The 230,179-nt window shown below is 44.0% G+C and overlaps 6 protein-coding genes and 3 pseudogenes across 19 annotated transcripts; 4 read left to right on the forward strand and 5 right to left on the reverse strand.

Moving 5' to 3' along the window:
• Positions 1–12,374: 12,374 nt before the first annotated feature.
• ZNF20 (zinc finger protein 20) lies at positions 12,375–20,988 on the reverse strand. Of its 2 annotated transcripts, none has more exons than XM_054464066.2 (4): positions 20,763–20,988; positions 16,015–16,150; positions 15,746–15,806; positions 12,375–14,247 (listed from the first exon to the last, which is right to left on the reverse strand). In XM_054464066.2, exons 1-4 carry the CDS (start codon positions 20,763–20,765, stop codon positions 12,849–12,851), a joined length of 1,599 nt encoding a protein of 532 aa, XP_054320041.1. In that variant the 5' UTR covers positions 20,766–20,988; the 3' UTR covers positions 12,375–12,848. The 2 variants fall into 2 exon arrangements, with proteins under 2 accessions (XP_054320041.1, XP_054320043.1); XM_054464068.2 differs by having other exon boundaries at positions 16,015–16,141; positions 20,763–20,984.
• Positions 20,989–25,758: 4,770 nt separating this feature from the next.
• ZNF625 (zinc finger protein 625) lies at positions 25,759–40,369 on the reverse strand. Of its 2 annotated transcripts, XM_063657891.1 has the most exons (5): positions 40,178–40,369; positions 39,246–39,410; positions 28,543–28,669; positions 28,262–28,322; positions 25,780–27,092 (listed from the first exon to the last, which is right to left on the reverse strand). In XM_063657891.1, exons 3-5 carry the CDS (start codon positions 28,574–28,576, stop codon positions 26,165–26,167), a joined length of 1,023 nt encoding a protein of 340 aa, XP_063513961.1. In that variant the 5' UTR covers positions 28,577–28,669; positions 39,246–39,410; positions 40,178–40,369; the 3' UTR covers positions 25,780–26,164. The 2 variants fall into 2 exon arrangements, with proteins under 2 accessions (XP_054320045.1, XP_063513961.1); XM_054464070.2 differs by lacking the exon at positions 39,246–39,410 and having other exon boundaries at positions 25,759–27,092.
• Positions 40,370–44,197: 3,828 nt separating this feature from the next.
• On the forward strand, positions 44,198–72,809 carry ZNF136 (zinc finger protein 136). Its single transcript, XM_054464074.2, has 4 exons — positions 44,198–44,741; positions 69,353–69,479; positions 69,682–69,742; positions 70,136–72,809. Exons 1-4 carry the CDS (start codon positions 44,739–44,741, stop codon positions 71,565–71,567), a joined length of 1,623 nt encoding a protein of 540 aa, XP_054320049.2. The 5' UTR covers positions 44,198–44,738; the 3' UTR covers positions 71,568–72,809.
• Positions 72,810–77,976: 5,167 nt separating this feature from the next.
• LOC134738826 (zinc finger protein 709-like) lies at positions 77,977–121,130 on the forward strand. 5 transcript variants are annotated; one of them, XM_063657901.1, is made up of 4 exons: positions 77,977–78,687; positions 90,693–90,819; positions 90,993–91,053; positions 91,614–93,756. In XM_063657901.1, exon 4 carries the CDS (start codon positions 91,972–91,974, stop codon positions 92,599–92,601), a length of 630 nt encoding a protein of 209 aa, XP_063513971.1. In that variant the 5' UTR covers positions 77,977–78,687; positions 90,693–90,819; positions 90,993–91,053; positions 91,614–91,971; the 3' UTR covers positions 92,602–93,756. The 5 variants fall into 4 exon arrangements, 3 of the variants coding, with proteins under 3 accessions (XP_063513971.1, XP_063513973.1, XP_063513972.1); XR_010124942.1 differs by lacking the exon at positions 91,614–93,756 and adding an exon at positions 119,411–119,798; XM_063657902.1 differs by lacking the exon at positions 90,693–90,819.
• Positions 121,131–125,483: 4,353 nt separating this feature from the next.
• On the reverse strand, positions 125,484–177,616 carry LOC129020149 (zinc finger protein 44). 6 transcript variants are annotated; one of them, XM_063657892.1, is made up of 5 exons: positions 177,363–177,575; positions 158,188–158,314; positions 157,201–157,261; positions 154,712–156,288; positions 132,597–132,724 (listed from the first exon to the last, which is right to left on the reverse strand). In XM_063657892.1, coding segments are annotated over exons 1-5 (1,770 nt in total). In that variant the 5' UTR covers positions 177,366–177,575; the 3' UTR covers positions 132,597–132,722. The 6 variants fall into 6 exon arrangements, with proteins under 6 accessions (XP_063513963.1, XP_054320061.1, XP_063513962.1 ...); XM_063657894.1 differs by lacking the exon at positions 132,597–132,724 and adding an exon at positions 175,908–176,051 and having other exon boundaries at positions 154,036–156,288; positions 177,363–177,561; XM_054464085.2 differs by lacking the exon at positions 132,597–132,724 and adding an exon at positions 154,036–154,206 and having other exon boundaries at positions 177,363–177,550.
• Positions 142,291–145,281, forward strand: LOC129020159 (large ribosomal subunit protein eL28-like; annotated as a pseudogene).
• LOC129020158 (small ribosomal subunit protein uS5-like) lies at positions 166,961–167,808 on the forward strand (annotated as a pseudogene).
• A 14,579-nt stretch (positions 177,617–192,195) lies between the features above and the next one.
• On the reverse strand, positions 192,196–196,578 carry LOC129020157 (small ribosomal subunit protein uS5-like; annotated as a pseudogene).
• A 4,707-nt stretch (positions 196,579–201,285) lies between these two features.
• Positions 201,286–217,570, reverse strand: ZNF563 (zinc finger protein 563). 3 transcript variants are annotated; one of them, XM_054464110.2, is made up of 5 exons: positions 217,336–217,540; positions 206,375–206,501; positions 205,060–205,120; positions 203,217–203,620; positions 201,286–203,098 (listed from the first exon to the last, which is right to left on the reverse strand). In XM_054464110.2, the coding sequence occupies exons 1-5, from the start codon at positions 217,336–217,338 to the stop codon at positions 203,004–203,006; spliced, it is 690 nt and encodes a 229-aa protein (XP_054320085.2). In that variant the 5' UTR covers positions 217,339–217,540; the 3' UTR covers positions 201,286–203,003. The 3 variants fall into 3 exon arrangements, with proteins under 3 accessions (XP_054320085.2, XP_054320083.2, XP_054320084.2); XM_054464108.2 differs by having other exon boundaries at positions 201,286–203,620; positions 217,336–217,570; XM_054464109.2 differs by lacking the exon at positions 205,060–205,120 and having other exon boundaries at positions 201,877–203,620; positions 217,336–217,352.
• Between the last annotated feature and the right edge of the window lie 12,609 nt (positions 217,571–230,179).

Genomic DNA, 230,179 nt, shown 5'->3' on the forward strand with positions numbered 1-230,179 from the left:
TAACTGTACTCCCAGTTACTCAGGAAGCTGAGGTGGGAGGATCACCTGAGCCTGGGAAGTCCAGGCTGCAGAGAGTGGACTGTACTCCACAGGAGAGATCATGCCACTGTACTCCAGCTTGTACAACAGACTGAGACCCTGTTCCCCTACAAAAAACTAAAATATTTCTACCAAGAAGCTTCAAGGAGAATCTCAAATGATTCCTATAAGATGGTCACAATGAAAAAACTCACATAAGATGCCTTACTGCAAGGGCCCAACGCTGAAGCCACTAAATCTAATTACAGAGAATTAACTCTGAGGCTTCTTCAGTCACTGTCACCTGACAGCATTCAGAAATAAATACAAGAGCAGAAAGCTTTGGATTCAGCTTAGCAGAGTCCTCACTCAGAGACCTAGGACATAGAGTTGGAAATACCCTGGTTAGAGACAACACCTCCACTAAGAGGTTATGACAGTTTTGTCTTCATAAATATATAGGTTAGCCGGGCAAGGTGGCAGGTATGTATATATGTTTATAAAGTTCAGAACAAGCTGTTCCCTCCTGTCAAAAGCCCAATACCTAATTAGGAGGCCGTCGTTTGATGAAACTTGCTGAAAGGAAGAAACAACAGAGGTGTCATAGTCAGACTCACTGCCTCAGAAGGACCTTTTTCAAAACCAAAAGCTAAAGTTCCTATTCAGCAGTACCCTATGGGGAATTGTTGGCTGTGGTATACACTATGTGTGGTATTCAACTTCCTCTCAGAGTTTGTTTCTAATCTTTTTTTAAAGTAATTTTTTCAGGCCGGGCACAGTGGCTCACGCCTGTAATCCCAGCACTTTGGGAGGCCGAGGCGGGTGGATCACGAGGTCAGGAGCTCGAGACCATCCTGACAAACACAGTGAAACCCTGTCTCTACTAAAAATACAAAAAAATTAGCCGGGCGTGGTGGCGGGCACCTACAGTCCCAGCTACTAGGGATGCTGAGGCAGGAGAATGGCATGAACCTGGGAGGAGGAGCTTGCAGTGGGTGGAGATCTTGCCACTGCACTCCAGTCTGGGTGACAGAGCCAGATTCCATCTCAAAAAAATAAAACAAAGTAACTTTTTCATTAACTAATGTCATAAAAACATTCTAACCACAAATACATTTTGTTGTTATTGTTTTAAGAGAATGGGTTTTGCGGGCCAGGTGCAGTGGCTCACGCCTGTAATCCCAGCACTTTGGGAGGCCGAGGCAGGTGGATCACCTGAGGTCGGGAGTTTGAGACCAGGCTGACCAACATGGTGAAACCCCGTCTCTATTAAAAATACAAAATTAGACCAGGCACGGTGGCTCACGCCTGTAATCCCAGCACTTTGGGAGGCCGAGATGGGCGGATCATGAGGTCAGGAGATTGAGACCATCCTGGCTAACACGGTGAAACCCCGTCTCTACTAAAAAATACAAAAACAGCCAGGCGTGGTGGCGGGTGCCTGTAGTCCCAGCTACTCGGGAGGCTGAGGCAGGAGAATGACGTGAACCAGGGAGGCGGAGCATGCAGTGAGCCGAGATCGCGCCACTGCACTCCGGTCTGGGCGACAGAGCGAGACTCCGTCTCATAAATAAATAAATAAATACATACATACATACATACATACATACATACAAAATTAGCTGGTGTGGTGACGTATGCCTTAATCCCAGCTACTCAGGAGGCTGAGGCAGGAGAAATTTGAACCCGGGAGGCGGAGGTTGCAGTGAGCCAAGATCGCGCCATTGCACTCCAGCCTGGGCAACAAGAGCGAAACTCCATCTGAAAAAAAAAAAAAAAAAAAAAAAAAGGGCTTTGTCCTGGCCCAGGCTGGAGTGCAGTGGTATTCATGGGTGTCATCATGGTATGGTGCACTAAGCCTCAAACTCCTGGGCTCAAGCCATCCTTCCAACTCGTCCTTCCAAGTAGCTCACACTACAGCTACCAGCTACGTGCCTGGCTTGGAATTAAAGGAACTGTTAATAATTGTAAAATTAGGGCTGGGCACAGTGGCTCATGCCTGTAATCCCAGCACTTTGGGAGGCCAAGGTGGGTGGATCGTTTGAGGTCAGGAGTTGGAGACCAGCCTGGCCAACATGGTGAAACCCCATCTCTACTAAAAATACAAAAATTAGCCGGGCTTGGTGGCGCGCACCTGTAATCCTAGATACTTGGGAGGCTGAGGCAGGAGAATGGCGTGAACCTGGGAGGCGGAGCTTGCAGTGAGCCAAGATCGCACCACTGCACTCCAGCCTGGGTGACAGAGCAAGACTCCGTCTCAAAAAAAAAGAAAAAGTGGAGTTGGTAGGTGTACCCAGGCCAAACATTGGGGCTGGACTCAGAGTCAGTGGCCCAAAAAGAGTACTAAAATTTGCATTAAAAGGCAGGGTCTGGCTGGGCGCAGTGGCTCACGCCTATAATCCCAGTACTTTGGGAGGCCGAGGAGGGCAGATCACAAAGTCAGGCATTCGAGACCAGTCTGGCCAACATAGTGAAAGAAACCCTGTCTCTACTAAAAATACACAAAAAATTAGCCGGGTGTGGTGGTGTGCGTTTGTAGTCCCAGCTACTCAGGAGGCTGAGGCAGGAGAATTGCGTGAACCCAGGAGACAGAGGTTGCAGTGAGCCAAGATCGTGCCACTGCACTCAAGCCTGGGCGACAGAATGAGAGTCTGTCTCAAAAAAAAAAAAAAGAAATGCAGGGTCATGCTGAACTTAAAGGGTGTGGATGTAGATTTTCTGATCATTGAGCACATCTCAGGGAACAAAGCTCCCATCATGTGCCACCTGACTTAACAGAGCCCATGGACAAAGGAACCCATACATGAACTTCCTCTGCCACATCCAGATGATCCTTAATGAAAAGAAAGACATTGTACCTAAACTAAAAGAGGAGGCTGCACAGAAAAAAAAAAAATATATATATATATTTTATATATATATAATATATATATATTATATATATATTTTATATATATATATAATATATATATATTATATATATATATGTCCCGGAAGAAACCTTCCGGGCCCAGAAGGCCCAGAAATAAATTCAGCCAAAAGGAAATGCAAACACAAGTTAAAAAACCAACCCCAAGCCAGGCACGGTGGCTCAGGCCTGTAATCCCAGCATTATGGCAGGCAGAGACTGGTGGATCACAAAGTCAGGAGCTCGAGACTAGCCTGGCCAACATAGTGAAATTCCTTCTCTACTAAAAATACAAAAAATTAGCCAGACGTGGCAGCGCGCACCTATAATTCCAGCTACTTGGGAGGCTGAGGCAGGAGAATCGCTTGAACCCAGGAGGCAGAGCTTGCATGAGCCAAGATCGCGCTACTACACTCCAGCCTAGGCGACAGTGTGAGACTCTGACTCAAAAAAAAAAAGAAAGAAAAAAACAACCCCAAACCTTACAAAAATCAAAATCAAATACTGTATAAAATCTCTCTATGGGCTGGGTGTGGTGGCTGATTACATGCCTGTAATCCTAGCACCTTGGGAGGCCGAGGCAGGTAGAACACTTGAGGTCAGGAGTTCAAGGCCAGCCTGGCCAACATGGTGAAACCCCATCCCGTCTCTACTAAAAATACGAAAATTAGCCAGGCGTAGTGGCAGGAACATGTAATCCCAGCTACTCAGCAGGCTGAGGCATGAGAATTGCTTGAACCTGGGAGGCAGAGGATGCAGTGAGCCAAGATTGCGCCACTGCACTCCAGCTAGGGCAATACAGCGAGACTCTGTAAAAAAAAAAAAAAAAAATCTCTCTATGATACCTCTTTGATAAAGTTGGCTGTGACAGACAAAATGCAGTTAGATATTGCTGACTGGCAGGTTCTGGGTCGATGTGTTACATGACACTTTTCACTTTGTTTTACATTTCTTATCGCCTGGTGTTGACTTGGTAGTGAGATAGTAATAAAGAGATTCCGTTGGCCGGGCTCAGTGGGTCACACCTGTAATCCCAGCACTTTGGGAGGCCAAGGCAGGTGGATCACCTGAGGTCAGGAGTTTGAGACCAGCCTGGCCAACATGGTGAAACCCCGTCTCTACTAAAAATACAAAAAATTAGGTGGGCGTGGTGGCAGGTGCCTGTAATCCCAGCTACTTGGGAGGCTGAGGCAGGAGAATCACTTGAACTCGGGAGGCAGAGGTTGTGGTGAGCCAAGATCGCACCATTGCACTCCAGCCTAAGCCACAAGAGCGAGACTCCTTCTCAAAAAAAAAAAAAGATTCCAATTGTTTCTTTTACATTACTGATTTGAATTAATGAAAAAAAAAGTTTAAAGTTTGTTAAACAATAACAGTGAGTTTGATTTAGAATTCTGACTGAGGACTATAGACCAATATCCATAACCTGGGAGCAGTTCCATCTCACTGCTCCTATGCAGTATTTTGGCTCAGCTCATATACAGATGGTGAGGATTCATTATGTGAAAAATCACATCTAAGTTTGGGTGCAAGAGCACATCTGGCCATAGTTCTGAGAGGCATAATCACTAACCCCGTCAGATATTATCTTATATGTTACAAAATTAGCTAATTTCTCAGACCAAACCCCACTTTGAATGATTGCCCTCATTACTCATTTGGGTCCTGGAGGTCCACATTCTTTTTTTTTTTTTTTTTTTTTGAGACGGAGTCTCGCTCTGTCGCCCAGGCTGGAGTGCAGTGGCACGATCTCGGCTCACTGCAAGCTCTGCCTCCAAGGTTCACGCCATTCTCCTGCCTCAGCCTCCCGAGTAGCTGGGACTACAGGCGACCGCCACCACACCCGGCTAATTTTTTGTATTTTTAGTAGAGACAAGGTTTCACTGTGTTAGCCAGGAGGGTCTCGATCTCCTGACCTCATGATCCGCCCACCTTGGCCTCCCAAAGTGCTGGGGTTACAGGCGTGGGCCACCGCGCCTGGTGGAGGTCCACATTCTTTACCTACCCTGCCGTGTGGCCCTGGAAGCTGACTTCCAAGTACCACGGCAGTCAGGTTTCCATAGCCTCTGGCTTTCGGTTGGCCCAGCTCATGGGAGGTGCTGCCAGGAAAGCAGGTAATAGGAGAGAAAATCATGACCTCTAGTCCATTGGCTGCCACCCTGCTGTCCTGAGGTTGGCAGTCATCCTTTCCTCTGCTCCTGCTGAATCGCCCTCTCCTAAAGCTCAGGGTATTACTGGGGTCTGATAACAGCTCTATCTTGTCTCTGCCTCAGGCCTAGTGATGTGCTTTGCTCCCTGCTGTTGGTGGACTGCCCCTCTTGTGGGTATATTACAGGCTCCTTGTAATGCTATTTGTTCTCTATTTTAAATAATAATTTCTCTCACTTAACTACACTTTTGAGTGTTATACTCTTCCTTCCTGATCTATGTCCAAAACAAAAGTCTCAATAACATGTAAAGATGTAGTGTGTTAAGCAAAAGTGGAAGATACGAGGCCATTTCAGGTAGATTCATATGCTGCAGTCCTACAATGGTGTATGGTTAACATAGGAAAATGAGGCCATTGGGTGACTTAGCTCAGGTTGTGCTAATGAAATGCCATGGGCTGAGTTTCTCAAACAGCGACATTATTTTTTATTTTTTTAAACATTTCTCCAGCATGAGATATCTAAAATCTAGCTGCCAGTCAGTATGATTCCTGGTAAAGACCAAGTTCCTGGCTGGGATATAGACACCTTCTTGCTATACCCTCATACAGAAGAAAGAGTGTTTTCTTCCTCTCTCTTCCCGCCCGCCTTGGCTTTCCAAAGTGTTGGGATTACAGGTGTGAGCCACTGTGCCCAGCCTTCACTGGCAGTCGCTAATGCCACCATGAGAGTCCAACCTTGTGACCTTATGTAACCCGAATTTTTTCCTGAAGTGCTCATCTTCAAATGACATCATGTTGGGGTATGGAGATTCAAAGTATGAATTTGGTGGGTGACTAAATTCAATACACAGCAAGGGCTAGAAGAAAGAAGTTCATAAAACGGGCGCTGGGCCCATGCATACAGATCTGACTGTACAGATTGCCAGATGGTGAGCATGTTCAATGGAGAGACGTCACAGATAGCTATATATTAGCATGTAGGGGCCAGGGGCAGTGGCTTATGCCTGTAATCCTAGCACTTTGGGAGGCCAAGGTGGGCAGATCACTTAAGGTCAGGAGTTTGATACCAGCCTGGCCAATATGGTGAAACCCCATCTCTCCTAAAAATACCAAAAATTAGCCAGGCATTGTGGCACATGCCTGTAGTCCCAGCAACTCGGGAGGTTGAGACATGAGAATCGCTTGAACCCGGGGGCAGAGATTGCAGTAAGCTGAGATTGTACTACTGCACTCCAGCCTAGGTGACAGAGTGACACTCTGTCTCAAAAAAAAAAAAAAAAAAAAAAAAAAAAACATACACACACACACAAAAAAAACCAGACTGGGCATGGTGGCTAACACCAGAAATCCCAGCATTTTGGGAGGCGCAGTCAAGCAGATCACCTGAGGTCAGGAGTTGGAGACCAGCCTGGCTAACGTGGTGAATGAAACCCCGTCTCTACTAAAAATACAAAACAATTAGTCAGGCGTGGTGGCATGCACCTGTAATCCCAGCTACTTGGGAAGCTGAGACAGGAGAATCAATTGAACCTGGGAGGTGGAGGTTGCAGTGAGCGGAGATCATGCCATTGCACTCCAGCCTGGGCAACAAGAGCGAAACCCCCTCTAAAAAACCCACAAAAACAAAAACTTATGCTGGGACAAAAGTCACGATCAAGGACTGTTCTTGGGAAACCAGAATATATGGTTAGATAATTTTTTTCTTTTTCTTTTTCTTTTTTTTTTTTTTTTTTTTTTTGAGACAGAGTCTTGTTCCGTCACCCAGGCTGGACTGCAGTGGTGCAATCCTGGCTCACTGCTTACCTCCGCCTCCCAGGTTCAAGCGATTCTCCTGCCTCAGCTTCCTCAGTAGCTGAGACTATGGGTGTGTGCCTGGCTAATTTTTGTATTTTTAGTAGAGACAGTGTTTTGCCATGTTGGCCAGGCTGCTCTAACTCCTGACCTCTGGTGATCACCTACCTCGGCCTCCCAAAGTGCTGGGATTACAGGTGTGAGCCGCTGCACCCAGCCTGGTCAGATAACTCCTGAGACAGTTTTGTACTTTTTATGAGGGTAGGTAGTGTGGGAAATGCATTAGAGCAGCAGTCCCCAACCTTTTTGGCACCAGGGACCAGTTTTGTGGAAGAGAAGTTTTTCACAGAGGAGGGTGGGGAGATGGTTTTGGGATGAAACTGTTTCACCTCAGATCATCAGGGATTAGATTCTCATAAGGAGCACGCAACCTAAATCTCTCACATGTGCAGTTCACAACAGGGTTATCGCCCCAAGAAAATCTAATACCACTGCTGCTCTGACAGGAGGCAGAGCTTAGGCAGTAATGTTCACTCACTTCTGCTTACCTCCTGCTGTGTGGCCTAGCTCCTAAAAGGCCATGGACAGGTGCCCGTCTGTAGCCCAAGAGTTGGGGACACGTGAATTAGAGGACACTCAGGTGGTGTTCAGTGGAGAATGGATGGCTTGTTTGCTGTGTGAGAAAATCCTCCATATATTTGGTCACCGGGATATTGCATCGTGTGAATGCACAGGAAAAACATTTTGAGTTTTTCCACTCTTAGATCCCTGTGCAATTTAGAGAAATCCAGTCACGACAGTGTGTGGATGTTAATGCCACCCTCACCACAAGAGAGAGCATCACTGACGTTGCCTTTCCAGAAAATGGCTCAAAGGACTCTCCTCTCTCCTCTCCTCCTCTCTCCTCTCCTCCTCTCCTGCTCTCTCCTCTATTCTATTCAAGGTCTTGCTCTGTTGCCCAGGCTGGAGTGCACTGTCGCAGTCTCAGCTCACTGCAACCTCTGCCTCCCAGGTTCAAGCGATTCTCCTGCCTCAGTCTCCCAAGTAGCTGGGATTACAGGCGGCCACCATCCCAGCCAGCTAATTTTTGTACTTTTAGTAGAGACAGGGTTTCACCATGTTGGTCAGGCTGGTCTAGAACTCCTGACCTCAAGTGATCCGCCCGCCTTGGCCTCCCAAAGTGCTGTGATTACAGGCATGAGCCGCCGTGCCTGGCCCCTGAAATACATTTTAATATAGGATGTAGGCCGGGCGCAGTGGCTCACACCTGTAATCCCAGCACTTTGGGAGGCCGAGACGGGCAGATCACGAGGTCAGGAGATCGAGACCATCCTGGCTAACATGGTGAAACCCCGTCTCTGCTAAAAATACAAAAAATTAGCCGGGCGTGGTGGCAGGTGCCTGTAGTCCCAGCTCCTCGGGAGGCTGAGGCAGGAGAATGGCGTGAACCCGGGAGGCGGAACTTGCAATGAGCCGAGATCATGCCACTGCACTCCAGCCTGGGCGACAGAGCGAGACTCCATCTCAAAAAAAAAAAAAAAAAAATATATATATATATATATATATAGGATGTAGGCCGGGCACGGTGGTTTACATCTGTAATACAAATACAAATACAAAAATTAACCAGGCTTAGTGGTGCATGCCTGTAATCCCAGCTACTTGGGAGGTTGAGGCAGGAGAATCGCTTGAACCCGGCAGGTGAAGGTTGCAGTGAGCCGAGATCGCACCACTGCACTCCAGCCTGGCCACAGAGTGAGACTCTGTCTCAAAAAAAAAAAAAAAAAAAAAAAAAAAAAGTGTGTAACAATTGGTGAAAAGAAAGTTTCAAGAAAAAAAGAAAAGAAAGGTGACAATTAAATTTGGATTCATTTACGTGACTTTTTTTTTTTTTGAGCCGGCGTCTTGCTCTGTCACCCAGGCCAGAGTGCAGTGGCGCAATCTGGGCTCAATGCAAGCTCCACCTCCCAGCTTCATGCCATTCTCCTGCCTCAGCCTCCCGAGTAGCTGGGACTACAGATGCCCGGCCACCATGGCCGGCTAATTTTTTTTTTGTATTTTTAGTAGAGACGGGGTTTCACCGTGTTAGCCAGGATGGTCTCGATCTCCTGACCTCGTGATCTGTCCACCTTGGCCTCCCAAAGTGCTGGGATAACAGGTGTGAGCCACCGCGCCCAGCCTACATGACTTAACATTTTTACCTTGTTAAACAGAGAGCAATCAACCCTGTGAACCTTATGTTCCAGATTCTGACAAGTGTGTTGAAAAAATTCTACACACTAAATTAAATAGGAGTAATGGGTGAGAGAATGTGACCTTGAGTTTCAAGTTGGGGTGACAGTGTCTTGAGGTGGTGACATTTGTAATGAGATCTGAAACGACGTATTAGTATATGAAGTCGGGGGAGAGGAATCTGGGAAGATGGCAGAATAGGAAGTATCAAGCAGAAACTATAGGAAGCCATTTTTGTGAACCGAGTTCCTCTGCTGGGCCCTCAGAAACCAGACCTACCCCAATGATTAGGAAATTACACCTAGGCAATCGTCATCGCCCCATACATTACAAAGAATGTTCAGTAAACAATGGCTTGAGAAATGCGCACAGTCCAATCTTTGGTAAGACAGGTGCAGAGATGTAAAAAAAAAGACTGTCCTTGGCAAAGTTCTATGGTCACATGATGTTTGAGGCAGTTCTGCATACCATATGAGGGCCTTATTGGAGTTCTTGTTTATCTCTGCCAAGAGAGTACTGCACAGCAGACGTCATTATTGCAACTTCTGTGCCATTTATTTATTTTAAGACAGTCTTGCTCTTTCACCAGGGTGGAGTGCAGTGGCACGATCTCAGCTCACTGCAATCTCTGCCTCCTGGGTTCAAGGGATTCCTCTGACTCAGCCTCCTGAGTAGCTGGGACTACAGGCGTGTGCCACCACGCCCGGCTAATTTTTTTGTATTTTAGTAGAGACGGGGTTTCACCATGTTGGCCAGGATGGTCTCAATCTCCTGACTTCATGATCCGCCCACCTCAGCCTCCCAAAGTGCCAGGATTACAGGCATGAGCCACTGTACCCAGCCACTTCTGTGCCATTTAATTGTTCACCAGTTGCCACAGGTCTATCTGTGCACACCTGAGTTGCTTGAGTGGTTCTCAACAAATGAATTTAACTTTCATTGTGGTGTTGAATTTTTGTATATACCTTTTATGAATTATTTTGACCGTCGGCTGACCAATATCATGAGTAAAAAATTTAAAAGGCCTAGAGGAGGCAGGCATGTTGGCTCATGCCTGTAATCCCAGCACTTTGGGAGGCCGAGGCAGACGGACCACTTGAGGCCGGGAGTTTGAGACTAGTCTGGCCAACATGGTGAAACCCCAATTCTACAAAAAACACAAAAATTAACTGGGCATGGTGGTGCTCGCCTGTAGTGCCAGCTACTTGGGAGGTTGTGACGAGACTTGCTTGAACCTGGGAAGCAGAGGTTGCAGTGAGCCGAGATCGTGCCACTGCAGTTCAGCCTAGGCAACAAAGCGATACTCTGTCTCAAGAAAAAAAGGCCTATAGGTAGGAAGCAAAATGTAATAATGAGTAAAACATATATCTTAAGTTCACATTTGAAATATGTAATTTTAAGAAAATTTGGTGATGCTGCAAATAAACTGAGGATTGTAATTATATAAATTACAAGTTTTTCCTGAGAAAAAACACATTTTCAACCTAAGTACATTGATCTTAAAGGATTTTTCCTTTGCTTTTTGACCTTGGTTTGTGAAAAAGTGCAAAAATAAGACATGAATAGTCAAAATAAGAATTTTTGGCCAGGCATCGTGGCTCACGCCTGTAATCCCGGCACTTTGGGAGGCCGAGGCAGGTGGGTCACATGAGGTCAGGAGTTTGAGACCAGCCTGGCCAACATGGTGAAACCCTGTCTCTACTAAAAATACAAAAACATAGCCAGGCATGGTGGCAGGTGCCTGTAATTCCAGCTACTTGGGAGGCTGAGGCAGGAGAATTACTTGACCCCAGGAGGCAGAGGTTGTGGTAAGCCAAGATTGCGCCACTGTCCTCCAGACTCTGTCTCCAAAAAAAAAAAAAAAAAAATTCATGTCTCACAAATCAAGTATATACCTTGATAAGAAGTGAATTTATGGATTTTAACTGAGGTATGTTATGGTTAACAATGTCCATAAATTGTAGGGAATATATCAGGGTTTAGAGAATAGTATGGTAAAAACCGGTCCAGAAGTCTGATGGCTGGCCTCCCCTTACCAGAAGGCCGAGTCTTTTGCCCCTGAACAAGCACATGTCATACACCTGCAACGTGAGATGATGCTCTTCAGTGACCATGATGGATCAATACAAAAATAACTCATTCTTGGCAGGGCGCGGTGGCTCACGCCTGTAATCCCAGCTCTTTGGGAGGCCGAGGCAGGTGGATCATGAGGTCAGGAGATCGAGACCACGGTGAAACCCCATCTCTACTAACAATACAAAAAATTAGCCAGGTGCGGTGGCGGGCACCTGTAGTCCCAGTTACTCGGGAGGTTGAGGCAGGAGAATGGCGTGAACCGGGAGGTGGAGCTTGCAATGAGCTGAGACCAAGTCACTGCACTCCAGCCTGGGCGACAGAGCGAGACTCCGTCTCAAAAAAAATAAAAATTAAAATTAAAAAAAACCTCATTCTTTAACCATGTCTTGAAATGTGACAGAAGAAAACACTTTAAATTGCAAACATACCCCAAATTTTTCTCTTCTCACGAATGTGACTACCTTTTAATATCTCACACATCTCACAGTCATCTATGGCTTTTGGTCATATTCATTACTAATTACTAGAGTATATTACACCCTCTTTAACGACACTTATGCCACTGGTGGTCTTTGGTCAGAAGTCACTCATAAGAACATGAGATCACCTTTGGTATTTAGAATAGATGAAAATTCATGATCCAGATAAAAACTAAGAATATAAGCATGAAAAGTAAAATCTACATGAGGAAAAATATGCCTGACATCCACATGGCAACACTGACTCACAGTGTCCATGGGATAACATGGTAACATTATCAACTTTATCTAATACATGATGCTAATGGGATGTTGTAATGTAGCTTCTTAATTAAAAAATAATAATTGTTAGTATGCAGTTGTTATAAACAGTTAATAAGCTTATTTCTAAAATACATGAACAAAAGTATTTGTTGCCAAGAAACCACATTAGTGTTTTTAGTCAGGTATACTCATACAAAGTTAAAAACGAAGTGAGACATTACATTCAGTTGTGAATAACAGCAAACGCTTGAAATTTCCTGATAAGAGCAAGGTGGCTCTTCTCACATAAAGGCCCTTGGTAAGACCAATCACTGCACAGTGCAGCAGAGGAACAAGCTCCCTTCTAGTTGGTTTAATCAAGAACAGGGTCACTATCCGTAGAAACAACAGTGCTTGCAATACAAAGTAGACCTCTTAAACCAACTCAATCTATAGAAGAGTTGGGCATCAGAGAGTGTTTCCAGCCATAACAACATTTATTAGTTCTCTGGTAAACATTTTAACATTTCTGAAGAAATAGCAAAGTGGGCATGTATCTTTAATGTGGAGCACCTGGGGACATCTCTGAAGACCTACAACTCTGAGGAACAGAGACAAGTGATTTGGGGGATATTATCAATTAACAAGCCAAAGAATCAGGAAAATGGGCTGGAAGTGGGTAGCCACACACCTCTCTCCCTGTGTGGTGCCTCTAATATGTGACTGATGCCTTCCTTTTCTGTGCCTTTGAAATCTCATGCAAGATTGGCTATAGGTGAATTGTATTACGGAACCATCCAAGTCCTTCTAGATTTTATTGTCCTATCGCAGGTCTCTCTTCTCAATTCAAAAAGCAGTTATCCAGAGGTTCTTTCACCACTCTCTTTTCTCGTGTTTCAAAGGAAGTGGGACAACAGAAAGCTTCTCCCGTTTCGTCCACTAATAGGATTTCTCATATATTAATGGTATGAGTTCTTTCATGTTCTCGACATGAACTGGCACGAATAAAGGCTTTGCCACATTGCTTGCATTGATAGGGTTTCTCTCCAGTGTGAGTCCTTTCATGATATCGAATGTAATTGGAAATAAAGGCCTTACCACAGTGCTTACATTCATAGGGTTTCTCTCCAGTGTGAGTCCTTTCATGATATCGAATGGAACTGGAACAAGTGAAGGCTTTGCCACATACCTTACACTCATATGGCTTATCTCCAGTGTGTGTCCTTTCATGTATATGCAAGGAAGAGAAATACCTGAATGCTTTTCCGCATTGCTTACATTCATGGGGCTTCTCTCCAGTGTGCGTCCTTTCATGTATACGCAAGGAAGAAAAATACTTGAATACTTTTCCACATTCCTTACATTCATGGGGTTTCTCTCCACTGTGCGTCCTTTCATGAATTTGAAGTTGTGAAGCACATCTAAAGCCTTTACCACACTGCTTACATCCATAGGGTTTATCCTCAGTGTGTGTCTTTTCATGCCTTTGAAGGTCCGAAGTACATCTGAAGGCTTTACCACATTGCCTACATTCATAGGGTTTCTCTCCAGTGTGAGTCCTTCCATGCTTTTGAAGGTGTGAGCCACATCTAAAGGCTTTCCCACACTGCTTACATTCATAGGGTTTCTCTCCAGTGTGAGTCATCTTATGATACTGAATGGAACTGAAAGAAATGAAGACTTTCCCACATTGCTTACACTCATAGGGTTTTTCTCCAGTGTGAGACCTTTTATGTCTATGAATTTCACTAGGAAAACTGAATGCATTCCCACATTCTTTACATTCATCAGCTTTCACTCCTGTGTGAGTTCTTTCATGTACTGGAAGGGTAGTGGAACGAGTAAAGGCCTTACCACATTGTTTACACTCATATGGTTTCACACCACTGTGAATTCGTTCATGGATAAGACATAAATTGAGAAAATAGAAGGCTTTCCCACAAAACTTACATTTATAAGGTCCATCTCCACTGTGCATTACCCTGTGTCTTTGAATGCATGAATGGGAAATGAAGGTTTCTGCACATTCTTTACCATCATAGGGTTTCTCTTTAGTGCAAGTTTTATCATGTGATTGAAAGGAGTCAAGATAACTGAAGGCTTTCTTACATTCCTTATTTTTATATGGATTCTCTCCATATTCCTGATACTCAGATGACTTGTGTCCAGTGTCAGCTCTGATATGCCTATTAAGAGATGAATGACCCATGCCAACTTCTCCACACACACTGCTTTCACATGGTGTTATTCCAGGAAGAGTCTTCTTGTTCAGCATGTCATCTGCAATCTGGTTGAAGCTTTCTCCACAGTGATGACTTTCTTTACTTTCACAGAGTTTCTCTCTCATAAGACTTCAGTGAAAAATGAGAAGCACATTATTAATGGTTTGATTAAAAGTGACTTATAGGGCCAGGCACAGTGGCTCATGCCTGTAATCCCAGCACTTTGGGAGGCTGAGGCGGGCGGATCACCTGAGGTCAGGAGTTCGAGACCATCCTGGCCAACATGGTGAAACCCCGTCTCTACTAAAAATGCAAAAATTAGCTGGGCGGGGTGGCGGGTGCCTGTAATCCCAGCTACTCGGGAGCCTGAGGTGGGAGAATCACTTGAACCCCAGAGGCAGAGGTTGCAGTGAGCTGAGATCACGCCATTGCGCTCTAGCCTTGGTGACAAGGGCGAAACTGTGTCTCACAAAAAAAAAAGTGATCTATATTGGCTGGGTGTGGTGGGTCACGCCTGTAATCCCGGCACTATGGGGGGCTGAGGTGGGCAGATGGCTTGAGGCCAGGAGTTTGAGATCAGCCTGGCCAACATGGCGAAACCCTGTCTCTACTAAAAATACAAAAATTGGCTGGGCGTGACAGCGTGCGCTTATAATCCCAACTACTTGGAATACTAAGGCACAAGAATACCTCGAACCCAAGCAGTGGCAGTTGCAGTGAGCTAAAACCATACCACTCCACTCCAGCCTGGGTGACAGAGCGAGACTCTTGTCTCAAAAAAGAAGAAAAAAACACAATTTATATCATTAACAACTATTGCAATTGCATTTTTAACACTGCCCAGCAAAGTGTCAGCTTTCTGCTCTGTCTGAATTGTTTTAATATTAATGGACTATATGCTCTACAAGATGGTCTGGGTATATATATTTTTTAAAAATTAGTATTTCTATGGGGCTTCGTAATCCTATTTTCAAGTAAACTATTTTATAAATACTAAACATGTGCGTCTTTTTTTTTGAGTTGGGGTCTCAACTCACCCTGTTGTCCAAATTGGAGTGTAGTGGTACCATCATGGCTCACTGCAGCCTCAAACTCCTGGCCTCCAGCAATCCTTTGGTCTAAAAGCCCCAAAGGACTGGGATTTGGGGTATGAGCAACAGTGCCCAGCCCAGCCTATGTTACATTTAAACATATGTTTTTAGGAAAACTTTCCATGAATACATAAATTTGATACTGGGCTTATTTCTTTTGCTTCTTTTTAATATTTTCTCACTTTTTTCTTTCTGAGATGGGGTCTCGCTCTGTCACCCAAGCTGGAGTGCAGTGGCACGATCTCGGCTCACTGCAACCTCTGCCTCCCGGATTCAAGCAATTCTCCTGCCTCAGCCTCCCGAGTAGCTGGGATTACAGGCATGTGCCACCACACCCAGGTAATTTTTTTGTATTTTTAGTAGAGACAGGGTTTCACCATATTGGCCAGGCTGGTCTCGAACTCCTGACCTTGTGATCCACCCACCTCGACCTCCCAAAGTGCTAGGATTACAGGCGTGAGCCACCGCACCCGGCCTATTTTCTCACATTTTAAGATTTTCTAGAGGCATTGCCTTGTCTTGCAAGAGAAAATTACCTTAGATTTCTCCTGGGATTTTTGAACTCATCTTCAATGTTCTGAACTTTCCATGTTTTTCCTAAAACACAGACCCAGAGAAAACATAGATCCAGAATTAGTATGAATTTATTTAAAAATCATTAGATTCTGTATTCATGGTACATGGTAGCCTTGCCTGATTTATTCATCAAAGTATTTTCTGTCCATGTTCCAAATCAATGAACAGCATTGATGAGCTAGAAACATTTGTTCTCTAATTCACTGGGAAGTAATATTGTCATTCTTACCTACAGAGGTCAGGTTCTTGAAGGTTTCCTGCATCACATCCCTGTAGAGACTCTTCTGGGAAGGATCCAGCAAAGCCCACTCCTCCTGAGTGAAGCTCACAGCCACATCCTCAAAGGCCACTGAATTCTGAAACATCTCACATATGTAAAGGAGGACAGGTAAGACTAACAGCCCTGGAGGCCTATACTTTATTCCTAAGAAGTTCCCATGATACTGTGGGATCCAAACATGTATCCCATGACTTGGTCATCACACCTCTTACTTTCTGTCTATACTCACGTCCTGCCACAAACCAAGCCTTTTTTTGTTAAGAGAGAGGGTCTTTGGCCAGGCGCGGTGGCTCACGCCTATAATCCCAGCACTTTGGGAGGCTGAGGCAGACAGATCATTTGAGGTCAGGAATTTGAGACCAGCCTGGCCAACATGGAGAAATCCCTCCCTACTAAAAATATAAAAATCAGCCAGGCGTGGTGGTGGGTGCCTGTAGTCCCAGCTACTCGGGAGGCTGAGGTAGGAGAAGGGCTTGAACCCAGTAGGTAGAGGTTACAGTGGGCCGAGATCGAGTCACTGCACTCTGGCCTGGGCGACAAAACAATACTCCATCTCAAAAAAAAATAATAAAATAAATAGGCCAGGCGCAGTGGCTCACGCCTGTAATCCCAGCACTTTGGGAGGCCAAGGCGGGCGGATCACCTGAGGTCGGGAGTTCAAAACCAGCCTGACCAACATGGAGAAACCCTGTCTCTATTAAAAAAAAAAATACACAATTAGCTGGGCATGTTGGCGCATGCCTGTAATCCCAGCTACTTGGGAGGCTGAGGCAGGAGAATCACTTGAACCCGGGAGGCAGAGATTGCGGTGAGCTGAGATTGCACCATTGCACTCCAGCCTGGGCAACAAGAGCAAAACTCCTTCTCGAAAAAAAAAATAATAAAATAAAATAAATAAAATCTATACTAATCAAGAGAAAATGGTATTAACAGATGGAAAGATAGACTAATGGAAAACAGCAGATTCTGAAAATAGTGAAACCACGACAAAGCAGATATCACCAGCCAATTATGCAAGTGGTCCTCACTTACCAGAAGGAACAGGGACAGATGGTTACCTACAGGAGGACAAACAATCTTTGAAGCCCATCATCTCCATATGAATTAATTCTAGAGTTGCCTGTTATTGTGACTTCTTATGTTACCTTACCATGCATTTTCATTATGGGTTTCACTTTCTTATAACAGAAGAAACCCGCACTCAAGCCGTGTGTAGTGGCTCATGCCTATAATCCCAGCACTTTGGGAGGCCAAGGCAGGCCAATCACTTCAGGTAAGGAGTTCAAGACCAGTCTGGCCAACATGGTGAAACTCCCTCTCTACTAAAAAACACAAAAATTAGCCGGGTGTATGCGTGCCTGTAATCCCAGCTACTCGGGAGGCTGAGGCAGGAGAATCGCTTGAACTTGGGAAGCGGCGGTTGCAGTGAGCTGAGAGAGCGCCACTTTACTCCAGCCTGGGAGACAGAAAGAGACTCTGTCTCAGAAAAAAAAAAAAGAAGAAGAAAGCTGCACTTGATCTCAACAGTTCCCAGTTATCCACCTCCTCCCAGTTCCTGCATGTGCTCAACCCACATATGTGACTTACACGGCTGCCTCCTGGTGACCACCTCACTGTGGAAAAGCTAGACAGACCAACTGGACTTGCCCCACTGACCCTTATACCCACATGGACGGCACAGACCACCTCTTAATCACAGCCTGACTTCACAGAACTAGCAACTGCTTGCTCTAAATCTACCAGAAACAACTCCCTAAGAGAAACCTCCTTGGGCATTGCCCTGGACCCCAAGAAAAACTCTGGCCCAAAGGTCCCTGTCTGTCTTTCTCCCCACCTGCTGGTTGAATGTGCATCCTGGATGTTCCCCCCACTCTGTGTTGCCCTGCAAGGCGTGCTGCCCTCATCTCTCTGGGATTGTGAGTAATGCACTGTTATGTTATGGCTTTATGGCTTTGTTGAGATGACTCCGCTGTGGCTCAATAAACCTACACCTTTCCCTTAATAGCAACATCCAACTGGCTGACCAGCTATGTGTCTCCAAATAATGGAAGCTAGGACTGGGGGAGAAAAACTGAGCATCCCAAGGGGTTGGCTATCTAGATGAAGAGTGTACCAGGAGTCTCCTCCCATTTCAGAAATTCAGTTGCTCCTTTGGGAGGCCCCACACCCTGCCTCAGGCTATCCTCTGAGAGGACTGACCCAGGGGCTGATATTCAGTAGGCCAGGAGAGATGGGAGCTGTGGGCATTTTGGCTCAGCCCCAGGCGGTTCTGAAACCCAGGACCAGGAAAAGATAGATTGGGACTCCTGAAGACACATCACCCTGTAAAGTTTTCAAAAAGGAAACAGGCCAGGCACGGTGGCTCACACCTGTAATTCCAGCACTTTGGGAGGCTGAGGCAGGCAGATCATTTGAGCTCAGGAGTTTGAGACCAGCCTGACCAACATGGTGAAACCTCATCTCTACTAAAAATACACTGGCTGTGGTGGCGCATACCTGTAAACCCAGCTACTCAGGAGGCTGAGGGCAGGAGAATCACCTGAACCTGGGAAGCGGAGGTTGCAGTGAGCCAAGACCACGCCACTTCAATTCAGTCTGGGTGACAGAGCGAGACTCTCTCTCGGAAAAAAAAAAAAAAAAAAAAGGAAACAACCCAAAGACATTCTGAGATGGTGTTTGTGCCTTACGAAGGTAAGAGGAGAGGAACAGAGGTTTTTCACTGGAGTATCAAGTGGTTATTCTCTATTCTATGTGAAATGTTCAGAAACAGAACACAAATATTTTAAAAAGAGTCATCCATGACCATGTGAAAAGATGATAAACCACTAAAATACTGCATCTATGTGAAAGAAAGGATGAAGAAATATACCCTACAATAAAGAAAGTTGATACAGGAGGCTGAGGCAGGAGAATCGCTTGAACCCGGGAGGCGGAGGTTGCAATGAGCCAAGATCATGCCATTGCATTCCAGCCTGGGCAACAAGAGCAAAACTCCATCTCAAAAAAAAAAGAAAGTTGATAATACTGTGAGTTGGAGAAGGGGAGTTAATGTTTGGAGATGCGGAAAAGTAATTGAAAATTTAAGATGAGCCAGGCGCGGTGGTGGCTCACACCTGTAATCCCAGCACTTTGGGAGGCTGAGGCAGGTGGATCACGAGGTTAGGAGATTGAGACCACCCTGGCTAACACGGTGAAACCCCGTCTCTACTAAAAATACAAAAAATTAGCCGGGCATCCTGGCGGGCGCCTGCAGTCCCAGCTACTCGGGAGGCTGAGGCAGGAGAATGGTGTGAACCCGGGAGGCAGAGCTTGCAGCGAGCCGAGATCGCGCCACTGCACTCCAGCCTGGGCAACAGAGCGAGACTCTGTCTCAAAAAAATAAAATAAAATAGAAAATTTAAGAAGTTACTGCAAACCGCTGAAGAGTTAGGGTAGGGTAGCAGGGTGGAGGATTTGAGACCCTGCATCCCATAGATTAGGAAAACGCAGGAGGAAGCCAGTCCCTATAGACAGTGTGAAAAAATTTAAAGCAGCAGCAATTAGACTGAAGTGTGTTTAGTGCTATAAGGAACTACCTAAGGACACCAAAATCAAACTCAAATTGAGGCAGGAAAATAGGGTCTGGACACAGGGAACATAAGGCCTATTCAAACTTCAGCTATGAAAGGAAATACCTACTCCATAGGGCGTAAGTCAAGTAAATGATTTTATAACTTTACTTCATCCTCTCCTTTTACATAGGGTATACCCCAAGTAACCAATGGAATCCTCCAGAGCGTATTTAAACTCCCAAAAATTCTGTAACGGGGCCTTTGAGCCCCTATGCTCATCCCCGCTCGCACACTGTGGAGTGTTAAATCCCTTCATTCCTTCCTTGCTCTGTGCGTTTTGTCCAATTCTTTGTTCAAGACGCCAAGAACCTGGACCCCCCCCAACGTTAACAAAATGGAATTCTTCTTAAAACTTTCTGGTAACAAACCATAACTCATGACTGGATGTTTCTCACTCATGAATCGCTGTTTGCTCAAACTCTTTAATTTTTTTTTTTTTTTTTTTTTTTGAGATGGAATCTCGCTCTGTCCCCTAAGTTGGAGTGCAGTGGCGTGATCTCGGCTCACTGCAACCTTCGTCTCCTGGGTTCATGCGATTCTCCTGCTTCAGCCTCCTGAGTAGCTAGGACTACAGGCGCGTGCCACCACGCCCGGCTAATTATTTGTATTTTTAGTAGGGACGGGGTTTCACCGTGTTAGCCTGGATGGTCTCGATCTCCTGACCTCGTGATCCGCCAGCCTCGGCCCCCCAAAGTGCTGGGATTACAAGCGTGGGCCACCGCGCCCGGCCCAAACTCTTTAATCTTTAACAGAAAAAAAAAACCCCGCGGGATTCCCCCATGATCCTCCTGTGGTCCCCGCAAAATCTGAAGAGACGCGGGGCTGCGGGCGCGGAGCTGCCCAGAGAGGGCTCCGGGGCCGGGGCCCACAGTCGCCCGCGCAGGAACAGGACAGGACGCCCAGGGTCCCGGCTGCCGGCCCAGCCGCACCCTGCGGCCAAGGGGACGGAGGGACGAGCTGAGACAGAGGGATTCGGGTCCCAGATCCAGGAGGCGCCGCGCGGAGGCCCAGATCCCGCCACAGCCGCTTCCGGCCGGTTCCACCCAGCCCCTCCCCCGTCTGGGGACTCCGGCCCCATACACTCACCATTTCCCGGCTTCCGGGTGTCCCGGTGTCCTCTCTAGGGCTCCCGTGAATAGTGCGGGTCACGGTGCAGGCGGCAGAGCGACAGAAGTTGTGGCAGAGGGACCCGGGGCCTCTCGGAGTAGGAAATCTGGCATCCCGACAACAACCTGCATAGCAACAAAAGTAGAAGCTGGAATGGGCCTCCTCCTTCCGGATGGACAGTTGGCCGGGCCCCGCCCCGGCGCTTCTGATTGGACAAGGTACAAGGCCCCGCCCCCTCAGAACTGAGTGACGGCAGAAACCCTGGGTAACGGGCCCTGCAAAGCCGGACTGATCGGTTCTAGCCACAGCTTCTCTCCAAGGGACAACTCTTTCCCTGAGCCCTGGTCATTGGATATTTTCTTTTCAGCCAAATTTGCTCCTGATTTTTAGACAGGGCACTATCTTCTTCCTCAATGGGCTGTCAGTGCTTCTTCGTCCTGCACAGGGTTCTAAGTGTGTGCAGGGAATTCCAGACTCAGTGTCCAATGGAGCGATCTGCTGACCTCAGAGCAGGAAGGGGAGCCCAGACCAGGCCAGGCACGACTGCACCAAGAAGGAGAGGCAGTTGTCCTTCAGGGGCCCGGAATTAGGGATGAGACATGGCCAAGGCTTTCACACATCTCACCCCACCTCACAGTGTGGAAACGCTCCCTCCTTCCAGACCTTCATCTTCATCGGCAGAAAACTCTCACTTGGTGACTTTAAGCTTCTGACCTAAATAAACTGTCAACTTCATAAGCCCCTTCTCCAGGAGAGGTCCCAAACAGTTATTTCCCTGAACTTGATCTTTACAGATTTTCTTCAGATATGCAAATTAGTCTGACCCCAGGGACTCTATGCATGTCAAACCCCAAACACTGCTCCTGAAAACGGCCCCAGATTCCAGATGTACAGCCGCAGAAAGGACAGAACTCCTGAAGTGCACCTGCATGTGGGTCTCCCGCTTTCCAGGGCGCTGCAGCATGTCAGAACCCACACTCTGGATCTGCTCTGAGCAGCTGCAAGCCACCTGCAGGGGAGGGCGGCTGCCCAGGAAGGACCCAGGAGAGCTCCACTTCCCTCCTTGGCGGGATCCAAACTAGCCTCAGCGTCCAGTCCCTGGCGTCGGTCTCTGCTGCCCCCTGCAGGTTATTCACCTGCTTCTCACATCATTCATCAGTTTCCATGAGACAAACATCCTCAATCCCACTGCGAGAAAAAGACACGAGCAAAGCTCTCCTCCGGTGTGTATATATAAAGTCGAGAAGGAAACGTCTAAGATTATTTAACTGCACGAAAGTGAGGCAGTAGTGGCTGGGCGCTGTGGCTCAAGCCTGTAATCCCAGCACTTTGGGAGGCCGAGGTGGGTGGATCACCTGAGATCAGGAGTTGGAGACCAGCGTAGCCAACGGGGTGAAATCCCGTGTCTACTAAAAATACAAAAATTAGCCGGGTGTGGTAGTGCACACCTGTAATCCCAGCTATTCGGGAGGCTGAGGCAGAAGAATCGTTTGTATCAAAGAGGCTGAGGTTCCAGTGAGCCGAGATTGCACCACTGCACTCCAGCCTGGGCAACAGAGCGAGACTCCGTCTCAAAACAAAACAAAAAAACACACAAATGTTTAGTCATGTTACTTATTTCTGGTTTCCAGCCTGACTTTATAACATTCCTGACTCTGGGACTCTCCAGCCCCCCAGAAATATGCTTTGAAGAAAAAACAAGATAGAGCACAGGGCCCACATGTCTCTTATAAACTGTGAACCAAAATACTGCATAGCAGCCATCTGTCAGAACTGCTTCCAGGCTATCGTCCTCAGTCACAATCCTAAATCAAACTCACTTTCTTTAACAAATTTAATTTTTTTTCTTCAGTCCACATGAGTAATCTAAAAGAAACACATAGACAGAAGAATCTCTTTATTATCATCTTTCTACCAAGTCAACATCAGGCATTAAAAAAATGTAAAACAAAGTGAAAACCATCCTTCTCTGATTCATCATAGACCCAGAATCTGCCAGTCACCAACACCTATCTTCATTTTCTCTATTACGGCCAACTTTTATCTAAGAGATATCATAGAGGCATATTTAATAGAGTATGTCATTTTGTGTTTTATGAATTTTAGAGGTTTGTTTTGTTTTGAACTTTTATTTGCATTTTCTTTTGGCTGAGTTTATTTGTCTCTTAAGTGTATGTTTCTTCTGGGGTATCTTTTTCTTCCATGCAGCCTCCTTTTCTGCTTTTGGAACAATGTGTTTCTTTTCACTAAGCATCATCTGGATGTGGCAGGGGAGTTTGTGGGTGGGTTCATCTGCCCATGAGTTCTGTAAGTCAGGTGGTACATTATGGGTGCCTTGTTCCCTGGATGTGCTCAATAACCAGGGAATCTACATCTATACCCTTAAGTTCAGCATAACTCTGCACTTGTAAGCAAATTTCAGTACCTTTTCTGGGCCACTGATGGTGAGTCCAGCCTGTGTTTGTCTTGGGTACAGCTACCAACTCCACTTTCTAAGACTGAAATGGTACACATAATTTATGTAAAAGAAAATATTTCAGATACTTGGTGGCTTTTCATATAGGCATACCTGTGATGGCCTGAGCACCTTCACAGTTTACAGTGAGCATGAGGGTTTCATCCTTCTAACATGCACAACTTCGTGGGATTTTCTGGGTCATAGTGAATAATGTTCATAAATCAACTCAGGCCACACAAGAGGACAGGTTTTCTTTGGTCATTAAAAGGAACTGATTAAAGAAAAAAAAAAAAAGTGGAAGCCAGGCACAGCAGCTGGCACCTGTAGTGACAGCTACTTGGCAGGCTGAGGTAGAAGGATTGTGAGCCCAGGAATATGAAGCTCTCGTGCACTAAGATCACACTTGTGAATATCACTGCACTCCAGCCAGGTCCACACAGCAAGACCAAATCTCTTAAAAAAAACCAAATAATAAAAGAAAAAAGAAAAAATGTTTGTGGTTAGAAAAAAGTTTTGATTTAAGACTTTCATTAAAGAAAAAAGTACTTTGAAAAGAGATTAGGGCCAGGCGTGGTGGCTCATGCCTGTAATCCCAGCACTTTGGGAGCCCGAGGTGGCAGATCATGAGGTCAAGAGATAGAGACCATCCTGGCCAACATGGTAAAACCCCATCTCTACTAAAAATACAAAAATTAGCTGGGCGTGGTGGCGCATGCCTGTAGTCCCAGCTACTCAGGAGGCTGAGGCAGGAGAATCTCTTGAACCTGGGAGGCGGAGGTTGCAGTGAGCTGAGATTGCGCCACTGCACTCCAGCCTGGCCACAGAACAAGACTCCGTCTCAAAAAAAAAAAAAAAAAAAAAAAAAAAAAAAAAGATATTAGGCCTGGCACAGTAGCTCACACCTGTAATCCCAGCATTTTGGGAGGCCGAGGCAGGTGGATCACTTGAGGTCAGGAGTTCAAGACCAGCTTGGCCAACATGGAGAAACCCGTCTCTACTAAAAATACAAAAATGGCCGGGCGCAGTGGCTAACGCCTGTAATCCCAGCACTTTGGGAGGCCAAGGCAGGTGGATCACTTGAGGTCAGAAGTTCGAGACCATCCTGGTCAACATGGTGAAACCCTGTCTCTACTAAAAATACAAAAATTAGCTGGGTGTGGGGGCACACGCCTATAGTCCCAGCTACTCAGGAGGCTGAGAAAGGAGAATCGCTTGAACCTGGGAGTTGGAGGCTACAGTGAGCCAACAGCACACCACTGCACTCCAACCTGGAGCAAGACTCTGTATCAAAAAAAAAAAAAAAAAAAAAAAAATTAGAAGGCTGGAAAAAGATTAGAAAGCTGGGTGCAGTGGCTCACACCTGTAATCCCAGCACTTTGGGAGACACTGGTGTGGATCACTTGAGGTCAGGAGTTTAAGACCAGTCTGACCAACATGGTGAAATCCTGTCTCTACTAAAAATATAAAAAATTAGCCTGGCGTGGTGGTGGGTGCCCGTAATCCCAACTACCCGGGAAGCCAGGAGGTGGAAGTTGCACTGAGCCAAGCTCACACCAACACACTCCAGCCTGGGCAACAGAGTGAGACTCTGTCTCAAAAAAAAAAAAAAAAAAGAGAGATTAGAGGCATGGTGGCTCATGCCTTAAAGCCAGTTACTTGGGAGACTGAGCCAGAAGAATCGCTTGAACCCAGGAGGCAGAGGTTACAGTGGGCTGAGAATGTGCCACTGCACTCCAGCCTGGGAGACAGAGCCAGACTCTGTCTCCAAAAAAAAAAAAAACTCGTGAGAAGGAATGGCATAAAATACGTAGTGTATCCGATAGCCAGCCATTTATTATAGGATATTTTTGAATAGGAACTTTAGCCTTTTGTTTTGATAAAGGTCTTTCTGAGGCAGTGAGTCTGATAATGGCACTTCTGTTATCCCTTCAGTGAGTTTCTTAAAATGAGGGCTTGCCACTTAGGTATTGGGCTTTCAATAGGAGGGAGCAGATTTTTCTGACCTTTCTGTATATATACACCTGCCACTTTGCTGGGCTGACATTATTATTATTATTATTGAGACGGAGTCTCACGCTATCACCCAGGCTGGAGTGCAGTGGCACAATCTTAGCTCACTGCAACCTCCACCTCCTGTATTCAAGCGATTCTCCTGCCTCAGCCTCCTGAGTAGCTGGGACTACAGGTGCCACCACATCTGGCTAATTTTTTGTTTTTTTTTTTTTGAGACGGAGTCTTGCTCTGTCACCCAGGCTGGAGTGCAGTGGTGCAATCTTGGCTCACTGCAAGCTCCACCTCCCAGGTTCACGCCATTCTCCTGCCTCAGCCCCCCAAGTAGCTGGGACTACAGGCACCCACCACCATGCCCGGCTAATTTTTTGTATTTTTAGTAGAGACAGGGTTTCACCATGTCAGCCAGGATGGTCTCAATCTCCTGACCTCGTGATCCACCTGCCTCGGCCTCCCAAAGTGCTGGGATTACAGGCGTGAGCCACTGCGCCCGGCCTAATTTTTGTATTTTTTAGTAGAGATGGGGTTTCACCATATTGGCCAGGCTGGTCTCGAACTACTGACCTCGTGGTCCGCCTGCCTCGGCCTCCCAAAGTGCTGGGATTATAGGCATGGGCCACTGCGCCCGGCCAAACCTTGTATTTTTTTATGACAGAACTGTCTTAAGGTCTTACTGGAGGCGTGTCTCTCTTAAGAGTTATTTCCAACTCTGTGTCCTAGGTCTCTGAGTGAGGCCTCAGCTAAACTACCCCAAAAAATTTTTGCTCTTGGGCTACTGGCATTTATTTCTGAATGCTATCAGATGACAGTGACTGCAGAAGCTTCAAAATAATTTTGTGATGGTTCCCATGATTTGAGGGAAACACATTTTTACCATGATTGGAATCAGTGGCTTCTAGGAATCTTGTGTGAATTAAGCGACCTTCTCGCCTTGGCCTTTCAAAGTGTTGGAACTACAGGGTTTTTCTCCAGTGTGAGTCCTTTCATGGATTTTAAGGCTCGAGGCACATCCAAAGGCTTTCCCACATTGTTTACATTCATAGGGTTTCTCTCCAGTGTGAGTCCTTCCATGTGTTCGAAGGTGTGAGGCAGATCTGAAGGCTTTCCCACATTGCTTACATTCATAGGGCTTCTCTCCAGTGTGAGTCCTTTCATGATATCGAACGGAATTGAAAGAAACAAAGGCTTTCCCACACTGTTTACATTCATATGGCTTCTCCCCAGTGTGAGTTATTTTATGTGCATGGAGGCATGTGGAACTATGGAATGCTTTCCCACATTCACTGCATTCATAAGGCTTCTCTCCAGTGTGAGTTCTTTCATGTATTCGAAGGCTACCAGAATGACTAAAGGCTTTACCACACTGTTTACATTCATATGGTTTCTCTCCAGTGTGAGTTCGTTTGTGGATAAGATACAAACTGAGACACATCAAGGCTTTCCCACAAAAGTTACATTTATAGGGTCCATCTCCACTGTGCATTATCCTGTGTCTTCGAATGCTTGAACGGGAAATAAAGCTTTTTCCACATTCCTCACAATCATAAGGTTTCCCTCCAGTGTGAGCCCATTCATGTGTTCGAAAGTAGGGGAGATCACTGAAGGCTTTCTTACAGTATGTACATTTATATGGCTTCTGTCCATATTCCTGATACTCATATGGCTTGTGTCCAGTGTCAGCTCTGTGGTGCCTATTAAGGGATGCATGACCCACGCTGACTTCTCCACATGATTTTACTCGAGGAGTTTTCTTCTTCAGTATGTCTTCTGGAACCTGGGTCAAAATTTCTCCATGCTGATGATCTTTTTTACTTTCTAAGAGTCTCTCTCCCATAAGACCTCTGTGAACAATGAGAAGTATATCATAATGGGTTCCTTTATCACTGATTTGATATTCATTAATAAGTCATTGCACTTGCATTTCTAACACTGTACAGCAATGTGTAGGCTTTCTGCCCTGTCTGAACATGAACAGACCACATGCTCTACAAGATGGCCCAGCTATACCTGTCATCGAGAAAGATAATATTGATATAGGGCTTCTTAGTACTTTTTAAAAATTTTTTGAGATAGGGTCCCACTCTGTCATCCAGGCTGGAGTGCGGTGGTGAGATCTCAGCTCACTGCAACCTCCATCTCCTGATCTGAAGCCATCCTGCCACTTCAGCCTCCTGATTACCTGAGGCTACAAGCATACAGCATCATGCCCGGCTAATTTTTGTATATTTGCTAGAGATGGGGTTTTGTTGCATTTCCCTGGCTGGTCTCAAACTCCTAGACTCAAGCAATCTGCCCACCTCAGCCTCTTAAAGTGTTAGGATTACAGGCATGCACCTGGGCGCCCGGCCAACACTATTTTCAGGTAAACTATTTTACAAGTACTAACCGTCTTTGTCAATTTTATTGCTTCTGAGTCAGGGTCTTGCCCTTTAACCGAGGCTTGAGTGTAATGGTGCTATCATGGCCGAATGTAGCCTCAAACTCTTCAGCTCAAGCAATCTCTGACCTGAACCTCCAAAAGGGCTGGATTATAGGCTTGAGCCATGATGTTCAGCCTATGTCACACTTAATATATGTTTTTAGAGAATTTTTTTTTTTTTTTGAGATGGAGTCTTGCTCAGTCACCCAGGATGGAGTACAGTGGCATGATCTCGGCTCACTGCAAGCTCTGCCTCCTGGGTTCACGCCATTCTCCTGCCTCAGCTTCCCAAGTAGCTGGGACTACAGGCGCCCGCCATCACGCCCGGCTAATTTTTTTGGATTTTAGTAGAGACAGGGTTTCACCATGTTAGCCAGGATGGTTTTGATCTCCTGACCTCATGATCCGCCCGCCTCAGCCTCCCAAAGTGCTGGGATTACAGGTATGAGCCACCACACCCAGCCCTAGAGAAAATTTTATAAGAATAATATAGTGGAACTTGGCTTATTTCTTGTTTGCTTCTTTTTAACATTTTCTTCCATTCTATGATTGTCTAGAGAGACACTGCTTTCTCTTGTGAATGCGAATTACCTTAGGTTTCTCCTGGGATTTTTGTACTCATCTTCAATTTTCTGATCTTTCCATTTTTTTCCTAAAATACAGAACCAGAAAAATAGTCCTGAATTAGCAAAATTATGAAAAAAGTACTAGATTCTAAGTTCACGGTACACTGCAGCCTTGCAGCATTTATTCATATTCCTATTCCCTGTCCTCACTATTCCCTGTCCACACTCCAAATCTCTCAACACTACTGACAAGCTGGAAACACTTGTTCTCTAATTCACTGAGGAAAGTAATATTGTTACCCTTACCTACAGAAGCCAGGTTCCTGAAGGTTTCCTGCATCACATCTCTGTAGAGATTTTTCTGGGAAGGATCCAGCAAAGCCCACTCATCCTGGGTGAAGTTCACATCTACATCCTCAAAGGCCACTGAATCCTGAAACATTCCACATGTGTAAAGAAACATGGGTGAGACTGACAGCACTGGGTTCCTATACTCTATTCCTACAAAGTTTCCATGGTGCTATGGACTCCAAACATTTATTCCATGATCTGGTCATCAGACTTTTTACTCTGTCAACACTCACTCTTCCATAAAGAAATTCTTTTTTTTAATTATTATTATTTTTTGAGACAGAATCTCATTCTGTCACCCAGGCTGGAAGGCAGTGGCATGATCTTGGCTCACTGCAACCTCCGCCTCCCAGGTTCAAATGATTCTCATCCTTCAGCCTCCCAAGTAGCCGGGATTATAGGCGCCTGCCACCATGAACAGCTAATTTTTGTATTTTTAGTAGAGACGGGGTTTCACCATGTTGGCCAGACTGGTCTCAAACTCCTGACCACAAGTGATCCGCCAGCCTTGGCCTCCCAAAGTGCTGGGATTACAGGCATGAGCCACCACACCTGGCTGAGGCCCTACCAATCTGACTGATAAGAGTCATAACTAACTAAAACAAAAAATCAAGAGCAGAAACCTTTCTTGGAAACTGTGCTTGGGTAGAAAAGCCTGAATTATAATTGATGAATTGCTGAAGGTTGAATGGCAACAAGATTGGAGAGGCAAAAACTCCAGGGTGTCCAGTCTCAACAAAAAGGCAAATATTTATCAAATGTAAAAACTTTTGTGTGAAATGGTGTGAGAGAACACCATCAAGAAAGAAAATGAACCCCCATGTGCTCTATCCAAAGGATGGTAAATGGATCCACCCCTATGCAATAGTATGATGGTGCCTGAAAAAAATAATATAACTACCATTTTTTTTTTTTTTTTTTGAGATGGAGTCTCACTCTGTCACCCAGGCTGGAGTGCAGTGGCAAGATCTTGGCTCACTGCAACCTCAGCCTCCCAGGTGCAAGCAATTTTCTGCCTCGGCCTCCCAAGTAGCTGGGATTACAGGCGCCCGCCACCACATCTGGTTAATTTTTGTATTTTTTTAGTAGAGACGGGGTTTCACCATCTTGGCCAGGCTAGTTTTGAACTCCTGACCTCGTGATCCACCTGTCTCAGCCTCCCAAAGTGTTGGGATTACAGGCGTGAGCCACTGCGCCTGGCCAAAATTAACATATCTTTCAGCAATCTACTTTTGTGTCTACTTATTTTCAATTAAAAAAAAAAATTGAAATCTAGATCTTGAAGACACATTTGAAAACCACTGTTAACAATAGACAACTTTAGGAGGCCAAGGCGGGTGGATCACAAGGTCAGGAGATCAAGACCATCCTGGCCAACATAGTGAAACCCCGTCTCTTCTAAAAATACAAAAATTAGCTGGTGTGGTGGCGGTGGCGTATGCCTGTAATCCCAGCTACTGGGGAGGCTGAGGCAGGAGAATCGCTTGAACAGGGGAGTCAGAGGTTGCAGTGAGCTGAGATCGCGCCACTGCACTCCAGCCTAGCGACAGAGCAAGACTCCGTCTCAAAAAAAAAAAAAAAAAAAAAAAAAAAATGGCCAAGAGCTGCATCAATCCACCTGTCCATTGATTGATTGCTGAATGCATAACAAAAATGTGATATATATATATACACACCTATATATATATACCTATATATATATATATGTGCAATGGAATATTTTTTAATCTTTTAAAATAAAAACCTGTCCCTTGTTACAAGCATGAAAATTTAGGATACTATGCTAACAGCCAAGGTAGTCACAAAAAGAAAAATACAGTATGATTCACTTAGATAAGTCATGTAGAGTTGTCTAACTAAATCAACTGTACAGTTAAAATTACATAAGCTGGTAAAATTTAAGTTTTTTACTTTACAGTTATTAAAATTAATAAAATTCTGTACCAAGTAAAAACCTAATTGATTAAAAGGTGGGCAAAGTATTTCAATGACATTTCTCAAAGATACATACAAGTGACAAATAAGCACATGAAAAAGGGTTCAACATCAGGAATCATTTGGCAGAAGTTTTTTTTTTTTTCAGACAGAGTTTTGCTCTTGTTGCCCAGGCTGGAGTGCAATGGCATGCTCTCAGCTCACTGCAACCTCTGCCTCCCAGCTTCAAGCAATTCTCCTGCCTCAGCCTCCCGAGTAGCTGGGATTACAGGCATGCACCAACACTCCCAGCTAATTTTGTATTTTTAGTAGAGACAGGGTTTCTCCATGTTGGTCAGGCTAGTCTTGAACTGCTGATGTCAGGTGATTTGCTCGCTGTGACCTCCCAAAGTGCTGGGATTACAGGTGTGAGCCACCGCGCCCGGCCCGGCTTAAGTATTTTACACAACAAAGTTTCGAGTGGTTATTGAGTGCTTTCCTCTCATGAAAAGTATTCATAAACAAAATAGAAAAGTTTCCAATGCAGTCATTTATGGCTCTGTGGAAAAATGAAAAACAAAATACTACAGCTGTTTCAAATATATCACAGTGGACACACTGATGAAGATGTCAATTAGAGAGGGGAAATGGGTGCTTTGGAATGTGGGAAGGGAATCAGAAATTTAAGAATTTGTTGTCGTCCCCATGAAAAGGTAGCTGGGGGGGTCTCAAGGACTCCCTCTTTGACAAGGCTTTGACCTTGTCCTACAAAACCCAGTTACAGCAAAGATCCTTCTAAGGGAGTTCAGAGAATCCCCACCCTGACCCCTCCAAACTTGATACCCAATGAAGTTCTGTTACCCCTATTCATAACTCATCAGCTTTTTCTTCTGTAACCCTTGATACCTCACCAAGTTCCATCCTCTCCCTCATTTTACCCTTGAGCTACAGGTTCAATACTGTTGTTGCTGCATGCAAGGTTGAGGTCAATCTCTCTCCCATATTACAGTTCTCATGACCCACATCACAACTGCACAACTGTCCTGAATAAAGCCTTCTTTGACATTTTTAACATGATTTCAGTACAATCTTTTTTTACAATGGACAGGGACTTAGACTTGAAACCCTGCTTCACAAGTCTGGAATGCATAGGGGATAATATGCTCTCTCCCTGTGGGAAGGAAGGAGGGTGTCCTGAGAGTATCTCTCACTCACATATCCAAAACTCTGGGTCAGACTTCTCCTCATGTCACTCCATACACTGGGTGAGATGGGGGATTGTGGATACACCATTACCCAGACAGTGTTCCATGGTGGAGCTCGCCTCCTGCAGTGATGGGACACGATGCCTGGGAGTCCTGTCTGCCAATTCAGCCCTTACCTTGTGTCATAAAGGAGACTGAGGTTCCAACTGATATGGATATATGTGAGGACCAGGTGTAGAATTTTCAAGTTTTTCTTTCATTTGGTGAATACTCTTTGCAATTTATTTCTTCTTCTTCTTCTTTTTTTTTTTTTTAAAGCCTATAGCAAGCAGCAATCTCATGCATTCTGTAAACCATGCAGTAACCAGGCTTGAATCTGCTCAGCTGCTAAGATCAACTGCCTTCTCAGTGGCAAGACCCTATACTCTTGTATTTCTTTTTTCTTTTTTTTTTTTTTTCCTCTGAGACAGAGTTTCACTCTGTCATCCAGGCTGGAGTGCAGTAGTGCAATCACAGCTCATTGCAGACTTAACCTCTGGGGTCGAGCACTCCTCCCACCACAGCCTTCTGAGTACCTGGGCTCACTGGAGCATTCCACCACACCTGGGTAATTTTTTTTTTTTTTTGAGACGGAGTCTCGCTCTGTCGCCCAGGCTGGAGTGCAGTGGCGCGATCTCGGCTCACTGCAAGCTCTGCCTCCTGGGTTCACGCCATTCTCCTGCCTCAGCCTCCCAAGCAGCTGGGACTACAGGCACCCACCACTACGCCCGGCTAATTTTTTGTATTTTTAGTAGAGACGGGGTTTCACCGTGTTAGCCTGGATCTCCTGACCTTGTGATCCTCCCGCCTCGGCCTCCCAAAGTGCTGGGATTACAAACGTGAGCCATCGTGCCTGGCCATTTTTTTTATTTTTTGTAGAGACACGGTCTCACTATGCTTCCCAGGTTGGTCTTAAACTCCTAGCCTCAAGAGATCCCCTTACCTCAGCCTTCCAAGTTCTGGGATTCCAGATGTGAACCACTAACCTTGACCATACTCCTGTATTTCTTCATTGTGTCTTTCAAAACAGAAAAGCTTAAATTTTAATGTAGCCAAAATTACATACTTTTTCTCTGTTCCTAGTGTTTCTCTTGTCATATTATAGAATCTTCTTCCTAAACCTAAGATCATGAATATTTTTGGGTGGCACATTCTGTAGCAACAAGAGGGTGAGGTTCTCCTTTGTTCCAGAGGAGGATGAGACTGGTGTTTTCTGCAGGCTAATAAGGAAATGAAACTCACCATACTATGGAGGATAAAAGTATATAAATTTACACTATAACAGTATAATGCCACATAGGCTAATACCGTTTATATGTGGCACTTATATATCATATACACGTTACATGTAATATTTACCAATTACCTACCATAACTAAACCATATACTATATATAAATGCAACATATGTACATGTATATGTGTATATATATACACACACACTATATCCTGTACTAGAAAATGCTAGATTCTATTAAAATACTGTACATGAATATCTCCTTTAAATTTCAAAAGAAAACACCTCACCAATATATTGGAAAAGAGAATCCTATAACAATATCATACCCTGTGACAAAGTGGCATTCAATTCAGGAAAGCAATGCTGCTCTCACCTCTGAAAATCCATTCATGCAATACACCATAATAGTATAGGATCAACAGCAAACAACACAAGAACATCGTAACAGATGCAGAAAAAGCATATGACAAACCTCAACATCTCTTCATGATAAAAACACTCAGCCGGGTGCAGTGGCTCACACCTGTAATCCCACCACTTTGGGACGCCAAGGCGGGAGGATCACAAGGTCAAGAGCTCGAGACAAGCCTGGCCAGCATGGTAAAACCTCGTCTCTACTAAAAAATACAAAAAATTAGCTGGGCATGGTGGCATGTGCCTGTAATCCCAGCTACCTGGGAGGCTGAGGTAGGAGAATGGCTTGAACCCAGGAGGCGGAGGTTGCAGTGGGCCGAGATCGCGCCATTGCACATCCCAGCCTGGATGACAGAGTGAGACTCCACCTTAAAAAAAAAAAAAAAAACCTCAATAAACTAATAATACAAAGTAACTTCCTTAACCTACTATAAGGTATACATAAAAAAATACTAAACTACCCTCATTCATGATGGTGAAAGACTAACTGCTTTCTCCAAAGATGAGACACAGACAAGGATGTCTGCTCTCATGCCTTCTACTCAGCTTGGGAAAGGAGATGCTACTAGGCCAACTAGGTCAGAAAACAAAAGCCTAGGCGGGACGCGGTGGCTCACGCCTGTAATCCTAGCACTTTGGGAGGCCGAGGTGGGTGGATCACGAGGTCAGGAGTTCAAGACCAGCCTGGCCAAGATGATGAAACCCATCTCTACTAAAAATACAAAAATTAGCTGGGTGCAGTGGCAGGAGCCTGTAATCCCAGCTACTCGGAAGGCTGAGGCAGGAAAATCGCTTGAACTTGTGGGGAGAAGTTGCAGTGAGCCTAGAATGCGCCACTGCACTCCAGCCTGGGCGACAGAGTGAGACTCCATCTCAAAAAAAAAAAGAAAAGAAAAGAAAAGAAAAGCCTTCCAGATTTATAGTAAATACACATGCACGGCTGGGCGCGGTAGTTCATGCCTGTAATCCGGCACTTTGGGAAGCCAAGGCGGGTGGATTACCTGAGGTCAGGAGTTCAAGACCAGCCTGGCCAACATGACAAAACCCTGTCTCTACTAAAAATACAAAAATTAGCCGGGCATGGTGGCGCAGGTCTGTAATTCCAGCTACTTGGGAGGCTGAGGCAGGAGAATCGCTTGAACCTGGGAGGCGGAGGTTGCAGTGAGCTGAGATTGTGCCAGTGCACTCCAGCCTAGGTGACAGAGGGAGTCTCTGTGTCAAAAAAAAAAAAAAAAAATACATGCAGTGATTCTGGCAGGCATATAGACTTTGTCACTGCCCATACTGGTGTACAAACTGAGGCAGAAATACAAAAAGGCAAAAGATTTATGTTAGTTTTATATTTCTTTTTTTTGACAGAGTCTCGCTCTGTCTCCCAGGTTGGAGTGCAGTGGGGCAATCTCGGCTCACTGCAAGCTCTTCCTCCTGGGTTCACGCCATTCTCCTGCCTCAGCCTCCCAAGTAGCTGGGACTACAGGCGCCCGCCGCCACGCCCGGCTAATTTTTTGTATTTGTAGTAGAGACCATGTGAGCCAGGATGGTCTCGATCTCCTGACCTTGTGATCCACCAGCCTCAGCCTCCCAAAGTGCTGGGATTACAGGTGTGAGCCACCGCGCCCGGCCTTAGTTTTATATTTCTATAAAGAAATACGTGTGGCTGGATAATACATAAAGAAAAATTTACTTGGCTCATGGTTCTACAGGCTGTCCAAGAAGCATGGCACTAGTGTTTGCCTGCCTTTAGGTGAGGGCCTCAGGAAGCTTTTACTCATGGAAGGCAAAAGGAGTTAGGGTATCACATGTAAAAGAGGAAACAAGGGGTGGAGGAGATGCCATGGTATATTTTTTTTTTTTTGAGATGGAGTCTCGCTCTGTCGCCCAGGCTGGAGTGCAGTGGCACGATCTCAGCTCACTGCAACCTCCGCCTCCCAGGTTCAAGTGATTCTCCTGCCTCAGCCTCCCGAGTAGCTGGGATTACAGGTGCCCGCCACTGTGCCCAGCTAATTTTTGTATTTTTAGAAGAGACAGAGTTTTGCCATGTTGGCCAGGGTGGTCTCAAACTGCTTACCTCAGGTGATCAGCCCGTCTTGGCCTCCCAGAGTGCTGGGATTACAGGCGTGAGCCACCGCACCCAGTCACCATTTTTTAAACAGTCAGCTCTCCTGTAAACTAACAGAGCAAGAACTCCCTCATTATTGTGGGATGGGCGCCAAGCCATTCATGAGGGTTCCACCTTCATGGCCCAAATACCTCCCACTAGGCCTCACCTCCAGCACTGGGATCAGATTTCAACATGAGGTTTGGAGGGGTCAAATATCCAAAACATATCAAGACTCAAAATGGTCAACACAATACTTATAAACAACGCCTGACAAAAAGACTTCATATAAACCCACAGTCATCGGGACAGTGTGGTATTTCGAAAGACTGCATAAATACATCACAGAACACAATGGAGAACTTATAAATAAATAAATGGCAATAAATAAATACAAAAATTAGCCGGGTGCAGTGGCAGGCACCCGTAATTCCAGCTACTTGGGAGGCTGATGCAGGAGAATTGCTTGAACCCAGGTAGCAGAGGCTACAGTGAGCCGAGATCATGCCACTGTACTCCAGCCTGGGCAACAGAGTGAGACTCTGGCTCAAAAACAAAACAAAACAAAATAAACAAATCTTTCATAAACGAGCCAAGGCAACTCAATAGATATACTACAGTCTTTTCAACAAATGGTACTGAAACACCTGGACTACTATATGCAATGAAATGAATGAGATACAGAATGTACGACTATCATAAAACTGACCCAAAATGCATCATTTACTCAAATGGAAAATGCAAAATCCGCAACTTCTAGACATAATACATGTGAAAATCAAAACAGCCTTGGATTAGGCCGGGCGCAGTGGCTCACGCCTAAAATCCCAGCACTTTGGGAGGCCAAGGCAGGTGGATCACAATGTCAGGAGTTCAAGACCAGTCTGGCCAAGATAGTGAAACCCCGTCTCCACTAAAACTACAAAAATTAGCCGGGCGCGGTGGCAGGTGCCCATAATCCCAGCTACTTGGGAGGCTGAGGCAGGAGAATCGCTTGAACCCAGGGGGCAGAGGCTGCAGTGAGCCGAGATCACGCCACTGTACTCCAGCCTGGGCAACAGAGTGAGACTCTGTCTCAAAAAAAAAAAAAAACAAAACTTGGATTTAGCAATAAGTTTTCACATACCACACAGAAGCATGATCTGTGAATGAGAAAATTAATACATTGGGCTTCATTCAAATTAAAACTTTCTGTTCTGGGTCGCATGCAGTGGCTCACACCTGTAATCCACCACTTTGGGAGGCTGAGGCAGGCAGATCACTAGAGCTCAGGAGTTGGACACCAGCCTGGGCAACATGGCAAAATACCGTCTCGACGAAAAAAAAGAAATTACCCGTGCACGATGGTGCACCCCTGTAGTCCCAGCTACTTGTGGGGCTGAGGCAGGAGGATCGCTGGAGCCTGGGAGGTTGAGGCTGCAATGAGCCAAGATTGTACCACTGCACTCCAGCCTGGGTGACAAAGTGAGATCCTGTCTCAAAAAATAGCAATAATAAATAAAAATAACAATAAAAAAGCTTTCTGTTTGGAAAACACACTTACCATAATGAAAATACAGGCTGCAGACTGGAGCAAAATATTTGCAAGATACCTATCTGATGAAGGACTGGTACCCAAAAGATAGAACTCCCAAAACTCAGTAAGAAAACAACCAACCAGTCAAAAAATAGCATGCCATTAGAGAAGAGCAAATGAAAACAATCAGGCACCACTGAATTGTTGTTGGGTGCAGTGGCTACAATCCAAACACTGACATCACCAAATGCTGGTGAAAATGTAAAACCTATTTTGAGGTTTAAAGCAATGTGATTCTGGGGTTGAATCATCTGACTGGCAGTAGTAGCATAGCCAGCTGGAACCTTCCTGTCCCTGAGTATAGACTGTCCTTTCTTACCTATATATATATGTATATATATATATATATATTTTTTTTTTTTTTTTTTTTTTTTGAGACGGAGTCTTGCTCTTTTGCCCAGGCTGGAGTGCAGTGGTGCGATCTCGGCTCACTGCAAGCTCCGCCTCCCGGGTTCACGCCATTCTCCTGCCTCAGCCTCCTGAGTAGCTGGGACTACAGGCGCCCGCCACCGCACCCAGCTAATTTTTTGCATTTTTAGTAGAGACGGGGTTTCACTGTGTTAGCCAGGATAAGTCTCGATCTCCTGACCTTGTGATCCACCCACCTCAGCCTTCCAAAGTGCTGGGATTACAGGCGTGAGCCACCACGGCTGGCCCTTACCTATATTCTTTTGTAAAATATTGAAAATGCCTGAACAGAGCCAGGAAGGGCCTCTTTTCTCTTGATCTTCATTATAGATTAACTTTCCTCTTACCTTTCTCACACAAAGACTTCACGGCCATCACAATGTCTTAAGCTGGAATGTCAAATTCGATAATGGCTCACTGCAGCATCAAACTCCTGGGGTCCAGTGATCCTCCTGCCTCAGCCTCCCTTGTAGTGGGAACTACAGGTGGGTGCAACCACACCTGTCTAATTTTTCTATTTTTCTTTTCTAGAGATGGGTCTTGTTGTATTACCAAGGCTGGTCTCCAACTCCTGGTCTCAAGCAATCATCCTGCCTCAGCCTCACAAAGCTGGGATTACAGGTGTGGGACACCGCACTAGGTCAAGAGTTTAACTTTTAGCTCCGGAGTTCTAAGCCCATTTCCCTAGAGTCTGTATTTTCTTGAATGGCAATTCTCAGATTTTCACTTGAATAATCTCCTTATAATAGGAATCTGATCATTTCAATCATTTAAGGTAGAAAAATCCAAACAAGGTGACTACATCATTGTAACCAATAAAGTATTTTTTGATTTTTATTCTAATGCACCATATAGAAGCCTATCCTTCGACCTGTAAACTAAAAACAAAAACCTAAGCTCCCCATCCCACCCCAATCAAGTCAACTGAGTGGCTCTTTACCAAGGGGAGGCCCCCTAAAAAACTGAAAGTTCCCAGTTATGTCAGTAAGGGAGATCAGACACTCCACACTCCCTTCTGGAGTTTAGACGCAGCAACTGACCCACATTCATGTTAAAATAGACATAAGACCTGCAAAGAGGCCGGGCACAGTGGCTCAGTCCTGTAATCCTAGCACTTTGGGAGGCAGAGGCAGGCAGATTATTTGAGGTCAGGAGTTCAAGACCAGCTTGGCCAACATGGTGAAACCCCGTCTCTACTAAAAATACAGAAATTAGCCGGGTATGGTGGCGTGCACCTGTAATCCCAGCTACTTGGGAAGCTGAGGCAGAATTGCTTGAACCTAGGAGGCGGAGGTTGCCGTGAGCCCAGATTGCGCCACTGCACTCCAGCCTGGGCGAGAGTGAGGCTCCATCTCAAAAAAAAAAAAAAAAAAAACAACCTGCAAAGAGACACCTTGTGCCTATAAATACTAAATTGCAAACAAGACCTAAGGCCATGCAAGGCAAGGGTTAAGTCACGCCTTAGAATTCATAAAATCTAGTGAAACATATCTGTTTTTTGGTGGGGATGGAATCACATGGCAGGTAACGGACTCCCTTCACTTAAACATTCCTTCCTACCCCTTTCAAATTTTAGACACAACTTCACACTCTCAACCAACTGCCAACTACAGAATCCCTCAACCACCTGTGCCTTCTAAGCCCCGCTTCTACGTGTCCTGCCCTTTCAGCCTTCCATGCCTTGATTCATGTTTTTCCCTGCAATTCCTGTCTCGCTGAAATGAATAAAACCAAACTGCCATCGAACCTCCTGGGGACCACTTACTCGAGGCTACATGCGGTTGTTTCCCTTGGTCACGTTCTCTCATATTCGGCGTAGAACATAGTTCAAGTTATTTTGCAGAGTTTTGCTCTTTCCGTTATCAAACCGCAAGCCATGACTGGGTGTTTCTCATTCAGGAAACATTTCTCATTCATTTTTTTCAAACTCCTATTCTGAGAAGCAAAACTCTTTAATTTTTAAGAGGACTCAGTTTAGTTTGTTGCTGTTGTTGTTGTTGTTGTTTTGTTTGAGACAGGGTCTTGCTCAGTCGCCCAGACTGGAGTGCAGTGGCGCGATCTCGGCTCACTGCAGTCCCAATCTCCTCCCTCAAGCGATCCTCCCACCTCAGCCCCCCAGTAGCTGGGACTACAGGTGGGCGGCACCACGCCCGGATCATTTTTTAAAAATTTATTTTTAATAGAAACGAGGGTCTCGGTATGTTGCCCAGGCAGGTCTCGAATTTCTGGGCTGAAGCAGTCCCCCCGCCTCAACCTCCCAGGCGTGACCCACTGCGCCTGGCCTTCAATTTAGCTTTTCAGGATAAAAGGCGGGACTGGGGACCCCGCAGCCCACCGCTCCTCCCACACGAATCCCACACCCGAGGCAGGATTGCCTCCATGACCCTCCCGTGGTCTCCGCACAATCTGGGGAGACACGGGGCTACGGACGCGGAGCTCCCCAGAGAGGGCTCCGGGGCCGGGGCCGGGGCCGGGGTCGCAGTAGCAGCTCAGGGACGGGACAGGATGCCTGGGGTCCCGGCTGCCGGCCCAACCCCACCCTGCGGCCGAAGGGACCGAGGGCCGAGCTACGCCAGGGGGACTCCGCTCTGCAGACCCGAAATCGCTGCAGGGAGGCCCGGGTCCTGCTAGAGCCGGTTCGGGCTGGTTCCTCCCAGCCCCTCCCCCGTCTGGGGACCCCCGGCCCCGCACACTCACCATTTCCCTGTTTCCAGGTGTCCTGGCCTCCTCTCCACGGATCCCTTTAACAGTCCAGTCACAGTGCGGGCGATGGAGCGACAGAAGCTATGGCGGAGGCACCCGGTCCCTCTCGGGGCCGGAAAACCCAGATCCCGACCTCCCGTTGGTGCAAGACCCCTGGGAGTCAGGAGGGCGGGAATGCGGCCTCCCCTTCCCCGGATGGACAGTTGGCAGGACCCCGCCCCAGCGCCCCTGATTGGATGAGGCTCCAGTCCCCGTCCCGTCGGTCCTGAGTGACAGCGGAAGCCCTGGGTAACAAGGCCTGGCAGAACTGAAATGACCTGTTCCAACCACAGATTATCTAAGCGAGCTCCCTCCCTGCGTCTTGCTCTTTGGGTATTTGCATTTCAGCCAAATTTGCTCCAAATTGCTAGAGGGGGCACCGTTGTCTTCCTCACTCAGTGGGCTGTCCCTGCTCCCTTGTCCTGCACAGGAAATTCCAGACTCAGAGTCCAGTGGAGGTGAAGGAAATTAAAATATTTTACACCAAAATATATTTATTTGACGGATTTTGAAATGGCTGTGGCTCGGCCGCAAAAAAAAGTGGCCTGGCAAAGCTGTCTTTGGAGGGGGGAAATTTGCATCTGCAGAGAATCTCCATTGGTGAAACCATGCCCTCTCCCCCTTTATTTATTTCCCTTTATCCAATCTAGAAGAGATTGTGACCCGAACACAGGCAGGGTGCGGAGTTTCACGCCTGTAATCCTAGCACTTTGGGAGGCCAAGACTGGAGGATCGCTTAAAGCAAAGAGTTAAAGACCAACCTGGTCAACACGAGAAGACCCCTGTTTGTTTTTTATTTTGTTTGTTTTTTTAATTTTTATTTATTATACTTTAAGTTCTAGGGTACATGCGCACAACGTGCAGGTTTGTTACATATGTATACATGCGCCATGTTGGTGTGCTGTACCCATTAACTCGTCATTTACATTAGGTGTATCTCCTAATGCTATCCCTCCCCCATCCCCCCACCCCAGACCCCTGGTTTTAATATTTAAAAATCTTTACGGCCGGGCGCGGTGGCTCACGCCTATAATCCCAGCACTTTGGGAGACCGAGGCAGGCGGATCACGAGGTCAGGAAATCAAGACCATCCTGGCTAACACGGAGAAACCCCGTCTCTACTAAAAATACAAAAAATTAGCCAGGCGTGGTGGCGGGCGCATATAGTCCCAGCTACTGGGGAGGCTGAGGCAGGAGAATGGCGTGAACCCGGGAGGCGGAGCTTGCAGTGAGCCGAGATCGCGCCACTGCACTCTAGCCTGGGTGACAGAGCAAGACTCCGTCTCAAAAAAAAAGAAAAAAAAAAGATCTTTACTTCAATTGTATTTCCCTATATAAAAGTCTTCCAAGGGGAGCCAGGTGCCGTGGCTCATGCCTGTAATCCCAGCGCTTTGAGCCAGCAAGATGGGAGGCTCACTTAAGACCAGGAGTTCCAGACCAGCCCAGGCAATATAGGGACAACCATAAACACCTCAGAAGTCAGGAAATGGTGAGTGCTGGGGGGATGTCCCGAGACTGGGGAGCAAGGTGCTGGACAGGAATCTGCTGTGACGGGACCCGGGCCGGTCCCTGGCGACTTCGGGACAGGTGGACTGGAGTCTCCCTGGCGCAGCCACCGCGCCCGATTTAAGAGAGAATTTAAAAGAGAATTTTCAATGGCTAAATTGCACATGTACATCTCCTGACACAGAGCACCTGGTGACAACCATCAACTGTGAAGGTCAGGGAGCTGCTGAAGCAGAAGAGAGTTCATATTTCATTAGTTTTTTTTTTTTTTTTTTTCTTTTTGGAGACGGAGTCTCGCTCTGTCGCCCAGGCTGGAGTGCAGTGGCACGATCTCGGCTCACTGCAACCTCCGCCTCCCGTGTTCAAGCAATTCTCCTGCCTCAGCCTCCCAAGTAGCTGGGACTACAGGCTCACACTGCCACGCCCAGCTAATTTTTTGTATTTTAATAGAGACAGAGTTTCACTGTGTTGCTCTTATTGACCAGGCTGGAGAGCAATGGCACGATCTCGGCTCACGGCAACTTCCGCCTCCTGGGTTCAAGCGATTCTCCTGCCTCAGCCTCCCGAGTAGCTGGGATTACAGGCTTGTGCCACCACGCCTGGCTAATTTTGTACTTTTAGTAGAGACGAGGTTTCTCCATGTTGGTCAGGCTGGTCTCGAACTCCTAACCTTAGGTGATCCGCCCGCCTCGCCCTCCCAAAGTGCTGAGATTACAGGCGTGAGCCACCGCGCCCGAGCTTCATTAGTGGTTTTACATAACAGTTTGTTAATGTCGAAATAATAGTTTGCTGGCTTCTTCATTTTCTCAAAGGAATAATTATCTGCCAGTTTTAAAATCCACTTAAACTGTCTTGAAATTTTTCTCTTCTACTTTATGGTAAACACAGGAGGAAAGCAGGGACTCTGCTGGATTCTCATTCGAGCACTGGGATTGAGGGTGTTTGCCTCATGGAACTGAACAATGTGGGTGAAAAGCAGGTGGAAAACTTGCAGGGGCAGCATAGCCTGAGGCCGGTGATCCACGCTAAGACCAATCTGGAGCCTGCAAAGGGAGGGAAAGGGAGCTCCCCTGATTGCTTCCTGGGCAGCCTGCCTTCCCCTGTAGGTAGCCTCCAGCTGCTCAGAACAGCTCCAGGAGTGTGGATTCTGAGAAGCTGCAGAGCCCTGGAAAGCAGGAACTTCACAGGCAAATGCACATGCGGGTTTCTCTCCTTTCTGAGGTTGTACCTTTAGTTTCCCAAGGTAGTTTTCTGGAAAACATTTTTTTTTTTTTTGAGACGGAGTCTTGCTCTGTCACCCAGGCTGGAGTGCAGTGGCGCGATCTCGGCTCACTGCAACCTCTGCCTCCCGGGTTCAAACGATTCTTGTGCCTCAGCCTCCCCAGAAGCTGGGATTATAGGCGCCTGGCTAATTTTTGTAATTTTAGTAGAGACGGGGTTTCGCTATCTTGGCCAGGCTGGTTTTGAACTCCTGACCTCAAGTGTTGGGGATTACAGGCATGAGCCACTGTGTCCGGCCTTGATTTTTCTATGTATAGAGTTGCTGCAGTCAGGCTGTCATTTGTATATATGAAGAAAATATGTAAAGGTCATATTTAGAGACTCATTTAGGTAGCGTTCCAGAGAAATGGTTTATGAGCTGGAGAGGTCGGAACTTCAAGGGGCTTAAATTGACCACAGGTGAGAGTTTTCTGCTGGTGTAAATTATTAAGGTATTGAAGAAGGGAGCGTTCCCACATTGTGATGCTGTGACAGGAGGGCATGTTGAGCTCCCAGAGTTAAATCCTTAGGTTTCCTGCCTCATCACCAGGGTCTAATGTACTCTGTGGCTCCACTTCAGCAGTCACTGACTCTTAAGCTTGGGAATATGTTTTACCTTCTGAATTCGTCTTTTCCTTTTTAAATGTTCTGAAGTGCCCTGCTTATCTGAGCTAGTTCACATTTTCGCTTTACTTCCCTTTTGATTTCTTTACAGAATATTACGGAAATAGAACTTGTTTTTCCATGCATTTAATAATTTTATTCACTTGTTGGCAGTTTTTTATTTTCTTGGGTGAAAATGAGTAGATTGATTTGGGAGGCCAAAGTGGGAGGTTCACTTGAGGCTAGGAGTTCAAGACCAGCCTGGACAACAAACAAAATCCTGTCTCTACAAAAAATTAAAGAATTTGCCGGGCTTGGTGGCATGTACCTGTAGTCGCTACTACTCAGGGGACCGAAGCGGAAAGTTCGCTTGAACCCAGGAGATGGAGGCTGCAGTGAGCTATGATCATGCCATTGCCCTCTAACCTGGGTGGCAGAGCTAGACCCTGTCTCAAATAAATAAATAAAGTAATAAATAAGTAAATAAAGTAAAAAATAAGAGAGAGAGAAAGAGGTATGGTATGAGAAAGCCTTGGGCACGCTTCCCATATCCTCAACCCAAATTTCCGATCCCTGGGAATATCACGCCCTTTCTTCTGTTCCAGTCCTGCCTGGAACTCCCTGCGCACACCTGTGACTCCTCATGCAAGAGGTAGATGAAGAAACGACCCACTGAGTACAAGAAGTATCTCCTTTGGTAAACCTGGATTAAGTTCTGCTAAAATGCAAGTATCTCCCAACTCCCCATCCCCCGCAGACCAAGTACAGTGAAGGGGACGAGGGGAAGAAGTCCATCCTGCGTTTGAGGGCTGGGGCCAAGAACCCTCATTCCCGCTTCACTCATCTGTGCTTCACATCTCCTGTCATTCACATCTGTCAAGATGTAGGGGGCAGAGCCCGAAGCTGTACCCAATCAGGGGCGCCGGGGCGGAGCTCTGCGATCGGCCCAATCAGGCGCGCCGTCGGGGACGCAGCTGCAGACGTTCAACCTTCTCGCGGGATTTTCATTTCTCGCGTCTGCCGTACTTGGTTTCGCTTCGCTGTTCCCAGAGGCCCAGAGTGGCTCGCCTGGAGACTCTGTGGCGCCGTTCCCTGTACCTGCCTTGGGATCCGGAGGGAGGAAGCCGGGACACCCGGGAGTTAGGAAATGGTGAGTGTGTCGGGCCCTGAGTCCCGAGACAGGGAGGAGGGGCTGGTTGGACGACCGGAACTGGCTGTGGCGGGGCCCGGGCCTTCCCGTGGGCGACTCTGGGTCTGCGTACCGAGTCCCTCTGGCGCAGCTGAGCCCTTGGTACCCTCGGCCGCAGGGTGGGGCTGGGCCGGTAGCCGGGACCCCGGGCGTCCTTGTCCCGCCCTGTGCCGCGATTGCGGCCCCGGCCTGGGAGCCCCAAGTCTCTCCAGATTGTGCGGGGGCCACGCGAGGGTCATGGTGTGGGGGAAATCCTGACTTGTGCTTGGAAGGAGCTGTGGTCTATGAGGTTCCCAGTTCCTTTTCTCTCCACAGAGGACACCCGTTTTTCCCTGAGTTTTCTAAGTGTATGGGATGCAGGGTCCCAAATCCTCACTCCGTCCCCCAGCCTGCTGTTTCCAGGGCTTGCAGTAAATCCCCAAATTTCCGGTTCTCTTTTCGCTTTTCCAAACGCCTCCCTCTCCCCTTCCATTCACGACAACATTAGCAACCGTTTCTCCTATATTCTACATTTCAAACATTGTGCTTTCGTTGTTTATTTTTCAACAAAGCAATGGATTACTCTTTCATCAAGATTTGTTTTCTGTTCATAGCCTTGACAGTCCGCTGTAAAAAACCTTTGTGCTTGTCTTTTTATCTTCTCTATGCACGGATACCTCATCAGAATGTCTTTGAGTTGAGGTTCCTCTTCGGAATCTTTACAGGGTGATATGCCTTCAGCGCCCCCTCCTATTTATTTTTTCCTGGTTCTGGGTTTCAAAACTGTCTGGGGCTGACTCAGGCTGCCCACAGCTGCCAAGTCTCTTGGAGGGTCTAGTGAATATTGGGTCTTGGGTGACTCTTCCCAGAGAACAGTTGAAATAGAAGGCTGGGAGAATGCCCTGGGACTAGGATAAATCTAGCATACCCTGCTTCTAAATAGCCAACCCCTGGGGGCACTCAGCTTTTCCTCCCCCAACCCCAGTTTCCATCCTTTGGAGACACATTGGTGGTCAGCCAATCAGATGCTGGTATTGAGGATTGAGAAAAGAAAATTTTTTGTGTGTTTTGAAAGAGTCTCGCTTTGTCGCCTAGGCTGGAGTGCAGTGACGTGATCTCGGCTCACTGCAACCTCCAACTCCTGGGTTCAAGCGATTCTCCTGCTTCAGCCTACCCTGTAGCTGGGACCACAGTTGTGCGCCACCACTCCCAGATGATTTTTTTTTTTTTTTTTTTTTTTGAGACGGACTCTCTCTGTCGCCCAGGCTGGAGTGCAGTGGCGTGATGTCGGCTCACTGCAACCTCTGCCTCCCGGATTCAAGCGATTCTCCTGCCTCAGCCTCCCCAGCACCTGGGACTACAGGCGCATGCCACCACGCTCGGCTAATTTTTTGTATTTTTAGTAGAGACGGAGTTTCACCGTGTTAGCCAGGATGGTCTTGATCTCCTGACCTCGTGATCCGCCTGCCTTGGCCTCCCAAAGTGCTGGGATTATAGGTGTAACTGCAGCCGGCCTCAAAAAAATAATTTTCGTCTGATAAATGTGGGTCCTTTTAAATGAACGGGCACATAGAGACATTCAAATGATACAGCAATCACCTTCTAACTCCCTGAAGCTATGAATTCATCTTTTGAAACTGCTATTGCCACAAATAGGTATAATTAACTTACTAATGCAGCACGGGACACTGGAACCCACACCCTATAGCTTAACAGTGCATAGCCACGTGCTTATCAGTGTTACTTCTGTAAATCAGTGAGAATTCCTGACAAACAACTTTGTATCAGCCCACATCCTGTCCCCCTTTTTCAGGCACTTTGGGTCATATTTTGTGCTTCAGCCTCTACTTTTTAGGGAAAAGATGGAAATTAGTCCTGTCCTTTGAATTCTCTCAGCCTTGTGAAGGGAGAAAAACTATCTCAGCAAGGTAGTGGAAGAACCTGAAAAACAAAATGCACTTCGGGTACACAGTGGGGCATAATGCAATGTCTCTTGGGCGGGTGGTCACTGAGCATTTCAGTGAGTACGATGGGGGTAGAGAGATGTCCCAGCTGATAGACAGGATGACCTCCGCTGACACTGGAGTCAGATGAATGCCTGTATTCCAGGTCGGCACTGCTTCTCCCTGGGATTGTTGCCTTAACAAGTTCAGCTTGAGTATTTCATTTAGTTGAAAGTGCATTTTATCAGTAGAGCTTCATAGAGAAGATAATGTATTTCCCAAGAGGTAGATTTCAGGGGGAAAGAAATTAGTCTTATATTCCACATTTTAAAAATTCTTATTTTCAAGGGCTTGTATCTGTATTTCTCCATATTTTGGAGTAATTATCTACATGATATGTGTATGTGCTGTGGCTTTTCACCTAAGAAGCAGAATCTCATTCCAGTACATTTGAGAGTCATGAAGCCAAATCTTTGATGGTCTGTGTCAGAGACACAAAATCTACAATGTGTGTGTTCACGGTGGTGTGGATTTTATGCCTCAAGTCACTTAGAAAAGTGTCTTAGAAAACCTGGACAATGCCCTTGTGTCTTCACAATAATTCTTTGTGTATTTATGGAGATGATTCTGTAATCTTTTGGGACATGGACCAATGTGTATCTCTTCATACTCATATTCTGCACCATCTGTATGTAGCACATCAGACTTAGCGGTGTGACCTTAAACTTTTTTAAAGAAACTGGAAGGTCAATAAAATTTAAACTGCTGGCTGGGTGCGGTGGCTCACGCCTGTAATCCCAGCACTTTGGGTGGCCGAGGCAGGTGGATCACCTGAGGTCAGGAGTTTGAGACCAGCCTGGCCAACCTGGTGAAACCTCGTCTCTACTAAAAATACAAAAATTAGCCAGGTGTGGTGGTGGGCGCCTATAATCCCAGGTACTCAGGAGGCTGAGGCAGGAGAATCACTTGAATCCAGGAGGTGGAAGTTGCAGTGAGTTGAGATCGTGCCATTGCGCTCCAGCCTGGGTGACAGAGCAAGACTCCGTCTCAAAAAAAAAAGAAAAAAAATTTAAACTGCTTAACAACAATAACAACAAATTCCTATTTTCTTTTATTCTTTTCCAGATCATGTGTAGTATATGTGTAGTATGTTTGTCAGATATGTGTTCTGTTGGGTGACCTGAAGTGGAATTCCATTTCATGACTTAACCTTGAGAATATTATCAGGGAAAAGAAATGGGGGTGGGGAGAACCAACTCTCCTATTATGGCTTCAGAAAAATGAATATGGTTTCCCAAGAAAGTTAGTAGATAAATTGGGGAATTACAAACATTCACCAAAACATCAATTTCTCTTGCAAGGTGGAGAATTTGTGACAGTGAATAACTGTTCTGTTTCCTGTTATTGGAACTTGGCAGATTAATTTTAAATCTTAGGGAACAAGACCTGGCAACAACTAGGAATCCTCTAATAGGATTTTTGTTTAGTAAATGATTTGTTATCATGGAAATGGTAAAGTGACATCTTTGTCTGAAAAGAGTAGATTCTTGTGCTTTTTCTGTTCAGCTATGATGTAAATGTGCCTTAATTTTCTTCCCTCCCATAAACATTAAGATTGATTTTGCTGGATTCATCAAACATGAGTCATCAAACATGGGTGTTTTCTTTAAATATCCACATGAGGTATGTAAAGGGAAGTGGGTAGCCTTGACTGGGGTGCGGAGGCCTGAGGCCAGTGACTCCAAACTGAGGCCAATCCAAAGGAGTACTGCATAAAGGAAGGCACCAACCGAATACAAGATCTGCAAAGATCTGAAAGTTTAGGCAGAAAAGTGTTTTCTTTCATAGGAAGGGGCAAACAAGATTAGAAAGAAGATGAGGAGGAAGAAGGCAGGATGGAGGGTGCAAAATCAGACCTAGATCAGAGCATGTTTTATTCTGAGGTTATTCTGTTCTTAGGAAGTGTTGCCTATTTGTTCAGGCTGAGAGTGGGTCAAAGTTAACGGCCTGGAGGAAATTTACAAGTCAAGGTCTTACATCTGTAATTCTCTACATTTTGGAGTAATTATCTACATGATATGTGTAGGTTCTGTGGCTTTTCACCTAAGAAGCAGAATCTCATTCTAGTACATTGAAGAGTCATGAAGCCAAATCTTTGATGGTCTGTGTCAGAGACACAAATTTAAGGAATGTTTGGTTAACAAATGTTTTGTTCCCACTGATCAGTGAAGACAAAACTGTTCAGCTAATGTTTTATGAAGCAAAGAATGGGCATTCGTAAGCCTGATGCCATGGCTCACACTTGTAATCCCATCACTTTGGGAGGCTGAGGCCAGAGGATAGCTTGAGCTCAGCAGTTTGAGACCAGCCTAGGCAACATTGCCAGACTTTGTCTCAAAAAAAAAGAAAAGATAAGACCAGTTGCGGTGGCTCACACCTGTAATCCCAGCACTTTGGGAGGCCAAGACACGCGGATCACCTGAGGTCAGGAGTTCGAGACCAGCCTGACCAACATGGAGAAACCCCGTCTCTACTAAAAAAAATACAGGTGCCTGCCACCACACCCCGTCTCTACCTAAAACCTTTCTACAAAAGGCAAAAGCATCTAAGTCTGCCCCTCAGAGACTTTCCCAATTTGTACAATTTATTCTACAATTAAACTAATTCTGTGAAAGCAAAGCCAAACTGCCAATAATGTTGAGTTTTACTCAAGCCCTATAATCCAGTTAAATAGATAAGGTCATAGAAATCACTGCCCTGTTAACCACTCAGTTCTTTCTGTTTTGCAGAAGCAGACTCATGCAGAGATACCTTTTCCATTACTTCATGGCCTTTTTTTTTTTTAAATAACAAAGCCAGATACTGACTACAAATGCCCTTTTTTTTTTCTTTTCTTTTCCTTTTTTTTTTTTTTTTTTTGTGAGACGGAGTTTTGCTCTCATTGCCCAAGCTGGAGTGCAATGGTGCGATCTCGGCTCACTCTCATCTCCGCCTCCTGGGTTCAAGCGATTCTCCCACCTCAGCCTCCCAAGTAGCTGGGATTATAGGTGCAAACCACCATGCCCGGCTAATTTTTTATATTTTTAATACAAACGGGGTTTCACCATATTAGCCAGGCTGGTCTCCAATTCCTGACCTCAGGTGATCTGCCTACCTCGGTCTCCCAAAGTGCTGGGATTACAGGCATGAGCCACCACGCCCCCGACAAGCCCCATTTTTGACCATAGTAAAGGGAGAGAGGCTGGATATTGAGTTCTGTTAATGTAAAAATTCTGGAATAAAGACATTGGGAGAGCTTCGTGGTTGGTGAACACAGTGATGTGCTAGGAGGGTGGTACTCAAGTCCTGTAGGGAAGGGGGTCCTATACTCCCTTGCCTGGAAGGTCTAGTGAATATTGGCCCTTGTGTGACTCCTCCCAGAGGACAGTTGAAGTAGAGGGCTGGGGCCTTCCAGGGGACCCCCACTTTCCTGGTCCTATATATCTTTTCCATTTGGCTGTTCTTGGGTCATACTTTTTTTTTTTTTTTTTTTTTTTTGAGGTGGAGTTTCACTCTTGTTGCCCAGTCTGGAATGCAATGGCAGGATCTCGGCTTGCTGCAACCTCCACCTCCCGGGTTCAAGCAGTTCTCCTGCCTCAGCCGCCCAAGTAGCTGGAATTACAAGTGCCTGCCACCAGGCCCGGCTGATTTTTTTTGTATTTATAGTAGAGATGGGGTTTTACCATGTTGGGTCTCGAACTCCTGACCTCAGGTGATCCACCCGCCTTGGCCTCCCAAAGTGCTGGGATTATAAGGGTCATCCTTTATAACAAACTGGCAAACTTGTGTTTTTCTGAGTTCTGTTAGTAGTACTAGCAAATTATTGAAAGTGAGGAACGTTTGTTGGATTTATATGCAGTTGGTTAGAATTAAGGGTGCCTCCACTCCCCCGTGCTGTACCACCCTCCCAGCACATCAGGGCTGGGATTGGCATCTGCAGTGGGGGCTGTGTCCTGGGGTGGGCCCTGGACTTGTGGGGTCTGGGCTAATGCCAGGTGATGTCAGAATTGAATTACTGGATCCCCAGCTGGTGTTGGAAAGTTAGTTGATACTGAGCAGTCTCCACATATTTGTTGTCAGAAAAAATGACATCACAGGTCAGAACCTTACATCGACTCGGTGAGTGGTTGCTGGTGAGAATTAAGACCCTGGAGGAGGGAGCATTTCCACACTGAGGAGGGGACAGTAGGGTGAGTAGTGCTCTGAGGATTATATTTTCTAATTACTCAAATATTCCTCACTCATTGCCTAGGAGGAGCCACTCTGAGCCATATCTCCACAGTGAGAGTGTAGTAAACTTTTGAATGTGGGTAAAGGTAAACAAATAAGCCTTGGGCATTTCTGGCGTGTCTCCCTAATTTCACCTTCCTTCTCTGTACCCAGAGGTGACCACAGTACTGATTCTGAATTTTTTTTTTTTTTTTTGAGACGAAGTCTCCCTCTGTTGCCCAGACTAGAGTGCAATGGAGCGATCTTGGCTCACTGCAAGCCCAGCCTCCTGGGTTCATGCGATTCTCCTGCCTCAGCCTACCGAGTAGCTGGGAATTACAGGCGCCCGCCACCACGCCCGGCTAATTTTTTTGTATTTTAATTTTAATTTTTTTTTTTTTTTTTTGAGACAGTCTCTCTCTCTGTCCCCCAGGCTGGAGTGCAGTGGTGTAATCTCGGCTCACTGCAAGCTCTGCCTCCCGGGCTCATGCCATTCTCCTGCCTCAGCCTCCCAAGTAGCTGGGACTACAGGCACCTGCCACCATGCCCGACTAATTTTTTGTATTTTTAGTAGAGACGGGGTTTCACACTGTGTTAGCCAGGATGGTCTCGATCTCCTGACCTCATGATCTGCCCACCTCGGCCTCCCAAAGTGCTGGGATTACAGGCGTGAGCCACCATGCCTGGCCATTTTTTTTGTATTTTTAGTAGAGACGGGGTTTCGCTGTGTTGGCCAGGATGGTCTCGATCTCCTGACCTTGTGATCCACCTGCCTTGGCCTCCCAAAGTGCTGGGATTACAGGCATGAGCCACCACGTCTGGCCTTTTTCTTTTTTCTTTTTTTTTTTTTCGAGTTAGAGTTTTACTCTGTCACTGAGGCTAGAGTGCAGTGGTATGATCTTAGCTCACTGCAACCTCTTCCTCCTGGGTACAAGCAATTCTCCTGTCTCAGCCTTCCAAATATCTGGGACTACAGGTGCACGCTGGCACACCCAGCTAATTTTTGTATTTTTAGTAAAGACAGGGTTTCACCATATTGGTCAGGCTGGTCTCGAACTCCTGACTTCACATGATTCACCTGCCTCGGCCTCCGAAAGTGCTAGGATTACATGGGTGAGCCACCGTGCCGGGCCCTGATTCTGATTTTTTTGTTATTTATTTATTTATGAATGAATGAATGAATGAGACAAGGTCTGGCTCTACTGCCCAGGCTGGAGTGCAGTGGCACAATCTTGGCTCACTGCAACCTCTACCTTTCTGGCTCAAGCCATCCTCCCACCTCAGCCTCCTGAGTAGCTGGGACTATAGACGTGCACCACCACGCCTGGCTTATTTTTGTACTTTTTGTACGGATAGGGTTTTGCCATGTTGCCCAGGCTGGTCTCTGAGTCCTGAACCCAAGCAATCTGCCCTCCTCGGCCTCCCAAAGTGCTGGGATTACAGGTGTGAGCCACGGTGCACTGCATCTTTTATTTTTTATAGCTTTATTGTTGCTTTGTCACAGAGTTTTGCCACTTGTAAGTTTTCAGTAAGTTGATATTAATATGCTGAAAAGGTATTTTTGTGGTTTTTTTTTTTTTGAGACAGTCTCACTCTGTCGCCCAGGCTGGAGTGCAGTGGCGAGATCTCGGCTCACTGCAAGCTCCTCCTCCTGAGTTCACGCCATTCTCCTGCCTCAGCCTCCTGAGTAGCTGGGACTACAGGAGACCGCCACCATGCCCGGCTAATTTTTTTGTGTTTTTAGTAGAGTCGGGGTTTCACTGTGTTAGCCAGGATGGTCTCGATCTCCTGACCTTGTGATCCGCCCGTCTCGGCCTCCCAAAGTGCTGGAATTACGGGTGTGAGCCACCGCGCCCGGCCTTTTGTGGTTTCTTTGCCTCAGTCCGTTGCACACATGCTGCTGTCTGAAGCTGTGGGTCACTCAGGTTACTAACCATTGCACTGCTTGATTTGAGTTGTTAGTATTTTATCTGTTGCCAACGTAATTGTTGTTTTTGTCTCCAAGTGCTAATGCTTCATAAACTTCTTTTTTTTTTTTTTTTTGAGGCAGGTCGTCTTCTGTCACCCAGACTGAAGTGCAGTGGCGCGATCACAGCTCACTGCAACCTTGGCCTCCCAGGCTCAAGCAATCCTTCCATCTCACCCTCCCAAGTAGCTGGGACTACAGGCGTGTGCCGCACGCCTGCCTAATGTTTGTATTTTTTAATAGAGATGGGGTCTTGCCATGTTGCCCAGGCTACTCTCGAACCCTTGGGCTCAGTACTGGGATTATAGGCATGAGCCACTGTGCTCAGCCATGCTTCATAAATTTTTTTTTTTTTTGAGACAGAGTCTCGCTCTGTCGCCAGGCCAGGCTGGAGTGCAGTGGCGCGATCTCAGCTCACTGCAACCTCTGCCTTCTGGATTCAAGTGATTTTCTTGCCTCAGCCTCCCAAGTAGCTGGGATTACAGTCGCATGCCACCACACCCAGCTAATTTTTTTTTTTTTTTTTTTTTTTGAGATGGAGTTTCACTCTTGTTGCCCAGTCTAGAGTGCAATGGTAAAATCTCAGCTCACTGCAACCTCCACTTCCCAGGTTCAAGCGATTCTCCTGCCTCAGCCTCCAGAGTAGCTGGGATTATAGGCATGCACCACCACGCCCGGCTAATTTTGTTTTTTTAATAGAGACAAGGTTTCTCCATGTTGGTCAGACTGGTCTCAAACTCCTGACCTCAGGTGATCTGCTCACCTCGGCCTCCCAAAGTGCTGGGATTACAGGCATGAGCCACTGCGCCAGGCCCCACCCAGCTAATTTTTTTTATTTTTAGTAGAGATGGGGTTTCACCATGTTGGCCAGGATGGTCTTGATCTCTTGACCTCATGATCTGCCTGCCTTGGCCTCCCAAAGTGCTGGGATTACAGGTGTGTGCCACCGCACCCGGCCGCTCTGTAAGTTTTTTATACATTGGAAAAAAAATCCCTGGGATGTAGATTATAGATAAATTCAAATTGACTTGGGAATGCCAATGGAATATATGGATTAACCATCTGACCATGTATGCATGTGTATTTAGTCCTTATAAGTAGTTCTCTTTATTTTTCTCTGTGTGATTACATGTTGCTTTTTACACTAGGATTGAGCATTTTTTCTGTGTGGCCTTTCGTCTTCTGTAAAATAGTTTTCCGTCATCTTGTCACGTTAAAGTCATTTGTATATTTATTGCTTCATTTCTTCCCTTTTTTCTTTTTTTAACGTACTCTGTAGACTAATTCTTTTTCATTTGTAGGGATTGCTAATATTTTGTTCCAGGGAGTGATTTATCTTTTCACTCCATTCTACATTTTGATGGACTCTTTTAAATTTTTTTGTTTGTTTGCTTTTTTGGCCGCCTTCTGCATGCACCATCATCAGGGGTGGGGAAGGGTACTCTTCTTGATTTTAATTGAGTTGACTTTGGCTCTTCCTTTCAGGCCTACTTACTTTTCTTGTAAGAGAACACTCTAGGGAGTGTATATTTAGGGCAACTTGAATCTATGCTCCCAGGTTAAAGAACACTCTCCCTACTATGAAGTTGGAAAAAAAAATTGTAACTTATGAAAGTTTGCTACTTTTTAAAATTTTAAAATTTTTTATTTTCTCTCACTCTCTTTTTTTTTGGAGACAGAGTCTCGTTCTGTCACCCAGGCTGGAGTGCAGTGACATGATGTTGGCTCGTTGCACCCTTTGCCTCCTGGCGTCAAGCGTTTCCAGTGCTTCAGCCTTCTGAGTAGCTGGGATTGCAGGTGTAAACCACCATGCCCGGCTAATTTTTGTATTTTTAGTAGAGACAGGGTTCCTGACCTCAAGTGATCTACTTGCCTTGGCCTCCCAACATGCTGGGATTACAGACGTGAGCCACTGTGCCTGGCCTGCTTTTGTTTTTAAGAGGTTTGTGTTTTTCTAATTTGATCTTGTTTATAGCTGGAGACTGGCTAAAACTTTATCCCTGTCCTGGCGAGGCTCTGGGGGATTTCTTGGAGGATATTTACAATGTGCCTTTCAAGGGATATTTCTTCATTCTGTTGGAGGGACTTTTGCCTAGATGTTATACCCATGACCAGGTGTCCCTCTCACAGCACACTTGTTTGTACTTGCTCTGTACAAGCAGGCACCTTGTAGATCTTGTCTGACCATTGTCAGTTTAATTCTAGACTAGAGTAGCCACTAATCCGGTATCTATTAGTGGCTAATAAACACTACCACTCTGTTCCTACCAAGCGAGCCCCGATTATGATAGTAGTTAGGTTCAAATAGTAGTCAGGTGTGTCAGTTAGGCAATTAGGTGAGACTCAGAGGAGACAATTCAACAAACACAGGAAATAACAGGAGTTTATAACTTATAAATCCCAGAGGCCAGGTGTGGTGGCTCACGCCTGTAATCCCAGTACTTTGGGAGGCTGAGGCAGGTGGATCACAAGGTCAGGAGATCGAGACCATCCTGGCCAACATGGTGAAACCCCGTCTCTACTAAAAATACAAAAATTAGCTGGGTGTGATGGTGCGTGCCTGTAATCCCAGCTACTCGGGAGGCTGAGGCCGGAGAATCACTTTAACCAGGGAGTCGGAGGTTGCAGCGAGCCGAGATTGTGCCACTGCACTCCAGCCTGGCGACAGAGCGAGACTCCATCTCAAAAAAAAAAAAAAAAAAAAAATCCCGAAGAGAGGAGAGTAGCACGCCTTGTAGGCTAGCAGGTAGGTGGAACTATTTGTGACACATACCCTCAGCCTGTCAGTGGGGAGCAAGGGAAAGAGAGGGAATTGCGGGCCAAATCCTTTATTGGGGTCCAAAGTGTTACCTAACCCAATTTCTCTTTGGGAGGTTTTAGTTGGTGTGTTTAGAAGAAGGAAGCACGAGTTACATGGAGTCACGCTGTGACTGCCAGGTGGTCACTGCAGCGTGTCTGTTCAGTCCATAGGAGTGTGGGTGTCAGTAGAAGAGTCAAGTAAATTGTATCTAGGTGTTCCTTAGGGAGGTGATCTGTAAGGCAGATGAGTGGATCAACCACATGGAGGAACTGGGAGGAAGCAGAGAACTGCAAATGGTGCCAAGGGTGATTGAGCCCTGCTTCTGGTATGAGAAAGTTAAGCCTATATTAAAAGGAATGACAAATGCCTGGGCGCAGTGGCTCACACCTGTAATCCCAGCACTTTGGGAGGCTGAGGCAGGTGGATCATTTGGGGTCAGGAACTGGAGACCATCCTGGCCAACATGGCGAAACCCCATCTCTACTAAAAAATACAAAAATTAGCTGAGTGTGGTGGCGCATGCCTGTAATCCCAGCTATTCAGGAGGCTAAGGCAGGAGAATCGCTTGAACGCAGGAGGTGGAGGTTGCAGTGAGCCAAGATGGCACCACTGTACTCCAGCCTGGGCAACAGAGTGAGACTCTATCTCAAAAAAAAAGAAAAAAAAAAAAGAACAAAAGTAATGACAAAAACCCCAGTTACTTTTGCACCAACCTAATAAATTGGATACTGAAGTAACATAAAATTATATGAATTCAGGATAACAGGCAGGTCTACAATTAACTGATTATTTTATAGAGAGATTGTGATTTTTATATATAATGGTGTATATATATATATTTTTTCATCCACAGTCCTTTCATAGCCTTTATTTCTCCCCAAGACAGGCCAAAATATACTCTGATCTTCCCCTGCCTTTCTGTCTTGGAGCTGGCCGTAAAGAAATTTTCTAACATATCTTGTCTCTTTGCAGGTCTTAAGACCCCCATTTCAGAAAGAATCCTACCCTCTACCCAGGAGGAAAGAATGTACACAGAGGCTAAGAAGAGTCAGCAGACAGGCCTTACTGGTTTTCCCACTCAATCTATTAGTATTAGTCCATACTCTTTTTGTCCAATTGCAGTTCTACGGGGTGTTCCATACTTTTATCATTCCTATTGAATGACGTCCGTATAAAACACCATGCTTTTATCATTCCTACTGAATGATGTCTGTATAAAAGGCCCAAGAGGATGGGGTATGGGGAGCTTCTGGACAGCTGAACTCAGGGAGGCTTTATTATAGGAAGGTGATCAAGAACTCATCCTCATGCCAGGAGCGAGTCATACCCTAACTCTACCGGAATGGAAGCTCCTGTGCTTGGGACCCTTGTAGACCTTCCCCTATACATCTCCACCTGGCTGTTTATTTGTAGCCTTTAAAATAGCCTTTATAATCTTGTAAACGTGTTTTCCCGAATTTTGTGAGCTGTGTTGGCAAGTTAATTGAGCCAAAAAAGGGTGTTATGGGAACCTCAATTTGAAGCCTATTGGTCAGAAGTTCCAGAGGCCTGGTCTTGCCACTGCTGTCGGATGCGTGGGGTCAGTTTTGTAGGACTGAGCCCTCAATTTGTGGCATCTGCTGCTGTCCCCAGGTAGATAGCTTCATAATCGAATTGGTTTGGCAGGCACCCAGCGGCTATATGCTGCACAATTGATTACTTGCCTTTTTTTTTTCTTTTTGAGACAGAGTTTCACTGTTGTTGCCCAGGCTGGAGTGCTATGGCATGACCTCAGCTCACTGCAACCTCTGCCTCTCAGATTCAAGTGATTCTCCTTCCTCAGCCTCCCCAGTAGCTGGGATTACAGGCATGCACTACCACACCTGGCTACTTTTTTATTTTTAGTAGAGACGGGGTTTCTCCATGTTGGTCAGGCTGGTCTCGATCTCCTGGCCTCAGGTGATCTGCCCGCCTCAGCCTCCCAGAGTGCTGAGATTACAGGCGTGAGCCACCACGTTTGGCCAATCACTTGCTTTTTGATGTGGAGAAATCCCCACACAGTTGGTCACAGAAGCCTTTTGTTTTGATTGTTGTGTTGTGAGGGGAATAGCAAGGTGTGTTTTTTTCACTTAGATGGTATGCAGAGAGTTGAATATTCTCTTGTAGATAACCATTTGTCCCTGCCCCTGTGTTGAAGTATCTGTCATCTCTATCCCTGCCTGACAATGCCTGCTCTGTCACAGGTTCTTGGGCCTTAAATAGATGCCCTTGTTTCAGATTTTGCTATTTTTCATTGGTCTGTCTGTCTGTCTCTCTGGTAATACCATACTCTCCTGATTACTATAGATTTCCAATCCTGATGTATGTTAGAGAAAGAACCTCCCTATCTTAGTCATTTTTGCCTGCTGTAATAAATAACCACAGACTGGATGCCTGAAACCACAAGTATTAATTTCTTTCTTTTTTTTTTTTTTTTTTTTTTGAGACGGAGTCTCGCTCTGTTGCCCAGGCTGGAGTTCAGTGGCGCGATCTCGGCTCACTGCAGCTCCGCCTCCCGGGTTCACGCCATTCTCCTGCCTCAGCCTCCCGAGTAGCTGGGACTACAGGCACCCACCAACACGCCCAGCTAATTTTTTGTATTTTTAGTAGAGACAGGGTTTCACCGTGTTAGTCAGGATGGCTTTCTTTTTTTTTTTTTGAGACGGAATCTTGCTCTGTTGCCCAGGCTGGAGTACAATGGTGTGATCTCAGCTCACTGCACCCTCTGCCTCCCGGTTCAAGCTGTTCTCCTGCCTCAGCCTCCCGAGTAGCTGGGACTACAGGCGTGTGCCACCACGCCTAGCTAATTTTTTGTATTTTTAATAGAGACAGTGTTTCGCCATGTTGACTAGCTCCAAGACAGAAAGGCAGGGTAGATTAGAGTGTATTTTTGGTTTCTATGGTCTGCCTTGCAGAGAAAAAAGAGCAAGTGGAAGGAGGTCAGCCGAAGGGCAGAGAGAGAGATTCTGTTTTCTTTCGGTTTTTTTTTTTGGGGGGGGAGGGACAGAGTCTTGCTTTGTTGCCCAGGCTGGAGTGCAGTGATGCTATATTGGCTCACTGCAACCTCCACCTCCTGGGCTGAAGCGATTCTCTTGACTCAGCTTCCTGAGTAGCTGGGATTACAGGCCTGCATCACCATGCCTGGCTAGTTTTTGTATTTTTAGTAGAGACAGGGTTTCACCATGTTGGCCAGGCTGGTATCAAACTCGTGACCTCAGATGATCTGCCTGCCTCAGCCTTCTAAAGTTCTGGGATTACAGGTGTGAGCCACCGCGCCCGGCCTTGTTCTTTACTTTTTTAGAGTAGTTTTAGGTTCACAGCAAAATTGAGCACATAATACAGAGTTCCCTTATGCCCCCTATTCCCACTCAGTTACAACCCCTCCAGCTATCAACATTCTGCACCAAAGTTGTACATTTGTTACAATTGAACCTATTTTGAGACATCATTGTCATCCAAAGTCTAGCCTACATTAGAATTTATTCTTGCAGTTGTACATTCTATGAATTTTGACAACTATACAGTGACATTTCTATTATGGTGTAATACAGAGTAGTTTCATTGTCGTAAAAACCCTCTCATCCACCTATTTATCCCTCTCTCTCCCTGACTTCTGGCAGCCACTGATGTTTTGTACTGTTTTATGATTCTGTCTTTTCTGCAATGTTATATAGTTTGAATCATACAGTATGTAGTCTTTTCAAAGTTGTTTCTTCCACTTAGTAATAAGCATTTGCGGGCATGTGATCATGAAATTTTTTTTAAAAAGTAATACGCATTTAAGGTTCTTCCATTACCTTTTAGCTCATTTATTTTTAGTACCTCCATTGTTTGGAGGTAGGTGTTATGTATCCATTTGTCTACTGTAAGGCATCTTAGTTGCTTCCAAATTTTGAAAATTATGAATAATGCTGCTGTAAACATCTGTGTACAATTGTTTGCCTGGGCCTAAATTTTCAGCTCGTTTGGATAAACCTACCTTTGGTCTGGAGGTTAAGAGACACCCCTCTGCCACATGGGATGGGTTTTAAAGAATTCACTCTGAAAATCAAGTGAATGTGGGCCTATGATGAGGTTTGTGTAAAACCCCTGTGTGTGTATGATCTCCTGATTCAGTGAGTACTTTTTTTTTTTGAGATGGAGTTTCGCTCTTGTTGCCCAGATGGGACTGCAGTGGCGGGATCTCGGCTCACTGCAACCTCTGCCTGATTCAAGCAATTCTCCTGCTTCAGCCTCCCAAATAGCTGGGATTACAGGCGCTTGCCACCACGCCCAGCTAATTTTTGTATTTTTAGTAGAGATGGGGTTTCACCATGTTGGCCAGGCTGGTCTCAAACTCCTGACCTCAGGTGATCCACCTGTTTCAGCCTCCCAAAGTGCTGGGATTACAGACATGAGCCACTGCGCCCAGCCTTTCCATGAGTATTAATCTCCTTTTTTGTAACAGATCTCCTAGTGGGTGCTGCATTAAACAGAGCTGAACAAATAACCCTATCTGCCTGAAGCAGAGTGGGAGACAAGAAACAAGATATAAGTAGAATATGCAGTGTGTCAGATGGTGCTTAGTCCTAAGGAGAGAGAGAGAAAGCTGGAGAGGAGTGGAGAGGCCTGGGCTGTGTTTGTCTCTGCAAGCACCTGTTTATGCCTCTGAGGTGTTATCTCTGAGGGTTTGTGTGTCTGCCTGGGTGTGTCCACCTATATGTGCAGTGACAAAATGTGAGTGATTTTGTATGTCTGATGGGGAGACAGAGGCTGTGTTTGTATGCCCTTTAAAATCTGGAATGCTTTTATTTCATTTTCTTGCCTGATTACCCTGGTAGCATCTTTTAGCGTGTTAAATAGCTGTGTCGAAAACAGACATCCTTGTCTTGTATTTGGTCTTAGGGGGAAACATTCAGTGTCACCATCAGTATGATGTTATAGTGGGGTTTTCATGAATACCTTATTTCAGGTTAAGGAAGTTCCCTTCCATTTCCAGTTTACTGAATGTTTTCATGGTGGAAGAGGTATTGAAAGGATATTGACCTTTGTCAAATGTTTTTGATACTGATTCTATTAATATTTTGATTTTCAAATGTGAAAACAGTGTTGCTTTTCTGGGTTATGTCCCACTTGAGTATGGAAGTTTTTTTTGTTGTTGTTTTTTTGAGGCAGAGTCTCGCTCTGTAGCCCAGGCTGAAGTGCAGTGGCGCGATCTCGGCTCACTACAACCTCTACCTCCCAGGTCCCAGTTCAAGCAATTCTCCTGCCTCAGCCTCCTGAGTAGCTGAGATTACAGGCACATGCCACCATGCCCAGCTAATTTTTGTGTTTTTAGTGGAGATGGGGTTTCACCATGTTGGCTAGGCTGGTCTTGAACTCCTGACCTTGTGATCCACCTGTCTTGGCCTCCCAAAATGCTGGGATTACAGGCATGAACCACCGCACCCAGCCTTTTGAAAAATCTTTTTGGTAACAGTCATTCTAGTAGGTGTGATGTCTCATTGAGGTTTTAGTTTGCATTTCCCTAATGATTCGGGATGTTAAACATTTTTTCATGAATGTCTTTGTCATTTATATGTGTTCTTTTCAGAAATGTCTGTTTAGATCCTTTGCCCATTTGAAAAATTGGAGGCCAGGCCCAGTGGCTCATGCCTATAATCTCAGCACTTTGGGAGTCTGAGGCAGGTGGATTGCCTGATCTTGGGAGTTTGAGGCCAGCCTAGGCAACATGGCAAAACCTCATCTCTGCCAAATATACAAAAAATTAGCTGAGCATGGTGGCATGTACCTGTGGTCCCAGCTACTCCCAGCTGAGGTGGGAGGATGGCTTGAGTCTGGGAGGCAGAGGTTGCAGTGAGCCAAGATTGCGCCACTGCATTCCAACGTGGGTGTCAGAGTGAGACTCAGTCTCAAAAATAAATAAATAAATAATAAAAGTTTAAAATTGGGTTGTTTTCTTGCTATTGAGGTGTTTGAATTCTTTATATATTTTGGATTTTAACACCTTATCAGATATATGGTTTGCAAGTATTTTCTCCCACTCCGTGTGTTGCCTGCCTTTCTACTCCATTAATTGTTTCCTTTGCTGTGCTAAAAAGCTTTTTAGTTTGACGTCCACATCCACAATGGTGCTGTCAAAAACAGCTACATGGGAACTTGTTTATGTATTCTTTCTGCAGTGTCTGGTTTCACCCAGAACTCTTTTGTGAGATTAAGCACCTTCCTCATATCAGGAAATTGTGGGTCTTTCCTATTATTCACAGCCGAATCCCTGAGTTAGATTTGATTGTATGTGATCAAACATAGTATGTATTATTTCCTCAAGCAACGTTTTTGGACATGTTTCTTAGAAATAGTTTACTAACTGGTTTCAAACAGCATTGTATACTAACAAATGTTAATGTCTTTTTCATTTGCTGCTAAGTTATATAAAAATATTCTATTGCAATCATAGATCAGATCAACTTTATAATAAACTTTATAATTTTGTGGCGTTATTTGTTAAATATTGTGAATCGGGCCAGGAGCGGTGGCTCACGCCTGTAATCCCAGCACTTTGGAAGGCCAAGGCGGGTGGATCATGAGGTCAGGAGATCAAGACCATCCTGGCTAACATGGTGAAACCCTGTCTCTACTAAAAATACAAAAATTAGCCGGACGTGGTGGCGGGCACCTGTAGTCCCTGCTCCTCGGGAGGCTGAGGCAGGAGAATGGCGTGAACCCGGGAGGCAGAGCTTGCAGTGAGCCGAGATCACGCCACTGCACTCCAGCCTGGGCGACAGAAGGAGACTCCGTCTCACCAAAAAAAAAAGAAAAAAAAAAAAAGGAAAAATTGTGAATCAATATTCTGTGCATACAATTTTAGGTGTGTTTTTTTCACATAAATTTTCATTTTCATGCTCATGTAGTCACAGTTTTTATCACAAGAATTATTTCTCATTCACTTATGATACCAAAAGTTAAATCAAGCTTTTAACCTTTTTCCAAAGATCATCAGGACCATAGCTCTTGTCAAAGAAGGTATTAAAAAAAAGTCATCATAAATATGATAGTAAACCATATGTGACTGTGTGGTGTATCAATAGGAGAGCACTCAAAAGAATTTCTTTTTTTTTTTCTTTTTTTTTTTTTTTGAGACGGAGTCTCACTCTGTCGCCCAGGCTGGAGTGCAAGTGGCACAGTCTGGGCTCACTGCAACCTCTGCCTTCCAGGTTCAAGCAATTCTCCTGCCTCAGCCTCCTGAGTAGCTGGGATTACAGGCACAGATCACCATGCCTGGGTAATTTTTGTATTTTTTATAGAGACGGAGTTCCTCCATGTTGGGCAGGGTGGTCTTGATCTCCTGACCTCAGGTGATCTGCCAGCCTCGGCCTCCCAAAGAGCTGGGATTACAGGCATGAGCCACCACACCCGGCCCAAAAGAATTTGTTATAGGACGTGTGCTTGCTTTAGGTGTATTGATTGCTATTCAAAGCAAGAAGCTTCTCTGGATTGTATACTATGAAGAAGCAAGGTTATTTCTGGCCTTGGTTATTGTGATAGTTCTTATCCAGAAGTAAAAAAGATGGAGTGGTGCTAAATTTATTACCTAAACACTGAAGTATTTCTTATGATGAATTAGACATCGTTTCCCATAAGATACCTCAGTTGAAATATATAAATTCTAACTATTGATATATATATTTTTTTTTTTTTTTGAGACAGAGTCTGGCTCTGTTGCCCAGGCTGGAGTGCAGTGGCGCGATCTTGGCTCACTGCAAGCTCCACCTCCCGGGTTCACACCATTCTCCTGCCTTAGCCTCCCGAGTAGCTGGGACTACAGGTGCCTGCCACCACGCCTGGCTAATTTTTTTGTAATTTTAGTAGAGACGGGGTTTCACCATGTTAGCCAGGATGTTCTTGATCTCCTGACCTCGTGATCTGCCTGCCTCAGCCTCCCAAAGTGCTGGGATTACAGGCGTGAGCCACTGCGCCCGGCCAACTACTGATAATTTTTAAAAGTCTCCCTTATTAGTCAAATTAGGCTAATGACTCTAGGAAAGTTGTCAGAATATAAACCTAGCAAGGGACAGAGACATGATCACTATTCTAATCAAGCTTGTCTTGCTCAGATAATGTGCTCTTGATGCTAATTTTTCAATATGCCTCATATGCCAGAACTGTAGACTCAGAACATCCAGAATTAAGCACAGATGATGCAGGCACTCAAGGCTCTGATATGGGAACACAAAGTGAATAAATTCTTGAAATCCTGGTGCTTATATTTTTGTGAGAAAGGAGAGGGGTTGAAAAAATAGTAAGACTGGTTTATAAGAAGGAAATAAGCACTTTGAAGGAAAGTAAATGATGGTGTGAGATAATACGGAAGCTGAGGGTGTGTGTATATGTTCTCTGTGGAGGGTGGCAACATCAGTGAGTGAAGAAATGTCACCATCGGTCATTTATATTTCCACCTCTAATACATCTTCAGCACCATTTCAGGAACTGCTTAAGTGTGGATGTAGATAGTGCATAGCAATGTAGACAGTCCTGCCTTTTTGAGGTTAACAATAATGATTCCCCGTAAAGATACAGGTATGGCTTATTGTCATTTTTGCATTGGTTAAAAGTTTTAATGCGTGTAATATGTGATCCTGACTTTGGACATGGGTATCTGGAACCTGGAGGAAGGCACACCACTGCATACAGTGTGTGCTAGAACCATGTTGGATCCCTGTTGAAACATCTTACTGTTCTGCCCCTTAAGCCACAGGGGGCGGAGCCTGAAGTTATATCCAGTTAGGGGTGCCAGGATGGCATCCTACTTATTGTCCAATCAGGCACACCTCAGAGCCCTGTCTGCCCCCAACCTCACCCCACCCTGTATGATCTTGTGGTGAATTTTCTTTTCTTGAGCTGGCTGCATTACCTTTCTTCTGGCTCCTGGCTCCACTGCCCTGGCTCTGCTCTGTGCTGGCCGTGGCAGCCGGAGGGAGGACCCAGGAGACCCTGAAGATGGGAAATGGCGAGTGTGGGAAATGGCAAGTGTGCAGGGGCCCGGGGTCCAACATGGCTGGAGGGGCCCAGGCCTCCTCGCCATCAGCATCCGATTCTGTTTCATCTGAGTTGCTCAAATGTGTGGGAAGCAGAGTATCAAATCCACCCCCAGCCTAACTCTCCTTGATCTGGCAGCAAACTGCTGAATTGTAGGTATAATTTCTGCAGTCCCCAACACCAACTTCTGTTCTCAAAGGCACAGTGTTATCAACTATTTGTTTTTTGTTTTGTTTTGTTTTTGTTTTTGATGAAGTCTCACTCTGTCGCCGAGGCTGGAATACAGTGGCACAATGTCCGCTCACTGCAAAGTCCGCCTCCTGGGTTCAAGCGATTTTCCTGCCTCAGCGTCCTGAGTAGCTGGGATTACAGGTGCCTTCCACCAGGCCCAGCTAATTTTTTTTTTTTTTTTTTTTTGGAGATGGAACCTCACTGAGTCGCCCAGGCTGGAGGGCAGTGGTGCGATCTTGGCTCACTGCAAGCTCCGCCTCCCGGGTTCATGCCATTCTCCGGCTTCAGCTTCCCGAGTAGCTGGGACTACAGGCACCCGCCACTATGCCCGGCTAATTTTTTTGTATTTTTAGTAGAGACAGGGTTTCACTGTGTTAGCCAGGATGGTTTCGATCTCCTGACCTCGCGATCCACCTGTCTCTGCCTTCCAAAGTACTGGGATTACAGGCATGATCCACTGCGTCCGGCCATTTTTTTGTATTTTTTAGTAGAGATGGGGTCTCACCGTGTTGGCCAGGCTGGTCTCGAACTCCTGACCTCAAGTGATCTACCCACCTCGGCCTCCCAAATTGCTGGAATTACAGGCATGAGCCACCACGCCCAGCTGACTATTTGTCCTTCGTTCTCCATTAGAGAAAGATGTCATATTTTAAGTTTATCATTTTTGCAGAAAGCGGTGGATGACTGTTTTATAAAGATTTCTTCTATGTTTGTGACCTTTTCGCCTGAGACGTAAGCAGAGAATAACCACCTGAAACTCCATTGTGAAAAAGCTTTGTGTCTCACCTTTATCTTCCGTAAGTGCAAACCCTTATCAGAATGCCTTTGCGTTGAGGTTCCCCTTTGGAAACTTTGCAGGGTTGGTTTTCCTCAGCCTGTCCTCTCTTTTCCTGGTCCTGGGGTTCAGAACTGACTGGGGCTGCCCCAAGAAGCCCATAGCTTCCATGTCTCTTGGAGGGTCTAGTGAGTATCAGCTCATGTGGCCCCTCAGGGGAGCCGCTGGACGCCTTGGACCTAGAAGCAGTGACATGGTTTATTCTTGCTCTGAAAAGCTCACCCCTTGGGACACTCAGCTTGTTTTTCTCCAGCCCCACTTTTCATTCTTTGGAGACATGTTAGTGGTCAGCTAATTGGATGGCGGTATTGAGGGGAAAGACAGAAAATGATTCTTGCCCTCTGGATTCTCTCAGAGTACTTGAAGGGAGAAAAATGATCCCAAAAGACAAGGAAAACCCACCTCTGCCAGGTTATGCAAGAACTTGAAAAGCAAAATGCACTTAAGCATGGGGGTTGGGGCACAGTCCACTGTCTCTGGGAAGGGTCGGTGAGCAGCACTTTAGTGACAGGATGGAGGTTGGGGGGATGTCCCATGTGATAGGATGACCTGACTGGGCAGTTAAGTCAGATTTCTCTGTGTTCCAGGTTAGCAGTGGCCTTCCCTGATTTTGTCACCTTAAGAAGATTTGTTTACTTACTTCATCATGTAAAATGTATTTTACCATTAAAGCTTGAAAGATAGGCTAAAATATTTCCAAAGAGATGAGAGGTGGATCTCAGAAAAATAAATATCTACCCTTATATTTGTTAAAAATTTGTATTTAATTTTTCCCCCCAGAACATATATGCAGTAAGTTTCTTAGGTCTGTTCTTTTTTGTGATTTTTGTTGTTGTTGTTGTTGTTTTGGTTTTTTTTGGTTTGTTTGTTTGAGACACAGTCTGGCTCCGGGCTGGAGTTCAGTGGCACAATCATGGTTCACTGCAACCTCCACCTCCCCGGTTCAAGCAATCCTCCCACCTCAGCCTCCTGAGTAGCTAGGACCATAGGTGCAGGCTACACAACTGGCTAATTTTTTGTGGAGATAGGGTTTCACCATGTTGCCCAGGCTGGTCTCAAACTTCTGAGCTCAAGTGATCCTCCTACCTTGGCCGCCCAAAGTGCTGGGATTTTAGGCGTGAGCCACCGCTCCCAGCTCCTTTTTTGTGATTTCAAATAGAATCCTAGAGTTTAGCCTTGAGAAGGCTACAGGGAGAAAAAGCTCAGAGAAATAGGGAGAATCACTCTTCATTATGGCTTCACATAACTGAATCTATCTGTCTATCTATCTATCTATCTATCATCTATCTATCTATCTAATCTATCTATCTATCTATCTATCTATCTATCTATCTAATCTATCTATCTAATCTATCTTGAGACAGGGTCTTTCTCTTTTGCCCAAGTTGGAGTGCAGTGGCACCCATCATAGCTTGCTGCATTCTCATACTCCTGGTCTCAAGCAGTCCTCTCACCTCAGCCTCCTGAGTAGCTCGGACTACAGGCATGCACCACCACTGCTGGCTAATTTTTAAAATTTTTTTGCGGAGACAGAGGTTCTCACTGCGTTGCCCAAACTGATCTTGAACTCCTGGGCTCAAACAATCCTTCTGCCTAAGCCTCCCAACGTGATGGAATTACAGGTGTGAGCCACTTCACCCGGCCACTGATACATTTTGATGAGAAAGTAGTTAGATAAATTGGTGAATTCACCAATTTATTTTCACCAATTTAGTGAAGATTCACCAAGCTGGGTGTGGTGGCTCACGCCTGTAATCCCAGCACTTTGGGAGGCCAAGGCTGGCAGATACTTGAGGTCAGGAGTTTGGGACCAGCCTGGCCAACATGGTGAAACCTCATCTGTATTAAAAATACGAAAATTAGCTGGGCGTGGTGGCACGTGCCTGTACTCCCACTTCCTCGGGAGATTGAGGCGAGATGATCGCTTGAGCCTGGGAGGCAGAGGTTGCAGTTACCCAAGACCCTGCCACTGCACTCCAGCCTGGGCGACAGAGCAAGACTCCATCCAAAAGAAAAAAAAGGACTGGGCGTGGTGGCTCACACCTGTAATCCCAGCACTTTGGGAGGCCGAGGCAGGCGGATCACGAGGTCAGGAGATTGAGACCATCCTGGCTAACACGGTGAAACCCTGTCTGTACTAAAAAATACAAAAAATTAGCCAGGCGTGGTGGCAGGCGCCTGTAGTCCCAGCTACTCGGGAGGCTGAGGCAGGAGAATGGCGTGAACCTGGGAGGCAGAGCTTGCAGTGAGCCGAGATCGTGCCACTGCACTCCAGCCTGGGCAAAAGAGCAAGACTCTGTCTCAAAAAAAAAAAAAAAAAGAAAAAAGGTAAAAAATCCTTCATTAGTCTCATTTAGTACTTAATTATATTTGATCTACAGGATAGGTACGAGCTTGCCAGTATTCTCTCTTAGTATAATAGCAGAAGATGGGCTTAATTTTCCTAGTAACCAATTGTGAGAACACATGTGAAATGCTTCCTGGAGTGTTTCTGGGGGCTCATCAGGTGGGCACTATGTGTTGTGCGTGTAACAAATTCCCAAACTCTCAGAAGGTGGGAGACCAGAAATTTTCATATTTTTTCCATAAAGAGTTTAGGCACCAAGCTACTCTTACATAGGTCATTGGGCTCCTTCCCCAAATCCATTTCCCAGATACCAGGAATGGATGTGATGCAGGACAGATGCGCCCTAAAATTGGGGCTTATCCCAGGATGGTTTCTGGCTTTGCCCAGGGAAGAATTCAAGGGCAGGCCAGTGGTGTTAGATGGCAGTGTTTTATTTAACAGTACTGGTCTTTGTGGATCAGTGCTAACTCATAGGCAGTACACCCAGAGTCAGCAACATATGGGCTCTTGGCAACTATATTGATACCCACTTTCAATTATATGCAAATTAAGTGGTGGGTTATTTAAAACTTTCTAAGGAAGGAGTGATAACTTTCAGGTCATTGCCATGGCATTTGTAAGCTGTCATAGCATTGGTGGGAGTGTTTTATGCTAATGAGCAGTGAAAGCATGTAGAGATTGCCGTTCTTGTCATCTGCTGGTTTTGGCCCCTTTCTTTACTTTATCCTGCCTGTGCCAGATCTTGTTTTGGCCAGTAGGGTTGTGATCAGAATACAAGTCCTGTTGGTCTCCTACCTCAGATGAATGTTGTGAGGAGTGAGGAGCCTTTTTTTAAGGGTAAGCAGTCTCAGGACTGCTAATATAAACTCTTTTGCGCAGTAGGTGGTGGGACTTCGTTATGACAGGTTCTACAGGTCCACTGTACGAGCAGACATTAGCTGTGACTCAGGCAGCACGTATTACTCCTTGGAACCACCACCAAGAAAGATGATCAGACACTGCTATTGCTCTACCCGATAGTTCAATTCTAGTATGAGAGTTGCTGTGTGAAGGAAGTGAGTATGATGACCAAACAGTGGAGTAAATGTTTGGAGACCCCTGAAACATGTGAACTTCTTAGGAATTGAGTACAGTTCCCCAGCCCTGTCTGTCTCACCCATTCTCCTCTCCACATATGTGGGATGTTTCAGGACTCGGTGGCTTTTGAGGATGTAGATGTGAACTTCACCCAGGAGGAGTGGGCTTTGCTGGATCCTTCCCAGAAGAATCTCTACAGAGATGTGATGTGGGAAACCATGAGGAATCTGGCCTCCGTAGGTAAGGACTGTATACTCCCATCACTTAGTCAATTAAAGAAGAAGTGTTTCTTATGCAGTGATGCTGCTCCATGGTTTGCATCATGGAGGGAGAATACCTGGGGGCTAAAACAGGCATAGTCACAGGGTAACATGAACCTAGAATCTAATAATTTTTCTATAATTTTGCACTAATTCAGAATTTTTCTGGGTCTCTGTTTTAGGGAAAAAATGGAAGGACCAGAACATTAAAGATCACTACAAACACCGAGGGAGAAATCTAAGGTAATTTGTACTCAGAGAAAGCAAATTCACTTGAAACTATCTTAGCATGTCATGAAATTTTAAAAACAGGCAAACATAACTGATAAGCCAAGCTTCAAATTGATTTATTTTTTGAATATTTTCCCCAAATACATATTCTTCAGTGTAAACAGATGTTCAGTTTTTATAAAAACGTTCATTTGGCAAGAGAATTAAGAAACTCTATTTAAGAATATCACCGTTTGAGTGATAGTTGAGGTCAAGCTCATTGCAGAGCATTGAATTCATTCATACTCAAATCAGACTTGGCATCGAGTCTGCGCTTTACCTGATGATATTGAAAATGCAAGTTTAATAGCTGTTAATATAAAACGATTAACAAATCCTTAGTAACGTCCTTCTCATTTTTTACAGAAGTCATATGTTAGAAAGACTCTATCAAACTAAGGATAGTAGTCAGCGTGGAGGAATTTTTAGCCAGTTTGCAAACCAGAATCTGAGCAAGAAAATTCCTGGAGTGAAACTCTGTGAAAGCATTGTATATGGAGAAGTCAGCATGGGTCAGTCATCCCTTAATAGACACATCAAAGATCACAGTGGACATGAACCAAAGAAATATCAGGAATATGGAGAGAAGCCAGATACACGTAACCAGTGTTGGAAACCCTTCAGTTCTCACCACTCCTTTCGAACACATGAGATAATTCACACTGGAGAGAAACTCTATGATTGTAAGGAATGTGGAAAAACCTTCTTTTCTCTCAAAAGAATTAGAAGACACATTATCACACACAGTGGATATACACCATATAAATGTAAGGTGTGTGGGAAAGCTTTTGATTATCCCAGTAGATTTCGAACACATGAAAGAAGTCACACTGGAGAGAAACCCTATGAATGTAAGGAATGTGGAAAAGCCTTCACTTGTATCACAAGTGTTCGAAGACACATGATAAAGCACACTGGAGATGGACCTTATAAATGTAAGGTATGTGGGAAACCCTTTCATTCTCTGAGTTCATTTCAAGTACATGAAAGAATTCACACTGGAGAGAAACCCTTTAAATGTAAGCAATGTGGTAAAGCCTTCAGTTGTTCCCCAACCTTACGAATACATGAAAGAACCCATACCGGAGAGAAACCTTACGAATGCAAGCAGTGTGGGAAGGCCTTCAGTTATCTCCCCTCCCTTCGACTACATGAAAGAATTCACACTGGTGAGAAACCCTTCGTATGTAAACAATGTGGTAAAGCTTTTAGATCTGCCAGTACCTTTCAAATACATGAAAGGACTCACACTGGAGAAAAACCCTATGAATGTAAGGAATGTGGGGAAGCATTCAGTTGTATCCCAAGTATGCGAAGACACATGATAAAGCATACTGGAGAAGGACCTTATAAATGTAAGGTATGTGGGAAACCCTTTCATTCTCTGAGTCCATTTCGAATACATGAAAGAACTCACACTGGAGAGAAACCTTACGTATGTAAACATTGTGGTAAAGCTTTCGTTTCTTCAACATCAATTCGAATACATGAAAGAACTCATACTGGAGAGAAACCCTATGAGTGTAAGCAATGTGGGAAAGCCTTCAGTTATCTCAACTCCTTTCGAACACATGAAATGATTCACACTGGTGAGAAACCCTTTGAATGTAAGCGATGTGGTAAAGCCTTTAGATCTTCTAGTTCCTTTCGACTACATGAAAGGACTCACACTGGACAGAAACCCTATCATTGTAAGGAATGTGGGAAAGCCTATTCTTGCCGTGCCAGCTTTCAGAGACACATGTTAACACACGCTGAAGATGGACCACCTTATAAATGCATGTGGGAAAGCCTTTAATGTTCTGGGTTCATGTCAGATACATTAAAATACTCACTGAAGAGAAGCCCTATGAATGTAAGTAATGTGGGAAAGCATGAAATTCTGTTGGTGCCTTTTTTAATACATGAAAGAAATAATTCTAGAGAGAAGCCATATAAATGTAAGTAACATGGGAAAGCTTTCAATCATTTTAGTTCCTTTCAAATACATGAAAGAAGTCATCATGGAGAAAACCAAACAAATGCTTTTTGGAAAGGAACCCATATTTGAGAGAAACCCTGGGTAAAGAGTGTAGGAAAGGTTTTGTCATCACACAACCCTGTCACACATGAATGCATAGTGGAGAGAACCTTGGTAAATGTAAAGAGTGTGGGAGAGCCTTTAGTCATTTTAGTTCCACTTGAAGCCATGAAAGAACACACAAAAGAGAGAAAGCTCTTGAATATAAGCAATGTCCAAACGTTTTTAGCCAGCCCACATGCTTTCAACAACATGTAAGAACGTACCCTGGATCAAAACACTATAAATATGAAAACCACAAGGAAGGTTTTCCATTATACTTTTAAAGTCATTTGAGGGCTCTGTGGCTTTGTGGGTTAAAGTACTTGTCTGGCAAACAGAAGATGCTGGATTTCAGTCCCAGCAGGGCCTCACTAGTTGAGGTATTGAATTTGAACAGATGTTTTGGCTCTGGCTGGGTGTGGTGGCTCACACCTGTAATCCCAGCACTTTGGGAGGCTGAGGCAGGAGGATCACTTGAGGTCAGGAGTTTGAGACCAGTGTGCAAAACATAGCAAGACCTCATCTCAGAAAAAAAGTCATTTGAAAACTTCTAATATAGCAAAATCCTACAAATGTAAGTACTTCAAAAAGCCTCATGCATAGCGGGTCATGTAGTCTCTAGAAAATACATAACCTGATGGAAATGTAGAAGCTATATGTATATTTTGTTAATTAGTGGCTTATATTTAAAATAGTTCTCTGACTATGGATTTCAAATGCTTAATCTCACAAAGAAATGTTAAATTGACATAATCCTGTAAGTAATCTGAAAGCAATAGTGCATGAATTTCATAGGTAGTGTTGTTTTAGGTCACTAAATAAAATATTTGTCTTTCCATTTTGAAATGTGTTTAATCCAATGATGAATTTAAATGTGTTTCTCATATTCAGGTATGTTAAATTGTATATGGTTGCTTAATTGTTCTGTGATTGAGGACCACTGAAAAATAAGTCTTAATAAATGTTGGTATGAACCTACTTGCTTCATTTAGCAGGTTCTTGATTCCCTTTCCACATTATATATATTCCATCATATTTATTGGAACAACTCCTTTTTTTTTTTCTTTTTTCTTTCTTCTTTTTTCTTTTTGAGACAGGGTCTCGCTCTGTGCTCTGTTGCCCAAGCTGGAGTGCGATCTCGGCTCATTGCAACCTCTGCCTTCTGGATTCAAGTGATTCTCCCACCTTAGCCTCCTAAGAAGCTGGGACTACAGGCATGTGCCACCACACCTGGCTAATTTTTTATATTTTTAGTAGAGATGGGGTTTCACCATGTTGGCCAGGCTGGTAGAACTCCTGACCTCAAGTGATCCACCCGCCTCAGCCTCCTAAAGTCTAGGATTACATGTGTGAGCCATCACACCTAGCCCATTTTTTTTTTCTTGGCTCAAAGAATTTTATTTTCCTTCCTATTAAAGAGTTGTTATTAATTCTAAATATGTAAAGTTTATCATAGACTGTAGTCTCGTGAATTATTATTTTAACCTGTTGTTCTTTACTCCTTGTTATTTATTCTGGCTGCTCTTTGTATATTGATTTTGGGATAAGGAGACAGCTATGATAGAATAATAAAATCTAAAATGGGAGATGCGTTTCATGGATTGTGTCATGTCAGTCTGGGTAATGGGAACTAAACTGTTCAGACTTCATTTCTTTCTTTTTTTCTTTCTTTCTGAAATAGGGTCTCACTCTGTCACTCGGGCTGGAGTGCAGTGGCACAACTGTGGTTCACTGTAACCTCAAACTCTCGAGCTCAGGTGGCTTTCCGACCTCAGCCTGCCAAATGGCTGGAACTATAGGTATGTGCCACCAAGCCCAGCTAATGTTTTTACTTTTGGTTTTTCATCTTTTTTTTTTGTAGAGATGGTGTCTTGCTATGTTGCCCAGACTGGTCTCAAACTCCTGGCCTCAAGTCACCCTCTAGCCTCAGCCTCTTAAAGCACTAAGATTACAGGCATAAGCCACTGTGCCTGGCCCAGAATTTCTTTCTTTCATGGTTACACATACACTGCATCAATAGCCTAAATTCCCAGAAGGTTAGAATGCAGAAGTGAAGAAGGCATTAGTCAGATTTTGGAGGCATCATAACGGAGAGACAGATTCATATGGGTTGTTTGGACATGGTCATCTAGCCCATTTTCCTGATTCTTTGCCCTGCCAATCAAGAGTATCCTCAATCGGGTGTGGTGGCTCACACCTGTAATTCTAGCACTTTGGGAGGCCAAGGCGGGTAGATCACCTGAGGTCAGGAGTTCAAGACCAGCGTGGTCAACATGGTGAAACCCCATCTCTACTAAAAATACAAAAATTAGCCTGGGTGTGGTGTCGCATGCTTATAGTCCCAGCTGAGGCAGGAGAATCGCTTGAGCCAGGGAGGTGAAGGTTGCAGTAAGCCAAGATCATGCCACTGTACTCCAGCCTGGGTGACAGAGTACAGAGTAAGAAAAAAAAAAAAAAAAGAGTGTCCTCTAATCCACCACTAGCTACTTCACTTCCATGTTCTCAAAGTTATAGATTTCCATAGATGTTCTTAAAAGCTTCATATCAAAGATTCAGCTGCCATTTGTATATTCCTGAAAGCCCTAATATATCTGCCAAGTAATCAGTTCATATTGTCATTGTTGGGAATAGTCTGATGATCTGACTTGGTTCCTGTACAGTCCAGTTTGTACATAAACATTTTTGTCCATAGGGATAGTGAGTGTTACTGATGCAGGTTGAGAGCTACAATGGCACTATCCAAAAATAAAATGAAAAACCCTACATGGAGCTTGTTCCTCTGCTGCATTATGCAGAGATGCACTCACCCCGTTCTTTCATGTGAGAATAAGCACCTTATTCATTACAGAAACATTGCGGGTGTTTCCTGTTATTCATAGCGGAATGCAGTCCCTCAGTTTATTTTGAATTATGTTTGATTACATATGATTACAAACAATATACATGTCTTGCTCAAACAAAACTTCTCTACACATTTCTTAGAAATATTAACAGTATGCAAGCAACTTGCATACTGTCTAGTGAGTTTTGTATTTATTGAGAACATATATTAAAATATCCCATTCCAATCATGGATCAGATAAACTTTATAATTAAGCTATTTGTCCAACATTGTGAGTCAATATTACTGTGAGCTTACAACTTCAGGCCTTTTTTTCCTCATAAATTTTAGTTTTCATGCTTATTTGATTATAGCTTTTATGATGATAGTAGTTTTTCATATGCATAATACCAAAAGTCAAATCATGTTGTGAGTGATTTCTTTCCAAGGACTATCAGGGACGTCCCTGTTGTCAAACAGGGTGTAATAAATTGTGGTAATAAATACTACCACAGGCTGGGCGCGGTGGCTCACCCTGTAATCCCAGCATTTTGGGAGGCCAATGCGGGCAGATCACTTGAGGCCAGGAATTGGAGACCAGCCTGGACAACATAGCGACACCCTGTCTCTACTAAAAATAAAAAAATTAGCCTGGCGTGGTGGTGCACATCTGTAATCCCAGCTACTTGGGAGTGGAGGTTGCAGTGAGCCAAGCACACCACTGCACTCCAGCCTGGGCAACAGAGTGAGACTGTCTCAAAAAATAAAAAAATAATACCACCACAAACCAGTAATGACTGTAAGGTGTATCAATAAGAGGGTATTTAAAAGAATTTATTGCAGGACTTATGCTGCTTTTAGGTTGCTTGATTCCTATTTAAGGAAGCAAAAAATTTCTGTGTATTTGATGTAGTGAATACATCAAATGTATTTTCATTACCTCAAAAAAGAAACTCCTGGCAGGGCACAGTGGCTCATGCTTGTAATCCCAGCATTTTGCAGGGATTAAGGTGAACTTAATTCTACCCTTGGTAATTCTTTTTTTTTTTTTTGAGACGGAGTCTTGCTCTGTCACCCAGGCTGGAGTGCAGTGGCGCAATCTCAGCTCACTGCAAGCTCCGCCTCCCGGGTTCACGCCATTCTCCTGCCTCAGCCTCCCCAGTAGCTGGGACTACAGGCACCCACCACTATACCCAGCTAATTTTTTGTATTTTTAGTAGAGACGGGGTTTCACCGTGTTAGCCAGGATGATCTCGATCTCCTGACCTCGTGATCCACCCGCCTCGGCCTCCCAAAGTGCTGGGATTACAGGCATGAGCGACCGTGCCCGGCCCTAGTAATTCTTTTTTTTTTTCTTTTTTGAGACACAGTCTCGCTCTGTCGCCCAGGCTGGAGTGCAGTGGTGCGATCTTGGCTCACTGCAACCTCCACTTCCCTGGTTCAAGTGATTCTCCTGCCACAGCCTCCAGCGACAGTGCGAGACTTCATCTCAAAAAAAACCCGGAAAACAGACAAAAACCTTTCAGAATACTTCCTGAAGGATCTGCCAGAGCCTGTTTTACAGCTTTTTTTCTGGAGGCGGAGGGGACATGGTCTTGCTCTGGAGTAGCTCTGGAGTAGCTTGGGATCGGCCCACCTCGGCCTTCCAAAGTGCTGGGATTACAGGTGTGAGCCACAGCACCCAGCTGAATATACATTTTTCTAAGGAAGATAAACAACTGAGCAAGGGGACCTGAAAAGATGCTGGACATCATTAAGTAAATGCTAAACAAAAAGGCAAAAAGGCAAGGAAATACCACTTCAAACCCGCTAGGATGGTAGAATGAAAAATAATAACATGTCAAGGATATGGAGAACTTGGAACCCTCATACACTTCTGGTGAGAATGGAAAATAGAGCAGCCGCTTTGCGTTTTTGTGTTTTTTAATTTTTTCTTTTTTAAGAGATGGGGTTTTGCTCTGTAGCCCAGGCTGTCAAGGCTCACTGCACTCTCAAACTTCTGGATTCAAGAAATCCTCCCATCTCAGCCTCCTGAGTAGCTGAGAACACAGGTGTGCACCACCATGCCCAATTAATTTTTTTTTTTTTTTTTAGAGATAGTGTTTTGCTCTTTTGTCAGGGCTGGTCATGAACTTCTGGTCTCAAGCTATCCTCCTGCCTTGGCCTCCCAAAACGCTGGGATTACAGGCATGAGCCACCGTGCCCTGCCAGGAGTTTCTTTTTTGAGGTAATGAAAATGTTCTAGGCCGGGTGCGGTGGCTCATGCCTGTAATCCTAGCACTTTGGGAAGCTGAGGCGGGCGGATCACGAGGTCAGGAGATCGAGACCATCCTGGCTAACACGGTGAAACCTGTCTCTACTAAAAATACAAAAAATTAGCTGGGCGTGGTGGCAGGCCCTGTAGTCCCAGCTACTCGGGAACTCGGGAAGCTGAGGCAGGAGAGTGGCGTGAACCCGGGAGACGGGGCGTGCAGTAAGCCGAGATGGCGCCACTGCACTCCAGCCTGGGCGACAGAGCGAGACTCCGTCTCAAAAAAAAAAAAAAAAAAAAAAAATGTTCTAGGCCAGGTGCAGTGGCTCATGCCTGTAATCCCAGCACTTTGGGAGACTGAGGCAGGTGGATCACTTGAGGTCAGGAGTTCAAGACCAGCCTGGCCAACATGGTGAAACCCCGTCTCCACTAAAAATACAAAAATCAGCCGGGCATGGTGGCGCGTGCCTGTAATCCCAGCTACTCTGGAGGCTGAGGCAGGAGAATCGCTTGAACCCGGGAATCGGAAGTTGTAGTGACCCGAGATCGCGCCATTGCATTCTGCACTCCAGCCTGGGCGACAGAGTGAGACTCCATCTCAAAAAAAAAAAAAAAAGAAAAGAAAATGTTCTATAATTGACTGTGGTGATTATCTGTTTGCATCTTTGAATATACTTTACTGAATTGTACACTTAAAAGGGATGCATTGTGTAGTGTGTTTTATTCTATATAGCTTTTCAAATAAATACATATGACTTCAGATTTTTGATCTAATCTGTTAAGCATACTAAGAGTTTCCAGATATACCCTAATTTACATCACTTTTTATTGTTCATTTTTGTATCAGTGAAAATAGGAATTCAATTACCTTAGGTATATCATAGTCGTTTACATTTCAAAGTTCTCTGCGAACACAATCTGTAACCTATTTAAAATAAATTTTCCTTTAGTGTGAAATGTGCACTTCAGAGTTTAATTGAACATATCTCACAGCTGTGGTTAGTCTGATAAGCGTCCTTGCATCCATGCTAGGGATGTGGGGTTCAAAGAAATTGTGTGTAAAAGGTCTGGAGGCCAAGGGATTCTTTATTTAAAGTAAATGTGTGGGGATTGGGGAAGGGATGGGTGGAGGTCTCAATGCCGTTAGCCGTCAATATCAGAATGGAGCTAGACTCTTATTACACACGGTGAAGTCACTTTTAAGTGTCTGTGTTTGTGAACGGGGCTCACAGTTCCACGAGTGCCCTCTGGACTCAGGCCAAGTCCCTCGCCCCCGGAGGCGTCAGACCCTCTTGTTCCAATCTGGACTTGCCTGGGTGACCCTCTTGCTGTGGACTTGTTCCTTAAAGGGTCACTACATCTGGCAACTGAGGCTGGAATTCGCCGCGTACACTTGTGTCCCCGCGTTCAGAAACAGCTGCGACAGGATGCCAGAGTCCATCGAGAGGCTGGGAACAAGTTCGGCTTCTACTCAACAGCCCCTCGCTGGGACTGGCTTCCGCCAGGACTGAAGCAGGGTTGCCCCAGCGACATGACCTTTCGCAGCTCTGTCACTCCATGTGAAGAGGGCGGGGATTCGTGAACTGTCCAATCAGAGGCGCCACGTGGAAGGTGGGTGGGGCAACGCGGCATAAAAGAGGTGGGCGTCGTACGCCGTTACGCAGCGCGGTTGCTGGGCACCTCGACTATCGCCGGACCGTAATAGCTCCTGCTACGTGCGTTGTGAGCAATGCTGCATACAGGAGATGAGGGAGGACGACCAGATACCTGGAAGCCGGAAAATGGTGAGTGTGCGGGGCCGGTGTCCCGAGACCTGAGGAGGGACAGGTTGGAACCGGCCGGAACCGGCTGTGGCAGGACCCGGGGCTCCCCTTGGCCACTTTGGGGTCTGGGACCCGGGTCCGTCTGGCGCAGCTGGGCCCTCGGTGCCCTCGGCCGCAGAGTGGGGCTGGGCTGGCATCCGGGACCCCGGGCATCCTGTCCCGTTCCTGAGCGACGCCTGCGGCCCCGGCCTCAGCCTCGGCGCCTTCTCTGGGCAGCTGCACGCCCGCAGCCCCGTGTCTCCCCGGATTGCGCTGGAGCTCCGGGAGGGTCATGGGGAGGAATCCGACTCGTGTGTGGGGTTCGTGCGTGGGAGGAGCAGTGGTCTGTATGGTCCTCAGTCCCTCCTTTCTCCATAAAGGTCACCCATCTTTCCTTGAGGTTTCCAAATGTATGGAAAGCAGGGTGTCAAATCCATAATCCTGTCTCCAGACTACCTCTTCCTGGGGCTGGCAGTAAATTCCTAAGTTTGCGGATCCCTTCCCGCATTCCCAAAGTCTAACGCCCCCTCTCCAGTTCACAGCGTCGTTGTCAATTGTTTGGCCTCTGGTGCATTTCACACGGACGCCGTGTTTCTCATTTTTCCAAAGAACCAGGGATGACTCGTTTTAATGGATTTATTTTTTGTTTGCGGCTATTTTACATGCGAGGAAGGCAAAGAATACCCACCTGGAATTGTTGTGTAAATCCTTATGACTCTCCTTCCAGTATCTCTCCTGAGCACAGACACCCTGCAGGAACTCTTGGGTTGAGGCTCCTCTTTGGAAACTTCCCTGGGTGACCTGTCTTTTTAGCAGTTTCAGGTCGGCACTGCCCGTCCTTGACTTTGTATTCTTGAAAAGATTTGACCACTTATTTGTGTGTCATTTTCTTCATGTATCTGAAATGTATATAATCAATAGCTATTAAAAGTATTATAATTTTTTATTTCTAATTTTTGTGGGTACATAGTAGGTGTATATATTTATGGAGTACACGAGATGTTTTGATGCAGGCATGCAACGTGAAATAAGCACATCGTGAAGAAAGGGATATCCCCTCAAGCATCTGAGTTGCAGACAATCCAGTTACACTCTATAAGTTATTTTAAAATGTACAGTTCTGTTTTGTTTTTTTTTTTTTCCACCCATTAATTGTCCTCTCCTTTCTCTCAGGCTCCCACTACCTTTCCCAGCTTCTAATAACCACCCTACTCTCTAAGTCCATGAGTTCAATTGTTTGATTTTCTTTCTTTTTTTTTTTGAGATGGAGTCTCGCTCTGTCGCCCAGGCTGGAGTCCAGTGGCACGATCTCGGCTCACTGCAAGCTCCGCCTCCCGGGTTCAAGCCATTCTCCTGCCTCAGCCTCCCGAGTAGCTGGGACTACACGCACCCGCCACCACGCCCGGCTTTTTTTTGTACTTTTAGTAGAGACGGGGTTTCACCGTGTTAGCCAGGATGTTGTCGATCTCCGGACCTCGTTATCCACCCGCCTTGGCCTCCCAAAGTTTTGGGATTACAGGCGTGAGCCACTGTGGCCGGCTTGTTTGATTTTTATAATAGATCCCACAAATAAGTGAGAAGACGTGGTGTTTATCTTTCTGTGCCTGGCTGATTTCACTTAACATAATGATCTCCAATTCCATCCATGTTACAAATGACTGGATTTCATTCTTTTTTTGTGGCTGAATAGTACTCCATTGTGTATATGTACCACTTTTTTTTTTTTTTTTTTTTTTTGGCAGAGTCTCACTCTGTGCACTGGTGTGATCTCGGCTCACTGCAACCTCTGCCTACAGGGTTCAGGCGATTCTTGTGCCTCAGCCTCCCGAGTCACTGGGATTACAGGCATGTGCCTCCACACGGGGCTAATTTTTGTATTTTTAGTAGAGACGGGGTTTCACCATACTGGCCAGGCTGGTCTCGAACCCCTGATCTCCGGTGATCACCTGCCTCGGCCTCCCAAAGTTGTGCCACATTTTAAAAATCCATTCATCTGTTGAGGGACACTTAGGTTGCTTCCAAATCTTAGCTATTGAAACAGTGCTGCTACAGATATTGGAGTGCAGCTATCCCTTCGATACACTGATTTCCTTTCTTTTGGGTATATTCCCAGCAGTGGGATTGCTGCATGGCATATGGTAGCTCAATTTTTAGTTTTTTGAGGAACCTCCAAACCGTTCTCCATAGTGGTTGTACTAATTTACATTCCCATCAACAGTATACAAAGGTTCCCTTTTCTCCACGTCCTCTCCAGCTTTTGTTATTGCCTGCCTTTTTGACATAAGCCATTTTAACTGGAGTGAGATGATATCTCATTGTAGTTTTGATTTGCATTTCTCTGAGGATCACTTTTTCATATAAACACCTTTTTATATGCCTGTTCGCCATTCATATGTCTTGTTTTGAGAACTGTCTATTCAAATCTTTCGTGCATTTTTTGATTGGATTATTAGACTTTTTTTCGTGTAGAGTTTGAGCTCCTTATATATTCTGGTTATATTAATCTCTTGACAGATGGGTAGTTTGCAAATATTTTCTCCCATTCTTTGCGTTGTATCCACTTTGTTGATTGTATCCTTTGCTGTGTCGAAGCTTTTTAATTTGACGTGATCCCATTTGTCCATTTTTGCTTTGCTTGCCAGTGCTTGTGGGGTATTGCTCAAGAAATTTTTGCCCGGACCAGTGTCCTGGAGATTTTCCACAATATTTTCTTGTAGTAGTTTCCTGATTTAAGGTCTTCGATTTAAGTCTTTAATCCATTTTGATTTGGTTTTTGTATTTGGCAAGAGATAAAGATCCAGTTTCATTCTTTTGCATATGGATATCCAGTTCCCAGTAGCATTTATTGAAGAAACTGTCTTTTCCCCAGTGTGTATTCTTCGCACCTTTGTCGAAAATGAGTTCACTCTAGGTGTGTGGATTTGTTTCTGGGTTCTCCCTCCTGTTCTGTTGCTCTGTGTGTATGTATTTATGCCAGTACCATGCTGTTTTGGTTACTATAGCTCTGTAGTATAATTTGAAGTCTGGTAATGTGATTCTTCCAGTTTTGTTCTTTTTGCTTAGGATAGCTTTGGCTATTCTGTGTCTTTTGGGGTTCCATATCAATTTTAGGATTGTTTTTTGTATTTCTGTGAAGAATATCCTTGGTATTTTGATAGGGATTGCATTGAATCTGTAGATTGCTTTGGGTAAACGGACATTTTAACAATATTGATTCTTACAATCCATAAACATGGAATGTTTTTCCATTTTTTTGGTATCCTCTTCAATTTCCTTTATCAGTGTTTTATAGTTTTCATTATAAAGATCTCTCACTTTGGTTAATTCCTAGGTATTTAATTTTATGTGTGGCTGTTATAAATGGGATTACTTTTTAAATGTATTTTTCGCATTATTCACTGTTGGCATATAGAAATGCTACTGATTTTTGTATGTTTTGTGTCCTGCAACTTTACTGAACTCGTTTATTCTTATAGTTTTCCTGTAGTCTTTAGGTTTTTACAAATATAAGATTATGTCATCAAAAGTATAAAAAAATTTAAAGAGGCAAGAAAGAGGTGAATTTCATAAAAAATAAAACACTTCAGTATTACATTGAAATTGGTGAACATTTTTTTCTTTTTTTCTTCCCCTTAGGTTGTGTAGTAAGTTTCTGAGGTCTGTTCTTTTTTTTTGTGGTGATTTCAAATGGAATTTCAGAGCATAGCCATACAACACCTAGAAGTATCCAAATATGATTATGAGAACATTTATTTATTTACTGCCATAGAAATAATAACTGAAATTTCTTTTATTTTATTTTATTTTATTTTTTCTGAGATGGAGTCTTGCTCTGTCACCAGGCTGGAGTGCAGTGGTGCAATCTCGGCTCACTGCAACTTCCACCTCCTGGGTTCAAGTGATTCTCCTCCCTCAGCCTCCTGAGTAGCTGGCACTACAGGCGCCACCACCATGCCCAGCTAATTTTTGTATTTTTAGTAGAGTCAGGGTTTCACCATGTTGGCCGGGATGGTCTCCATCTCTTGACCTCGTGATCTGTCTGCCTCGGCCTCCCAAAGTGCTGGGATTACAGGCATGAGCCACCATACCTGGCCCAATAACTGACATTTCATTTTCTGAAAACAATAGACACTTGTGGATTTCAGGGACTAGGGCTGTTTTGCTAAGGTGCCTTACAATTTTCTTAACACTTTACACATCAATACTTGATTTGAGAGATTTTGCAGAATTCTTCAAACATTGGGTTTGTCTCATTTAAAGTATCTGTTTAGGCTGGCTGTGTTGGCTCATGTCTAATCCCAGAGCTTTGGGTGGCTCATGAGGCAGGAGGATTGCTTGAGTCCAAGAGTTCAAAATCAGTTTGGGCAACATGGCAAAATCCTGTCTTTACAATAAAATAAAAATACAATATCAGTGGTGGTCCAAAGTAACATCACTGCCCAAGCTAAGGCCACCCTTGAGCCTGCCAAGAGCAGCAATTAAAGGTCCTGTTGGTTCTTCTTGGGGAGCCTCCCTGTTCATACCACTAAGCCCTTTATACCAAGAGAAGCTACAGAGCACTGGAAAGCTGGGGATCCACATGCACATGTTTTGGGTGGAGGGGTTGCTTTCTGAGGTTGTAATTGTGGTTTTCTTGGGGGTGTTTTTTAGACATGAGGTTTGTTTTGCATTCACAATGTTGCCACATTGAGAGTATAATTCTTATATATTGAGAAAGCGTGTGAAGTTCAGGAGTGCTGTCTCCGGGACACAGGGTTAATGAATTTCGGAGGTTATTTTTGGGCCAGAACCTTAAAGTAAATCCAGCTGAGAGTTTCTTCTGCCCGAAAATTGAAGCCTGGGAGAGGAAGTATTTTCACACTGCCAGGGGCCAATTAGGGTGTACGGAGCTCCCAGAGTTCATTCCTGTGGCTACTCAAGTGTCTCTTCCCTTCATCACCAGGCACTGTTCCACTCTACAGGTTACATGTCAAAGGGAGAGCATGGACCTCAAACATGTTAAGGTGTTTAACCTCTTGAATGTGGGTTTTCCTTGTGAATTGTGGGGAAGCATCCTGCTTATCTGAGCTAATTAGAATATTTATGTTTCCTTTGGATTATTTTATCTGTTGAGTATTGTGGCCCTTCAACTCTGGTTTCCCGTATTTTATAATTTTATTGCCTGTGTCAGTGTGTAAGATTTTAGTTTCTTTCACTTTGAAAATGAAGGTTGTTAGATATGGTGGGAGTAAGGCCAGAAAATTCTGGAACTAAACAAAATGTTTGTTTCTTGAGGCCAGAGAACCTCAAGATACGAGATGGGTATATTTAAGTTCTCAGGTACTTTTTTCATTTTTAGATCAGTTTTTGTATGTGAATGTCCATAAAGAACTTTGAAATTTAAAAGGGTATACAGTTGCTAAGACAAATGAATTCCTGATTCCATTGGTAAGAGGAAAACACAGTTGAATTCTTGTTTTAATTGATGTGAGGAAAACTACTAAAGTTTATATAATCTTTGAAACTCCTGCTATATTTAAGGAATTAGGCCCAAATCCATAATGCATTTTATTTTATTTATTGAGACACAGTCTCACTCTGTCACCCAGGCTGGAGTGTAGTGGCACAATCTTGGCTCACTGCAACCTCCCAGGTTCAAGTGACTCTCCTGCCTCAGCCTCACCAGTAGCTGGGATTACAGCCGTGTGCCACCACACCCAGCTAATTTTGGTATTTTTAGTAAAGACAGGGTTTCACCATGTTGGCCAGGCTGGTCTCAAACTCCTGACCTCAAATGATCTTCCCACCGTGGCCTCCCAAGGTGCTGGGATTACATGCGTGAACCACCACACCTGGCCCGGAATCCCTATTTAATGTCTGCTAACAACCTAAGACTTACCTTTCCCTTTTTTCCCTTGTGACCCACACCTGGACAAGCTGATGAGTCTAAGGGCTCTCTTCTCTGTCATAGGCAAGAGATTTAAACCACATAACCACCCGCCCATACAGGGGATCTTGTGTGCAACTCTACCCCGACCAGGCCAGGCTTCTTTCTTTGCTCTCTCAGGCCATTTCAGTTATGCTTGATGGGTCTGCCCTGCTCTCCCCAAGATCTCAACAATGTGAGCAATAAACCTTTTAATACCCCGTCTGTGAGTGCCAGACCATCATCAGTTTTGTCAGAACTACGTCTCTGAAGGTGACCACAATGATTGGTGCCGTGAGCATGTTGTCCAGACACTGATCGCCACTTGTGGGTCCTTCGTCTCTTTATTTTTAATATTATTTTTTGAGATGGAGTCTTGCTCTGTCGCCCAGGCTGGAGTGCAGTGGTGCGATCTCGGCTCACTGCAACCTCTGCCTCCCAGGTTCAAGCGATTCTCCTGCCTCAGCTTCCTGAGTAGCTGGGACTACAGGCATGTGCCACCACGCCAGCTAATTTTTTGTATTTTTAGTAGAGACGGGGTTTCACTATGTTAGCCAAGATGGTCTCAATTTCCTGACCTCGTGATCTGTCTGCCTTGGCCTCCCAAAGTGCTGGGATTACAGGCATGAGCCACCACACCTGGCCTTTATTTTTTAAAGTATTATTGTTATTATTATTTTTTGAGACAGAGTCTTGCTCTGTCACCCAGGCTGGAGTGCAGTGGTGTAATCTCAGCTCACTGCAACCTCTGCCTCCCAGGTTCAAGCAATTCTCCTGCCTCAGCCTCCTGAGTAGCTGGGATTACAGGTGTGCATCACCACACCCGAGTTATTTTTGTAGATTTTCTCTTGCTCTGACTTGCTAACCCACTGTCCTGCCTGATGGCCAACATGTCCGGCGAGCTGCTACTGGCTAGAAAGCTGGTGCTTTGAGTGTGCTCCTCTGGGTTGCATGTTGAGCCCTACCAAGTATGGGTTCTATATTCAACTGACTGAATCTGCCTTTTTAAAAATAATTCTTTGGCATTTAAGAGTAGGAATATGCTATTGGAACCCTCCTTCAATTGATGCTGGATCTATCTGTGTGTTTAGAGTGAAGCTGTGCCTGATGCTGGGTTGGCCCGGTGTGCAGGGTGCGGCGGGAGGGTGGACTGTATACACCCTGTACAAGAGGTGCTCCTGAAACAGTAGTCATTTAAAGAGGAGAGAGAGAGAAAAGGAGGAGAGGCAGCCATCAGGTGGCACACTGAGTCCATACCCCAAAAGGCAAAGGGCTCACCAGGACCTTAAGGACCTCTGCTGATGCTGCTTCTGCTTCAGGTGCCTTTATCACAACAAATATCCTGACCCTGGGGCATAGACGGGACAATATCCATGATTCCCCAGTGGCATAACAAAGGGGTTAGTTTAAACCTGACATAGGCTAGAGATTCTTAAACCCTACGAAGGAACCATTGCCATGGAGGAGGCCCCTAACTCTGATGACACTGAACTGAGCCTCTCTGGAGGAAAAAAAATTGTAACTGTCCCATTAGAGAAAATACCCATTTTCCTTGAAGTATATCCACTGACCAAAAAGAAAGAAAGAAAAAAAAACATGGAAGGAAGGGAGGGAGGGATCTCTTGACCTCTTAAACTCAGCCTGGGAACCTAGTGTGACCCCATGTCTCTCTCTTTTTTTTTTTTAAACAATGCTAGTAATAAGAGGGTTTAAACTTCTGTGGTTTACTGATTTACTCTATTAAAGTAACTGTTTTATCATACATATTTTTTATGTTTGTGGTGGGATGCTAAATATTAGGATGGGCATTGCTTTATTTTTTATTATTTTATTATTATTATTTTTTTTTTTTTTGAGACGGAGTTTCGCTTGTTGCCCAGACTGGAGTGCAATAGCACCATCTCGGCTCACTGTAATCTCTGCCTCCTGGGTTCAAGCGATTCTCCTGCCTCATCCTCCCAAGTAGCTGAGATTATAGGTGTGTGCCACTACGCCTAGCTAATTTTTTTGTATTATTAGTAGAGACAGGGTTTCACCATGTTGGCCAGGCTAGTCTCGAACTCCTGACCTCAGGTGATTCACCCGCCTCCTCTCAAAGTGCTGGGATTATGGGTGTGAGCCACTGCACCTGGCCGATTTTTTTTTTTTTTTTTTTTTTTTGAGACAGAGTCTTGCTCTATCTAGCTGGAGTGCAGTGGCACCATCTTAGCTCACTGCAGCCTCTGCCTCCAGGATTCAAGCGATTCTCCTGCCTCAGCCTCCCGAGTAGCTGGGATTACAGGCGCAGGCCACCATCCCTGGCTAATTTTTGTATTTTTAATAGAGATGGGGTTTCACCATGTTGGCCAGGCTGGTCTCGAACTCCCGACCTCAAGTGATCTGCCCAGCTTGGCTTCCCAGAGTGCTGAGATTACAGGCGTGAGCCACTGCCCAGCCTGGGCATTGAGATATGTCATATGCATAGGGCTCATATATGAGGTAAACAGTTTTTTCACAGAAGATGCATAAGTTGATCATACCAAAATCGTGAGTATGATACCTGAATTCATAAGAATAAAATTGTTAATAGAAGCATTTTCATAACAAAATTGTGTATATTTCCTTTTGTTGTTGTTTTGTTTTGAGATGGAGTCTCGCTGTGTTGCCCAGGCTGGAGTACAGTGGTGCAATCTCAGCTCACTGCAACCTCGGAGCCTCCTGGGTTCAAGCGATTCTCCTGCCTCAGCCTCTCGGGTAGCTGGAACTACAAGTGCATGCCACTACGCCCGGCTAATTTTTATATTTTTAGTAGCGATGAGGTTTCTCCATTTTGGCCAGGCTGGTCTTGAACTCCTGGCCTCAAGTGATCTGCCCACCTTGGCCTCCCAAAGTGCTGGGATTACAGGTGAGAGCCACCATGCCTGACCATGTGTATATTTCTAGCGTGAAGACAGGTAATGTCCTAGGACAATAGTAGTAGTTAGGGCATTTATTATAATAGTGTATTCTGCTATGAAAAATAGGGATAGTAGACATTGAAGGCCAAGACTAGTTCTGATTTGTTCTGTGTTAAGTCAAATGGGGCTCATTTAGTTCCTGCTGGCATTGAAGTGGACCCTACTATGGCCGGGGCTCATGTTGGTAGGATTAATTATCCAAATTCTTGTGTGATGATAAGAGTTGATAAAGTGACCCGCTTATCAAGAAAACTGTTAGGAGAATAATGGCTAGGTCAGCTTCTATGGGATTGTCTGGGCTACTGCTCGGATTGTGCCAATTAGTGCATATTTTGAATTAGATGCTCATCCTGATCATAAAATAGGGCAGATGCGGGAGGCAGAGGTTGCAATGAGCCAAGGTCATGCCACCGCACTCCAGCGTGGGCGACACAGCGAGACTCTGTCTCCAAAAAAAAAAGGGGGGGTGGTAGCTGGCTAAACTTGATGTGGCTAGAATAAATAATACTCCTATATTTATATTAAGAAATGGGGTATTAAGAAGTGGGCTTTAGGGAGAGGGATTCATATGCAAGGGTTAGGACGAGGTAGGTATGATGGTATAAAGGAGGATGAATGGCATTAGTGATTGTGGTGGTTCTTTTCTTTCGTTTCTTTCTCCTTTTCTTTCTTTTTCTCTTCTCTCTCTCTCTTTTCTCCCTTTCATTTCTCTTTCATTTTGAGATGGAGTCTTGCTCTGTCTCCCAAGCTGGAGTGCAATGACGCGATCTCGGCTCACTGCAACCTCCGCCTCCCAGGTTCAAGTGATTCTCCTGCCTCAGCTTCCTGAGTAGCTGGGACTACAGGCGTGCACCCCCTCGCCTGGCTAATTTTGTATTTTTAGTAGAGACGGGGTTTTTCCATGTTGGTCAGGCTAGTCTCGATCTCCTGACCTTGTGATCTGCCCACCTCAGCCTCCCAAAGTGCTGGGATTACAGGTATGAGCCACTGTGCCTGGCTATAAGAATTTACAAAACAAAAATGTTATGTCTGCTTGGCCTTGGGGCCTGTACAAGATAGATTCTGAATTAATTTTGACATCTGCTCTAATGCATTAGTTGATAACCCTTTATGGGATTAATCAATACTAGGACTCAAACTATAGTTATACCTGGGTATCCCACTAAATTTAAGCAAGATGCCCCTGATAATCTTATAAGTTACTAAATATAAAGTGGAGCACAACTTAGATATTCCTCACTTTAACCAACAGAATAGTTTTTTTCATGCCTAAATTCTCAATTCCTCATTGTCATAGCACCTATTGCCCTAAAATATTCCATAGTGAGAGAAGGTCTGAACCAATGAGTCATGAATTTAAATGGTCTTTTAAATTAAACTTTTTTTTTTTTTTTTTTTTTGAGACGGAGTCTTGCTCTGTTGCCCAGGCTGGAGTGCAGTGGCGCAATCTCGGCTCACTGCAACTTCCGCCTCCCAGGTCCAGGCAATTCTCCTACCTCAGCCTCCTGAGTAGCTGGGATTACAGGCACCTGCCACCATGCCCAGCTAATTTTTGTATTTTTAATAGAGACAAGGTTTCACCATGTTGGTCAGGCTGGTCTCAAACCCCTGACTCGTGATCCACCCGCCTCGGCCTCCCAAAGTGCTGGGATTACAGGCATGAGCCACCGCGCCCGGCCTAAACTTCTTTATTTATTTTTATACTTTGTAGAGACAGAATCTCACTATGTTGCCCAGACTAGTCTTTTTGTTTGTTTGTTTGTTTGTTTGTTTGTGAGAGTGTCTCACTCTGTTGCCCAGGCTGGAGTGCAGTGAAGCAATCATGGCTCACTGCAGCCTTGACCTCTTGGGCTCAAACAATCCTCCCGTCTCAGCCTCCCAAGTAGCTGGGACTACAAGCATGCACCACCATGCCCAACTCACTTTTATATATTTTGTAGAGACAGAGTTTTGCCATGTTGCCCAGGCTGACAAGTGGGCATTTCTTTTTTTCTTCTTCTTCTTTTTTTTTTTTTTTTTAATAACTTTTATTTTAGGTTTGGGGGTACATGTGAAGGTTTGTTACATTGGTGAATTTGTGTCATGGGGGTTTGTTGTACAGATTACTTCATCACCCAGATACTAAGCCCAGTATCCAATAGTTATGTTTTCTGCTCCTCTCCCTCCTCCCACCCTCCACTGTCAGGTAGACCCCATTGTGTGTCATTTCCTTCTTTGTGTTCATCAGTTCTCATCATTTAGCTCCCTCTTATAAGTGAGAATATGCAGTATTTGCTTTTCTGTTCCTGCATTAGTTTGCTAAGGATAATAGCCTCCAGCTCCATTCATGTTCCTGCAAAAGACGATCTCGTTCTTTTTTATAGCTGCATAGTATTCCGTGGTGTATGTGTACCACATTTTCTTTGTCCAGTCTGTCATTGATGGGCATTTAGGTTGATTCCATGTCTTTGCTATTGTGAATAGTGCAAGCTGGCATTTCTAAAGGTAAGCAGTCTTAGGAGTGTTATATGAACTTCTGTCTGCACACTAGGTAGTAGGACTTTGTGATGACAAGGTCTGCAGGTGCATTGCAGGAGAGGACTTGGGTGCTTCCAGTTTTTCATTGTGTGTTTTTTTTTTTTTGCTTTTGTTTTTGTTTTTTTGTTTGTTTTGTGACAGGGTCTTACTGTATTGCCCAGGCTGGTCTCAAACTCCTGGCTCTAGTGATTCTCTGCCTCAGCCTCCTGAGTAGTCACTGTGTTTTTATTCATTAAAATCTTGTCTAGATTCAACTGTTTGCTTCATAGACTGTTAAGTGATATGGTAGGTAATATGAGAAGAGAGAAAAGAGTTTTTCTCACAAGGAGCTGAAGCATCTTATTGCTTCTTTAGTGTACCATTTCTGTCATTTCACCAAGGTGCCTTCTACCCTGTCATTAGCAGTAAGATGTGAAGTCATCACAGTAAAAAGTAGAAATAATTTCCGTGTCTCCATGATGCTGGTGAATTTATGAGTGGCTGTGGGCAGAGAATGTGTTCTGATGACATAGTAATGAAATAAATATTTTGGGATCACAGAGTCATGTGATTATCTTACAAATTGATTATAGATCCCCAGCCCTGTCAGTCTCACCCATTTTCCTCTACACATATGTGGGATGTTTTAGGACTCAGTGGCCTTTGAGGATGTGGCAGTGAACTTCACCCAGGAGGAGTGGGCTTTGCTGGATCCTTGGCAGAAAAAACTCTACAGAGATGTGATGCTGGAAACCTATAGGAACCTGGCCTCAGTAGGTAATGACGACAACATTCCTTCACTTAGAGAACAAGTTGCCCATCAACGATATTTCAAGACCTGGCATGTGGAAAGGGAACCAAGCATGGTGACAGCTAATTAGATCTAGAATCTAATAGTTTTTCTATAATTAATAATGATTTCCGATGATTTTTCTGGGTCTGCATTATAGGGAAAAAATGTGAAGAGCATAACATTGAAGATCAGTCCAAAAACCAAGAGAGAAGTCTGAGGTGAGTGGCACTAATAAGAGTTCCATGAGAGAGACTTAGTATGTCATGAAGTTTTAAAAACAAGCAAAGAAAACAAATAAGCCCACCTTCAAATGTGGCTTATTCTTAGAAAATTTTTACCCAAAGTGTTTACTTAAATATGACATAGATATTCAGTGTTTGAAAAGTAGTTCATTTGATAGCAATATTAAGAAACTCCATTTACGAATATTACTATTTTGATATTACCTGTGGTTGAGCCCTCTTCCAGAACATTCAGTCTATTCATCTTCAAACAATTCCGGCAGGACTGAAGTTTTAATTTCTAAAAATGGTAAAAAATGTAATTCCTTTACCTATTAATAAATATAAAATCTTTACTAAAGAAATCATTATCATTTCTTACAAAAGTCATGTATTGTAGACAGACTGTGTGAAAGTAGATGGATTAGCTAATCAAAGTGAAGAAAACTGCAGCCAGATCTAAATTTTAATCTGAGTTTGAAAACTCCTCCTGGAGTAAATCCATGTGAATGCAGTGTGTGTGGAAAAGTCTTCATTTGTCGTTCATCCCTTAATAGGCACATCACATCTCACACTGGACACAAACCATGTGTGTCAAGATTACAGAGAAAAGCCATATAGATGTAAGGAGTGTGGGAATATTTCCAGTCATTTCAAAAACATGAAAGAAATCACAGTGAAGAGAAACCCTATAAATGTAAACAATGTGGGAAACCCTTCAGTTATCGTCAATCTGTTCTTAGACATGAAAGGACTCACACTGGAGAAAAGCCCTATGAATGTAAAAAATGTGGAAAAACCTTCAGTAGTTTTACAGGTTTCCAAATACATGAAAGAACTCACACTGGAGAGAAACCCTATGAATGTAAGGAATGTAGAAAAGCCTTTATTTACCTTGCAAGCTTTCAAAGACACATGATAGTGCACACTGGAGATGGACCTTATAAATGCAAGGAATGTGGAAAAGCATTCAATTGTCCTAGTTCATTTCAAGTACATGAACGAATTCACACTAGAGAAAAACCATACGAATGTAAACAATGTGGTAAAGCCTTCAGTTGGCTGGGTTCCTTTCGACTACATGAAAGAATTCACACTGGAGAGAAACCCTATGAATGTAAGGAATGTGAGAAAGCCTTCATTTATCAAACTACGTTAAAAGGACACATGAGTATTCACACTGGAGAGAAACCTTATAAATGTGAACAATGTGAGAAAGCCTTCCTTTCTCTTGCAAGCTTTCAAATGCACATGATAATGCATACTGGAGATGCACCTTATAAATGTAACGAATGTGGGAAAGCATTCAATTGTCTTAATTCATTTCAAATCCATGAAAGAACTCACGCTGGAGAGAAACCCTATGAATGTAAACAGTGTGGTAAAGCCTTTATTTGTTCTAGTTCCTTTCGAATGCATGAAAGGACTCACACTGGAGAGAAACCCTATGAATGTAAACAATGTGGTAAAGTCTTCAGTTGTTCCAGTTCCTTTAGAATACATGAAAGAAGTCATAGTGGAGAGAAACCCTACGTATGTAAATGATGTGGTAAAGACTTCATTTGGCACAATTCCTTTCGAATGCATGAAAGAACCCACACTGGAGAGAAACCCTGCGTATGCAAGCAGTGTGGCAAAGCTTTCATTTATTGTACAACTTTTCAAGGACACATGAGAATGCACACTGGAGAGAAGCCCTGTATGTGTAAAGAATGTGGAAAGGCCTTCAGTCATCCCAGTTCATTTAGAAGCCATGAAAAAATACACCCTGGCAGAAAACTTCTTGAAAGTAAGTGGGAGTTGTCAACTTGCCCACCTCCTTACAAAAACATGCAATAAGAATGTGCTAGATAGAAAGCTTACAAATGTGAGGAATACAGGACATTTTTCAATTTTAACAAATACTTTCAAAGTCACGTGAAAATTCTCACTAGAAAGAAATCCAGTAAAGGCAAGTTGAGGCATACCTGTTTGTTATTCAGGAATTCACTATAAGGTTATATTAGGGGAGGGGGTGCCATGTTTAAATTCAATGGTATCTTAAGGTAAAACTGTAATTTAAGCCCCAGTATTGATTAAGGACATGGAAATTTGCCAACTGATGCATTTCAATGGATGTTGAAGTTAATTCAGAGCCTGTTTTGTAGAGGTGTGAAACCCAATCAGCACCCATTTTTTTTTTGCTGTTATTTTAATAAACTTTGGATTTCTAATTTGATCAAATTATGGACCTTTGTCTCAATTTTTTTCTTTTTTCTTTTGGTGATTGCAGGGTGAGGGAGAGGGGTGTTCTGTGTACCCTACTTATATTTATATCCTTCATTCTCTAGAGAGCCTCAAATCAGTGTCATCATGGTTATGGGGCCTCCCTCATGGCAGTGGTTGCTTTAGAGGGTTTCAGGACTGTGGGCTTAAGTCTGATTTAAATTAAGGGTGTCTCTCTAAAGTCTCTATTCTATTCCTTTACTCTGTTTTTTTTGTTTTTTTTTTTTCTCTTTTGAGACGGAGTCTCACACTGTCATCCATGCTGGAGCGCAGTGGCACGATCTTGGCTCACTGCAACCTCCGCCTCCCAGGTTCAAGCGCTTCTCCTTGCCTCAGCCTGAGATTACAGGTGCCCGCCACCACGCCTGGCTAATTTTTTTGCAGTTTTAGTAGAGATGGGGTTTCACTATGTTGGCCAGGCTGGTCTTGAACTCCTGACCTAATGATCCGCCCACCTTGGCCTCCCAAAGTGATGGGATTACAGGCATGAGCCACTGCACCCGGCCTCCATTGCTCTATATGTCTGCCTTTATGTCATGTCCACACCACACTATTTTGATTACTGAAATTTAGAGTAAGTTTTGAAACTAGGAAGAGTGAGGCTTCCAGCTTTGTTGTTCTCTTTTTCTTTTCTTTTTTTTTCTTTTTTTTTTTGAGACAGAGTTTTGTTCTTGTTACACAGGCTGGAGTGCAGTGGTGTGATCTCAGGTCACTGCAACCTCCACCTCCCAGGTTCAATCTATTCTCCTGCCTTAGCCTCCTGAGTAGCTGGGATTACAGGCATGTGCCACCACACCCAGCTAATTTTGTGTGTGTGCAATGGCTCGATCTGGGCTCACCGCAACCTCCACCTCCCTGGTTCAAGCGATTCTCCTGCCTCAGCCTCCCAAGTAGCTGGGATTACAAGCATGGGCCACCATGCCCAGCTTATTTTTTTGTATTTTTAGTAGAGACGGGGTTTCTCCTTGTTGGTAAGGCTGGTCTCGAACTCCCGACCTCAGGTGATCTGCCTGCCTCAGCCTCCCAAAGTGCTGGGATTATAGGCATGAGCCTCTGCGCCCAGCCAAAACTTAGAGTAAGTTTTGAAACTAGGAAGAGTGAGTCTTCCAGCTTTGTTGTTGTTTTTCTTTCTTTTTTTTTTTGTTGTTGTTGAGAAGGAGTTTTGCTCTTGTTGCACAGGCTGGACTGCAGTGGTGTGATCTCGGGTCACTGCAACCTCTGCCTCCCAGGTTCAGTCAATTCTCCTGCCTCAGTCTCCTGAGTAGCTGGGATAACAGTCATGTGCCACCACACCCAGCTAATTTTTTGTGTTTTTAGTAGAGACGGGGTTTCATCATGTTGGCCAGGCTGGTCTTGAACTCCTGACCTCAGGTGATCCACGCACCTTGGCCTCCCAAAGTCCAGGGATTACAGGTGTGAGCCACCATATCCAGCCTGTTGTTCTTTTTCAAGATTGTTTTGGCTATTTGGGGTCCTTTGAGAGTCTCTGTGAATTTTAGGATGAGTGTTTCTGTTTCCAGAAAAAATGTCATGAGCATTTTGATAATGATTGCTTTGAATTTGTAGAGCATTTGCAGTAATATATTGAAACCTTAACAAAATTAAGTCTTTTAAACTATGAACACAGAATGTCTTTCCATTTATTTATAGCTTTAATTTCTTTCAGTAACGTTTTATAGTTTTCAGTATACAAGTCTTTTGCTTTTTTGGTTAATTTTTTGTCATGGCGTTTTGCTGTGTTGTCCAGGTTGGTCTCAAACTCCTGAGCTCAAGCTGTTCTCCCATCTTAGGATCTTCAGTAGCTGGGACTACATGTCTGTCACCATAGCTAGCTGTTTTTTTGTTTGTTTTTGATTTTTTTGAGACAGGGTCTCATTCTGTCACCAGGTGGTAGTGCAGTGGTACAATCATGGTTCACTGCAGTCTCAACCTTCTGGGCTTAAGTGGTCCTCCCATCTCAGCCTCCCAGTAGCTGGGAGTACAGGCGCAGGCCAGCATGTCCAGCCAATTTTTTTTTTTTTTTTTTTTTTTTTTTTTGTAGTGTGAGGTCTCACTTTGTTGCTCAGGCTTGTCTTGAACTTCTGGGCTCAAGTGATCCTCCCATCTTGGCCTTCCAAAGTGCTGATTTTGCAGGTGTAAGCCACTGTGCTTGGCCTATTTTATTCTTTTTGATGTTATTACTAATGTAATTGTTTTCTTGATTTCCTTTTCAGATTATTCACTGTTAGTATATTGAAATGTAATTTTAGGCTGGGTGCGGTAGCTCACACCTGTAATCCCAGCACTTTGGGAGGCCGAGGAGGGTGGATCATGAGGTCAGGGGTTTGAGACCAGCCTGACCAACATGGTGAAACCCCGTCTCTACTAAAAAATACAAAAATTATCCGGGCCTGGTGGTGGGTGGCTATAATCCCAGCTACTCAGGAGGCTGAGGCAGGAGAATTGCTTGAACCTGGGAGGTGGAGGTTGCAGTGAGCCAAGATCGCACCATTGCACTCCAGCCTGGGCGACAGAGCAAGACTCTGTCTCAAAAAAAAAAAAAAAGAAAAAAAGAAATGTAATTTTAAATGTTAATTTTGTACCCTGCAACTTTGCTGAATTCATTTATGAGTTCAGTTTTTTTGTACATATATGTGTATGTAATCTTTAGGATTTTCTACACATAGGATTATGTCATCTGCCAACATAATTTTATTTCTTCCTTGCCCATTTGGATGCCTTTTCTTTTTCTTTTCTTTTTTTTTTTTTTTCTGAGACGGAGTCTCACTGAGCCACCCAGGCTGGAGTGCAGTGGCGCAATCTTGGCTCACTGCAACCACTGTCTCCCGGGTTCAAGCAATTCTCCGGTCTCAGCCTCCCGAGAATACAGGCATCCAAATATTCGAAATACAGGCATCCGCCATCATGCCCGGGTGATTTTTGTATTTTAGTAGAGACGGGTTTTCATCATGTTGGACAGGCTGATCTTGAACTCCTGGCCTCAGGTGATCTACCCACCTTGGCCTCCTAAAGTGCTAGGATTACAGGTGTGAGCCACTGCGCCCAGCTGGATGCCTTTTCTTTTTCTTACCTAATTACTCTGACTAGCTCTTCCAGTACTATGTTGAATGGAAGTGGTGAAAGCAGTTATCCTCTTGTTTCTGATCTTAGGGGAAAAGATCACCATTTTTGTATTTCACCATTAAGTATGATAGTCTTGTAGATTCTTCATATATGGCCTATTATATTGACCTAGTTTCCTCCCATTCCTAGTTTGTTGTTTGTCATCAACGGGTCTTGAATTTTGTCAGATGCCTTTTCTGTATCAATTGAGATTACTGTGATTTTTCCATCATTTGGCTAATGTGGTATATTATATTGACTGATTTTCATAGGATGCACTGTTTGCATTCTGGAGATAAATCTCACTTGATCATGGTTTAGAAGTTTTTAAAAAATACAGATGGAGTCTTGCTCTGTTGCCCAGGCTGGAGTGCAGTGGCATGATCATAACTCACTGTAGTCCCCAGACTCCTGGGCTCAAGCAATCCTCCCACCTCAGCTTCCCAAGTAGCTGGGACTACAGGTGCATGCCACCACACCTGGCTAATTTTTGTATATTTTGTAGACACAGGGTCTTGCTATGTTGCTTTTCGTATGCCTGTTTGCCATTTGTATGTCTTCCTTTGAGAAATGTCTATTCAAATATTTTGCCCATTTTTTGACCAGATTATTAGATTTTCTTCCTGTAGAGTTGTTTGAGGTCTGTATATATTCTGGTTATTAACCCGTTGTCAGAGAGGTAGTTTGCAAATAAATATTTTCTCCCATTCGGTGGGTTGTACGTTCACTTTATTGATTGTATCTTTTGTTGTGCAGAAGCTTTTGTAACTTGATGTGATACCATTTGTCCATTTTTGCTTTGGTTGCCTGTGCTTGTGGGGTATGCCCAGTAAATCTTTGCCTAGACCAATGTCCTGGAGATTTTGCCCAGTGTTTTCTTGTAGTAGTTTTATAGTTTGAGGTCTTATATCTAAATCTTTAATCCATTTCGATTTTTGTATATGGTGAGAGATAGGGATCTAGCTTCATTCTTCTGTACACGGATATCCAGTTTTCCCAGCACCATTTGTTGAAAAGACTGCCTTTCCCCAGTGTATGTTCTTGGCACCTTTGTAAAAAATGAGTTCACTGTGGGTGTATGGATTTATTTTTGGGTTGTCTTCTGTTCCATTGGTCTGTGTGTCTCCTTTCATGCCAGTACCATGCTGTTGTTACTATAGCTCTGTAGTGTAATTTGAAATCAGGTAATGTGATTCTTCCAGTTTTGTTCTTTTGGTTTAGGATAGTTTTGGCTATTCTGTGTCTTTTATGGTGCCATATAAATTTTGGTGTTTTTTTTTCTATTTCTGTGAAGAATGTCCTTGGTATTTTGAGAGGAATTGCATTGAATCTGTAGATTGCTTTAGGTAGTATGGACATTTTAACCCTATTGATTCTTGTAATCCATGAACATGGAATATCTTCCCATTTTTTGGTGTCCTCTTCAATTTCTTTCCTCAGTGTTTTATAGTTTTCATTATAGAGATCTTTCACTTCTTTGGTTAAGTTGGTTTCTCGGTAAAATTTAATTGTACGTGTGGCTGTTGTAAATGGGATTAATTTCTTATTTCTTTTTCACATTGTTCACTGTTGACATAGAAATGCTACTAGCTTTGTATGTTGATTTTGTATCTTGCAACTTTACTGAATTTGTTTATTCGTTTTCTTGTGAATTCTTTAGGTTTTTCCAAATATAATATCATATAATCAGCAAACAGAGATAATTTGACTTCTTCCTTTCCAATTTGGATGCCCTTTGTATTTTCCTCTTGTCCGATTGCTCTAGCTGGGACTTCTGGTACCATGTTCAATGACAGTGTGACAGTGGGCATCCTTTTGTGTTCCAGATCTTCGAGAAAACGCTTTCAGTTTTCCCCCATTCAGTATGATACTAGCTATGGGTCTGTCATATATGGTTTTGAGTATGTTGAGGTATGTTCCTTCTATACCCACTTTTTTGGGGGTTTTTATTATGAAAGGATGTTGAATTTTATCAAATGCTTTTTCAGGATCGGTTGAAATGATCATATGGTTTTCATCCATCATTCTGGTCATGCAGTGTATCACATTGGTTCATCTGCATAGGTTGATCCTTGCATCCCAGAGATAAATCCCACTTGATCATAATGAATGCTCTTTCTGATGTGTTGTTGAATTTGGTTGGTATTTTGTTGAGGATTTTTACATCAATATTCATCAGTGATATTGGCCTATAGTTTTGGTTTTTTTGATGTGCCTTTGGTTTTGGTATCAAGGTAATAGTGGCCTTGTGGATTGAATTTGGAAGTATTCCCTACTTCTCTGTTTTTTGGAATAGTTTGAGTAGGATTGGTATTAGTTCTTTAAAAGTTTGGTAGAATTCAGCAGTGAAGCCATTGGGTTCTGAGTTTTTCTTTACTGGGAGACTTTTTATTATGGCTTCAATCTTGTTACTTGTTATTGGTCTGTTCAGGTTTTGGATTTCTTCCTGATTCAATCTCAGTAGGTTGTATGTATCTAGGAATTTTTTACATTTTTTCTATTTTTTCCAATTTATTGGCATATAGTTACTCATAGTAGCCACTAATGCTCTGAATTTTTCCAGTCTCATTTGTCTTCTTTTTCATTTCTAATTTATCTGGATCCTCTTTTTTTCTTATTTAGTCTGGCTAAACGTTTGTCAGTTTTGTTTAACTTTAAAAATTGATGTTTTGGCCGGGCGCAGTAGCTCATGCATGCAATCCCAGCACTTTAGGAGGCCAAGGTGGGCAGATCACAAGGTCAGGAGTTCAAGACTAGCCTGGCTAACATGGTGAAACCCTGGCTCTACTGAAAATACAAAAATTAGCTGGGTGTGGTGGTGCATTCCTGTAATCCCAGCTACTAGGGAGACTGAAGCAGGAGAATTGCTTGAACTGGGACCTGGGAGGCGGAGATTGCAGTGAGCTGAGATTGCACCACTGCATTCCAGCCTGGGCTACAGAGCGAGAGTCCATCTCAAAAAAAAAAAAAAAAAATTTGGTTTTTTGTATTTTCATGTACTTCTGCTCTAATCTTTATTATTTCTTTTCTTCTACCAATTTTGGGTTTGGTTTGCTTTTGTTTTCTAGAGCTCCGCCTCCCGGGTTCATGCCATTCTCCTGCCTCAGCCTCCCGAGTAGCTGGGACTACAGGTGCCTGCCACCACGTCTGGCTAATTTTTTGTATTTTTGGTAGGGACAGGGTTTCACTGTGTTAGCCAGGATGGTCTCAATCTCCTGACCTCATGATCCACCCACCTCGGCCTCCCAAAGTGCTGGGGTTACAGGCGTGAGCCACCGCACCTGGCCTCTTCCTCTTTTTTGATGTAGGCATGTAGTAGCTATAAACTTCCCTCTGAGTACTGCTTTTGCTGTATCCCATAGGTTTTGGTATGTTGTGTTGCCATTATCATTTGTTTCAAGAAGTTGTTCCATTTTCTTAATTTCTTCATTGACCCACTGGTCATTCAGGAGCATATTGTTTAATTTCCATGTATCTGTATAGTTTCCAAAATTCCTCATTATTTATTTCTAGTTTTATTCCATTGTGGTCAGAGAAGATGCTTGATATTATTTCAGTATTTTTTTAAATTTTTAAATTTTTATTTATTTATCTATTTTTAGATGGAATCTCGCTCTGTCGCCAGGCTGGAGTGTAGTGGCGCAATCTCGGCTCACTGCAAACTTTGCCTCCCGGGTTCAAGTGACTCTCCTGCCTCAACCTCCTGAGTAGCTGGGACTACAGGTGCATGCCACCACGCCTAGCTAATTTTTGTATTTTTAGTAAAGACAGGGTTGCACCATGTTGGCCAGGATGGTCTCAATCTCTTGACCTCGTGATCTGCCCACCTCGGCCTCCCAAAGTGCTGGGATTACAGGTGTGAACCACTGTGCCTGGCCTTTTTGAATGTTTTAAAACTCATTTCGTGACCTATATATGGCCTATCCTTGAGAATGATCCATGTGCTCAGGAAAAGAATGTATATTTTGCAGCTTTTGGATGAAATGTTCTGTAAATATCTATTAGATCCATTTTATCTATAGTGCAGATTAAGTCTGATGTTTCTTCATTGATTTTCTGTCTGGAAGATCTAAGTCTGAAAGCAGGGTGTTTGAAGTATCCAGCTCTTATTGTATCAGGGCCTCTCTGTTTAGCTCTAATAATATTTCCTTTTTATATCTGTGTGCTCCAGTGTTGGGTACATATATATTTACAACTGTTATATCCTCTTGCTGAACTGACCCCTTTATTCTTATATAGTGACCTTCTTTGTTTCTTCTTACAGTTTTTGTCTTGAAATCTATTTTGTCTGATATAAGTATAGCAACTACTGCTCTTTTTTGGTTTCCATTAGCATGGAATATCTTTTTCCATCCCTTTATTTTCAGTCTGTGTGTGTCTTTATAGTTGAAGTGTATTTCTTGTAGGCAGCAGATCAATGGGTTTTGGTTTTTCATCCATTCAGCCAGTTTGTGTCTTTGGATTGCAGAGTTTAGTCCATTTATATTATTATTATTGATAAATAAGGACTTACTCCTGCCATTTTGTTATTTGTTTTCTGGTTGTTTAGTAGTCTTCTCTTCCTCTTTTCCTTTCTTCCTGTCTTCCTCTAGTGAAGGTGATTTTCTCTGGTGATAAGATTCAGTGTCTTTTTATTTTTTTGTGTATCCATTATTTTTTTCAGTTTAAGGTTACCATGAAGCTTGTAAATACTATCTTTTAACCCATTGTTTTGAACTGATAACACCATTTGCATAAACAAGCAAAAAGAAAATAAAAACTCTACAACTTGGTTCACCCCCTTTTTAACTTTTAGTTGTTTCTATTTATATCTAATTGTACTATGTCTTGAAAAATTATGTTTATTATTTTTGAGTTGTTCACTGTTTAAGTCTTTCTCCTTTGGATAGGAGTAGTTTATGGGCTGGGTACGGTGGCTCATGCCTGTAATCCTGGCACTTTGGGAGGCCGAGGTGGGTGGATCATGAGGTCAGGAGATCGATACCATCCTGGCCATCATGGTGAAACCCCATCTCAACTAAACATACAAAAATTTTCTGGGCATGGTGGTGTGTGCCTGTAATCCCAGCTACTTGGGAGGCTGAGGCAGGAGAATCACTTAAACCAGGGAGTCGGAGGTTGCAGTGAGCTGAGATCGTGCCACTGCACTCCAACCTGGCAACAGAGTGAGACTCTGTCTAAAAAAAAAAAAAAAAAGTAGTTTAAATAGCACAGTTACAAGGTTACAATATTCTGTATTTTCCTGTTTACTATTACTAGTGAGTTTTGAACCTTCAGGCGATTATTTATTGCTCATTAATGTCCTTTTCTTTCTGATTGAAGTGCTTCCTTTAGTATTTCTTGTAGGACTGGTCTGGTATTGATGAAATGCCTCAGCTTTTATCTGGGAAAGTATTTCTTCTTCATGCTTGAAGGATATTTTCACCAGATGTACTATTCTAGGGTAAAAGTTTTTTCCTTCAGCACTTTAAATATGTATTGCCACTCTCTTGTGGCCTGTAAGGTTTCCACTGAAAAGTCTGCTGCCAGATGTATTGGCGCTCCATTGTATGTTATTTGTTTCTTTTCTCTTGTTACGTTTTAGGATCCTTTCTTTATCCTTGAACTTCGGGAGTTTGATTATGAAATGCCTTGAGGTAGTCTTCTTTGGGTTAAATCTGCTTGGTGGTCTATAACTTTCTTGTACTTGGATACTGATATATATCTCTAGTTTGGGAAGTTCTCTGATATCACTTTGAATAAACTTTCTACAACCGTTTTTCTACTTCCTCTTTAATTAACTCTTAGATTTGCCCTTTTGAGGCTATCTTCTAGATCCTGTAGATGTGCTTGTTTCTTACTCGTTTTTCTTTTGTCTCCTGACTGTATATTTCCAAATAGGCTGTCTTCAAGCTAATTCTTTCTTGTTTGATCAATTCTGCTATTAAAGGAGTCTGATACATTCTTTAGTAAGCCAGTTGCATTTTTCAGCTCCAGAAATTCTGCTCGATTTTTAATTATTTCAATCTCTATGTTAAATTTATCTAATAGAATTCTGAATTCCTTTTCTGTGTTCCCTTGAATTTCTTTAAGTTTCCTCAACACAGCTATTTTGAATTCTGTCGAAAGGTCACATATCTGTTTCTCCAGGATTGGTCCCCTGGTGCCTTATTTAGTTCATTTGGTGAGGTTATGTTTTCCTGGATGGTGTTAATGTTAGTAGATGTTCTTTGGTGTCTGGGCATTGAAGGATTAGGTATTTATTTTAGTCTTCATTGTCTGGGCTTATTTGTAGCTGTCCTTCTTAGGGAAGGCTTTCTAGATATCTAAGTTATATCTGCTTTAGGGGGCACCCCAAACCCAGTATGCTGTGGTTGTTGCATACTCATAGAGGTGCTGCCTTGATGGTCTTGGACAAAATCTGGGAGAATTCTCTGGATTACCAGGCAGAGACTCTTGTTCTCTTTCCTTATGATCTCTCAAACATAGTTTCTTTCTTTCTCTTTTCTAAGCCACCCAAGGCTGAGGGTGGAATGACACCAGCATCCCTGTGGCCACCACCACTGTGACTGCACTGGGTCAGACCTGAAGCCAGCGCTGCGTCTTGCCCAAGGCCTGCTGTATCCACTCCCTGGCTACTGCCTGTGTTTACTCAAGGCCCCTGGGGTCTACAATCAGCAGATGGCAAAACCAGCCAGGCTTGTGTCCTTCCTTTCAGGGTGGTGAGGTCCCCCAAGCCCCAGGTGAGTCCAGAAGTGCTGTCCAGTAGTCAGGGATTAGAGTGAAAAAAACCTTAGAAGTCTACCTTGTGTCCTGTTGTATTGCGGCTTGGCTGAGCTGGCACTCAAACTACGCAAGTCCTTCCCTCGAAAGGCAGAGGAACCTCACCCCATAGCCACCGCCCCAAGCCACAAGGAGTTCTGTCAGAGTACTGCTACTGCTCATGTTCTCTTAGGGCCAAAGGTCTCTTAAGTCAGCTTGTCATGAATGCTGCCTCTTCAAGGCAGTGGGCTCCCCTCTAGCCCAGGACAGGTCCAGAAATGCTATCGAAGAGTCAAGTTCTAGAATCAGGGCCCCAAGAGCCTGCTTGGTGCTCTGCCCCTCTGTGGCCATGCTGGTGCCTAAGGTGCAAGACAAGGTCCCCTTACTTTTCCCTCTGGTTTTCTCAAGCAGAAGGAGTTTTCCTCTGTAGCCACCACAGCTGGTTATGTGCTGAGTCTCACCTGAAGCCAGCAAGTCTCAGAGGCTCACCAAAGGCCCTTGATGTAGTGCCGGGGTATTGTTGCTGGTTATTCAGGGTCCAAGGGCTCTTCAGTTAACAGGTGATGAATGCTGGCAGGACTGGGTGCTTCCCTTCAAGGCAGTAGGTTCCCTTCTGGCCCAAGGTGTGTCTAGAAATGTCCGGGAGCTAGGCCCTGGAACAGGGGCCTCCTGATTCTGACCAGTGCCCTGTCCTACTGTGGGTGAGCTGGTATCCGAGATGTAAGACACAGTGCCCCCCAATACTGTCTCCTCCCTCAAGTAGAAAGGGCCTCTTTTTTAGCTGAGCGCTGTGCAGCCTGGGGTTAAAGGAGGGGTGATCCCATATGTCACCACCCGTCCCTGCCCCCCATCAGTTCACTGTCTTTGGGCCTAATTCAGGACTAAGACTCACCTAAGAGTTGCAGTCCTTATGGGCTAGACTGCCTTTCAACTTTACTTGGAGAGAGAGAGTGCTGCAGCCCTCAGCAATGAGGTTTGCAGGTGCTTAAGTTCAGACCACTGGGATCAGCAATTCCTCCCTGGCTAAGGCTGGTTAAATGCCCCCTCCATGGGCAGGTATCAGCTGAATTTCGTCTGGTTTTCCTTTCTGCTCTAACAGGACAGCACTGAGTTCAGTGCCTCGCAATTGCTGTGTTCTCCCTCCTACAGCACCTAGAGTTGCTCTCTGCATGATGCTGCTGTTGCTGGGGGTGGGAGGGGGGTGCTGTTGGTGATTCAGAACTGTTTTTTAAATTGCTTCATTGCCTCTTTCAGCGATATGAAGTTAAAACCAGGTACTGTAAGTGCTTACCTGATTTTTGGTTCTCATGAAGGTGTTTTTTCTGTGTGATAGTTGTTAATTTGGTGTCCTTGCAGGGGGATGATCGGGGCGCTTTCTATTCCACCATCTTGCTCTGCTCCCTCTCTATAGTTTAAAATATTTGAGGTACGTTAGGGAAGTTCTCATCTTGTTTTTCAGAAAGCAAAACTGTTTTTGTTCATTATTCCTATAACATTTGGTGAATATGTATCACTACACACCTCAGAATGGCTAAATTCCAATATATAACACCAAACGCTTCCAAAGATGCAAAGGAACATTCATTTCTGTGGTAATTCAAATGGCAGAGGTTGCAGTGAGCCGGGATTGCGCCACTGCACTCCAGCCTGGGTAACAGAGCAAGACGCTGTCTTAAAAAAAAAAAAAATCACAAAGTGATCCCATTTCACATAAACTACAAACTAGATAGGCAAAAATACATTATTCCACATGACTGGCAACACTGGAATTATCTAAGTATACATGCAAGAGCGGTGGGAGGGTCAATTCATATACTCCATTAGGACTTGGTGGCAATCTATCTTAAAGTTGCTCCGAATCTACAACCCAGCAAGTTTTCTCTAATGTATAGAGAATTTACTGTGCACAGGCACAGGTGGACTTCAAGTATGATTAGAGCAGCATTTTCTATAAGAACAAAACACAAAATTGAAGTAACATGAATCCTATAGATACTGGAATGGATGAGCAAATTGGGTAGCCCAAGCCTCAGACACCAACCAGCATGTGTGAAACAACGGGCAAAAACCAAGGAGACGCCCATCCATGATTTCCTTCCACAGAAAGTGCTAAAGAGGCAAACTTAAGCAAAACACTTTTTGGTGATAAAATAATGGTATAGCCATAAAGAATATCCACAAAATTAAGGGCAGTGGTCACCTCTGGGGACAAGAGGGAAACAAAGTCAAGGTGGAGCAGCACTGGGAGCTGTGACATGCCCAGGGTCTGTTCATTCCGAGTGCCCAGTCTACGGAAGTTTACAGTTATGATTAAACATAAAACATTCTATGCATTCTATAAGAAGTATGCTATATTTCACTACAAAAATCTAATTCAGCTGGGCGTGGTGGCTCACGCCTGTAATCCCAGCACTGGGAGGCCAAGGCAGGAGGATCATTTGAAGCCAGGAGTTCAAGACCAGTCTGGGCAATATAGTGAGACCTCCACCTCTACCAAAAAAATAATTAAGTTGAAAAATAACTTTCAAATAATTATTTTGCCATGTTTTCTAACTGCCTTCCCAGTTCTCATTTCACTGCCTTAGTTCAGTACAGATTTCTAAGTCTTTTAGATCGTACCTATCGCTATTCACCTTGATTTCAGCAAGAAATGACTAGCAAAAGAACGGGAACATATTCAGTGTTTAATAGAGAACTGGCTATATAAACTTCCATCTTTTAAAAAAATACATTTATTAAAACATTTTTTTGGGGGAGACAGGGTCTCACTCTGTTGCCCATGCTAGAAGTATAGTGGCACATAGTTCACTGCAGCCTTGAAGTCCTGGGTTCAAGTGATCCTCCCACCTCAGCCCCCCAAGTCGCTGGGACTACAGGCATGTGAGCCATCACAACTGGCTCAACTTCTATCATCTTGTGAACCTTTATAAAAATTAGGGAAGGCATCAGTGGATATGAAAAAAGCTGCAGGATTTATTTTCAAATGAACAAAAAAGCAAAGTGTGTAAACCATGTTGCCTTTTATAGTGAGGAAAGAAAAATATGTAATTTAAATTACTTTTTATGTAAATGCTGAACAGACAAGAAAGTAATAAAGTTATTATCTTTGGGAACCTGCGGCCACTAGACACGAATGCTAGAGGACATGCTAAGAGTGAGCCTTCAGGTAGGCTGCTTTTAAATCTCAGGCTGGGTTTTGGGTGGGTGGGTGGGTGTGTGTGTGTGTACACACAGGGTTTTTTTTTTTTTTTTTTTTTTTTTTGTAGAGACAAGGTCTTGCCATGTTTCCCAGGTTGGTCTTGAACTGACCTCAAGTGATCCTTTGGCCTCACCCTCCCAAAGAGATATGAGTCACTGTGCCCAGCCTCAGGCTAAATTTTTGAATCTTAACATTGACTATAAACAATGATTAAGAAAATTTGCATTAACTATATTTTAATAGTTCATAAATCAAATGACTAATTTTTAACAGGAAACCAGTTCTTTGTGTTAAGTCCTCTAAAGAAGTTTTATGAAGTGAGCAGTATGTTTTTGTAAACCCTAAAAAGTTGTTATGCACATAAAGATGGGAGCAATGGATGCTGGGGACTGCTGGAAGGGGGAGGGATGGTGGACAGTGAGGGCTGAGGGAATGCCTGTTGGGTGCTGTGCTCACTGCCAGGATGACAGGCTCACCCATAGCCCAAATCTCAGTGTCACAGTGTGCCCATGTGACAGACCTGCACATGTACCCCCTGAATCTAAAAGCTGAAATTATTAAGAAGGTAAATAAATTGAAATGTATATTTTTTGTGATATGATTCCTGTTGTTCGTGAGATGTGGGTTTGTGTATTCCATCCCAGGAATCTTTAAAAAATAAACGTTAACAAAAAATTTTTTTATCACTTAAGCTCAGTAGTTCGAGACCAGCCAGGGCAACATAGCAAAACCCCATCTCTATAAAAAATTTTAAAATTAGCCAGGCGTGGTGGCATGTGCCTGTAGTCCCAGCTACTTGGGAGGCTGAGGTGGGAGGATTGCTTAGAGCCTGGGAGGCAGAGGTTGCATTGAGCTGAGATGATGCCACTGCACTCCAGCTTGGGCAATAGAGTGAGACATGTCTCAAAAAAAAGAAACGAAAAAAATAATTTTAAACATTTGGTTCTTAACTTACAAGTGATATTACAGGTTGTACTGCCATCACATATCAAACTGCAGGGCATTTTTTGATATGGGCAGAATCTTAAGGCATTAGGATGGCATAACAGTATGAGGAGCTTCACTAACCCACTCCCCAGAGACACTTGTGACAGTTGCTTTAAAACAACCATTTAAAGCCCCTGAGGTCATCCTAAAGGCAAACAGCCAGTGAGGAAACCTATTCAAGAGAATCTGTGAAAATTCTGTGAGAAATGTGAGTCTGTGGTATTTAAACCCTTACTGTTCCCTGATCCTGCACCCCACATCCTCACCCCAGTGAGGTGAACACTCCACTCTAGACTATGTAGCCAAGGATACAAGGTTCTCTCTTTCCAGTATAAGAGTTAAAGAGGAAAGAGGCTGGGCGTGGTGGCTCACACCTGTAATCCTAGCACTTTGGGAGGCGAGGCAGGCGGACTACCTGAGCTCAGGAGATCAAGACCAGCCTGGGCAACACGGTGATACCCTGTTTCTACTAAAACACAAAAAATTAGCCAGGCATGGCAGCATGCGCCTGTAATCCCAGCTACTGAGAAGGCTGAGACAGGAGAATCACTTGAACCCAGGAGGTGGAGGTTGCAGTGAGCTGAGATCGCACCACTGCACTCCAGCTTGGGTGACAGAGCAAGACTCTGTCTTAAAAAAATAAAAAAAAGAAGAAAGTAACACCAAACACTGCTTGACAATCAAAGACAGGTTTATTATAGAAAAGACCTGAGAGAGGCTTCTGGCTGGTCAGTCAGGAGCACTTTTCCTTGCAGACTAAGAGTGTACATTGGTTTTAGGGTGAGGGAGCTTATTACAAGCTTGGAATGTTTCTGTGTGGGGGAGAAGTTTATGGCAGGGTTGGAATGTTCTGGGTGGAGGGGCGGTTATCTTGGGGATGACATCTTTCCGGCAGGAGAGGGGTTATCCCGAGGCTAGCATGTCTCTGTGGAAGGAGTCTGGAACGTTTCTGGTTGGAGATGTTATTTGTGGTTTGTGATCACGCTGACCTTAGCCATTAGGCTGATGCCCTTTGGATTTAGGCAGTTTTTGCTTCAGGTGAATTTTAAAATGAGGTGCTTATCCATGATGGTGATGCTTCTGCTCTGTCAGAAGACCTTATAGTGATAAAAAGGACGAGGGGCGGCATGTTCTTTCTGGCTACTTCCTGCTGACGAGGGGACGGAGAGTTCTCTGGTATCGGGTTGACCGTAGGAGCAGTGCTGTCTGTAGATGTTTTTGGGTAGTTGTCTGTGAAATGGCCATGATCCTGTCAGTTAAAAAAATCTCTGAAAAAGGTTAATTAGGCAGGGTAAGAACATTAGTCCCATAATTAGGTATATTATTAGGAGAGGGCCCAGGAATGGGATGACCATGCTATGATTTTGTTCCCAAACCAAGAATCTGTTTGTTTGTTTTTGGTACTCCTTAGCTTTTTAGCTTTTTCTTTGTTTTTTTTTTTTTTAATAGTGCTTTTTACTAGGTCCGATTGGCTGATATAGAAACAACATTCCTTACCTAATGAGAGGCAAAGGTGCTGGTTTGGAAAGGCCCATGTGTTATTTTCTGTTAGTAACCATTATTCCCGCTATGAGGATAATAATTAAGCAAAATGCTATAGTAATAGAGATTCTGTGTCTGATATTTTACCCTGAGGGTGCTACAATATCTAGTCCTACTGCAAATAGTAGAGTGAGTAAAGCAATTCCCACAAGGGTGGCATAGTAAATAATTTCCATTAAAGTTTTAATATTTGGCTTAAAAGGAGAGGTAGGAACGATGAAAGTATTTGATGAGGTAGGGGTGAGACTGAATAGGATGAGTAATTCTCTCTTGGTTACTTCCTTTTTATGATTTTTAGCTTAAGATTTCCTATTTATTTCCTCCTGTGAGTATCAGGGGGCTTGGAGGCAGTGCCTGCTGAAACATCAAGTTTTCAGTTTATAGGGCTTTTAGAAAGCACAGCTATTTTGGAAACTTGTAGCCAGAAAAATTAGAATTTAATTTAAACAGAAAATAGTAAGAATTGAAAAACATTAGGCAAGCAACACCAGAATTTAACAACATGTGTGCTATCGTTTTTGAAACATAATTTTCTCTCTCAAGTTTACCATTTTCATTAAAAGACAAATCATGCTAGTAGGACTGATTTTCTTTATTATACTTGGCTTAGTTATTTGCATACAGTGGAGCAAGAATAATTATTTGTTACTTAGGTCCTTTAAATTGGCTTTGATGGAACTTTGTTTTGTAGAAGGAATCTGAGATAAGACCTTTTTAAAGGCAAGCCCAGCCATGGATTTGTACCATTGAATACCTATGAGTTGGGAGAATTCCTCTCTTCTTGAGGTTCCAAGATAACTTGGGACTCCTGGCCTGTCAGAAAGTGACATTCTTTACTTACCACAGATCAGAAACCCTGTACAGGGACTGTACACCAAATCTGAGGCCAGCTTTCCCAGGGCTTTATTGGCTCCATAAGTCAGATGTGATTCCTTAAAGGAAGGCACACCATTCCAGTCAAAGCCTTGGTAAAATAACCAGTTTTCCCAATTGTGTCCTGTTACAAAAGAAAACAGATTCTTGTTGCACTTATGCAAATAACTATATTACCATAACTTAAGAATATTCTGGAGAAAATCAGGTAGAGAGAAATAAGAATGCTCCAAATTTTGTTCATGGAAGCATACTAAATTGTTAAAAGCTGTCAATAGCTCAAAAGAAAAGATTCTTGGACTTTGAAAAACAAAACAAAGGATTAGCAATATTTTAAGCAATACGTTAAAAAGATCACTCCAGGCTGGGCGTGGTGAGTCACATCTGTAATCCCAGCACTTTGGGAGGCCGAGGTGGGTGGCTCACCTGAGGTCAGGAGTTAAAGACCAGCTGGGTAACATGGTGAAACCCCTTCTCTACTAAAAATACAAAAATTAGCCAGGTGTGGTGATGCACACCTGTAATCCCAGCTACTTGGGAGGCTGACACGGGAGAATCGCTTGAATGTAGGAGGAGGCTGCAGTGAGCCAAGATCGCGCCACTGCATTCCAGCCTGGGCTACAGAGCAAGACTCTGTCTTAAAAACAAACAAACAAAAAAGATCACTCCAGTCTCCTACAGTTTAGTTCATGCAGTTAATTCCTGTCCTGATTCATATTAACATTTTAGCTTTTTAAGAGTTCTGAACGTTTTTCCTCTATTGTGATATCACAATTTTCAAAGTTTTCAGAAACTTGCATTCAAGGGCACCTGTTAGACCTTTATAGCTGATTATAAAACCACCTTTTTAAAGAGGACCAAAACAAGACAACAATTGTTTATGGATGACAAAAAGTTTTAGGAGAGGCCGGGTGCGGTGGCTCATGCCTGTAATCCCAGCAGTTTGGGAGGCCAAGGCGGGCAGATCCCCTTGAGGTCAGGAGTTTCAGACCAGCCTGGACAACATGGTGAAACTTCATCTCTACTAAAAATACAAAAATTAGCCAGGTGTGGTGGTGTGCACCTGTAATCCCAGCTACTCTGGAGGCTGAGGCAGGAGAATCGCTTGAACCCAGGAGGCAGAGGTTGCAGTAAGCCGAGATCGTGCCATTGCACTCCAGCCTGGGCAGCAAGAGTGAAAATCCGTCTCAGAAAAAAAGTTTTAGAATAGCCATAGTTAAGACTCAATTGACAAGGATATCTGTTACCTCTGTGGCACACAATAATTTTAACATAACAATTATTACTTATAAGGTACACTAAGATATGTCAGAATTATAGGAGTCTCCCATAACTTTGGAACACATACCAATAACATACTTATACAAATATAGCCCAAAGAAAGCCAAACACCATTTTGTATTTGACAATGCTTCCTGTATGATTTTATACCAAATATGCCAAATTTTACCTTTATATTAGTGTGCTATGAATATTAAACTCCATTTTTAATAAAACCTTGTAGACGCATTTACTCAATTTTAATGTTTGACCAAAAGGTAAGATTTTTATAGAGCCTTTTTAACCCTTTATAATTTTTGTTAAAGAGCAGGTTAGTGCTTTAAGAGAAACCTATTGTGCTTTTATTTTAATGCTCAATTTACAGAAAAACTAGATGCTACCCCTTCAACTTTAGCCAATATGTTTACCAGAATTTCCTTTACAATTAACCTGCCAAAACTTGCTTAAACCTTCAAAACAATTAACTTTTTAATGTAGGTAAAAATCCACATTCTCATGCCTCCTTATAATCTTTTTACCAAAAGCATATTTTACTTTCCTTACACACTTTCCACATAATTAACTTTCAGTAAACTTTTTGTTGAAAACCTTGGTAAGTTTGGGATTTTAATTATGTACTAGGTGTAGAGCCTAGGACCTAGACTTCTGTGCAGATAAGGTCTGGCTTAGTCCAGCATTTAACTCCTTGTGTCCTAGGTTTTACCTAGCTGCAAAGCAGGCAAGTTGTACAGGTAAGAGTTATAGGGGCATTTTATAAAGCAGTCAGGAGGCCTAATCACTTTTAAATTGTACATTTCTTGCATAAATTCCATTTATAAAATTTTTCATGCCTTTCACAGACAATCTGACATGCCTCAACTTTCTGACTTGTTGTAAACATCGCTCTCTTTAAACAACCAGTTAATTTACTTTAGGACAAAAATTTACCATATACAATTTTTAAATATAAATTATATTTTAATATCAAAGATAACAGTCCTTTCCCAAAACAAACTTCCTTCACGCCTGTGGACTGGACTGCCTAAGTCCATAACATTAGAAGTTAGGATATTAAACGGCTTAGGATGTAGCTATTTTCATTAAACCAATATTAATGTTTCACTTATTAAAAAATTATACAAAGATTATTTTGTTTGGGCTGAGTCATAGTTTTGTTTTGATACCTTGTAGTATTTGGCAGAGATAACAATGAAATTGCTTGATTAATAAATGCAAACAAAAACATACGCTGGCAACTCTTAAGACCCTTCTAACTTTACTGTACCAGTAAGTTTTAAAGATTAAAGTCATGTGAACTGAAAGATTCCACAGCTTTTACTTTTCCGTTAAAAATATTTGATTTAAGCACTTATTTTTTTGCCAATTATAATTAGAGTTCTTTTAATAGACATTGCACACATAACACATATATAGCCACACAGACAACCAGAAGAAGATTCAGTAGTTACAATATTTTTTTCTCCTAATTTCCCAATTGGCTTATTGGCCTTTGGGTGGTACCCTTTAAAAATAGGGCTAGGAAAACAGTTTCCAGGGCCTAATAAACAAGTAGAGCTGGAAAACAAAGATTTTGAGAAGTACTTATTCACCTTTAATTCCAGGGGTTCCATAAGGAAAACAGATTTTTCCCAAAATGGGATTTGTGGCGCCTTATCTGTTTTCCCAAGGGGTCCCAGGCCACCAGAAACCATTTTAGGGTCTTTTATACATGCACCAAGAGTGGCAAGACAGAGTGGAAAAAAGTAATTCAGTTAACTGGGAAAAAAAACTTTTACAAGATCTATGAAGAGAAGCCTTTTGAATATACTCATCGCTTGGAGGAGGGAGAGACCTGGAGAGGGTTTTCATTAGGAAGATTTTTTTTTTTTTTTTTTTGAGACATTGTCTCGCTCTGTCACCCAGGCTGGAGTGCAGTGGCGTGATCTCTGCTCACTGCAAGCTCCGCCTCCCAGGTTCACGCCATTCTCGTGCCTCAGCCTCCTGAGTAGCTGGGACTACAGGTGCCCACCAGCACACCCGGCTAATTTTTTGTATTTTTAGTAGAGATGGGGTTTCACTGTGTTAGCCAGGATGGTCTCACTCTCCTGACATCATGATCAGCCCGCCTCGGCCTCCCAAAGCGCTGGGATTATAGAGGTGGGCCACCGCGCCCAGCCAGGAAGAAAGATTTTATGAGAGGTGCAAGCTTGACACAGGGAGGGTTGGGATTTAAGGTAGAAGCAGAAGAAAGCCTGAATATAGAGAACCTCTTGCCATTTGCTGTTCTTGGTTATAAAGTTGTTAAGGTTCCTGAGAATTTGCAAGTTAAAGGTGCCATTTTTGGGCCATCAGCTGTCACTATCTAATGTGTATTGGGGCCAGGCCATGTTACAATAAAAGACTACATGCTTAAGCTAAGTTTGGTGAGGTCACGACGGAGACAGCACAGTGGAGAGGGTGTGGGAATATGGGATTGTTTGGCACCCATGTGGGCTGGCAAGAAGAAGCCAAGGGTATCTGTTTTGTTCTAGGCATCCCCAGACAAAAGACAGAGACCCAGAGCCCTCTTTCCAAAGAGGATGGTCAAGCTGAGAAGAAACTGGGCATCCCCAAGATTTCCTCTAGCTTAGTCCCACCAGTCCTCTGAGGACCAAGACAGCAGACCTGACTTTTTCTGGGTACCATGAGAAAGCCAGGGGAGGGCAGATCTTACCAGTCAGCTGGATTAGTGTCTGATGTTGATGTTCCGGTTGGCCTCTTGGACTGCAGCTGCACAAGGGAGAGAGAGAGAGAAAAGGGAGGATGAGAGAAAAGTGAACTGAATGAAAAGACAGAGTGGTGGCCAGAGACCTTCAGGATCCAGGAATTAACTCAGGACGAGCTGCCGTTGCCCACTGCTTCCTGAATTGCAGGAGAGCCTCTGCCCCCAGCACCCGTCCTGGGTTTTGGCACCAAATGTAAGAGTTTGAGGAAAGAAACATGAAATGTGGCTTGACAGTCAAAGACAGGTTTATTTTAGAAAAAACCTGAGCAGGGCTTCTGGCTGACTTCCATCAGAAGTGCTTTCTCTTACAGACTCAGAGTGTATATTGGTTTTAGGGTGAGGGGGCTTATTACACGCTTTGAATGTTTCTGTGTAGGGGAGAAGTTTATGGGGGCGTTGGAATGTCTCTGGGCGGAGGTGGATTATTTTGGGGCTAGCATGTCTCTGGTCTGGGAGGAGTTTGGAATGTTCCTGGTTAGAGATGTTATTTGTGGTTTATGATCATGCTGACTTAGCCATTAGGCCGATGCCCTTTGGATTTAGGCAGTTTTTGATTAAGGTGACTTTTAAAATGAGATGCTTGTCCACGATGGCGATGCTTCTGCTTGGTCACCCAGCCTCTAGTCAGAAGGCTTTTTTCCAGGAAGGGCAGAACTTCAGCTTTTCTCATCTTACCTCCACCTACCCATTACTGAGGTTACGCCCTGTGTGGGTATGTTCAAAAAGTGGGGACATGGTTTGTGAGCATGGTGTGCTCAGACTACTAGGACACTGATAAACTTTGCCTCAGCTCGTAGAGGTGGTGGATCCATGCCAGGACACAGGCCAAGAGGACATCAGGCTGCTGTCCCTCCCCGCCACTGAACACTCAGTTCCCAAAAAGAGAGGATTACTCAGAAAGCAGCTTGCCAAAGCTCCTACCCAGGCTTCAGGCCCTGTCAGATTTTGCCTTGAGGTGGAAGAGAAGCAAGCTGTGAAACACATAGCTCCTAACCTCTTGCATAAGAATTAACTTCAATTGCAATAGATCATGAGACATTTAAGCCAAAGGGCACTCGATCCTTGATGCAGTGGAAATGGAGGTGAAAAACAATTCACAGGAGATTCGTGGATTTAATGAAGATACTGCCTGCACTGTAGGCCAGCTAATTTGTGGACAAAATCAGGAAAAAACACTGTTAGGAGGAGTCCATTAAGCATCTAAACAAACAACTATTAAATGCTGATCTCAGATAGTATTCTTACAAAGGAGAGAAAACATATTTGGATTTACAGGGCAAATTTGTCCGGGGACTTTTTTTAGAACAATAGAGCCATCAGCCAGCAATTAGTGCAGTTTAACATCTGAGGGCTGTCCAAGAGAGGAAGATGATTCCCACCATACCATTGTCATGTCAGGATGACTGCAGGCAGAAACAAAGCTGAGCCACTTCCCCTTCCCTCAAGAGCAGTATCAGAGACTTAAAGTTATGAAGAAGAAATTGACAGAGCAAGAGCATCGCCATCATGGACAAGCACCTCATTTTAAAATTCACCTTAATCAAAAACTGTCTAAATCCAAAGGGCATCAGCCTAATGGCTAAGGTCAGCATGACCATAAACCACAAATAACATCTCTGACCAAAAACATTCCAGACTCCTCCCTGACCAGAGACATGCGCCAAGATAACCCCCACTCTGGCTGGGAAGATGCCAGCCCCGAGAAACCCCCCTCCAGCCAGAAAGATGTCTGCCCCAAAATAACCTCTCCTCTGCCCAGAGACAATTCCAAGCTTGTAATAAGCCCCCTCACCCTAAAACCAATATATACTCTTAGTCTGTAAGAAAAAGTGCTCCTGACCAAAATCGGCCAGAAGCCCCTGAGATTGTTTCTAAAATAAACCTGTCTTTAACCATCAAGCTGTGTTTCTTTCCTCTTTAACTCTTACAGAAATAGACCTCACCAAAATAGTCCAATCGGTCACTAAACAAAATAAAGCAAATAACAATAACAAGGCCTGGAGAAATTGAACATACTCTGAGAAGGTTCAGTATGTTATCAAAAATGTCCAATTTGCAACAAGTACAACCCATACATCCAAAAAAAAAAAAAGCTGACAATAGAAACTGCCTGTGAGAACAGATAGCAGATTTAATCAAAAAATACTTCAAAGCATACATTATAAATATGTTCACAGAACCAAAGGAGAGCGTGACTTAAACACATTGAGATTTGGAATCTAGTTGAAGGTTTCTCCACACCAACTACCCTGCTTTCACAATCTTTCTAATGTAATGACTTCTGTAAAACATGACAAGCCTTGCTGGGCGCAGGGGCTCACACCTGTAATCCCAGAACTTTGGGAGGCCGAGGCAGGTGGATCATGAGGTCAGGAGTTCGAGACCAGCCTGACCAACATGATAAAACCCTGTCTCTACTAAAAATACAAAAATTAGCCAGGCATGGTGGCAGGCACCTGTAATCCCACCTACTCAGGAGGCTGAGGCAGAAGAATCGCTTGAACCCAGGAGGCGGAGGTTGCAGTGAGCTGAGATTGCGCCGCTGCACTCCAGCCTGGGTGACAGAGCGAGACTCTGTCTTAAAAAAAAATAAAATGACAAGCCCATCATTAGTGGTTCATTAATAGGTTTTGAACCTACATTGCACCCAGTATCACAGAAAGTGCAGGTTTTCTGCCATGTATGAATTGTTTGAAAGTAAATGCACTGATTACTCTGCAACAAGGCTCCCCCATAGCTATTATAAAAATAATAATATCCATGTATGAAGTTTCTTAGTTCTGTTTCCCTGTGAAGTATTTTATAAATACTTCAACATCTATGTTACAGTAAGTATATATTTTTGTTGAAAATTTTGTGTTAAAAATTGATAACATGCAAAGATCCCCTCAAGGGACTTTTTTTTTCCTCTTGTGAGGGCAAATCACCTTAGATTTCTCCCAGGCTTTTTCTATTGATCTTTAATGTTCTGGTTTTCCCATTTGTTTCCTAAAATGTAGACCGAAAAAAATCATCATTTAGAAAGTATGGAAAAATTACTGGATTGTAGGTTCATTGTGCACTGCAGCCATGCTTGATCAATTCATCAAAATACCTCCCTTCCACATTCCAAATTTTGGAACAGCACTGATGGCCAAAAAGCACTTGTTCTCTAATTGACTAAAGGAAAAAAATACTATCCTCACCTATAGAAGCCAGGTGCTGATGGCTTCCCTCATCACATCTCTACAGATTCTTCACAGAAAAATCCAGCAAAACCCACTCCTTCTGGATGAAGTTCACAGCCACGTCTTCAAAGACCACCAAGCCGTGACATATCCCAGATATGTGTAGAGGAAGACAGGTGAAACGGACAGCACTGGGAATCTAGACTCAATTCATGAGAGTTCACACTGAAGCGGTGTCATTGTCTCAGAGCCATGGAAAACTAGGACATGGACAAACAAAGAGAGGTTCTGAGCAGAAGTTTAATAGGCGAAAGAAAGACATGAGCATTCTCTGCTGCAGAGAGAAGGGTCTCAGAGAAGTGGGTTGCTGTTCCCACAGTGAAATGCAGTTTTATAGATGAGCTTGAGGAGGCAGTGTCTGATTTACACAGGGTACAAAGATTGGTTGGGGCCAGGCGTGGTGGCTCGTGCCTGTAATCCCAGCACTTTGGGAGGCCAAGGCAGACGGATCACGAGGTCAGGCGATTGAGACCATCCTGGCTAGCACAGTGAAATGCTGTCTCTACTAAAAATGTCTCTACTAAAAATACAAAAAATTAGCCAGGCGTGGTGGCGGGTGCCTGTATTCCCAGCTACTCAGGAGGCTGAGGCAGGAGAATGGTGTGAACCTGGGAGGCGGAGCTTGCAGTGAGCCGAGATAGCACCACTGCAGTCCGACCTGGGCGAAAGAGCAGGACAACGTCTCAAAAAAAAACAAACCACCAGTTCACTACAATCTTTCTATAAAATACAAGAGTAAACACTTCCTAATACATGCTAGGAGGCCAACAGAATCCTACTGCCAAAACTAGATAGATACAATACAAAGGTAGAAAACTATAGACCAGTAACTCTCATGATCATAGATCCTAAAAGTTCTCAACAAATATTCACAAATTGAATCTAAAAATGTATAAAAAGAATTATACACCACAGTCAAGTGGGAATCATTACAGGCGTACAAGGCTGATTCAAATTCAGAAATTGCCGGGTGCAGTGGCTCATGCCTGTAATCCCAGCACTTTGAGAGGCTGAGAAGATTGCTTGAGCCCAGCAGGCAGAGGTTGTCCTCTGGGAGTGAACCAGAGGCTGATATTCACTAGATCCTCCAAGAGACCTGGCAACTGTGAGCATCCTGGGTCAATCCCAGGAAGTTCTGAAACCCAGGAACAGGGACAGATCACCCTGTAAAATTTCCAAAAGGGAACCTCAATCCAAAGACATTCTGGCAAGGTGTCTGTGCCTAGGGAAGATAAAAGGAGGAGAGGCACAAAGATTTTTTGCAGCAGAGTTTCATGCACTTACTCTGTTTTCCTCATGTGAAATGTTCACAAACAGAAAAATATTTTAAAAAGAGCCATCTATTGCTCTGTGAAAAAAATGATAAAGTACTGCATCTGTTTGAAATGCACAATAAAGGACAAATAGTTGATAATATTTTGAATCGATGAAGCAAAGTTGGCACTTGGGAATGTGGGGAAGGAATTGGAAATTTAGGAATTCATACAAACCCTAGAAGGGTTAAGTTCGGCAAACAGAATTGTGGATTTGAGACCTGTGTCCCACACTTTTGGAAAACGCAAGGGCAAACAAATACACGGGAAAATCGGTACCCCTGGGGAGTGTTAAAAAAATAAGAGGCAATCAGACTGGAGTGGCTATAGTGCCCTGAGTTGCCTCCCAAGGACACCAAAATCGAACACAAATGTAGCTTGTAAATTACCAATTTAGAGGAAAATGAAATTTAGCCTCCAACTACATAACCAGAACATTTCCACCTGGATAGACCTGTCAGAAATAGGAAGAACTGAAAGAAATTTGTTAAAAAGTGGCCTAAGATGGCTGCAGCTTGGACATACAGGTAATAGAAACCAGGCCCATGAAATAAAGCTGAACTGTCAGCCTGAAAGTCAAATATCTCAGTGACCTGTACTGATGACAACCTTGCCTATCAGATGAAGCAAAGGTAGGACAGATCCAGTCATCCCTGTCTAAACCCTAAGATGCCTGTGTACTGGTTAACCTTTCATATACTTTCACCACATACTTGCTTTATCTTATGTATAAGGTCACTGCCCACTTCTCCCATTTTCTGTGTAACACAAGGTATATAACACTTCACGTAGCCCACTCCAGGACACACTGTTTGTGCTGGGTCTGTATTCCCAGGCTATCGTCCTTAAACTTGGCTCAGAATAAAACGCCTGTTTTTTTAACCTTTGGTTGACAGACCAAATAAGGCGACTTATAACCAAAGATTTAATTTGGCGTGCTTCCTCATACACCTTATATAAAAGCCTTTCCTTCAATCCCCCCTGACGGGACCCCAAAGAACAAACCATGGTTGCGTTATTCATGAATTGCTCTTGGCTAAATAATTAAATATTTAACGGTGCTGCATTTTAATTTTTACAGGTGAAAGGCGGGATTGGGAACCCCACAGACCGCAGCTCCTCCCAGGAGAACCCCACACATGAGTCTGGATCCTCACCATGGTCCTCCCGTGGCCCCCACACAATCTGGGGAGACGCGGAGACGCGGGCACTACGGGCGCTGTGCTGCCGAGAGGGCTCCGGACTGGGGCTGCAGTTGCTGTGCAGGGACGGGACAGGATGCCGGGGGTCCCGGGTGCCGGCCCAGCCCCACCCTGTGGCCGAGGGGACCCAAGGCCGAGCTGCGCCAGGGAGACTCGGGTCTGCAGACCCCGGAATCGCTGCTGAAAGGCCCGGGTCCCACCACAGCAGGTCCCAACCAGCCCCTCCTCCCACCCGGCCTTGCACACTCACCATTTCCCAGCTCCCAGGTGTCCCGGGTCCTCCCTTGGCTCCAGGGATCAGTGCTGGTCACCACCGGACAGAAGCTGTGGTGGGGCCACCTCGGCCTCTGGAACGCTGATTTCAGTGGGTTAGGGGAACAAGAGCCCCTTAGACTTGCGGAGCTTGGCCCCACCCTCCTGGCGGAGCGCCTGATTGGATGATTTACACGACCCCGCCCAGTACCCCCAGGATAGGAATCAAGCCCCACCCCCTAGGCCCGGGTTTCAGGAGAAGCCACGGAAAGTGCGGAAGTGTGGAGCAGGACTGACAGGTTCTAGCAACAGCCCTCCGACCCCCCCCCCAGGCCAGGTTTCCTTCTGGAGCTTGGACGTGACCCCACACTGGGGACATTTGCATTTAAGAAAAACTTGGCTCCGAGCTTTCCACAGTGGGCACTGGCATCTTCCTATACTCAACTGGGCCCTTTCTGTTTCTTCCTCCTGGACAGGGGTTCACAAGTGTGAGCAGGCAGTTCCACACTCCGTGTCCAATTGAGCCAGTACCTTTGCTGGAAGCTACTGGGCTGGAACAGGAGGGAGGGCCCAGATGTCTTCCAGGGATCAGGAATTTGGGATAAGCAGCTGGTGGCATGGCCAAGGCTTCCTCATAACCTTATCTCAGTCTACCCATTTTCAGGGAAGAAAACGAAATATGCCAACAAGGGAACAAAAATTAAGTGCATGAAAAAAAGAGTTATACTACAGCAATATTCTGTAAAGAAATCAAAAGGGGCCGGGCGCGATGGCTCACACCTATAATCCCAGCAGTTTAGGAGGCCAAGGTAGGAGGATCACCTGAGGTCAGGAGTTTGAGACCACTCTGGCCAACATGGTGAAACCCCATTCTCTACTAAAAATACAAAAACTAGGCCAGGCGCAGTAGCTCACGTCTGTAATCCCAGCACTTTGGGAGGCCAAGGCGGGCGGATCACAAGGTCAAGAGATCAAGACCATCCTGGCCAACATGGTGAAACCCTGCCTCTACTAAAAATACAAAAAAAATTAGCTGGGTGTGGTGGCACGTGCCTGTAGTCCCAGCTACTCGGGAGGTTGAGGCAGGAGAATTGCCTGAACCCGGAAGGCAGAGGTTGCAGTGAGCAAAGATCACGCCACTGCACTCCAGCCTGGCAACAGAGAGAGAGACTCTGCCTCAAAAAAAAAAAAAAAAAAAATAGCTGGGCATTGTGGCACGTGCCTGTAATCCCAGCTACTCGGGAGGTCGAGGCAGGAGCATCACTTGAACTTGGGAGGCAGAGGTTGCAGTGAGCCGAGATTGTGCCACTGCACTCCAGCCTGGGCAGCAGAGTGAGACTTCATCTCAAAAAATGAAAAGGGAAGAACAGCAAACATTTGAACTAGCTCAGATAAGCATCCTCCTTCACAAGGAAAAGCCGCATTCAGAAAATCACATTCCCAACCTTAAGAGCCATGTTCTGACTGCTGTAATGCAGCCCCAGAGGAGATCTGTCTGCGAGTTCCTGTCCCCTCAGTGTGGAAATGCTCCCTCCTTCAGGACCTTAATTTTCACCAGCAGGAAACTCTCACCTGGAATCAGCTTAAGGTTCTGATCTAAATAAACTGTCAAAATCATAAACGCATTCTCCAGAAGACAACCCAAACAAGTCTTTCTCTAAACCTGAACTAAACAGATTTTTTTAGAGGGAGTCTAGCTCCGTTGCCCAGGCTGAAGTACAGTGGCGTGACCTCGGCTCACTGCAGCCTCCACCTCCCAGGTTCAAGCAGTTCTCCTGCCTCAGCCTCCCCAAGCAGCTGTGACTACAGGTGCGCACCACCATGTCCAGCTAATTTTTGTATTTTTAGTAGAGACGGGGTTTCACCATGTTGACCAGGCTGGTCTTGAACTCCTGACCTCTGGTGGTCTGCCCGCCTTGGCCTCCCAAAGTGCTGGGATTACAGGTGTGAGCCACTGCACCTGGCCTTTTTTTTTTTTTTTAAACGAGATGGGGTCTCACTATGTTGCTGAGGCTGGTCTCGAAGTCCTGCCCTCAAGTGATCTTCCTGCCTCAGCCTCCCAAAATGCTGGGCTTATAGGTGTGAGCCACCAAGCAAGCCCAGCCCAAGTTGCTTTTTTTTTTTTTTTTTTTTTTTTTGAGATAGAGTCTAACTCTGTCATCCAGGCTGGAGTGCAGTGGTGTGGTGTCGCTCACTGCAACCTCCACCTCCCTGTTCAAGCGATTCTCCTGCCTCAGCCTCCTGAGAAGCTGGGACTACAGGCACGTGCCACCACACCCAGCTAATTTTTGTATTTTTAGTAGAGATGGGGTTTCACTATGTTGGCCAAGCTGGTCTTGAACTCCTGACCTCGTGCTCCACCCACCTTGGCTTCCCAAAGTGTTGGGATTACAGGTGTGAGCTACCGTGCCCAGCCCCAAGTTGCATTTTTATGTAGTAACAACAAATGGTCTGAAAGAAAATTAATGAAACAATTCCATTTACAAAAGCATCAAAAACAGTAAAATTTCAGCCAAGAGGCCTGTATCTTGTACACTGAACACTACAAAAGATTGCTGAAACAAATTAAAGAACAGACAAATAAATGGCAAGTAATCCCATGTTCATGGATTGTAAGACTTCCTATTGTTAGGATGAGCATACTACCCAAATTAATCTACAGATACAATGCAACCCCTATCAAAATCCTTATGGCCGCCTTTTTAGGCCGGGCACAATGGCTCACACCTGTAATCCCAGCACTTTGGGAGGCTGAGGCAGGCAGATCACTTGAGGTCAGGAGTTCAAGACCAGCTTGGCTAACACAGTGAAACCTCGTCTCTACTAAAAATACAAAAAATTAGCTGGGTGTGTTGGCTCGTGCCTGTAATTCCAGCTACTCAGGAGGCTGAGGCAGGAGAATTACTTGAACCCAGGAGATGGAGGGTGCAGTGCACTGAGATTGCGCCACTACGCTCCAGCCTGGGAGACAGAGTGAGATTCCATCTCAAAAAAAAAAAAAAAAACAACTAGAAAAAATCAACCCTAACATTCATTTGGAATCTCCCCTAATACCAAAACAATCTTGAAAAAAAGTTCAGAGACTCACACTTCCTGATTTCAAACTGTCTATAAAACTACCATCATCAAAACCACATGGTACTGCACAGGGACAGACATACAGCCCAATGGAACAGAACAGAGAGCCTAGAAAGAAAATGCTTGCATATGTGGTCAAATGATTTTTTGACAACAGTGCCATGATCATTCAATGGAAAAAGGACAGTCTTTAAACATATGTTGTTGGGAAAACTGGATATCTACATTCAAAAGAATAAAGTTGGACCCTTACCTTATATACAAAAAATAACTTTGAGTCAAAGATCTAAACTTAAAAGCCAAAACCATAGAAGACTTAGAAGAAAATATAGGGGAAATTTTCATGACATTGGATTTAACGATCATTTCTTGGATATGAAATCTAAAGCACAGGCAAACAAAAAATAAACTGAACTACATGAAAATTTAGAACTTTTGTGCACCAAAGGACACTCTCAAGACAAAAGACAACATACAGAATGAGAGAACATATTTGCAAATCACATATCTCGGAAGAGATTAATATCCAAAATACATAGAAACTCCTACAACTCAACAAAACAAACCAATGACCCAATTCAAAAATGAGTGAGGGACTTGAAAACATTTGTACAAAGAAGATACATAAATGGCCAACAACCACATGGAATAATGCTCATTACCACTGGTAATTAGGGAAATGTAAATCAAAACACCAGTGAGACAGTTCACAACTGTTGGAATGGCTGCCATTTAAAACAAAAAGTAGAATATAACCAGGGTTGGTGAGCATGCAGAGCAATTGCAGTCCTTGTGTATTGCTGGGGAGAATGTAAAACACAGCCACTGTGAAAAACAGTATGGCTATACATGAACAAAGAAAACCCTGTGACCCAGTAATTCCACTCCTAGGTATGTATCTAAAAGAACAGAGGCCAGGCGCGGTGGCTCACACCTGTAATCCCAGTAATCTGGGAGACCAAGGTGGGTGGATCACCAGAGGTCAGGAGTCCAAGACCAGCCTGCCTGGCCAATATGGTGAAACCCCATCTCTATTAAAAATACAAAAAGTTAGCTGGGCGTGGTGGCAGACACCTATAATCACAGCCACTCAGGAGGCTGAGACAGGAGAATCACTTGAACCCAGGAGGTGGAGGTGGAGGTTTCAGTGAGCCAAGATGGCACCACTGCACTCCAGCCTGGGCAACAGAGCGAGACTCCGTTTCAATCAATCAACCATGGAAAGCAGGGACTCAGACACATAAGCACCAATTTTAGAGCAGTATTCACAGTAGTCAAAAGAGTTTTGTGGAAACAACCTAAGTGCTCAACATATGGATGGATAAAGTGTGGTATATCCAATATACCACACTTGGGAATATTATTCAGGCACAAAAACTGAATTACTGGTACATGCTAACATATGGATGAACCTTGAAAGCATTATGCTAAGTGCAATAAGCCAGACACATAAGGACAAATACTGCATGCTTCTACTTACATGAGGCACCTAGAATCAGCAAATTCATACAGCAAGAAAGGAAAATAGAGATTACCAAGGGATGGGGATGGGAGGAATAGGGAATGGTTGTTTAATGGGTACTAATTTTTTTTTGGACTAATGAAAAAATTCTGGAGCTAGCTAGCTAGCTGTGATGGTTCTAAAGCACTGTTAATGTATTTAATGCTACTGAATGGCATACTTAAAATGGTAAATTTCATGTTACTATATTTGACCTTAAAAAAAAATTAAAGGCCGGGTGCGGTGGCTCACGCCTGTAATCCCAGCACTTTGGGAGGCCGAGGTGGGCAGATCACATGAGGTCAGGAGTTCGAGGACCATCCTGGCTAACACAGTGAAACCCCATCTCTACTAAAAATACAAAAAATTAGCCAGGTATGGTGGCGGGCACCTGTAGTCCCAGCTACTCAGGAGGCTGAGGCCGGAGAATAGCATGAACCTGGGAGGCGGAGCTTGCAGTGAGCCAAGATTGCGCTACTGCACTCCAGCCTGGGTGACAGAGTGAGACTCTGGCTCAAAAAAAAAAAAAATTAAAAACTGGCCAGGCATGCTGGCGCACGGCTCACACCTGTAATCCCAGCACTTTAAGAGGCCAGGGCAGGAAGATCCCTTGAGCCCAGGGAACCTGTCTGGGCAATATAGTAAGACCTTGTCTCTCCCAAAAAAAAAAAAAAAAAAAAAAAAAAGGTTTAAAAAATTACCTGGGCATGGTAGTGTGCACCTGTAGTCCCAGCTATTCAGGAGGCTGAGGTGGGAGGATCATTTGCTTGGGAGGCAGCAGTTTCAGTGAGCCAAGGTAACACTACTGAACTCTAGCCTGGGTGACAGGGAGAGACCCTGTCTGAAAGAAAAAAAATTAAAAACTAAAGACACAATTTGAGCTACTAGAAAGGAAAACAACAATGCCTGGTATAAAATATACACTGGATTGAATAACCAGATCAGATATTTCAGGAAGAAATTAAGACCCAGTAATAGAAATGACATAATTTTAAATACATGCACTTAACAGATCGTCAAAATACGTCATGCAAGAACACACAGAACTGCAAGGTGAGACACAAAAATTCAGTTAACTGAAGCCTTCAACACTTCTCAGTAATACAAAGATCCAACAGGCGTAGATTCAGTAAACATTCCTTTTTTATTTTAAAATACTTCACAAAGATTGTATATGTTCATGATGTACAGTTCTGTTTTGATGTGTGTATATATACATTCTGTAATGGTTACCACAGTCAAATTAACACACTGATGACCACCCATGCTGTCCATTAAATCTCCAGAACTTGTTCACCTTACAACTTGGTTTTTATCCTTTGACCAACATTTCTCCACTTTCCCTACCTTCTGGACTCTAGTAACCACTGTTCCTCCCTCTGCCTCTGAGTTTGAGTTTTTAAGATTCCACAATTAAGTGGGATCATGGGAGTATTTGCCTATGTCTGCCTTATTTTATAGTGTCCACCAGGTTTATTCATGTTGTGACAAATGTCAACATTTCCTTTTTATGGCTGAGTAATATTCTGTTTAAATATACATCACATTTTCTTTATTCATCCATTAATGGACGCTGAGTTTGTTTCCACATGTTGACTACTGTGAATAATGCTGTAATGAACATATGCGGGTGGCAGATATCTCTTTGAAATACTGATCACTGCCTTTGGGCATATAATCATATACCCAGGAGCGAGACTGTTGGATCATATGGTAGTTTTTTTTTTTTTGTGGAACCTCCATATTGTTTTTCACAATGGCTGTACCAATGTACATTTCCACCAACAGTATACAAAGCTTCCTTTTTCTCTGTGCTGTAACACTAATCTCTCTTGGTAGTACCCATCCTTGCATGTATGAGGTAACATGTAATTGTGGTTTTGATTTGAATTTCTCTAATGATTAGTGATATTAAGTCCCTTTTCATATGCTTTCAGGCCATTTGTATGTCTTCTTTGAAAAAAAAAGTCCATTCAGGGTTTTTAAATTTTTCTTATTGTTTTTACCCCTTGCAGAAACCAGTCTATTTTTCTTAATTTGTTAGTTTTTTGAGATGAGAGGGGTCTCATTATGTTACCCAGGTTGGTGTTGAACTCCTGGATTCAAACGATCTTCCTCACTCACACTTCTGAGTACTGGGACTACAATCGGGCACCATTATGCCCAGCTAATAATTTATTTATTTTTTTAGATACGAAGTCTCCCTATGTCGCCCAGGTTGGTCCCAAATTCCTAGCCTCAAGCAATCCTCCCAAGGATTGGAATTATAGGCATGAGCCACGGCACCTGGCCTCCTAAACTTGTAAGAGGGTTCCAACTTGTAACAGACTTTAAAACATATACAACTTGTTGGTGCTTCCCAGGCCGATCCTCACATTTGGCTTTGATTAGCCTTTATCAAATTATTTCTGCCTCAACAGCCTTAATTTTGGTCAACAATTTAACTGAGGTACTTTATAGATAACAGTGTCCATTATACCATAGGAAATACTTCAGTGTTTAGATAATGAGAAAAGCAAAAGCTGTTCCCAATGACAGCTGCTCCCCAACTCACCACAAGGCGAAATCTTACCCTGTTGAAAACTGTAACAAACCTCCATCAGACAAAGCTACCAGGTGACCATAATGGATCAAAATGAAATTCTGTAACCATGTCTCCGATAACCTAAAACAAAACAGACTCCAAACCTTAAAAATGACCAGAAATCTCCTAATATGACTTGTGCTTCTTATGAATTACGGTTAGCGCCACTTATTCTTTCTGCCTCCTAGATAAGAACTATTAGAATTTCCAAGGATGGAATTGAGTTCACCTAACAGCATCCAATACAAACACCTCACTTTGTTGAATGGCAATGAAATCACCTAAAACAAACACAAATCCTGTAAGAAGTCCTCTTGAGCACCCTCTTACTGATAACCCTCCGTCATTGATGCTTTGTGTTCATCCTTATTACAACTCTATACACGCCACTCTTTGACTATAGGTGTGATTCTAGTGGTCTTTGGCAAGATGGCACAGACAAAAGCATGCTTTGTTCCTGTGGTATTCTAAATGAGAAATTAGATTCATGAGAAAAATTGTGACCATATAAGAATTTTAAAAAAAAATTTCCTTTACATTTTAACATTTTTTAAAGAAAAAAAGTACTTGGACTTATATGCAAATGGTAATACTGACTCATTATTTAGAATGTATAATGAATAACCTGACAAAATTACAAAGTTGACCTGAAAATGCGTAATTGCAATGGGATATTTTAATATATATTCTCAGGTAATGGAAAATATTAATACAATAGTTGTTAGTATACAAGTTGTTTTAAAAGAGTTAATAAAATATTTCTAAGAAATACCTGCAGAAGTTGTTTGATAAAAATGCATTGTTTTTATCACATACAAACATAATTGAGAATGTGCACATGATCACATTTGGCTGTAATTGGAAATTATCACGATCTGCCTGACCTAAGACATTTGTTTTCACATAGACTGTGTCAGAGCAGTTACTGCACAATGCAACAGAGGAACAAGCCCCCATGTTGTTCTATGTGACTGTATCATTGTAGCTGTCACAGGGAAATCAGGAACACAGTTATTACCAGTATTAACAGAATGATGTGTTTACTATGCAAATTAGATCTTGTTTGAATATAATCTAGAGATGAGGGGAGTCAAAACAACAGAAAATATCCTCAACCATAACAGTTTTAATTAGTTGCCTGGTGGATTATGTTGATACGGGTAATGTTGTTAACTAAATTTTCTGGAATCTTTTTTTTTTTCCATGTTACAATTCACCAATAGCCTAATGACATGAAAGCTGGGAGGCAGAACTTAAGAAGGCTGCAAGGGGACCGCGTGGATACCGGCCTCCTGCCTGTTTTCCTGATACTTTGTCCTGACAATCAAGAGTTTCTTTAAAACACCACTGTCTACTTCTTTTTCTCAGATGGGTAGGGTTCCACAGATGTCTCCACAATCTTCACATCAAAGATATATTTGCAGTTTGGATTTTCCTGCAAGCCCTCATTTGTCCCTATGCATCTGTCTGTCTCCATGTAGATGGGTCCAAAACCTGACTAATGCCTTCTTCAGTTCTGCCTTCCAACTTTCATGTCAGTTAGGCTACTGCTGAATTCCAACATGAAATCCAAAAGGGAATAGATTCTAGAAAATTTAGTTCACGTTACCCATGATGACATAGCACAATCTAAGAGGCACACCTTCAACCTAAATTGTGTTGTCCTATTACAGATCTTCTTAATTCAAAGTCTATCATCCATATCTTGGCCAGAAAGAAAAAGAGCAAAATATGGAAATAATTTATATAAGACTATATTGTATAACCTTGGCCCACTATTCATTAGCAAGGGAAATAAAATAAGGCTCTTCTAACCAAAAAGAAGAAAGGTTTTCTCCTGAGGAAGGTGGAATATATACATAATGGATAAGGGAAAGTCAATACCTGCCACAGGATGCCAGTAGAAAACTCCCAGTACCAAACTGTCATTTTTCAATGGCCCAGAACTATTAAGAGAAAAAATTTTATTAACTGACTTAAGGAATTTTATTTAAAAATTTTATTAACTGACTTAAGGAATTTTATTTAAAAATTTTATTAACTGACTTAAGGAAAAAACACTACCAATTATACTTCTGCACTATTTCTTAAAGAGTATTTACAGAATAATCTCACCTCAATGTTCATTTATGAAAATAAGTACGAACCCAGAGTCCAGAGATCCACTTTAAGAATGTGGCACTAAGCCACGCAAGGCAGCACACACACCTGTAGTCCCAGCTGCTCAGGAAGCTGAGGTGGGAGGATCTCATGAGCCTAGAAGTCCAAGGCCAGCCTGGGAAACATGGCAAGACCCATCTCAAAACAAAACAAAACAAAACCTGGCCCAGTGTGGTGGCTCATGCCTATAATCCCAGCACTTTAGGGGGCTGAGGTGGATTACTTGAGGTCAGGGGAGTTGGCGATCAGCCTGGGCAAGATAATGTTGCCTGTCTCTACAAATATATACATACATATACACATATAAAAATATTTTTAAAATATATTAAAAACTAGGAAGAATCAAAAAGGGATGTGGCACTGATAAATACATTTATAATATTTTTTCATGGCATGAATTTTCTAGAGCATTATACCTGAACTAAGTTATATCAGGCTTTCCTGTATTACTTACATTCATGCAACTACTCTCCAGTATGAACTTTCATATCAACTTTGAAAATGGTTAAAATTGAAAAACTATCGATATTTTACATTTATAGTTTCTATTCAGCGTGCACTTTCTTCACATGGTATTGTAAGGATGCACGCCAAATGAAGGCGTTGCCACAATCCTTACATTTATAAGGTTTCTCTCCAGTGTGCATTCTCATGTGCACTCGAAAGCCTGTAAGGAAACTGAAGGGTTTTCCACATTCTTTACATTCGTAGGGTTTCTCTCCAGTATGAATTCTTTCATGTATATGAATATAACTGGAACTACTGAAGGCTTTACCACACTGTTTACATTCATAAGGTTTCTCTCCGGTGTGGGTTCTTTCATGTATCTGGAAACCTGCAAGAGTAATGTATGTTTTCCCACATTTTTTACATTCATACTGTTTCTTTGCAGTGTGCATCCTTTCATGTCTTCGGGCAGAACTGCAACAATAAAAGGCTTTCCCACATTCTTTACATTTGTAGGGTCTCTCTCCAGTATGAGTCCTTTCGTGTCTTTGAGCTGAGTAGTAGTATCTAAATGCTTTTCCACATTTTTTACATTCAAAGGGTTTATCTCCAGTGTGAGTACTTTCATGTGCTTGAAAACCTAAAGGAGACAGGTAAGTTTTCCCACACAGTTTACATTCATAGTGTTTCTGTGCAGTGTGATTCCTCTCATGTTTTTGAGCAGTACAGTGATAACTGAAGGCCTTCCCACATTCCTTGCATTTGTAGGGTTTCTCTCCAGTATGAGTCTTTTCATGTCTTTGAGCAGAGTTGTGATATACGAACACTTTTCCACATTTTTTACATTCATAGGGTTTTTCTCCAGTGTGAGTTCTTTCATGTGCTTGAAAACCTACAGAAGATATGTAGATTTTTCCACATTGTTTACATTCATAGCGTTTCTGTACAGTGTGATTCCTTTCATGTGCTCGAGCAGAATGGCGGTAAATGAAGGGTTTCCCACATTCCTTACATTTGTAGGGTTTCTCTCCAGTATGAGCCTTTTCATGTCTTTGAGCAGACTGGTGATATCGGAATGCTTTTCCACATTCTTTACACTTAAAGGGTTTATCTCCAGTGTGAGTCCTTCCATGTATTTGGAAAGAACGTTGACAACTGAAGGCTTTCCCACAGGCCTTACATTTGTAGACTATCCCTGCACTGTGTGTTCTTTTATGTTTTTTAAAAGACTGCAGATAACTGAAGGGTTTCCCACATTTCTTACATTTATACGGCTTCTCTCCATATTCCTGACACTTATACAGTTTGTGTCTGGTGTAAGATCTAATGTGCCTGTTAAGGGATGAATGATGGCTCAAGACTTTTCCACATACACTGCTTTCCCAAAGCTTTCCTCCAGAAGGAGTTTTCTTGTTCAGACTGAGATTTGGAATCTGGCTGAAACCTTCTCCACCATGACTACCTTCTTTACTTTCACAGAGTCCCTCTACCATATGATTTCTGTAAAAAATGAGCAACACATTAATAGTTCATTTATTAAAGGTTTTCTCTTTATTAACTGATATTAGAATAACTATTTTTTCCACTTTCAGGGAAAGTACAGATTTTTTTGTCCTGTCTAAATTGCTTGTGAGGTGAATGTATTGAATGCTGTAGCTCTGCAAGAGGGCTCAAACATAGCTGTTATGAAAACAGTGATTTTCGTATATGGGTTTCTCTTTTTTTTTTTTTTTTTGAGATGGTGAGATCTCACTCTGTCACCCAGCCTGGAGTGCAGTGGTGCGATCTTGGCTCACTGCAACCTCTGCCACCGTGAGGCAGTGATTCTCCTGCCTCAGCCTCCTGAGTAGCAGGGATTACAGGAACCTGCCATTGCGCCCGGCTACTTTTTTACTATGTTGCCCAGGCTGGTCTTGAATTCCTGACCTCACGATCCACCCACCTTGGCCTCCCAAAGTGCTGGGATTATAGGCATGAGCCACCGCGCCCAGACCATGAACATCCATGCCATATTTAAGAAAACACTTTGGGGCCGGGCGCAGTGGCTCACGCCTGTAATCCCAGCACTTTTGGAGGCTGAGGCGGGTGGATCACGAGGTCAGGAGATCGAGACCATCCTGACTAACACAGTGAAACCCCGTCTCTACTAAAAATACAAAAAATTAGCCGGGCGTGGTGGCAGGTGCCTGTAGTCCCAGCTACTCGGGAGGCTGAGGCAGGAGAATGGCGTGAACCCGGGAGACAGAGCTTGCAGTTAGCCGAGATCACGCCACTGCACTCCCGCCTGGGCGACAGAGCAAGAATCCATCTCCCAAAAAAAAAAAAAAAAGGCACTTTGGGTTATTTTTATTTACTTATTTATTTTTCCCAAGATGGAGCTTCACTCTTGTTGCCCAGGCTAGAGTGCAATGGCACAATCTCCGCTCACTGCAGCCTCCGCCTCCCGGGTTAAAGCAATTCTCCTGCCTCAGCCTCCCGAGTAGCTGGGATTATAGGCATGTGCCACCACGCCCAGCTAATTTTGTATTTTTAGTAGAGATGGGGTTTCTCCATGTTGGTGAGGCTGGTCTTGAACTCCTGACCTCAGGTGATCCGGCCACCTCAGCCTCCCAAAGTGCTGGGATTACAGGTGTGAGCCACTGTGCTAGCTGGGTTAATATTTTCTAAGAACAGATACATTTGAGGCTCAGCTTATTTGTTTTGTTTCTTTAATTATCAAATTTAATGACATACTAAGATTTTCTCCTAGAATACTGCTTTCTTTTCTGGGTGTGACTCACCTGAGATTTCTCCCCTGGTTTTTGTACTGCTCTTCAATGTTCCATTCTTTTTGTTTTGTTCCTGAAATGCAGACCCAGAAAAAACTATCATAAATTATTACAAATTACAGAAAAATTATTAGATTCTAGGTCCATATGTGACCATGCCTGATTTACAAAAGAATTTTGCCTTTTCACATTCCACATCTTGGAATAGCATTGATATCCAAGAAAAAGGTATTCTCTAATTCATTCAAGAACATGATAGAATGATTTCATTTTTACCTATAGTAGCCAGGTTCCTGAAGGTTTCCCACATCACATCTCTGTAGAGTTTTTTCTGTGAAAGATCAAGCAAAGCCCACTCCTCCTGGGTGAAGTTCACAGCCACATCTTCAAAGGTTACTGAGTCCTAAAACATTCCAAATGTGTATAAAGGAGAATGGGTGAGACTGACAGCACTGGACATCTATACTCGAGTCATAAGATGTTCACGATGATTCTGTGATCTCCGGAGATTTATTCTATGAATTTGTCAGAACTCTAACTCTTTGGCCACACTCCCTCCGTAGTTTATGAATACACGAAAATTATTTCTACACTTTCACTGTGATCACAATCATATTGCTTTCCAAAGGCAGGATCCAGAACACTCTGGAAAAGTGAGAGAAATGCTGTACAAAAAAATTCCATTTTAAGACCATCAATTCTTTGTGAGAAAAACTCATCTTCTTCTCATATATCACATCACTCAACATTCCATGAGACACAGGGTCAAATATGGATAATATGTGAATGAATAAAAGCACACTGAAGAACTAGAAGCTTTTTCTACTATTCCCATCACTAAGCATGAGAACAAGAGGCACGTGGAAATCAAACTTGTAACAATATTTACCTGACCATATTGTCCTGAGGTACTCCAGGATATTCGAGGTAGTCAGATCCAGCCAATTCAATCAAAATATTTCTTTTGGAGAAGTTGGCTGGGCACAATGGCTCACACCTGTAATCCTAGCACTTTGGGAGGCCAAGGTGGGCAGATTGTCTGAGCTCAGGAGTTCGAGACCAGCCTTGGCAACATGGTGAAACCCCATCTCGGTGGCTCACACCTGTAATCCCAACACTTTGGGAGGCCGAGGATGGTGGATGACCCGAGGTCAGGGGTTCGAGACCAGCCTGGCGAAAATGGTGAAACCTCATCTCTACTAAAAATACAAAATTAGCTGGGTGTGGTGGTGTATACCTATAATTCCAGCTACTTAGGAGGCTGAGGCAGGAGAATCACTTGAACCTGGGAGGCGGAGGGTACAGTGAGCCGAGATTGTGCCATTGACTCCAGCCTGGGCAACAGAGCGAGACTCTGTCTCAAAAAAAAAAAAAAATTAGCTGGGTGTAGTGGTGCGCATCTCTAATCCCAGCTACTCAGGAGGCTGAGGCACAAGAATCGCTTGAGCCTGGGAGGCAGAGGTTGCAGTGAGCTGAGATCGCACCACTTCTCTCCACCCCAGAGAAGTGTTTACTTTCACTTATTTGTGTTAATATTTATCAGAGACTTATTTCTTTCTGTCTTATTTCATGGAGCTATTAAGTTACTGGGAAGTTAGAGCTCAGGCATGAGGAATAAAGCATGACAACTTTAGATAAAATCTCTATACTTCTGAGCCTCAGGGATACTTCCCACCAATTTTTAGCAAATATTTGCCATCCTGAGATGGTAAAAATGCCAAAAGAGCTCTTTCCAGCAGAACCATTCCAGTTAACCTTGGGCCTTGCTGACCTTGAGGAACAGGTTAAGATTTGCAGTTTACAGGCCGGGCGCGTTGGCTCACGCCTGTAATCCCAGCACTTTGGGAGGCCGAGGCAGGCAGATCACCTGAGATCGGGAGTTTGAGACCAGCCTGACCAACACGGAGAAACCCTGTCTCTACTAATAATACAAAATTAGCTGGGTGTGGTAGCGCATGCCTGTAATCCCAGTTACTCGGGAGGCTGAGGCAGGATAATTGCTTGAACCTGGGAGGCGGAGGTTGCGGTGAGCCTAGATCGCACCATTGCACTCCAGCCTGGGCAATAAGAGTGAAACTCCATCTCAAAAAAAAAAAAAAAAAAAGATTTGCAATTTATAATAAAGTGCATTAAAGTCCACAATGATACGATGAATTTTCGCATGATTATAAAATGTATAAAAGGTTCTCAGCAGAGGTTTCCTCCAAAAGAACATAAAATGCCCTTTCTCCAATTTAAGAAGGAAGTGATTCCCCAGCCACTCTAGAGAAGAGGGATAAGAGTTAAATTGAACTTCTTTTCAGAAACCATACAAGGAGAAAGTAGAGTGAAATATTTAAAGTTCTGAAAGAAAAAATCTGTATCAAGCAAAATTATCCTTCAAATAGTCCGTAGTACTTTCTGAGACAAAAATTGAGGGAATCTGTCACCAGTACACCTGCTTTGCAAGAAAATTAACCAGAAAGAAGGTAAATGACAAAGAAAGGTACTGCAATAGAGAAGGCATAAGTGGAAGTAAAATATAATCATTTTCTCATTCTTGATTAATGTGACAGATAACAGGTTTTTCTCATTATTGATTAATGTGACAGATAACAGGTTGTTCAAAGTAACAATAGCTACAACATATAAGTACAGTTTATGGATAAGTGAAATGAGTAACAGCATTGTTATGAGGGAGGAATTGGGAATACTCTATTATGAGTTACTTGGGCAACCAGTGAAGTGGCCTAAGATTGCTAGAAAGAGGGCTTGGGATAGCTGTATACTGAAAATTCATTACACCATTAAAATAGTGTAAAAAAAAAAGTATAATCAATATGTTAAGAGAGGGAAAAAATGAAATCAGGTAAGGTAAATAGTCAAACACTGAAGTCACAAAGAAAATTAAAAAGTATGTAATCTACAAGTAAACTACCTAATTATATGTTGTCTACAATAAACTTTTTCTTTTTTTTTTTTTTTTTTTTTGAGAGACAGAATCTCACTCTGTCTCCCAGGCTAGAATGCACTGGCACAATCTTGGCTCACTGCAACCGCCGCCTCCAGGGTTTAAGCGATTCTCCTGCCTCAGCTTCCCAAGTAGCTGGGACTATGGGCGTGTGCCACCACACCCAGCTAATTTTTTATTTTTTAGTAGAGACAGGGTTTCGGTTTACGTTGGCCAGCTAGTCTCGAACTCCTCACCTCAGGTGATGTGCCCACCTTGGCCTCCCAAAGTGCTGGGATTACAGGCGTAAGCCACTGCACCTGGCTTTTTTTTTTTTTTTTTTTTTTGAGACAGAATCATGCTCTGTTGCCCAGGCTGGAGTGCAGAGGTGTGGTCTCAGCTCACTGCAACCTCCGCCTCTTGGGTTCAAGTGATTCTCCTGCCTCAGCCTCCTGAGTAGCTGGGATTACAGGCGTGCACCACCACACCTGGCTAATTTTTGTATTTTTAGTAGAGAGAGGGTTTTGTCATGTTGGACAGGCTGGTCTCAAACTCCTGACCTCAGGTGATCTACCCGCCTTGGCCTCCCAAAGTGCTGGGATTACAGGCGTGAGCCACCGCGCCCGCCCAAGGGGTTGATTCTCTAAGAGGACATAGAGAATCTATGTGTAATCTTTAGTGTACATGTGCATAACAAAAGAACTGCAAAATGCACAAGGCAAAATGTGATAGGACTACAAGGAGAGATACATGAATCCATGACTATGGTTGAGATTTCAACAGCCTCCTACCAGTAATTAAGAGATCCAGTAGGCAGAAAAAAAAAACAGGAAGGACAGGCCGAGTACAGTGGCTCACGCCTGTAATCCCAGCACTTTGGGGATCGCTTGAAGCCAGGAGTTTGAGACAAGCATGGCCAACTAGCAAAACCCATCTCTACTTAAAATACAAAAATTAGCCAGGCGTGGTGGCAGGTGCCTGTAATCCCAGCAACTCGGGAGGCTGATGCAGGAGAATCGCTTGAACCCGGGAGGCAGGGGTTACAGTGGGCCCAGATCGCACCACTGCACTCTAGCCTGGGTGACACAGCGAGACTCTGTCTCGAAAAAGGAAAAAATAAGAAGGACACAGGTGAATTGAATAGCACCAAACAATAGATTCCACTGAACTACATGGAATACTTCATCCAACTACAGCAGTATACACATACTTCTCAAGTTCACATGGAACAGTCACCAAGATAAGATAGACTACATTGTGGGACATAAAACAAACCTCATCCAGCAGATCAAAGCAGATTAAAAAAAAAAACTTTAACAAACTTGAAAGAAAAATTATATAAAATATGCTTGCAGACTACAATGACAATATAAAAATCAATAACAAAAAAACAGTTGAAAAACCTCAAAATACTTGCAGATTAAACTACACACTTCTAAACGACCCACGGATGAAAGTAGTAGTTTTAAGGGCACTTAAAAACTAGTTTTTTCCTTTTTAAAATTTTTTTCCTTTTGTGTTAAAAAGCAGCCCTCAAAATCTCATAAAACTATTTTTACCTAAATGAATGAAAGGCTGGGCCTGGTGGCTCACACTTGCAATCCCAGCACTTTGGAGACCAAGGTGGGCGGACTGCCTGAGATCAGGAGTTCAAGATCACTCTGGCCAACATGGTGAAACCCTGTCTCCACTAAAAATACAAAAAAATCAGACAAGAATGGTGGCATGCACCTGTAATCTCAGCTACTTGGGAGGCTGAGGCAGGGGAATTGCTTGAACCAGGGAAGTGGAGGTTGAAGTGAGCCGCAATCACACCACTGCACTCCAGCCTGCACTCCAGCCTGGGCAACAGAGCGAGACATCTCAAAAATAATAATAATAAAATAAAAAATAAATGAATGAAAATACAGCTTATTAAACTTTGTAGGGGCTGGGCGTGGTGGCTCACGCCTATAATCCCAGCACTTTGGGAGGCTGAGGTGGGTGGATCACTTGAGGTCAGGAGTTCGAGACCAGCCTGGAGCAACCTGGCAAAACCCCATCTCTACTAAAAATACAAAAAAATCAGCCAGGCATGGTGGCGCATGCCTGTAATCCCAGCTACTTGGGAGGCTGAGGCACGACAATCACTTGAACCTGGGAGGCAGAGGTTGCGGTGAACCAAGATCGTGCCACTGCACTCCAGCCTGGGTGACAGAGTGAGACTCCTTTTCAAAACACACACACACACACACACACACACCCACCCACCCACACCTACCTTTGTGGGACACAGCAAAAGTATATACATAGAGGACAAGTATGCTACTGAACATATACACTAGAAAGGAAGAAAAATATATAATCAATTATCTAAGCATGTGCTTTAGGAAATTAGAAAAAGCAAATTAAAACCATAGTAAGCAAAAGAAAAGGAATTTTTTCAAATAGTGAAACTGCAAGAAATTAAAAAAAAAATCAAAACCAAAAGCCAGCTCTTTGAAAAGATGAATAGAATTGATAAAAAAAACTAGTCAAGCTAACTGAGGAAAACAAGAAGACAGAAATTACTAATATCACAAATGAAAAGGATAATGAAAATGAGAAAGCATTTGGCAAAGCACAACTTCCATTTGACAGCAAACTAGCAATAGAGAGAAACTACTGCTTCTTAAGAAAGAACATCTACAAGAAACTTACAGCTAACATCATACTTAATAGTGAAAAACAAGATGTTTTCCCAGTAAGATGAAGAACAAGGCAAGGGAGTCCCCTCACACAGCATTTCTATTCAACATGGTACTGGCACATAGTGTGGGGTTGCATCAGAAGCCTGTGGACAATTTATGACCATCTGGCTACCTACAGGGGCCACAAGAAGGGGTTGCTAAAGCCTACATAGTCTGGCCGGACACAGTGGCTCATGCCTGTAATCCCAGCACTTTGGGAGTCCAAGGTGGGCGGATCACCTGAGGTCAGGAGTTCGAGACCAACCTCAAGATGGAGAAACCCTGTCTCTACTAAAAATACAAAATTAGCCTGGTGTGGTGGTGCATGCCTGTAATCCCAGCTACTAGGAAGGCTGAGGCAGGAGAATTGCTTGAACCTGGGAGGCGGAGGTTGCAGTGAGCCGAGATCGCGCCATTGCACTCCAGCCTGGGCAACAAGAGCAAAACTCTATCTCAAAAAAAAAAAAAAAAAAGCCTACGTAGTAAAAGGAGTCTGAGGGCATTAATTGCATGGCAATTTGAACAGTCTAGAAGCCTCTGGATTTAATTAAAATTTGCTCACAAGGATTATGTTGCCTCCAGCAGAACAAAGAACAAAAGAATCTAAAAGATAGTGTGATGGTAAGAAAGTCAATAGCTATTTCTTAGCCTGGCCAACATGGTGAAACCTCGTCTCCACTAAAACTACAAAAAAATTAGCCAGGCATGGTGGTGCATGCCTGTAATCCCAGCTACTCAGGAGGCTGAGGCAGAGGAATCACTGGAACCTGGGAGGCGGAGATTGCAGTGAACCCAGATCCACTGCACTCCAGCCTGGGTGACAGAGAGACCCTGTCTCAATAAACAAAAACAAAACAAAAACAAAAAACACGCTATTTCTTCACTATGTCACGGAGGATGCGGTCCTCTGCTTAACACATAATTTTCAGGAATTTAGCCAAGGTGTGAGTGCCTCTTACATTCTAGATGGGGCAATAGCCCTTCCACTTTTTGTAAGCTCTTTTCTTTCAATATTTGTATGTCCTGAATGAATCTCAAATGACTGTCCCCAGAGAGCAATTACTTTTTTTTTTTTTTTTTTGAGACAGTCTTGCTATGTCACCCAGGCTGGAGTGCAGTGGTGCAATCTTGGCTCACTGCAACCTCTGCCTCCCAGGTTCAAGTGATTCTTGTGCCTCAGCCTCCCAAGTAGCTGGGATTACAGGCGCTCACCACCACACCGGGCGAATTTTTGCATTTTTTAAAGTAGAGACAGGTTTTTGCCATGTTGGCCAGGCTGGTCTCAAATTCCTGACCTCCAGTGATCTTCCCGCCTCAGCCTCCCACAAGAGTGGAATTACAGGCATGAGCCACTGCGCCTGGCCAGCAATGACTCTAACGTAATGCCATGCCTGTGCTCCTGTAGAAAGGTAGATAAAATTTAGATCTTGCCGGCAAAGACTGCAATAGCAAGGCTACTGAGGTTCCCTGAATAGAAACCAGATAAAGGTCAACCAAATCCCTTCAAAGGTGAAGATAAACTGCAGCTAAGAGTCTGTTGAAATAGAGACTGAACAAAATCTATACAAATCTGTGACTCCAGAATATCTACCACTTGTTCATTGGATGGAGTCAGTAATTTCCATAATGTTGGATATTGGGTCTAGGGGCTCAATAGGTTGGGATCACAGCAGTAAATTGCAACAATCCACTTTGAGGCACCCAGATTTAAGAGCAAGCCAAATTAGGCTGGGTTCGGTGGCTCACACCTATAATCCCAGCACTTTGGGAGGCCAAGGCAGGTGGATCACGAGGTCAGGAGTTTGAGAGCGGCCTGGCCAACATGGTGAAACTCCGTCTCTACTAAAAATATAACAATTAACCGGGCGTGGTGGCGGGTGCCTGTAATCCCAGCTACTTGGGAGGCTGAGGCAGGAGAATCGTTTGAAACTGGATGGTGGAGGCTGCAGTGAGCCGAGATCGTGCCACTGCAATCCAGCCCCGGCAACAGCAAAACTGTCTCCAAAAAAAAAAAAAAATTCAACTGGGCGTTGTGGTGCACGCCTGTAATCCCAGCTACTCGGGAGGCCAAGGCAGAAGAATCACTTGAACCCGGCTGGTGGAGGTTACAGTGAGCCAAGATTGCGCCACTGCATTCTAGCCTGGGCAATAGAGCGAAACTCTATCTCAAAACAAAAAAACAAAAAACAAACAAACAAACAAAAAAAACAGGCCAGGCCAAATTAGGCTGTTAAAAGGAGAAATACTCGGCCAAGTGCAGTGGCTCATGTCTGTAATCCCAGCACTTTGGGAGGCTGAGGTAGGAGGACTGCTTGAGCCCAGGAGTTCAAGACCAGCCTGGACAACATAGTGAGATCTCATCTCTACAAAAAAAAAAAAAAAAATTAGCTGAACGTGGTGGCGCACCTGTGGTCTCAGCTTCTCAGGAAGCTGATGCAGGAGGATGCTTCAGTCCAGGTGTTGGAGGCTGCAGTGAGCTGTGATTGCATCACTGGATTCCAGCCTGGGCAACAGAGTGAGATCTTGTCTCAAAAAAAAAAAAAAAAAAAAACACAACAAGCAGCACTGGGGATAACTGCCCCTTCACTACAACCATTAATGGTTTTGTATAATAGCTGTCAATCCTTCGAGGCCCATCAATTTACATTGAGTCATATTAACTAATTTAATTGGGGAGTAAGTTCCATGGGGTCCCATTTTGTCAATCTAATTTGTAACTGCCAAAGACTTAATTTAAATTTATGGCCAGATGCAGTGGCTCATGCCTGTAATTCCAGCACACTGGGAGGCCGAAGCAGGTGAATCACTTGAGGCCAGGAGTTTGAGACCAGCCTGGCCAACATGGCAAAACCTGGTCTCTACGAAAAACACAAGAATTAGCTGGGCGTGGTGGCAAGTGCCTGTAATCCCAACTACTCAGGAGGCTGAGGCAGGAAAATTGCTTAAACTTGAGAGGCGGAGGTTGCAGTGAGCTGAGATCCGGCCACTGCACTCCAGCCTAGGTGACAGAGCGAGACTCTGTCTCAATAAATAAATAAATAAATAAATAACTCACTGGTTCAGAGCTTCCTTGGTCACTGTGGGATTTTTTAAGGGCTGTTGTCTCACCCTGTCACCCAGGCTGGAGTGCAGTGGCACAGTCGCAGCTCACTGCAGCCTCAACCTCCCAGGCTCAAGCTACCCTCCCACCTCAGCCTCCCAAGCAGCCAGGACTACAGGTGCGTGCCACTACACCCGGCTAATTTTTGTATTTTTTGTAGACACAGGGTCCCACCATGTTGCCCAGGCTGGTCTTGAACTCATGGGCTTAAGCAATCCACCCACCTTGGCCTCCCAAAGTGCTGGGATTACAGGCATGAGCCACCGCACCTGGCCCTATGTGATATTTTAAGACAATTTGTTCTATAATACAACCAAGAATGACTTCGCCAACACAATAGTCATGATGGCTAAGGAGAGGCACAGGGATTTCTGCTCTATTTATTTTATATTCAGTAACTCCTCTATGATTATCAGGATACCTTCATTAAATTTGATGGGATACCCAGGTATAACTATAACATGAGCCCTAGTATTAATCCCAGGAAGGTTTATCAACTGATACAGATGTTAAAATCCAGAACCTACATTATAGAGGCCAAAAACCCAAGGAGTGCCCTTTTATGATTTTTGTTATGCAAATTCCTTTAATACATTTCCAACTGGGTCAAACTGTGGACTTCTGTTTCATCAGTGTTTTTTTTCTTTTGTTCCTTCCCTTCCCTGTTTTGTTTTTTGGTTACTGGATGTACTTTGGGGGAGGGTGTGTCCTCTCTAACCTGGTACTAATATATTATTTTTCCCCCCACCAGAGAGCCTGTGTCATCAGGGTGTCATCACTGTCATCAGCGTGAAGCAGCTCCCCTACGGCAATGGTTGCTTTAGAAGGTTTAAGAACCCCAGGTTTAAGTCAGGTTTGAACTAACTTCTTTGCTATGCCACAGCTATGCCATGGGTGTTATCCCCCACTAAACCCAAAGGTCAAGATCTCTGTTGTGGGAGAGGCGCATGAAGCAGCAGCAATAGCACTTTAGGGTCTTGGGGAACCTTCTGCTGTTAAAGAGTGTGGACTCAGCCCATCATCTAATGGCTGCTGTTCCCCACCTTCCCTCCCTGTCCTCTTTTTGAAGGACTGCTCTTCCAGGGGCAGTCACATAATGACCAACCTCTGACACAGTGTATACAGTCCCTCCTCCACTCCCACTCTTTACATTTGGGGCAACCCAGGCATCAGTCACAACTTCACTATAAATACACACGTCTCAGGCTGCCACTGCGAGAGGGGCCGCCACCATGTCCGCGCATCTGCAATGGATGGTCATGCAGAACGGCTCCAGTTTCTGATCAAGAGGAATAAGCCCACCTACGGCACCGAGCCCAGTAACTTGAAGGCCCCAACTCCTTCCGCTACAACGGGCTGATTCACCACAAGACTGTGGGCGTGGAGCCGGCAGCCGAGGACAAAGGTGTGGTGGTGGTCTTGAAGCGGAGATCCGGCCAGCCGAAGCCTGCCACCTCCTAGGCGCGGACCACCATCAACAAGAATGCTCGCGCCACGCTCAGCAGCCTCAGACACATGATCCTCAAGAACAAGTACCGCCCTGACCTGCGCATGGCAGCCATCCGCAGGGCCAGCGCCATCCTGTGCAGCCAGAAGCCTGTGATAGTGAAGCGGAAGCGGACCCGCCCCACCAAGAGGTCCTGAGCCCCCTGCCCCCAAAGCAATAAAGAGAAAGCTGGCTTTCTCACCACCAGCCCCTCACGCCCACAAAAAACAAAAACAAAAAACAAAACAAAAACACAGGTAGGTCCTTGCCCAGGATGTAAACCCAGGACCACTTTAAGGAAGGCCCTACTCCCATACTCCAGCTCCCCAATTCCAAGGAATTATCAAACTGTCAACTAAGGTCAGCTGAATCTAGAACCAGACTTCGTAGGGCTCAACAATGGAAGAAACACAGAGCAGCAGAGCACAAAGCATGTGCTCCCAGTAAGCAGCAGCTCAAACTCTAAATGGGCCATAGAGCAGGTCAGCAATTCAGAACAAGAGAAGATAGACCCATGAGTGGTGGTCAATGTCTAGACATCTTGTTCACAGCACCAACTGCTAGTCACCTAGAAGGGTGAGGCTGCAATGATGACACTGATGACAGTGGGTCTCACGCACACTGAGCGGGTATGAAAAGGCTTATTACTCCCATGACTGAGGTCTCTGGGGAGAACAGGGCAGGCCTCTCAAGCAGGTGGGAAATAGCTTAAAAGAGCAAGGAAGGGAACTTGCCCGGGTTGTTTACTGTGGTTGGAAGTGGGGCTGGGCACAAGTTCCTCTGCATGGGCAGCTGGTTATGTGGTTTGAGTCTCCTGCCCATGACAGAGGAAGGATGTCCAGGCCTTCTCAGCTTGTCCAGAAGTGGGGCATTAAAGGGAAGAGGATGAAGTGGTCAATTTTGAAACATTAAAAATGTAGAGTCCAACCACTAATTACAAGAACAATGGTGAACAGGGCCAGGCATGGTGGCTCTGGTGGCTCACGCTTGCAATCCCAATGCTTTGGAAGGCCAAAGTGGAGGATCGCTTGAGCCCAGGAGTTCAAGACCAGCCTGAGCAACACAGGGAGACCCCATCTCTATATAAAAAATGAAGTAGCTGGGTGTGCTGGCATGTGACTATAGTACTAGCTACTCAGGAGGCTGAGATGGGAGAATCACTTGAGCCCAGTTCAAGGTTACAGAGAGCTATGATTGCACTACTGCACTCCAGCCTGTGTGACAGAGCAAGAACCTGTCCTCTGTCTCTAACAAAAACAACAACAACAACAAAAAAGACAATGCATTCACCAATGGTGAATAGGAAAAATATGCATTTACAATTGCTTGTTTTTATATAAAGAAACACTAACAGATGCACAAGTTATTATCAAAACTGGTTATCTGGGGGTGGCTGGAGCAAGAGCACTAGGGTAAACCAGGATATTCTGGCAGTAAGTTTTCTCAACCCACACTTTCTTTTAGATTTTTTTTAAACCTTTGTATTTTAAATGATTGAAAAAAATTATATAAACCATACTTTACTATTAGCCATTATTTTTAATTAACTTGTTTCTAAAATTTATTGAATTTTAACTTTTTTTAAACATAGGAAACCATTGTAAGATTTCATCCTTTAAATAATGGGTATAAAAGTGTAAACTAAGAAAAAAATCTCTAACTAAATGACAAATTGCATCATATTTTGTCTTTCTACTGTATCCCAGAGGGCAGTGCTTTCAGGAATGAGTAGCCTATTTAATGCATGATGGATTTAAACCTAACTTTCTAAATGTAAAAAAGTCTCAAAGATTACATAAGTTTTGAGTAGTTTCCCTCGTATCATTAAAATAGGAACTCAACTGAATTTTCATCTTATCAATTAAAATAAAAATTCATTTTTCTTTTTTTCTCTTTTTTTTTGGCAGAGTCTCACTTTGATGCCCAGGCTGGAGTGCAATCGTGCGACCTCGGCTCACTGCAACCTCCGCCTCCCAGGTTCAAGCAATTCTCCTGCCTCAGCCTCCTGAGTAGCTGAGATTACAGGCGCACACCACCACGCCAGGCTAATTTTTGTATTTTTAGTAGAGACAGGGTTTCACCGTGTTAGCCAGGATGGTTTTGATCTCCTGACCTCATGATCTGCCCGCCTTGACTTCCCAAAGTGTTGGGATTACAGGCGTGAGCCACTGCGCCCGGCCCAAAATTCATTTTTCTTAAAGAGTAGAGCCTTTTAAATGTCACATCCTCTAGGGATATGCACATACAAAACTGACTTAAAAATGAAAAACGTACCCGAGAACTTCAATGCACTCATCTTGCATCTTGAGATTCTTTTGCACAGAAGGAACACAATTCTATTTGGTTCCAGAATTGTCTTGCCTTACATCATATTTATCAACTTTCATTTTCAAAGCCGAAGAAACGAAAATCCTACACACTCACATGTATAAATTACAAAATGCTAAGAGAAACTACAGTTGAAGCACCACAAGAAACAGAAAAAGGAATCCAAAGGAAAGAAACACAAATATTCTAATCAGCTTAGCAGCCTGCTTCCCCACAATTCAGAACTGTAAAACCCACACACAGAAGGTCAAACACCTTAACAAGCTTGGGGTTCAGACTCTCACCATTAAGGCGTAACACCTAGAGTAGTTCAGTCCCAGATTGAGTTTAAGGTTCTGACCCAAATGAACTCTCAAATTCATCAATCTTTTTTTTTTTTTTTTTTTGGAGATGGAGTTTCACTCTTGTTGCCCAGGCTGGAGTGCAATGGCACGATCTCCAGCTCACCGCAACCTCCACCTCATGGGTTCAAGCAATTCTCCTGCCTCAGCCTCCCAAGCAGCTGGGATTACATGCATGTGCCACCACACCCAACTAATTTTGTATTTTTAGTAGAGATGGGGTTTCTCCATGTTGGTCAGGGTGGTCTCTAACTCCCAACCTCAGGTGATCCGCCCGCCTTGGCCTCCCAAAGTGCTGGGATTACAGGCATGAGCCACCATGCCTGGCTTCAAATTCATCAATCTTAGATCCAGGAGACAAAAGTCCTAACTTCACAGACTTTCTCAACATGTAAATATTACACTCTGCAGCAACACTGGGGATGCAAAACTGAAGGCCGGGCGTGGCGGCTCATGCCTGTGATCCCAGCACCTGGGAGGCCAAGATGGGATTCCCTGAGGCTACAAGTTTGAGACCAGCTTGGGCAATGTATCAAGACCCCGTCTCTACAAAAAACAAAAAAATTAGCGCTGGGTGCAGTGGCTCACGCCTGTAATCCCAGCACTTTGGGAGGCCCAGGTGGGCGGATCACGAGGTCAGGAGACCGAGACCATCCTGGCTAACATGGTGAAACCCCATCTCTACTAAAAATACAAAAAATTAGCTGGACGTGGTGTCAGGCGCCTGTAGTCCCATCTACTCGGGAGGCTGAGGCAGAAGAATGGCGTGAACCCAGGAGGCAGAGCTTCCAGTGAGCCGAGATGGCGCCACTGCACTCCAGCCTGGGGGACAGAGCGAGACTCTGTCTCAAAAAAAAAAAAAAAAAAAAATTAGCCAAGCATAGTAGCATGTGCCTGTAGTCCTAGCTACTTGGGAGGCTGAGGCGGGAGGATCACTTGAGCCCAGGAGGCTGCAGTGAGCCAAGACTGTGCCACTGCACCCCAGCCTGGGTGACAGAGTAAGACCCTGTCTCAAACAAAACAACAACAACTACCGCTCAAATCCACTGTCTAAAAACAGGCCCAAGGAAACTACAATTACAACCCCAGAAAGTATCATGCTGTTCCCCTCCCCACCACGTACATGTGGATCCCGTTTTCCAGTGGTCAGTTTCTGTCAGTACCAAAGGGGTCTTTCCTTGATAGGTGAGTACTTAGGACACCTGCTCTCCTTGATAAGAGTGAGTACGTAGGACACCTGCAGGGGAAGCACCCTAAGGAGAACCACCTGGGTCTTAGTTACTTCCCTTGGCAGAGTCAAAGGTGGCCTTACCTTCTAGTCACTGCCTCAGGCCTCCGCTCACCAGTCATGTGGCTTTAGAACACTTTAGATATTTTAAATGAGAAAAACCCACTGTTTCAAGAATTCAGCAAAATCACTCAAACCAAGTATTTACGTATAAAGCATGGAAGCAAACTGTAAAACATTATCTAATTTCAAAACAAAACCCACAAATATCTATTCCTTTTGGAAAATGAAGTTAATTATAAATGATTATTTAATCACTAGTCAAACTATTAATCATTAATCATGACAAACTATAATCATTAGTCAAACTAATAATGTAATCAACAGTTAATTATTATAAATAATTTTTTTTTAGATGGGGTCTCACTCTGTCACCCAGGTTGGAGTGCAGTGGCACAATCTTGGCTCACTGCAACCTCCACCTCGTGGGCTCAAGCGATCCTCCCATCTCAGCCTCCAAAATAGGTGGGACCACAGGCACGCGCCACTATGCCTGACTAATTTTTTGTACTTTTTGTTAGAGACAGGGTTTCGCCATGTTGCCCAGGCTGGTGTGGAGCTCCTGAGCTCAGGAGATCCACCCGCCTTGGCCTCCCAAAATGCTGGGGTTACAGGCATGAGTCACTGTGCGCAGCCAGAAGTGGTTTTCTAAACATATTTTAACACACCTAGGAATTGTAAGTCTAAGCCCTGGAATTCCTTTCGAAATCAACCAAAAGAAAAAAACGAGCCTCAGAAACTTAGAAGAAAAAGGGGTTAAAATAATACTTAGGCTAGGCACAGTGGCTCACGCCTGTAATCCCAACATTTCAGGAGGATCACTTGAGCTCAGGAGTTTGAGACCAGCCTGGGCAACATAAAGAGGCACGCTTTCTACAAAAAATTAGCTAGGTGTGGTGGTCCCAGCTACTCGGGAGGCTGAAGTGGGAAGATCGCTTGAGCTGAGGAGGTCGAGGCTGCAGTGAGCCTTGATCCCACTGCATTCAAGCCTCAGCGAGAGTGAGACTCTGTCTCAAAAAAAAAAAAAAAAAAAAAGCAGGATGTAATACTGGATTTCTTTTTTCCAGAAATTCACCTTTCTTGGCCTTTTTGGAAATATTTTGTACCATCCTTCACGCTCTAGTGATTGAACACACCTTACACTTAAATACTAACACACAGTTGAGTTGACGTTTTCAAGGTGATAAAGCCGGGGAGGCTCAGTGCTGATCTGCAACTATGCTCAAGGACAGATCGCCCAGAAAAATTTCCAAAGAGGATCCTTAACACATAAGATGTCTGTGCCAAGGAAAGATACTGGGAGGTGAGGCACAACCATTCCGTACAACTAATTTCCAAGCTGCTATCTCTGCTTTCCTCTCTCGTAAAATATCCACAAACAACAACAAAATTAAATCTAAAAGACTAATCCTTTGCTCTGTGGAAAACAGATTATTAAAACACATTAAGTTTTCCCTAAAAGTCGTCGAGAGGGTCTTAGAAACGGCGACTTTATGGTATAACAAAACCTATTTGTTTCCTTATCAACGATATAAGGAACATTCTAGAACCTAGTGCACGTCGTTTCGCTAAAGTCGCACCCAAGGCGGGAATTCTCCCCATGACCCTCCCGTGGTCCCCGCACAATCTAGGGGAGAGGCGGGCCTGCGGGTGCGGAGCTGCCCAGAGAGGGCTCTGGGGCTGGGGGCGAAGTCGCCACGCAGGAACGGGACAGGACGCCCGGGGTCCCGACTGCTGGCCGGACCAGGGCCACCCTGCGGCCGAGGGGACCGAAGGCCAAGCTGTGCCATGGGGACTAGGGCCCCAGACCCTGGAGTCGCCTGTGGGGAGGCCCGGGTCCCGCCACAGCCGGTCCCAGCCGGTTCCAGCCAGCCCCTCCTCCCGCGTGTCGGGACCCCTGCCCGGTAACTCACCATTTCCTGGACTCCAAGGTGTCCCGGCATCCTTCTTATGGCTGTCCTGGCGAGAGCAGGGCAAATCGCGACACACCCTGAGCTAACACACCCTCAGCACTTTCAGAGAAGCCGAGAACGACCCGAAGGCGCCAAGGCGAGAGGGAAAAAAAAAAACCTAACCCACTGGCTTCGGCACGTCGCCCCGCCAGCTGTCCTACAGCACGCCTGATTGGACTGTAGGCACGGCCCCGCCCTCAGAACCCCTGATTGGATAGTGTCCTAGGCCCCTCCCCCTGGGGGGGGAACACGGTGCAGAAAGGAGAGGTAAGGCAAGAGCCTGACAGTGGCCAGAATGACAGATTCTTGGCCATTGCCCTTGCCAGCTTGGGCATCCTCCCTAATCCATTATCCCCTATCAATAAGTTAAATGAGTCAAAGATCCTCAAACCTATTGTTCAAATAAGAAACCAGCAGGACATGCCCTCGCCAGAGGACATTGGAATTTAAGAAGAACTTGCTCCTGGCTTTCCAGAGCTGGCACTGGCGTCTCCCTGTACTAATTGGACTTTCTTCTTCCTCTTGGACAAAAGGGAATTGCATTCTCAGTGACCAAAGGAACGATCCTCGTGCCTCAGAGCAGGAGGGGTGCCTAGACCAGGCCACACTGGAATATGGGAGAGGGCTTGATGTCCTGCAGGGGTCAGGAATTTGGAAAGAAAGGCTGTTGGTGGCATGGCGAAGGGTTCCTCACACCTTATCCCTCAGTCTACTCATTTTTTCTTTTTTTTTTTTGAGACAGAGTCTCGCTCTGTCGCCCAGGCTGGAGTGCAGTGGCGTGGCATGGCGTGATCGCGGGTCACTGCAACCTCTGCCTCCCGGGTTCAAGCAATTCTCCTGCCTCAGCGTCCCGAGTAGCTGAGATTACAGGCACCCACCACCACACCCGGCTAATTTTTGTATTTTAGTAGAGACGGAGTTTCACCTTGTTGGTCAGGCTGGTCTCGAACTCCTGACCTCAAATGATCCACCTGCCTTGGCCTTGCAAAGTGCTGGGATTACAGGAGTGAGCCACCATGCCCCACCTGCCTGCTCATTTTCAGCCAAAAAATTAAAACACACCAACAAGGGAATACAGTTATTTAATATATGGGAAAAAGGGGAGTTATATGACAGCAATATTCTATAAAGGAATAAAAACAGAAGAAAAGGAAACATCTGAATTGGTTCATTTAAGCAGTCTACTGCACTACCATTTACAAGGAAAATACCAAGTGACAAACATATTCCCAAGCTTGGGAGTCAGACTGTTGAAAGGGGCCCAAGAGTCTATCAGTCCCTGGTGATGAGGCAGAGAAACCTAAGGATTTAACTCTGGGAGCTCAACATGCCTTCCTGTTCCCACCTCATGTGGGAACAATCTTCCGTTCAAGATCTTTATTTTCAAAAGCAAGAAACTCTCACCTGGAGTCAGTTTAAGGTTTTGCCCTAAACTGTCAACTTTATAAACCCTTCCTCTAGGAGACAACCCAAATGAGACTTAGTCTCTAAGTCTCACCTTGACAGATTGTCTTTTTTTTTTTTTTAATTTTTGAGACAGAGTCTTGCTCTGTCACCCAGGCTGGAGTACAGTGGTGTGATCTCGGTTCACTGCAAACTCTGCCTCCCAGGTTCAAGCGATTCTCCTGTCTCAGCCTCCCAAGAAGCTGGGATTACAGGCGAGCGTGACCACACCTGGCTAATTTTTGTATTTTTAACAGAGACAGGGTTTCACCATATTGGCCAGGCTAGTCCCAAACTCCTAACCTCAGGTGATCCGCCTGCCTCGGCCTCCCAAAGTGCTGGGATTACACGCGCCTTCGGTGTTCTTACACACACACACACACACACACACAGCTCCTTCCCCACCCCAGTCACAAAGATAACTCTCCTACATAGGATGCTAACTTTGTATTTTTGCTTTTCATCATTTTAATATGTGTTAATTTTCATATATGAGATAAAGGTCTCAGTTCATCTTTCTGCAGGTTAATATCCAATTGTCCCAGCACCATGTTGAAAACACTTTCCCCATTATCTTGGGGCATCTGTAGAAAATCAACAGACCATAAATGAAGATTATTTCTGGTCTCTCTATTCTGTTCTATTGGTCTACATCTAACATTATACCAGTAAATCTGGCTAATCTACTACCTGCCCTGATGATGGATAGCCCCACTTCATTCCACATGATTGCCTTGCAGGTCCACAAATGGTTTCAGAGCCAGGAGAAAATCTCTTTCTTCTTATTATTTAACTTACACTGTTATTTATCTATTTTGAGACAGGGTCTCACTCTGTCACCCAGGCTGGAGTACAGAGGCATGATCACAGCTCATCACAGCCTCAAACTCCTGGGTTCAAGTTATCCTCCCATCTAGTAACTGGGACTACAAGCACATGTCAGCATGCCTGGCTAATTTTTTTTTTTTTTTTTCTGAGACAGGGTCTTGCTCTGTTGCCCAGGCTGACGTGCAGTGGCACAATCATGGCTCACTCCAATCTCACCCTGCCAAGCTCAAGCAATCCTTCCACCTCAGCTTCCCGAATAGCTGAGACTACAGGCGTGCACCACTACACCCAACTAATTTTTAAAATTATTTGTAGACACAGGGTCTCCCTATGTTGCTGAGACTAGTCTCAAATTCCTGGACTCAAGTGATCCTCCTGTCTTAGCCTCCCAAAGTGTTGGGATTACAGGCTTGAGCCACCATGCCTGGACCCCTGGCTATGAGAATCTGGGAAGCACTCCAACCACAAGTAGTTTATCCACACCTGGATACTCCAAAATCACTGCACCCTGGATACACTGTCTGTCTGCCCAGCAAGGGGGAGAGTGAGCAACCACTGCTGGAAAATACTGCTTTTATGTGCATGACATGAGAAAAATTGTGTCTAATTTACACATTCTAAAAAAGAGAAGGCCAGGCACGGTGGCTCATGCCTGTAATCCCAGCACTTTGGGAGGCCGAGGCGGGTGGATCACAGGGTCAGGAGATCGAGACCATCCTGGCTAACATGGTGAAACCCTGTCTCTACTAAAAATACAAAATTAGCCAGGCGTGGTGGTGGGTGCCTGTAATCCCAGCTACTCGGGAGGCTGAGGCAGGAGAGTCACTCGAATCCGGGAGGCAGAGTTTGCAGTGAGCCAAGATAGCGCCATTGCACTCCAGCCTGGGCAACAAGAGTGAAACTCCATCTCAAAAATTAAAATAAAATAAAATAATAAAATAAAATAAAATACAATAAAATACAAAATAAAATAAAATAAAATAAATAAAATTAAAATAAAATAAAATAAAAGAGACGGAGTCTCACTATGTTCCCCAGGCTGGTCTTGAACTCCTGGCCTCAAGCGATCCTCCCACCTCAGCCTCCCAAAGTGCTGGAATTACAGATGTGTGTCACCACACCTGGCCAATAGTTATAAATGTTATAACATTTCTTTGATGATGCAAATTTTCTGGAGCACTATACATGAGTTAGTTTGGATTGGATCTTCCCAAATTACTTACATTATGGGATTTCTCCCCAATGAGCACTGGGATGAGGAGACTTCAATCCACCAAAGTTGTATATATATATTTATCCATGGAGGTGATACTTAGGTCATCTCATCAGAAAAACACTCATACTTGTCCACAAATAGATGTTGCATATGGCATTAGTACCATCCTCAGAAATTTATATATATTTGCAAGAAATATTATTTTAAGTCAATAGTATATGCTGTTATGAATACAGGATATGCTTACTCCATAAGCAGCAAATTGACTCCTTCACAGTTTTAATAGATTTCCAGTTGTTTTCTCTTCAGTTTCCTAAGAAGACAATGCTATAATCTCCAACCACATTATTTGCTTCTTCCATCCCATTCTTCATATTGATCACTGTTTTGTGACATTAGTTGACTACTGTAATGATAAATAACTAGGGTAAAATAGATATATTTGTTCTTTCTTAGGTTCCATTCCTCCTTTCAGTGGGAAGCCTCTCACACACTTAGCATGCTCTGCTATGAAACATAGCTTAACCAAGAATCGTATATCCAGCAAAGCTCATGTTCAATACAGAAACAAAAATTTAATTTTTCTGTTATGCTGATGAAAAAGTGTAAGTGATGTTCTTGCCTTCTAACACTGTTATTGCTGCCACAGCCACTTGATCAAGGCATCATCAAGCAGATTAAGGCAATTTACACCCACTTCAACTTTTTTTTTTCTTCTTGAGACCGAGTCTCGCTCTGTCACCCAGACTGGAGTGCAGTGGTAGGATCTTGGCTCACTGCAACCTCTACCTCCTGGGTTCAAGTGATTCTCCTGCCTCAGCCTTCTAAGTAGCTGGGACTACATGCGCATGACACCAGGCCTGGCTAATTTTTGTATTTTTAGTAGAGATGGGGTTTCACCATGTTGACCAGGCTGGTATCGAACTTTTGACCTCAAGTGATCCATCTGCCTCAGCCTCCTAAAGTGCTAGGATTACAGGTGTGAACCAGTGCGCTCAGCCCCACCTCAACATTTATACAATTTATGTTGCCTTGATTCTAACCCTGACTGCACCACAGTGTACTTATGGAAGAGCTTCACAATTGCAGATGCAACTGTGCTTACTGCAGAGGCTGTACATGCCCTAAAGCCCAGGACACCCAAAGCATATTGGAAGCCATTGGAGTGAGGGAGTAAGTGATTTCAGGGGTTTCCCCAAGACTGATACAGCAGTCAGGAATATCTCAAATGTTGCAAAGAAAGTTGGTGGAAAAGGCTATCTCTGACAGGAATAAAGACAACATTAAGGAACACAGAAGAGGACAGAGAAACCCTAATAAGGAAACTGAAGATACACTGAAATCCTCTACAAGTGATGATGATGATGATGATGCAGAAGATTAAGAAGAGGAGCAGTGCCATTGATTTGGACACGTGAAAAATTTGCAGCAGATCTTGGGGCATCTATAGGCTCTGCAAGGTGCAAGTGTTAAAGATTATCAACCTCAGCTAAGATCCTTTGATTGAAAAAAGCTTCTGTGTCACATAAGGGAAAATATGCAAATGAACACTAAGGTTTTTTTTAGGGATTCAAAGAAAAAGAACTAGCTTCCTAAAACAATGTTTCTAACTAAATATCTGCAAACATGAAGACATACCCTTCAACACAAACATCTTCAGCCCTCAAGCTGAACAGATGCCGACATTAGTATTAGCCTTCTGCAAAGAGTCAACATCTTCAATCAGAACCTGGGTCTTCCAACACAGATGAAGGTCTTGATGTCCTGTCAAGATTCAAGTTAGCCTGAGGTCTCACTGTTTATCTATGATGCCACACATCTAGTCACCTCTACACATCACATTAGGCACCATACAGCAATCATCGTCATAACCATCGTAATACTTGGGTTATCAAGAGAGAAGAACCAGAATTGTGGTTGGTGTTAACATTCTTTCAGGTCATTAAACAAAAGTAATCTGAGTATTGAAACAAGAAACTGTAACATTATAGGTGATATATACTATGTAGATAGGCCTGCAATAGTTGGGTCTGTACTGAACACATATAGATTTTTTTTCTTATGATTCCCTAAACAATACAACTATGTACACAGCTTTTACAATGCATGAGATATTTTAATTAATCTAGACATGATATAGAGTATACAGGAGAATGTGGGTAGGTACATGCAAATATTCCATTTTATAAAAGAGCTGGCATCTGTGGATTTAGGTATACTCAGGGTGTACTGGAACCAATCTTCTTGCATATAGCAGGCAGCAACTCTATTCAAAAGAAATGGAAACTTTTTTTTTTTTTTTTTGAGATGGAGTCTCGCTCTATCACCCAAGCTGGAGTGCAGTAGTGCAATCTCGGCTCACTGCAACCTCCACCTCCCGGGTTCAAGGGATTCTCCTGCCTCAGCCTCCTGAGTAGCTGGGACTACAGGTGCGAGCAACTATGCCTGGCTATTTTTTTTTTTTCCATATTTTTAGTAGAGACGGGGTTTCCCATGTTAGCCAGGCTGGTCTCGATCTCCTGGCCTCATGATCTGCCCTCCTCGGCCTCCCAAAGTGCTGGGATTACAGGCGTGAGCCACTGTGCCCAGCCTGGAAACTTCTTAAGGCTTTACCACATTTACATTCACAGGATTTATTTCTTTCAAGTATCTGTGATAAAACTAATGAATGCTTTCCCACATTCCATACACTTATAGAATATCCTTCCAGTGCGTCCTTTTATGTCTATTAAAGGAACTGAGAGAACTGAAGGCTTTCCCACATTCCTTACATTCATAGGGCTTCTCTCCAGTGTGAGTTCTTTCATGTTCTCGACAGAAACTGGAACGACTGAAGGCTTTACCACAATGTTTACATTCATAGGGTCTTTCTCCAGTGTGAGTCCTTTCATGTCTTAGAAGGAAAGAGGGCCAAAAGAATGCTTTCCTGCATTGCTTACATTCATATGGCTTCTCTGCCGTGTGAGTCCTTTCATGAGTTTTTAAGTAACTGAAACGACTGAAGGCTTTCCCACAAATTTGACACTCATAAGATTTTTCTTCACTGTGAGTCCTTTCATGGCGACAAAAGTATTTAAAAGAACTAAATGCTTTCCCACACTCCTTACATTCGTAAGGCTCCTCTTCACTGTGTGTTGTTTCATGATTTTGAAAGGAAAAGAAATCACTAAAAGCTTTTCCACATTTACATTTATAGGGTTGCTCTCCAGTGTGTGTTGTTTCATGTTTTCGAAGGGAACTGGAAGTACGGAAGGCTTTCCCACATTGCTTGCATTCATAGGGTTTCTCTCCAGTGTGAGTCCTTTCATGTCTTCGAAATACACTAGGAGAATCAAAGGCTTTCCCACATACTGTGCATTTATGAGGGCCATCTCCAGTGTGTGCCATCATGTGTCTTCGAAAGCTTGAGCGATGAGATAACAATTTCCCACATTGCTTACATTCATAGGGTTTCTCTAGAGTGTGAGTTCCTTCATGAATTCGTGCTGAACCAGGAAAATCAAAGCCTTTCCCACATATCTTACATTTATGAGGTCCATCTCCACTGTGCATTATCATGTGTCTTTGAAAGCTTCCAAGATGACAAAACGCTTTCCCACACTGTTTACATGTATAGGGTTTCTCTCCAGTGTGAATTCTTTCATGTACTCGAAGGGAACCAGAAACACTGAAGGCTTTCCCACATTGTTTACATTTGTAGGGTTTCTCTCCAGTGTGAGTTCTTTCATGTCTTAGATATGAACTATAATCAGGGAAGGCTCTGGAACACTGCTTACATTCATATGGTTTCTCTCCAGTGTGTATTTTTTCATGTCTTAGATAGGAACTGTAAACAGGGAAGGCTTTAGAACAGTGCTTACATTCGTACGGTTTCTCTCCAGTGTGAGTTCTTTCATGCATACGTAATAAACTGGGCCAAAAAAAGGCTTTCCCACACAATTCACATTTATGAGGTCCATCTCCACCTTTTACTACCATATGTCTTCGAAGGTTTCCAGGAGAACTGAAGGTTTTTCCACATTCCTTACAATCATAGAGTTTCTTTCCAGTGTGAGGCCTTTCACGTGTTTGAAAGGAATGGCGATAACTTAAGCCTTTCCCACACTGCTTATGTGTATATGGCTTCTCTGCATATTTGTGACACTCCTGGTGTTTGTGTCCAGTGTCAACTCTGATGTAGCAATTCAGGGATGAATGACCCATTATGACTTCTCCATTCACACTGCTTCCACATGCATCTACTTTGGTGGGAGTGTTCTTGTTTACAATACTATTTCGAATCTGGCTTAAGGTTTCTCCACACTGACTACCATCTTTACTTTTACCAAATCTCTCTACCACATCACATCTGTAAAAAATGAAAAGTACATTACTAAAGGTTTATTATTGAATTTGTATTTATCAAAAGGTATTAGATTTACATTTTTAACGTTATCAAGCAAGTTATAAGCTTCATGCCCTGCTTGAACGTGAATGGACTGAATGTTGTGCAAGATAACTCAATCCCAGCTATTTTCAAGACAATGATATGCACATGGGGATTTTTTTTTTTTTTTTTTTTTTTGAGATGGAGTCTCCCTCTGTCGTCAGGCTGGAGTGCAGCTGGCACTATCTCAGCTCGCTGCAACCTCCACCTCCCGGGTTCAAGTGATTCTCCTGCCTCAGCCTCCCAAGTAGCTGGGACTACAGGCGTGCACCACCACACCCAGCTAATTTTTGTGTATTTTTAGTAGAGATGGGGTTTCACCATGTTGGCCAGGTTGGTCTCTATCTCCTGACCTCGTGATCCACCCACCTTGGCCTCCCAAAGTGCTGGGATTACAGGCATGAGCCACTGCGCCCGGCCTTTCTTTTTTTTTTTTTTTTTTTTTTTTTAAGACAGGATCTTGCTCTGTCACTTAGGTTAGAGCGCACCAGTGCCATCACAGATCACTGCAGCCTCAAACTCCCAGGCTCAAGTGATCCTCCTGTCTCAGCCTCCCAAAGTGCTGGGATTGTGGGCATGAGCTACCACACCCAGCCTCATATGGGAAATCTTAATATTGTTTCCATGGGAACTACTTTGCAAACACTGAATAGCTATGTCACATTTAATAATATATTTATGTCACATTTAATAATATATTTTTATAGAGACATTTTTCTAAGAATATATAAATTTAAGCTGGGCTTGTTCATAATCTTTGCTTCTTTTTAAAAGTTCTTGTCATTCTCAGAAACATTACATGGACATCACCTGTCTCTTATAAGTACAAATTACCTTGAATTTCTCCTGAGATTTTGGTACTGATCATCAATGTTCTGGTTTTCCCATTTCATTCCTAAAAGACAGATCCAGAAAATTCACTATAAATTATTACAAAATGATACAAAAATTGTTAAGATTTTATGTACACTGCAATCATGTATGATTCATTCATTGAACTATAGTTGACTCCTGAACAAGACACGTTTGAACTGCACAAATCCATTTATATATAAATGTTCTTCAGTCTCTGCTACCCCTGAGATAGCAATATCAACCCCTCTTCTTAGTTAGCCTACTCAATGTGAAGATGAGGATGAAAACCTTCATGATGATCCACTTCAACTTAATGCAGAGTAAATATAGTTTTTCTTCCTTAAGATTTTCTTATTAATATTTAATTTCTCTAGGCCAGGCGTGGTAGCTCATGCCTGTAATTCCAGCAGTTTGGGAGGCCAAGGGAGGCGGATCACAAGGTCAGGAGATCGAGACCATCCTGGCTAACATGCTGAAACCCCGTCTCTACTAAAAATACAAAAAATTAGCCAGGCATGGCGGCGGGCGCCTGTAGTCCCAGTTACTCAGGAGGCTGAGGCAGGAGAATGGTGTGAACCCGGGAGGCGGAGCTTGCAGTGAGCCAAGATGGCGCCACTGCACTCCAGCCTGGGCAACAGAGCGAAACTCCATCTCAAAAAAAAAAAGAAAAAAAATTTACTTTCTCTAACTTACTTTATTCTGAGAATACAGTATGCAATACATATGACATATATGTGCTCGTCACTCGTTTATATGACTGATAAGGCTGCCGGTCAAAAGTAGGTTAAGCTGTGGCAGACAAAAGATTATATGAAGACATACAACTGGTTGGGGCCTGGCACTTCACCCTGTGTTGTTCAAGAGTGAACCATATCCCTTTTCCATATTTCAAATCACTGAACAGCACTGATGACCACAAAACCAATGTCTCTAATTGACTAAATGAAGACATGATGTCATCCATACCTATAAAGTTCAGGTTCCTAATGGTTTCTCGCATCACATCTCTGTAGAGATTCTTCTGTGATGGACCCAGCAAAGCCCACTCCTCATGGGTGAAGTTCACAGCCACATCCTCAAAGGCCACTGAGTCCTGAAACATCCCATATGTCCAGAAAAGGAAGGTTGAAACTCACAGTACTGAGAACCTATACTCACCTTCATAAACTTCCCATGATGCTGTGGTTTCCAAGCATTTATTCAATGACATGGTAAATCCACTCTTATTCTGTGTCTACACTCACTGTCTGATGCTAGAATTGGGCTTGTTAAAATAACAGTTGAGTAGGAACATATCTCTTATTGGTGAATTATGCAAGTGAATCTTATTGCCTGGATTACTCCTAATGTCTGTTTCTACAGTGGATCTGTAGTCCTTCTCATGACAAAGTCCTACCACCTACTATGCAAAAGAGAGTTACAATTAGCAGGCCTGAGACAGCATATCCTTACAACTGCTTGTTCACAATGTTGAACCTTTCGTGGTGTCTAGACAATGTATTTAGGGGAGGGTCCCGTGAGCATAACTAATAACAGGGGTGGAGTGTGCCTAAACTGTTTGTGTAAAAATTATGGTATTTGCTTAACTCCTAACTTCCCTCTGACAGTTTGGAATTGTATTACATCCTCAGCAGAGGAAGCGTACCCAATCGGCCACTGCTAGGTTTGAATGTCTTCCCCTCCAAAATGCATGCTGAAACTGAATCTCCAATGTGGAAGTAATGAAAGGTAGTGGTTTAAGAGGTGAGTGGGTCTGGAGGGTTTGGAACACAAGGATGGATTAATCCACTCATGTATGAATGGCTTAATTAATAAACGGGTTATCACAGATGAGGTTCTGGTGTCCTTATGAGAAGAGGAAGATACTTCAGCTAGACACTCAGCCGCCTCATCACGTAATGCCCTGTGCCACCCAGGGACTCTACAGAGTCCCCATCAGCAAGAAGGTTCCCACCAGATGCCCACTTTGACCTTACTTGATCTTCCCAGCTTCCAGAACTGCAAAAAATAAATATCATTTCTTATAGATTACCCCAGTTCTGGTATCCTGTTATAAGTAACAAAAAAACAGTCTTATAGACTAAGACAGACACAAAGAAACACTCTAGGCAGGGGGTCCCTAATGAGCAACTCTGGTAGATGATATTTCATATGTTTTTTGTTGTTGTTGTTGTTTTTTCAATTTCTTACTTGGGGGATTTAGCCTATCCTATGTGGTTACACAAAGAGAATATTTGGAAGCTGGTGACTGGTTCCCTGTAGATCAAATGTAGTTAAGTATGACAAGACTAATAAAAGAGATTTTACCAACTAAATAGAAAAAATTGTAACTTTTTATTGGGTAATGTCAAAGGAGAAAGAAAAGAAGGGGACAGACTGCAAAGGTTCTTAGACAGAATTCAGTGTCAGCTTTCATGAATATCGATTATATTCCATAAATCTCAACAGCAGACATTTAATAATCAATACCGTTACATAAACCAATTTTTATAGAAGTCATAAATATCTAAAGATGCTTTAAAAAAAACCTTCTCATCAAGTAGACAGCTTTACAAAAACAAACAGATTTAAAACTGTAATTTTTCACATTCCATACTATTAACAGAGAGAAAAAGATATATAAACAGGAAAGTGAAAAATCGTAGAAAAGCCTTGTATTGTTTTTTCTTTGGCCCCATCTCTGCCCATCCCATTGCCAGTCTTGAAGACAGCAGAGTTCCCAGTGTAGAACTCTGATCACTACAGAGAGTACAGATCACATTTTGTTTCCAAATTATTGCCAGGACTAACCGAAGGTCTGAAACAAGGCTCTCTTTTCTATTTCATCTACAATGGAATCCAATCAGAGTCAAACTGGGCAGGAACTACTTTAAAATGTTGCAAAATACACAGAAAGTTTGCAACCACCTAGGACAACACAAGATGACTAAGACATACATTAGAAGGCCAGGTGTGGTGGCTCACACCTGTAATCCCAGTACTTTGGGAGGCCAAGGTGTTGGAAACAGGCCCCCAAATCTGGCCATAAGCAAAATCTCTGCAGCACTGTGACATTCTCGTGATGGCCATGACGCACATGCTGAAGGTTGTTGGTTTACCTGAATGAGGGCAAGGAACACCTGGCCCACCCAGGGTGGAAAACTGCTTAAGGCGTTCCTGAACCACAAACAATAGCATGGGCCATCTGTGCCTTAAGGACATGTTCCTGCTGCAGATAACTAGCCAGAGCCCATCCCTTTGTTTCTCGTAAGTAAGGCTTTTAGTTAATCTATAATCTATAGAAACAACGCTTATCACTGGCTTACTGTCAATAAATATGTGGGTAAAACTGTTCGTAGCTCTCAGCTCTGAAGGCTGTCAGCCCCCTGATTTCCCACTTCACACTCTAAATTTCTGTGTGTGTGTGTCTTTAATTCCTCTAGTGCCGCTGGGTTAGGGTCTCCACGACTGAGCTGGTCTCAGCACCAAGGGGGTCAGATTGCTTAAAGGCAAGGAGTTCAAGACCAGCCTGGGCAACGTAGAGAGACCTCATCTCTACAAAAAGTAAACAAAATTAGGTGGGCATGGTGGCGCATGCCTGTAGTCCCAGCTACTCAGGAAAGTAGGAGGATTGCTTGAGCCTGGGAGGTTGAGGCTGCAGTGAGCCACGATTGTGCCACTGCACTCAAGTCTGAGTGAAAGAGTGACATTATTTCAAGGAAAAAAAAAAAAAGATATATATTAGACCATCTAAGTCCTAGGAGAAAAGGCTAGAGTATAATTTTTCTTTACAAATAAGCATATTCGAAAGCACCCAGATATACTGGGGAATGGAGAAAGCCCCAAGCAGCCACAGGAAACAATATATTTTCATAAAAGACGGGTGAGGATCCTCTTTTTCAGCTCTGGCTAACATCCAGATTTAAACAGAAAGAGAAGGCTAAAGTAGTAAATACTGTGGCTAAGTGCTCAAAGAATTCCCCAGCAGAGAGCCATCCATGAAGACTGGAGGAGGCCAGGTTTTTGTTTGTTTCATCTTCTTTTTTACTTTTAGCTTCTAATATTCAGGAAATCTCTGTCAGAACGCTGGATGAACACAAGCTAAAGTCAGGAAATCGCTGTCAGAACACTGCATGAACACAAGCTAAAGAACAGAGACTTCAGTGTCTATACCCAGTAGGAAATAGTCTCTGCAAACTAATTTGGAAATGTTACTAAACAAATGAATAGGCCAGGTGCTCAAGCCTGTAATACCAGAACTTTGGGAGGCTGAGGCAGGAGGATCACTTGAGGCCAGGAGTTCGAGACCAGCCTGGGCAATATAGTGAGACTCTGTCTCTATTTAAAAAAAGAAAAAGAAATGAATAATTTCAGCCTTCAAGCAAGAATACCAAACAAGGGGCAAAAATCTGATTTCCAGAGTTACCCAATTACAACATTCAAATGTCTCCTTTTCAATACCCACCCCCAAAAAAACCCAAGAGAAATAAATAAAACAGAGAAACATGAAAATATGACTCATTAATGGAAACAATTTGAGATAAATCATCTCTGAGAAACCTCAGACACTGGATTTACTGAATAAAAACTGTAAAGCAACTGTCTTAAACATATTTAACTAGGTAAAGACAATAATAAACAAAGAACTAAGAGAAAACCAGAAAATTGATGTAGGGATAAAATAATACCAAAATATGTTAAAAATTGAGCCATATAGAATTTCTGCAGCTGCAAGATACAACAACTTATATGAAAACATCACTAAAGGTATTCAACAGATGTGAGCAACCAGTGGAAAAAAAAGCTAAAATGAAGGTAAAACAATTGAAATTATCTGGTCTGAGGGAAAAAAAAAAAAAAAAAAAGAAGGGGAATTAAATGGAAAGAATGTGTGACTGGTATACCTGCCTTGCCAGTAATGTTAAAAGAAGTTCATCAGAAAGAAAAAAATGATATGGGTTAGAAATTCAGTGTGTGTGTGTGTGTGTGTGTGTGTGTGTGTGTGTGTGTGTGTGTGTGTGTGTGTGTGTGTGTGTGTGTGTGTGTGTGTGTGTGTGTGTGTGTGTGTATACACACACATATATATGAAGACTGTTAGGAAACAATTAAATGAAGGCACAAAAAATTCTTTACTATTCTTATACCTATCTGATCTAATAGATATAGGTTTGTTCAAAATAATAATATCAAATTAGCTGGCCGTGGTGGTGCGCACCTGTAATCCTAGCTACTAGGGAGGCTGAGGCAGGAGAATCGCTTGAACCCAGGAGGTGGAGGTTGCAGTGAGCCGAGATCATGCCATTGCACTCCAGCCTGGGCAACAGAGCGAGATTCTGTCTCAAAAGAAAAAATAATAATATCAACGATGTATTCAGTAGTTTATAGCTCCCAGTTGAACTAATGAATGAAAGTAACGTGATATGTGATGGGAGGAAGAACAGTCTATCACACTTCGGAACTGTCTATTATACCAGCACTATTCCTGAAGCCAGTATAGTATTATTTGAAGTTGAAGGCCCATTAGTTGTGAATGCTATACCACAAACTCTGGGGAACTCACTAATAGAATCTAAGAAAAAGTAGACTATATAGATATATAATATAGAAAATAAAATCATATAGAATGCTCAGCTAAAAGGAAAAAGGGCAGAAAAAGAGAAGTTAAAAAAACAGAGAAGAACAACAAATAGAAAATGATAATATACATATTTATCTGAATCCAATTATGCCAACTGCCACTTAAATGTGTGTTATCTATATTCACCAGTAAAAAAGAAAGGGACTGGCAGAATGAAATAAAAAACAAGGCCCCAGGCCGGGCGCAGTGGCTCACCACTGTAATCCCAGCACTTTGGGAGGCTGAGGTGGGCGGATCACAAGGTCAGGAGATCGAGACCATCCTGGCTAACACGGAGAAACCCTGTCTCTACTAAAAATACAAAAAATTAGCCGGGCGTGGTGGCGGGCGCCTGTAGTCCCAGCTACTGGGGAGGCTGAGACAGGAGAATGGCGTGAACCCAGGAGGCGGAGGTTGCAGTGAGCCGAGACTGCGCCACTGCACTCCAGCCTGCGTGACAGAGCGAGACTCCGTCTCCAAAAAAAAAAAAAACAAGGCCCCAAACTATATTTTAAAAAAAGCATTTTAAACAGAAAGACACAGATACATTAAATATACAAGTATGAAGAAATATATGCCATTCTAGCCCTGATCAAAAGAAATTTGGAAGACCTATATTACATTCAGACAAATCAGGTTTTAGATTTTTTAAAAATTACAAGGGATAGAGAGATTTCATAATGATCAAGAAGTCAATCCTACACAACATAATAATCTATGCCCATAAAACAGAGCATCAAAATACATAATGCAAAAACGTATAAAACCACAAGGCAAAATACACAAATCTAGGATTATAGTTGAGGGAAAACAACTCACCTCTATCAATAATTGACAGATCAGTTCTGCAGAAAATCACTAATGATACAGCTGAACTCAACAGCACTATCAATCAACTGGATTTAATTGAAACATATTTATAGAATCATTCATTCAACAACAGCATAGATATTCTTCTCAAGCCTACATGAAATATTCACCAAGATGAACAACATTCTCAGCCATAAAACACACTTGAACAAATTTTTTTAAAGTATGCGATCAAATCATATTAGAAGTAATGTAAAAATTAGTAACAGAAGCATAGTTGAAAAACCTCAACAAAGTGGAGATTGAAGCCACAAACTTCTCAACTACACAAACTTCAAGGAGAATTGTCAAGCAAAATGTAAATATTGCAACGTTGATGAAAAATAACATATCCTAGCAAAATCTTTGGAATGGAGTAAAGGCAGTGCTTTGAGGGAAATTTAAAGAATTAAATGCATTTCCTAGAAAGTAAAGGTTTAAAATCAACACCCTAACCTTCCATTTTAGGAAACTAGAGAAAAATGACAAGATTAATGTAAATCAAACAGAGGAAAGTAACGATGGGAAGAGATATTAATGAAATAGCAATGAAGAAATCAGTAGAAAACATCAACAAACCAACAGATGGTTCTTTGGAAACATCATTAAAATTCATAAGCCCATAGCCAAGTTAACTCACAAAAAAGAGGAGCCATCATGACTACTCCCGTGGACAGTAAAATGACCATAAAAGACTATTAGGAACAACTAAGTGCCCACATATTTGATAAAATTACATGGAATGGACCAATTCCTTGAAAGACACTATCTACCAAAACTCACAAAAAGAGAACTAAGTAATATGAATAGGCCTGTATCCACTGAAGATATTAATAAATAATAAATGTCCCAGAAAAAATAAGCAACAGGTCAGAACGATTTCACTGCTGAATTCTGGCAAGCATTTATGGAAGAAATGATACCAATTCTCTACAATCTCTTCCAGAAAATAGAAGCAGAGGAAACACTTTCTATTCCATTTTATAAGGCCAACATTGACCTAATACCAAAACTAGACAGACATTACAGACATATCTACACCATGTGAGGACATAAGGGTTAGACTGCCATCTTCAAACCAGGTAGCAGGCCCTTACCAGAGGCCTCATCTACTTGATATTGGACTTCCAGCCTCTACACCTTTGAGAAATGAATGTTTGTTGTCTAAGGCATGCAGTGTATGGCAATCTGGTATAGCAGTCCTAAGTGACTAAGAGAGGTAGACTCTTTCTCTACACACATTAGGCTTTGAAGTCTACAGGAATCAGGTCCATGGTCTCACATATAGGCATTAAGCTCCCTGCCAAGATAAAGAAGTGATAACCTACAGGTCACATTTGGCAGGTTTCCAAATCAACCCACTTGGAGAAGTCTTCTTCTTCTTCTTTTTTTTTTTTTTTGAGATGGAGTCTCGCTCTGTCACCCAGGCTGGAGTGCAATAGCGCGATCTCGGCTCACTGCAACCTCCGCCTCCCAGGTTCAAACAATTCTCCTGCCTCAGCCTCCCGAGAAGCTGGGATTATAGGTGTCCGCCACCATGCCCGGCTAATTTTTGTATTTTTTAGTAGAGACGGGGTTTCACCATGTTGGTCAGGCTGGTCTCGAACTTCTGACCTCAGGTGATCTGCCCACCTAGGCCTCCCAAAGTGCTGGGATTACAGGCATGAGACACCGCGCCTGGCGAGAAGTCTTCTTATTAAATGGCTTACTTTCTGTCGGTGAGTAAAAGATCTTCTCATGAGTCCCTCACATCTTATTGTGAGTTCTTCAAACTGTTGATATGATTAACGTGATCTACTAACATCAAGAAAGACACTGATTTATTTCTGAATCATGTTTTGCTGATTGTCTTCCACTTAGAACATTTTAGCCTGTCGGCTGTCATCTATAGGCAATAATTGTAACATCTATATTGTACCCTTCAAGGAAAATGACAATTCCGGTATGAGTAGTCCTCCAGCTTCTCCTAAGCTTTCTCATAAAGGCATCCAACTTGTAATCGATTTTGGAACACATCCAAATTTGTTGGTGTGTCTTCTCAAGTTGATCCTCAAATTTGGCTTATAATAAAACTTTATTAAATTATATCTGCCTCAATGGCCTTATTTTTGGTAAACAAAAGTATCCCACGAAAGGCGCAATGTAACCATCCCCAACCAAATCCCTGGAGATACACCAGAGCAGAGATAAAGTTTATAGCCAGTTTCAAGAGACAGACTTAAAGATAAAATTAGAATATACAACACCTATGAAAGACAAAAGCAGCACACTTTTAGAAATTACAGAAATTTTTTTTTTTCTTTTTGAGACAGAGTCTCGCACTGTCGCCCAGGCTTGAGTGCAGTGGCGTGATCTCGGCTCACTGCAAGCTCCGCCTCCTGGGTTCATGCCATTCTCCTGCCTCAGCCTGCCGAGTAGCTAGGATTACAGGCACCCGCCACCAGGCCCGGCTAATTTTTTTGTATTTTTAGTAGAGATGGGGTTTCACTGTGTTAGCCAGGATGGTCACGATCTCCTGGCCTCATGATCCGCCCTCCTTGGCCTCCCAAAGTGCTGGGATTACAGGCATAAGCCACCGTGCCCAGCCAGAAAAATGTTTTTCTTATTTAACAAGAGTCTTCTTATATAAGAAAATAAAGTAGCTTCCAAAGGAGAAGTCTGGTAAATTGAACTCTAATTACATTAAGAAGAGGCAGGCATAGTGACTCACATCTATAATCCCAGTACTGTGGGAGGCCAAGGCAAGAGGAACTCTTGAGGCCAGGAATTTGAAACCAGCCCGGCAACATGGCAGACCCTCTGGCTACACAAAATTAAAAAATTAGCCAAGCGTGGTGGCACATGCCTATAGTCCCAGCTACTTGGGAGCCCAGGAGTTTGAGGCTGCAGTGAGCTGATTATGCCATTGCAGTCCAGCCTGGGTGACAGAGCTGGACATTATCTAAAAAAATAAAAAATTTAGGAAGAGTTCATCTAAATAGAATAAATTTAAAAGATAAACCACCATCTGAAAGGAAATATTACCAATCCCTCCATGTAAAAAAGGATTCGTGTATAAAGTATGCCTAAAACAAAAAGAGAGAAACAAAGCAAACATTTGCATTTACTATGCAAATGAATTAAATGACTGAGAATTATTTCACAGATGAAAGCCCACAAAGGAGATATGTTCAACATGAATGCTAATCCAGTAAAAACACAATATATAATCATATGGAGATAATACATAATCACATGGAGATAACTAAAAGATAAATATTAAAAGGTATAGCTTCCTCTCAGAGAAAACACCAAATGACTGATGATGCAGGTGCAGCGCGGGGGTCCAGAGGCCCTGGGGACCCTGGGATGGGGAACCACGGTGGCTTCTGCGGAGATTTCGGCAGTGGCATCCGGGGCCAGGGCCGCGGAGCTCTGAGAGGCAAAGCCGAGGATAAGGAGTGGATGCCCGTTACCAAGCTGGGCTGCCTGGTCAAGGACATGAAGATCTAGTCCCTGGAGGAAATCTATCTTTCTCCCTGCCCATCAAGGAATCTGAGATCATTGACTTGTTCCTGGCGGCCTCTCTCAAGGACGACGTTTTGATTACACCAGTGCAGAAGCAGACAAGTGCTGGCCAGCGCACCAGGTTCAAGGCGTTTGTTGCCATCGGGGACTACAATGGCCATGTCCGTCTGGGAGTCAAGTGCTCCAAGGAGGCAGCCACTGCCATCCGCGGGGCCATCATCCTGGCCAAGCTCTCCACTGTCCCCATGCACAGAGGCTACTCGGGGAACAAGATCGGCAAGCCCCACACCGTCCCTTGCAAGGTGACAGGCCGCTGCGGCTCTGTGCTGGTGCGCCTCATCCCCGCACCCAGGGACACTGGCATCGTCTCAGCGCCTGTGCCCAAGAAGCTGCTCATGATGGCTGGTATCGGTGACTGATACACCTCAGCCCAGGGCTGCAATGCCACCCTGGGCAACTTCGCCAAGGCCACCTTTGATGCCATCTCTAAGACCTACAGCTACCTGACCCCTGACCTCTGAAAGGAGACTGTATTCACCAAGTCTCCCTATCAGGAATTCACTGACCACCTTGTTAAGACCCACACCAGAGTCTCTGTGCAGAGGACCCAGGCTCCAGCTGTGGCTACAACATAGGGCTTTCGTACAAGAAAAATAAAGTAAATTAAGCCTGAAAAAAAATGTATAAACAGACATGCATACATAGTTTGTTTGTTTGTTTTTTGAGACAAATTTTCACTCTTGTTGCCCAGGCTGGAGTGCAAAGACGTGACCTCGGCACACTGCAACCTCCACCTCCTGGGTCCAAGCAATTCTCCTGGCTCAGCCTCCCGAGTAGCAGGGATTACAGGCACCCGCCACCACGTCCGGATAACATTTTGTGCTTTTAGCAGAAATGGGGTTTCACCATGTTGGCCAGGCTAATCTCAAACTCCTGACCTCAGGTGATCCACCCACCAACGCTTCCCAAAGTGCTGGGATAACAGGCGTGAGCCACAGCACCCGGCCTGGTCAGACGGTTAATCCACACATGCTATTACGGTTTCCTAGTAAACTGAAGTTTGTCTATAATCTATAACCCAGCAATGTTCCCCCATGTGTTGAAAAATTCATGAACTGTTTAGCACGTAGAGACAAAACCAAAAATAACATTGTCAACAACATCAAAAAATTAACTTAAAAGTCAAGTCCTGGCCGGGTGCAGTGGCTCACACCTGTAATCCTAACACTTTGGGAGGCCAAGGCAGGCGGATCATGAGGTCAGGAGATCGAGACCATCCTGGAGAACACAATGAAACCCCGTCTCTACTAAAAATACAAAAAAATTAGCCAGGCGTGGTGGCGGGTGCCTGTAGTCCCAGCTACTCAGGAGGCTGAGGCAGGAGAATGGTGTGAACCCGGGTGTCAGAGCTTGCAGTGAGCCGAGATCGCGCCACTGCACTCTAGCCTGGGTGACAGAGCGAGACTCCATCTCAAAAAAAAAAGTCAAGTCCTATGAGCACTGCAATGTGTGAGTAAACTGCATGACCCATAGCCTCAGATTTTAGCATGTGTCAAACAGATTGAGACAAATAAAGAAAACAAAAACCTTTTCAGCACAATTTTTGTGTTTTTCCCCCCTGTTCATCCTTTCTTGATGTCTTTGAATCAAATCAATATTCTCTAGTGTTCCAATTTAGTTACTAATTATATTTACCTTTTAGTTATATCTTTTTGCATTATATTTTAACAGGTTGCTCTGATGAACTAGTTCTCATGCATGAGAATCATCTGAAGGGCTTGTTAAAAAACAGATCATTGGAGGCCGGGCACGGTGGCTCACGCCTGTAATCCCAGCACTTTGGGAGACCGAGGCAGGTGGATCATGAAGTCAGGAGTTCGAGACCAGCATGGGCAAGATGGTGAAACCCCGTCTCTACTAAAAATTCAAAAATTAGCCGGGCGTGGTGGCAGGCACCTGTAATCCCAGCTGCTCGGGAGGCTGAGGCAGAGAATTGCTTGAACCCGGGAGGCAGAGGTTGCAGTGAGCTGAGATCGTGCCACTGCACTCCAGCCTGGGCAAAAGACCGAGACTTGGTCTCAAAAAAAAAAAAAAAAAGAAAAAAAAGAAAACAGATCATTGGGGCTGGTTGCAGTGGCTCACATCTGTAATCCCAGCACTTTGGGAGGCTGAGGCAGGTGGATCTCTTGAGGTCAGGAGTTCAAGACCAGCCTGGCCAACATGGTGAAACCCTGTCTCTACTAAAAATACAAAAATTAGCCAGGCGTGGTGGTGCACACCTGTAGTCCCAGCTACTCGGGAGGCTGAGGCAGAGGTTGCAGGGAGCCAAGATCGCGCCACTGCACTCCAGCCTGGGCAATAGAGTAAGACTCTGTCTCAAAAAAAAAAAAAAAAAATCACTGGGCCCCATTCCAAGAATTACTAATTCAGTAGTCTTGGGTAATACCCTAAAATGTGCATTCCTTTTATATATATATACATACACCCACACACCCACACACACATATGTATAATATATATATACACATATATGTATAAATTATATATATATATTCATGGAGTACAAGTGCAATTTTACTACATTGATATATTGCCTTGTAAAGTCAGGCCTTTCAGTGCATTCATCCCTGGAGCAACCCCCATTATCCACCAAATAACCTCCTTCATCCCCATGAGTCTTCACTGTCCACATATATACACATTCTTTTTTTTTTTTTGAGACAGAATCTCGCTCTGTCACCCAGGCTGGAGTGCAGTGACGTGATCTCAGCTCACTGCAGCCTCTACCTCCTGGGTTGTTCAAGGGATTCTCCTGCCTCAGCCTCCTGAGTAGCTGGGACTACAGGCACCCGCCACCACGCCTGGCTAATTTTTTGTATTTTTAGTAGAGATGGGGTTTCACCGCATTAGCCAGGATGGTCTCGATCTCCTGACCTCGTGATCCACCTGCCTCGGCCTCCCAAAGTGCTGGGATTACAAGTGTGAGCCACTGCGCCTGGCCCTATACACATTCTTTAACTCCCACTTATAAATGAGAACAGGCAGTATTTGTCTTTCTGTGTCTGAGTTGTTTCACTTAAGATCATGGCCTCCCATTCCATCCATATTGTTGCAAAAGACACAATTTCATTCTTTTTAATGTCTGAATAGTATTCCACTGTGTGAATATACCACATTTTCATTATTCAATCTTCTGTTGATGGACACTTAGGCTAATTGTGTATGTTTCCTATTGTGAATAGTCTGCAATAAACACATGAGTGCAGGGAACTTTTTGATGTAATGATTTCCACTCCTTTGGGTAGATACCCTGTAGTAGGAATGCCTTTTCAGCATTATATGGATGGTATGTTAACGGTAGTATTAACTAACTGGCAACTGAAGAGGCAAAACTATGCTTATGGGTGAATACATACTGAACCTATAATGAATAACAATGACAAATTCAGAGTTATGGTTCTGACCCATGGTGTCTTTTATCTAACATTACTTCTGACAGCAAATATGCAGCATTTGCTGAACACGAGCCAATTCTCCAAGAAAAACTGGTGTTCAATAATTCAATGCTGACACCACCTAACATTTCCACAGACCCCACAAATTGAGGGCTCAGTTCCACAACAGGGACCCTACTGCAGATGCCAAATGCAAGCCCTAGAGACCACCCTTTTAACCAAATGTGTATAAAACCAACAACTCTACTATCAGATTTAATAATTTGCTACAACAAGTTGAAGAACTCAGTTAAACAAGTTGCTTAAGGTTATCAGTTTGTTATAAAGTATATGTCGAGAATAGCTAAATGGAAGACATATGTCAGCCCTCCAAGACATTTTAATTTGTGCAATTTCACTCTGATTAAACCAACTCACTGAATACAAAACCAAGCAGCTGATAACGTTCAATTTTACGAAAGCCCTGTAATCCTGGTAATAAACATGATTTAAGAGGCCAGGCACAGTGGTTCACACCTATAATCCCAGCACTTTGGGAGGCTGAGGTAGGCAGATCATGAGGTCAGAAGTTTGAGACCAGCCTGGCCAACATGATGAAACCCCATCTCTACTAAAAATAGAAAAATTAGCCAGGCATAGTTGCACGCGCCTGTAATCCCAGCTACTCAGGAGGCTGAGGCAGGAGAAAAGCTTGAACCTAGGAGGCGGAGGTTGCAGGGAGGCGGAGGTTGCAGTGAGCCAAGATCGCACCATTGTACTCCAGCCTGGGACAAAGAGTGAGACTCCGTCTCAAAAAAAAAAAAAATATATATATATATATATATATATGTGTGTGTGTGTATGTGTGTATATATATATATATAAATATATAAGAAATCACCTGACCCCCACCACCATGCCCAGTTCTCTGTTCTGGACAAGTAGCCCAGTACAAAGAAACATCCTCCACTGACATCAATTCTGGCTCCCGCCTTTTTAACCTATAACAAGGCCCTCCAAATTCCCATTCTTTGTCTTATGAATAACTAGCTGAACAGTTTTGCCTCTACTGATTACTCTGAACAAAATGCTTTCAAAGGAAACTTGCGGCCAGGCCTGATGGCTCACGTCTCTAATTCCAGCACTTTGGGAGGCTGAAGTGGGTGGATCGCTTGAGCCCAGGAGTTCAAGACCAGCCTGGGCAACATGTTGAAACCCTGTCTCTACAAAAAATACAAAAAAATTAGCTGGGCATGGGGGTGTATACCTGTAGTCTCAGCTACCCTGAAGGCTGAGATGGGATAATCCCCTCAGCCTGGGGAGGTCAAGGCTGCAGTGAGCTGTGATGGCCCCACTGCACTCCAGCCTGAGCAAGAGTGAAATTGTGTCTCAAAAAAACAAAACAAAACAAAAAACAGAAAAGAAAGGAAACTACTTAAGTTTCTCTCTTTCTTCTAGGCCACTGATTTTCGACACACCCTCAGCCTAAGCCAAAACACAACCCCTCCTTCATGACTCATCCCATGAACAGGCTTAAGTCAGGGTAAAACACTCTGTGATCTAGAATCTGATTTTCACCTTCCATCCTGCCCTCTCCCTCTCATTTCCTTTGTAATGTTGGTTGCTCTTCACCTTGAAAGCAACTTTCCACCTAAGCTTTAAGATGCTTTCAGATCTTATACTTAGTGCTCTTCTCCCTTATGTAGCGCTCTTTTAGAATAAACTCATTTCCTTTTTTTTTTTTTTTTTTGAGACGGAGTCTCGCTCTGTCACCCAGGCTGGAGTGCAGTGGTGCGATATCGGCTCACTGCAAGCTCCACCTCCCCAGTTCACGCCATTCTCCTGCCTCAGCCTCCTGAGTAGCGCCCGCCAGCATGCCCGGCTAATTTTTTGTATTTTTAGTAGAGACGGGGTTTCACCATGTTAGCCAGGATGGTCACGATCTCCTGACCTCGCGATCCACCTGCCTCGACCTCCCAAAGTGGTGGGATTACAGGCGTGAGCCACCGTGCCTGGCCTAGAATAAACTCATTTCTTAGCTAAATCCAGATTTATCTTACCTGAAGACTGTCTAGTGACAGCCCTACAATAACAAACACAACCTCAGACATGGCATCACCCCAACTGCCTCTGCCTGTGGATCCCCAGATTTCCAGTGCTCTGTAGCTTCTCTTAGTATAAAAGGCTCTTTGGCTGGGCGCAGTGGCTTCACGCCTGTAATCCCAGCACTTTGGGAGGCCAAGGCGGGCGGATCACCTGAGGTCGGGAGTTCAAGACCAGCCTGACTAACGTGGAGAAACCCCATCTCTACTAAAAATATAAAATTAGCTGGGCATGGTGGCGCATGCCTATAATCCCAGCTACTCAGGAGGCTGAGGCAGGAGAATCACTTGAAACTGGGAGGCGGAGGCTGTGGTGAGCCAAGATCATGCCGTTGCAGTTGCACTCCAGCCTGGGCAACAAGAGTGAAACTCCATCTCAAAAAAAAAAAAAAAAAAAAAAAAAGGCTCCTCCCAGGCCAGGCACGGTGGCTCACGCCTGTAATACCAGCACTTTGGGAGGCCAAGGCCAGTGGATCACAAGGTCAGGAGTTGAGACCAGCCTGACAAACATGGTGAAAACCCATCACTACTAAAAATACAAAAATTAGCTGGGCATGGTGGCACGCGCCTGTAATCCCAGCTACTGAAGAGGCTGAGGCAGGAGAATCGCTTGACCCGGAAGGCAGAGGTTGCAGTGAGCTGAGATCACAGCATTTCACTCCAGCCTGGGCAACAGAGTGAGACTCTATCTCAAATAAATAAATAAATAAATAAATAAAAATTAAAATAAATTTTTAAAAAAGCTCCTCCCATTGCTTGAGTGATTAGGCTGGGACACCTGCAGGGGAGGCTCCCCAGGAAGAACCAACTAAACTGGGCCCACAATGACCTCCCTTTGCAGGCTCAAAATTGGCCTCCACTTGGAGTCACTTGGCCTCAAGCCTCTCCACCCCAGTCAAGGCTGTTTGCTTACCCTTCCATGCCTTACATGGATTTAAAAAATAAAACAAACAAACAAAACTCCATGTGTGATGAATCTATCAAAATCACTCAAATTCAGTGTTTACAGGAGGGAAGGAAATTCTAAGTCACTTCTATTTTATAGCTCAACAAGAAAAGCACAAGTATCCATCCATCTCAGATAATAAACATCAGTTACTACTTCCATAATAATGAAGCCTTTAGTAAACAAAGGATATTTAAGTTCTTTAGCTATTGCAAAGTCCCACAGAATGTTGCATTAATCTGCCAAGTCCAGATAACAGGAACAGACCAGACTTATCTACTGTCCCAAGTTCTCCAGCCTAAAAAGAAGAGAAACTAAAGTTTCGGTAAAGCTTTATAATTCAATCAAATACCTACCACACATTCTTGTGAAAATATATTCATTTTTCTGCAGTCAAAATGGAAGAGTTTTCCCAAATTTTTCCCTTGGTAGTATTTACACTGCTAAGCCCTGAAATTCCATTTGAAATCATCCAATAAAAGACCTGAGAAACCTATTACATGGTCTCTGGGGTAATAAAAGTAAATAAAAGTTTTTTAAAAATGCTCCAGCCTGGGCGACATGGTGAAACCCCATCTCTACCAAAAATACAAAAATTAGCCAGGTGTGGTGGTGCACGCCTGTAGTCCCAGCTACTTGGGAGGCTGAGGTGGGAGGATCGCTTGAGCCCTGGAGGCAGAGGTTACAGTGAGCTGAGATCGTACCACAGCACTCCTGGGTGATAGAGGGAGACCCTGCCTCAAAAAAAAAAAGAAAAAGGCTGGGTGTGGTGGCTCACACCTGTAATCCCAGAACTTTCAGAGGCCGAGGCGGGAGGATCACCTGAGGTCAGGAGTTCAAGACCAGCCTGGCCAACATGGTGAAACCCTGTCTCTACTTAAAAATACAAAATTAGCCAGGCATGGTGGCACGTTCCTGTAATCCCAGCTATTCGGGAGGCTGAGGAAGGAGAATTGCTTGAACCTGGGAGGCAGAGGTTGCAGTGAACCAAGATAGTACCATTGCACTCCAGCCTGGGCAATAAAGTGAAACTCCATCTCAAAAAAGAAAAGAAAAAAAGTTTTTAAAAAGTGGAATAGGGCCTGGGTCCAGTGGCTCATGCCTGTAATCCCAGCACTTTGGGAGGCCAAGGCAGGAGGATCGTTTGAGCCCGGGACTTCAAGACCAGCCTGGCAACATGAGGAAACCCCATCACTACAAAATACTCAAAAATTAGCAGGGCATGGTGGGCATACTCCCAGGTACTCTGGAGGCTGAGCCCAGGCAGTCTAGGCTGCCTAAGCTGCAGTGAGCCATGATGGTGCCACTACACTCCAGCCTGAGTGACAGAGGGAGACCCTATCTCATAAAAAATAAAAAATAAAAAAAAAAAGGAATAGAAAACTACATATATATAATTTGTTTTCTGAATTCCAACTCTTTCTGACCTCTTTAGAAACACTTTATCTTCTCTATCAATCTCTAATGATAGGATATGCTTTACAGTTAATAAAAAATTAAATTTGAAATAACTGAACAAATCCTTTCAGGGTAACTAACCCAGGATGGGGCGGAACTGACTGGAACACAGACAAGTCTCACTCAACTGTCAGGTCAGGTCGTTCTATCACCTGGCACATCCGCCAGCCCCACGGTGCTCATTGAAGTGCTCAGCAACCACATTCCTAGGAGACACTGCCTTATGTCTTTTTCAGGCTCTTGCAAAACTTCATTGGGTGGGTTTTCCAGTTTTTAGATACAGTTTTCTAGCTTCACACTCGGAGAGAGTCCAGAAGGCAGAAATCATTTGTCTTGTCCCCTGAATAACACCATCCAATTTGCTGATAAGCCATGTGTCACTAAGGAATGGAAACTAGGCTTGGGGAAAAAAATGTCAATGTCCCAGAGGTTAGGTTTTTTTTTTTTTTGAGACAGAGTTTCCCTCTTGTCGCCCAGGCTGGAGTGCAATGGCGTGATTTCGGCTCACTGCAACCTCCACCTCCCGGGTTCGAGTGATTCTCCTGCCTCAGCCTCCCATGTAGCTGGGATTACAGGCACCTGCCACCATGCCTGGCTAATTTTTATATTTTCAGTAGAGATGGGGTTTCACCATGTTGGCCAGGGTGGTCTTGAACTCCTGACCTCAGGTGATCTGCCCTCCTCGGCTTCCCAAAGTGCTGGGATTACAGGCGTGAGCCACTGCGCCCAGTTCAGGGGTTAGCTTTTTACAGGAATGATATACCAGAAGATTCCTCCCACCCCAGAGCATCCACCTGGTCCTTTGGGAGGCCCCACCCCAACACCTCAGGCTGTCCTCTGCGAAGACTGACCCAAGGGCTGATATCCACTAGGCCCTCCATGAGATTGGCAGCTTCCAGCATCTTAGGGTAGCCCCAGAAAGTTCCATAACACACGGCCTGGAAAAGATACAGGGTGGGCTGAGGTCACATCACCCTGTAAAGGACATTTTGAGAAGGCATCTGTGCCTAGAGGAGATAAAAGAGGCACAAAGGTTTGGGTTTTTTTACAGCAGAGTGTCAGGTGGTTATTCTCTTCTTCCTCACGTGTGAAATGTTAAGGAAAACAAAATAAATCCTTTTAAAAAGAGCCATACATTGCTATCTGAAAACAAACGACAAAATTCTGTGTCTATTTGAAATATCGGCTTGGTGACAAAGGGTTCATAATGTTACTGGGAATTGAGGAATGAATTTAGCATATGGAAGGCTCTGGAAACCAAAAGATTTACTGTTAGCCCCAAGAGGAGTTAGGATGAAGGGACAGGTCTCAAAGACCCTGATGCCCATATCTTTGAAAGCCTCGGAGGGGAAATGGTCGCCCTTGGAAAGAAAGGACTGAAGACCACAGAGACCACAGCTCCTCCCACACACAAACCCCGCACACGAGTCTGGTTTGTGCCTAGTGACCCTCCCATCGTCACCGTGCAGCCTCCTCACCGGGCTCACAGGAACTGCGAGCCAGGCTGGAGATGAGATTGCAGTTAGATATTAACCAGGTGCCCTCAGCCCCGCTGCTTCACAGGAAGCCGCCTCCTTGAGAGTCAGGCCACAGCAGACGCTGACCGCCGGCTTCCCCATTGTGCCTGGGGATGAGATCTCTGAGAGTTGCTCAAGAGTCGTCTGAGTTCTTTCTCAGATCTTGAATCCCAGCGGAAAGGCTGGCGCCAAGCAGGCTGAAGACCCTACAAGGGAGCCCACTCAGCAGGAGAATGCGGTTTCTTCACCTCCAGCCCCAGGATTCACCCCTCACTTCTCCACCAACCAGCGACCCCACATCCCAGCCACCCCCGTCCAGACCGCTAAACACCCCATCCCTAAACCTCTCACGGAGGCGGATCTAGGGTGTCCTCTCCTATTAAACTGTTTCTGCTGCAGCCCTCGGCTGCAGTGACTCGGGCTGCGAACTTGTACTGGTTCCGCCGCACAATCTGGGGAGACGCGGGGCTGCGGGCGCGGAGCTGCCCAGAGAGGGGAGCCGGAGCCGGGGCCGCAGTCGCTGCTCAGGGACGGGACAGGACGCCCGGGGTCCCGGCTGCCGGCCCAGCCCCACCCTGCGGCCAAAGGGACCGAGGACCGAGGTGCGCAGGGGGGCTCAGGTCCCAGACCCCAAAGACGCTGCGGCGAGGCCTGGGTCCCGCCACAGCCGGTTCCGACTGGTTCCGACCAGCCCTTCGCCCTGCCTCAGGACGCCGGGCCCCGCACACTCACCATTTCCCGGCTGTGCGGTGTCCCGGGTCCTCCCAACTCCCGTAGCCAGGGTAGGTCCCAGCGCGACAGAAGCCACCACAGATGTCCCAGGGCGTCTCTCAGTGACAGAATACGGAACAGAGGTCACCAGGGTGAAGAGGCCACTAGCTCCTGGAACGTCACACCCTCCCCTCTGCCGCGCGCCTGATTGACAGTTCTCAGGAACCCGCCCACGACTCTGATTGGATAGCGCTCCAGGTCCCGCCTCCTGGCACTGAGTGACAGAAGAAGCGATCTCACAGTGCTGAGTGCAGCCGGATGAACAGGTTCCAGACCCGGCCCCTGGCAGGGCGGGCTTCCTCCCTGCGCTGTGACCCGACCCGTCCCGGGAAACGTTTGCCTTAAAGCGGAATTTCCTACCTGTACGCAGTGGGCCCTTTTTGCTTCTTCCTCCTGAACAATTGTGTGCAAGGAATCCCAGACTCACTGTCCACTGGAGCCATCCCCTGGCCTCAGAGCAGGAGGGCAGCCGAGGCCACACAGGCCACACTGCAGCAGCGGGGGACCGGGGGTTGGGGGCGGGGGTTGCTGATGTCCTCCAAGGACCAGGAATTTGGGATGAGGCTGTCGCCTACAAGGTCAAGCCTTTCTCCCACTATAAGCGCTGGATGGGTTCTTTCTGCGCGCTACGCAAATAAAGACCACGGTATTGCAGTTGAAAAAAAAAGTTTAATAAACACTAGGCCAGCTACGATACGTGGGAGACGGAGTTACTACTCAAATTATTCTCATCCAAGGTCCGTAGGTAGGGGTTTTTCAAGGGCAGTTTGGGGGAAAGGGTGGAGGTAGCTAGGTTTGCTACTGACTGGTTGGGGTGGGGATGAAATCATTGGGGATGGAATCTGTCCTCTTGCCCGGGCGTGGTGGCTCACCGCTGTAATCCCAATACTTTGGGAGGCCTAGGTGGGAGGATCGCTTGAGGCTAGTAGTTCAAGACCAGCCTGGACATAGAGTGAAACTCTGTCTCTACACTATATTTAAGGGAGGAGACCACCCCTCATATTGCCTTATGCCCAATTTCTGCCTCCAAAGAAGAAGTAAAAACTAAAAGGCAGAAATGAAATCCACAGGCAGATAACCCGGCTTGTGCCCTGGGCCGGGTAGTTAAAAATCAACCCCTGACCTAACTGTGTTATCTATGATTCCAGACATTGTATGGAAAAGCACTGTGAAAATCCCTGTCCTGTTCTGTTCAGTTCTGGTTCCCGGTGCATGCAGTCCCCAGTCACGTACCCACTGTTTGCTCCATCAATCACGACCCTCTCACGCGGACCGCCTTAGAGTTGTAAGCCCTTAAAAGGGACAGGAATTGCTCACTCGGGGAGCTCGGTTTTTGGAGACATGAGTCCGCCGATGCTCTCAGCTGAATAAAGCCTTTTCCTTCCGTAACTCGGCGTCTGAGGGGTTCTTGTCTGCGGCTCGTCCTGCTACATATTTAAAAAAGAACAAAAGAGGCCGGGCGCGGTGGCTCACACCTGTAATCCCAGAACTTTGGGAGGCCGGGGGGCGGATCACCTGAGGTCGGGAGTTTGAGACCAGCCTGACCAACATGGAGAAAGCTCGTCTCTACTAAAAATACAAAATTAGCTGGGCGCGGTGGCGCATGTCTGTAATCCCAGCTACCTGGGAGGCTGAGGCGGGAGAATCGCTTGAACCCAGGAGGCGGAGGTGCGGTGAGCTGAGATCGCGCCAAGCCGAGATGGTGCCTTTGCACTCCAGCCTGGGCAACAAGAGCGAAACTCCGTCTCAAAAACAAAACAAAACAAAACAAAAAAACCGTCCTGTTATGCTGAATCACTTCTGGTTGGGGCCACAGGAGCAGAGTTGGCAGGTGCAGGTGGTGTCAGACATGCAAAAAAAACAAAACAAAACAAACAAAAAAAAACAAAACTGAAAATACGTCTAAAAATGCTAATCTACAATAGTGGTGTTATCTGCAGAAATAGCTGGCAATCTATGTCTACACTTTAGCAGAATTCCGATTCCTTTCACCCCTCAGCCTGATGGCCATTCATTCGTTTTACAAAGGCAGTTGAGTTTTGGGGAAGGCTTATTATCATTTAAGCTATCTTCCAAAGTTAGCTGGGCCTAAGAGCCCAGGATTAAGGGAAAGAGAAGACAGAGGGTTGGCAGGGGCGGGGGATGGGGCAGGGCAGAACGGGTGTTAGCTCAGATCTCTTCCACTTCCATAATTTTCTCACTGATATAATTTTTTTGCCATCTATTCATTTTCATCCCAGAAAATAAAAACACATGAAATGAAATTGTTAAATGTGTGAAAAAACTGGAATTATAGGGCAGCATGGTTTTTTTTTTTGTTGTTGTTGTTGTTGTTGTTTTTGAGATAGAGTCTCACTCTGTTGCCCAGGCTGGAGTGTAGTGGCGCGATCTCGGCTCACTGCAACTTCCGACTCCCAGGTTCAAGTGATTCTCCTGCCTCAGCCTCCTGAGTAGCTGAGACTACAGGTGCACACCACCATGCCCAGCTAATTTTTGTTTTTTTAGTAGAGACAGTGTTTCACCATGTTGGCCTGGCTGGTGTTGAACTCTTTACCTCAGGTTATTTGCTTGCCTCTGTCTCCCAAAGTGCTGGGATTCCAGGCATGAGCCACCACACCTGGCCTGGCAGCATGTATTCTATTAAAGGAATCAGAAGAGAAGAAAAGAAAAAATATCTCATTCAGGGAAGTAAGCAGGAAACCCCCTTTCAGGAAGTTAAACAGATTCCCAAACTTGAGAACCAGACTCTGACTCCTGAAATGGAGCCCCAGAGTGGATCAGCACCTGATGATGAGGGAGAGACACTGAAGGATTTAACTCTGGGAGCTCAACTTGCCTTCCTGTACCCTCTGCACAGTGTAGAAACACTCTTTCCTTCAAGACTTTAAATGTTAATGACTTAAAAGCTCCAATCAGAAGCCAAAACATTAGGGAATGAATTTGAAAACATGAGGGTTTCCCCATATTTCTATGAAGCAAAAGTAGGAAACCTAAAACCACCATGAACTGGAAGCTGGAACTAATGGCTAAAAAAGAAAGGAGTCAAACATCAGGTGTCATTCGATGAAATAAAATCTTTATTCAATTTGTAAAAACGGTAGTGTTTCCAGACAGGAAAAATGGGTATGTTTGGAAAATAAGGAAAAGAAATTATATCTGATTATAACTAACAAATAAATGATACTCTTGCCTTCAAAAATCACACACACACACACACACACACACACACACACACACACACACACACAGAGAGAGAGAGAGAGAGAAAGAGAGATATCCTATCACCTAGCACTTTGGGAGGCCGAGGCAGGCGGATCACAAGTTCAGGAGTTAGTCTGGCCAGTATGGTGAAACTCCATCTCTACTAAAAATACAAAAATTAGCTGGGCATGGTGGGGAGCGGTGGCTCACGCCTGTAATCCCAGCACTTTGGGAGGCCAAAGTGGGCAGATCACAAGGTCAGGAGATCGAGACCATCCTGGCCAACACGGGGAAACCCTGTCTCTATTAAAAATACAAAAAAAATAGCTGGGCGTGGTGGGGGACGCCTGTAGTCCCAGCTACTCGGGAGGCTGAGGCAGGAGAATGGTGTGAACCCAGGAAGCACAGCTTGCAGTGAGCCGAGATCATGCCACTGCACTCCAGCCTGGGTGACAGAGCGAGACTTGGTCTCAAAAAAAAAAAAAAAAAGAAAAAGAAATGCAGAGGATCAGGTCTTATCCATGACCTGCTTAATCAGAAGCTGAATTTGAAGGTCTGTAGTTTCCTGTGAAAGTTTGAGAAGTGCATCTGACAGTGATTAGTGATTCAGCCCAAAGGGTATTTCATACTCCTCACCGGTGAGATATTTGAATCCACAGAGTATCTGAGGTGGGGAGATCCAGCGGGCTGGGGCTGGAACTGAAAGCGAAGACTGGCGAGACATCCCCAAGAAGACAATGTGGGCCGGGCGCAGTGGCTCACACCTGTAATCCCAGCACTTTGGGAGGCCGAGGTGGGTGGATCACAAAGTCAGGAGTTCGAGACCAGGCTGGCCAACATGGTGAAACCCCGTCTCTACTAAAAATACAAAAGTTAGCTGGGCATGGTGGTGCGTGCCTGTAGTCCCAGCTACTCGGGAGGCTGAGGCAGGAGAATCGCTTGAACCTGGGAGGTGGAGGTTGCACTCCAGCCTGGGTGACAGAGCAAGACTCCGTCTCAAAAAAAAAGAAAAGAAAAAAAAGAAGACAATGTGGATGAAAGCGAGGCCACTTTACCAACACTGGTATGGCCTGGCTCACTGACCCTCATTATGGGAACGACCACTCGTGAGAACTGACCAGGAGTGTCTGTGGGCCATTGATCACTGCACTCAGGCCCCAGAGCATGCGCACTCCAACCAATCCTCACAACCTGGAATGAGAGAAAAGAGGCACACAGAGAAGTGAGGAAATGGAGGGCCTGTTTGTTGAGCTGGGGATGGATGGGATATGATGGAGGTGAAATGTTTCTGCTTCCCTTGAGGGCCGAAAGACCTTGCAGGCCATGTGAGACAGAGATGGGCCACACTGTTCAGTTTGGCAGGGATATTCAGTACCTGCCATACCGTCAGTGGAAAGTCACAACAAATACCAAAATGTCATCTTTTAAAGGATCCTTGCTTGCACAATTTTAAAACCAGGCCAGGGGTGGTGGCTCATGCCTGTAATCCCAGCACTTTGGGAGGCTGAGTCAGGTGGATCACCTGAAGTCAGGAGTTCCAGACCAGCCTGGCCAACGTGGTGAAACCCAGTCTCTACTAAAAGTACAAAAATTAGCTGGGCGTGGTGGCACACGCCTGAAGTCCCAGCTACTCAGGAGGCTGAGGCAGGAGAGTCGCTTGAACCTGGGAGGCAGAGGTTGCAGTGAGCCGAGATCATGCCACTGCACACCAGCCTGGGTGATAAAGAGAGACTCTGTCTCAAAAACAAAACAAAACAAAACAAAACAAAAAACCCGTATGAAAACTAAACCTGGCCAGGCGCGGTGGCTCATGCCTGTAATACCAGCACTTTGGGAGGCCGAGACGGGCGGATCACAAGGTCAGGAGATCAAGACCATCCTAGCTAACACAGTGAAACCCTGTCTCTACTAAAAATACAAAAAATTAGCTGGGTGTGGTGGCGGGTGCCTGTAGTCCCAGCTACTCGGGAGGCCGAGGCAGGAGAATGGCATGAACCCGGGAGGTGGAGCCTGCAGTGAGCCGAGATCATGTCACTGCACTCCAGCCTGGGCGACAGAGTGACACTCCGTCTCAAAAGAGAAAAAAAAATATTCTGTCTGGCCTGATGCGGTGGCTCATGCCTGTAATCCCAGCACCTTGGGAGGTCTAGGTAGGTGGATCACCTAGGGTTAGGAGTTTGAGACCAGGCTGACCAACACGGAGAAACCTCGTCTCTACTAAAAATACAAAATTAGCCGGTCGTGGTGGCACATGCCTGTAATCCCAGCTACTCAGGAGGCTGAGGCAGGAGAATCGCTTGAACCTGGGAGGCGGAGGTTGTGGTGAGCCGAGATTGTACCATTGCACCATTGCACTCCAGCCTGGGCAACAAGAGCGAAACTCTGTCTCAAAAAAAAAAAAAAAAAAAAATCTGTCTATATTCTCAATAAGCAGGTAGTGTGACAGGTTAGGGAGGACAGAAAAAAATAAAAATGGATGCAGAACTTACCCATGATATCACAGCCTTATGCTGGAAGATGGTTGTTTCTTTTTCTTTTTTCTCTTTTTTTTTTTTTTTTGAGACAGGGTCTCATTCCCACACCCAGGCTGGAGTGTAGTGGTATGATCCTGGCTCACTGCGGCCTTGACCTCTGGAGCACAGGTGATCCTCCCACTTCAGCCTCCTGAGTAGCTGGGACTACAGGTGCCCGTCACCACACCCAGCTACTTTTTGTATTTTTTGTAGAGCCGGGGTTTTACCATGTTACCCAGGCTGGTCTCGAACTCCTGGACTCAAGGGATCCACCCAACTCAGCCTCCCAAAGTGCTGGGATTACAGGCATGAACCACCACGCCCAGCCTGGAAGATGGTTTCTTTTTTTTTTTTTTTTTTGAGATGGAGTCTCGCTCTGTCGCCCAGGCTGGAGTGCAGTGGCGCGGTCTCAGCTCACTGCAAGCTCCGCCTCCCGGGTTCACGCCATTCTCCTGCCTCAGCCTCCTGAGTAAAATAAAATAAAATAAAATAAAAATAAATTAAATTAAATTAAATTAAATTAAATACTGGAGGTCTCAGCACAACCCTGAGAAGTCCACACCCTAGAAAGAATGTGTGGATGTTAATGCCACCCTTACTACAACATGGAACTTTTTATTTTTCTTACTGGAAAATGGCTAAAAACAGTTTATTGGAGGACTTTTTTGTATTTTTAAAGAGTTGGGGTCTCACTCTGTGGCCTAGGTTGGAGTGCACTGATGTGATCATAGCTTACTGTAACCTGAAACTCCTGGGCTCAGGTGATTTTTCACAACTCAGCCTCCCAAACAGCTGGAGGACTTTTATACAGGAGAATATAGATAGAAGTAAAGGAACCTCAGTTTGGTTTCATTTATATAATTTAACTTTTCCTAGGTTAAGAAAGCAATAAAATCTGTAAACCTTAAATGGATTTCCCTGAATATGAAAAGTGCAAGAAATAAATTCTACAAATGGAAAGACGTAGGAGTAACTTAAGTGGTACAAAGAAGTCTCCTTGAGAAGGTGACATTTAATGTGAGACCTGAAATGTATATTAGTGTAAAAACTCAGGGCACAGCCAGGGAGGGTGGCTCACACCTGTAATCCCAGCACTTTGAGACGCTGACGCAGGAGGGTCACTGGAGGCCAGGAGTTTGAGACCACCCTGGGTAACATAGCAAGACCACTTCTCTACAAAATAATGAAAAAATTAGCTAGGCAAAGCAACACAAGCCTGGGTATGGTAGTCAAAGATCAGGAGGCTAAGGTGGTTAGAATGTTTGCACCCAGAAGATCAAGGCTGCGGTGAGCCATCATCAGGCCACTACACTCCATCCTGGGCAACAGAGCCAGAAACTGTCTCAAAACAAAAAACAGTCAACCAAGAACTCAATATCTGGCAACAGTGTCTTTCAAAAGTGAGGAAGAGGCAGGGCACGGTGGCTCACAGCTGTAATCCCAACACTTTGGGAGGCCGAGGCTGGAGGATCACCCGAGGTCAGGAGTTTGAAACCAGCCTGGCCACCATGGTGAAACCCCATCTCTACTAAAAATACAAAAATTAGGCAGGCATGGTGGTGCACACCTGTATTCTCAGCTACTCAGGGGGCTGAGGCAAGAGAATCGCTTGAACCTGGGAGGCAGGGGTTTCTGTGAGCCGAGATCATGCCACTGTACTTCATTCAGCCTGGGCGACAAAGGGAGACTCCATTTCAGAAAAAAAAAAAAACAGGAAGAAATTAAGAAATTCTCACATAAACAAAAACTGAAGTAGTTTTTTTTGGTTGTTTTTTTATTTTGTTTTGTTTTTTCAATCATTAGAGGTGTTCTGCATGAAATGCAAAGGGTGCCCTGGAGGTTGAAACTGAAGTACACTAGATGGTATTGGGAGGCCTTATGTGAAAATAAAGATCTCAGTAAAAACAAATACATGGACAATGATAAAAGCTAATATTATTGTACAATAATTTTGAACTTCAGGTTTTGTTTTCTACATAATTTAAGAGCCTAATGTATATAAAATATATTTGTCTAAAAGCTAGTATTATTGTAAGTTGGACTTGGAACTCCATATTTTTTATATAGTTTAAGAGACATGGCCGGGCGTGGTAGCTCACACCTGTAATCCCAGCACTTTGGGAGACCGAGGCAGGTGGATCACCTGAGGTCACGAGTTCGAGACCAGCCTGACCAATATGGTGAAACCCTGTCTGTACTAAAAATACAAAAATTAGCTGGGCATGGTGGCAGGCGCCTGTAATCCCAGCTCCTTGGGAGGCTGAGGCAGAAGAATTGCTTGAACCTGGGAGGCGGAGGTGGCAGTGAGCCAAGATCGCACCACTGCATTCCAGTCTGGGTGACAGAGCAGGACTCCATCTCAAAAAAATAAAAAAGGGACGAATGCATTAAAAATATCCTTTTTTTGACACACAAAGTAGAAGGATGCAAATTTATGACATCAACTTAAAAGGGGTGTGAATGAACCTATAATGGTGTAGCATTTTGGTATGTTATTGAAGTTAAATTGGCATCAATTTAGAGTGTTGTAACTTTAGGATAGTAAATGTAATCTCCATGGCAATTATAAACAATAGAGCAAGAGCATACACACAAAACAAAATGAGAAGGAAATTTAAATGTTTCACTACAAAAAGCAACTAAAAGCAAAAGAACACAGTAATACAGGAAATGAGGGACAAAAAAGCTATAAGCAATACAGAAAACAAACAGCAGAATGCCGGAAGATCCTCCTTATCAGAAATTACTTTAAATGTTAATGCGTTAAACTCTTCAATCAAAAGATAAGACATCTGACTTTTAATTTGAAAACATGAAGATTTCCCCATATTTTTATGAAGTGTAAGTACCAGATATAAAAGCATTATGAACTGGAAGCCGGAACCCACTGCTAAGAAGAAAGGAGCCAAACATCAGATGTCATTAGATGAAACAAAATCTTTAGTCAACTTGTAAAAACTGTAATATTTTCTGCTGCGACATGTGGGCATGTTAGGAAAATAAGAAATAAAAAATGATGTCTGAGTATAACTAATGAATAAATGATACTATTTCCTTAGAGAACTACACACAGACACACACACACACACACACACACACACACACACACACACAGAGTCTAAGATCACAGGGCGTTGTTCCTTCCCTGAAAAATAAACTACTGCTCTGTAAGATGCTCCACTCCTCACTCCTCACATTAACTGCTCCTGGAATAATGTCATATTTTGTTGTTTGCAGATAGGCACTAAAAGAGGGTGTAGCGGGCTGGGCGCGGTGGCTCATGCCTGTAATCCAAGCACTTTGGGAGGCCAAGGTGGGCGGATCACGAGGTCAGGAGATCGAGACCATCCTGGCTGACATGGTGAAACTCTGTCTCTACTAAAAATACAAAAAATTAGCCGGGCGTGGTGGCAGGCACCTGTAGTCCCAGCTACTCGGGAGGCTGAGGCAGGAGAATGGCATGAACCCAGGAAGCGGAGCTTGCAGTAAGCCAAGATGGCGCCACCACACTCCAGCCTGGGCAACAGAGCGAGACTCCATCTCGGAAAAAAAAAAAAAAAAAAAAGGAGGGTGTAGGGCCAGGCGCCGTGGCTCACCCCTGTAATCCCAGCACTTTGGGAGGCCAAGGTGGGTGGATCACGAGATCAAGAGATCAAGACATGGTGAAACCCCATCTCTATTAAAAATACAAAAATTACCTGGGTGTGGTGGGGCATGCCTGTAGTCCCAGCTACTCGGGAGGCTAAGGCAGGAGAATTGCTTGAACCCGGGAGGCAGAGGCTGCAGTGAGCCGAGATTGCGCCATTGCACTCCAGCCTGGCGACAGAGTGAGACTCCGTCTCAGGCCGGGTGTGGTGGCTCATGCCTATAATCCCAGCACTTTGGGAAGCCAAGGCAGGCGGATCACGAGGTTAGGAGTTCAAGACCAGCCTGGCCAACATGGAGAAACCCCATCTCTACTAAAAATACAAAAATTTGCCAGGCTCAGTGGTGCATACCTGTAATCCCAGCTACTTGGGAGGCTGAGGCAGGAGAATCGCTTGAACCCAGGAGGCAGAGGTTGCAGTGAGCCGAGATCGCGCCATGGCACTCAAGCCTGAGTGACGGAGCAAGACTCCATCTCAAAAAGAAAAAAAGAAAAAGAAGGGGGTGTAGTGTGTCAAACTAAGTGGGTGTCAGGGGTTCACTTAAAGACTTTGTATATTTTTACAAACTGCAGCAATTAAGTCATCAATTACTGTGTTGATTTAAATACATATAAAAACTTTCAGACAAAAATAGATGTTCACATTACCATGATGAAAAAAAGTCAGTAATGGTGATTCCTCTGTGAAACTAGAAAAGAAATCCAGTGGTTAAACTTGGCAGCTCCAAGGGTATCACTGCCCCCTAGGACAGTGGTCCCCAACCTTTTTGGTACCAGGGACCGGTTTCATGGAAGACAACTTTTCCACAGACTGTGGGGGAAGGGTGCGGTTTTGGGAGGATTCAGGTGCATTAAATCTATTGTACGCTTTATTTCTATTATTATTACATTGTAATATATAATGAAATAATTATACAACTCACCATAATGTAGAATCAGTGAGAGCCCTGAGCTTGTTTTCCTACACCTAGATGGTCTCATCTGGAGGGAGACACTGACAGATCATCAGGCATTAGATTCTCATATGGGGCGTGCAACCTAAATCCCTCACATGCACAGTTCACAACAGGGTTCATGCTCCTATGAGAATCTAATGCTACTGCTGATCTGACAGGAGGCAGGGTTCAGGCAGTAACGTGAGTGGCCCAGTTCCTAATAGGAGCTGTTACCGATCCGTTGCCCAGGGGTTAGGGACCCCTGCCATAGGCAACATCTTGAAGATCTATTTGAAATACACTTCTTGACTTTTCTTTTTTCTTTTTGAGACAGAGTCTTGCTGTGTTGCCCAGGCTGGTGTGTAGCGGTGCGATCTCAGCTCATTGCACCCTCTGCCTCCTGGGTTCAAGAGATTCCCAGCCTCTTGAGTAGCTGGGATTACAGGCACATGCCACCACGCCAGCTAATTTTTTGTATTTTTAGAAGAGATGAGGTTTTGCCACATTGGCCAGGCTGGTCTCAAACTCCTGGCCTCAAGTGATCTGCCTGCCTCAACCTCCCAGTGCTGGGACTACAGGTGTGAGGCACCGTGCCCAGCCTGAAATACATTTCAATACAAGTTATTCCCCTGAATAAAGAATCAGCTCTTATCAAGGCCTAAAGTGATCAAATGCTTGCCAAAAGCTGCCGTTGATCTGGTTTTTTTTTTTCTGCTTTTTTTTTTTTTGAGAGAAGTCTCACTCTTATCCCCCAGGTTTGAGTGCAATGGCTCGATCTTGGCTCACTGCAACCTCTGCCTCCTGGGTTCAAACGATTCCCCTGCCTCTGCCTCCCAAGTAACTGGGATTAAGTCGCCTGCCACCACACCTGGCTAATTTTTGTATATTTTAGTAGAGATGGGGTTTCACCATGTTGGCCAGGCTGGTTTTGAACTCCTGACCACAAGTGATCCGCCCGCCTCGGCCTCACAAAGTGCTGGGATTACAGGCGTGAGCCACTGCACCCAGCAATCCAGTTTTGTTTCATTCAAACTCTCTGTGGCCTGTGACATAGGTGACCACTCTCCCATCTTGAAATACCTTCTCCTAGAGGATTCCAGAAAGGGACACCCAATTCATTCTCCTCCTAAGTCACTGGCCTGCCCAGTCTCTTGCAGGCTGCTCCTCCTGCTAACCTCAGAGGTGGACAGCCATTGGTCTCCTCCTGAGCACTTGTCTTCTGCTATACTTTGCCCCTTACCCTGAAATAAGGTGGCCTCTGCTGGACCCAAGGCATCAAATAGCATCCATATGATAATGTTCTCCAAATTTCATTTAGATCTTTCTCTCAGGCTCCAGATCCAATACCCTGGTCAACACTTCGCTTGTTTGACTCAAACATGCCACGAGTGATTACAAAACATAACCCTTTATTTCCCCTCCAATCATCTCCCCTGCCTTGCTCCTCTGAGCGAGGGGCAGCACCCAGGGGATCTGAAAACAGGACTCACCCTTGCCTTTCTTCTCTCCTTCACTCCATCAGAAATCCTACGGGAGCTGCCCCTGCCTGTGTAACTCCTAGTCAACCTTCAGGAATTTTTTTTTTTTTGAGACGAGTCTCGCTCTGTCACCCAGGCTGGAGTCCAGTGGCGTGATCTTGGCTCACTGCAACCTCTGCCTCCCAGATTCAAGCAATTCTCCTGCCTCAGCCTCCCATGTAGCTGGGATTACAAGCATGTGCCACCATACCTGGGGAATTTTTGTATTTTTTATTAAATACAGGGTTTCACCATGTTGGCCAGGTTGGTCTAGTCTGGAATTCCTGACCTCAAGTGATCAGCCCACCTCAGCCTCCAAAAGTGTTGGAATTACAGGCGTGAGCCACTGCGCCCGGCCACCTTCAGGCTTTGAGAATTAGTCTCACTGGGGAAGCCTCCCTTAACCTCTCAGACTAGTGTGAGAACCCTCTCTACCATCATATTTTAGAGCCACACACTCTTCTCTACTGCGCTGAAGATGATCACCACTGACCCTTTGTTTATGTCCAGAACTGCTAAACAGTGGGATTGATGGGGCCTTTCCGCACCCTGGAACCCGGCTCCAAAAACACAGCTTGGGTTCATAACTAGACTTCTCAATACACAATCTTCTGTCGATATCCACTAACATTACCCAAACCCATGCCAGCACAGCCTCTCTTCAAACTACAACTATGGCTTTTAAGCTGGTCTCCCAGGTCCCTTCTACCATCTATTCTCTGCCCACCAGCAGGAGTAAGCTTCTTCAAACACAAACCAAACATCACTTCTCTGCTCAAAATCCTATAAAAGGCCGGGCGTGATGGCTCAAGCCTATAATCCCAGCACTTTAGGAGGCCGAGGTGGGTGGATCACAAGGTCAGGAGTTTGAGACCAGCCTGGCCAATATGGTAAAACCCTGTCTCTACTAAAAATACAAAAATGAGCCGGGCATGGTGGCAGACACCTGTAGTCCCAGCTACTCGGGAAGCTGAAGCAGGAGAATCACGTGAACCTGGGAGGCGGAGGTTGCAGTGAGCCGAGATCGTGCCATTGCACTCCAGCCTGGACGACAGAGTGAGACTCTGTCTCAAAAAAAAAAAAAAAAAAAAAAAAAAAAAAAAAACTATAAAAGTGTAACCTATCTTTAAAAGTGTAATTTTTATCCTATAAAAGTGTAATTTTACTGCCTATCTAACCACATCTTTTATTACCTCAGCGCTCTAACTATGTTCCATGGACCAACACAATGACATGTGGGAGCAAGTTAGAAATGCAGACTCTCACACTCTGTCCCTAACCTGCTGAACCAGAAGCTGAATTTGAAGATCCATAGTTCCCTGTGAAATTTCAGAAGTGCGTCTTACAAGTTTCCCCCTTAACCTGACCCAGCCATAAGGGTATTGCATATTCCTCACCACTAGGGTATTTGAATTAACAGAACATCTCAGGCGGGGGCAGTAAGGGGCTGGGGCTGGAACTGGGAGAGGAGACAAGTGAGACATCCTTAAGAAGACGATGTGGCGAGGGCGAGGCCGCCTTCCCAGCACTGCTATGTCCTGGCCCACTGTTCTTGAAGTGCAGGAATGGCCACTCACGGGAACTGATCAGGAGGATGCATGTGTGGTCAGCAATGTGGCTGTAGCGCTTGCACATCAGGAGGATGCATGTGTGGTCAGCAATGAGGCTGTAGCGCTTGCACATGGCAACCAATGTGCTCAGTCTGAGATTCAGGGAAGTGTGTGCACCAGCAGGCAGCAAAAGTATGTGGGTCCTCCTTGTCAGCCAGCCCATACTGCTCGGGGATGGGCTGAAAGTGATAGAGAAGAAGGGTTTTCTTTGCTCCAAGAGGCCAGTGGTAAAGTCACAACAAATACCAAAATGTCATGTTTCATAAGCTCTTTAGTTATACAGCAATTTTAAAACCATCTAAGAATTAAACATATTTCTGTGCACAGTGGCTCACACTTGCAATCCCAGCACTTTCAGAGGCTTAGGTTGGAGGATCGCTTGAGGCCAGGAGCTAGAGGCCAGCCTGGGCAACAAAGTGAGACTCCCATCTCTAAAAAAAAAAACATATATATATATATATATACGTATGTGTATATATACACACACATATATATACATATGTGTATATATACACACACATATATATACGTATGTGTATATATATACACACGTATATACGTATGTGTGTATATATACACATGTATATACGTATGTGTGTATATATATACACATATATACGTATGTGTGTATATATATACACATATATACGTATGTGTGTATATATACGTATATATACGTATGTGTATATATACGTATATATACGTATGTGTATATATACGTATATATACGTATGTGTATGTATATACGTACATATACGTGTGTATATATATACTTATATATATGTGTGTGTGTGTGTGTGTATATATATATGTATATACATATTAGCAAGGTATGGCAGGGTGTGCCTCTAGTTCCAGTTACTTGGGAGGCTGAGGCAAGAGGATGCCCTGAGCCCAGGTTCAAGGTTACAGTGAGCTATGATCATGCCACTGTACTCTATCCTGGTGAGACAAAATGAGACCCTATCTCTAAACAGAAAATAAAAGAAGAGGCAATTAAACCTACGTGTCTATTAGAAATACACTTCAATGCTGGGCACGGTGGCTCATGCCTGTAATCCCAACAGTTTGGGAGGCTGAAGCGGGTGGATCACCTGAGGTCATGAGTTTAAGACCAGTCTGGCCAACATGGTGAAATTTTGTCTCTACTAAAAATACAAAAATTAGCTGGGCATGGTGGCGGGCACTTGTAATCCCAGCTACTCAGGAGGCTGAGGCAGGAGAATCGCTTGAACCCCGGAGGCAGAGGTTTCAGTGAGCTGAGATCTCGCCACTGCACTCCAGCCTGGGTGACAGAGTGAGACTCTGTCTCAAGAAAAAAAAAAAGAAAGAAAGAAATATACTTCAAGCAACTCAAGAATCCCAGAGAATGCAAAATGGAAAGAAAAATTTTATTAATTGCTTCTATTAAGAAAACACTATTCAACTTATGAACTTTTATGTGAAGAAAACTTGCAAAAATATCTCACATCAATTTTTGTATGAAAGTAAGAAGTAGGAATTCATAGTGTAGATTCATGTTAAGAATGAGGCACTGGTAAAGAGAAAGAGAACAGAGTTATACATTTTCATTTCTTTCCTATTGCAAATTATCTGGAGCATTACACATGTCTTAATTTTAATCAGATTTTCCTAAATTACTTACATTTATAGCATTTCTAGACAGCAGGGGTTGGGATGAAGAAACTTCAATCCACCAAAGTTTGTACATATACGTTCATGGAGGTGACATTTAAGTCATTTCATTAGGAAACTCTTTTTCTTTTTTTTTTTTTTTTTTTTTTTTGAGAAGGAGCCTTGCTGTGTCACCCAGGCTAGAGTGCAGTGGCACTATCTCGGCTCACTACAACCTCCGCCTCCTGGGTTCAAGCAATTCTCCTGCCTCAGCCTCCCGAGTAACCTCCCGAGTATAGGCACCCACTACTCCGCCCAGCTAATTTTTGTATTTTTAGTAGAGATGGGGTTTCACCATGTTGGCCAGGCTGGTCTCGAACTCCTGACCTCGTGATCTACCCACTTTGGCCTCCCAAAGTGCTGAGATTACAGGCATTAGCCACCGTGCCTGGCCCATTAGGAAACTCTTAAAGTTGTCTGCAGATAGATACTGCACATGGAATTAGTCCTAGTCCTTGGAAAGTTATATGATTTTAATTCAATAGTGTATATTACTGTGAATACAGTATATGTTTCATCTCTAAGCAGGAAATTGAATCCATTAACACTGTTAATAGTTTTGGGGTTTTGTTTTGTTTTGTTTTAGACAGGGTCTCACTCTGTCACTCAGGCTAGAGTGCAGTGGTGCAGTCTTGGCTCACTGCAGCATTGACTTCCCAGGCTCAAGCAATCCTCCCATCTCAGCCTCCTGAGTAGCTGGGACTACAGGAACACACCACCAGGCCTGGGTAATTTTTTGTATTTTTTGTAGAGATGAGGTTTCGCCATGTTGCCCAGGCTGGTCTCAAACTCCTGGGCTCAAGCAATCCATCCATCTCAGCCTCCCAAAGTGCTGGGATGACAGGCATGAGCCACCACACCTGGCCAACAGTGTTAATAGTTTTCCAGTTGTTTTGTCTTTACTTTCCCAGGCAACGAATGCTATTATAGTCAAACATCATATTTGCTTCTTCTGTCCCTTTCAACATATTGATCATTGCTTTTTTTGATATTAAGTAATAAAGGCTATTGTAATAAGTGACTGGAGTGAAATAGACATATTTGCTTTTGGTAGGTTCCGTTCCTCCTTTCACTGGGAAGCCCCTCACCCAGTCCCTCATCATGCTCTGCTCCAAAACACACTTTAACCAAAATCCAACAATGTTCATGTTCAAAATGAAAGACAAAACAAATATTTTCCTAGGCTTAAAAATATGAACATTGAGAGAATTTTTCCTGGCACACTAGCCCTACAAGACCAAAGTTGCCAGGTGCGGTGGCTCACGTCTGTAATCTCAGTACTTTGGGAGGCCGAGGCTGGCGGATCACCAGAGGTCAGGAGTTTGAGAGCAGCCTGGCAAACATGGCAAAACCCTGTCTCTACAAAAAAAAAAATACAAAAATTAGCTGGGTGTGGTGGCACACGCCTGTAGTCCCAGCTACTTGCAGGGCTGAGGCAGAACAATCATTTGAACCCGGGAGGTGGAGGTTGCCGTGGCCAAGATAGAGCCACTGCACTCCAGCCTGGGACGATAGAGGAAGACTACATCTCAAAAAAACAAAAAAAAAATTATTGAGTCTGTCAAAATCCACAGGAAAAAGCAGAGAGCACCATGCCAAGACTATATAAGTGGAAAAGACAAACCGAATATGTGCTTCTTCACCTTTCTCCTTGTTATGGATTTACAAGGCAATTGTGTAAAATAATAAGTAGTAATGGATTGTTAGGCCCACGACATAGAAAAATATAACATACATGTATTATATTTATAAATAACACCATAAAAACGGAACTAAATGACTACTGATGGAAAAGTAATAATTATAAGAATATATTGTTGAATGTGGAACACTGAGTTGTTACATATGCAACAAAGTACCCCAGAAAGGCAAAAATATAATAGAGCTATAGAGGATAAATATACGTGTACATCACTGAAATTTAACCACATATTACTGGAGAACTGAGCCTGATTTTGATAAACCAACATTTACATGACAAACACTAGAGTAATCACTACAAAATCTTAGAACAAATGTAATGAAAAATAAATCATCCTACATTGGAAAGATATACTGGGTGAAGGCAGAATTTACTGTGCTTCCTTAATAAAAGTTGACTCGGGCCAGGTGCGGTGGCTCACGCCTGTAATCCCAGTACTTTGGGAGGCCAAGGTGTGCGGATCATCTGAGGTCAGGAGTTTGAGACCAGCTTAGCCAACATGGTGAAACCCTGTCTCTACTAAAAAACTACAAAAATTAGCTGGGCGTGGTGGCACACGCCTGTAATCCCAGCTACTCAGGAGGCTGAGGCAGGAGAAATGCTTGAACCCGGGAGGCAGAGGTTGCAGTGAGCTGAGACCACACCACTGCACTCCAGCCTGGGCAACAAGAGTTAAACTCCGTTTCAAAAACAAACAAACAAAAAATTGACTCTACATTCATTCCTTCTAACCTCTAACACAGGTAAAACCTCTAACACAGGTACATTCATTCCACAACATATGGGGAGACAATTTCCCTCATTCATCTAACGTGGAAATTTCCATGTTATATCACATATTTCCAATTCAACCTTGACTCTACTACTAAAATCAGGAAATTCTTGGCATGTCATGATCTCTTTCTATCCACTTCTTCAACCTCTAACACAGGTAAGAATTAGAGGTTAATCATCTCTTTTTCTGCATTGCATTTTCTCAATTTTCTATTATTAGGGAGATCTTTTCCACTTTATTATTTTTAGTTTGTGCTACTTAACTTTTTCTCATATTTTGGAAGATTTACTCAGGAACAAAACTTTTTAGTGGCTCAATTATGTGTTGTTTTTGTTTTTTGTTGTTGTTGTTGTTTGTTTGTTTTTGAAACAGGGTCTCACTCTCTCACCCAGGCTGGAGTGCAGTGAAACAATCTCAGCTCACTGCAGCCTCCGCCTCCTGGGCTCAAGTGATTCTCATGCCTTAGCGTCCTGAGCAGCTGGGACCACAGGCATGCGCCACCACGCCCCGCTTTTTTTTTTTTCTTTGAGACAGAGTCTCGCTCTGTCGCCCAGGCTGGAGTGCAGTGGCACGATCTCAGCTCACTGCAAGCTCTGCCTCCCGGGTTCACGCCATTCTGCTGCCTCAGCCTCCCAAGTAGCTGGGACTACAGGCGCCCACCACCACATCCGGCTTTTTTTTTTTTTTTCACGCTTAATTCACTTTATTTTTCTTGTATAAAAACCCTACGTTGTAGCCACAGCTGGAGCCTGAGTCCGCTGCACGGAGACTCTGGTGTGGGTCTTGACGAGGTGGTCAGTGAATTCCTGATAGGGAGACTTTGTAAATACAGTCTCCTTCCAGACGTCAGGGGTCAGGTAGCTGTAGGTCTTAGAAATGTCATCAAAGGTGGCCTTGGCGAAGTTGCCCAGGGTGGCAGTGCAGCCCCGGGCTGAGGTGTAGCAGTCATCGATACCAGCCATCATGAGCAGCTTCTTAGGCACAGGTGCGGGGACGATGCCAGTGCCCCTGGGTGCAGGGATGAGGCGCACCAGCACAGAGCCGCAGCGGCCTGTCACCTTGCAAGGGACGGTGTGGGGCTTGCCGATCTTGTTCCCCGAGTAGCCTCTGCGCACGGGGACAATGGAGAGCTTGGCCAGGATGATGGCCCCACGGATGGCGGTGGCCACCTCCTTGGAGCATTTAACACCCAGACCGACGTGGCCATTGTAGTCCCCGATAGCAACAAACGGCTTGAACTTGGTGCGCTGGCCGGCACGGGTCTGCTTCTGCACTGGCATAATCTTCAAAATCTCATCCTTGAGAGAGGCCCCCAGGAAAAAGTCAATGATCTCTGATTCCTTAATGGGCAGGGAGAAAATATAGGTCTCCAGGGACTAGATCTTCATGTCCTTGACCAGGCAGCCCAGCTTGGTAACGGGCATCCACTCCTTATCCTCGGCCTTGCCTCTCAGAGCTCCGCGGCCCCGGCCCCGGATGCCACTGCCGAAACCTCCGCGGAAGCCACCGCGGTTCCCCATCCCAGGGCTACCAGGGCCTCCGGGCCCCGCCCCCCGCCCCCCCCCCGCTGCACCGGCGTCATCCGCCATTTGGTGTTTTCTCTGAAAAGAAGCTAACTTTTTGTATTTTTTTTTTAGTAGAGACGGGGTTTCACCGTGTTGGCCAGGATGGTCTCGATCTCCTGACCTCATGATCTGCCCACCTTGGCCTCCCGGCCTCCCAAAGTGCTGGGATTACAGGCGTGAGACACCACGCCTGGCCTTTTTTTTTTTTTTTTTTTTTTTAAGACAGAGTCTCACTCTGTCACCCAGACTGGAGTGCAGTGGCGAGATCTCAGCTCACTGCAAGCTCCACCTCCCGGGTTCAAGGGATTCTCCTGCCTCAGCCTCCCGAGTAGCTGGGATTACAGGCACCCGCCACCACACCTGGCTAATTTTTGGATTTTTAGTAAAGACAGGGTTTCACCATGTTGGCCAGGCTGGTCTCGAACTCCTGACCTCGTGATCTGCCCACCTCAGCCTCACAAAGTGCTGGGATTACAGGCGTGAGCCACTGCGTCCGGCCTTTTTTTTTTTTTTTTTTTTGGTAGAAACAGGCTTTCACCACGTTGCCCAGGCTGGTCTCGAACTCATGAACTCAAGAGATCCACCCAGCTTGGCCTCCCAAAGTGTTGGGATTACAGCGTGGGCCACCGCGCCTGGCCTCAATTATGTTTATGAATGTTGGGAAGTGGAAATTAATATTACCCCTTCAAATAAACAGGAAGGTGTTAGCATACCACATGGGTCCAAAGTGAGTATGGTTCAGATTGGGAACAAAGATGCGTGGCAGTAGCTGACCTAAGCCTGGGATCAAATCTAAAGGTTGCCTGAGACAAACAGGGACTGCGTAGGAACAGGTCTTCCATGAACACAGGAAAATGAACAAACTTAGTGCTGCAGACAAGGAGGAATGTGGCCCAGCGCGGCTTGGTAAGTTCATGGTCCAAGGGAGTCTTTGCACTTCTGTGGCTTTTTTTTTTTTTTTTTTGAGACGGAGTCTCGCTCCTGTTGCCCAGGCTGGAGTGCAGTGGCAGGATCTCGGCTCACTGCAAGCTCCGCCTCCTGGGTTCACACCATTCTCCTGCCTCAGCCTCCTGAGTAGCTGGGACTACAGGCGCCAGCCACCACGCCCGGCTAATTTTTTGTATTCTTTTAGTAGAGACGGGGTTTCACCACGTTAGCCAGGATGGTCTCGATCTCCTGACCTCGTGATCCGCCTGCCTCGGCCTCCCAAAGTGCTGGGATTACAGGCGTGAGCCACTGCGCCCGGCCCACTTCTGTGGCTTCCCCCCCGCCATTTTCTCATGGTGCCAAAATTCACATAAGATAGAATTTACCTTGGCTGGGCACGGTGGCTCACACCTGTAATCCCAGCACTTTGGGAGGCCAAGGCAGGAGGATCACCGGGGTTTGAGACCAACCTGACCAACATGGAGAAACCCTGTCTCTACTAAAAATACAAAATTAGCCAGGCATGGTGGCGCATGCCTGTAATCCCAGCTACTCGGGAGGCTGAGGAAGGAGAAATCACTTGAACCTGGGAGGCAGAGATTGTGGTGAGCCAAGATAGCGCCATTGCCCTCCAGCCTGGGCAACAAGAGCAAAACTCCATCTCAAAAAAAAAAAAAATCTACAGGAAGGAGTTTCAGGCCAGCAAGGTCTGGCTTAGCTAGCTACACGATGCATTAGAGCTTCAAGAACTTGAAGAACATGGGAGAATTGGCCTTGGCTGATGCAAAGGAAACATCAGCATTCCTAGAAAAGCTCATGAAACTCATTTAAAAAAAAAAAAAGAGGCTAACTTCCAGAGCAAATCCTCCATTGTAATGAATCAGGCATGTTCTGGAAGAGGATGCCCAATGGTACCTTCATCACAAGAGTACAAAGAAAGCCTTGGGGTTCATGACTTGGAAAGATTGCCTTACTCTGGTGCTACGTGGCAATGCAGCAGGTCAGAAAGATTGCCTTACTCTGGTGCTACGTGGCAATGCAGCAGGTCATAAGATCAAACAAAGCCTCCTCTACTAAGTAAACAATCCCTGGGTCCTTGAAAACAAAAGCAAAACTTGCTTGCCCGTGTCCTGACAAAAACACACAAAGACTTGGTTCTACCACTGCTTCATTCCTGATGTGAATGAATACCTTGAAAAGAAGGGGCTGCCACTCAAGGCCCTCCTCATAACTGACAACGCTCCTGGCATCTCTCATCTCTCTGTTATGCTGATAAAAATGGGGAAGTGATGTTCCTGCCTCCTAAAACTACATCACTGCTACAACTACTTGATCAAAGCATCAAGTGCCTCAAGGTGTCTTACACCCACTGGACTTTTGGAAGGATTTATGCTGTCTTGATTTATGATTGTCACCATATCATACAGGATTTATGGAAGAGCTTCCCAACTGCAGAAACGATTGTGCTTATTGTGGAGGCTGTAGATGCCCTACAGCTCAAGACAGCCAAAGTGTGTTGGAAGCCATTATGGAGTAAGGAAGTCAATGATTTCAGGTGCTTCTGCACTATTGATATGATAGTCAGAAATATCTTAAATGTTGTAAGGAAAGTTGGTGGGGAAGGCTATCTCTGACACGAGTGAAGACAATGTTGAGGAACACACAGAAGAGCAAAGAAGAAACCCTTACTAACAAGGAACTAGAAGATATGCTGAAATCCTCTATAGATGATGATGATGATGATGATGATGATGTAGATTTAGAAGAGGCAGTGCTGCCAGGCGTGGTGGCTCACACCTGTAATTCTAGCACTTTGGGAGGCCAAGGCAGGCAGATCATCTGAGGTCAGGAGTTCGAGACCAGCCTGGCCAACATGGTGAAACCCCATCTCTACTAAAAATACAAAAATTAGCTGGGTGTGGTAGCGGGCACCTGTAATCCCAGCTACTTGGGAGGCTGAAGCACGAGAATCGCTTGAACCCAGGAGGCAGTGTTTGCAGTGAGCCGAGATCGCGCCACTGCACTCCTGCCTGGGCGACAGAGTGAGACTCAGTCTCAATAAATAAATAAACAGAAGAGGCAGTGCCATAAGTGGTGGCTCATGCCTGTAATCCCAGCATTCTGACAGGCCAAGGCAGGCAGATCACTTGAAGTCACAGGGAGTTCAAAACCAGCTTGGCAAACATGGCGAAACCCTGTCTCTACTAAAAATACAAAAATTAGCTGGGCATGGTGGTGCATGCCTGTAATCCCAGCTACTTGGGTGGCTGAGGCAGGAGGGTCACTTGAACCTGGGAGGTGGAGGTTGCAGTGAGCTGAGATTGTAATCCCAGCTACTTGGGTGGCTGATGCAGGAGGATCACTTGAACCTGGGAGGTGGAGGCTGCAGTGAGCTGAGATTGCACCACTGCACTTCAGCCTCGGCGACAGAGTGAGACTGTCTGAAAAAAAAAAAGAAGCAGTGCTATAGATTTTGATATTTGAAAAATCTGAAGGCTGGGTGTGGTGGCTCACCCTGTAATCCTAGTAATTTGGTAGGCCAAGGCAGGCAGATCTCTTGATTCCAGGAGTTCAAGACCAGCCTGGGAAACATGGTGAAACCCTGTCTCCACAAAAAACACAAAGTAGCCAGGCATGGTGATGTGTGCCTGTAATCCCAGCTACTTGGGAAGCTGAGGTGGGAAGATCACTTGAGCCCAGGAAGTTGAGGCGGCAGTGAGCCATGCACTCTAGGTGACAGAGTGAGACCTTGTCTCAAAAAAAAAAAAAAGAAAGAAAAAGAAAGAAAAAAAGAAAAATTGGAAGCAGTTTTAGGGCACCTACAGCTTCTGCAAGGTGCAAGTGTTAAAGATTATCATCCTCATTTAAGATTCTTCCATGGAACAAAGCCTCCATGTCACCCCAGAGATTACATGCTCACAAACATTGCAAAGTTTAAAAAAAAAAAAAACCAGCTTCCTACAATGTTTCTAATTAAATATCTGCAAATATGAAGACAGACCCTTCAATGCTTAAAGATCTTCAGTCCTCAAATTGAGCAAATTCTGACATTAGTATTATTTAGACTGCTCCAAAAATTCAGTATCTGCAGTCAGAATCTGGATCTTCCAATATGGTTGATCATATTGACATCCTGTCAAGATTCAAGTTAGCCTGAGGTCTCACTGCTTATCTATGGTGTCACACATCTAGCTGACTAACACATCACAACATTAGGCACGATATTGCAATAATCATCATTATACTTTTGTTGGGTGAATGTTAACACACTTTCAGGTCATTAAACAAAAGCAATCTATGAGTGTTGAAAGAAAGGATTTATAATGCTCTAGGTGACATGTATTATGTGAGTGGGTCTGTACTGAGTATGTGTAGGGTCTTTCTCATATCATGATTCACTAAACAATATAATAACACAACTATTTACATAGCTTCTATGATGCATGATGTATTTTAACTAATCTACAGAAGACTTAGAGTATACAGGAGGATGTGGGTAGGTTACATGCAAATAGTTTTTATTTTTATTATTTTTTTGAGACAGGGTCTCATTCTGTTGCCCATGCTAGAGTGCAGTGATGTGATTTTGACTCACCGCAACCTCAACCTCCCAGGCTCAAGCGATCCTCCTACCTCAGCTTCCCTAGTAGCTGGGACTACAAGTACATGTCACCACACCCGGCTAATTTGTGTATCTTCTATAGAGACAGGGTTTTGCCACATTACCCAGGCTGGCCTCTTAACTCCTGGGCTCCTAAGGTGCTAGGATTACAGACGTGAGCAACTGTGTCTAACCCAAATATGTCTTTTCTTTTTTGGGTGTGTGACAGAGGTTTTGCTCTTGTTGCCCAGGCTGGAGTGCAGTGGCGCGATCTCGGCTCACTGCAACTTCCGCCTCCCTGATTCAAGTGATTATCCTGCCTCAGCCTCCTGAGTAGCTGGGATTACAGGCATGTGCCATCACATCCAGGTAATTTTGTACCAAATATGTCATTTTTAAAAAAGGACTTGGCATGTGTCGATTTATGTATGCCCAGGGGGTGGTGGAACCAATCTCCTGCACATATTAGAGGATAACTGTATTTGAAAGAAACTGAAGCTAATTAAAGCTTTACTATGTGTTTACATTCATAGGGTTTATCTCCAATGAGAATTATTTCTATCTGAAATAACATTAAAGAATATTTCCCTACATTTCACACATTTATAGAGTATCTCTCCAGTGAGTCCTTTTATTTCTATGCAAGGACCTGAGAGAACTCAATGCTTTTCTACATTTCTTACCTTCATATGACTTCTCTCCAGAGTGAATCTTTTCATGTGCTTTTTTTTTTTTTTTTTTTTGAGACAGGGTCTGGCTCTGTTGCCCAGGCTGGAGTGCAGTGCATCTTGGCTCACTGCAACCCCCACCCCTTGGGCTCAAGAGATCTTCCCACCTCAGCCTCCCAAGTAGCTGGGACTACAGGGGCATACCACCACACCTGCTGATTTTTCTATTTTTTGTAGACACATGGTTTTACCACTTTGCCCAGGCAGGCCTCAAATTCCTGAGGTCAAGCAATCTGCCCACCCTAAGTGCTGGGATTACAGGCGTGAGCCACTGTGCCCAGCCTCATGTACTTTTAAGTTACCAAAATGACTGAAGGCTTCCCTACATATTTTACACTCACAGAGTTTTTCTGCTTTGTGAGTTGTTTTATGTTGACAATGGTATTTTAAAAAAATTGATTGCTTTCCCACATTCCTTACATTCATATAGCATCTCTCCAGTGTGACATATTTCATGATTTTGAAAGGAATAAAAATTATGAAAGGCTTTCCCACATTTACATTTATAGGGTTTCTGTCCAGTGTAAGTTTATTCATGATATCAAAGGGAACTGGAAATATAGAAGGCTTTATAATTGTTTACATTCATATTGTTTCTCTCCAATGAGTCTTTTCATGTCTTTGACATACACTGGGATAAACAAAGGCTTTCCCACATACCTTGCATTTATTTGGCCCATCTCCCGTATGCATTACCATATGTCTTCGAAAACTTGAGCTATGAGATAACGCTTTCCCACACTGCTTGCATTCATAGGGTTTCTCTCCACTGTGAGACTTTTCGTGTCTTTGACATACACTGGGATAAACAAAAGCTTTCCCACATATGTTGCATTTATGAGGTCCACCTCCAGTGTGCATTATCATGTGTCTTCGAAAGCTTGAGCTATGAGATAACGCTTTCCCACACTGCTTGCATTCATAGGGTTTCTCTCCAGTGTGAATTCGTTCATGATATCGAACTAAACTGGGACGATCAAAGCCTTTCCCACATATCTTACATTTATGAGGTCGATCTCCAGTGTGCCTTTTCATGTGTATCTGAAAGCTTCCAAGATGATGAAATGTTTTCCCGCATTGCTTACACTCATAGGGTTTCTCTGCACTGTGAGTGGTTTCATGTCTTCGAAGGGAACTGGAAACACTGAAGGCTTTCCCACACTGTTTACATGTATAGGGTTTCTCTCCAGTGTGAGTTCTTTCATGTCTTATATAGGAACTGGAATCAGGCAAGGCTTTAGAACACTGCTTACATTCATACGGTTTCTCCCCAGTGTGCATTCTCTCATGTCTTCGATAGGAACTGTAAAAAGGAAACGCTTTAGAACACTGCTTACACTCATACGGTTTCTCTCCAGTGTGAGTTCTTTCATGCATACGTAATAAACTGGGCCAAAAAAAAGCTTTTCCACACAACTTACATTTATAAGGTCTATTTCCACCTTGCACTACCATGTGTCTTCGAAGGTTTCTATGAGAACTGAAGGTTTTTCCACATTCCTTACACTCATAGCGTTTCTTTCCAGTGTGAGGCCTTCCACGTGACTGAAAGGAGTGATGGTAACTGAAGGCTTTCCCACGTTGTTTATGTGTATGTGGCTTCTCTCCATATTCCTGATACTCACGTGGTTTGTGTCCAGAATCAACTCTGATGTGGCTATTAAGGGATAAATGACCCATTATGACTTCTTCACACTCAGCGCTTTGACATGGATCTTCTCCAGGACAAGTGCTGTTGTTCACAATACTATCTCGAATGAGGCTAAATGTTTCTCCACATTGACTACTGTCTTTACTTTCACTGAATCTCTCTACCATATGACATCTGTAAAAAATGAGTAGTACATTACTAAATAGTTGTTTCTAAATGATTTTTTATGTGTATTAATAGGTATCAGATGTACTTTTTTTTTTTCCTGAGATGGAGTCTTGCTCTGTCACCCAGGCTAGAGTGCAGCGGCACGATCTCGGCTCACTGCAATCTCTTCCTCCCGGGTTCAAGCGATTCTCCTGCCTCAGCCTCCCAAGTAGCCGGGATTAGAGGCATACACCACCACACCCAGCTAATTTTGTATTTTTAGTAGAGATGGGGTTTCGCCATGTTGGCCAGGTTGTTCTCAAACTTTTGACCTCGTGATCCACCCCGCCTTGGCCTCCCAAAGTGCTGGGATTACAGATGTGAGTCACTGCGCCTGGCCAGATATACCTTTTTATCATTACCGTGCCAAGTGTAGGCTTCATGCCCTGTTTGAACACGAATGAACTGAATGCTATGCAAGACAACACAACACCAGCTGGGGTTTTTGTTTTTTTTTCCTTTTCTTTTTAATTAATTAATTAATTTTTTGAAACAGGATCTTGCTCTGTCACCCAGGCTGGAGTGCAGTAGCAGGACGATGGTTCGTGCAACCTTGACCTCCTGAACTCAAGTGATCTACCTACTTCAGCCTCATGAGTAGCTGGAACTACAGGTGTGCACCAACACACTTGGCTTTTTTTTTTTTTTTTTTTGAGACGGAGTCTTGGTCTGTTGCCAGGCTGGAGTGCAGTGGCGCAATCTCGGCTCACTGCAACCTTTGCCTCCTGGGTTCATGCAATTCTCCTGCCTTGGCCTCCCAAGCAGCTGGGGTTACAGGTGCATACTCCCATGCCCAGGTAACTTTTTTACTTTTGTAGAGACAGGGTTTCGCTATGTTGGCCAGGCTGGTCTCAAACTCCTGACCTCAAGTAATCTGCCCGCCTCAACCTCGCAAAGTGCTGGGATTACAGGCATGAGCCACCATGTCCAGCCTCATATGTAAATTCTTATAGTATGTTTTAGGAGGAAATTTTTTAAGAATAAATAAATTTAGTCTGGTGCAGTGACTCACACCTGTAATCCCAGCATTTGGGGAGGCCAAGGCAGGCAGATTGCTTGAGCCCAGGAATTCAAGACCAGCCTGGGAAACATGCCAAAACCCTGTCTCTACAAAAAATACAAAAATTAACCAGGTGTGGTGGCATGCACGTGTAGTCCTGGCTACTCAGGAGGCTCTGGTGGGAGGGTCACATGAACCTGGGAGGTCGGGCTTCAGTGAGCCAAGATCATGCCACTGCACTCCAGCCTGGGCAACAGAGCAAGGCCCTGACTAAAAAAAAAATGTTAATTTAAAAAATTAAAAAATAAATTTAAGCTAGACTTGTTCATTTTCTTTGTTTTTAAAATTTCCTTTTATTCTGAGAATCACTTCAGAAACATAACTTTCTCCTGTGAGTGCAAATTACCTTAGATTTCTCCTAGGATTTTTGTACTGATCTTCAGTATTCTGTTCTTCCCATATCATTCCTAAAAGGTAGACCCAGAAAATCACTATACATTATTAGAAAATTATATAAAATGGTAAGATTGCATGTATACTGCAATCATACATGATTCATTCATCAAACTACAGTTAATTCTGTACAGTTTGGGGGTGGAGGCAGAGTCTCACTCTGTTGCCTAGGCTGGAGTGCAGTGGTACAATCTCAGCTCATGGCAACCTCTGCCTCCCGGGTTCAAGCGAGTCTCCTGCCTCAGCCTCCCGAGTAGCTGGGACTACAGATGTGTGCCACCACAACCAGCTAATTTTTGTATTTTTATTGGAGACGGGGTTTCACCATGTTGGTCAGGCTGGTCTCGAACTCCTGACCTCAAGTGATCTGCCCACCTCGGCCTCCCAAAATGCTGGGATTACAGGCGTGAGCCACCATACCTGGCCTTACAGTTGATTCTTGAACAACACATGTTTGAACTGCACAGCTCCACCTGCATATGAATTTTCTTCAGTCTCTGCTATCCCTAAGACACCAAGATCAATCCCTCCTCTTACTTAGTCTTCTCAATGTAAAGACGAGGATAAAGACCTTTTAGTCATACACCTCCACTTAATGAATAGTAAATATAGTTTCTCTTCTTTATGATTTTCCTATCAATATTTTCTTTCTCTAGCTCACTTTATTGTGAGAATATAGTATGCAATACATGACTTACAATATATGGATTAATATGGATTAATCAACTGTATTTTTATTATTTTATTTTATTTTTTTGAGATGGATTCTCGCTCTGTTACCCAGGCTGGAGTGCAGTGGCGTGATCTCAGCTCACTGCAACCTCTGCCTCCCGGGCTCAAGTGATCCTGCTGCCTTAGCCTCCTGAGTAGCTGGGATTACAGGCATGCGCCACCACGCCTGGCTAATTTTTGTATTTTTAGTAGAGACGGGGTTTCACCATATTGGTCAGGCTGGTCTCGAACTCCTGACCTCATGATCCGCCCACCTTGGCCTCCCAATGTGCTGAGATTACAGGTGTGAGCCACTATGCCCAGCCAATCAACTGTTTATGTTACCAGTAAGGCTGCTGGTCAATGGCTGCTTAAGCTATGGTGGACAAAAAGTTAGATGAGGATGTACAACTTCTTTCAGGGCTGTCACCTCTGAATTCTGTGTTGTTCAAGAGTCCATCATATGCCCTTTCCATATTTCAAATTATTGAACAGCACTGATGACCATGAAACAAATGTCTGTAATTGATTAAGTGAAGACATGATATCATCCTTACTTATACAGTCCAGGTTCCTGATGGTTTCTTGCATCACATATCTGTACAAATTCTTCTGTGATGGACCCAGCAAAGCCCATTCCTCCTGGGTGAAGTTCACAGCCACATCCTCAAAGGCCACAACGTCCTGAAACATCCCACATAGATAGAGGAGAAAGGTTGAGTGACAGTACTGAAAAAGCTATACTCAGTTCATAAACTTCATATGATGCTGTGCTTTCCAAGCATTTATTCAATGACATAGTAAATTCTCTCATATTCTCTCTACACTCACTTTCTCTCACACAGCCGTTTTGATGGTAGAATTCAACATGTTTGGTAAAGTTACAGTTGAATAGGAACAGGTCTCTTCTTGGTGAGTTAAATGAGTCTTATTGCCTGCATCACCCTAATGTCTATTTCTGTAGTGGGTTGTAGTTCTTGTCAAAGTCCTACTGACAAAGTCCTACTACCTATTGTGCAGAAGAGAGCTACCATTAGCAGTCCTGAGACTACATGTCCTTACAAATTCTTATTCTCAAAGTTGGACCTTTTATGGTGTCTAGGAACTGGATTTAGGGAGTGCCCCACCAATGTAACTAATAACAGAGCTTGATTGTATCTAAACTGTTTGTGCAAAAAGTACATTATTTTCTTAACTCCTATGTTCTGAGAGTTTAGAATCTTACAAACTCAGCAGAGGGAGTGTATGTGATCAGCCACTGCTGAGTTTGAATGGTTGTCCCCTCCAAAACACATGTTGAAAGTTAATTCGCAAAGTGGGAGTAATAAAAGGTGGGGATTGAAAAGGTGATTGAGTCTTGAAGGTTCAGAGCTCATGAATAGATTAATGTATTCATGGATCAATGGCTTAATGAATAAATAAGTTATCTCAGGAAGGGGACTGGTGTCCTTATAAGATGGAAGAGACCCGAGTTAGGCACTCCGGCCCTTGCCATGTAATGCTTTGTGCCATCTTGGTCTGCAGTCTGATGCTCTAACCCTGAGCTATACCCCCTCCTGCTTTGTGCCATCTAAGAACTCTGCAGAGTCCCCACCAGCAAGAAGGTTCTCACCAGATGCCCAGACTTAAGCTTGGACTTCCCAACCTCCAGAACAGTAAAAAACAAATATTGTTCCTTATAAATTATCCAGGTTCAGATTATTCTTAAGCAACAAAAAACAGACTAAGCCAGCCACCAAAAAACACTATAGGCACTGGGTCTCTAATAAGAGACCCTGGTAGATAAAATTTCACATTTTTTTGCAATTAATTAGTTGGAGGATTTGGCACATCCTCTGGGATTATACTAACAGAAAATCTGGAAGCTGGTAACTGGTTTCCTCTAGATCAAATGTAGTTAAGCATGACAAATAAATAATAAAAGATATTTCACCATCCCAATGGAAAATTTTTGAACATCTTATTGGGTAATGTCAAAGGAGAAGGAAAGAAGGGCAATGAGAGAATGTATTATTAGAAAAGAACTCAATGTTATCTCTTGTATTTATAAAATTCCCTAAATAACTAAAACAGACTTTAACAAAAAATTACACTACCAGCTGGGCACCATGGCTCATGCCTGTAATCTCAGTACTTTGAGAGGCCAGGGCAGATGGACCATTTGAGCCCAGGCTGCTGGGCAACATGGCGAAACCCTGTCTCTGCAAAAAAATACAAAAAAATTAGCCGGGCATGGTGGTGTGCCTGTAGTCCCAGCTAATGGGGAAGCTGAGGTGGGAGGATCACCTGAGCCCAGGACGTGAAGACTGTAGTGAACCATTATTGAGCCACTGCATTCCAGCATGGGCGATATTGTGAGACTCTGTCTCAAAAAAATAAATAAAATTACATTATCAAATCTAATAGAAGTCACAAATGTCTAAAAATGCTAAAAAACCTTCTCACTGGCCGGGCGCGGTGGCTCACACCTGTAATCCCAGCACTCTGGGTGGCGGAGGTGGGTGGATCACCTGAAGTCGGGAGTTCAAGACCAGCCTGACCAACATGGAGAAACCCCGTCTTTACTAAAAATACAAAATTAGCCAGGCGTGATGGCGCATGCCTGTAATCCCAGCTACTTGGGAGGCTGAGGCAGGAGAATTGCTTGAACCCAGGAGGCAGAGGTTGCGGTGAGCCGAGATTGTGCTATCGCACTCCAGCCTGGTTGACAAGAGTGAAATTCCGTCTCAAAAAAAAAAAAAAAAAAAAGAAAAAGGAAAAAAAAAAACCCTCTCACCAACAAAGTGACAGCTTTGCAAAAACAGATAAAGGATTTTGAAACTATAATATTCAGCACCCCATACCATTAATAAAGAGATAAACAAATAGATAAATAAAAGTGAAAAAATGATAGAAAACCCTTGTGGAGTTTTATTTGTCCTTGGCCCAATCACACCCCACCTCTGTGCCAGTCTTCAAGACAGCAGCCTGAGATCCCAGTGTGGAACTCTGGTCACTAATTCCAGAGAAAGCAGATCAGATGTTATTCACAAATTATTGCCTTTGTATTTTCCAATCATTCTGGGGATGATCGGAAGGTTTGAAACAAGGCTCTCTTTTCTATTTCATCTACAATGGAATCCAGTTAGGGTCAAACATAAGAAATGCTGAAAAATGGTGCAAAATACACAAATAGCCTGCAACTACTTGAGATAACAGACTATAATTAAGACATACATTAAGGCCAGGCGCGGTGGCTCATGCCTGTAATCCCAGCACTTTGGGAGGCCAAGGCGGGCAGATCATGAGGTCAGGAGTTTGAGACCAGTCTGGCCAACATAGTGAAACCCCGTCTCTACTAAAAATATAAAAATTAGCCACGCTTGGTGGTACATGCCTGTAACTGAGTAGCTGAGACAGGAGAATCGCTTGAACCCGGGAGGCAGAGGTTGTGGTGAGTCGAGATTGCGCCACTGCACTCCAGCCTGGGCAATAGAGCAAGACTCCGTCTCAAAAAAAAAAAAAAAAGAAAGAAAGAAGAAAAAGACATACATTAGCCCACGTAAGTCTAAAAGGAAAAAACTGGAGAGAAAATTTCCTTCAGGAATTAGGGTATTCAAAAGCACCCATTATATTGGGGAACTGAGAGAGCCCCATGCACTCACAGGAAAGAACACATTTTCATAGAAGATGTGAGGAGACCCTTATTTTCAGCTCTGGCATGTTTCTAGGTTTAGTAAAACAGAAAGTAAATGCTACAGCAGAGTTTTAAACAGCCTTGCTAAGTGTTGAAGGAATTGCTCCACAAGAGCCATCCACAAAGACTGGAAGAGGTCAGGTTTTTGTATGTTTCATCTTCCTTTTTACTTTTAGCTTGTAGCATTCAGGAAATCTCTATCAGAACACAAATGAACACAAGCTAAAGAACAGAGACTTCAGTGTGTACATCAAATAGGGAATAGAGTCTCTGCAAACACACTTTGAAAATGTTACTAAACAAATGAATAGTTACAGCCTTCATCAAACAAGAACAGCAAACAATGAAGGGGACAGAATCTGATTTCCAGATGCAAATGTCTACTTTTCAATGCACACAAAATTAGGAAAAATAGAGAGAAACATGAAAATATGGCTCATCAATGGAAAAACCTGAACTGAGATAAACCATCTCTAAGAAACCTCAAACACTGGACTTCTTGAATGAATAAAAACTTTAAAGCAACTGTCTTAAATATGTTCAATGAGGTGAGGCAATGATGAAGAAAAAACTAAAAGAAAATCAGAAAAGATAAAAAAATCAATAAAAATTAGAAATTGAGCAATATAGAACTAATGCAGCCGCAAAGTACAACAACCAAAAGGAAGACTTCACTATAGATGTTCCACAGATGTGAACAACCAAAGAATAAATCAGAGGCCAGGTGCGGCAGCTCATGCCTGTAATCCCAGCACTTTGGGAGGCCGAGGGGAGCAGATCACTTGAGGTCGGGAGTTCGAGACCAGCCTGGCCAACATGGTGAAATCTCGTCTCTACTAAAAATACAAAAATTAGCCAGGTGTGGTGGTGCATGCCTGTAATCCCAGCTACTCAGGAGGCTGAGGCAGGAGAATCGCTTGAACCTGGGAGGTGGAGGTTGCAGCGAGCCAAGATTATACCACTGCACTCCAGCAGGGGTGACTGAGTGAGACTCTGTCTCAAAAAAAAAAAAAAAAAATCAGCTAAAATCAAGATAAAACAATTGAATCTACCCATTCAGAGAAGCAGGAAAGGTCAGGGGATGAAATGGAAAAAATGTGTGACTGGTACACCTGCCTTGCCAGTAATGTTAAAAGAAGTTTATTAGAGAAAAGATAAATGATACAGGTTAGAAATTCACATCACATTAAATGAAGACATAAAAAATGATTTACGTTTCTTATACTTACTTGATCTAATAGATAAGTTTGCTCAAAATAATAGTATCAACAATGTATTGGGTGTTACAGGTCACAATTGTGCAAATGAATGACAGTGATGATTCATGGAATGAAAGGAAGAAGTTTCAAACAGTTTATTATACCAGCACTACCCATGAAGCCATATAGTGTTTTTTGAAACTGAAGGTCCATTAGTTGTGAATGGTATAATATGTACCCTATGGAATTCACTAAAAAAATTAAGAACCAAGTACTATATTAATAGGATAAGAAAATCATATTCTGCTCAACTAAAATGAAAGACAGAAATAGAGAGGTAGTTGAGCTGGGTGCGGTGGCTCACACCTGTAATCCCAGTACTCTGGGAGGCTGAGGCAGGTGGATCACAAGGTCAGGAGTTCAAGACCAGCCTGGCCAACATGGTGAAACCTCGTCTTTACCAAAAATATAAAAATTAGCTGGGTATGGTGGCGGGCATCTGTTACTCGGGAGGCTGAGGCAGGAGAATCACTTGAACCCAGGAGACAGAGAGTGCAGTGAGCCAAGATCATGCCACTGCATTCCAGCCTGGGCGACAGAGTGACACTCCATCTCAAAAAAAAAAAAAAAAGAAAAGAAAAAGAAAAAAAGAGGTAGTTGAAAAAACAGACAAGTGCAACAAATAGAAAACAGTAATATACATATACATATTAATTCAATTATGTCAATTACTACATTAAATGTGTATTATCTATATTCACCAGTAAAAAAGACAAGGACTGGCAGAGTAGAATAAAAATACAAAGCCTATCAATGTGTACATAAAAAACATTTTAAACAGAAAGATAGAGATACATTAAGTAGAGAAATATATGCCATTCTAGCCCTAATCAAAAGAAACATGAAACAGCTCTATTACATTCAGACAAATGGGGTTTTAGATTAAGGAAAATTATAAGGCATAGATAGTGATTTCAGAATGATAAGGAAAGTCAATCCTACAAGAAGACATAATAATCCTTAATATTTATGCCCATAAAATAGAGGATCAAAATACATAAAGCAAAAAATACATAAAGCAAAACCACAAGGCAAAATACACACATCTACAATTATAGTTGGAGGGAAACAACTCATCTCTCTCAATAATTCACAGATCAGTTTGTCAGAAAATCACTAATGATATGGCTGAAATCAATAGCACTATTAATCAGCTGGATTTCATTGATATGTGTTTACAGAATGCTTCATTCAACACCAGCAGGGTATATATTCTTCTCAAGCCCACATGAAATAGTCACCAAGATGCACAAAATTCTGAGCCATAACACACACTAGAACAAATATTTTAAAATAGAAATTCTAGGCCAGGCATGGTGGCTCACACCTGTAATCCCACCACTCTGGGAGGCCAAAGTGGAAGGATTGCTTGAGGCCAGACTGAGCAACATAGTGAGACCTTGTCTCTATAAAAGTTTAAACATTAGCCAGGAGTGGTGGCATGCACCTATAGTCCCAGATAATCTGAAAGTTGAGGCAAGAAGATTGCTTGAGCCTAGGAGTTGGAGGCTGCATTGAGCTATGATCATGGCACTCCACACTCCAGCCTGTGTGACAGACCACCACCCTGTCTCTTAAAAAAGAGAAAAGAGCTAGGTGCAATGGCTCATGCCTGTAATCCCAGCACTTTGGGAGGCCAAAGAGGACAGATCACCTGAGGTCGGGAGTTCGAGACCAGCCTGACCAACATGGAGAAACCCTGTGTCTACTAAAAATACAAATAGCCAGGCATGGTGGCACATGCCTGTAACCTCAGCTACTCAGAAGGCTGAGGCAGAAGAATCACTTGAACCCAGGAGGTGGAGGTTGCAGTGAGCCGAGATTGCACCACTGTACTCCAGCCTGGGCAACAAGAGTGAAACTCCGTCTTAAAATAAATAAATAAATAAATAATAAATTAAATAAATGAAATTATATAAAATATGTAATCAGATTATAAACCAATAACTTAAATATAGTTGAGAAGTCTCAAAAAAGTGGAGATTTAAGCCACAAACTTCTCAACTACACAGACGTCAAAGAAACTTGTCACATGAAATGCAAATATTGTGGTACTGATGAAAAAGGATATATTTTAGCAAAATCTCTGGAATGCAGAAAAGGCAGTGCTTTGAGGGAAACTTAAAGAATTGAACGCATTCTCTAGAAAGTAAAATTCTAAAATCAGTGCTCTAACTTTCCATTTTAGGAAACTAGAGAATAGCAAGATTAATGTAAATCAAGCAGAGGAAAATAACAATGGGAAGAGATATTAATGAAATAGCAATCAAGAAACCAATAGAAAACATCAACAGGCTGGGCGTGTTGGCTCACGCCTGTAATCCCAGGACTTCGGAAGGCCAAGGCGGGCGGATCATGAGGTCAGGAGTTCGAGACCAGCTTGGCCAACATGGTGAAACCCCGTCTCTACTAAAAATACAAAAATTAGCTGAGTGTGGTGGCACGTGCCTGTTAATCCCAGCTACTTGGGAGCCTGAGGCAGGAGAATCACTTGAACCCGGGAAGCGCAGGTTGCAGTGAGCCGAGATCACGCCACTGCACTCCAGCCTGGGCGACAGAGCAAGACTCCATCTCAAAAAAAAAAAAAAAAAAGAAAAGAAAACATCAACTAACCAACAGATGATTCTCTGAAAAGATCTGTAAAGCTGATAAGCCCACAGCATAGTTAACACAGAAAAAAGAGAGGCCATCACTACTAACCCTATGGACATTAAGAGCACCATGAAAGAATATTAGGAACAACTGAATGCCCACATATTTGATAAATTACATGGAATGGACCAATTTCATAAAAGACACAGTCTACCAAAACTCATAAAAGTAACCTCAAGTAATATGAATAGGCCTATATCTATTGAATAAATTGAATCAATAAATGATAAATATCCCAAAAAAAGGAACAGACCAGCATGATTTCACTGGTGATTTATGGCAAATACTTATGGAAGAAATGATCCCAATTCTATACAATATCTTCCAGAAAACAGAAGTAGGTAGGTAGGTAAACTTTCTTTCTTTTTCTTTCTTTCTTTCTTTTTTTTTGAGATAGAGTTTTGCTCTTGTTGCCCAGGCTGGAGTGCAATGGCACGATCTTGGCTCACTGCAACCTCTGCCTCCCAGGTTCAAGCAATTCTCCTGCCTCAGCCTCCTAAGTAGCTGGGATTACAGGCGCCTGTCACTAAGCCCAGCTAATTTTTGTATTCTTAGTAGAGACAGGCTTCCCCATGTTGGCCAGGCTGGTCTTGAACTCCTGACCTCAGATGATCCATACGCCTCGGCCTCCCAAAGTGCTAGGATTACAGGCATGAGCCACCATGCCCGGGGCAGAGGTAATACTTTCTAATTGATGTTATAAGGCCAACATTGCCCTAGTACCAAAAATAGACGGACATTACAGACATATCTCCACCACTGAGGACATAAGGGGAAGACTGCCATCTTTAAACCTGGAAGCAGGCCCTTACCAGAGATCTGATCTACTTGAACTTGGATTCCCAGCCTCTACTGAGAAATGAACAAATGTTGTTTAAGGCACGTAGTTTATGGCAATCTGGTATAGCAATCCTATGTAATTAAGACAGGGAAGCTCTTTCTCTACCACACATCAAGGTTTTGAAGTCTACAGTAATCGGGAGAGTATGGTGTTAGCAAAGTGATGGGTACAAACTCCAATGGAAAACAGCAAATTCTGGAACAAGAGCATCTATTTAAGGTATTAGAAACTATGGCACAGCAGGTATTGCCAGGCAGTGATACAAATGACAGCTACTTCAACCCAAAGAACAGTGACAAATTGTTATCTCCAGGACAATAATCAATCTTCTGCCTAACACCTCCATATACAATAATCAATTAATTACAGACCTACCTGTTTTCATGAATTTTTATTCACTCTATTACCTCAGCTTCTATTTTGAATGTGGTTCTAACTTTCTCATACCAGAAAAAGTATTTTAAGAGCCTTGAGACAGTTTTCATTTTTCTGTAGTCATCAAGGAAGAAAGTTTTTTCCAATTTATTTTCCCTGATGGCATTTTCTCTGCTAAGCCCTGAAATTCTATTGAGATAATCCAATTAAAAACAAAACAACAGCAACAACAAAAAAACAGACCTGGAAAACTTACTACACAGGCTCTGTGTAGTACGACAGAAAAGAAAAGTAAACAACAACTTTTTAAAGGCATATAGGACTAGATATATATAATTTGTTTTCTGAAATCCAACTCTTGTCCCTTTAGAAACATCTTATCTTCTCTATCAATCTCTAATGATAGAATGCATTTTAAAGCTAAGAAAAAACTGAACAGAAATGAGTGAACAAATCTTTTCAAGGTTGACAACCTCAGGGACGGGCAGTGCTGACTGGAACACAGACAAGTCTCATTCAAGGGTCAAGTCAGGTCCTCCTGTCACCTGGGGCATCCCCCACCCCCGTGCTGCTCACTGAAGTGCTCAGTACCGCACTGTGTACTTTCAGGCTCTTGCACCACCTCACTGGAGTAAGTTATCTTTGACCTTTCGGATAGTTTTTCTTGCTTCACTAGTCTAATAGAATTTGAAGGATGGGAATCATTTCTATTTTACCCCCTCAATACCAGCACCTGAGTGGCTAACCAGCCATGTCTCCAAGAAATGAAAACTGGGCTTGGGGTGAGAAAACTGAGTATCCCAGGGCTTAACTTTTTACAAGAGGATACCAGGGGAATCCTCCCACCACAGGGTATCCAGCTCTTCCCCTAGGAGGCCCCAGCCCTGCATCTCAGGCTGTCCTCCGGGAGGAGTGGCCCAGGGGCTGATATTCACTACCCTCCAAGACAAGGCTGCTGTATCCACTTGGTGCCAGTCCCAGACAGCACCAGGAAAAGATAGTGTGGGCTCAGGACTCATCAGCCGGTGGTTTCCAAAGGGAAACCTCAACCCAAAGACTTTCAGATAAGGTGCCTGTGCCCAGGGAAGATAAAAGGAGGAGAGGCACAGACATTTTTCTTGTTGGTTTTTACAGCAGAGTGGTTAAACCACCTGACAGGTGGTTATTCTCTGCATCCTCACATATGAAATATTCACAAACAAAAATCATATCTTCTAAAAAAGAATCATATATTGCTACCTGGGGAAAAAAATGACAGTTAAAATACTGCATTTGTTTGAAATACAGCCTGGGGGACAAAGAGTTCATTATGTTGCTGTGAACTGAGGACAGTGTGGAGTCTTAATTAGGGAAAAGGCTAAGGGGAACAGGGGAAAAGGCTGTTAAATTAAAGTCTTAATTACAGAAAGGCTAAGGGGAACAGGGGAAAAGGCTGTTAAAGTCTGAATTACAGAAAGGCTAAAGGGAACAGGGGAAAGCAGAAAGATAAAGCAAAAAAGCTATAAATCTGCCTATCTTCATGTACAGAGAATTTAAACAAAAGAGAATGCAGGTAAGTTACGGGTCTAACTTTGTTTTTTTTCTTTTTTCTTTTTTTTTTTTTTTTGAGACGGAGTCTCGCTCTGTCGCCCAGACTGGAGTGCAGTGGCACGATCTCAGTTCACCGCAACCTCCGCCTCATGGGTTCAAGCGATTCTCCTGCCTCAGCCTCTCGAGTAGCTGAGATTACAGGCATGTGACACCACGTCTGGCTAATTTTTGTATTTTTAGTAGAGAAGGGGTTTCGCCATCTTGGCCAGGCTGGTCTGGAACTCCTGTACATGTCTAACTTTCTTTATGGCCCAAGACATGGCCTTCTTGCCCAGATAACGCACTTAATTCACAGACTTCCTGCTCACCATCAAACACACCAATTTATCAAACACCGGGGCTGACAGAGGAATGCAAGTTAAGCTCCCTGCTGCCTTGGCACCCTGCTGCCTTGGCACTATCAATCAGCACAAGTTCCATTCTATAAAATTGCCCGCAAGCCTCTGCTTCTCTCCTGCTTCCCATGGCCCTCCCTTGCGACGGATTTTCCTACTTTCGCTAATAACTTTACCTACAACTGTCTTAGTAAAAATTCTTTTACCCCGGCGTTACCGGCCCAGATAGCAGTCGTTCCCCTGTGACAGAGAGGAAGTCAGCTTTATGAAATGCAGGGCAAAATCTGGAAATCTAGGGATTTACTGCCAGCCCCAGGAGTTAGGATGAGGGGACAAGATAAGGCATTAGACACCTGCCTTCTCAAACCTTTGAAGACTCAGAGGGACACCGGTCCCCTTTGGGAAGAAAACAGAGACCGAGGATCCCACAGATCACAGGTCCTCCCACGCACGAACCCCACACACGAGTGGGGATTCCCCCCATGACCCTTCCGTGACCCTTCCCCAATCCTGGGGAGACGCGGGGCTGCGGGCGTGGAGCTGCCCAGAGAGGGCTCCGAGGCCGGGACCGCAGTCGCCGCGCAGGGACCAGACAGGACGCCCGAGGTCCCGGCTGCCAGCCCAGCCTCACTCTGTGGCTGAGGGGACCGAGGGCCGAGCTGCGCCAGGGGGACTCGGGTCCCAGGCCCAGGAGCTGACGGCGGGGGAGGCCAACGTTCGCCGCGGCCGGCTCTGGACGGTTCCAACCAGCTCTTTCCCACTTTTGGGTCGCCTGACCCTGCACACGCACCATTTCCCGGCTTCCGGGATGTTCCAGGGTCCTCCCTCTGCCTCCCGCTGCCAGTGCGGGTCCCACTGTGACAGATGCTGCCACAGACGTTCCAGGGCGTCTCTCAGCGACTGAGACTACACAGACGTTCCAGGGCGTCTCTCAGCGACTGAGGCTAGAGCTGAGCGCAGGGACGTGAAGACGCCGCGGGCTCTTTGAACCTCGCACCCTACTCCCAGCCGCGCGCCTGATTGACAGTTCCTACGACCCCGCCCTATGGCTCTGATTGGATAGGGCTCCAGGTCCCGCCCTCTAGGCACTGAGTGACAGAAGAAGCAATCACGCAGTGCTGAGTAGAGCGGGATGAACGAGTTCCAGGCACAGCCCTTGACAGGGCAGGCTTCCTCCCTGCGCTGTCCTGACCCCTCCCAGGGAACATTTGCATTTATGCAGAATTACCTGCCCGTACTCAGCAGGCCCTTACTGCCTTTTCCTCCTGGAGAAGGAGTCACAAGTGTTTTGCAGGGAATCCCAGACTCACAGTCCAGTGGAGCCATTCCCCTGGCCTCAGAGCAGAGGGGAGCCCAAGGCCGCACAGGCCACATTGCAGCAGGAGGGTGGCCTGATGTCCACCGGGCATCAGGATTTGAGGATGAGACTCTTGGCGGCAAGGTCAAGCCTTCCTCTCTCACCTTGCCTCTCAATCTACTCATTTTCAGCCAAGGAAATAAAAACAAGTCAAGAACGGTATTAAAATATCAAATGTGTGAAAGAACTGAAATCACACGGCTGCAATAAATGAATGAATGAATCAAAACAGAAAAAAAAAGCAAAAACTTGAACTAGTGCAGATAAGCAGCCTGCTGCCCTCATACTTCACAAGCAAACGTCCCATTCAGGAGGCTAAACATATGCCCAAACTTGGCAGCCAGACTATTAACTGTTGAAATGGAACCCCAGAGTGAACCAAAACCTGGTGATGAGACTGGGACACTGAACGATTTGACTCTGGGAGCTCAACATACTTCCCTGTGCCCTCTGCAGAGTGTGGAAATGCCCCCACCGTCAAGACGTGCATTTTCACCAACAGGAAAGTTTCACATAAAGTTAGTTTAAGGGCCCAGGGCGGTGGCTCACGCCTGTAATCCCAGCACTTTGGGAGGCCGAGGCGGGTGAATCACCTGAGGTCACCAGTTGGAGACCAGCCTGGCCAACATGGTGAAACCTCATCTCTACTAAAAATACAAAAATTAGCTGGGCGTGGTGGCAGGCACCTGTAATCCCAGCTACTCAGGAGGCTGAGGCAGGAGAATCACTTGAACCTGGGAGGCAGAGGTTGCAGTGAGCCGAGATCGTGCCGTGGCATTCCAGCCTGGGTGACAGAGTGAGACCTGGTCTCAAAAAAAAAAAAAAAAAAAAAAAAAAAGGTTACTTTAAGGTACTGACCTACATAAACTGTCAAATTCATAAACCCTTTACCCAGATTTTCCTAACACATAAATGGTAAATTCTGATTCTATGTGCAGCTTCGTGCTACGTGCAGGCAAGCGCAGGCTGCTGAGGAAGCACCAAAGGGGGCTCCATTTCCCTCCCTTTGCAGCCTTCAGGATGGGCTTGGTGTAGAGTCACTGGTTCAAACTCTGCTGCCCACTCCAGGTGGCTGGGGCTCAGAAAACAATATCCCAAAAAGAAGACCTTGGAAGGAGCCTCAGAAGCAAAAGTTTTTTCTCTGCAGAGGGCAGAGGAAAAACCTAGTCCCATTCTTGGGACTCTTAGTCCTACTCTTCTATCCAAGGCTAGCCTTAGAAACTAGAATCTCTCTTCTCCAAAGTGGGTCGTAGAATCCAGAACCCTTTTCCCCTAAATCCAGGCATAAAATCAAAACATATTACTCTAACTTTCCATTGTCCTTTCTGTGTAAAAACTGGCCATAAGCAAATTAACTGTCCAACTTTGTTTGATTGCAGGTCAGGGGTGGCCCTGGGGCTTCCCTGGGCCACACTGGAAGAAAATGAATCGTCTTGGGCCACATATAAAATACACTAACACTAACAATAGCTGATGAGCTTAAAAAAATATAGCAAAAACAAAAATTCCTAATGTTTTAAGAAAGATCATGAATTTGTGTTGGGCTGCATCCAAAGCCTTCCTGGGCCATGGGTTGGACAAGCTTGCTGTAGGTCATAAGACCCTCCATTTCAGAGTGGGTCCTGCCTCATACCCAGAAGGAAGTAATGCATGCTCAGAAAGGCCAAGAACAATCTAGACACACAGACCTTGCTGGGTTTCCCCACTCAGTCTGTTAGCATTGGATCATACTCTTTCAATCTAATCACATTTCTATACGGCTGACCATACATTAAGCCTAAGCATAAAAATGAACAATTTCCTCTGTATCTCTGGGTCTTCATTCTGAAGCTTCCCAGATATACGTGTTAAATAAAATTTGTATGCTTTTCCTCCAATTAATCTGCCTTCTCTCCAGTTAATTCAGCAAAACATCAGAGGGCAAAAGGGAACATTCCCCATGGCCTCTGTAAGAGTCTTCACTTGCTTCTCACCAGCACTGATGAGTTAACTGAGACAAAGACCCTCAATTCCACTGTTTGAATAAAAAATTGGCAGAGTCTTGGGTTTCTTCCTGTGTTTATATATAAAGTAGAGGAAAAAATATATATAAGATATTTAATAGGGATTTGGAAACTGGTAAATGGACTGGGCATGGTGCCTTGGGCCTGTAATCCCAGCACTTTGGGAGGCAGGAGCAGGAGGACTGCTGGAGCCCAGGAATTGGAGACCAGTCTGGGCAACACGGGGAGATCTTGTTTCCTCAAAAACAAAACAAGGCCGGGCGCGGCGGCTCACACCTGCAATCTCAACACTTTGGGAGGCCGAGGCGGGCAGATCACAACGTCAGGAGTTCAAGACCAGCCTGACCAACATGGTGAAAACTTGTCTCTACTAAAAATACTAAAAATTAGCCAGGCATGGTGGTGCGTGCCTGTAATCCCAACTACTCAGGAGGCTGAGGCAGGAGAATTGCTTGAACCCGGGAGGTGGAGGTGGCGGTGAGCCAAGATCGCACCATTGCACTCCAGCTTGGGTGACAGACTGAGACTCCGTCTCAAAAACAAACAAACAAACAAATAAAACCAACTGGTAAATAATTATTCCTTTGAGAAACAAACATGCTAAGAAACTATTATTTTTACCTTAGCAAACTGTTGTGTAAAACAACTCATTAAATGTGAGCCCTCCTCTCTGCTTGGCTTCAGTCACTCCCTGACCTTCACAGTTCAGGGTTGACATCATGTGCTCTGTGCCTGGGGATAGACATGTCCCATTTATCCACCTGAAATCCCCTCTCAACCCCAGCCCACACCATTGACCCACACAGTCATATCTGTATCTAAATCCTAAGCATTGTATAAATACTTTTTCCTTTTAAGCAAACTGGCCCAGGTTGAATTCACCTGTGGTTCTCATGCCCACAGCTTCATTTATTCATTTGAAACAGTCTTCCCAGAGAGTAATGTCTTGGGTGAGGACACATCCATTTTATTTGCTTCTGTTCTTCTTAATCTGTGTCACTACCTGCTCAGTGAGGGCATAGACAGAATATTCTAAGTGACTATCACCTGCTGTAAATACTGGAGGTCTCAGCACAACCCTGAGAAATCCGTACCAGAGAAAGGATGTGTGAATATTAATGTCACCCCTTACCACAACAGTTAGCTTATTTTTCTTTCTTTCTTCTTCTTCTTTTTTTTTTTTTTTTTTGAGACAGGCTCTCGCTCTATCACCTACACTGGAATGCAGTAGCACCATCATGGCTCACTGCAGCCTCAACCTCCCGGGCTCAAGCAATCCTCCTACCTCAGCCTCCCGAGAGGCTGGGACTGCAGGCATATCCCACCATGCCTGGCTAATTTTTGTATTTTTTTTTGTAAAGATAGGGTTTCACCATGTTGGCCAGGCTGGTCTAAACTCTTAGACTCAGATGACCCACACACCTTGGCATCCCAGACTGCTGGGATTACAGGTGTGAGCCATGCTGCCTGGCCATTTTATTTTCCTTTCTGGAAAAAGGCTTTTAAAAATGGTTTTCCAGGGTACTTTCATATACAGCAATATAGATGATAAAAGTAAACATAACACCATTCAATTTAGTTTCATTTATATGATTTAACTTTTCAACAGTTAAGAAATCAAAAAATTCTGTCAACCTTAATTGGATCTCCCTGAATCTAAAAAGTGCCAGGAAAAAAATTCTGCAGATAAAAACATGTAAGAGTCACTGAGGTGGTATAAAGAACCCTGAGAAGGTGACATTTAATGTGAGATATGAAATAATATATTAGTGTAAAAACTCAGGGCAAAGCCAGGTGCAGTGGTTCATGCCTGTTAGCTCCGCCCTTTGAGAGGCCAAGGCTAAAAGTTCAAGACCAGCCTGGAGAACAGAGTAAAACCACCATGTCTACCAATAAATAAATAAATAAATAAATAAAAATTAGCTGAGCATGGTGGCATAGACCTGTAGTCCTAGCTATTCAGGAGGCTGAGGCAGGAGGATCACTGGAGTCTAGGAGGTCAAGACTGGAGTGAGCTATGATCACACCGCTGCACTCCAGCTTCAGCAACAGAGTGAGACACTGTCTAAAAAAGAAAGAAAGGAAAGAAAACAAACAAAGAAAAACCCTCAGGGCAGAGGATTCAGGGTAGATGGCAGGGTACCAAGCATAAAGAAGCTGTCTCCCCACCTAGACAACAGTTTTACTGGCAGAATCTGTCTGATGGAGCTATTTTATTTATTTTTATTTTTTGAGACAGAGTCTTGCTCTTGACACACAGGCTGGAGTGCAGTGGCACGATCTCAGCTCACTGCAACCTCCGCCTCCTGGGCTCAAGTGATTCTTGTGCCTCAGCCTCCTGAGTAGCTGGGATTACAGGTGTGTGCCACCATACCCAGTTAATTTTTTGCATTTTTAGCAGAGGCAGGGTTTTACCATGTTAGTCAGGCTGGTCTCAAACTCCTGACCTCAGGTGATCTACCCGCCTCGGCCTCCCAAATTGCTGGGATTACAGGCATGAGCCACCGTGCCTGGCCAGCATCTAGTTAATTTCTATCAAAATAGCCACTCTATACAGAGCCTTGACCTGGAAATAAGTTGGAATTAGGTGTAGCAGTCAGGTGAGACATGTAGGAGGGCATTGAGCAGGCCAATATATGCACTGTGGGAGCTTCAGAAGGAGAAGAGAGAGAGAGAAGGTGAAGGGAGAATATTTTGAGAAATAATGGAAGAACACATTCTAAATTAAGTGAAAGCCATGGATGTAGACATCCAAGAAGCTCAACTAACTCTAAGTAGGATGAATGCAAAGAGAAACGCATAAATGCACATTATACTAAAGCTGTCAAAAGCCAAGGACACAAAGAGAATCTTGAAAGCAGCAAAAAAGAAGTGATTCATCACATATAAATGATCCTTCATAAGATCAGTAGATTTCTCATGAGAAATGTTGAAGACCAGAAAATAGTGGGCAGATGTTAATCAAAGTGCTAAAAGAAAAAAAAAATGTGGCCAGGTGCGGTGGCTCACATCTGTAATCCCAGCACTTTGGGAGGCCGACACAGGCAGATACCTTGAGGTAAGGAGTTTCAGGTCAGCCAGGCCAACATGGCAAAACTCGTCTCTACAGAAAATACAAAAATTAGCCAGGAATGGTGGCATATGCCTGTAATCCTAGCTACTCAGGAAGCTAAGGCAGAAGGATCGCTTGAACCCATGAGGCGGAGGTTGCAGTGAGCCAAGATCATGCCACTGCATTCCAGCCTGGGCAATAGAGTGAGACTCTGTCTCAAAAAGAAAAAAAGAAGAAGAAGAAGAAAAGATAAGAAAATGTAACCAGACATATAGTCACAGCTACTCAGGAGACTGAGGTAGGATCACTTCGGCTTAGGAATTCAAGATCAGCCTGGGCAATATAGTGAGACCCTATGTCAAACATAAAAACAAAAACAGTCAGCTGGGCATGGTGGCTCATGCCTGTAATCCCAGCACTTTGGGAGGACAAGGCGGGCGGATCATTTGAGGTCAGGAGTTCGAGACCATCCTGGCCAACGTGGTGAAACCCTGTCTCTACTGAAAAAAATACAAAAATTAGCCAGGCGTGGTGGTGCAAGCCTGTAGTCCCAGCTACTCGGGAGCCTGAGACAAGAGAATCACTGAAACCTGAGAGGAGGAGGTTGCAGTGAGCCAAGATTACACCACTGCACTCAAGTCTGGGCGACAGAGTAAGACTCCATCTCAAAAAAAAAGTCAGCTAAGAATCCAATATCTGTCAATACTGTATTTCAAAAGTGAGAAAATAATTTAAGACATGCCCACATGAAAAAACTGAGGTAGTTTTAAAAATTATTATTAGATGTGCTCTGTGAGAAATGCAGAGTATTTTGCAGTTTGAAATAAAAGAACACTGGGGAAAAAAAGAAAAAAGAACACTGGACAGTATCTGGAAGGTGTAGGTGGAAATAAAGATCTTAGTAAAAAGAAATACATGGACAATTATAAAAGCTAGTATTTTTATTTATTTATTTATTTGGGACAAGGTCTCACTTCCATTGCCCAAGATGCAGTGCAGTGGCACAATTTTAGCTCACCGTAGCCTCAACCTCCTGGGTTCAGGTGATTCTCCCACTTCAGCCTCCTGAGTAGCTGGGATTACAGGTGCATGCCACCAGGACTAGCTAATTTTTTGTATTTTTAGTAGATCTGCGGTTTTGCCATGTTGCCCAGGCTGGTCTTAAACTCCTGACCTCAAATGATCCACCTGCCTCAGCCTCCCAAAGTGCTTGGATTACAGGCATGAGCCACTGTGCCCAGCCTTAAGGGCTTTCTTATCATTGATTACTTTATATGAAAATGAATTAAACTCACCAATAAAAAGGCAGAGATAGGCAGAATGGGTGAAAAATATGATCCAACTGTATTCTGCCTACTAGAAACTCATTTTAGATCTCAAGACACAAATAGGTTGAAAGGGAGGGCATGCAGAAAAATATTCCATGCAAATAGTAATCCAAATAGAACAGGGGTGGCTACACCACTATCATACAAAATAGAATTTAAGCCAAAAACTGTTAAAGGAGACAAAGAAGAATACTATTTATAAAAGATTCAATACATATAGAATATACAACAATTATTAACATATTTGCACTAAACAACAGAGGCCCAAAATAAATGAAGTAAACATTAACAGAAATGAAGAAGAAATGGAGAGTTCCACAGTAAGAGTTTGAGACTTCACACTACATTTTCAAGAATGGATAGAACAATCAGATAGAAGATCAATAAAGAAATGAAATAACTTCAACAACACAATAAACAAAACAGAGAGACATAATGACATATACAAGCATACTTCACCCAATGACAGTAGAATACACATTCTGGTCAAGTGCACATGGAACGCTCTCTAAGACAGACCATAATTAGGACATAAAACACAAAAGCTCTTCATACGATTCTAAAAACTGAGATAATAAGATGTATCTTTTTCTTTTTGAGACAGGGTCTTGCTCTGTCACCTAAGTTGGGGCACAGTGGCACGACCACAGTTCACTGCAGCCTTGATTTCCCAGGATTAAATAATCCTCCCACCTCAGCCTCCTAAGTATTTGGGACCACAGGCTGGAGTGCATGTCACCAAGTGTGGTGGCTAATTTTTTCAAATTTTGTAGAGATGAGGTCTTACTATGTTGCCCAGGCTGGTCTTGACCTCCTGGGCTCAAGCAATCCTCCTACCTTGGCGTCCCAAAGTGTTGAGATTACAGGCATGAGCCACCATATCTGGTCTCAAATGTATATTTTTGAAATACAGTGAAATAAAACTACAGATATCATTGGAAAAAAATACACACATAAGTGTAAATTAATTCACTCTTCAACAACCAATGGGTCAAATGAGAAATTGCAATAGAAAATACCTTAAGACCATGAGACTCTGTCTCAAAAAATAAAAGAGGTTGGGGGTGGGGCCTCAAACCTATAATCCCAAAAGTTTGAGAGGCCAAGATGGGAGGATTGCTTGAGACCAGGAGTTTGAGACCAGCCTGGGCAACATAGTAAGACTCTATCTGTACAAAACAAATTAAAAAATTAGCCAGACACGCACATGCACCTATAGCCCCAATTACTTGGGAGGCTGTGGCAAGAGGGTCACTTGAGCCCAGGAGTTGGAGGCTGCAGTGAGCCCTGATTAGGCCACTGCACTCCAGCCTGAATGATAGAGTGAGATCATGTCTCAAAAATTAAACAAAACAAAACAAAACAAAACAAAAAGAAAAAGAGAAAATATCTTGAGACCACTGAAAACAAAAACCTAACACATCAGAACTTATGACATGCAGCAATGGCAGTGCTAAGAGAAAATTTTATAGCTTTAAATGCATTAATTGCCTGGGTGCGGCGGCTTACACCTGTAATCCCAGCACTCTGCGAGGCCGAGGCGGGTGGATCACGAGGTCAGGAGTTTAAGATCAGCCTGGCCAACATGGTGAAACCCTGTCTCTACTAAAAATACAAAAACTTATCCAGGTGTGGTGGCAGGCACCTATAATCTCAGCTACTTGAGAGGCTGAGGCAGGAGAATCGCTTGAACCGGGGAGGTGAAGGTTGCAGTGAGCTGAGATCGCGTCACTGCCCTCCAGCCTGGGTGACATAGCGAGACTCCATCTCAAAAGGAAAAGAAAAAAAAAGCATTCACTGAAAATGAAGAAAGAACTCCAATAAGTATTCTAATTCTTCAGTTTAAGGAACTAGAAAAGGAAGCGCAAACTTCTTTAAAAAGGTAGTAGACAAACTGGGTGTGGTGGTACATTCCTATAGTCCCAGCTGCTCAGGAGGCTGAGGGAGGAGCATTGCTTGAACCCAAGAATTCTAGGCTATAGTGCACCATAATCGTGCCTGTGAATAGCCACTACACTCCAGCCTAAGCAACATAGCAGGACCTTGTCTTTAATATTTTTTAAAAGGCACTACAAAGAAGTAAATAATAAAGATTAGAGCAGAGATAAATCAAATAGAGAATATAAAAACAATAGACAATATTATTGACACCAAAAGTTGGTTTGTGGATACAAAATGGAAGAAGAAACAAGTTCTAATTCATTTTGTGAGGCCAGCCTCACTTTGAGATGAAAGCCAAGAAAAGACATTACAAGAACAGAAAAAGACTACAGAATATCTTTTATGAATATTGAAGAATAAATTTTTTTTTTTTTTTTGAGACAGAGTCTTGCTCTGTCGCCCAGGCTGGAGTACAGTGGCGTGATCTCGGCTCACCGTAAGCTCCACCTCCCAGGTTCACGCCATTCTCCTGCCTCAGCCTCCCGAATATCTAGGACTACAGGCACCCACCACCACGCCCGGCTAATTTTTTGTATTTTTAGTAGAGACAGGTTTCACCGTGTTAGCCAGGATGGTCTTGATCTCCTGACCTCGTGATCCGCCCGCCTCGGCCTCCCAAAGTGCTGGGATTACAGGCTTGAGCCACTGCGCCCGGCCTATTGAAGCATAAATTCTAAACAAAATACTGGCAAATGTACTTCAACAGCATATTTAAAGGATTATAAATATGGAATTTGTTGACCAGGAACAGTGGCTCATGCCTGTAATCCCAGCACTTTCAGAGGATGAGGTGGGAAGAGTGTTTGAGCCCAGGAATTTGAGACCAGCCTGAGCAACATGGCAAAACCCTGTCTCTACAAAAAATACAACAATTAGTTGGGTGTGGTGGCATGTGCCTGTGGTCCCAGCTACCCAGGAGGCTGAAGTGGGAGTATCACCTGAGCCCGCACCACTCCATTCCAGCCTGGGCAACAGAGTGAGACATTGTCTCAAAAAAAAAAATGGGATTTATTCCCAGAATGCAAAAGTGGTTCAATATACAGTAATCAATGTAATGTACTACATTAAAGAAGGCAAAAAACACATTTATCATCTCAAATGATACAGAAAAATAATTTGACAAAATTAAATACCTTATGTTCCTTTTAAAAAATACATTTGATAAACCAGGAATGGAAAGAAACTTCCTTAATAAGAAAAAAGTCATATATGAAAGACCTGTAGGTAACATGGTCAATTTGAAAGACTGAAAGCCTTCCCTCTAATATCAAGAAGACAGGATGCCCACTTTCAACAGTTCTATTCAATATACTAATGGAAGTTATAGCTAGAGAAATAAGGTAAGAAAAAGAAATAAAAGGAATCCAAATTGGAGAGAAAGAAGTAAAATTATCTGTGTTTACAGATTACATGATTCTATGTGGAGAAAACACTGAAGACTCCACAAGGGAAAAATAAAATTTTAGCGCTTATAAAACAAATGCAGCAATGTTGCAGAATATAAAATCAATACACAAAAATCAGCTGCTAACAATGAATAAACAATAGACTAACAAAGAATAAACAATCCAAAAAGAAAATTAAGAAAATAATTTTAGTTATAAAAGCATCAAAAAAAAGTAAAACACTTAAAAATAAATGAAACCAAGAAATCGGTGATGTGTACATTGAAAACTACAAAACATTCCTGAAGCAAATTAAGGAAGATAAATAAATGGAAAGATATCCCATGTTCATGGATTCCAAGACTTACTATTGCTAAGATTAAAATACTACCAAAATCAATCTACAGAGTCAATGTGATCCCTATCAAAATCCTAACAGCCTCTTATACAGAAATAGAAAGCCCTATTCTAAAATTCACTTCAAATCTCTAGGGATCTCTAATACCAAAATAATCTTGAAAAAGAACAATGTTGAAGAATTCACACTGCCTTATTTCAAAACTTACTGCAAAGCTACAGTGATCAAAACAGTATGGTACTGGCATAAGGACAAACAGATAGGCCAATGGAATAGAGTAGACAGCCTAGAAATAAATGCTCATATATAGGGTGAAATGATCTTTGACAACAGTGCCAAGATCATTCTTTGGTAGAAGGACAATCTTTCAAAAAATGGTGTTGGGAAAACTGGGTATCTACATGCAAATAATAAAAGTGAACCATCACATTATATCATGTATAAATAGTAACTTATATTTAATCAAAGACCTATACTTAAAAGCTAAAACTATAAAATACTTAGAAGAGGCTGGGTACAGTGGCTCATGGCTGTAATCCCAGCACTTTGGGAGGCTGAGCAGATCACTTGAGGTCAGGAATTGGAGACCAGCCTGGCCAACATGGTTAAACTCTGTCCCTACTAAAAATACAAAATTTAGACAGGCATGGTGGTGGGTGCCTATAATCCCAGCTACTTGGCTACTTGGGAGGCTGAGGCACGAGAATCGCTTGAACCTGGGAGGTGGAGGTTGCAGTGAGCCAAGAGCATGCCTGTGCACTCCAGCCAGGGTGACAGAGGGAGAAAAAAAAATTACTCCACAGAAAACATAGGGGAAAATTGTGTTAAATTTGGCAATGATTTATTGGATATGACATTTAAGGCACAGGCAACCAATAAAAGATAAACTGGACTACATCGAAATTAAAAACTTTTGCACACCAAAGGACAATCTCAAGATGAAAAGAAAACCTACAGAAAGGGAGAACACATCTGCATATCACATATCAAATAAGGGCTTAATACCCACAGTCTATAAAGAATTCCTACAACTCTTCCAAGCACTTGGGAGCTGAAAAAAAAAAGAAATTTTCTAAATATTAAAAATTAAAAATTTTAAATAAGAATTCCTATAACTCAACAACAAAACACAAATGACTCAATTTTAATATGAGCAAAGGATTTTAAAATAAACTGGTTCAAAAAATATGTAAACAACCAACAAAAACAAAAACCAATGCTCATTATTATTGGTCATTAGGGAAATGCAAATCACAACCACAATAAAAAACCAGTACAGAACCATTAATTGGCTATTATGAAAAAAAACACGACATAACCAGTATATGTGACAATGTGGAAAATAGAAACCCTTATGCATTGCTGGAGAGAATGTAAAACATTGTAGCCACTTTGTAAAGCAATATACCTGTTCCTGAAAAAGGTTTACACCAATTATTCTGTGAACCAGCAATTCCACTCCTAGGGATACATATATCCAAAAGAATTGAAAGCAGGGACTCACACAGACATATACATACCACATCCACAGCGGCCTTATTGATAGCAGCCAAATTATTACTGTGGAAACAACCCATGTTTATCAACATAAAAATGGATAAACAAAGTATGCTTTAACCATACAGTGGAAATTTATTCAAACACAAAAACAATGAGTTCCTGATACATGTTACCACATGGATAAACCTTGAAAATGTTCTGCTAAGTGAAATAAGCCAGACATGGAAGGACACATGCATACTTCCACATATATCTCTCTCTATGGATAGTCAAATTCACAGACAGAGAAAGTAGAATGGAGATTATCAGTACTTTGGGGTAGGATGGAATAGGTAATTACATGTATGGAACACTAAGTAGATACAGCAAGTAGCACAGTAACATGTATAAAATGATCCCTTCCTGTGTGTATTCTAGTTTGTACCAGCACTGTAAAAGAGACTTCCAGATGAGCAGTTCCAGTGGTTAATGTTGGTAGTTCAAAGGGTAACACTGCCCTCTAGGCAACATCGTGGAGGTCTATTTGAGATATATTTCACAAGTTATTCTCATGAATACTTCAATGAAACAGCTCTTATCAAGGCCCCCAGTGATCAAATGCTTGCCAAAATCTACAGTCAACCCTTTTTCTTTGTCTTATTCAAATTCTCAGTGACCTGTGACACAGCTGACCACTCTCCCCATATTGAAATACCTTCTTCTGGAGGCTT

This window comes from Pongo pygmaeus, chromosome 20 (assembly GCF_028885625.2).
Source record: "Pongo pygmaeus isolate AG05252 chromosome 20, NHGRI_mPonPyg2-v2.0_pri, whole genome shotgun sequence".
Lineage (NCBI taxonomy): Eukaryota > Metazoa > Chordata > Mammalia > Primates > Hominidae > Pongo > Pongo pygmaeus.

Excerpts from the sequence above, each read along its gene's own strand:
- ZNF20 (XM_054464066.2), bottom strand. Across the intron at positions 15,807-16,014 it reads CAAGAACCTGACCTCTGTAG|GAAAAACATGGAAAGTTCAG; the intron begins GTAAGAATGACA and ends TCTGTGTTTTAG. Across the intron at positions 14,248-15,745 it reads AATCCCAGGAGAAATCTAAG|TCTTATGAGAGAGAAACTCT; the intron begins GTAATTTTCTCT and ends TTTTCACTGAAG.
- ZNF625 (XM_054464070.2), bottom strand. Across the intron at positions 28,323-28,542 it reads CAGGAACCTGGCTTCTGTAG|GAAAAAAATGGAAAGATCAG; the intron begins GTAAGGGTAACA and ends TCTGTATTTTAG. Across the intron at positions 27,093-28,261 it reads AATCCCAGGAGAAACCTAAG|AGGTCTTATGGGAGAGAGAC; the intron begins GTAATTCGCATT and ends CATTGTTCACAG.
- ZNF136 (XM_054464074.2), top strand. Across the intron at positions 69,480-69,681 it reads GAGGAATCTGGCCTCCGTAG|GGAAAAAATGGAAGGACCAG; the intron begins GTAAGGACTGTA and ends TCTCTGTTTTAG. Across the intron at positions 69,743-70,135 it reads CACCGAGGGAGAAATCTAAG|AAGTCATATGTTAGAAAGAC; the intron begins GTAATTTGTACT and ends CATTTTTTACAG.
- LOC134738826 (XM_063657901.1), top strand. The coding sequence starts at position 91,972 with ATGATAGTGCACACTGGAGATGGACCTTATAAATGCAAGGAATGTGGA.
- LOC129020149 (XM_063657894.1), bottom strand. Across the intron at positions 157,262-158,187 it reads TAGGAACCTGAACTTTATAG|GAATGAAATGGGAAAACCAG; the intron begins GTATGGATGACA and ends TCTGTCTTTTAG. Across the intron at positions 156,289-157,200 it reads AATCTCAGGAGAAATTCAAG|ATGTGATGTGGTAGAGAGAT; the intron begins GTAATTTGTACT and ends CATTTTTTACAG.
- ZNF563 (XM_054464108.2), bottom strand. Across the intron at positions 205,121-206,374 it reads CAGGAACCTGGACTGTATAA|GAATGATATGGGAAGAACAG; the intron begins GTAAGGATGATA and ends TCTACCTTTTAG. Across the intron at positions 203,621-205,059 it reads AATCCTAGGAGAAATCTAAG|ATGTCATATGGTAGAGAGAT; the intron begins GTAATTTGCACT and ends CATTTTTTACAG.